At 38.9% G+C, this 220,710-nt stretch overlaps 4 protein-coding genes and 1 long non-coding RNA gene across 10 annotated transcripts; 3 read left to right on the top strand and 2 right to left on the bottom strand.

Annotated features, from left to right (window-relative positions):
* The first annotated feature begins 13,271 nt into the window (after positions 1-13,271).
* Positions 13,272-78,671, top strand: bcl9 (BCL9 transcription coactivator). Of its 3 annotated transcripts, none has more exons than XM_057851813.1 (10): positions 13,272-13,486; positions 26,660-26,838; positions 51,115-51,562; positions 59,207-59,520; positions 64,299-64,406; positions 64,499-64,685; positions 64,928-65,024; positions 66,549-68,727; positions 70,694-70,966; positions 76,382-78,671. In XM_057851813.1, the coding sequence occupies exons 3-10, from the start codon at positions 51,282-51,284 to the stop codon at positions 77,419-77,421; spliced, it is 4,479 nt and encodes a 1,492-aa protein (XP_057707796.1). In that variant the 5' UTR covers positions 13,272-13,486; positions 26,660-26,838; positions 51,115-51,281; the 3' UTR covers positions 77,422-78,671. The 3 variants fall into 3 exon arrangements, with proteins under 3 accessions (XP_057707796.1, XP_057707797.1, XP_057707798.1); XM_057851814.1 differs by lacking the exon at positions 13,272-13,486 and adding an exon at positions 13,501-13,996; XM_057851815.1 differs by lacking the exons at positions 13,272-13,486; positions 26,660-26,838 and adding an exon at positions 56,227-56,309 and having other exon boundaries at positions 51,428-51,562.
* A 7,218-nt stretch (positions 78,672-85,889) lies between these two features.
* Positions 85,890-108,129, bottom strand: acp6 (acid phosphatase 6, lysophosphatidic). Its single transcript, XM_057851816.1, has 11 exons — positions 107,983-108,129; positions 101,403-101,583; positions 101,213-101,341; positions 94,944-95,074; positions 94,788-94,867; positions 91,066-91,153; positions 90,800-90,932; positions 90,595-90,695; positions 90,411-90,503; positions 87,337-87,502; positions 85,890-86,156 (listed from the first exon to the last, which is right to left on the bottom strand). Exons 2-11 carry the CDS (start codon positions 101,571-101,573, stop codon positions 86,022-86,024), a joined length of 1,227 nt encoding a protein of 408 aa, XP_057707799.1. The 5' UTR covers positions 101,574-101,583; positions 107,983-108,129; the 3' UTR covers positions 85,890-86,021.
* Positions 108,130-108,214: 85 nt separating this feature from the next.
* On the top strand, positions 108,215-196,251 carry LOC130927229 (uncharacterized). Its single transcript, XR_009066370.1, has 3 exons — positions 108,215-108,444; positions 173,397-173,484; positions 196,116-196,251. It is a non-coding gene; the product is annotated as an uncharacterized LOC130927229 (long non-coding RNA).
* Positions 112,667-147,888, bottom strand: LOC130927228 (gap junction alpha-5 protein-like). 3 transcript variants are annotated; one of them, XM_057852907.1, is made up of 2 exons: positions 147,799-147,888; positions 112,667-114,830 (listed from the first exon to the last, which is right to left on the bottom strand). In XM_057852907.1, exon 2 carries the CDS (start codon positions 114,801-114,803, stop codon positions 113,844-113,846), a length of 960 nt encoding a protein of 319 aa, XP_057708890.1. In that variant the 5' UTR covers positions 114,804-114,830; positions 147,799-147,888; the 3' UTR covers positions 112,667-113,843. The 3 variants fall into 3 exon arrangements, with proteins under 3 accessions (XP_057708890.1, XP_057708891.1, XP_057708888.1); XM_057852908.1 differs by having other exon boundaries at positions 147,786-147,864; XM_057852905.1 differs by lacking the exon at positions 147,799-147,888 and adding an exon at positions 122,772-122,847.
* Positions 196,252-203,129: 6,878 nt separating the features above from the next.
* LOC130926926 (gap junction alpha-8 protein-like) lies at positions 203,130-204,335 on the top strand. 2 transcript variants are annotated; one of them, XM_057852252.1, is made up of 2 exons: positions 203,136-204,044; positions 204,123-204,335. In XM_057852252.1, the coding sequence occupies exons 1-2, from the start codon at positions 203,136-203,138 to the stop codon at positions 204,333-204,335; spliced, it is 1,122 nt and encodes a 373-aa protein (XP_057708235.1). The 2 variants fall into 2 exon arrangements, with proteins under 2 accessions (XP_057708236.1, XP_057708235.1); XM_057852253.1 differs by having other exon boundaries at positions 203,130-204,335.
* Positions 204,336-220,710: the final 16,375 nt, after the last annotated feature.

Genomic DNA, 220,710 nt, shown 5'->3' with positions numbered 1-220,710 from the left:
TTGACAATTGCTTCATATTGCTGGCATTAAAGGGTTTAAAGAGCAATTGAAACCAATTTTCACCAAACAATTTAAGTCAGGTGTGTGACCAATAACCGATGAGGGGTTCAAAGTTGCCCTGCCCACAATAAAACATACACCTAGTAAGAATTGTCTTGATGAGAAGCATTTTCTGATCTGCATCATGGCTCAGTCAAAAGAGCTGTCTGAAGACCTGCGGTTAAGGATTGTTGATTTGTATAAAGCTGGGAAAATATACAAAACTATCTCTAAAAGTCTGGATGTTCATCAGTCGACGGTCAGAGAAGTTGTCTGCAAATGGAGAGCATTTGGCACTGTTGCTTCTCTCCCAAGGAGTGGCCGTCCACCAAAAATGACGCCAAGAGTTCAGCGCAGAATACTCAGAGAGGTAAAAAAGAACCCTAGAGTATCTGCTAAAGACTTACAGAAATCACTGACACAATCCAATATCTCTGTGCACTCATCACGTATATGTAAAACTATGGCCAAGAATGGTGTTCATGGGAGGACTCCACGGAGGAAGCCACTGCTGTCTAAAAAAACATTGTTGCTCATATAATGTTTGCAAAAAGGCACTTGGCAACTCCACAGAAGTTTTGGCAAAATAGTTTGTGGACTGATGAAAAAAAAGTTGAATTGTTTGGGAGTAACACAGAACGTCATACATGGAGGGAAAATGGAACAGTTCACCACACATCATCCCCACCGTGAAGCATGGCGGAGGGAGCATCATGATTTGGGGCTGTTTTGCTGCCTCAGGGCCTGGACAACTTGCAGTCATTAATGGAATAATGAATTCAAAAGTTTATCAGGATGTTTTGCAGGAAAACCTGAGGCCGTTTGTCAGACAGCTGAAGCTAAAAAGAGGATGGATGCTGCAACAAGACAATGATCCAAAACAAAGAAGTAAATACACTTCAGAATAGTTTCAGAAGAACAAAATACACATTCTGGAGTGGCCAAGTCAAAGTCCAGACTTGAACCCCATTGAGATGCTGTGGCGTGACCTAAAGACAGCGAATTATGCCAGACATCCCATGAATCTGACTGAACTACAACGGTTTTGTAGAGAAGAATGGGCCAAGATTAGTCCTGATCGATGTGCCAGACTGATCTTCAGCTACAGGAAGCGTCTGGTTGAAGTTATTGCAGCCAAAGCGGAGGCCACAAAATACTAAATGTGAGGGTTCACTTACTTATTTTCCCCCTTCTGTCATTGTTTGCATACTATCCTCATTAAAATACGAAAACCAATAAATGTTTGGGTGGTTTTAGTTCAAGCAGACACTGTTTTTTCTTCTGTGTGATTTTGACAAAGATCAGATCACATTTACTGGTGATGTTATGCAGAAATGTGACAAATTCCAGAAGGTTCAGATACTTTTTCATACCACTGTGGTGCGGAAAATTAATTCGAAACTCCAGAAATTAGCATATAAAACCGCTGATTGTGGAGGCAACAGCGCCATATTTTGGACAAAAGACGCGTCTCTTGTGATTGCAATGTAAAGTTGGCTTTCAAACTTGTGTGTGATGTGATTATACATTGTGGCTTTGAGCACTCCACAAGAAGTGACTGGATTTAAAAAATGTACAATTTTTTAGAAATTTACTAAGGGATTCATTTCGGCTGGATAGTCATACTGTAACGACTGCTATTTATTATGTGTTATGCAGCAATGGTTGATGGGTAGTCGTGGCAACCATGACTGAGAGTGGTGGTTGCCGTTGATATGTTCTGGTGTTTTCTGTTTAATAATTAATGAATTTACATTTAACGCATACACAGTAAATAAAGCCTTGGAGGAATACAAATTACATAAAAGTAGTACTAATAAAATCAATACTAAATATGAAAAAACAAATTGAAATATAAAGCTAAAAATTTGAAAATCCTAAAATAAAAAACATAATATATTTAACAAAAAAAGAAATAATGTATGACAATAAAATAAAGAATACTTTTAAAAAATAAAATTGAATGCATCCTTATTTTTATAATCAAAAATATTTTTTCTTGATTTTTTTTCACTTTTCTTTATTTTCTCCTATTTTAATTTTGTTTTCAATATTTGTTTTCAAATGTATTTAATTTTCAGATTTTTAGTTGAATTTGTCAATGTTTGATATATATCAATGTAAATTCAGGCATCAATGAGTTAATTCATTTGAATGTCACTAATTAATTAGATGGGTTTTTTTTTTCCATTAAGTCATACTGCAGTGTGATTCATTCACAATTTTGAGATTGACGGATATAAAGCAGCACGCTTGAAGTGGCATCCTCAGACATGAATGTCTTGCCGCTTGCAAAAACATCTTTACTTTGAAAGCCCTTCGGGACTTAACAGAAGCCACACGCGTTCGCTGGCGTATACAATAAGGCCAGTTTAACAGTGTGTACACTTAAATAGCAATTAATTCAATCCCCAGTCGTCCTGATTATACATTTGGGTTACATTTGAAATGTATCTTGATGAATAATTGAGGAGGACCACTCTCACATTGCATGTCTTTAATGTTTCACTCTTCCTCCGAGGCTTGTGATAGACGCGTGTGCCCACAAGTGAGAGGCTTCGTCAAGTGGCTGCTATTTTGGAAAAAAAAAATTATGTGCCATTGACAGTGATAGCCGTCCAATCATGTGGCTTTTTTCCATCCTGCTGTGAATTCAAATGTGTTTAGTGCTAGTAGACGTCCAATCCATTTGAACTGAGAGGGATGGCAGCGAATTAATGTTTATTCGCTGCCAACCCTCCCACTTGAAATTTGATTGGGCGTCTATTTTATTGGCATCAGTTGTTCCGAATCTACCATAAAACATTTTACAGTAAATGCAAATTCTTTTGTATTATTTTAAAACTTGTTCAAATAAAAAGTTAAAAAAATGGGTTGGGGGTTCAAAACTCAAATAAATGGAAAAAAAAAAACCTCAGTGATTTCTGTATTGATCTGGCCATCTTAACCGTGATTATCATATTTAACTATATTTTATTAGTATAGACCCTACTCACATGACGTCAAAACCACGCCCCCGCGCCATATTGTCCGTCAATTCGTCGTTGTTGAGGCATTACCGCTACGTAAATTCCTCCTATTATGGCGTGTTTTTCGGCTCGTTAACATTAATAATCAAAATGGTGAAGGCGTGTGTGGCAGTTGGTTGCAATAACAGAGAAGATAGACGGAGAGACTTGACGTTCTACCTTATTCCGAGAGACCCGGAGAGGAGAGTGAGATGGACTGCTGCAATTCGACGAGAAAACTGGGCTCCAAACGATTACCACGGATTATGTAGTAGTCATTTTATATCGGGTAAGATGCATTTAATATATATTTAGAGGGTTTTGGGCTGACAACCACAATTAAGATCATTGCTAGGCTAATCGCCGACAACATACCGTTTCAAATTCAAGATGCTTATTTCTTCCACCATTTTTATTTTTTGAATAATATTTAGCTGGTAACAAGTGAAAGAAGCTGGCCGCGTCTACGGATCATCGGTTAAACAGGGGTGTCCAAACTTTTTGCAAAGGGGGCCAGATTGGGTGTGTAAAAATGCGGGGGGCTACCTGGGCTGATTTACGTAGAACAATACATTTAAAGACATTTTAGCAAGCCCTTCTGTGTGTCACATTTGCTTTATTATTATTATTTTTAATTCATAATTTCAACAATCTCGCCTTTGTGGAGTTCTCTTTCGACCCTGGGGCTCTTGCGAAATACTGCTGCTGTGAAATTAAACTAGCTTCAGGTTGCTATAATTTCTCGCTGCGTATCTTACCTGTAATGTTGTCGTACATGTCAGCATGTCTTGTTATCATCGCGTCACATCGAACTCTTTGAAAACAGCGACTGTCTCTTTGCAAATGAGGCAGACACAGTTGTTGCGTGTTTTATTGAAGAAATAGTCCACCTATCCTTAAAGCGTCGGCCATTGCAGTCAACTTTTTTTTTTTTTTTTTGATTGTCGCCAGTTTAGAAATCACACAGGGTAATGTTGCTTAGAGTGCTGCTCTTAATGTTTTTCAAAGTGTTGTGAGAATAGGCCGAGTTTCTGTGGAAAAGATAGTTGTAGATATCAGGGTAGCAGATGTCAGGCAGAGAGGGCGAAGACAGTGGGTCGAAAAATATCGATTTAGGCATCAAATATGGATCTGGCGAATGGATAGGCTGAAGCTTTTCCACATAACGCCTTTTATGCAACGCATCCAATGAGTTTACAGCGTCTGAAAGCACTGGGGCTTCCATGAATTGCTCTATAAACTGAACGACTAATTGAAACCATTGAGAATAGGGCTTAACAGAGACGGACAATATGGCGGCCGGTTACAGCGACACGTCATTCTGTGACGTCGGTGAATAGGGTCTATATGGCGGAAAACTCAGACAAGACTGAAAAAGCAGTTTCTGCTCTTGCACTCCTCTTTAACACTAGAAGTGTTAACACTACTTAGTGCAAAACCCCTGGTACTTCTAGTGTTAAAAGAAACTGCTGTATTTTAAGCCAAAACAATTGTTGTGTTTGATAGAACAATATGTCTATATGCTGCCATAGCAGATTCATGGCGCATTAAGCCCCTGAACTATTTTTAATTTTCCCGTTTTACCCTGGAAACCCCCGTTTACAGACGTCGCGCAACCGTTTTTGTTTCAACCCAGCCATGAAAAAAAGGTAAGTAATTATATTTATTATTCAAAATGTCATTTTTAGCTTAGAATCATTCATTGATGTCTAATATTTTGTTTAAAAAAAATTTTTTAAAAAGACTTTAAAAAATTATTCACTCGCATATTTTAAACTTTTAAACAAATTACGTCACAATGAAAAAAATGGCATCTGTAAAAAAGTCGCGGATATCTACCTCATAACTATCGCTGAATTGTATTTTTGGTCACTGTCGCGTTCCCCCCCCCCCCCCCCCCCCCCGATATGTTAGATGATAAATAATCAATCCAAACAAAGAAAAATGGGAAAAAAAAGTTTAAAAGGGAAAATATATGAAAAAGAAAATCTCGACCACTCCTTGATGTCTGCGATTTCTGCATCATGACCCTTGTTATATGTTATATGACCATGTTTCACCCATAAAATCCCCCAAAAATACAGCTGTGGCCATTCACAGCTGTGTCTTGATACTCATTGATACATGCTACATGCAGTTTTTGGGTCGAAACAAGGTAAGTACGCGATAATACCTCGTTAAAGTCGTGGTGTCTGTAATTCTGCTTTCACCTCCAGAAAGGGTTTTGCTGTTTAAAAAACATTAAAAAAAAAAAAAAATGCCCTCCTGTTCAAAATTTTTCTTCCCCAAGAAAATTGCGATTTTAGGCTTTCCAATGATGTATCACACATGCATACAGTATCAGACGATTTTGAAATTTGGCAAATTGGGGTCTCAGAGCGGAACTTCAAATCACCAGAGTTTTTTCCGCCATATACTAGTCCTTCTCAAAAAATTAGCAGATTGTGATAAAGTTCATTATTTTCTGTAATGTACTGATAAACATTAGACTTTCATATATTTTAGATTCATTACACACAACTGAAGTAGTTCAAGCCTTTTATTGTTTTAATATTGATGATTTTGGCAAAAAAGTCAAGAAAAAACAAAAATCCCTATCTCAAAAAATTTGCATATTTCATCCGACCAATACAAAAAAGTGTTTTTTAATACAAAAAAAGTCAACCTTCAATTAATATATCAGCTATGCACTCAATACTCTGTCGGGAATCCTTTTGCAGAAATGACTGCTTCAATGCGGCACGGCATGGAGGCAATCAGCCTGTGGCACTGCTGAGGGGTTATGGAGGCCCAGGATGCTTCGATAGCGGCCTTAAACTCATCCATAGTGTTGGGTCTGGTGTCTCTCAACTTCCTCTTCACAATATCCCACAGATTCTCGATGGGGTTCAGGTCAGGAGAGTTGGCAGGCCAATTGGTGTAATGCCATGGTCAGTAAACCATTTACCAGTGGTTTTGGCACTCTGAGCAGTAGCCAGGTCGTGTTGAAAAATGAAATCTTCATCTCCATAAAGCTTTTCAGCAGATGGAAGCATGAAGTGCTCCAAAATCTCCTGATAGCTAGCTGCATCGACCACCCCTTGATGTCTGCGATTTCTGCATCGCGACCCTTGTTATATTACCATGTTCCACCTATAAAATCCCTGAAAGATCCAGCTGTGGCCATTCACAGCTGTGTCTTGACACTCAGTGATACATGGGACATTGAGTTTTTGGATCGAAACAAGGGAAGTACGCGATAATATCTCGTTAAAGTCATGGCATCCGTAATTCTGCTCTTGTGTGCTCTCACCTCCAGATAGGGTTTTGCTGTTTAAAAAACATAAAAAAAAAAAAAAAAATGCCCTCCTGTCCAAAATTTTTCTTCTCCTAGAAAATTGAGATTTTAAGCTTTCCAATGATGTATCACACATGCAAATCAGACAATTTTGAAATTTGGTCAAATTGGGGGTCTCAAAGTGTAACTTCAAGTCGCCTGAGTGTTTTCCGCCATATATTTGTACATTTTTAATAAGTACATCGTCCCTTTCAGTTAAATTTAAAATGATTTTAAAAAGGCAAACAGAAATAAAATGGGAGGGGGGGTAAATAAATATTCTGTAGTTCTCACTAGGTGCCTGTTACTGGTTTCAAGGTTTACCGTGGTATGAAAACGTCAAGGTTTTAAAACCACTATAATTTTTCCATCATACCATAGTACGGTATTAGCTATTTTTTATGTCCCAAAAATGCAGCAAGAAATCTGCGGCTTGGAGTGGCAGAGCTCACCCCTCCCGCTCCGGTTGTTGCTCCGTCCTGTGTCTGTCGGTGACACGACACCTTAGCTTTTCCCCCCTCAAAAAAGACAAAGTTGCTAGTTTGGGATTACTTCACCTACCGAAACGCTTGCAGAGGGTGGTTGCCTGGGGAAGCAACACCTCCAACATGATTGCACATTTACGTGACCATCATTCGTCACTTTACAAAAAATTCAAGGTAAGTGGACGCTGTCATGAACGTTTCCCACCAGCTATGAGAGTTCACTCCAGCGTTTTTAGTGTGTCTAGTGATGGTAAAACAAATATTATAATGTAAGCTTGTAAAAGAGACCGATAACGTGGCTAGTTAGCATGCAAAGACGATTAAGTAGTTTCCTCCCATTAGCCTACTTTTGTAAAGTCTTCTGCCATTGTAAACATCTGTTCAAAATAACATTTTCATAATTCAGCCTTTAGTGTTTTTTCTGTCTGGCGACTTTCTGTGTTGAGAGAGGGTTTGTGTAAGATATGCTTGATTGTTTGACCATTATATTCTGCGGGTTATACAAGTTTGCTCTCCCACAGCTATTATACGCGCTCTCCCAAGCTATTATGAAGAATAAAGTTTTAGCCCATAATCATGTGCTTACATTTTTATTACCGGGCAATTGCTCACATTCTGCTGATAAATAGATACACACACATATGTTGATTCATCACACAACGTCTCAGTACTTTTCCACCAAGCTACTTCGAGTGCAAATGTGTGTTCAAAACAAAGTTATCTTGCTCGCTCAAGAGTGTGACTGTTAATTTAATCAATGAGTGTGACTGTTAATTTAATCAATGACTAGAATAAGGAACTTGCCCGATCGAAACTGCCACGTTGGACAACAGTGTTGTAACTATATTCTGCCCAGCAACAAGCCCTCAATAAAAGTCAGCAGCACGGGGAGCTCTGAGAGAGATTTCGATGAGACGCTCTTAGTCACGTTGCCCGATCTCAGACCTCTCCCCAAACTACAGCTTGGTAAAAGTCTACTCTCTGACTCCTGCCTCCTTGTGTCCTGCCTTTGTCACATCGCTCTGGGTCAACAGCTAAATTGAAGAAGGTGTTTTAGACCCAACATTTCGTGAGTGTAATGTGTAAATAATGATTCGAGTCATACACACACGCTGTCTCTCCATAAATAATTAATTAATTAATATTGATAGTCATAGTGGTATGTGTTTAACATAAACAATTTATGATCAAATTGGTTTTAAGTCCAGTTATATATTAGCAAGGGTTCTTGTACTAACTCTGAGCAACTTGAGCTGTGGCTGTGGGTTTAGTTGGTAAGTTCTATTGATTTCAATTTTATTTGAAATAGTTCAGTTATTTATTTTTTGTTATTTTATTAATTTGTTTTAAAATTATATTAATGTTGATGTTCCAATTTGCAAATATGTTGTGAAAAAAAAAATCCTGTTCAATGGAAAAAAGATTTTTTTTAACCCATACATCTCAAAATAATACATTTTTGAGCTATAATTGCAATACAGTGATACCGTGAAACCGCATTATTTTTTCTTATGGCTATCATGCCGTAAGAATCTCATACCAGCACATGCCTAGTCCTCACTGAAAAAGGATATTATAATTTTATTATTTATTCGTGAGCTAGCTAGAGTTACAACAGATGACATCAGCATGGCACAAAACTAAAAACCAGGAGAGGAGGAGTTAGCTGTGAAGTGTTGCGCCACTGTTGCATTGTGGGAAATGGTGGCTTCTTACATTATGCTCATCATGAAGGATGAAGAACATCATCAAATCATTAATTGACATGGCATTGCCAATGTATTACTGTATTTTCATGAAGCGGAAACAAAATATCTTTTCTAAATAAATTATACATTTATGTTTAGATTATTTATAAAGTAACTTTAAATATATATGTAGGGCTGCAGCTATCAATTATTTAAGTAACTGATTAATCTATCAATGAGTTACTTAGAATAATCGAGTGATCGAATTAGAAACATTTAATGCTTTGCAGAATTTTAGAAGATGTAAAACTAAGGCTAGCTAAGATTGCACTTTCATGAAAGCATTAAAAGCGAATACAAAATAAAATTCCCCAGTGTTTTTTCAAACTATGCAGAATTGCACTTTCATTTCACAAGAGCAATAAATGCATTTAAAAATAAATTAAAATACCTGAACTTAGCCTTAAACAGTATTAAAAAAAAGAGGATTAAAGTACAACAAAAGAACAATTGGCTAACTTGCATAGCAAAAGCTCGCTAGCTTAGATGCTATAAAATGCTAACTTTTTTTTTTACAATGCTCTGAACAAATCATTCATATACATATTCCCACAAACTGTTAAATATAAACTAAAATTAAATAAACTAAACTAAACTAAATTACCCATGCATAAACAATCATATTAGCTCACACAAAAACTTATAACTGTTAGGTTTTGTGTTTGGTTTCTCCTTGTGTGACTTGTCCCTGTGATTACCCATTGCTCTCACCTGTGTGTGTTTTCCCAGTGTATCCTGCAATCTGCATCCACCTGTGTTACCCAGCTGTTCCTCGTCTCGTTACCCCCTGTCTGCGTATATAATGACCCAGTTTCTTGTCACTCCTGGTTGCGTCATTGTCTATGTCTATGTCCGTCTCTGCCAAAGTCAAGTCCGTTCCAAGCCCTCGTGTATCCGTCCCTCCGATTTAAGTAAGTTTTGTTTGAATCTTGCCCTTTTGATCCCCAGTGGTTTTGGTTGTACTTTGTGTTTTTGTTAGATATCATTAAAACGTTTTTTGAGTTCATTGCCATCTGCCTCCTGCCTTGCATTTTTGTTTCCTGCGTCTGGGTCCACACACACCTGCCTGCCCAGCACTCCCTGACAATAACCTTCTGTTGGTCTTAACAAGGAGCAGCTGGATCTATCCAAGTATCTACCCAAATCAATAAAACCAAATGCAAACACTTTCAAAACAAACCATCACAATGCTACTCTAATAAAACGAATCTCCGAAGCAGAAAAATTTGATTCGAAGCGTTTTTCCTAATCGAATTGCTCAAGTTAATCGATTAATCATTGCAGAACTAAAGATATGTGCAGTTTTTTAGCCAGTTTTTGTGTGACAAGGTACAATCAAGTCCACGTTGTTATAATATAACATTTGTTTACATCAGTTTTTACCTTGTATTTTTGTTTTTTAACCCTTTTAAGACTCATTGTACCTACTGGTTGCCATTGACGGCGTTAAACGTCCAATCCATTTTGTCTGGGAGGTGCACTTCAAATTGATAACATGTTTATCGTCAATTAATTTATTAAATAAATCACATTTTTAATCGCACCCTCCAAAAGGTATTGCACCCCTAAGGCAGGGGTCGGCAACGCAAAATTTAGAAAGAGCCATATTGAAGCAAAAAAATAATAAAACAAATATGTTTGGAGCCACAAAAAATTGAAAGCCTTATGAAGGCCACAAATGGCTATATCAGCCTACTATAAAAATGACTAAGTTGGCTACAAATAACTAATTAGCCTTCATAATTACTGTATTTTCCGTACTATAAGGCGCACCTGAAAGCCTTCAATTTTCTCAAAAGTTGACAGTGCGCCTTATAATCCTATGTGCCTCATATATGGATCAATATTGGTTTATCATGACATTCCATTTAGCTCAGTGCCATCTTGTGGATGCATAACGCAACGCCAACACGTACTACTACTTCTGCTACTACTACTTCTGCTGCTGCTGCGTGTAATAAAAGTGCGCCCTACACATGAAACGGTTTTAAAAAAGGCCATTCATTGAAGGTGCGCCTTATACTCTGATGCGCCTTATAGTGCGGAAAATAAGTTTTTTTTCCCCTGCAGTGCATCCTAAAGAGAATGACGCACCACATGATTACAATGCTGCCTCAAGTTTAACTTCATGACGATATTAATGCATTAGAAGAATGTTTGTGTCATGCAGTGTTGTTTTCATCAACGATGACTATAACGAAATATTTCGTTGACGAATTTTTTTCATGACAATGACGAGACTATAACGAGCTAAAACGTTTATTGGGAGACTAAAACATAACGACACGAATGACAGTTTTCCTCTGACGAGATGAGAACGAAATAAAAATGCGCCATAGTTTTTGTCACATGTTCACAATGTGTGTCTGGTTGTGTCACTCATGTGACGTGCTGCGCCCTACCAAATCACCCTAGTTCACACTCACTGGTTTCCTCTCCAGTTTTCCCATTGCCTGTTTTGAGATACTCGCGCTAGATTAGTCTTCTTTTCTTGGCAAGAAGAGACAATATGCAATGTTGCTTTAGCCTTTAACCCCTTCTTGCAAGATGTATCACATTTGATACACTTGGAATTTCATGATTTTGAGACGAATTCAGAATTTTGAAATATCTTTCCTGAAAAAAATTAATAATGGATGCAAGTCAACTCATGCATCTTCAGGTTCCATTAGAAAAAAAAAAAAAAAAAAACAGGATTTAGCAAGGGTTAAAACATTAGAGTGCTTATTACACGTATTATTTTTTTCTTTTTTTACAAATTTGAAAAAAAAAGGTTTTAGGTAGACCTTATTTTTCAAATTTTGTGATTTTCTGACAATTGCTTCATATTAAAGGCATTAAAGGGTTTAAAGGTCTATGCTGAGGGATCATCACACACTAAATGTAACTCGTAGCGTTAGCATAGCTTTTACATTCGCGTTAGCATCAGGCTATTGCCAATGGCAAGCGTCCTCTTAAACTCTATGCTGAATGATCATCACACACTAAATGTAACTCGTACCGTTAGCATAGCATTCATGTACCGGTTAGCATCAGGCTATTGCTCACGGAAAGCGTCTTCTTAAACTCTATGCTGAGTGATCATCACACACTAAATGTAACCCGTAGCATTAGCATAGCATTCACGTTAGCTTCAGGCTATTGCTAATGGCGAGTGTCCTCGTAAACTCTCAGACTACTTTTTTTTTTACATACAGTTTGTGGCGTCCTGGTGGGTATAATTATTTTTTTTTTTATTTTACAGACGAAACCATTTTTATTAGGGCTGTCAAACGATTCAAATTTTTAATCAAGTTAATCACAGCTTAAAAATTAATCGTAATAAATCGCAATTCAAACCATCTATAAAATATGCCATATTTTTCTGTAAATTATTGTTGGAATGGAAAGATAAGACACAAGACGGATATATACATTCAACATACTGTACATAAGTACTGTATTTGTTTATTATAACAATAAATCAACAAGATGGCATTAACATTCTGTTAAAGCGATCCATGGATAGAAAGACTTGTAGTTCTTAAAAGATAAATGTTAGTACAAATTATAGAAATTTTATATTAAAACCCCTCTTAATGTTTTCGTTTTAATAAGATTTTCAATCAAAAAATAAACTAGTAGCTCGCCATTGTTGATGTCAATAATTACACCAAGCTCATTGTGCTGAAACCCATAAAATCAGTCGCACCCAAGCACCAGCAGAGGGCGACAAAACACCGAAAAACACAAGTAACAAGTGGACATGACACTGTGCTGTCATTTTAATCTGTTTGAGCGGGGCATGTGCGTTAATTGCGTCAAATATTTTAACGTGATTAATTTAAAAAATGAATTGCCGCCCGTCAACGTGATAATTTTGACAGCCCTAATTTTTATTCAACGTCGATTAAAACTAGACGAAATTAGTCTTGAGTTTTCGTCAACAAAAACTAGACGAAGACGAACACATTTTGAGATGACTAAAGTATGACTAGGACTAATAAGTATTGTCGTCCAAAAGACTAAGAAAAAAATTAAAATGGCTGCCAAAAGAACACTGGTGTCCTGTTTTACCTCCTACAGAAACCAAATTAAAACAAATTATATTTCCCGTCCCCATCTTTTTCCATTTTCAAATGTTTTTTGAAAAAGCTCGAGGGAGCCACTAGGGCAGCGCTAAAAGCCGCATGTGGCTCTAGAGCCATGGGTTGCTGACACCTGCTCTAAGGACATCCTCCTTTTAAGTTTTTGTCACTTGCTGATCCTTTAATGCACTGGCTGCCATTGACGCCGAGAAACGTCCAATCCATTTGTATAGCCCCGTAAATAGCAGTCAAATCTTTATATGGGTTGGCTGACATCATGGCCCTCCGAAGGAAACCCTAAGTACAATATGGCCCGCGACAAAAATGAGTTTGGCATCCCTGATGTCGACTGTGCCATTCTCACGCTTCTCCAGCATGGGACGATGCTCTCCAAACTCCATTAAAGTGGAAAAAAGGGGTCAAACGTGAAAGAGCCGTTTGCCAGATTGTTCGGGTGAATGTTTTGCCGTTTTTTTTCCGGGAAGGCGTTGACTGGTGCGTCTGTGTTCTCCGACGGCAAGCAAGCACTTGAAGCAGTCAGGCAGGCAGCCTCACTGGCACACAGACCTGACCTAGAATTGCTACTTAGAATTCGGAGCAAACCATTCTCCCGCATTGGAGAGGGGTGCCTCTGCTGGCGGTAGTGCTCGTAAGAGCGACGTCAGAAAATCTTGACTGAGATGCAATGGAGTATACCGGACCGCTGGAAAAACTCGAGTGAAAATGGGGGGCGGCGACGGAGGGGGACGTGTTTGCATTTTATGACGGTGCCGTGGAAATGTTGTGATTTTGGCGTGCCGCGATGAGGAATTCAAAGTCCCAGGTGAGTGTCACGTTTGCGGCGGATAGGAAAAAGGAAAAGTGTCGCCTGCGTAAGGCACAGCTCGCCTCCTGGCAACGGGGCACACGCGGGGTCCTCCTCCCGGGGACGTCTCACTCCGGTATCCGTCCGTCCGAGTCCGACCGACACCCCCTCCCCACCTCCCCACCCACCCGAAGGCTCTTCGGCTGCTGGCTAGCAAAGCCCCGCGTCGCGTCCACAGCCGCGGCGGACAACCGAGGCGCTCCTTTTCCACGTTACAGAAGCTCCATTTTTCCCCCCCTTTCCTCCTCTGCTCTCCCCTCCTCCTCCTCCCATTCCCAGCAAGCAACCAGCGCGACAAAAGCGGATTATTCACGATGGTCTCGGCATGGCGCAAAAGCCACGGAGAAATGCTGTTTTTTTAGCCGCCGACACCGGAGGACCGCCCGAGCTTGGTGGGGAAAATGGAAAAAAGGGATACAATGCCCGCCGCGCGTGTTGTGCATTCCACGGGAGCTCAGCGGACGTGGGGTATTGTATTTTTTGGCTTCTCATTCAGAAAAAAACCCCCTCTTCGGTGTGATTTATACACGGCGGCGGTGAGAGATTAGAAAGGCCTTGAGCCTTCTCATTTTAATTGTTACATTGTTAACGGAGCTAGCATAACTTGAACAACGCGGGCCCTCGCGCGGGGGGTCTTTTCCTTTATTGAGCCACGACGAGACCGTGAAGGCAGCCCTCGCGTTGCGTTCGGGGCCCGGCGAGACGTCGTCGTTCTCGCCGTCCGGTGGCCTCCCTCTTCGGGGAAGACTTTGTTTGCGCTGGCCGAGAGGCTCCATGAATGCTCAAGTCCTCCCTGCCCCCCCGACGCTACTTCACCCCCACCGCAGCAGCAGCACAAGATCTGTGGCGAAACAGGAACAACTTCATTTTTTTAGGGGAAAAACGGGGGGAAGAAGTTTTTCAAGCGCCATTGGTTTGACTTTTCTTTTTTTGTATCCGCCAGGAGTTGTCCAAGTGGGGCGCTGAGATTCAATGGGGGGGAGGCGAGACTCTCGACTGATGCGTAGCCGATGTGTGCTTTAAGTTTATTTATAGTTTGGGGTTTGTAGCCGTGTGTGTGTATTTTTGGAGGCCGTTTGTGAAGAACTTTATGCGGCTTACACACACTTGAAACACGCCAAAGTGGGTAGCTTTGTTTCTACAGGACTAGAGCCACAGGTTCTTCTAGTGTTAGCGTACTTTTTTCTTTTTTCCACAGACGAATTCAGTTCCAAATTCATTTGCTGTTCATCTGTGAGCATTGTTTTGAAATCTAATTGTAGTTTGGTGATGTTCTTGGCAAGAATCGTGCCCAAGTGTCACCCACAGCTAGGTTTGCTAAAGCTACTTAGCTTCCAAAGAATACTAGCTACAACATGAAAATTGGCTTCTGCAGCCCTATAAATGTAAACGGGCATTGGAATTCAAATTTAGGTGGTTTTAATACGACATTTTGAATGGCAAATATTCAAAAGCCTTTTAGTTGTTGTTGTTGTTGCTGTCAATGTACTAGGGTTGTGAAAAGTAATGTATCGATACTGAAATTTTGTATCTGGGTAAGATATTTGATTGCAAAGGTATCTGCCACATTTGTTTTTGCACTACCACAAGTCACCAGAGGTTTGTTATGATGGTGCAAAATAAAATTTACCCCACTTTTGACAAAAATGGAGGATATTTTTGGATTTTCCTTGTTAACTCATTGGCTGCGTTTGACGTCATATCCATTTAATGTGGAAGGTCTAGTAGTGAATAACTGGATGTTCATTTGCTTCCAAATTCACAGCAGAAGGATGGTTGGAATCCACGTTGATTGGCATCATTGTCGTTGGTGTCGTCATTTAAATAGTTCATTATTATCATTCAGTGGTGTTACCAGGATGCCAGGTGTGGGTGGGCATTAGTCATACCTAAAAAAAAAAAAAAAAAACTACAATGCTCAATTCGGTCGAAATCCAGCGTAGGGCTACTGCATCTTAAAACATGTTTTGTTTTCTCCTTGAGAACTGCTGTTGTGATTTGGTCTAAACAATTGAAAGTTGATTTGATTTTATTTGACTTAGAACACATCCATAACTGAACAGTATGGATATGCAAGTGACAATGTTTTTTTTTTTTTAGGTAACCTATTCTGGTTCCTCGGTTTTATTATTATTATTATTATTATTATAGTTATTCTTTGTTCCACAGCCCCTTTGAGCTCAATTTGACCCGTTTAGAATGCTTCAAAATGTACCAAAATTGGCAGGCAGGTCAAGACAGGTGCAATCTTTGATACCGTGTAAAGACAAATTCCAAATACACTATGTAGCGCCTCCTAGCAGTCATTCTTTGTCCCGCTGACGCTTTTGAGCCCTACTTTGACCCCCCTCATAATGCTTCAAAACTCACCAAACTCGACAGCCAGGTGAACACTGGTGAAAACTTTGATATAAAATGTAAAAAACAAAAAAATCAAAACATGCGTGAATGTGTGTAGCGCCCCCTAGGAACAAAACCCAACATTTCTTTTAAGTTTATTTATTTATTTATTTAGGGTGAAAGAGGAGATAACAACGCAAAGGTTAAAACTTAGAACACATCAGTACTATATGAATGGGATACCATATGCGGTGCCCAGACTGCCGTTAGTACTACATCCAGTTTTCTTTGGGTGGGCAGAGCGTGTCTGTGGGTGAGCACCGCTCACCCCTGCCCTCCTGGTAACGCCCCTGTAATATCATTATTATTTTTTAAATTTGTGTATTTATTTTTTTTTTTTTTAGTATCGACATTGAAATGTGAGAATTCTAATTATTTACATCAAATAAAGTGATTGGATTGCAAATTAAACATGTATAACATGTTTGTGGTGTTGTCAGAGAGACCAAGTACAGTAAATGCCAAAATTCTCTTTCGAGTATTCTATTTGCCGAAGCCTAAAATAGTAAAACTTAAAATTTGACGTACAACTTTTTTGACATTATTTATTCAACTAGAGCCACTGTGGAACTTTTTCCCAAATGCTCTGATTTTACCCTTTCTCTGATTTCTGTAACCTGCATGAATCAGACCATCTATGTGTTTAACAAAAATAAGAAACAATGTTGAACATGTTCCCCCTTTTGTACAGACCAACGCGGTCACTGAAATATAATAACTGTATAACTATCTTATACATCTTTATTTGCAACTGTACTACGAATAATATGTAATGGAGGTAAACCAAATTTATCCTTCATTCATCTTCTGAACCGCTAATCCTCACGAGGGTCGCAGTAGTGCTGGAGCCTATCGTAGCTTACAACTGGCAGGAGGCAGGGTACATTCTGAATCGGTTCCCAGCCAGTCGCAAGCCCAGTTAATCAATAAATTCAAATTTAAAAATATAACGTGACAGCTATCACCATAAATTCTTGTAGTTCAAGCACACTTTAACCAGGTGCTCAATGCGGAATCTTTTTATTTTATTTTATTTTTTAAAATCACACTGAAACATTGGCTGCAATTGATAGTGATAGACGTACCAGAGCTGTTTTAAAAAAAGAGCAGTTTTCATATTGACCATTCATAACTTTGGCATATTCCTACCTACAACACTGAAACGAAGGAGACTCATCAACAACCTTCCTACACCTAGATTAGCTTTGACGTGTTTATAAAATATCTCATTGACTGCTATTGAAGGCAGTGTTTCTTAACCTTGCTAAAGGTACCGAACCCCACAAATTTCACTTATAGATTCACTGAACCCTTCAGAATTGGATAATAAGGCATTTTTTTCAAATTCATAACTGATAATCTAAGCTAGCTAATAATTCAGCAAATTCCCGTTCAAATTCTTCATTTCTTTTGACAGCATGTTTTACAAGCAGGTCAAAATTTGACACGACACTGCCCGTTGGTCTGTTGTAATCCTTCATACCAAGTGCGTGTCAACCTTCCACTGAGCAAACCAGTTCCTCCGCCTATCAGATCAAGGACTAGCAATTAAAAGGAATGGATTAAGCCTGTAAGTTGGGAGCAAACCAATCCAAAACCTGGTCTAAAAAGCCACTTTGCCTAGATTTAATCAGCGTCCGAAAATAGGGCTCTGCATTTCTTTAACTTCGTCGAACCACTTAGACTTACTCACCGAACACCTGTGGTTCGATTGAACCCAGGTTAAGAACAACTGATTGAAGGTGATAGACGACCAATCCATTTGGACATTGAGGGCTAGCAGGCTAGCAGCAATAGAACAATCGCGTACGCAATTCTATCGGCGCCAATGCCTCTGAAACATGATAATTCAATGTAGGGCTGCAGCTATCGATTATTTTAGTAGTCAATTAATCGATGAACTAGTTAGTTCGAATAATCAAGTAATCGGATAAGGAACATGAAAAATTAAAATACCTGAGCTGGGACTCAAACGGGATAAAAAAAAAAAAAAGAGGATCTATTTATAACAAAAGAACAATTGGCTAGTTTACATAGCAAAAGTCCGCTAACTTAAATGCTATAAAATGCTAACATTTTTTTTCACAATGTTCCTAATTGTTCAGACACGTATTCCCACAAAAATAGGCTGAATATACCAATAAACTAAATTATGAATGCACTAAAAAAAATTAGGGCAAACAAAAACGTCTTAACAGGGAGCAGTTGGATTCAGCCATGTGAAATTAGGCAGACCAGAGGGCAGTGGATCCACCCTAATCAATAAACCTTAATGCAATCACTTTCAAAATAAACCATTACAATGCCACTTTAATTAAACGAATACTCGAACCAATAAAATTTCATTTGAATGTTTTTCCTAATCGGATACTCGAGTTAATCGATTAATTGTTGCAGCACAAAAAACATTAGTTCAACAAAAACTGCTTATGTTGGTCTTAACAGGGAGCAGTTGGATTCTGCCGTGTGAAATGAGGCAGACCAGAGGGCAGTGGATCCACCTAAATCAATAAACCTTAATGCAATCACTTTCAAAAATAAACCATTACAACGCCACTTTACTTAAACGAATACTTGAACCAATAAAATTTCATTTGAATGTTTTTCCTAATCGGATACTCGAGTTAATCGATTAATTGTTGCAGCACAAAAAACATTAGTTCAACAAAATCAGCTTATGTTGGTCTTAACAGGGAGCAGTTGGATTCAGCCATGTGAAATTAGGCAGACCAGAGGGCAGTGGATCCACCCTAATCAATAAACCTTAATGCAATCACTTTCAAAATAAACCATTACAACGCCACTTTAATTAAACGAATACTTGAACCAATAAAATTTCATTTTAATGTTTTTCCTAATCGGATACTCGAGTTAATCGATTAATTGTTGCAGCACAAAAAACATTAGGTCAACAAAATCAGGTTATGTTGGTCTTAACAGGGAGCAGTTGGATTCAGCCATGTGAAATTAGGCAGACCAGAGGGCAGTGGATCCACCCTAATCAATAAACCTTAATGCAATCACTTTCAAAATAAACCATTACAATGCCACTTTAATTAAACGAATACTCGAACCAATAAAATTTCATTTGAATATGTTTTTCCTAATCGAATACTCGAGTTAATCGATTAAGCGTTACAGCACTAATTCAATGCCAATCATCTCATCATAAAATGAAGTTGATTTCTATCGCTGTCACTGGCAGTGAATGACTTAAACATGTTCCACCTGTGATTCCAGCTAAAGCACTGCTAATGAGCATAACTAACAGCTTGATGACATTGTTGTGGACAGTAGCGGTATTTTGAATTGATCTGAAATGTCTCAAGGCCTATTTCGGTGCCCGTTTGCGCCTCTAAAGAAAGCATTTTGATGGAGTTTGCGTATGCACTGTCCAAGCTTGGTTTCCATGCACACAAGGCACACTTTCTTATTTGAAAACTGAGGGCCCCCTCAATTGCTAAGCAACACCGCTGTCTGCTTGCATCATTTATGTGATGCACACAGGTTGTTATTTATCTCGTCTTCCAATTCGTCGTTGTCGTCTTGTCATTATAGCCACCCGTCAAATGCTGTCCCGCGAGGCTGCTCCATCTCCTGTTTGGTTAACTTTCAAAAGGAAAATTCCCACAGAGAGAACTTCCCATGTATCCAGTCTCACTTCTATCACTGCAGATTTGCTGAAAACGATCGGAGTTCAAGCGTGCTCACTAAATGAAGACCGCTTCGAGGTGGTCGAATTTGGACCAGTTTCTTGCAAAGTTTTTGTCCGTCGGCTATTGAAAATGACGACACTATCAGATGTAAAATTTGTACGTCCACTTGCGACAAAATGTCGAATTCTCCACAGAAACGACCAAAACACTCTAAACAGAAACGACTAAATCGCATGTATCCAATAGGAGTTAGTCCCGTACTAGAACATGTGCCGATTACCCGTTTTAAGGTACAGTATACCGCGGTATGAAAATGCCAAGGTTTCAAATCGGCAGAAATTTTCCGTTATACCATCTCTAAGGCATTAGCTATTTTTTTATGTCCGAAAAATGCATGGAGAATTCCCTTGCGTTCAGCTGTAAGGCTCAACCCTCCCCCATTGGTTGTTGCTCAGTGTCAGTGAGTCAGCTGTGTTACACGAAGGCTGGAGGAGGTGAAAATCCTGAACTTTTTCCCCCATCGAAGTAAATGAAATTGCTGGTGAGGGAATACTCAGCTACAGAGAAGTTACAGACGGGCTGCGGCTTAGACCAAACGACATGTAAAACATGTTTACGGAGGGTGGCTGCCGAGGAGGCAATACCTCCAATAGGATTTTGCATTTATACAAAATTAAAGCTTAGTAAACAGTGTCATGAACGTTCCCCACCAGCTACGAGAGTTAACTCCAGCATGTTTAGTGTGTCTAGTGGTGGTTAAACATGTGTTTTTTTCTCTCTGGCAACTGTCTGTGTTGAGAGAGTGAGTGTGTCTGTAATGTAAACATAATACAAGTCATAAACACGTGCTTTATATGGAAAATAATTCTATTATTTTTGTTCTGATGGTAATAATGTTGAGCTGTGGCTGTGGGGTTAGGCTCACCTAAAGGACTGTTTTTATTTTATGTAGAATATAGTTTTAAATTTATTTTAACCTAACGTTATAACTGTGTTCCAACTTACTAATATGTTTTGAAAAATATCCTGTTCAATGGAAAAAAAGTTTTGTTTTGTTTTTTAACCCAGAAATCTCAAAGTAACACATTTTAGAGCTGTAATTACAATACCGTGAAACCGTGACATTTTTGTTTAGGATTTATCATACCGTCAGAATATAATACCGGCACATGCCTACGTACAAGATGGGGGAAAAAAAAAAAAATCTTCCTATCATGTTATGATTTGCCACGATATAAAACATTTTTAACCAACCTGAATCAAAATATTGAATAGCACAACCTTTGGGCTGTCAGATAAGCAGTGTAGCACAAGCATGCCAATTATGTTCATATTCCAAATGTCATTTTACCATACATGAAAAGTTATATTAGAACTAGTGCTGTCACATTTATCACGTTAACGAGCGGTAATTAATTTTTAAAATTAATCACGTTAAAATATTTAATACGCATTTAACGCCTGCGTGGAATGACCCGCTCATGCATTGCCTCAAACAGATTACAATGATGCCGTTTTTTGCACATTGAGAGCTAAGAGGCAGAGAAAGGCAAGTGGACGCAGGCGTTCATTGAACCGCGCCGTGTATTGGTATAAGCTTCGGCAGCTCCTTCACAACAAACATAAGTATAATTTAGTGAAAGCACAACAAAAATAATATTCCTCTCAAAAAAGAAAATGTTCACAAAAAGAAAAGCGGTTCAATCTGTAATAATGAGGCTCTATTCTCACACAGTTAAACAACAATGTAAAGAACTAGCATTCCCAATCAAAATAGCTATGCAAAATACGCATAAAACATAGTCAGACTTTGGTCAAACTCTATTCAAACATTTCGTGTAGCTCAGCAAACACACTGGATGGCAATATTTAGTCACATTATACAAACTATCAGAGGTCTCGTACGTTGTGAAACCAGCACTTAAATGAACGTGAATCACAATAGACCCAGTCTTAAAAAAACAAAAAAAAACGGGGAGCTACGGCGTCAGTCAAGGGACAAAACACACTCACTGGCTAGATTTCTAAGCATTTTAAAACTCGCCATTGACACCTTGTTGTGTATTTCAATCACTAACTTACGAAGTTAAAGACACTGTGGAAGAACAGCAGCGAGCCCATTTGACGTCACTGCTCGGCGACGTCAACAATTGCGAGCTACTAGTTTATTTTTTTGATGGAAAATTTTGCAAATTTTATTAAAACGGAAACATCAACAGGGGTTTTAATATAAAATTACTATAACTTGTACTCAAATTTATCTTTTGAGAACTACAATTCTTTCTATCTGTGGATCCCTTTAACAGGAAAAATGTTAATGTTAATGCCGTCTTGTGGATTAATTGTTATAATAAACAAATACAGTACTTATGTACAGTATGTTGAATGTATATATCCGCCTTGTGTCTTATCTTTCCATTCCAACAATAATTTACAGAAAAATATGGCATATTTTAGAGATGGTTTGAATTGTGGTTAATTACGATTAATTTTTGAGCTGTGATTAGCTCGATTAAAAATTTTAATCGTTTGACCGCCCTAATTAGAACTGAAAAGTTCATCACCTGTCGAGGAGAAGTTGTGCAACTTCGGCATCTGTTGTCAATTTCTCCACTGATCAAAAGCATCTCCAATGCATATATCCTTCTTTCTGATGACTCGTGAGATTCGGAATGAGTTTTTTTCTCTATTAGTCAACGATATTGTTCATTTTGTTTGTGAAAGTTGTCGCAACCTTAGTTTACGTAGCTTATAGAGCTCTGGCAACCATTGGCTGATTGGTGGAGGGCGGGACATCTGTTGTAAACACATAATCAAAACAATAGCTAAAATAGGCTTGGTATCGACTTTAAAATGGGAAAATCTTTAACCATTGAGAACCGTGTTACAAGTATTTCCCAAAAACATGTCTATTGAAATATTAGGGCTATTTAATTATTGTCTGAGATTAATTTGATCATCGATTAGTTGTCAATTGGTCGATTTGTCTGCCAACTCGGGCTGTCAAGATGAAATGGCCTTTCGAAGGAAACCAGAACTATGATGTGGCCCGCAACAAAGATGAGTTTGACACCCTGCCTTAATCCCTTGATGCCTGAATTTGCATTTAACTCTTTCAGTGCCATGTATGGTGCTAGTCATTTGGTGTCCAATCATCCTTCTGCTGTGAATTGAAACGAGTTTCTCTAGAAGACTTTCAATCCCTGTGAGGGTTGCAGAGAGAATGTTCATTTGCTGTCAACCCTCCCACATTATAGGGTTGGATGTCTAGCACTGTCAATGGCAGCTGAAGAGTTAAATGAATTACTGAATGATGCTTTTTATTTTGAGCGCGCACAAAGAAACAGAAATACAAATTACAAATATACATGAAGCATTGGAGGAAAACATAATTATATAGAAATACTATCGTTGCTAAAAATACTATAGACAATTAAATTAAAAAATACAGCTGAAAATGAAAAAAAAAAAATCACAGTGTAAATGACATTTTAAAATGTAAAGAAAATTTTATATATATACATATATATATAAATAAATAATACAAAAAGGTTTAAAAAATAATTTATTTTTATTTATTTATTTATTTTTTTATAATTTCCCCCCAAATACTGAATTTTTAAACATGTTTTATTCTTTATATATCTTTAAAAAAAAAAAAAATTCCGGAAAAATCTTTCTAATTTTCAAATTTCTTAAATATTTCATAAGAAATTGTAAATATATTTTTAAAGTTTTGTAAAACTTAGATTTTTTTAAATTCAGGGTTTTGTCATTTTTTATTTTTGAATTCAGTTTTCTATACTTTTTTAAAAGTTATTATAATTATTTTCACGTACTTATGTATTCCCCCAATTCTTTTTGACGTGTATTTGTTCAAAGTAAATTCAGCCATCAAGGGGTTAACGGTTCTTTAAATTATTATATAAGCATGAATTAAGCAACCTTTCAAAAGCTAAATAGAGAGGAAATAAACATCACATGGCTGATGCACCTCACGCATCTCATTTTTTAACATTGACTCTTACAAAAGTATCAAATCAAATCAGGCACTAATTTAATATAACATGTTAAAACATAACCCGCTATCCAGTTAGTGTCCATCTAGAAGCCATTGCAGCACGCTACATGGTTACTGGGACGGCAACACAATCAGATGGAATCAAAGGTACATGCAATTGTCACGCCAGCTCTAAATTGTGGCCTTTGCCCACTAAAAGCTGACTTTAAGGCTGCCACAAATCGATTGCTAATGGATGATCAAATAAGTGTTTGCGATGCATCGCCTGTTTTGACAGGGGATAAATCGTTTAAAGACATTGTTTACTTTAAAATTGGGCAAATCCTCATGGACATCATCTGTGGACCTTCTTCAAAATAATAGCTTTACCAATTTCTGGACCCTGTCTCGCATGATTTATTGGGATTTTATTTTGAAGCTGACCAGCGTGTTTTGGAGATCCAGTAGTTGCGGCCTAGTGCTTGACTTTCTGCCAAAACTGCCGATAATATTCAGGTGAGGGTTGGGCATCGAGCATCGATAGGATCAGGGACTAACACTGCGGTTCACCCAGAACCGTTCGAATTTTTTATTTTCGATGCCCTGACCGCCGACGGGAAAAAATTGCAGCCGAACACCACGAAGAAGAAGCCACATGAAGACTAGCTCCGTTATGAGCAAATCATATGAAGTGGCTAATTTAGCTTAGCACAAAAACGTGTTCCCTTGCTTCACATAAATAACAACAAAGCAACAGAATAAACACACCGAAATGATATCAGACCCTCTGGTAAAACGTGCAAACTTTGTTTGTTCAAGGGTTCCTAACGGTGTGTAGTGCAGAGGAGGTGTGTAGCGTCTGTACACCTTAAGGATTCTTTTACAACTAAAGTAATAAGTTCTTTTTGCCTGCTGCTTCCAGTAAGTCACTACTAGGGGAAGCCAAGCGCACATGGCAAAACCAAAGAAAAACTGTAGAGTCCGGAGTTACAATAGGGACATCTTGTGGACGGATGAACAGTATATCAGTTTAGAAAGAAATCAGACTTAAAAAGTAGTCAACTTTAACATCAAGGGACAAAACACTCCCCGCCTGACATCTGCATGATTTCAGCCCTTGACTAACTTGTAGAAATACCACCTAAAACAAATGATGCAATACAATAAATGCCTGCAGCATAAGACACTCTAAAACATAGGAAAAAGAATATGTGTAAATGTTTTCTCTGTGAACTTTTGAAAAATAAACATCTTTGTGAAAGTGTACTCCTGTTGAAAGAAACTTCATCATATTCAAATTCAAAGACTGATATTTATATACAAGTTAAAAATAGCTCTGTGAGAAATTCATAGCAAAGTTAATTGAAAGTCCATATAATTTTAATATAAACGATGCAATTTTTTAACCCTGACTATTAAAAGAATCTGAATCCAGAACCGTTTGGAACCGGAATCAAAACCTGGAATCGGAACTGGTCAAATTCAAACAATGCCCAACCCTATTCAAGATATTCCTCGACATCCCATTAATACATCACCAACACGCTAGTACCACACTATATGACAAGATATCGCCAAAACAATATCAAATTTTCTATTGACATTTTACATGTCTATTGTCATTATCACCCTAAATATACCTGTTCTTGCAATGCACGTTTTGGCCAGCAGTTGACGACCAATTTGTGCCGACTTGCTACACTGGTTCTATATGCCATAGTAGTATCCAATTGGCCTCAAGATGTCCTTGTCTCCACTTGATAGTTATCCAATTGGATCCCTTCGTGAGCAATGCATGCAAGTCAATTGAAAAGAAACACATATAATCCACACAGAACAAAGAAAACACAATTTGTTCCAGTACTAATATTGTTTTTATTTAGCAAAAATACCTTAATTTTCGGATTATAATGCGCACCTAACTGTAAGCCGCTACCCACCAAATTTGACATGAAAACGGGCATTTGTTCATAGATAAGCTGCACAGGTCTATAAACTGCAACTGTCCTCACTGTATTAAGGGAATATTTACCCCAAAAGATAACCAGTAACCCTTTATTTGTCAGCAGCGTCATGACACTGTTATAAGACCAATTGAACCATCATGATTCAGTGCTTCAAGAAACTTCATTTGGCCATCCCTGCTCCCTTGTGGGAGACAGTCAACCTCTGCTGCCACCTGCTGTCAACACTGTTGTCATCCAACATGCCTCTTAGCATGCATTGCAGCACTACAGATGTAAATAACAATCGAAATTCATGTTCTGTGCTAATTTTTCTTAAGTTACTGTTCCAGTTGTTTCATTAATTGCCAGTTATGATATTTGGTAAAACTTTATTTGACAATAGCGTCATCGGACTGTTAGAATACTGTCATAATTACGACATGACATGACAGTGCATTGAGCATTAATAAGTGCTTATGACGGATATTATTTAGTGTCATCCGGCAAATTATCTCACTTTTGAATGGATGTAAAAGATCCGAGCCGGACATAAATGGAGTTAGTGACAAAATTTGCCAGATGACACGTAATGACATTCGTCATAAGCATTCATTAACGCCCATGACAGTATCATGTCGTAATTATGACAGTCTTATGACGCAACTGTCAAATAAAGTGATACCCCAAAAACCCAAATAAATCAACAAATAAGCAGCTCTGGACTATAAGTTGCAAGATTCAAAATTAGAGGAAAAAGTAGTGGTTTATAGTCCGAAAATTACGGTATGTATCGTATTGTACTGCGTCTATTAACACTGGATAGTTTTAGGTTGCAGCAGTACCTTTAACATTTGTGGCAGGTCAGTTTAACGTAAATTCACCAATGTTAGTGTAAGCAGTCATAATTGTATAATTTTTCGCCAAATAACTGAAAATGTACCTTATTGTGACATCTCGATATCTTGATATGAAGTGGCCCATATTGTGATTGAAGATTTTTTTTCCCTTCTTGCACAACATTAGCTTGTACTGTATGTATGTTGTCACCTCAACAGCATTGCTTTTCCTCGCCGCTGTGCTTGTTAGTGTCCCGATAAAGCAAAGTTGTCTCTCTCCCTGTGTGTCGCAGGTGTGAATGACTTGTGGCTGTAGGGTGTCGTGAGCGGGCCGGCGTATTGCGAGCGTACACGCAGCCGCACGCGTGCAGCCTCCAAGGGGGGAGGGGGCTGACTGCCATCGCTGCCCAGGGGACACGAGGCCTGGCCCTCCATATGAGGCCCTGCTCAAAGGGCAGGGGGGGCTTCTGAGGTAAGCCACACTCAACTCCGGCATTCACTAATTGCCACCCTGTGACGGTGATAGATGTCCAATCCACTTGAACTGAAGGTGTCGACTTGCATGAATTTGGTAGTGGTCTAGACTGAAAATCAAGAGTTTGGTGAACAAGTTATGTTGTGTTGTTTAGGCTACAGTTATCTGTTGGGGTGTGCTAAAAAATGATGCTGGAATTTATCATTGCGGGCCTGTTTACAAATTTACTTGTACAGTGGTATCACTACTTACAAAATTAATTGGTTCTGGAAGTAGTCTCGTAACCCGGAAATTCCGTAAGTAGAGACGTGTTTTTCCATGTAAATGCCCCAATCCGTTCCAAGCACTACTGAAACGCCACATTAAATTTTAAAATCGGGGTAAAACCGGAATAAAACGACAGCCAAACACTTTTGAATCATCCCGCATACCTAAATTAACCGTTAATATATGGAAAAAAGTATATAATCGAACATAATGCAAAGGAAACAAAGAAAAAAAATCCTACGTTTTGAGTGAGGCAGTGTCCTCTTTCATGAGATTGATGGAGCCTATCGCCGATCTCACTCATCACACAAAACGTGAGGAGATCTGTGCTCTAATGTACTACTAATGTGGGGAACCGTCTGTGGGCTTAAAAAAACTCTTAAAATGAGAAGGGACTTGTGCTCTTTTGGCTCCGATGTCGACCCGCGAAACAACAATAACACTCACGCCTGAACACGCCATCATACTGCGACACGCAAATTGAAACTTCATCAATAATAGGCCTATAGTCGAGAAGAATCCCATTACGGAAGCATGATAGGAAAGATTATGACCAATAGGGCATCAGGATCTTATGGCGTGACATTTAAAAGTAGAAAGCAGGAAGTACAAGCATATCTTTTACAGTATTGTATACAGCGTTGGTTTTGACAGCCTATTTAATTTTCTCTTAGTGTTCGTCTTTTGGACAATAACACTCAATGTTCGTTGTCATATTTGTTTTTCATAAATGTGTATGTCTTTGTGTAGTTTTTGTTGGCGAAAACTCAAGACTGATTTTGTCTAGTTTTAGTCGACATTTGATAAAAATGTTTTCGTCTGTAAAATTAAAACATTTTACACCAAAAATAAATAAATACCGTATTGGCCCGAATATAAGACGGCCCTGATTATAAGATGACCCCATCTTTTTCTGTAACTGTAACTGTAGTCTTGAAACATCTGAATACGGAAAAACATTGCAATAAAATAATGCAAACTGGCTAAACTAAAAAGAGTAGCTGAGATCTCTCATGACAGAACATTGCTTCAATGATATCTGGCGCCATCTAGCGTCGTGAAGGGGTATAATGTCTAGACCGTGAATATAAGACGACCCCCTCTTTTTCCGTGTTATTTCAATGCAAAAAACAGTCTTATGTTCGGGCCAATACGGTAAATAAGGGTCTCCAACTACAGGTAGTCCCTGGGTTACGAACAAATTCCATTCCTACGCTGGCGACGTAACCTGAATTTCCGCGTGTCAGAATGAACCCTTTAAGAACCCCCTAAACCCCCCTAAATCTCAAAATAACTATCCAAAAACATGTATTAGACGTCATTGTACTGTCTTCACTAAGACGTTGGAGCTGAGTCCTCGCTAGACAAGAGCTAAGCTCTGAAATGACGAAGTCAGACATCCGTGTGTTTTGCCGACTTTGTTCAGCTGCTTATGACATCAACACTTGCAGAATGTAACTAAAATAAAAATCAAATTAAATCAGTTTCATCTTCAATAACAGCAATTCAAATATGCATTTATTGATAGCTGCTGATACAGCAATAACAATTCCCACAAACGATTAGCATCTATCAGTTAGCGTCCGAACATCATCAAAACAATCACATAAACTCGCCCCGAGTATTCGACTACAATTGAAAACGCACAATAATCTGTACAAAAGGTGTTATATACAGGTGTTTACGCTGTGGATGCTTCACAAGCAACAAATTTGCGCGCAGGCTTGCAGGCATTCCCCTCTCTCTCTCGCGGCTGCGCAACTTTTTCTTGGGAACGAAACAAATGCGCTCTTGCTCGTGTGTGACCGTGGCTCTTCTTCGTGTGCGCAAAAACGTTCTTCGTATGTACATGCACTTTTACTCGGGTGCCATTAGTACTACCTCCTCTATGCTTCTCGCGGCAAGATAAAAGCATGCATAACAGAACAAAAGTCAGCATTGTTGGGAAAAAGAAAATCGAAATCACGTAAGTCGGGTACGTCATAACCCACGGACTACCTGTATTTCCAATGAACATTGACAGACGAGCACATATTGTAGTGTCTACAAGGACAACACCAACTTGGTGCACAAACTAAATGGGGAAAAAAGTTGCCCTAGAGTTAAGAGGATGCTTGCCTTTAGCATTAGCCTAATGCTGACGCAAACGCGAATGCTCTGCTAACGCTATGAGTAGGGGTGGGAATGTCCTATTACCTCACGATATGATACGATTTGCGATACAAAGCTTACGATAACGATGATCTCCAATATAGCGATACAACAATTATTGAAACACTGGTCAGGAAATCATTCTAGGATATTTTGCAAAAGAACTGATGATCAGAAAAACAAGCTATCTTAATCCTTCTGTTGTAAGTTTATCACTAGTAGACATCCAATCCCTTTGAACTGGGAGGGTGGCAGTGAATATAACCCTTCCCTCTTCAAACGGGCCCCTCCCACTCCTATGGCCGTCGGGGCTAGCCAATGCCAGGCAACGAGGTAATTTTGGGTCATTTCAGGTCAATACCTGTTGATTTCCGTCATTTCCTGTCTATTTTGGGGCATTTCCGGGTCACTTCCTGTTAATTTGGGGGCATTTCATGAGTCATTTCCTGTTCATTTTGGGTTAAAGAACAATAATTGACCTAGAAATTTATAGGCAGAGACTCAAACTCAACAGGAAGTGACCTGTAAATGCCCTAAAATGAACAGACAGTGACCTGTAAATGCCTCAAAAATCGAAAAGAATCACTATGAATGCTCTGGTTTCGAATGAATGAACGTTTGTTCGCTCTTCCCAGTCTTAATGGATTGGGCGTCAAGCGCCGTCAATGGCAGCCATGCAATGAACTGAGACACTATTATGGTGGAAGATTTTGGTAGCAACTTGTTGGTTCCTCAACTTTTTTTTTTAAACATTGACACCTTTTTAAAACGATATCTCATTCATGGCATGAGCGTATCGATAACCTTTAGGGATGCAAAGTATCACAACATATCACCATTTCGATATTTTGTCACACCTCTAACTATGAATTACATTTAGTGTGTGATGATCACTCAGCTCAGACCTTTAAAGGCGAAAGCAACATTGCATATTTTCTCTGGCCATGATAAGAAAACAAATCTTACAGTGTGTGTGCGTGCAAGTGTTCAGAGCGGAGAGGACACTGCACTGGTGAGTAGGGGGGGCGCGCAGCACGTCACATGAGTGACACAACCAGACACTGCTACGATGCAGGCTATCTACACATAAAATGTCACATATTGTGAACATGTGACGGAAACTGTTGCGCATTTTGGTCTCGTTCTTGTGTCGGCAGACGAAAACTGGCAATAGACTCGTTATGTTTAGTCTTCCGAAACACGTTTCTAGCTCGTTAGCATCTCGTCATCGTCATGAAAGAAAGTGTTTGTTGACGAAATATTTTCGTTGTAGTCATCACTGATGAAAACAACACTAAATGTATAGTATTTTTAGCCTCTTGTAACCTGAAATTTCTTTAACAAGAGTCAATATTTCCTCGTTTAGGTGTATTGTAACCTGAAAATTACGTTTGTAGAGACGTTCGTAAATAGAAGTAGGTAGATTCACATTCCTACCACTGCTAAATGCTAAATCAAAGGCACTTATACTGTATTTTCGCTGCAGGCTACTAAAGAAGGAACAGTAAGTTATTTGATTTTTTTAACTGAATGATTACTGCTAAGTTGAGAATCTTTTCATGCTATTGTTACAGTACTGCAGTCTGCCAAAGGACAGCTAATTTTATTTAAATCTAAGTTTTCTTATTTTTTTTATATTGCCAGCTCTTTGGATTTTGTCATATTTACTCATTTTCAGTGGAGCTAAGCCATGACCTGTCGTATGAATTGGGAGGGGCTATTTATTTATTAAAATTAACTCAATCACTGCTGACAACAGTCGTACACACCAAATCCATTTTAACTCTGATGGCTGTCATTAAGTGACAATCAACTGGGATTACTGGGGGCTGGCAGCGATCACATGATCACTCAGAATGGATTGGATCGGACGTCTATCGCCGTTTATGGCAGCAAATGGTTAAAATGGTTTGTTTTTCCCTAAAAAAAATGTAAAATAAAAATATACATTTTTAAAGAAATGTTAAAAAGATACCTTAATTTTTATCCCCCCAAAATAACATTAATAAACATTTCATGAATTAAAAATAGAATGTTTTTTTTGTTTATTTTTTTAATTAAAAAAAAAAAAAGTAATACATTATTTTTTTCAGTTTTTGATTTTTAAAAATGTTAAAAATAAGTTAATTAATGAATAGGTATTTAAAAATAAATAGAAGAATGTTGACTGTTAAGATGCTGTTGTTCGATAGCCCCTCCCAGTCCAAATAGATTGGACGTCTATTGCTGTCAAGGGTAGTTGGAGTTTTACCAAAATATTCCTTCTTGAATTAAAAAATGTCGAACAGCGCAATTTTTTTTATCATCCTCACACTTGTAGACAAAGTGGCACCATTGTTTGGTAGCTTTAAGAGCATGCATATTTTCTCTCTTTTGACATTTATCTACAAAGACATCGATAGCTTTGTCGCGATGAGAGGAAGCCCTTGAGTTGTGGCATAATTATTCCCGAAAAAAAGCCATATCTGAACGATGTTTAGTCGTCTTCTCCCATTTGGATGCAATCGGGGGACAAAAGACGGTCACGCTGCTCTTCCCCAGCAGTTTATTTCCATGTTATCTAATCCCAACGCATGTTAACTTAAAACTGCGGGGAGGTGAAGGACGCTCGGGAAATGGATATTGATGGAAGGCAGCAGAGGATTTATTTTCTCTTGTGTTCATTGGCCTCTCATGTTTCTTTTTGCATTTGTTTGCTCTGTGGGATTTCTAATTAAAACTCCAAAGATTTGTGCTGCGTTCGAGGTGCTTTGCGCACTTCCCTACGGAGTGCTTTGTGGGGGTGGGAGGGCTCCCTTCGCAGTCGTACAGATAAATAATACCACTCCAAGTATCTGCTTGTGCTCAATATTGATTTGCACTCTCTGGACTTGTTTTGTTGTTTCTTTTGATCCTTTTGAAATACATTATTCACGTTGTTATGGTCATACTTTTCAGTTCTTGTTCCGGTATGGTAAAACGAATCCCTGGAAGTAATTTAAAAAGCTTGCATTACTGGGGTTGGGTATTGTTCGGGTTTTATCCGATATCTGTTTGTTATGTAATATAAAATAAATATACTTGGAAAAAGTTTTGGTAAAATTGGATTTGACCCTACATTCGCCATAACTTTCCTGGTCGTGACTAACGATAACTTCTTCGCCTGTTTTGGTTTGTTTTCTTTTTTCCGTAATGTCTGTTGTTGGTTTAGGCCATTACCTCCGCCTCCCCCTGGAGTAAAGGTACGGGATGAATACAAATACAGTTAGACTTTCAATGGCGTACCGCAAGAAACACGTCACTTCCGCTCATTAATATTCATGAGATTAGCTACTGTTGCTAAGTAGGGACAAGCTCCCGTTTGTCCCTAATAAGAAATGAATGGAAATCGTGTACGAAGAAGATATTTACAGAGCTAAACCTACCAATTCTCTCCGAAAATGATGTGCCTGGTGCCAAATTGACTGGCAAAGATGTGGAAGAACATAAACATGTTCTGTTAAAGAGATGGCTTTAGTGTCGAAGGCTGAAAAAGACGAAAAAAACGAGCCGACCTAAGCATAGCTTTAACTTTTTTATCGACGCGACTGGCAATGACATTCTCCTGTTTCAACAAGCTATCCTTTACCATCAGCCCTGTCTTTCTTATATATCCTCTGGTTGTCGTACGTCTCTTACCGTTCTTGGGGGTAATTTAGTTAGCTTTGCGTAGCGATCGCAAATGCTACTCAGTAAAAGCCAACGAACACTTTTAATTTTTTCATTGATAACACATCTTAATCCTATAATTTATTTACACTTCCCCCTTACTAAAGTTGTTTTTTTTATATGTATATATAACAGAAACGGTAACAGTGGCAGTCAGATGCCATTGTAATTCTTTTCAGGTCATTCATTGTCAGACAGAAGCAGTACGGCACATTGTTGCGCTAAAAAAATAAGGTAAAAATATAAAAATGGCTTACCTCTTTGTCCTCTGAAAGAAAAGAAAGACCATCTCAACCCAACATAATGTTTACTGCATATGAAACGTGAATGGATTCGCCAAGCTGGAGTTAAAAGTCCGCGCAAGTTGATTCGGTCTTCACATTTTTTCCTCCCGAGTTTTTGGTTTCCGGAAACCTATGAAGAACACATCTTTAATGTGTCGTAATGTCTAGAGTCGTTTCTACAAGTTCCAAAAAAGCAATGCGTGATCGGCATGTTCGTTTTTGAAAGTGACCGGATCGCGTCATCCAATGAAATACTCTGGAAATAATCTGAAATATTCCCTATATTCTGCGGAAGGCATCGAAATATGAGGTAAATCCAGTAATTCCTGTGGAGTGTTCTTCTTGTTTTGGGGATCAGAGGACCACTGGGGAGTTGTTTTTATACCGCAAAGCGTGCCGCTGCCCACGCTTACATTAATAAGTAAAAGCATATCAAATAGCATTTTGTAGCATTTGGGTGAAAGTCCCATAAGCCTATTTTGTAAGGAAGTACAGTTCAGTGTGCTGTCTTTTCGCAGTTCCGTCATCTATTGGTGAGACCTTAGAAAAAAGGTTTTTCATTGGGATTGGTTGTCTCCAATTCTGGAGGGAAGGAACAAGAAAAGTTGGACCTATTCGTCATTTTGCTTTCATATTTCTCGACTGAGAATGACAGCCATATGACAGGCGCACTTGTCCACCTGCCCCGAACAGGAGTGGTTCGCTCATGCCGAGTTGTTGTCATGTAGAAGGCCTCATTGCAGTTGAAAGAAGAACCAGACTTGCTTTAAAAATGAACTCTTTTTACATTGACCACAAAATAATTTGGGCACATTACTACCGTATTTGTAATACTGATACTAAGAAAAAAGATCTCCAACTTTCCTATTGTGCTAACTGCTTGAATGTTATTTCATACATTAGCATTGACTACCATTACCGGCAATAGATGTTAAATCCATTTGGACTTGGACGGGCTGACAGCGTTCCTTAAATCAGGACAAAACACTAAATACAAAACCATATTTTATATGGAAAATAGTAATTTATAGAGATATACCTATATATCGACCGGCCGACATATTGGTCCGATATTTGGAAATTTGACGTATACCAGAAAATATAAACTAAACTATTGATAGGGACTACGGATCCCGCCATTTTTCAGAGGATCAGAATCGGGTGAAAAGGACCGGGTTTTTAATTTTAAAAAATTGTTTTTCTGCTTCATGCTGGTACAGCCTCACTGTCCCGCTTGCTGCTTTTCTTGGTCAGCTGTGCACTGCGAGTTTTGCTTGTTGAAGTTGACAATGATTGACAGGTGTTGAAGCTTTAATCCTTCAGGAGAAGCTTGGAAGCGCTACCTTCAAAGACATCGAATGTGTCAAACATCGTTTAGCTTAATAAACACTAGTGTGCTGTGGCAACTCATGGTGTCTGTGTGTGCTCGGCTGTTCTCAGCAGTGAGCGGATTTGATTGGACTCGCTCAATGAAAAATTTAATAGAGATGAGCATTTTTCTATGTCATTCTTGTTTAAATATAATTCGCATTAGGAAGGCGGCACGGTGGGACAATAACATGTTTAAAATTGTTATTTAATTTTTTATTTTTTTTTTTTGCCAATTGTTACTTTTTCTGGAAATGAATATCGGCTCCAAAAATCTGTTATCAGCCCCTCTAACTACTAATAATCGGTATCGTATCGGTCCTGAAAAACTGACATCAGTCGATCTCTAGTAAATTAAAAAATTTTGTGAGTTCGTCTTTGTGTGAAATGTAGTAACAATTAAAAAAATATATTTTATTCATGCCTGGGACACACATTTTTTGATAGTCACTCGTATGCCCATCTTAAAAAAAAAGTTTATGCCTTTCTCCCAAATGGTAGTTAGACAGCAAATTAACATCTCTTTTTCCAAAACTTTGTGTACAGACTACAAGTAAATGGCAAACAGGATGAAACATGCTGCTCTCAGACATGAATGATCCAAATTCAAGGCGTGGTGCTCTTTTGAAAATCATCATTCATTGGCAAAAGCCTGAAACAGCAGCCAAAACAATAGAAGCCATTGCTTTCCCAGGCACGTTTTGATTCTCGTCCACTTTTTTGCTGACCGCCTCATCCGCTTGGACGTCGTCCCCGCATTTAAAACACGCAACAAAAGGCATCTCTGTTGACCCCTGTCATCGCATGAAATATGAAAGTGCTACTTAAGGAACACATGTCAAATTGGCACTTAAGGATCAATAGCATTTGATCTGGCGCTATCTTGATTCATTCAGTCAAGTGATGAGTCTTAAAAGCGTAAATTTAATTAAAAGCACTAGCGAGTATCGATTGACGGCTGCTCTGTTTACGTCATTTATGATAATTGTGAGCAACTAATGCTGGGCCCACATCTAAATACTTTTATGAGATTTGGAAAAGAGTTTAAAAGTCAACCAAAGACGAGCAGCTCACATCTAAAGACTCACTATTTGTTCTCAAGTCTGTGTCAAGCATCAGACTGAAATAATATATACAGTGGTACCTCGACATATGATTGCTTCTACACATGATCTATTCGACATCTGACGTAAAATTTGACTCGCCATTTGTTTCTACATCTGACGACATGCTTGAAATACGACTACATGACAGCACCGCAGACGGACGCACGGCTGATTTTCTTGTGAGAGAAATCAACACAGGTTTTAAAAAGGTTGGTACAGGTGGTGAAACAAGGAAAAAGGTGACGCTTACCATTGAAATGAAGATGCAAATTATGTAAAAATATGAGCGTGGAGTACGCATCCGTAAACTGGCTCAACAATACATCTCCACGGTCCTCCGACCACCGTTCGCCAATCTTCATAAGTTAAGTTGACAATTATTATTGTGGTAACATTGGCAGTTTCGTCAGGTTTATTTCATTTATTTCAGAACTTATCCAACAAAAAACGCCTACTGTCCACTGCAGTTGACGCTCTTCTCAAGAAAACATTGAAAGTGAAAGTAAAATCTCATTTAGTGTAGGTTTTTGGGCTGTGGAACGAATTAATGGAATTATAATATAGTCTTATGGGAAAATCCTGCTCGACATACGACCATTTCGACTTACAAACAAGCTCCTGGAACGAATTAACTTCGTATGTAGGGGTACCACTGTATATGTATATATTAGTGCTGCAACGATCAATCGATTAACTTGTGTAATTCGATAAGAAAAATGAGTTGAATTTAATTTTGCTGCTTCGAGTATTCGTTTAATTAAAGTGGCGTTGTAATAGTTTTATTGATTTGGATGGAATCACTGCCCTCTAGTGGCAACGGTGAATATGACACTACTCATTCCACATGGCTGAATCCAGCTGCTCCCAGTTAAGACCAACAGCTAATGGTTTTTTAATGCATTCGTAACTTAGTTTTTAGGTATATTTAGCAGTTTTTTTGAGAATATGTGTTTGAACCATTTGTTAAGAGCATTGTAAAACTAAAAATAAAAAGTTGGCATTTTATAGCATTTAATCTAGCGGACTTTTGCTATGCAAGTTAGCCAATTGTTCATTTGTTGTACTTAAATCCTCATTTATTTATTTTTTTTATACCTTTGAGGTTCCGCTCAGGTATTTTAATTTTTTTTATGTTCCTTATCCAATTACTCGATTATTCAAACTAACTAGTTTATCGATTAATCGACTATTAAAACAATCGAGAGCTGCAGGCCTACTACTGTGTATATTAGGGTTGTTCCGATCATGTTTTTTTGCTCCCGAGCCGATCCCGATTGTTTTAGAGTATCTGCCGATCCCGATATTTCCCGATCCGATTGCTTTTTTCTTGCTCCCGATTCAATTCCAATCATTCCCGATAATTTTTCCCGATCATATACATTTTGGCAATGCATTGAGAAAAAAATGAATAAAATTCGGACGAATATATACATTCAACATACAGTACATAAGTACTGTATTTGTTTATTATGACAATAAATCCTCAAAATGGCATTTACATTATTAACATTCTTTCTGTGAGAGGGATCCACGGATAGAAAGACTTGTGACTTTCTGTATTGTGACTAAATATTGCCATCTAGTGTATTTGTTGAGCTTTCAGTAAATGATACTGCAGCATGCCCCAATGCATGATGGGAAGTGGAACCATGACTGTGCGCCGTGCTACCAATGGCTATATCTTCTCTGCTTTGGGAAATAAGTTAAGGTGTTAAGGCAAAGATCTATTGTCACCTAGCTTCCCCACATTGCTTCCCATGATATTTCTAATCATAGGGAGAGGGATTGCAAGGTTTTAGCTAATTGATAGCTAAATTAATTTTTGATAACCCTACGTTAAGCCTAAACTAAAGACTCTGGATGAGAGTAACATATTATGTCTGTAACGTAAAATACAATTAGAAAACGATTTAATTAAAATATATATATTTTTTTTTGCCGATTCCGATACTTTGAAAATGACGTGATCGGACCCGATCGATCGGGACATCTCTAGTGTATATATACAATTTTATCTATATAAAATTTATCTATTAATATGAGTTTTTAAAAAAAAAAAATCTTCATTTATTTTATGGGTTATCTCGGTTCTTGCAGATTTAGTCTTTTGGTTTTTCACATTTTTGCTGTTCTTTGCAGTTTTTTGATTTTTCGTGGTGCAAGCGTCAATGCCAAATACGGCTATGTCTGTCAATGCTAAAGATGTCTATAACCATCAATGCTAAAGACTATAAACGTAAATGCCATACATTTCCATCAATTCCAGTGGGAATCAGGAAAAATTTACCGACCAAACAGAGCAAAGCATCCCTGTGTAATTTCTCCAGAAATGAACTCCCATGTGATACATTAAAACTGGTCAAACACTCAGGTTGAAATAACAAGGGTTACACACAAGTTTAAAAAAATGCATTTTCCAGTCAAGAAATTTATCAATACATTTTCTTACATGATTATTACACGTGTTTCATGGCAAATTATCAGAAAGTTTAATAAGCGTTTGTGTTGACTGACAGATGCTATATTGATATCAACCCGGCTTTGCTGACATTTCCGCTCTAACATTTAGCGCATGACGAACAGCATAACGGAGAAAAAGAGCACAAGTTGGCCGAGCCTAATCTGCGGTGCGTTTCCCCGACGTTATTAGGACAAATAAGTAGTGACTGGTGGCTGTCGCGGTATGTGTGTAAGCACGCATATATTTATCTGCGCCTGTATATTTAATTGGGCAGGTCTTAGCCAGTGTGTTTAAAATTCCTCCGGAATGACACACTCGTGCAAACTAGGGTAATTCAGGGACACAGTCTAGCTCTTGAGAGTGCTGCCTTTTATGATGGGGGAGGAATAGTTGGGAGGTTGCGCATGGGCTGCTTAAACTACATTAAGTTAGGTTTCTTATTCTCATGACACTTCCTTGATAAATAATGAAAAATATGAATGGATGGAATGGCGAGGGGCAGTAAACAGCACAGTGCTGCTGATTTTTTTCACTAGCAGTGCCAAATTCGATAACGGGGCTAGGTGATCTCATGATCGTAGCTCGAAGAAAATTTAGGTGCATCTCTGTGATCAGAGGTTACTTTTTTAAGCGAACACAACATGGTGCTGATGGAAACGGCCTAGATTTTGAACAGTTCCTCAATAGAGGTGTAACAAAATATCAAAATGGTGACACTTTGGATCCCTAAAGGTTATCGATATGCTCCTGCCAAGAATAGATATGACGTTTTAAAAAGGTGTCACTGTAAGAAAAAGAAAAAAAAAAGATTGCTATCAAAATCTTCCACTTGAATAGTGTCTCTGTTAACTCAATGGCTGCCATTGACGGCGCTAGACATCTATTTCATTTTGACTGGATTGGACCATAGACTCCACCATCAGTTGACAAGACAGCTCCCACAGTCATTGCGCCACGCCTTCTCGTAGGGGGCCGAGGCACGCAGAACGTTGAGTTGGCTTTACCTGTGATAAACTCAAACACGCTGCTTTCTAACGCCGGATTTAGGTGGAAACAGGACAAAGGTTTTACTGCATACAAGCAGGCAGGAGTGTCTCAAGAGTGATTTAGTCGAGGATTGAAGGTATTTATTATATTAAATAGCACCATGCATGCACTTTGAAACGTGAAGAAAAAAAAAAAAATCAATGGCTAAATTTAGTAGTGCTGCAACGATTAATCGATTAACTCAAGTATTCGATTAGGAAAAAAAGATTCGAATTAAATTTTGCTGCTTCGAGTATTCCTTTAATTAAAGAGGCGTTGTAATGGTTTGTTTTGAAAGTGTTTGCATTTAGTTTTATTGATTTGGGTGGATACACTGCCCTCTAGTCCGCCTCATTTCACATGGCTGAATTGAGCTGCTCCCTGTTAAGACCAACATAAGCAACATAAGTTTTTGTTTGAGCTAATGTTTTTTTTTTTTTTTTTTGTATTCAGAATTTAGTTTATAGGTATATTCAGCCATTTTTTGTATGATAATATGTGTCTGAACCATTTAAGAGCATTGTAAAAAAAACAAAAAACAATGTTACCATTTTATAGCATTGAAGCTAGCGAACTTTTGCGATGTGAGATGGCCAATTGTTCTTTTGTTGTACATAGATCCTCAATTATTTATTTTTTATACCGTTTGAGGCTCAGCTCAGGTATTTACATTTCTTGAGTTTTTTATTCAATTACTCGATTATTTAAACTAACTAGTTCATTGATTAATCGACTACTAAAATAATCGATAGCTGCAGCCCTAAAAATTAGTGTAACTTTTGCTTCAAATATTTACATAAAATGAACGATAACTGCCCGCTTTTTGCTTTCAACCAAGAATCTAGTTGGTTTTACGTTCATATCTATTGAAATTCCACAATTTAAGCATTTATTTACAAGAATTCAACTTAAAAGCTCTGTTTCGTGATGGCCACCTCATTGGATACACAATAGCGTAACTTTTGCTTGAAATATTTACGTAAAATGAACGATAACTGCCCGATTTAAGCATTTATTTCCCAGAATTCTCAACTTAAAAAGCTCTTTGTTTTGTGACTGCGCCATGTTGGATTTTGTATCTCTACACATGCCATTTAAGTTGCTATTTCTGGCAAAAACCTACATGATATGTTAAATATGGCTATTGATCCTGCATATATAGGTGATTATCTCTGCATTTGGGGATTTTTGTGCATCTAGCGCAAGATCTGAGAATTTTATAGCCATTTTAAGTTATGTTATATAAAAAATAATTAGGATTTTATTATGGAACGACTTTGAATTTTTTAATGCCGCTGCTCATGGAGACTTATATATGCCTAAAGGAGGTGCCTGTTTTGGTTTTAAATCGCTAGTGGCTTTGGTTTTGAAAATATTTGAATTTTAAGTTTTTTAAAACATGCCCCCTACGGATCAGCCCCGTATCCTGTCAACTGATAGTGAAGTCTATGATTGGACATCTAGCACAGTCAGTGGCACTAAAACCTGAAGCATTCACAGCCTCTTTTGTGGGCATTTACAGATCGATTCCCGTTCATTTTAGGGCTTTTACAGGTTCCTTCCTGTTGTTTTTGAGTTGCTTCTTATTCAATTAGGGTGATTCCCGGGTCACTCTTGTTCTGGAGCCCAAAATAAACAGGAAGTGAAACAGAAATGCCCCCAAATCAACAAAAAAAAAAAAGACTGAAAATCAACAGCAAATGACGTGAAATGCCCCAAAATTAAACTCATTGGTTGCCGTTGACTGACATCGATGTCCAATCCGCTTGAAATCAGAGGGATTAACTAATGTTCATTCGCTGTCAACCTCCTGCTTCAAATGAATTGGACGTCTACTAGTGATGAACTCACAGCAGAAGGATGAACATAAACTTTTCTGTTTATAAGTTGTTCTGAAGAATATCCTAGAATGATTTCCTTACCCATGTATCGATAATTGTTAAACCACCATATCGGGAGATCGTTATCGTGAGCTTTGTATCGCAAATGGTTTGGTTTCCCGCCCCTATTCCTCAAACAGTCCAATGTTGATTGTTTTCAGTTTATTTCACGTCATTTGAGTTACACTATAAAACGAAGCACACATTGCAAAGAAAATTGTACACACTGCGCATTAAAATGTTTCATTTTCTGAGCGTGCACTAGTTTAACACTTATATTCAATGGAAACGTCTAATCTTAGACCAAGGGTTCAATCCAAGGCTCCGGCTTCTGTGGTGGGTTTGCATGTTCTCCCCGTGCCTGCATTTTTTTCCAGGTGCTCGGGTTTCCTCCTACATCCCAAAAACATGCATGGAAAACTGATTGAACTCCCTCATTGTTCGTAGTTATGATTGTGTTCGTGAATGGTTGTTTTTCCTCATTGAGCCCTGCTATTGGCTGGCAACGAATTCAGGCTTTACCCCACCTCCTGTACAGTAGGGATGCAACTAACGATAAAAATTTTTTTTTTTTTTTTTTTATAAATGATTAATCGGATAAAGGTCACTTTTTTCAATTAATTTCACAATTTAACTTGTCGTTTCAGGGATATTGTAAGTAACAACCAAGACAAAATGGATAACTATTTCCTTCAAAAATATTTTATTACAGATTCTTCACTTAACTGTAGTCTACAACTGTACTGCTTTAAGTACATAAAACTTATTAAGCTTTTTTTAAAAAGCTTCTAAGTATAAAACAAAAAAAATAATTTCTCAGAACACAAATCAGACAAAAGTCCTGTTCAGTCAAAAAAAAAAAGGGGGGGGGGGCTGCTGAATGACATTTTTTTTCTCTTGTGGCCAAAGCGCCGATATAAATTGTGTCATTGACTCATTTGTTTTCAAAAATCAAATGTGGAGGCAGACTGTAAAGAATCGGTTTTCTTTATCAAACAGTTGTTCACAAATACAATCCAAATCCAATTTTAAAGCACACTCTCTTGTATGGCAATTTACAGTTTGAATGTGTGGCGTGTTTGTGTCGAAGAGAGACTGATAAAATGGGTTTGCGTGTGTGTGGTTTCTTTATGAAAAGAAATGAGACAACTGTCTAACAATATCTCAAGTGTCAATTTGCTTCTTCAAAACACAATACAAACTGACACTTAAGGCACTGATTAGCATAATCGCAAACTAGCTTAGCGCTACTTGCTAAGTAGTCACGTCTCATCAACAAAGATAACAAACAATACAATTGCCTCCATTTACGCACCTCTGATGGAGGCACACTGGATCTTACAGAACAAAAGACAAACTCTTAACACTTCGTAATACAGTATTATTGATTCAGCAACCCAACATGAGTGTAGCAGTGAACTCTTTCTCTTTTGCTCTAATCACTGGCACATTACACAAACAAGGACCCAAAAGGGACTGTTCATAGCTGCCCGCAAAATTTGATTATTAAATTAGCTGGCAACTAATTTTTAATCAATTTAATCGATTAGTTGTTGCAGCCTTACGTCCCATAGTTCGGCTCCTACATCCCTATGACCCTCCTGTGGATAAACAGTACAAAAATGAATTGATAATTAAAAATGTATGAAAAATTAAGGGAATTCCCAGGCTGTCCTCTACTCATCTCGATTGCCAATGCTCACATTTGAGGAGTTTTATTTTGATCCGCGCCATCAAAATAAATCATGTCAATGATTTAAATAGTAGTGGCTGGAATGTAAACGATTGCCTCATGCTTCCAAGAGGTCTGCAGAGTCCCGAGAGGGATTGGCTGGTGGGATTTCCCACAATGCTTTGAGCCACCGGGAGACATGAGGAGAGGAATTCGGTTCTAGTGTGGGAGCAACCCTGCTCGAGGGGGGTAGGGAGATTGCCCTGAAAAAAAAATCACTTAGGGTTAACTTCTTTGTTTCTGTTGACGGCGATAGACGTCTAATCCATCTGGAATGGGAGGACTAGAAGTGAATGAACCATGTTTCTAGCTGGATTGGACATCTAGTAGTGACAAACTCGTCAAAATTCACATCAGAAGGATGAAAAGATCCACATGAATTTATCATTTCCAATGGCACTGAAAGAGTTAAGGTGTAAGGTCTTATGGCTGGTTGATTGCATGAGAATGTGAGGCAGCTCAGCGCAATGACTTTGTCATCCCCCAAATATTTCAGAGCTCTTCCAAAAGCTTCACATTGTAACTGGCTGCAGGGTTCTCCTGGGGAGAAGGAGGTGGACCCTTTGCGCGTCCGAGACGGGCTTTAGTGGCGGGCGGGTGGGGGTTGTCGCTGGGAATGAGCAGAAAGAAAAACAAGACTCCTGCTACAGCAGCAGCGAACGCTAATCTCTCAACAGTCTACTACAAGCTAAGTGATTTACGTCCACGTCGCACGTATCGCAAAAGCACGTGAGCGTGAGGAGGCCACGCCAGCCCAAGAACAGAGAAGCCTTATGTGCCCAATTTACACTGTTTGGATAAACCGCGCAATATGGAAAAGCACGAAAAAAAAAGAGTGAAAATTCCATTTTGAGCTAAATACAGATCGCACGTGAATCAGATAGGGCTCCCATGATTAATCGATGATCAAACCTTGGTAATTGATTCGTTTCGGTACGTTGTTGACCTCAGAATACATCTCTTTATTAGGCCACTTATTAGATATACTCTAATTTACATTTTGGATTAAAAAAATATATACATTTTTTTACATTTTAATAAAGGCAAAAAATAAAAACAGGAAATATCTTATTTATTCTGTTTATCAAAAATATTTTAAAAACTGAAAGGGGACAAAAAACAGTAGTTTTAAAAAAAAAATCATACATTTTTAAGACAAAATAATTTTTGTTGTTATTTTTAACTTAATTCTATTCATCAAAACATGTTCTGAATAAATAACACTACATAAAAAAACTTTAGATTTTTTTAGATTTTAAGTTTCTTGTACAATTTTTAATTAACAAAAATTAAGAAAAAAAATCTAAATATTCAGTTTTCTGATTCTTTTTATCAAAAAAAAAAAAAAAAAATTCAAAAAAAAAAGGAAAGTAGAAAGTAGAAAGAAAATACTGTAAATTTTCTTTTTTAATGTATTTTTTATTACATTTTTAAGATGAAAAAGGCAATGCCTGTAATGCTCTTTGATATCTTGGTGTTCCTTGCTGTTAGATGCTAAAATGTAAAAACAATAGTTCAAGTTTTAAACCTTTATGGTACATTTTACTTCTGAGATAAACGCTACTTGGCTAATCTTTTTTTCCACTTCAAGCTGTGTCAGTTATCCATCGTACTAAATTTGTGATTTTTACATTAGAGTACAACTGTAAAACACGGGTCATTTAAATGTTGTGTGCAATAAAAATAAATTCGGAACAGAATTTCCATTCACATTTCTCAGCATTTTTATTCTCATCTAGTCATCGCAAATTTTCTTGAAATATATAATGATTTTGAGGCTATATTGCCCACTCCGTACTGGGAACATTCTTGAGATTCTTGGGGGAAACACAATGTACAAAAGTCCGGACAAATCCATAACTCCTTGTAGGTTGCTGACCCATTTTTTAAATAGTGTTATTTAATGAAAGTAAATCTGCTGCCACCGGTGTTTGAAATTGAATTTCTAACAATGATTTTTCCTTCAGAATTTATCTTAAAAGAATTCAGTCACAAAAATTAAGCCGTAAAATAAAGAAACGCATTATTACACACCGATGCTACCTACGAACATAGTGGTGCTATCGTTAGCTAAATATTTTTACCCGTGGAAATCATCTGGGGGAACTGCAAAAACATTCAGTTGCAAAGTTTAGTGGAAAAAATGAAGTAGGGCAGGGATCGATTGCTTCACCCTGGTCAGCTGGATGTAGCAAAGAAATTTTCTGTAACAATTTAGAGTGACTTTACTCTAATGTTTTTTTTTTTTTTTTTTGCGGCTAAATTTTGATGCTGAAAAAAATGTAGTACTAGAATATTGATGCTGAACGAAATTCATTGTTAGACATTCAAATCTGTGTTGTTTTCGTCAACAATGACGATAACAAAAATATTTCGTCAATGAACAATTTTTTCATGACTACGATGACGCGTTAAAAACGTGACTTGGGAAACTAAAACATGATGAGATGGATGCCAGTTGTCGTCTGACGAGATAAAAATTCACCATAGTTACTGTCATAAGTTACAATGTGTGACATTGTCTTATAATATGTGTGGTTAGCAGGCATTTTAGCAGTGTTTGGTCATTTCACTCATGTGACATGCTGCGCCCCTGCCCCACACATCTGTGGGTAAGCGTGTGCCCATTCCAGGCTCCTTTTGTTAAACGTGTCAGGTGGTGCCTGATAAGTTTTGCTTTCTTATCTCGGCTAGATCTGCCATGTTGCTTTTGACTTTAAAGGTCTGTGATAAGTGACCATCACACACGAAAGTAACTTGTAGCATCAGCATAGCGTTCGGATTAGCATAGTGTTTGCGTTAGCACTAGCATTTAGCGCGGCGAGTGTCTTCTTAAACTCCTGGAAAACGTTTTATATACAGTTCATGGCAGTTAATCGCGTCCAGGTGAGTTTAATTAATTGCAAATAATGTGCTGTTTTCCTGCTGTGTATTATCATTATGAAGATGGTAATGTCCTTGTAGACTACAATTATGTGCTCGTCTGTCAATGTCAAACCTTTTCTTTATTTACTTTTTAAGTTTATAGTACGGCTGTCAAACGATTAAAATTTTTAATCAAGTTAATCACAGCTTAAAAATTAATTAATCGTAATTAATCGCAATTCAAACCATCTATAAAATATGCCATATTTTTCTGTAAATTATTGTTGGAATTGAAAGATAAGACACAAAACGGATATATCTTAAACATACTGTACATAAGTACTGTATTTGTTTTTTTATAACAATAAATCATCAAGATGACATTAACATTATTAACATTTTGTTAAAGCGATCCATGGATAGAAAGACTTGTAGTCCTTAAAAGATAAATGTTAGTACAAGTTATAGAAATTTTATATTAAAACCCCTCTTAATGTTTTCATTTTAATAAAATTTGTAAAATTTTCAAACAAAAAAATAAACTATTAGCTCGCCATGGTTGATGTCAATAATTACACAATGTTCATGGTGTTAAAACCCATAAAATGAGTCGCACCCAAGCGCCAGCAGAGGGCGACAAAACACCAAAACACACAACTAGCAAATGGACATGACACTGTGCTGTCATTTTAATCTGTTTGAGCGGGGCATGTGCGTTAAATGCGTCAAATATTTTAACGTGATTAATTTTAAAAATTAATTGCCGCCCGTTAACGCGATAATTTTGACAGCCCTAGTTTATAGACGAAAATATTTTGAGAATTGTGGACTAAAACTAGACGAACACATTTTGAAATGACTAAAATATGACTAAGACTAATAACTGTTTTCGTCCAAAAAACTAAGACGAAAATAAAAAGCGCTGCCAAAAACAACACTGATTCATATTAACGCCACGTATTTGCTCTTATATTGTTTGTTTTCAAAGCAAGCCAATTTCCTCCCAGTCACGTCAAGAGTGCCTGCAAACCCCCGGTTATGTGCGTTGCGTAGTCGGCGTTTATCAGCTGTACTGCCGCTCGGCATTCCTGACATTCTGCGCGTGTCACCTTCAAGTCGGGGTGTGGCGCCATCTTCGCCCGTCGGGTTTTGAAGTGACTTAAAGTGCATTTTGTGGTGTCTGTCATCAATCAGAAATAAAGAATGTGGGGGAAAAAGAACTCCCCCGTTGTTGCTTCTACGGAGATCTAGCGGAAAACAAGAGGCGGCTTGCTGTGCGTCTCTGTTGTGGAGATGTTTGTGTGTGCAAAAAAACGGAAAGATCAGCATTTAGTTGTACATTTGCTGTTTTATATTATCTTGAAACCGTCAATTTAATTCTCAAGTTAGGCTTTTGCACTTTTTGTGACAAAATATTTTTTTTTACTTCTGTAACCAAACATTTTAATATGTTTGACATGAGAAATGCTAAAATAATATGTATTTTAGCATTATCTTCATGATAAAGTGATTCCATTGTTGAACTCGAATTTGAATACCTTGCATTGAATGATCATGTTTAAGTGCCATTAATGGCGTTAGACATCCAATCTATTTGGACTGAGAAGGTTGGCCCCTCCCTGTCCAAATGGATTGGAAGTCTGTTGCTGTCAATTAGCGTTAATGAGTTAAAAAATGAAAACCAGAGAAGAACAAATCATGATTAAAATCATGTAAAAGAATATTTTTTCCTTAAATATATAAAAAGAAAAATATGGGAATTAATTGTTGCCATGTCAGTACCAATTATCAAATGAATATGTTTGTAATTCTAATCAGGCTGCAGCTATCGCTTATTTTAGTAGTCGACTAATCTGTGAACTAGTTTAAATAATCACGTAATCTGATTAGGAACAATTAAAGCGTTGCAGAATAAATTTTAGGAGATGTAAAACAAAGGCTTGCTAAAACGACACATTTAAAAGAGCATTAAATGTGAATACAAAATAAGATTCCTGAATGTTTCTTCAAACAATGCAGAATTGCACCTTGATTTAAAAATACATTAAAATACCCAATCTTAGCCTCAAAGGGTATTAAAAAAAATAAAGAAGGATACAAGTACAAAAGAACAATTGGCTAACTTGGATAGCAAAAATTTGCTAGCTTCAATGCTAATGTTTTTTTCATAATGCTCTTAACAAATAATTCAAACACATATTTCCTCATAAAATGGCTAAATATACCTATAAACTGAATTATGAATGCCCTAAAAAAAAAACTTTTATGTTGGTCTTAACAGGGAGCAGCTGGATTCAGCCATGTTAAATGAGTTATGCCATATTCACTGTTGGCATCAGCGTAGCCACCCAAAACGAAAAACTAAATGCAAACACTTTCAAAACAAACCATTACAATGCCATTTTAATTAAGCGAATACTCGAAGCAGCAAAATTTGATTCAAAGCTTTTTAATCAAATTGCTCGAGTTAATTGATTAATCGTTGCAGCATCAAATTCTAAGCATAAAGAATTCATATTTCTAAAAACTTTGTTTTTCTACAAGATTAATAAACAATAGGGGGAAATCGGTAAACATTATCTTTTTCATTTTTGGGTTTAGTTTTTAAAAGAAAAACTGTAAATATTCTTTTTGCTTATTTTTGTTGAAAAAGAATATTAATATTCGCTGATTGTCTGGACAACGGAAATGTGACCTGAGTTTTATTTTGGTAAAAAACATGAAGTCGACTCACGTGATTAATTTTTGCGAATCACACAAAATCATGCAGCGGGCCGGATCTGGCGCCCAGGCTGCCACTTTGACATCCCTACTCTATATTCTCTGCAAAGGCGACTATGACAGATTTTCCCGAAAGAAATGAAAACACTGAAGACATTGTGGAGATTGCTGCCGAGCTGATTGAGAGAGAGGATAGGAGCAATACTTTGTGACGGAATTGCAAAGCGGGATTTGCATAAATAAGGCAGAAACGGAGCTGCTGAAAAGGAGGCAAGATTGTTTGTTTTTATGTTATGCCTCTGGAAGAAAAGTCAGAAAAATTCCAGGCACTGAGATGACTTCAAATCAATGGAAAGCAGGTTTAATGTCCATGAACTAAATGAGTGCTAAAATCTAATTTTGATACTTTAACACATTTTAATAAAAAATATTTTAAAAACTATATAGTTTAAACATTTTTTAGTTATATTATTCTTTAATATTTTGGATAAAACCAAATATATTTCAAATTAATTTTTTTGTTTACCTTTTTTAAAATTAAAAAATGAACAATTTTTGACCCTCTTAACAGCAAATATTCTCAAATTTTCCTATATTTCTGAATTATAAAAGGAAAAAACTGTTCTTTGTACGTATTTAATATTTTAAATAAAACAAATATTTTTATTTTCAAAAATGTATATTTAAAATAATGTTGATGGAAAACAAACAAAGGAATGCCGGTATGTTTTTGTAATTTGATCCGTTTTCCCCAAATTTTCATTAATGTTTTTTTTTCTTTCTAAAACTCATTGATAGTGTTGGTGTTGGGAGGAGCTGAAACTGGTTCTTAAATTAATGATGAAGAAAAAAATTATTGATCCCCTCTCCCTGAATTTTCATTAATTTTTTTTTTAGGATTTTTTTTTTTTTTAACATATCAACTAAGCCTGTCGCGATATGCAATAAGTCAATTTATCGCACCGTAAAAAAACAAGGACGGCAATTTTCCCGACTGCGATTTATCGGCGTGTGAGTGCGAGTGTGCACTCGGCACAAGTGCGTGTTGATGGCATAGGAGACTCCAGTTACTTTCACAAATGTTTATCGGTCATCAACACGTCGTAGAATTAAAGTTTGGACACACAAAATAAGCAAACACATCTATATTAAACATTGTAAAACGTTAGCATTGCTACATTGAGGCTAATGGAAAAAAGACAATGTACTAAACACTTTGGCCTGCGATAAAACATTGGCAGTCTTCCCTAAATCGCAAAATTACAGTTAAAAGGTGACACTTCCAACATGAAAAATCGCTGGTTAACAGCATTTGTAAAGGAAAACAAGAAAAAAAATCTATTACTGACACCACATGCATGACGAACAGAGAAGTGCACTTTTTTTGTTTTTTTTAAATATTTTTTTAATGAAGTGTAAAGCATACTGTTAGGGGCCTAGCAAACATACTTCCGGTGAACATTTAAAAATAAAAGCACGCCATGTTCAACATGTAAATAAAGATTTTTGGAGTATATCTCACATATTTCAGATTATCCACTAAGGATAGCTTTAAAATGACATTCATTATGAAAATCAATTTGACAATGAATAATTTGTCTTTAAATTTACTAACGTGCACTTTGAAGGACAAAATGACAGTCATTTTGGATCAAATAAACACTTTTGATGGGCTTTAATTGGCAGAGAACGAAAATAGCACTGGGTTTCTCACCATTTTCGTATTCTGTACTTAGCTAGCTTTCAAATGATTCGTTATGCATTGTGTGTGAATTTTAAAAAAAATATATATTAGGGCTGTCAACGTTATCGCGTTAACGGGCGGTAATTAATTTAAAAAAATTAATCACGTTAAAATATTTGACGCAATTAACGCACATGCCCCGCTCAGATTAAAATGACAGCACAGTGCAATGTCCACTTGTTACTTGTGTTTTTTGGAGTTTTGTCGCCCTCTGCTGGCGCTTGGGTGCGACTGATTTTATGGGCTTCATGAGCATTGTGCAATTATTGACATCAACAATGATGGCTACTAGTTTATTTTTTGATTGAAAATTTTACAAATTTTATTAAAACGAAAACATTAAGAGGGGTTTTAATATAACATTTCTATAACTTGTACTAACATTTATCTTTTAAGAACTACACGTCTTTCTATCCATGGATCGCTTTAACAGAATGTTAATAATGTTAATGCCATCTTGTTAATTTATTGTTATAATAAACAAATACAGTACTTATGTACCGTATGTTGAATGTATATATCGATCTTGTGTCTTGTCTTTCCATTCCAACAATAATTTACAGAAAAATATGGCATATTTTATAGATGTTTGAATTGCGATTAGTTACGATTAATTAATTTTTAAGCTGAATTTACTCGATTAAAAAATTTTAATCGTTTGACTGCCCTAATATATATATAAAATTTGTGTTTTATTTAAGAATAACAATTGAATGGGTAATTTATTAAGATGTATTGTCACTACATTAGTGATTGAATCGGTTTAAAAAAAAATTGACAATAATATCGCATATCAGCAATAATTTATGAGAATATTTCGCCTACTTAAGTTTCAACCATTAACTCCATTTTTCCCAATCAAACTCGATGCCGTCAATGAGTTGTGATTCTACTGTATGTATTTAACTCGACTCAGGTCTTGTTCTACTGTTCCATTTTTCTGTTAACAGCTTTCTCTTTCCTTCCTCTCCTTCTCCATAGTGTGCCTGAGGGCCATTGAAAGCCCCCTTGAGGAGTTTCCTAAACACACGACGAAGGAGAAAAGCCTCCCGGACTATTCTTATTGTTTTTCCCCACTTTGGCACAAAGAGCCCCTCATCGGACCGAGGCGGGCGCACACCCTCACACAGACTAGGACGTGAGGGAGAATGTTGGAGGTCCAAGAGGAGAGGCCAGCGGCGGCAGGTACAGCAGCGACCCATTTCGGCAAGAAGGAACGTGGCAAGAAGGAGCGAGAGGACGCCAAGGACGGACGGGGGAACCTCAGCAACCTCGCCAATCCCGGTTCCAGGAACGTTCGCGCCAAGGCGCCACTAGCGCACGCAGGCAGTCCGCACCAGCACCTCACTTCGCCCTGTTCTGTTGTACTGGTAACCCCATCAATGCACTCCAATCGGCTCAAGAACTCCCCATCCACCAACACACAAAGGTGAGCTTGGGAGGACGTTTCATCACCTTCCAAAAGTGGTAGGGCTGCCACAAACATTATTTGATGGGCGATTAATCACAGATTACTTTTGTAATTAATCAGCTCATGCATACATCATGTTTAGGGCCGCAGCTATCAAATATCTGAGTAATAGTGTATTTTACTGAAAATTCCATTTTTTTTTTTTTTTTTTAGGTAAACAGCAATTACGAGTATACATGAGAAAACAAGACATTTCACCTAGTATTGAACCATTTTTAGACAATGTCTTTATTTTAGATGTACATTGTTGAAAACAGCCAACAATTTCATCTCACATGTGATTAAGAAAAAAAAATTCTCTGCTTTCACTCAAAATACTTAAAGTGCATGTGAGACGAAAAAGCATGTTTATTTCATAATACACGCGGTATTTTATGCCCCTGAATGATATGGACCGCTTGGATGTGTGTGGAAGCGATCGCTATATTTATTTAGTTTTTTTAATCCTGCGCCATGAAAATGAGTGACTTCCGGCTTCGGTCTTGCATTGAGGAGGAGGGCGCTGAGACGTGTACGGTAGAAGACGTCCTCTTCACTATACAGTGTACTGTTGTGTATGAGGACGAAGGATTCAGCTGATTTTGCGGATTAATACATTTATTTTTCACATCACACCAGCCAAACGGCTGCAGAAAAATCATTCTGTATGAGGGGGAGGCATATGCGCCTTTTTGGAGTTTCAAAAGGTTCCCATTCACCGTGGATATTTACTTTGGGACCATTGGACTTACGAGGAAGTGAGTAAACATCTTGTTTTGTATTATGTCAAATACGAATACAGCGATTACAAAGTAAACACTACAAACTTCCTTTAAATAAAGGACTGCTTACATTTGATCATTGATAGGCATGTAAAAAGCTCTCCTCATGCTCTTAGCAGCACGTTAGCTGCACAACAACTCCAGCCACCCTCCTCCGGGGAACGAACTGTAAATTTCTGTCTGCCGGGCGGTTTGCCGATCCGCAAAGACAATTGACAACCGGGTCGTCATGTCAAATAATCCAGGCTAGTTATGTGTGATTTTCCGCTTCGAAGACTTTGAAACATCACTCGGTTCAGTTAGCATGTCGGCTAGCTGTCACGCCTTCTGGTTTGTTTACATTCTCCGAAGCCGGGGAAGGGAAATGACATATGTCCGATTTAGGTGTCATAAAATATCGTTCGGGAGGTGCGACAGTAAAGGTGAAGTCGACAGTTTTGACCATTATGAAGTAATTTTGCCATGTCGTCCTTAATAAATGCATTTTTATTATTTCATATTCCATTCAGCACAAGACTGTTATTTGTCATGACCATGCCGCTCTCATCGTCGCGTTTTCCTCGTTGTGAATAGTTCCCCCTCGACAGGCCGACTGGTCCTTCTCAAGCCATTTATATAGCTATTGGGGAAAAATACTTGGATAAAAAGAATACCCTGTAAAAATATTGGAGTAGAGAGACTGAAATAGTGACATTTTGCGGCTCTCTTCGTCGCGTTTTCCTCGTTCTGAATAATTCCCCCTCAATGGGCTGAATAGTAAAACCGATGAGCCTAGTCTACCACTGACGTCATCCACCTGTTGGGGACGCTAAAGCCCTATAATGGTAGGCGTGGCTAACCGGCAGATTAAAAGACTAATTTCTCGTCATCTGCACTTTGCTAAATTGTTGTATATAGTCGAATCGACTCAAAATATTATTCTAATTCACATAATAATGCCATTTAAGACTTTTTTTCTCGTGTCGTATGCTCTTTAAGATCTTATGAGAAAAAAAATCTTATTTCTTACCTAAAAATGTCATTACGCTTGATAACACACATCACTTAAAAGTTAGGTGTTTTTCCCACGTGTTTCAATTGAATTTCCATTTGTGTCAAGCTATTTTTAAGTTCTAGTTAAGTTTTAATTATAAGTCTAAATTGTAAGTCCTGATAGGATCTTGAGTTTTTGCGGTGTTCAAAATAAATACTTGTCCTCCTCAAAAAAATAGCATATTGTGATAAAGTTCATTATTTTCTGTAAAGTACTGATAAACATTAGACTTTCATATATTTTAGATTCATTACACACAACTGAAGTAGTTCATGCTTTTTATTGTTTTAATATTGATGATTTGGGAAAAAAAGTCAATGAAAAACAAAAATCCCCATCTTTCATGAAAAGGATTTTCTTGTTAGAGAAATCAACATGGGTTCCAAGACAGGTAGTGCAGGCGGTGGAAAACGGTGATGCTTACCATTGAAATGAAGATGGAAAATATGAGCATGATGTGCGCGTCTGTGAACTGGCTCGACAATACGGCCGAAGAATGTCTACCATCTTGACGGTCCTCTTCTGACCTCCGTTCGCCAGTTTTTATAAGTTAAGGTGTCAATTATTATTGTGGTAACATAGCCAAAGAAATGGCCAGCTTCGTCAGGTTTTTTCTCATTTATTTCAGAACCAGTGCAACACAACAACATGCCAACAACAACAAAACATTAAAAGAGAAAGTAAAATCTCTACCGCACTCTCTAACTCACTGTCATGTGAGCCACGTGGTGCGTTCAGGCACAGCACGCAAAACGCGTCTGCCTCATTAGAACCCGATTCGTTACATTCTTACAGGAATTATTATGATACTGTATTATTATTCGGATTTTTATTTATAATGTATTTGTTTTGCTATGTGTAATTGCCATTTGTAATAGTACCAGCAGTATTTATTAAAGATTTAGTGTAGGTTTTCAGGCTGTGGAATGAAATAATGAATCATAATGTATTCTTATGGGAAAATCCTGCTCAATATACAACCATTTCGACTTACAAACAAGGTTCTGGAACCAATTAACTTAGTACGTAGGTACCAAGGTATCTCATTTTCTGTTGTCAAAGACTATAAAAACAGAATATTGAGTTTCTTTGTTTTATATATAAAAAAGACAATCAAAAAATATAATAAAGATTGATTGATTGATTGATTACCCCTTTTTTTCTTACCATAGGTCCGCTACATTAAGCAATTGTCAGAAAATCCCCAAATTTGAAAAATAAGGTTTAAAGGAACCTTTTTTTTCAGATTTGCAAAAAAAAAAATATGTGTAATAAACGCTCCAATATCTATAACCCTTGCTAATTTTTCTTCACGGAACCTGCAGATGCATGTGTTCATCAATTTTTTAAAGATATATCAAAATTCTAAAATAGTCTCAAAATCGTGAAATTCTAAGTAACATATGTCATGCTAATTAATATATTAAGTAAAAATTTTAAAAATATTATCCATTTTTATTCAAACATAAATTCGAAAATAACTTATTTTTGCTTTATGTAAAGATGACAATATAAAAAATAGAATAGAAATGATCTGGTTTTTCGATTTTCATTGAAAACAAATGCATAAGAGCAGTTTACAGTTCCTTTTTAATTACAATATATAATATAAAATAAATACAAGAATAGTATATTCCCCCTTTTTCTTCCTATTTAAAATGTTATTTTTTTTCAAAAAACTAAATTGTATTGTTACGGCAGAAGGCCGTAGTTCTTCTCTTTGTTGTCAATCTCCCTCATTTTCTCAACCCAGATCACCCAGCTGAGATTTTCATTTTGATTTTTCTTGGCAATAAATGTCCATTTTACCTTTTTTCTGCTACCCGCTCTCATCGCCCTCATTTTTACCACGCCCGGTCATTTTTTTTCGTGATTGTGCTGCACAGCACGTAACAGGTTTGTTTTGCGTATGATCAGGATAAGACGGCTATTTTTTCTTGATTTATTTACTTAAAATTTGTTCTCATGGTTAACAGTTACAACTAGCTGAACTCTTGGTTATACATTCGCTCGTTCGCCCCGGTCAGGCAACATGGATTGGACACCTGGACTTGTCAATGGCATTGAAAGATGAGCATTCACAGCCTGACATCAGTGGTTGTTAATTAGTTAAGATGTAACAAAATGGACAAACGGACCCAGTAGTGCTCTATGGTGTTTCTATTCTCCAAGTGTGTATGTCACACTGTAGTAAGAGTCAATTAAGGTCCAACCTGTGTGATCCAAAGATGTCCTTGGGTTCAAGGAGTGCATTGTCTTTGGACGTTTGCCGCTTCAGTCTCTGGAAAGAGCTGCGCGAACTGCCAAAACGCTCCCTTGCTTTTCTCTGTCTGTTTGTACATAGAGTGAGCCAGGCAGGCTACTACGCCTGTGCTTTTTGGACTTGTTGGCATTGCTGCTTCTACAAGTGAGTACGAGAACGAGGGGGGGGGGGGGGGTTAGGGTGTGGCAAAAAAGTTCCCTGAAAGTTGGATTTGTCCTGCTCCACGAGACTGAGCTGCTTTCATAGGGAGCGGGTGAGCGAGGAAGTCTATGGCAGTCGTTTCTACTCAGGCCATGCCTGCCATCTTGTATTCTTGCCATGGAGCGTTTCGGATGAGGTAGAACTTAAGGTTTCAAGGTCTGCATTTAAAATCCAATGAAATAGTCATTTGTACCAAATTTGATCATGACAGGGTTCCAGTAGATGCTTGAAAAGAAAAATAACAAAAAAAGTATTGGATTCTTTATTTAAAAAAAAAAAAAACCCTTAATTGGAATTAAATGTTCTGTAAATGCTTTTAGAAATCACACACAGTAATGATCCTTTTTTTTTTTTCTAATCACAGACGCCATCTTACCATATCACATCACAGGTGAAGGGCACGTGCATGGGTGATACTCTTTTGAAGCAAGCCGCAATCATAGACAAGTGAGACTAGACATCGCATGCCACATGCAACTACAATCATAAAAAAATAAAAAACATAAACTGGTTGGTGTAGCCGGAAAGCAGTTATAATTGTTGTATAATTTTTCACTAAATTATGAATATTGATATTATGAGACAAAACGGTCAGTATTGTGATATTTTTTTCTATATTGCAAAGCCCTAGGCTAACTTTTAACTTGGAGGCAACCCAGGCACTAATAAGTCCCTAATTAAGTAATCAGCCCTGATACAAATTTAAAAAAAAAATAATTCAAAAAAATTCGGGCTCCAAGGATTAATCAACACTGGCCCATGCTTGATAGCTACCAAATTTTATGACAGTTGGTTAACAAATAACAGAGAACTAGGACTTAAAAGTTGATGTCCACAAGAACAACAACAAAATGAGTGGTGATTTGACAGTAGGCATGTGCTGGGCTGAGATTTTGAAGGGATGATAACCTTAAGCAAAAATATAACTTTTAAGCAAAAAAAAAAAAAAAATATATATATATATATATATATATATATATATATATACAGTGGTACCTCTACATACGATCACTTCGACACACGATCTTTTCGACATCCGACGTAAAATTTGAGCCGCCATTTGTTTCTACATCCGACGAGTTGCTCGAAATACGACGACATGACAGCACTGCAAACGAACGCACGGTGGATTTTCTTGTGTGAGAAATCAACACAGTTTTCAAAAAAAGTTGATACAGTTGGAGAAACAAGGAAAAAAGTGATGCTTACCTTTGAAATGAAGATGCAAGTTATAGAAAAATGAGCTTGGGGTGCGCGTCCCTGAACTGGCTCAACAATACAGCTCCATGGTCCTCTTCCGACCACCGTTCGCCACTATTTATAAGTTAAGGTGACAATTATTATTGTGGTAACATTGCCAAGGAAATCGCCAGCTTCGTCACCTTTTTATCATTTATTTAAGAACTTATCCAACACAAAACGCCCATTGTCTTAAGCAGTTGACTGCTCTCAAGAAAACGAAAGTATTATCTCTACCGCACCGACCTATCTCACTGAGACGTCAGCTTCGCGGTGCGTTCAGGGACAGTAAAAAGTGTCCGCCATATTAGAATCCGATTCGTTACATTATTTACAGGAATAATTATTAATTATTCTTCTTATTATTATATTATTCTGAATTATTTATTTATAACTTATTTGTTTTTCTATGTTTAATTGCCATTTGTAACAGTGCCAGCAGTATTTATTAAGAATTTAGTGTATGTTTTTAGGCTTTGGAACGAATTAATGGAATTATAATGTATTCCTATGGGAAAATCCTGCTCGACATACGACCATTTCGACTTACAAACAAGGTCCTGGAACGAATTAAATTCGTATGTAGAGGTACCACTGTATATATATATATATATATATATATATATATATATATTTGCTGGCATTTCACTGACTTTAAAGCTCCATCTCAACATTTTTAGAGACTTACTCATTTTCTACACATTTCTATCTCAGCCCAAGTTATGATGCAGGAATGTGCATATATTCACCTTTCCTGGATTAATAAACCACTACTGCTATCAATATTAATTAGTTTTATATTAACGGAGAGCGAGAGTAAGAGACAGAGTGCGTGTGTATGACTCGTATCATTATTTACACATTATACCCCCCTCCCCCCCACACACACACCCACCCTGTCTCAACGCAATAAGTCGTGAAGTCAGTATACATCTCGCCTAATGCAATCTTCTGATATGCTTGCAAGCATGACCAGTTGTTTTTCAATGAAACTGCTGATAGTTAGTTTTGCCTCAGATAATCATGGACTTTAACTGCCAACCAGCAAGGCTCATGACCTATTTTGCATGATCACTTAATCACCAAACAGACACACCTCCTTTTAAGTACAACAGAAAAGTAACGCCGAGCTCTCTGTTCGGTGTGCATTTCTCTACACAGCTTTTGTTCTGTCATTGAATGCACCCAGAAATTTCTGAAATTAAAACTGCGCAGTATTGATCTCTTGTCTCCAGTCTTTTACTTTGCAATCCAGTCTAGCCGTCTCACCTGGATTGAAAACGAACACGCAGAGGACCTGAAAGACTGCCTCCAACAGTCGCCAGAGAAAAAAACACCACAGGCTGTGTTATGAAAATGTTGTTTTGCACAGATGTTTACAACGGTGGAAGACTTTACAAAATCCCGCTAATAGGGAGAAAACTAGTTCGCCGTCTTGGCATGCTAACTAGCCACGTTAACAAGCTTACATTGTACTATTTGTTTTACCATCGCTAGACACACGAAACACGCCGGAGTGAACTCTCTTAGCTGGTGGGAAACGTTCATGACAGCGTTTACTTACCCCAAATTTTGTGTAAAGTGACAGATGATGGTCACGTAAATGTGAAATCATGTTGGAGGTGTTGCCTGCACGTCGGCTGTCCTTCCTCCTGTAAGCCGCGGCCGTCTGTTTCTTTTCGGTAGCCAAAATACACCCATATTAGACGAGACTTTTTGAGGGGTTTTTGAAAAAGCTCAGGTGTAGTTTTGACAGCGACAGCAGTGTCGCCGACACATAGGACAGAGCAACTACCGTAGGGGGATGGGTGAGTGCTGCCACTCCAAGCCAGTCTCGCCTGCTTTTTTGGAACATAAAACATAACTAATGCCGTACTACGGAATAATGGAATATTTTAGTGGTTTTGAAACTGTGAAATTTTCATACCACGGTAAACCTTGAAAACGGTAATTGGCACATGCCTACCAGACAGGCGGATGGCCTGTAAAAATATTGACAAGGATTGTGTTTTGCAATATGCCTTTGCTGTAACAGATCATATTGGACTGCCCTTCAAGCCACAATACCCAGCTCTACTAATTTCCCATCTTTTGTGTCTTGCCAGCCCTAAACCTAAGACGGAGGCAATGGTCCGCTCCCCTCCCGTCATGTCCCCGTCCACTGCCTCCCAAATGGACTCAAAAATGCCCAATCAGGGTAAGCCGGGGAGCGGCGGCAGCCAATCGCAGCCTTCGCCCTGCGATCCCAAAAGCTTGGGCGCCAAAGGAGCACCCAGCGTGGCGGGTGGAATCGGTCTGAAGAACGGCCAGAGTTTGACCTCGGGCCCCGGCTCCAAAGTCAAAGTTAAACGGGAGCGAAGCACGTCGGTGGAGTCCTTCGATCAGCCGGAGAGCGGAACGCCCAGTGCTGAGGAAAAAGGTAGGCTAACAGCTGTTTGATTCATGTAAAGCGATAATATTACTCACAAGCCTTGTAATGATTTGCTGCCAGCGCCTATGATTTTATTAGTAAATTACGCCGCCTTTTTTTGTAATGAAAGCTTTAAATGCTCAGCGTGGAAAGAATGGAGCAAAACCTGCAATGCTTGATTATAACTTCCGATGTCCAAAAAAAGTCACTTTTGACATTAGCTCTTTTTGGGCACTGAAACAATAGTGGTTTCATCGATCTTGCATTGCACAAAATGGAGAGCATTACTTGCGAGCATTAGTACTTTTTCAAAACTGTTTTTCATTGCATAGCTCCAGACATACTTTAGATTATAAATACTTCTCTCCAAACAGGAGAGTTAAAGCAGACTTTAAAAACTGCAGTCATAAAACCCCTTCTAAAAAAAACCTAATCTGGATGCCTCAACCAATAATAATTATAGGCCAATATCAAATCTGACATTCCTGGGGAAAATTATCGAGAGGGTTGTGTTCGAACAGATCCAGGTTTTTATGATGCAAAACAAAATCTTTTTAACTCATTTCAGTCTGCAACACAGTACCGAGACCGTGCTTGTCAAAGTCCTAAATGATATTCGTCGGAATACCGGTGCAGGCAAATAATCTTTTCTGCTACTATTGGATCTCAGCGCCGCATTCGACACGGTTGATCACAACATACTACTCAGCAGATTGGAACAGTGGGTAGGGTTTACTGACACTGTTGTGGTTCACATCTTAGTCACATGATAGGGATTTCTTTGTGTCAATTGGAAAACATCAGTCAGAACGAACCAAATTCACGTGTGGAGTTCCTCAAGGGTCAATTCTTGGACCACTCTTATTTAACATCTCTGTGTTTCCCTTAGCTCAGATTAGGGGTGCACGATATCCATTTTTTGACACCGATACCGATATCGATAACTTCCTGCTCCTCAAGGCCGATAGCGATACGATAACCGATTTTATATATATATATATATATATAATATATGTACAGTGGGGAGAACAAGTATTTGATACACTGCCAAGGGTTTTTCCCATTGTGAGTGTATCAAATACTTGTTCTCCCCACTGTATATATATTATTTTCTAATGTATATTTACATGAGTTTTTGAACACCTGTAGGTCAAAAATAATAGTGGTTAATTCAGCATAGATTTGTTTTTGACCAAACCACAATTTTTATGATGAAATGAACATTATTATAATGAACAAAACAAAGACAAGAACAGTTTTGACTTCAAAAAAGTGCCCATATTATTTTTTTTTCGAATAAATATAATTTGAGTCAATCACAATCAATCAGTCAATATCATTGACGATGTGTTGCCCTGAACAATGAGCACTGATCTAAAACAAACATAGACCCAACATGTATTGTGCTTTGTAAGCAGATAATACATTTGGTGCCACAGGAGAGGAGACTTTTGTCGTCTTGGTCCATGAAACAACTTTCTTAACCTGGCAATTATAGAACAGCAAGCCTATCAATAACCATAAGGCCTCTCAAGAACTTGTAAACATAACACTGTAAAATGCAAACATTTGCTAATTGCCATAGTAAGGTTTATAAGTCATTGAAGGGAAAATACAGCCTCTAGAACACTAACAAAATTTTGCATACTGGCAAAACAGGAGTGGAAACAAACGCTGACATCCCAATCCGATACCGCGCCAAAAATATTATTAATAGGCCCGATAATATATAATCTTATTGGCGTTATTGGGAAGACGTCATAATTCCTATTATCGGACCGATAATTATCGTGCACCTCTAGCTCAGATTATGGAACAGTATGACATCTCCTATCACACCCATGCAGATGACACACAACTCTACATTTCTGTGTCCCCACATGATTCTAGTCCCTTAGTCTCTCTGAGTAAATGCTTTCATCAAATCAACGAATGGATGTTCCAAAATTTTCTCCAATTAAATGTGGAGAAGACAGAAGTGATCATTTTTGGGCCAAAAAAGGAAAGGTCAAAGATAAGCAGGCACCTTAGCACAATGTCACTTACAGCAATAAATCAAGTCAGAAACCTTGGCGTAATTATTGACTCAAATGACTAAAATTTGATAGCCATCTAAAGTCCATCACTAAATCTGCTTATTACCACCTAAAAAATATAGCCAGAATTAAGGGGCTTCTGACTCAACAAGACACGGGAAAAACTTATGCATGCGTTCATTTTCAGCAGAGTGGACTATTACAACGGTATATTTACAGGTCTTGATAAAAAATCAGTCAGGAAGCTGCAGCTAGTACAGAACGCTGCAACCAGAGTCCTCACAAATACGAGGAAACTGGAGCACATTACACCAGTTTTGAAATCGTAACACTGGCTTCCAGTGAGTCAAAGGATAGACTATAAATTACGACTGCTCGTTTACAAAACACTTAATTGCCCTGGACCAAAATACATGGTTTATTTGTTAGATTCCTATGAAACCCCTAAGGTCGTCTGGTCTCCTGTATGTTCTAAGAACAAGAACCAAGCAGGGTGAGGCAGCATAGTTATTATGCTCCTTACCTCTGGAACAAGTTACCTGAAGGTCTGAAATATGCTCAAACTGTTAGCTCCTTTAAATCAGGGCTAAAAACGCTTTAGCACTGCATATCCCTAACTGTCTATATATTTCAATCTATTTGCTTTCTATTGCTCTTGTGCTTTATCTCCATTGCTGATTTCAATTACTATTAGTGGTAGTAGTATTTTTATAATTTAATTTAATTTAATTTTTTTGTTCTATTCGTGATTAAATGTGATTTTTATGTATAGTTTTATTTTCTGTTTTGATTGCCTTTGTTTTTACATTCTATCGATTTAATGGGATTTTTATGATCTTCATGATATGTAAAGCACTTTGAATTGCCTTGTGTTGGACTGTGCTATATAAATCAATTTGCCTTGCCTTACCTTGCCTTGCCTTGGCCTTGGGGATGTTCTAATTTTTTTCACCAAGTCTGATTTCGAAACACCTGATTTTAGGGATCTGGCGATAGAGTCCAGATCCGATACAGCAGGGCTGCTCAAGTCCAGGCCTCGAGAGCCCTAATCCAGGTTGTTTTCCATTTCTCCCTCCTCCAACACACCTGACTCAAATAATCAGGATCATTATCAGGCTCCTGCAGAGCTTGCTGATGAGCTGATCATTTGTTTTAGGTGTGTTCAAGGAGGGAGACATGGAAAAACAGCTGGATAGGGGCTCTCGAGGACCGGACTTGGGCACCCCTGCGATTATCTATGTGCTAAAATGAGAAGAACAAAAATGCGTCCGATCACCCAACGCCAAGTCAAAATGGATTAGACATCAAGCGCCGTCTATGGCAGCCATTGAGTTAAATATTTATTAGGGGTGGGAACCTCTTGATAGCTCACGATAGAATACGATTAGCGATACAAAGCTCACGATAACGATCTCACAATATGGCGATGCAACATTATGGATACATTGGTCAGGAAATTATTCTAGGATATTCTACAAAACAACCTATAAACAGAAAATCAAGCTATCGTCATCCTTCTACTGTATATTTATCACTAGTAGACGTCCAGTCCATTTGAACTGGGAGGGTGACAGCGAATGAACCCCTCCCACTTCAAACGGCCCCCTCCCACTTCTATGGCCATCAATGGCAGCCATTGCCATGCAACAAGGTAATTTTGGGCCATTTCAAGTCGTTACCTGTTGATTTTCAGTCACTTCCTGTTGATTTGGGGGCATTTTATGGGTCCCTTCCTGTTGATTTTGGGTTACAGAGCAGGAAGTGACCTGGGAATCTCCCAAATGAATAGGCAGTGACTCAAACAAAAATGAACAGAAATTGACCTGTAAATGCCCCGAAAATCGGAAAGAGTGACTGTGAATGCTCTGGTTTCGAATGAACGGTCATTCGCCCTGCCCGGTCTTAATGGATTGGGCTTTGAGCGCCGTCAACGGCAGCCATAGAGTTAACTGAGACACTATTATGGTGGAAGATTTTGGTAGCAACTTGTTTTTTCCTTATACATTGACACCTCTTTAAAACGATTAGGACTGCAGCTATCGATTATTTTAGTAGTTGATTAATCTATGAAGTAGTTAGTTCGAATAATCGCTTGATCGGATTAGGAAAAAGAAAATTATAATACCTGATCTCAGCCTCAAATGGTATAAAAAAATAAATTAATGAGGACCTTAGTACAACAAAAGAACAATTGGCTAACTTTTGTCGCAAAAGTCCGCTAGCCTTTAAGAAATGCTCTAATTTTTTCAAACACATTCCCACAAAAAGCGGCTAAATATACTGTACCTATAAATTAAATTACGAATGCAAAAAAAACACATATTAGCTCAAACAAATACTTAATTTATGTTGGTCTTAACAGGAAGCAGCTGGATTCAGCCATGTTAAATGAGTTATGTCATATTCACTGTTGCTACTAGATGGTTGTGTATCCACCCAATCAATAAAAATAAATGCAAACACTTTCAAAACCAACCATTACAAGCCACTTTAATTAAACGAATACTCGAAGCAAATTTAATTCAAAGCGTTTTTCTAATTGAATGACTCGAGTTAATCGATTAATCGCTGCAGCAATAAAAACGATATCTCGATTCTTGGCATGAGCATATCGATAACGTTTTGGGATGCAAAGTGTCAAGATAAATCACCATTTCGATATTTTGTCACACCCCAAATATTTATATCGTTTGGCTGACATAATGGCCCTCCGTGGGAAACTATAATTCTTGGTTTTGTGTGTCTATACAGACAGTAGCCGGGTAAAAAGGATGTGCGTGGCAGAGCGGAGGCAGCCTTACAGTGGAGCCGACTGGTGCTCCGGGGGTGAAAGTGACGAAGATGACAAAGGATTCTTCAGTAAGCGTGCTTCCGAGCGCACAGCTGTTTATCAGATCCACGCTCGATTGCATGGGAACACGTCGTAAACCCTTCCTCTTGTCTTCCCGCAGACTGTAACTCCAGTGACGTGAAGCCGCTGGATTCTGTCACCCATTCTACCTCCAACACCGGACTTAGCCGCTCCTCCACGCCCTCCCACAATTTAATGGGAGGGCAGGGCGCCACGACGGAAGCCGCTAGTGGCCAGAAAGCAGGCTCGAAACTCGTCTATGTCTTCACTACGGAGATGGCTAACAAGTAAGGAAGCTTAGTGACACAAGTGTGTTGTGACATCTGAAACAAACCAAACTGCGGAAAATAAGGAAGTGTCAAACAAGAGTGTTAACAATTATGTCAGTTAAACAGAAGCAAATTGAAATCAAAGCCTGATGCTAATAAAAACTATTTTCCCCACAATGAATGTTTTTTTTTTTTTAAACATGATCTCAGTCATTTCCACTGCCACTTAAATACAAATCTGCTTTCCCTCTGTCCTTCAGGGCAGCTGATGCAGTTCTAACTGGCCATACAGAAAACATCATCACCTTCCACATGAAAAACATCTCCAACAGCAAAGACAAAGCTCACCTCCTTCTGGTAAACAAGCATGTTAATTTTCAACTCCTTGATGCCTGAATTTACATTTAACATTAAGTATATACACCAAAATACGGAGAATATATAAGTACGTAAAAATAATTGGTTCATTCATTTTCCATACTGCTTATCTTCATGATTGCCGCGGGGGTGCTGGAGCGTATCTTTGCTATCTATGGGCTTGAAGCAAGTACACACTGAACTGATATGGATAAGTGAAAAATACAACAACAAAAACATATAAAAATTTAGAAATAGAAATTTTAAAGTTTTTTTTTTTTTTTAAAATATGAACATTAAATGAAAAAGAGGAACGTGTAATTATTAAAATATTTTTTTTTATAATTAAAAAAAAATTGTCTTTTTATGTAATTTTTTTTATTTCATAACTATATTTTTGTTATTTTTTAAAATCTTTTTTTTTTTGTTTTTCTACTATTAGCTGTACTTTTCAATTTAGTTTTCTCTATTTAGTTTTTTATTCATGCTATTTTTTATGTATTCCACCCATCACGTCTAATTCACTTAGCAATATTAACCCGCTAGCATTTGGTCTTTGACTTTATAATATGAGCATATGAATGCAATTTTTTTTTTTTTTTTTCCAAACTTTCCTTTGGCGCTCTTTGCTATGTTGTTTTTTTACTTTTCAATTACTTTTTTAAGCGAACTACTGAATGCAGTTAAAAAACAGTCGCGTTTCACAAGTAATGCTCAATGTTTTACAATGAAACAAGATTGACTGGAATTAGTGCGGCAACGATTAATTGATTAACGTGAGTAATTCGATTAGAAAAAGATTCGAATTAAATTTTGCTGCTTCCAACTATTCGTTTCAATAAAGTGGCGTTGTAACTATTTGTTTTCAAAGTGTTTGCATTTAGTTTTATTGATTTAGGTGGATACACTGCCCTCCTAGTGGCAACAGTGAATATAACAACTCATTTCATATGGCTGAATCCAGCTTCTCCCTGTTAAGACCAACATAAGTTTTTCTTTGAGCTAATGTTTTTTAATGCATTTGTAATTTAGTTTATAGGTATATTAGCCGTTTTTTGTGGGAATATGTGTTTGAAACATTTGTTAAGAGCATTCGAAAAAAAAGTTAGCATTTTGTAGCATTTAAGCTTGCAGAGTTTTGCTATGCAAGTTAGAAAAAGTTATACTTAGATCCTCATTCATTTATTATTTTTTAATACCATTTGAGGCTCAGCTCAGGTATTCTAATTGTTTATGTTCCTTAGCCGATTACTCGATTAATCGATGAACTACTTAGTTCGAATAATGGACTACTAAAATAATTGATAGCTGCAGCCAAAATTGGAATATTATAGGTGCATGCTGTCGTTCATGAAAAAAAATGGGATCGGCAAAAATCAATATCAACAGGTCAGACTTTTCAAAAATTGGTAATCGGGCATAAAGTGGTGATTTGTGCATCCCTAGTTAATATTTGACATTTATCACCCTTAACACATTCATTTCTTTATTCTAACTATATTTAATTCCTTCATTTTGTTAAAGAACAATGCAGCAAATGCCCTCCGAAGTGACTCCAAGCCTTCCCAGCAGACGCCGTCCCATGGTCAAGATCAGACCCACCAACCCGGATCCAAGCCGTCCTTACCGGGCATGGCGGAGCCAGCCCCACCCCAGTCCGCAAACCCGGGAAGCCAGTCCGGCGTTCTTCCACCGGATGGTTCGTCGAGCACAAGTATTGAATCCAAAAATCTTCCTGGCGGTAGCCCCAACAACAATGGCGGCCCAGTTGACCAGACACCTCTGAGCCAACCTGAGGCAGGCCTCAGTGCTCCGACAGCAGGTGAAGTAGGGCCGGGCATAGGCCCCGGGGGGCCCGGTCTGACGCCCCAGCAACAGCAGCAACAGCTGGCTCAAGAGCTTTTAAATATGGAGGCCAACACTGAAGGTCTATCCCAAGAACAGTTGGAGCATCGCCAGCGTTCACTGCAGACATTGCGAGACATTCAGCGCATGCTTTTTCCAGATGACCGTGACGCACCGCCTCCCGGGCCTCCCCAGCCTCACGGCGGCCCCCACGACGGAGGCCCCGATGGCCCTCCTCGGAGGTCTGAGCCGGGCCCTTTGCAGGCTATGATGGCGCAATCTCAAAGCCTTGGACCGCCGGGCGGGCCGGGAGGACCTCGCCCGCAAGGTCCTCCCTTCGGACCTCCCCATGGTCCCAGAGACATGCCCCCTTTTCCGCAGGATGAAATGGGTCCTCACATGGGGGGCCCTGGCGGCTGTGGAGATGGTGATCAAATGACCCCAGAACAGGTGGCGTGGTTGAAGTTACAGCAGGAGTTTTATGAGGAGAAGCGGAAGAAACAAGAGATGCAACACCGGCCTCTTCCTCCGGACATGATGATGCACCCACATGGTCCACGCGGCATGATACGAGGACCTCCGCCACCCTATCAGATGGGTCCAGGAGAGATGTGGGGAGGACCAGGTGGTCCGCAAGACCCTTATCCTGAACGCATGGGTATGGGTCCCGGCCCGGGTCCTGGTCCGAGAGGCATGTCCTCCCACTTGCAAAGGATGCCTGGCTTCACGGGAATGATCAATCCTGAGATGGAAGGACCCCCGCGGCCTGGAATGGGGTGGCCTGATGACATGCCGCCTCGTATGGGAGACCCGCGAGGTTTTCCCGGTGGTCCGGGTACCATGTTTTCTGGCCCCGGCGGTAGAGGTGAGCGCTTCCCAAACCCTCAGTCGGTCCAAGAAGCAATGTTCCACCAAGGTATGGGAGGAGAGAAGGGCCTTCCCCCCGGCATGATGATGGACATGCAAAGGATGATGGGCCATCAAAGAGGTGGATTGGAACCCGGTAACAGCATGGGAATGTTTCCAAGAATGCCCGGCGACGGGCCGATGAGCCCTTCGTCCAGGCTCCAGGGAATGGGGGGTCGAGAAATGGGTCCAGAGTTCGGCATGGGGCCCGGTCCTGGGCCCGGACCTCACATGCACCCTTCCAAGCTACGAGATCCTCCGATGAACATGAGTCCAGATGAGATCATGAGAATGAGGGGAGGCCCTCCAATGGAAAACATGGCTGCGCAAGGCAGGGCAATGCAAGGTCCTCCCTTCACTGAACAGCCGCAACCCGGGGAGTTTCCCATGGGGCCTGGTAGACCTTTTCCAGGTGGTCCTGGTGGAATGAGGGGCCCTCACGGAGAGCAACCATTTGGCCCAGAGCATAGAGCCACTCCGACGGGAGGTAACGGTCGCATGAACCACCTCCCTCCCAATGCCGGCCCTCAGCAGGGCCAAAGAGGGCGCAAGCCAGCAGATTTGAATGTCCAAGCGGGTGGGGGCAACTCTCCCAGCGTCAACCCACTCAAGTCCCCTCCTCTGAGGCAGGTGCAGTCTCCCATGATGGGCTCACCCTCCGGAAACCTCAAATCGCCGCAGACGCCGTCCCAGCTGGCCGGCATGCTCACGGGTCCCGCCGGTCCCCAGGCCCCTCCAGCACCCCCATCATCAGCGCCTATGAAGTCACCGCACTCCATGATGGGATCGGCGGGAGCCTCCCCTGTTCACATGAGGTCTCCTTCTCTTCCCAATCCTTCGCCGGGATGGGCCTCCTCACCAAAGCCGCCCATGCAGAGTCCTGGAGTGCCGCAAGGTGGCAAGCCCCCTCTCAGTCTCACCTCACCAAACATGATGGGGAACATGGAGCAAGGTATAGTACACATTTAACATACAGAGATCTGCAAATTCCACATGAATTGTCCAAATCAATCTAGTTTGTGTAGAATTGTCTTCTTTAGAAATAAGGTGAGCTAGAACCTATTTCCCTATGATTTTTGTTTTGAGACAGGGTACACACTGAACTGCATGCCAACCAACCAACCTTCACTACTCCCGATTACAACTTCAGTAAACATACCTGTCAACTCGAGGCCGCTGGCAATCTTACAAATAGTGACGTATGCCCTTACAAATTGGTGACTAATCTTACAATGTTTTATATAGTGTGCAATATGAAACAAAAATAAAACTCAATTTTTAAAATAAAATGAATTTATTGGTAATCATGTCACATATAACCTGTTGCCATCAAAGAACAATATCTTCAGCTACATCATGATTACTAAAATTTAACAGTGACTTTTGTTATAATTGTGTGTAGCACTTTTGGCAATTTCTATCATTTTTGATCGCTGCACTTCATGGCACTTCAGCTTGCAATTCAGTTTGACTTAAAGGTAGTTAGTTAGTGCGTCCGAGTATAAATTAAAAAGGTCAATTGATAAAATGAACTTAATGATGCAATCTTTGAGTCAGGGAACATTTCTTTTGCGAATTCTGAGAAGTGATCAGCAATAGTTGCAGGCAAATTGTGTTCGGCAACGAATTGGCAGAATAAAATCTCCGCTTTCGTCACTTTTCATTCTGCAGACTTCATCTTTATGACCAGTGTTGTTAATCTTACTTTTAAAAAAGTAATTACTTACAGTTACAAATTACCTCTCCCAAAAAGTAATTGAGTTAGTAACTCAGTTATCTGAATGTATGAGTAATTAGTTACTTGACAAAGTAACTGGTGTTACCTTTCATGTTTTTTTTTTTTTTTTTCCCATTAAAAAACAAAACAAAAACATAGTAACCTTTGCTATGTTTGGAAGTCATTTAATGTTGTGAATCAACTGTTAAAGTTGTTATAATTGTTCCCGTTATTTCAATTTTTCTTCTGTCTACTTTCGACATGTGAAAGTTTTAAAACTGTTTCATCATTTAAAGATAGATTCAAGATTTTGCTGATTTAGGAGTATTTTAGATAAAAAGTTACTTAGGTTCACTAGGAAGGTTCACAGATCCTTTCTGAGAAGTCTACTGCTTTAAAATGGCGGCTGTTTAGTAATGCCACCGAGTCTGTCATTTCGCATGTAGCTCTATATACACGTGAAACTAGTGTAGCATCATGTGGACGTAGTTTTGTAGGCTACCGGCTACAGTCAGGTATTATTAGAGCCGCCTAGCATCGCGTTTGCAACGGCGTCACAACTCCCTCTTTCCCACTCCCACTCTTCTCTCACTGTGTCTCTGACTTTTCTCGCGTCATTCAACCAACGTAGTAATGCATTGAAACGCACATTGTCTTGTTGCCGAAACGGTGATAAAATCTGAACGTATTGCACAAAAAACATACAGATTTTGAACGTAGGGCGTACACATTTAAAACTCAGTGCTCACTTGTACAAATTACGCAGAAACCGTACAACTTGACAGGTATGAGTAAACCAAACGTGTGTTTTTAGAGTCCGAGATGATGCAAAAGTACATGGATCATGCGATCTCCTCTCAGAACAAGATGAGATTTGATCCATAAACTATAGAATCATATGCCAAAGTTTCCAAGCATTAGGAAGATAGTCTCAACTGCTCGACTAATTATGTATGTTATCTAAATTATCCATTTTAGTCTTCAAATTACATAAAAGACTATCTGAATCATCCAGTATCCAGACATATTCATTCCCCAACCAATGACTCACAACATTTTTAGATGTGCAGTTCACTGTCTCCACCTTGTGGTTTTGCAGTGTACCGCACGACACAAGTACCATGTTAAAAAAAAAAAAAAAAATCACCAGGACTTCTAATACAGGACATTTAATTCATGTTTTTGTACTTGCACCCTGCAGGTGGTAACGGCCCCGCCTCTGCCCCGCCTTCGTCTGGCGCACCGTCCGGCCCGATGTCCCTCCCGGGAAACGTGCCGTCGGGCAGCCCTTACACCATCCCACCTGAGCCCACGCTCTCCCAGAACCCTTTGTCCATCATGATGTCACGCATGTCAAAGTTCGCCATGCCCAGCTCCACGCCTCTCTACCACGACGCCATCAAGACCGTTGCCAGCTCCGATGACGACTCGCCGCCGGCGCGTTCTCCAAATCTGCCTTCAGTCAACAATAATGGTAACGTCATAGTAGGACAACAGCATTTCCACACTGTGATTGAGCCCGGGAGCTTATTTCACTGGCCAAAAACTGTACCACCATAATTTTTGGACTATACCGCCACCCACAAAATTTGACACGAAAACAGCATTTGTTCATAGATAATAGAGGTGGGAATCTTTGGGCACCTAATGATTCGATTACAATTACGATTCAGAGGCTCCGATTTGATTATAAATCGATTATTGACACCCCCCCCCCCCCCCCCCTTTTAATTTTTTTGTACACTAGTTCCAAAATTGTTCAAAAATCCTCTCAGGCTAAACAAACTACTATTTCAGTATCAAGTTAACCGTTAAAAACAGTAAATAAAATACTCCAGTCCCCATTCTGTATCGGCAGCTTTAAACTACATTCAATTAATTTAATGTTGTGAATCAACCGTTAAAGTTGTTAAAATTGCTCCCGTTATTCTATAATTTCCCTTCTGTCTACTTTCGACGTGAAAGTTTAAAACTGCTTCATCATTTAAAGATAGATTCAAGTCAAGATGTTACCGATTTTTTTTTTTTTTTTTTTTTTTAGATAAAAAGTAATTATGTTCGCTACAACAGAGCCTTCTAGAGAAGTCTACTGCTTTAATATGACGCCTGTTTACTAGCGTGGGAAAGTGTGTCATTTTGCATCTAGTTCTTGGTATATGATCTAACACGGCTGTCGTCTGTCATTTCACATCTAGTTCTAGATATATGTGATATCTACCATAGCCGTATGTTGCCGTATGTGTACAGCAACTAGCAACTGGGCGCTGTTTGTAGCAACTGATGGCCCCAGTCAGGTATTTTTATGTATTTTTTTTAGGGCTGTCAAACGATTAAAATTTTTAATCGAGTTAATTACAGCTTAAAAATTAATTAATCGTAATTAATCGCAATTAATCGCAATTCAAACCATCTATAAAATATGCCATATTTTTCTGTAAATTATATATATATTCTGTAAAATAAATTGTTGGAATGGAAAGATAAGACACAAGATGGATATATACATTCAACATACGGTACAAAAGGACTGTAGTGGGCATTTCACTCTACTGTCATTTAAATCTGTCTATGCTGTCCTCACGCCGAAGCGTCTACTTTTTCCAAAGCTAGACAGCTAATGAACGACGCCTTAATAATTAGACTTCTTCCTTTTTCATCTGATTTATTAATAAAATGGCCTCAAACCATTGTCCTCTTTAGACCGTTGTAAAACTACAAAAAAAAAAGTACACAAGCATTGCATTAGCAACAACGTTAGCTTAGCACACGATACAGGTTCACTAAACATAAACAAAAAGCGTCTCATACAAAAAATATAACATTTCGCTTACTAACATAATATGTACATTCTTTACAACAACCATACTTACGGACAAATCTTGTCCAATATAAGCACAACATTATCAGCCCGAGACGTCGTGCAGCCATAATGAACTGGAAAGAAAACAATAAACCATGTCGCAAAGCGACCACAAGAGTTCGCTGTTGGACAGCACAAAAAGTCTTGCTGTAAAACTTACCAAAAGGCAGAATACTTTCTGAGCGGGACATGTGCGTTAATTGCGTCAAATATTTTAACGTGATTAATTAAAAAAATGAATTACCGCGCGTTAACGCGCTAATTTTGACAGTCCTAAATTTTTTTTATCTAGCGGCATGAGTTGAACATGATATTTACTCTCATTCCGTTCCTCATTGCGTCCTGAAGACCGCGCTGACTGTGTTTTATTTCCGCTTTACCTGGTATAATTCAATAATCGGAATTTGGATGTTTGTGAATCGTTCTCGAATCTTCCACGGCCGAATCGCGAATAATCTAAGAATCGGAAATTTCGCACACCTCTGATAAGCTGCACCGGACTATAAGCCGCAGCTGTTCTCACTGTATTATGGGATATTTACACCAAAAGATATTAACCGGCAACACTTTGTTTGACAGCAACATCATAAGACTATGATACGACCAAATGAACCACCATGAACCAATTGGCTGCAAAGCTTCATTGCTTCAAGAAGCTGCATTTGGCTTTCACTAAGCCTGTCGCAATATGCAATAATTCCATTTATCGCACGATAAATAAAAATGAAGCCGGTAATTTTTCCGCTGCGATTTATCGCCTCACGTGCACGTGCGTGCGCGCGTGCGGCAGATGTGCTGTTAAAAGTTCGGATTCCTTGTTACCAACTGCGCAAAATGCATCTTCGTTACAGGTCCGGCAAAAATTAGCGCTGGAGCCAATCGTTCCCATTATGTCCTATTGTTCAACGTTTACCGGCCGCGTCAGTGCTCCGGAGTGACTGCGGACCATCTACTGCGCGCCGGTGTTGTTGACGTGTGGGCGCTCCCGTCAGGAGTGATATTTCACGCGGGGCGGCTATTTTTCGGCTAGGGCTGGGCGATATAGCCTTAAGTACGTATCACGATAAATTGAGCAGATTTACCTCGATAACGATAAATGACGATAAATTCGCCCAAGCAAACTGTTATATAATTTGAAAATTTGAATCAATGCATGGAATACAAATTAAGTTTCTCATTAAATTTATTTACCAGCTTTCAATTTAACAATTGCACATGCAGTCTAAACATTAAGTATTAAAAAAAATCTTGTAAACAATAAGAATTCTTGTGTGAACATTTATAACAGCTTGTATGACTTGAAAAATATCATCACTTGAATTTCATTAAATTCATTCCGCATTGTTATACACTAGATAGTGGCATACGTTTAGATATTTAGAATAGATACAAATACGACACATCCACCCGCCCCCCAGAAATTATACTTAATTAAAAAATAAAATGTTTCACAAACCTTTCCTTTCTTTTATTCGGCTCAATTATTTACATCTTATGATTTTGGAAATCCTTACAGTATGCAATAAATAATATTCCTGTTCCCAAGCACTGTGCTTACTGTACTGTAATTTTTACAAAAAATAAACAATACATAGTTACTCCCCGTCATCTAGGACGAGCCACTTACAAGACTAGCACTGTCGTGTATTACAAATACTGCTTTGAACACATCTTCACAGACAAAAGCAATGACACAGGCTTAAAGAGGTCAACTTTAATTGTGTAAATCACACTTAATAATGACACGATCTCCTGGTCGAAATAGACGACATCCACTTAATTTCTATTGAAGATATGTAATGCTGAGGCAATTTGTCAACTTTACTTTTAAAAAGAAACGTGCACTGTTTATCCAGTAGATGGGGCTCTTGCAGTGTGTCAAACAGTGATTCAATTTAGGGGAATTGTCTTAAAAGTGGTTCATTGTTTCAGAAAGCCTCGGTTTTTCCATCCCTATCTGGAACCCGTCAAGAGTTTACTTAATGTCGGGTGAAAGTTTGGCGAAGCTAACTTAAGCCCGACTTCATCCCGTTTACTTGTAGCGTTAGCCGCTAGCGTTAGCTGCTAGCGTTAGCCTACCGGGCTTCTTTTTAATTGGCTTCCTGAAAACCATGTGACTCCAAACGTAAGCACACTGTCTGCTTTCTTAAAGGGGAATGAACATAGCCGAACAACACAGAGTCAAAGCGGGATGAAAAGACTATATTTTCTTCTTTTATTAAATTACCGAATTTACCGACATGGTCAAAATTACGTCGGTCATCGTGAAGAATTTCGGTAACGTTAAATTTTCGGTTTACCGCCCTGCTCTATTTTCGGCACAACGTCGGATATTTACAACGAAGTCCGCCAAAAAATTGTTACCGACTTAGCTGCTACGAACAACCTCGCTTTGACAACGAAAAGCTGCTTCAAACTCGTCCTGTTTATGAAAGTCGATTGTCATATGCTGGTGTTGTGTAGTAATGAGCAGACATGAGTTCAGCGGGGCTTGCTAACTTTTTTTAATGCGCGCACACACTAGATATCATGAAATAGCAAACTAGATTTACGTCCCATGCCATTGGCTACGTGAGCCCAGAGTGATTATGGGACACGTAGTCCATATGCTACAGCGATAAATTCTAAACTGTCATGACTGAATGGAAGAAGGCCAAATCAATCCATACCAGTGACTATAGATAATTTTGCAAATATTGTTAATTCAGTATGTGACACAGATGGATTCGGACCACAAATAGGATTGCTCTTGTAGTAAACCTAGCTGCTAAGAGAGCTGTAGCAATCAACAGTGTGCCCTGCCTCACTTTACAAACAGTAAAGATTGTTCTCAGCACTTTTATACAATTTTTTTTCAGAACAGTAAGAAGTAAATAAATAATATAACATAAATATTATGCACTAAAATGTATGTTTATAGGATGGCAATTTAAATTTTGCGCGTTAGCAAAAAAACAAAAACAATAAAAAACTAAAAAAAACAAAAAACAATGAAACAAAAAATATAATTTTTTTTTTTTTTTTTTTTTTACAGAGCATTAAATGTATTGAATCGGATCGAAAATCGTGTCCCCCGTATCAAAAATCGTACCGAACCGTGACTTAATAACTGTATCGTTGCATCCCTATGGAACACCATTGCAGAAGCTATGACGGGAAAGTTTTCATTTGCCTAAATGCTTAAGTTATTAAGTGCAATTTTTTTTTTTTTTTTTTTTAAACACATTTTATTTATTCTGTGTTTCTGTGCGGTATCAATATTGTTGTCCTTGAATTGTTTTTAGTTGTGATTTCTTAAAAAGTATTTTTGAATTTAAGAGTAAATATCACGTTTAAAAGGGTGTACTTGATCTATTAATATATACTGTACTCTGTGTTATTGTAAATTGGTTTTAAAAAAAATGGGGGGGCGCAATACTATCGCATATTTAATTAATTTAATTTATGAGAATAATTATCGCACACTAAAAAATTTTATTGCGACAGGCCTAGCTATCACTGCTCCCTTGGGGGACATAGTCAAGCTCTGCTGCCAACACTATTGTTGTCCAACATGCCTCCTAGCATGCATTGCAGCGCCACAGATGTCAATAACATTTAAAATTCATGTTCTGTGCTAATTATTTCTTCAGTTACTCTTCCAGTTGTTTCATTAATTGCTAGCTCTGGTATTTGGTAACACTTTATTTGACAGTAGCGCCGTAAAACTGTCATAAGGCCATCATAATTATGACATGACATTGCCTGCGCATTAATGAATGCTTATGACAGATGTCATTTTATGCAAGCCGGCAAATTATCTCACTTTTGAGTAGATGTAAAAAAATCTGAACCTGGACATAAATGGAGTAAGTGACATCATTTGACGGATGATACTTGATGACATCTGTCATAATCATTCATTATGCTCTCTAGTGGAAACAATGCTGACTTTAGTACATGAGCAAGGAGTCTGTTTTCATACATGTTTCTCTCACTGCTGTAGAATAGTTTTGTACTAAGTATCGTTTATTGTGTGTCTGTCCTTAGGTATGCCAATGAACCACCAAGGCAATCCCCGCATGATGGGACCTGGGAACTCTGGACCCATGCCAGCACTAAGCCCCCTGGGTATGAATCCGATGGGATCCCAGCCTCTCTCTCACGGCATGCCCCCACAAATGCCCTCTCCCAATGCCCCCAACATGGGCCCCGGTATGATGCCTCACGGCATGATGATCCCGCCTAATCCGCAAGACCCCGGAATGGCCAACCCTCAAATGATGCCGCAGGGGCGTTTGGGTTACCCCCACCGAAACCAGGGTTACCCGCTCACCCAGTCCCCGTCCCAGCAGGGCCCCTTCTCTCCGCACAACGGGCCCGGGCACCAGGGTTTCCCCGGTCATCCGATGGGCTTCCAGGGAGAAGGAGGGCCCATGGGAGGACGAATGGGTAACATGCCTCACGGCGGAGGGCCGGACGGGGGCATGTGCAAGCCGAATACCCCCGGGGGTCCAGAATTCAACAACATGCAAGGTGGCTTCAGCGAGGCGGATCTTCACGAGGTGATGCGGCCGGGGGCGTCCGGCATTCCCGAGTTTGACCTGTCCAGGATTATCCCGTCAGAAAAACCCAGCCAGACTCTGTCCTACTTCCCCCGCGGTGGGGGCGACAACCCCGGAGGCAAACCGCCGCACCCGTCCGGCTTCCCTATGCAGGCCATGATGGGCGACGGCCCCCCAAGGATGGGAATGCCCATGCAGGGGTTGGGGGGGATGCCGGGGGGGCCTGGCGGGGGCATGGGCCCCCAAGACATGCCCATAGGCAACCCCGGCCACAACTCCATGCGCCCGCCGGGTTTCATGGGCCAAGGCATGATGGGACACCAGCCTCGGATGATGTCTCCTGGCGGTCCTGGGGGGATGATGCAGGGGCGACAGATGGCCCACCCCGGTCCTGGTGGCTCCCCTAACATGATGATGTCACTGCAGGGCATGGGCGGCCCCCCGCAGCAGACGATGATGATGGGGGGGCAGATGAGGCCACGCGACATGGACATGGGCTTCAGTCCGGGCCCTGGAATGTTCTAATCCGGAATTTCTAGAATGTCCTGGAACGTAAGTACTCTTTCTACATGGGAGGCTAATTATGGAAGTATTATCCAAAAACGGTCATGGATGTACCCCGGAATCAACGGAACCTTTTCCCCAATCGACGTCGGAGTACTTTTTGCCACAAGAACAATTTTGACTTACAAACTTCAGAATGTATGGAATTGTTGTGCATCAGTTTCGGGAAAAAAACAAAACTGTTTTTGTGTTTTTGGGGTGGGATTTACGAGGAGATGGACAACAACCTTGGAGATGCTACACTAAATGTCAATCCTTTGTTTTTCCTTCTCCGAATCATGAACAAAAGAAAAGAAAAATCACGCAGTATGGAACAGGATTGAACACACAGGATGGAGAAACATGTGCTTTGTGAGAACTTGGGTGGAACTCCATTTTGTCTCCATTGTTTTTGACTGTTTCTGTACAGTATATACATGTGAGTGTGTGCGCGCGCGTCAGTGTGTGTGTGTGTGTGTGTGTGTATAGGCATTCTATCAGTGACCTCGACTCTTAACTCTTTGGCTACCATTGACGGCCAAAGACGTCTTATCCATTTGGCCTGGATGTCTACTCCCGTCAAAATGGCTGCCAACGACTTCAAAAAAAAATACTGTACTGTTTACCATTGGTGGGCTATTCGGATATTAGTCTATTTTATTTCCTTTGTAACTCCAGTGTATAACAAACCAAACTATGACCTCATTAAGATTATAGTATTATTAAAAAAAAAGACAAAAAAGAAAAAGCACAAACGTGGACCGTCTGCCGAAAGCGTCTTTTTTTTTTTTTTTTTCTTTTTTTGATTTTTAACCACATGAAGCGCGCGAGTTCCAAAACTTCCACGACTTCCTTAGCCAGATCGCTAATACCCAGATGTGCTCTGTGTGTTCTTGTTGTTTTCAAGTTTAGTTGTTTTTCGACTCTCTTGTTGACTCTGGGTAAATCATTCCCACAGCAATAATCCCCCCGCCACATTTCCTCCAATGGTCGGCAAGAGTGGAGTGAGCTCCGAACGGCGGTATGCCAGGTAACATAGAACTAGAGTTAGCTAGATCTGGTGTAACCGTATGAAAAACGATGTGTTACGCGCGCTGCTTTTTACCATCCAGTTGACTTCCTCTCTTTTTCTCTGTTGTATAAGCTTGTCATGTGTTTCTCCGTTGGCTTTGGTGCAAATAGTCTACCAGGGCTGTGGTGATGGACTACAAATAAAAGATATTGTTTTGGTATATTCATGTGTTCAACTGCGTGACTTGTCCAAGGTTCTTTAACCTCATTTTTAGACCCTGAAAGCAACTTTTCTGTTTCTTTTTAAGGTACAAGTGATGGCAAAAAATGACAGGAAACGCTTTGTGATGTGCAAAAGCATCAATTGGTAGGTGCATGTTTTACTGATTTTGGACTCTTGATTTTGTACCGATGCGAGTATTTTTAGGGCTATCCCAAAAATATGGCAGTAAAATCCTTGGATCGGTATTTGCAAGTACCAGAGGTGGGTAGTAATGCGTTATTTACTCTGTTACGGTGTTGTTTTTCGCAGCCCATTTACTAGTCCTCAAAAAATTAGCATATTGTGATAAAGTTCATTATTTTCTGTAATGTACTGATAAACATTTGACTTTCATATATTTTACATTCATTACACACAACTGAAGTAGTTTAAGCCTTTTATTGTTGAAAACCCAAAAATCCCTATCTCAAAAAATTAACATATTTCATCCGACCAATACAAAAAAGTGATTTTAATACAAAAAAAGTCAACCATCAATTAATTACTGTACTTAGTCGGGAATCCTTTTGCAGAAATGACTGCTTCAATGCGGGTGGCATGGATCAACCCGATGCACTGCTGAGGTGTTATGGAGGCCCAGGATGCTTCGATAGCGGCCTTAAGCTCATCCACAGTGTTGGGTCTGGTGTCTCTCAACTTCCTCTTCACAATATCCCACAGATTCTCTATGGAGTTCAGGTCTGGAGAGTTGGCAGGCCAATTGAGCATAGTAATGCCATGGTCAGTAAACCATTTACCAGTGGTTTTGGCACTGTGAGCAGGTGCCAGGTCGTGCTGAAAAATGAAATCTTCATCTCCATAAAGCTTTTCAGCAGATGGAAGCATGAAGTGTTCCAAAATCTCCTGATAGCTAGCTGCGTTGACCCTGCCCTTGATAAAACACAGTAGACCAACACCAGCAGCTGACATGGCACCCCAGACCATCACTGACTGTGGGTACTTGACACTGGACTTCAGGCATTTTGGTATTTCCTTCTCTCCAGTCTTCCTCCAAACTCTGGCACCTTGATGTCCGAATGACATGCAAAATTTACTTTCATATAAAAAAGTACTTTCGACCACTGAGCAACAGTCCAGTACTGCTTCTCTATAGCCCAGGTCAGGCGCTTCAGCCGTTGTTTCAGGTTCCAAAGTGGCTTGACCTGGGAATGCGGCACCTGTAACCCATTTCTAGCACACGCCCGTGCACGTTGGCTCTGAATGTTTCTACTCCAGACGCAGTCCACTGTTTCTGCAGGTCCCCCTAGGTCTGGAATCGGCCCTTCTTCACAATCTTTCTCAGGGTGCGGTCACCTCGTCTGGTTGGTTGGTTCCTTACCACAGACTTCCCACTGAGGTGCCTTGATACAGCACTCAGGGAACAGCACTCTGGGAACATTCTATTCGCTCAGAAATTTTTTTCTGTGTCTTAGCCTCTTGCTTGAGGGTGTCAGTGATGGCCTTCTGGACAGCAGTCAGGTTGGCAGTCTTGCCCATGATTGCTGCTTTGAGTAATGAACCAGGCTGGGAGTTTTTAAAAGCCTCAGGAATGTTTCGCAGGGGTTATGAGTTAATTCGTTGATTCAGATGATTTGGTTAGTAGCTTCTTTAGAGTACCTTTTCATGATATGCTAATTTTTTGAGATAGGGATTTTTGGGTTTTCTTGACTTTTTGCCAAAATCATCAATATTAAAACAATAGAAGGCTTGAACTACTTCAGTTGTGTGTAATGAATGTAAAATATATGAAAGTCAAATGTTTATCAGTACATTACAGAAAATAATGAACTTTATCACAATATGCTAATTTTTTTAGAAGGACCATTTTCGTCGTAGTCCTTTGGGTGAAAATACTTCAGTTATTAGTCTTAGTCATGTTTTAGTGATTTCAAAATGTGTTCGTCATCGTCTAGTTTTAGTCCACAATTCTCAACTCAAACTTCAAAGATTTTAGTCCATGAACAAATAAATAAAAGGTTTCCAACAATTTCGAATGAACATTGACAGACTAGCACATAATTGTAGTCTACAAGGACAGCACATTATTTGCAATCAAATAAACTCACCTGGGTGACGCAAACTGTAAAGTTTTCCAAGAGTTTAAGATGACAGTCAGTCACCGTGCAAAATGCTAACGCGAATGCTATGCTAACACTAATGCTCTATTAATGCTAAAGACTGCTGTTACATTAACTTAAGCAACCTTTTGATAAAAATGTACTTCTAAGACTTGAGTAGAGTTGTGAAGAAGAAATGCAACTCTTACTCCGCTACTTTGGGCTACACTAGTTACATTTTTCTTTTTTATTCTACATATTAGATTTTACTTTTTTTTTTTTTTTTTTTTTTTTTTTTTCCCAGAGCTGCCAACAGTGGGTTTCACCAATGAGGTGGTGTAACAATAATCACATTACTCCATTATACCAGGAGTGCATTATACTAATCAGACATAAGCTTTCCGTTCTATGACCACGCCAGTCTGTTCAAACATGTGGCGTCTTTACAGCACCGTAAAAAATAAAAGTAGTTGTCATAAACCGCTGCTGTGAACGTCAATCAAAGCGCAGATTATAACCTTCCATTTTTTTCGGGAACTGATTGACCACAGAAAACTGGAGATATGATCATTTTAATTTCATAATAGGAAATATGTTTTCTCCACTAGAGGGCGTGCATGCTCTTTGGACATTTCTGTGTTGCTTCATTTCTGTATTTTTTCCACTTGCAGTAATGCAATTTTTTTTTTTTTTGGATTTCTTTGGCTTAATGTGTTTATGTAATGTTATAGTACAGTATTATAATAACAGTTCAAATAGATAACTGTTGAGAAAAAATATAATTGTTTAAAAAAAAAAATCAAACATCGTGAGCAGTTACAATGTTACTCATTACTTGAGTATTTTTTTTCACCATACTTGAGTACATTTTTTGGATGACTACTTTTACTTGTTATATTATTTTGAAGTAACGCTCTTTATAAAATTTTTTAGCTACTCTACCCACCTCTGACAATTATTAACAACACGCCAATGCCATATGTAGTCTTTTGTTTTCAGCCGCCATATAACCACAGAAGACAACCTTTGCTGGCATGAAGAGTTTGGTACCAGTTTAACAGCTACCAGAAAGAATTAAAAAATAAAAAATACGGGTTTATTTCCAACGATGTGGAATCGTTACAGCATGTGGCATCGGCCGGAACCAGTATCTGCTGTGGAGGTGGGGTAAAAAAAAAAAAAGGAATGGGAACAACACTCGTTTGGATCAAGCAAATCAGGCAAGTATTCCACTGAAGTAAAAGACTGATATGAATTTTTTTTTTTTTTCTTGGCTGATTTCCTTACCTAAAACGCAGCTTGCAGGGTATTGGTATTTCCTGTTGATCATTGGTAATTCTTGTGGTGCCAGAAAGAAGTCTTTTAGAAAAAAAAAAAACTTCTGTGTTCCAACATAGTTGATGCCATTGGCAGTGAGATGTCCAATCTATTTACAGTTGAGGGGCTTGCAGCGAGCCCCTCCCAGTATAAATGGATTGAAACATGTTTTTTTTAACCACTAAAAAACGGTATCTTATACAAAAAAATAGAAGCACTTGCCAAAAATTATCTTTCTTTTTGTTTATTAAATACTAAGACACTGCAATGGTTTGGAAGTAAATCTGTGCCATCGGAGTTTGAATTTCTAACACTAATACAGCATCAAAATTCAGTCGCAAAAAATTGCATTTGCAACATTCAGGTAACCAGGGAAAAGCAATCGATCCCCTCAGTTATTGATGGTCATCTCATGGAGAAATACAAGTAGCAGCCTAAGCAGAGCCATCTCTTCAGTTGGTATGATAATTGAAAGTACAGTGGTACTTCTACATATTTATTAAATTCATTCCAGGACTTGGTTTGTAAGTCGAAATGGTCAGATGTTGAGCAGGATTTTCCCATAAGCATACATTATAATTAGATTATTTTGTTCCACAGCCCTAAAATTTACGCTAAATCCTTAATAAATACTGCTGGTACAACTACAAATAGCAACTAGGCTTGCAAGCGGGACCGAACGGGCAGTTTGGCGCAACTTGGACGGCATGTAGGTAAGGGTGGTGACCGATTGTCCTCATCATCTCATGAGAACCTAACTTGCTCGAAACTCGCCTCTTTCTTTGGGATTAGAATTAAATTCACACACCTAGGAGAAAAAAAACTGAAGAGGGTCCTACAAAAAAAGGAGGCGCTACTGAGCTGTGCAGCCACGCCCTTATTCAAAACCAAAATGAATCTTCTAATTGGGCCAATTCGAGCAAGTGTGCCAAATTTTGTGGTTCTATAAGATGCCCAAGTCCCTGAAAAAAAATCTTCCTTTAATGGTGACCAAAGGGTCGTCACGGCAACAGACAGAGACATGTGCCTTAAAATGTAGTATTACAAAAGATCTCATAACTACAATGAACAACCTGAAAAGAACTGGACATGTATAAGTAAATTGACTTTGTTGCCACCAGTTGGCGCTGCAGAGTTTGATGCAAGTGACCCCTATACGACCCTTTCGGATATGACTCTTACCAAGCACGGGAATTTTGGCGGAGATATGTTGTATGTCTGCCAAGTTATGAATGTTCAACATTTGTGACAAGATAAAATGGCGACGGTGATTTTCCTTTTCCTCTTTGGACCCCTCTGCTTCAACAAAATATTTTTCATCAGCCACCTGATCATATGTATTAAGGTTCCCTTGATGCAGGAGTGAGGTCAATAATTTTTTTTTTCCCTTGGAGGAGGAGCCTGTCTAGTAAAAAAGGGTGTTTCCTCTTCCTAGCAGGGGGCGACAGGTCTAATGGGTAATATTTCAATGCAGTCGTGTTCAGGCTGGGATGCCAGATATGAAAGAGACTGAACCATGTATCAGGGAGTTATTAGTCATTTACTTTGCTAATATTACAACAATAATTGTCACCTTGACTTATAAAGGCTGGCGAACGGAGGTCGTTGGAGGACCATCGAGATCGTAGTGATATTCCGGTTGACTGACGCTAGCGGTGCAACGGTTTGCGGTTCAAAGCCGAACCGTTCGGTTTGCCCTGTACGGTTCAATACGCCTTTATGAACCGCGCCTTTTCGGTTTTGCAATTAATGTATTTCGAACGCTTATGGAATGAATTGATCGAGCTGTGTGTGTGATGTGAAGCACTGCTGTGGACAAATTCCTGCCCCGCAAGTAAATGTCGGATCGCTGTCAAGAACCTGGGTAATAGAAGCCGAGTAACGCCCTCTCTCGCTTACGAGCGAAGTGAAAGTGAAACAAGAAAGAAAACAAATAGCTATGGCGAGCGGAGGAGTGGGGAGACCGAATTTTGAGGAAGCACCGGCTTCTTTCAAATCTGCGGTGTGGCAACATTTTGGTTTCCCCGTGGACTACAATGCGGAGAGAGAGAAAATATTGAAAGAAAAAAAAAATTTGCAAGCATTGCTCAGCGCTTGTTCCCAATGCTAATGGCAACACTTTTATGACATGACTCCGGCACATCAGCCAGCATCACCCACATATATCACTTTCTCAGGGTAGGACAACCCCGAAGATGACACCAGTGAAAACACACGGCGGGCTTCGTTAATTTATTTGCAACGCTTACATTGTTCCCTCGCGGACATATTTCTCCAACAACGTAATACCCGACATTTATGAAATGGCACGCAAAGCCATCGAAGATGATTTCGCTAAAGCACATAGTTTCGCCCTGACCACTGATAGTTGGACGTCCCGTGCTACAGAGTGCTACTACCTCACTGTGACGGTCCACTATAATTCATACCTGTCAAATTGTACGGTTTCGTCGTAATTTGTACAAGTGAGCACTCATTTTTAAATGTGTACGCCGTACATTACGTTCAAAATCTGCACGTTTTTCGTGCATTACGTTTTTTTTTTTCCCATCTTTTCGGATTTGGTCACCGTTTCTGCAACGAGACAATGCGTTGGTTGAATGACGCGAGAAAAGTCAGAGACTCAGAGAGGGAAGAGTGTTGAGACACTGTAGCAAACGCGATGCTAGGCTAGGTGGCTCCAATATTACCTGACTTGGCCGACAACATACAATCTATGCCTAGATATATCATGCATATAGAACTACATGCGAGATGACACTCGGTAGCGTTAGTAAACAGCCACCATTTTAGAGCAGTAAACTTCTCAGAAAGGCTCTGTTGTAGTAAACCTTACGAGCGAACCTAAGCAACTTTTTATCAAATACTCCTAAATCGTCAAAATCTTGACTTGAGTCTATCTTTAAAGGATGAAACAGTTTTAAAATGTTCACATTTCGAAAGTAGACAGAAGGGAACTAATGCAAAAACGGGAGCAATTTTATCAACTTTAACGGTTGATTCACAACATTAAATGACCTCCAAACATAGCAAAGGTTACTATGTTTTTGTTTTTTTTTTAAATGGAAAAAAAAAAAAAAAAAAAAAAACATGAATGGTATCACCAGTTACTTTGCCAAGTAACTTTTTTACTACTGTGTGTGTATTTCAGTACTCAGTCACTACACTAGCCAAAGAGCTAAGAGGCATTTTAACAGTCGAAAATGTTTACATTTTAAGTGTTTATTTCATTTTTTTTAAAAAGCAAAATAAAGGCAGTTAAAAAAACCGAACTGAAACCGTGATCCCAAAACCGAGGTTCAAACCGAACCGTGGGCTAACTGAACCGTTGCACCCCTAACTGACGCGCACACCGCGCTCATATTTTTTTATCATCTCCCTCTTAATTTGAATGCTAAGTGTCACCTTTTTCCTTTTTTCACCATCTACATTAACCTTCTTGTAACCCATGTTTATTTCTCTCTCAAGAAAATCCGTCTTGCAGGAAAACAATGAAATTGCGACGCGGTCATAAATCGTGGTATTTTGAGCGTCTCATATGTTGAGACAAACGACAAGTTAAATTTTACGTCTGATGTCGAAAGGATCGTATGTCCAGGTATCCATCTACATTAAGTTTGTTGCAGCATGTTGTGATTGAGTATGGAAATGAGACATGTATCAATTGTTTCTCCCTTATTCCCCCCTGGATGTTGTGACTGAATTTTCGCTACTGATTTGTTTTATTCTGAATTTGGATGCTAAAAATTTAAAACATTCAATGTTAGAAATTGTCAAATTCCAGTGTAACATATGAACTTCCATAAAATGGACTCAGTTTGCTTTATTTGTGCATAAAACAGTAGTCTTTCCCAGAGTAACATTTTTGGTTTGTCAGCAAAACCAAATCATCCCAACAATAATGCTAATATGGACAAAAAGCAATAAGGGTGTGTTTAGCGTTTCGACTTGTCGCCAGTGCTGTTGCAAAGCAACTGGTGGAGGTCATTGTTGAGCGAGTACGCTGAAAGTGCTTCCTGGAACTCCCGCAGGGGGCAGTAGAGTCCACTGCAGCCAGGAATACGCTGATCCTGGAGAAAACAAAAGAACTTAGATGGTCACTAAAACTGCTGAATGGGGGAGCTGGAGTGCCAAAATTCAATCAATGCATCATGGCAAATACATTGAATTAACTGTTATTTCAATATTTAATTCAATATTTTCATTGACATTTTTCATTTTTAAATTATGCCAAAATAAAATCAATAAAAAGGGACATAAAATAAAAATGTAAACTACCGTAATTTTCGGACTATTAACCGCAAATTTTTCCCCTCATTTGAAACTCTACATCTTATAGTCCAGTGCGGCTTATTGGTTGATTTATATGGGTTAGTAAGGAACACTTTATTTGACGGCGGCATCATAAGCCTGCTATAAGACCGTCATTATGACATGACACTATCATGGGCATTAATGAATGCTTATGACAGATGTCATTAAGTATCATCTGGCAAATTATGTTAATAACTCCATGTATATCCAGCTCGGATCTTTTAAATCCATTCAAAAGTGAAATAATTTTCCGGATGACACAAAATGACATCTGTCATAAGCATTCATTAATGCTCATGGCAGTGTCATTTCATGATTATGATGGTCTTATGACAGCCTTATGGCACTACTGTCAAAGTGTTACCAAATATCATAACTAGCGATTAATGAAACAACTGGAAAAGTAACTGAAGAAATACTTAGCACAGAACATGAATTTTGATTGTTATTTACATTTGTAGCGCTGCAATGCATGCTGGGAGGCATGTTGGATGACAACAGTGTTGAAAGCAAGTGGCAGCAGAGATGGACTCTCCCTCTCAGTGGAGCAGTGATGGCCAAATGAAGCTTCTTGGAACCACCATGAAGCTTCTTGGAAGCTTCATGGTGGTTCATTTTTTTCTTATGACAGTCTTATGATGCCGTTGTCAAATAAAGTGCTACCGGTTAATATCTTTTGGTGTAAATGTCCCATAATGCAGTGAGGACAGCTGCGGCTTATAGTCCAGTGCGGCGTATCGATGAACAAATGCCATTTTCGTGTCAAATTTGGTAGGTGGCGGCTTATAGTCTGAAAATTACAGCAAATGGAAATGCATAGATAGAAATTATTTACATTTTAAATAACAAATTTTAAAATAAAATACTGAAATAGTAACCAATTGAATGACAGTTAATTCTTCATTGATTAATGTCAATGTTGTAACTCCTGTCTACCTTTCCCATGTAGGACACTTTGACAAAGGGCTCCTTGGTGCGCCGGTGCTGGTGGAGCTCCAGCGTGATGTCGGCGGCGTACGGCGGCCATTTCATGTCGAAGATGCCCAACGCCATCAGGCACGGGATCAGTGTGGTGTCGTGGGCAGAGTACAGGAACAACTTCCTGATTGACAAAAACCGCACACAAACACCAATTGTAATACCAGTTTAGACAGGAGTACTCATCAAATCTCAACTCTTTTAGTGCCATTGAAAGATGATAGACATCCAATCATCCTTGAATTACAATTAGTTGTCATAGACATCCAATCCATTTGAACTGGGCGGGTGGCAGCGAATGAAGTGGATATCTGTCGCCGTCAATGGAAGCCAAGGAATTAAAAAAAAAAAAAAAAAAGTGTGTATATATATATATATATATATATATATATGTATTAGCGGTGTTAAACGATTAAACTTTTTAATCGAGTTAATTACAGCTTGAAAATTAATTAATCGAAATTCAAACCATCTATCAAATATGCCATATTTTTCTGTAAATTATTGTTGGAATGAAAAAATAAAAGACAAGATGGATATATACATTCAACATACGGTACATAAGGACTGTATTTGTTTATTATAACAATAAATCAACAAGATGGCATTACCATTATTAACATTCTGTTAAAGCGATCCAAGGATAGAAAGACTTGTAGTTCTTAAAAGATAAATGTTAGTACAAGTTATAGAAATTATATATTAAAACCCCTCTTAATGTTTTCGTTTTAATATAATTTGTAAAATTTTCAATCAAAAAATAAACTAGTAGCCCGCCATTGTTGATGTCAATAATTACTTATGCAATGCTCATGGGTGCTGAAGCCTATAAAATCAGTTGCACCCAAGCGCCAGCAGAAGGCGCCAAAACTCCGCAAAACACACCAGGTGCACATTTAACTGTGTAATCTCTTTGAGCGGGGCATTTGTGCGTTAATTGCGTCAAATATTTTAACGTGATTAATTTTTTAAAAAATTACCGCCCGTTAACGCGATAATTTTGACAACCCTAATATATATTTTAAAAAATATATATATATATATAAATATATATATACACACACATATGTACAGTGGGGCAAATAAGTATTTAGTCAACCACTAATTGTGCAAGTTCTCCCACTTGAAAATATTAGAGAGACCTGTAATTGTCAACATGTCAACAAAGACCCAGCCACGTCTCATCTTCAATGCCCTTGCTGATGGAATGAGATTTCCACTCAAAATCTCTCAATATATGGCCCCATTCATTCTTTCCTTTACACAGATTAGTCGTCCTGGTCCCTTTGCAGAAAAACAGCCCCAAAGCATGATGTTTCCACCCCCATGCTTCACAGTGGGTATGGTGTTCTTCGGATGCAATTCAGTATTCTTTCTCCTCCAAACACGAGAACCTGTGTTTCTACCAAAAAGTTCTATTTTGGGTTCATCTGACCATAACACATTCTCCCAGTCCTCTTCTGGATCATCTAAATGCTCTCTAGCGAACCGCCGACGGGCCTGGACGTGTACTGGCTTCAGCAGGGGGACACATCTGGCAGTGCAGGATTTGAGTCCCTGGTGGCGCATTGTGTTACTGATAGTAGCCTTTGTTACTGTGGTCTCAGCTCTCTGTAGGTCATTCACGAGGTCCCCCCGTGTGGTTCTTTTTGACGCCACGGGGTGAGCTCTTGCATGGAGCCCCAGATCGAGGGAGATTATCAGTGGTCTTGTATGTCTTCCATTTTCTAATTATTGCTCCCACAGTTGATTTCTTTACACCAAGCGTTTTACCTATTGCAGATTCAGTCTTCCCAGCCTGGTGCAGGTCTACAATTTTGTCTGTGGTGTCCTTCGACAGGTCTTTGGTCTTGGCCATAGTGGAGTTTGGAGTGTGACTGACTGAGTGAGGTTGTGGACAGGTGTCTTTTATACCGATAGAGTTAAAAAATGGTGCCATTAATAAAGGTAACGAGTGGAGCCTCGTTAGACCTCGTTAGAAGAAGTTAGACCTCTTTGACAGCCACATAGCTTGCTTGTTTGTAGGTGACCAATACTTATTTTCCACTCTAATTTGGAAATAAATTATTTAAAAATCAAACAATGTGATTTTCTGTTTTTTTCCCCACATTCTGTCTCTTATTTCAAGTAGAACTTGCACAATTGGTGGTTGACTAAATACTTATGTGCCCCACTGTACAGATTTGTCAGGTTACGACATGCCTTAACAAAAAAATATTGCCTCTTGTTATGAAATTTCAGGATACAAAAGGCAACAATGACTGGTACTCGAAGCTCTCAGACTTTACTGAAAGTAACATACTTATAGCTGCTCTGCCATTGGCCGTTTCCTGCATCTTCCCGGCATCCAGTTGGCAAAGAAGGATGTATGCGTATGTATGTATCCCAGCGTCCTCTTCATTTGCCCCTCGTCTTCTGACAGCTTTACGTGAGTGTATTAACTTTTATTTGTTATTCTTAGTTTTTCAGGTGATGCACAAATCTAATTGCAACATGTATTTGATACACGTTTCCATGCATTTTCATGCTTTATGAAAGATTTATGTCTGAATTTTGGGGTGTGTGAAACGGATTGGGGCATTTACATGGGAAAACACCTATACTTACAGAATTTTCAGGCTACGAAACTACTTCCAGAAACAATTCCGTAAGTAGAGGTACCACTGTGTTTACTGTTACCCTTTTTAAGTAAAAAATTTAATTTAATAAAAATTTAAACCTTGAAGTACGTATATCACAAAATAAATTGATACGATTAAATGATAAAAAAAAATGCTTATGTATCCACATTGAAATTAAAACTATATACTAGGCAATGATAAAAAAAATGCTGATGTATTCACATTGAAATTAAAAATGTATTCAAGCAAATGTTGAAACAAAATTTGCAATAAAAAAAAGGGATTAAAAATGAAATAAAAATGTGAAAAATCAAAATAATTCAAAAACGTAAGCATCTTGAAATGCATCAAAACTGACTGATTGACATGAGTTTGTCACTAGTAGAAGTCGAGCACTAAGAGTGGCTTAACCTATTGGGCTCTGATGAGCTTCCTTTTAGTTTCTCTTCCATGTTCAGTAACAACATATGCAGCAGAGGTCCCACGCACAACTGCAAGTTCTCCCTGTCAGACACACACAAAGGATTCTTTGTGTCATTCTGTCCTCGAGACCGGTTAAGAATGATATCAGTCATTGACTTTTGCAACGGCCCACCTATTGCTGGGTTGGTAGCAGTGAAACATCACGTCCACGGCTCGCTGCTCCACTCGCTTTCTCCACGTGGAAAGTGCGGGCGGGCAAGGCAGGCCGTGAGCCTGACAAAAAAACACGCTACCGTCAATCCTTTTACTGTTAACGACAGATGAGACGGGGTTCCTTCACGTTAAGTGAAAGACTCTTCAAGACAATGTAGACCGACCTGTCTGGCGACCATGTCGTCCCTGATGAGTATGAAATCGACCTCAGATTTGTCCCGAATTCCCAGGTCGTTTCTGATGCTCTTGAGGTCGGCCGCCAAGTCCGGCAGGAGGCTCACCTCTTTTAGTCGGGGGCTAACACCAAAAACAGTTAAAATTACATTTTTAATTTTGAGTTCTTTGATCTTGAAAACCAGCGCAAAGCACAGACTGACTAACTTGATCTTATAAATGGCCGAAGTCAGACTGCTTTGCCAAACTAACAAACCTGCCGAGCATTCTGAGCAGCCGGCATCCGTGGTAGTTGGGGTAGAGGATTTCCGACTCTGCGTCTGTGGTTATTATGGGAACTGTTTCTGCATCAACAAAAGAAATATAGTTGGGGGGATTAGTGCTGCAACTATTAATCGTTCAACTCTAAAAAAGCTTCGAATCAAATTTTGCTGCTTCGAAGATTCGTTTAGTTAGAGTGGCGTTGTCATGGTTTGTCTTGAAGGAGTTGCATTTAGTTTAATTGATTTGGGTGGATGCACTGCCTTTTAGTAGCAAAAGTGAATATGATATAACTTGTCTAACATGGCTGAATTCAGCTGCTCACTGTTAAGACCAACATAACAACATAAGGTAAGTTTTGGTTTGAGCTAAAATGTTTGTTTATGCATTCGATATCTTATTTAGAAGTATATTTAGCAGTTTTTGTGGGAATATGTGGGAATATGTGTTTGCAGGATTTTTTTAAAAGCTTTGTTAAAAAAAAAAAAAAAAAAAAAAAAAAGCTTTTTATAGGATTTTAACTAGCGGAAGTTTACTATGCATGTTAACCAGTTTTCTTTTGTTGTACAGTGATCCCTTGTTTTTCGCTGTTAATGGGGACCAGAACCCGCCACAATAAGTTAAAATCCACGAAGTAGCGCCCCCCCCCCCCCCAAATTTTTTTTCCCTAACATATAATACATGTTTTTCCACGTTTTTCCCCAAAGTATATATATATTTTTAATTATTAAATTTATTAGGATCATGGAAGCTTCTACTTGGGGAAAATATATACATACAGTATATCCTGTATATACATAATATAATATAAATATACAGTACTGTGCAAAAGTTTTAGGCAGGCATCCTGCCTAAAACTTTTGCACAGTACTGTATATATATATATATAAATATATATATATATATATATATGGCGGAAAACACAGACAAGACTGAAAAAAACAGTTTCTGCTCTTGCACTCCTCTTTAAAAGAAACTGCTGTATTTTAAGCCAAAACAACTGTTGTGTTTGATATAACAATATGTCTATATGCTCCCATAGCAGATTCATGGCGCATTAAGCCACTGAACTATTTTTAATTAGTCCGTTTTACCCTGAAAACCCCCGTTTACAGACATCGCACAACAGCTTTTGTTTCAACCCAGCCATAAAACGAAGGTAATTAATCATATTTATTATGTCTGTCGTTTTTAGCTTAGAATCATTAATTGATGTCTCATATTTCGTTTAAAAAAAAAAAAACGACTAAAAAAATTATTCACTCGCATATTTTTAACTTTTAAACAAATTATGTTACAATGAAAAAAATGGCGTCTGTAAAAAAGTCACAGATATCTACCTTAAAACTATCGCTTAATTGTATTTCTTTTGTTATTGTCGCATTTTCTCTGATATTTTAGATGATAAATAATCGATCTAAAAAAAGAAAAAAGAAAAAAAAAACGTTTATAAGGGCAAATGTATGAAAAAGAAAATCTGTCTGCGATTGGGCGTCTGCGATTTCTAAATCGCGACCCTTGTTATATTACCATGTTTCACCCATAAAATCCCCCAAAAATCTAGCTGTGGCCATTCACAGCTGTGTCTTGACACTGTTATACATGCTACAAGGAGTTTTTGGATCGAAACAAGGTAAGTACGCGATAATATCTCGTTAAAGTCATGGCATCTGTAATTCTGCTCTCGCGTGCTCTCACCTCCAGGTAGGGTTTTGCTGTTTAAAAAAAACATTTTATTTTCAAAATGCCCACCTGTTCAAAATGTTTCTTCCCCCAGAAAATTGAGATTTTAAGCTTTCCAGTGATGCATAACACATTCATATCGGACTATTTTGAAAGTTGGCCAAATTGGGCGTCTCAGAGTGAAACTTCAAGTCACCAGTCTAGTGTTTTCCGCCATATATCGATAAATATATATGTAGTGATCCCTTGCTACTTTGCACCCTCAGTCCATTGCAGATTTTTTTTTTTCAATTTAAAAAAAAATAAAATAAAAAATACAGATGAGCTGTCCGAGCCGATCTTTACACAGGAGTTGCTTATTAAACTTAATGATGATTGATAGATAGACTTCTTCTTTGAAACGTGAAAAAAAAAAAATAAAAATCAGTGGATAAAATTAGTGTAACTTTGGCCTGAAATATTTACGTAAAATGAACGATAACTGCCTGTTTTTTGCTTTTAACCTAGAATCTAGACTGTTTTACGTTCATATCCATAGAAATTCTGCGATTTAAGCAATTATTTACAAGAATTTTCAACTTGAAAATCTCTTTTGTTTCATGACGGTCGTCGTGTTGGATTTTATATCTCTACACATGACATTTAAATTGCTATTTCTTGCAAACACTTGTACGATATGTTAAATATTGCTATTGATCCTGAAAATATAGGTAATTATCTCTGCATTTGGTGATTTCTGTGCATCTAGCGTCAAATCTTGAGAATATTACAGTCATTTTAATTTTTGTTAATAAAAAAATAAATAATCAGGATTTTATTTCGGAATGACTTTGAATTTTTTGATGCCGTTGCTCATGGAGACTCACATAAGGGAGGGGCTTATTTTGGTTTTAGGCTTTGGTTTTGAAAATATTTGAATTTTTATGTTTTTTAAAATAGGCTTCCTATGGATCGGCTCTGAGCCCCGTGTCCCGTCAACTGATAGTGAAGTCCATGATTAAAACCAATTAATTAATTGATTACCTAAATAAATCGATAGCTGCAACTAGGGTTGTTCTGATCATGTTTTTTTTGCTCCCGATCCGATCGTTTTAGTTTGAGTATCTGCCGATCCCGATATTTCCCGATCGGATTGCCTTTTTTTGCTCCCGATTCAATTCCAATCATTCCCGATAATTTTTCCCGATCATAGTCATTTTGGCAATGGATTAAGAAAAAATGAATAAAACTCGGACGAATATATACATTCAACATACAGTACATAAGTACTGTGTTTGTTTTTTATGACAATAAATCCTCAAGATGGCATTACTTGTAATTCTTAAAGGATAAATGTGACTTTGTATATTGTGACTAAATATTGCCATCTAGTGTATTTGTTGAGCTTTCAGTAAATGATACTGTAGCCATGCCCAAATGCATGATGGGAAGTGCAACCATGACTGTGCATAGTGCTACCAATTGATATATCTTCTCTGCGTTGGGAAACAACATAGGGTGTTAATAAAAAGATCAATTACTACCTTGCTTCCCCACATTGCCTCCCACGATATTTCTAATCGTAGGGAAAGGGATTGTAAGGCTTTAGCCAACTTCAAAAAGGCTCCAAAGGCTGCCAAAATTCACTCTACTCATTTTACACTGCCTTTTAGCTCTCTATATAGGTAAAACGGCGCCATTACAGATTGAGCGCGACAATGCGTGAGTGGATCATGCAGCGCATGCATTAATTTCGTAAAATATTTTATCGTGATACATTTTTTTAAAAATTCATTACTGCCATTATCGGGATAAATTTGATAACCCTACCTTAAGCCTAAACTAAAGACTCTGGATGAGTGTAACATATTATGTCTGTAACGTTAAATACAATTAGAAGACGATTTAATTAAAAAATATACTGTATATATATTAAAAAAAGGAATGTCCGATATTTTTTTGCCGATTCCGATACTTTGAAAATGACGATCGGGACATCTCTAGCTGCAACCCTAGAAAAAAATTGCGGGAAGAAGGAACAATTAGCGAGCGTACCTTTTTGTTTTTGCTGGAAAAGACCAGCCAACAAACACCTGGCAGACTCGATGGTTCTTACAATGTTGGTAGAGCGCACACTTCCAAAAAACAATAACAAAAATTAGAATCCACTAGTTTGATTGAAATATTATTGTCATCTTCCAATCCACTTACTAGACCTCGTCAGTGCAGAAAGTATCGGTGAGGAAGGGACATTCCTGGACGTATTTTCTCCTGAAACGTTCGCCAAGCTCGTACAGCTGCTGCATGCCCAAAGTGGTCAGCTGACCCGCAAACACGCCGCCCTGATAACATGGTGGGCAACAAACTCATATGCAAGACCAGGATGGCCAAAATGAAATCAAGAAAAATCAATGAAATAAAAATGGCAATCAAAGTGAAATAAATCATTAAAAATTTAAATAATACAAATCGTAATGAATATTGAAATATATAAATTTTGAAATAACTAAATAAAAGGTGAAATAAATGCGGAAATAGATCTTGGGGAAAAAAATACATATACAGTGAGGAGCAGAAGGATTTCCACTCCTTGTGATTTTGCAAGTTCAACCACTTGAAAAATAGGTAGAGGGCTCAAAATTCACTAATAGATGCATTTCCACTTACAGAGACATGATCTTAAAAAAAATCCGGAGCTCAGATTCTGTGATTTTTCAATAATTTTGAAGCCTTTGTTTGCAATAACAGAGGTCAGATGCTTTCTGTAGTTCTTCACCAGGTTTTCACATATGGAAACAGGGATTTTGGCCAATTTCGCCACACAAATCTTCTCTAGATCTGTCAGGGTTTGGGGCTGTCGTCGAGAAACCCGAAGTTTCAGGTCCATCCAAATATTTTCTATTGGATTGAGGCCTGGAGACAGGCTAGGCCACACCTTGAACTTTGATATGCTTTCTACGCAGCCACTCCTTGGTCAGCTTGGCTGTGTACTTCAGATCATTGTCATGTTGGAAGATCCAGCCGCGACTCATCTTTAGGTCTCTGATTAAGGGAAGGAGGTTTTGGCTCAAAATATGACGATGCATTTCACCATGAATCCTCTGCTTTATACAGTTCAGTCGTCCTGTCCCCTTTGCCGAAAAGCAGCCCCAAAGCATAAGGTTTCAACCCCCATACTTCACAGTGGGGATGGTGTTCTTGGGATTGTACTCATCCTTCAGGGTACCCGCGGGTTATTAAAAGTATTAAAAAAAGCATTGAATTTAGTTTTCCATTATTAAAGGTATTAAAAGTATTAAATTAGCTGTTGTAAGTCTGGATTTTTTTCACCGTGGTCTTAATTTTCAAGAACATCTCAGTGCAACCTAAATTATATCCGTGACAAAGTTTTTTTTTTTTTCTTTAAATCCATAACGAAGATGACGCATAGAATTTTTACGATGCACTGCACTACAAATCGAAATGCAACTCGTGCGTGCCAAACCAGCACAGCCGGCAAAACGGAGAATCCATCCACCTCTGCATCGGGAATGCGTCCGTTTGTCGGTGGAACGAAAACCCTGCAAGCAGAAGTATTGTGGATTATTATTATTTCAACAAGTTAGCGAGAAAGAACCCTGGCCCGGCCCGACGTAATAATTGACATTTTAATTTTGGTCATGTTTTCAGTTTAATTTAGCTGTTTCCAGCTTGCTATGTTTATAATTATGATGTTTGTTTACCGCTTTTCCTCTTACTGTGAAGAGGGAGGAAGGCCGCCGCTATGATATTTAAGTCATTAGCCATCTGCTGTGACCCGGGAATTTAACGCCTGCTTTCATGCCCACTGCTTCCCATGTCAGTTGACACAGGAAATTGTTTTCACACACAACTGCTGCACAGTTAAGTCCCGCGATATTCCCGTTGTTTTGGAGTACGTGATAGGGGCTCAAATTACATCCAGATACTTTAGGTTGCAGTTTATGGGTCATGCGAAGGCAGTGAACCTGCTTAAACATTTCGGTTTGCCTTTCGAATGAATGTGAATTTCGTTTGTTTTAACTCGAGAGTTAGCCATGTTCACTGGGGTCTTGGCAGGTGCACTAGTGGCTAGCCTGTCACAGAAGATGGCTGGTCTGAGTCCTGTCCTCCTCCTCTTTTTGTCCATAATTATTGTGTGCGTGTGTGTGTTTAAAAAAAATTCTTACAGACCTTCAAATGTTACTTTAAATGTGTTTTAATTGTATCTTCAAGAAATGTGCATTCTTTTGTCAAACACACTTAGTAATTGAGGTTAAATTTGATGTTCAGTGCTTTACAGTATTTATTTAAAGTGCCTGTGACACGAAAAAGCATGTTTATTTCATAATACACGCGGTATTTTATGCCCCTGAATGATATGGGCCGCTTGGATGTGTGTGGAAGCGATCGCTATTTTTATTTAGTTTTTTTAATCCCGCGCCATGAAAATGAGTGACTTCCGGCTTCGGTCTTGCATTGAGGAGGAGGGCGCTGTGACGTGTACGGTAGAAGACGTCCTCTTCACGCTACAGTGTACTGTTGTGTATGAGGACGAAGGATTCAGCTGATTTTGCGGATTAATACGTTTATTTTTCGCATCACGCCAGCCAAACGGCTGCAGAAAAATCATTCTGTATGAGGGAGATGCGTATGCTCCTTTTTGGAGTTTCAAAAGGTTCCCATTCACCGTGGATATTTACTGTTGGACCATTGGACTTACGAGGAAGTGAGTAAACATCTTGTTTTGTATTATGTCAAATACGAATACAGCGATTACAAAGTAAACACTACAAACGTCCTTTAAATGAAGGACTACTTACGTTTGATATATTGATAGGCATGTAAAAAGCTCTCCTAATGCTCATTAGCAGCAGCACGTTAGCTGCACAACAACTCCAGCCACCCTCCTCCGGGGAACGAACTGTAAATTGCTCTCCGCCAGGCGGTTTGCCGATCCCCGAGGACAATCGACAACCGGGTCGTCATGTCAAATAATCCAGGATAGTTATGTGTGATTTTCCGCTTCGAAGACTTTGAAACATCACTCGGTTCGGGTTAGCATGTCGGCTAGCTGTCACGCCTTCTGGTTTGTTTACATTCTCCGAAGCCGGGGAAGGGAAATGACATATGTCCGATTTAGGTGTCATAAAATATCGTTCGGGAGGTGCGACAGTAAAGGTGAAGTCGACAGTTTTGACCATTATGGAGTAATTTTGCCATGTCGTCCTGAATAAATGCATTTTTATTATTTCATATTCCATTCAGCACAAGACTGTTATTTGTCATGACCATGCCATTTATTTAGCAATTGGGGAAAATACTTGGATAAAAAGAATATCCTGTAAAAATATTGAAGTAAAGAGACAGAAACAATGACATTTTGCCGCTCTCTTCGTCGCGTTTTCCTCGTTGTGAATAATTCCCCCTCGACGGGCTGACTGGTCCTTCTCAAGCCATTTATATAGCAATTGGGGAAAAATACTTGGATAAAAAGAATATCCTGTAAAAATATTGGAGTAAAGAGACTGAAAAAATGACATTTTGCGGCTCTCTTCGTCGCGTTTTCCTCGTTGTGAATAATTCCCCCTCAATGGGCTGAATAGTAAAACCGATGAGCCCAGTCTACCGCTGACGTCATCCACCTGTTGGGGACGCTAAAGCCCTATAATGGTAGGCGTGGCTAACCGGCAGATTAAAAGACTAATTTCTCGCCATCTGTGCTTTTCTAAATTGTTGTATATAGTCGAATCGTCTCAAAATATGATTCTAATTCACATAATAATGCCATTTAAGACTTTTTTTCTCGTGTCATATGATCTTTAATGATTCAATATGATCTAAATAATGGGTGCGAGAAAAGCATTAATTTCAGTTGAAATGGCATTAAAAAAGGTCTTAAAAGTCTTGAATTTAGATTTATCAATCCTGGGGGGACCCTGTCCTTCTTATTCCGCCACACACGACGAGTAAAGTTTGCAACAAAATGTTCGACTCATATGACCACATGACTTTCTCCCATGACCCCTCTGCATCATTCAGATGATGCCTGGAAAACTTCAGATGGGCCTTCACATGTACTGGCTTCAACAGGTGAACCTTCTGAGCAATGCGTGATTTTAAACCAATGCACAATAGTGTTCTCCTGACAGTAGCCTTTGAAACTGTGCATCAAGCTCTCTTCAGGTCATTGACCAGCTCCTACTGTGTAGTTCTAGGCTGAGCCCTCATTTTTCTCATCATGAGTGATGCCCCACGAGGAGAGATTTTACATGGAGCCCCAGTCCGAGGTAGATTATCAGTCATGTTTAGCCTTTTCCATTTTTTAACAATTGCTGCAACTGTTGATTTATTCTCACCAAGCTGCTTTCCAATTGTCCCATAGCCTTTTCCAGCTTTGTGGAGCTCAACATTTTTTTCTCTGGCGTCTTTCAAAAGCTCTCTGGTCTTGCCCATGGTAACAGTTGGATTGATTGTGGGGTGCACAGGTGACAATGATGAGCTCAAACGGGTGATGGGTGGGTGGTTACTCATGGGGTAAAGGTGGACTTTTGTAAAGGTAGATTGACAACTCTTTGAGTGTCATAATTATTGCTGATTCTCAGGGGTACAAATACTTATGAACCTCAGTAAATTACAATTATTATTATTATTTTTAAATCATACATTGTGATATAAGTGGAAATGCATCTATGATTGAAAATTCAGACCTCTATCTATTTTCTAAGTGGGTGAACTTGCAAAAGCACAAGAGGTGCAAATACTCCTCACTGTATACTATATATATTTGGGGTGGGAACCTCAAGATACGATACGATTTGCGATACAAACCTCACGATATGTTGAGACAACGATTATCGATACATTGGTCAGAAAATCATTCTAGGATACTGAAGGAATCTGACCTTTTAGCCAGATTGGCGGAATTACGCCTGCGCTGGTGCAGATCCAATGACCCAGGCCGGCGAGTTCCCGACAACCCAACCAAAAGGCCAAACTCCGCGCATTCACCTTAGTCTTAACCCCTTGTACTGACTCTATTTTGAAAGCTGGAAAAAGGCTTTGAAAAACAAGTTGACAATTTACTCTGAGTCGACAGCAATCATACAGCACAGAGGGACCCAGGTGAGGATCCAAGGTCGGCATATCACAAGTCAACAAAAGGTTCCCGAGAAAAAATGACAATGTGTGGTTAAACATTCAGTCTTTTGAAGGCTCTCGCGGGGCGGGCCATGGGTAGGAAGAAGGGTGTGTTTAGGATCTTCTATCGCTGTTTGGGCTGTTTAGTTTGTGCCTCACAGTTGCTGAATCACTGTTACTGGGCAACCGCAGTGGGAGATTTTGCCCACCTCAGCGTCAAAGGGGCTCTTGGAGTCTTATCAGTCGTGTTATCAGTTGGATATTGGGCGTTCTCCGGTGCTCCTTGTGTTGGGGCAGGACGTCCCGCTATTTGTTCTGGACTGTCTGGAAGAACGGACATGCAGACGTGGGCTTGTAGATGTCTTGCCTCGTCAGCGTCACTCTTGCTCAATCAGTGGCATGACGCACGTGTTGGGCTTCCTTGATAAGAAGGCGCCATGAATGTCTTTATGCCCTATGTTCTGCTTGTTTTCCTTAAACTATGGTATAAGTGCTATTTATTTTATATTGGGTGTGTTAGAGTAATACAAACAGTCAAACAATAAATACGAGAAACGATACTATTCCCTGATTGATTATATTAAGTGTGTTAGAATAATACAAACAGTCGATCGATAAATACGAGAAAAGATACGATTCCCTTCATTACACTACAAAATGACTAATAAACAGAAAAACAAGCTATCTTCATTCTTTTGCTGTAATTTTATCACTAGTACACGTCCAATCCATTTGAACTGGGAGAGTGGTAGTGAATGAACCCCTCCCACTTCAAATGAACCCCTCCCACTTCTATGGCTGTCAGTGGCAGCCAATGCCAGGTAATTTGGGCCATTTGAGGTCATTACCTGTTGATTTTCAGTCACTTTTTGTTGATTTTGGGTCGTTTTATGGCTCATGTCCTGTTGATATTGGGTTACAGAACAGGCATGTGCTGGTATGAGATTTTGACGGTATAATAACTTTAAGCAAAAATACAGCGGTTTCACGGTATTGCAATTATAGCTCTAAAGTGTGTTATTTTGATATGTATGGGTTCAAAAAAATCCATTGAACAGGATTTGACCTGTTGATTTTTCATTCGCTACAACCATCCCACTTCAAATGGATTGGACGCCTACTAGTGATAACTAATAAACAGAAAAACATGAGTTTTTGTACAATATCCTAGTATCAATAATTGTATCGCCATATCGTTATAGTAAGCCTTGTATCGCAAATCGTTTCGAGAGGTACTCAGAGGGTTCCACCTCTAATTATGACACTCCTCGTGATCTATATGTCTCAAGACAACAACATAAAAACCTCCATATTTCTCGAGCGTGCTCATGAAACCTACTCACACTCAGCTTCTTCTTCCTGTAGCTGTCCTCCAATGGAGATGAAGGTCTTTGCCCCCCATCCAAGTTTGTCACCACATAGTTCATGTGGGTGTGAGCTGGAGGCTCCAAGAGGCTGGGCACCCATTGCGCCTTCCGCAAGAAAAATTGCATTAAAGCAAAAGGTGCAGCCGTGGCGAATGTCTGAATTTACCTCCAACACATCAGGGATGGAGCCCAGCGGCGTCCGAGCGCCGTGTCGAAACAGAACCTGGACCAGTTTGAGGTCGTACTGTGAAGCGTTCTTCTGCCTCCACCACCACACTGAACCCAGAGCGATGGACACGGTGCCAAAGACGCCCACTTTGGTCCAAATTTTCCTCATGGCCGTCCAGCTTAAGACGATAACATCAATTGAGGAGAGGGGAGATAAGGGAATTTATGAAAACGACTTGATGCAATGTGTTTAGTTGGGGTTTTCCTAGTTCTTTAGGAGGGGTTCAGAACAGGACATTCCGTAAGAATACAAAACTGTTTCTCAACTGTGAGCTACATAAATACATGTGACTTGAATAAAATGAGTCATTGTGGCATTTTGTAACAGTTCTGAAGTTTGGTTTGGCCTAAGGTGCCCGAAATGTGTGTCATCAACTCTTTTAGTACCATTGATTAATTATAGAAGTCCAATCATGTGGCTCTTTATTTAAACGTGTTTGCCCCAAGTAAGATGTCCAATCCATTTATGAACAAATGCGAACAAGCATGGGTGTAAACAAATATGACCAACGGCCCCCGGTGTGAACCATTGGTGGAAGATTTGAAGATTTTCCGTATGCCCCCCCGGCCCCCCGGTGGAGAAACATTTGTCTGGCAGAGAAATTAGAACACTTAATTACAGCTTCAATCATCATCATACCCAGAGGTGGTAAGTAACACGTTACATTTACAGTGCCTTGCAAAAGTATTCGGCCCCCTTGAATCTTGCAACCTTTCGCCACATTTCAGGCTTCAAACATAAAGATATGAAATTTAATTTTTTTGTCAAGAATCAACAAGTGGGAAACAATCGTGAAGTGGAAAAACATTTATTGGATAATTTAAACTTTTTTAACAAATAAAAAACTGAAAAGTGGGGCGTGCAATATTATTCGGCCCCTTTACTTTCAGTGCAGCAAACTCACTCCAGAAGTTCAGTGAGGATCTCTGAATGATCCAATGTTGTCCTAAATGACCGATGATGATAAATAGAATCCACCTGTGTGTAATCAAGTCTCTGTATAAATGCACCTGCTCTGTGATAGTCTCAGGGTTCTGTTTAAAGTGCAGAGAGCATTATGAAAACCAAGGAACACACCAGGCAAGTCCGAGATATTGTTGTGGAGAAGTTTAAAGCCGGATTTGGATGCAAAAAGATTTCCCAAGCTTTAAACATCTCAAGGAGCACTGTGCAAGCCATCATATTGAAATGGAAGGAGCATCAGACCACTGCAAATCTACCAAGACCCGGCCGTCCTTCCAAACTTTCTTCTCAAACAAGGAGAAAACTGATCAGAGATGCAGCCAAGAGGCCCATGATCACTCTGGATGAACTGCAGAGATCTACAGCTGAGGTGGGAGAGTCTGTCCATAGGACAACAATCAGTTGTACACTGCACAAATCTGGCCTTTATGGAAGAGTGGCAAGAAGAAAGCCATTTCTCAAAGATATCCATAAAAAGTCTCGTTTAAAGTTTGCCACAAGCCACCTGGGAGACACACCAAACATGTGGAAAAAGGTGCTCTGGTCAGATGAAACCAAAATTGAACTTTTTGGCCACAATGCAAAACGATATGTTTGGCGTAAAAGCAACACAGCTCATCACCCTGAACACACCATCCCCACTGTCAAACATGGTGGTGGCAGCATCATGGTTTGGGCCTCCTTTTCTTCAGCAGGGACAGGGAAGATGGTTAAAATTGACGGGAAGATGGATGCAGCCAAATACAGGAACATTCTGGAAGAAAACCTGTTGGTATCTGCACAAGACCTGAGACTGGGACGGAGATTTATCTTCCAACAGGACAATGATCCAAAACATAAAGCCAAATCTACAATGGAATGGTTCAAAAATAAACATATCCAGGTGTTAGAATGGCCAAGTCAAACTCCAGACCTGAATCCAATCGAGAATCTGTGGAAAGAGCTGAAGACTGCTGTTCACAAACACTCTCCATCCAACCTCACTGAGCTCGAGCTGTTTTGCAAGGAAGAATGGGCAAGAATGTCAGTCTCTCGATGTGCAAAACTGATAGAAACATAATCCAAGCGACTTGCAGCTGTAATTGGAGCAAAAGGTGGCGCTACAAAGTATTAACGCAAGGGGGCCGAATAATATTGCGCGCCCCACTTTTCAGTTTTTTATTTGTTAAAAAAGTTTAAATTGTCCAATAAATTTTGTTCCACTTCACGATTGTGTCCCACTTGTTGTTGATTCTTGACAAAAAAATTAAAATTTTATATCTTTATGATTGAAGCCTGAAATGTGGCGAAAGGTTGCAAGGTTCAAGGGGGCCGAATACTTTTGCAAGGCACTGTACTCAGTAACCTTTACTTGAGTAACTTTTTGAGAAAAATGTCCTACTGAGAGTAGTTTTACAATGCAATACTTTTTACTTGAGTAGATTGTGAAGAAGAAACACTACTCGTTACTCTGCTACTTTGGGCTACACTAGTGGTTATATTTTTCCCCTTTATTGTATATATTGACTTTTTTTTTTTGCTCAGAGATGTCTACAGTGGCTGTCTCACTAATGAGATGTCTCAACAATAACCACAATTATGGCAATCAAAGGTAGCATTGTTTTTCTCCAATAGAGGACGCTCATGCTCTTTGGAGGGTGATGTTTACAGTGATGTTCTCTTCTGAATTCAATTATTTTTGTGTCATCTTTTTGACGTAATATGGTCATGTAATAGGTTATAGTACAACCCCTAGCAAAAAGTATGGAATCGCCAGTCTCGGACGAGCACTCACTCAGACATTTTATCATGTAGAACCAACTTAGATAAAAAGCTTGAAAAAATAATTAGTTCAAAAGTGCAACTCTTTAGTATTCAGAAACACTAAAATAAATGAATAAAAAACATTGTGGTGGTCAGTAAATGTTTTTTTTCTAGATTAAGTGTAGGGAAATATATGGAATCACTCCATTCTGAGGAAAAAAATATGGAATCATGAGAAACAAACACAGAAATAACAATCAAAACACATCTCTAGTATTTAGTAGCACCACCTGTGGCATTAATGACAGCTTGCAGTCTCTGAGGCATGGACTTGATGAGTATTCATCAACAATTTGGTGCCAACTCTCTTTGATTGCAGTTGCCAGATCATCTTTGCAGGTCAGAGCCTTGCTGTGGACCTTTTTTTTTTTTTCAATTTCCACCACAGGTTTTCAATAGGGTTGAGTTCTGGGCTATTTCCAGGCCATGACATTGACTGTATGAGTCTTTCTCCAAGGAATGCTTTGGCAGTTTTAGCTTTGTGGCATGATGCATTGCCATCTTGGAAAACGACAAACATATTTTCTATTAAAGGGATAAGAAAGCTGTCTAAAATTTCAATGTAAACTTGAGCATTTATTTAAGATTTAATCACAGCCATCTCCCCAGTGCCTTTGCCTGACATGCAGCCCCATATCATCAAGGACTGAGGGAATTTTGCTGTCTTTTTCAGGCAGTCATCTTTGTAAATCTCACTGGAACAGCACCAAACAAAAATTCCAGCATCATCACATTGTCAAGAGTCAAAAATCTGCATTGGACAAAATGATGATTGCTGGAACTTTTGTTTGGTGCTGTTCCAGTGAGATTTCACAAAGATGACTTCCTGAAGAAGACATGAAAATTCCCTCAGTCCTTGATGATATGGGGCTGCATGTCAGGCAAAGGCACTGGGAAGATGGCTGTGGTTAAATCTTCAATAAATGCACAAGTTTACATCGAAATTTTAGACAGCTTTCTAATCCCTTCAATTGAAAATTTTCCAAGATGACAATGCCTCATGCCACAGAGTTTGTTCTACATGATAAAATGTCCCAGTGAGTGCTCGTCCGAGACTGGTGATTCCATACTTTTTGCTAGGGGTTGTATAGTATAATAATAAAAGTTCATATAAATGAAGTTGTGCTGAGAAAAAAATATGTACATTTATGACACCTCTACATACAAAGTTAATTTGTTCAAGGACCTTATTTGTAAAGTCGAAATGGTCGTATGTTGAGCAGGATTTCCCCCTAAGAATACATTATAATTCCATTAATTCATTCCACAGCCCAAAAACCTGCCCTAAATCCTTAACGAATACTGCTGCTACTATTGCAAATAGCGATTACACAACGCAAAACACACAAATTACAAATGAAAAATCAGAATAATAATATAATAATAGTAATAATAATATCTGTAATGAATCGGGTGCTAATGTGGTGAATGTGTTTTGCGTGGTGTACCTGAGTGAGAGATTTTACTTTTAATGTTCTGTTGTTACTAGCGTCAACTGCGGCGGACAGTAGGCGTGTTGTGTTGCACAAGTTCTGAAAGAAATTAAAAACCTGACAAAGCTGGCGATTCCTTTGGTGATTTTATTACAATTATATATAATTAATTATAACAATTATATATATATATATATATATATATATATATATATATATATATATATATATATATATATATATATATATATATATATATATATATATATAATATACAATAATAATTGTCACCTTAACTTATAAGGACTGTCAAGATCGTAGACATTCTACGGCCGTATTGTCGAGCCAGTTCAGACCACGCTCATATTTTTCTATCATTTCCCTCTTAATTTCAATGGTAAGCGTCACCTTGTTCCTTTTTTTCACCACCTGCAATAACATTCTTGGAACCCGACTGGTTCCACCATATTGTCCGTCAGCTCGTCGTGTTTACATACTACCGCTGCGTACATTCCTCCTATTACTGCGTGTTTTTCTGCTTGTCTAAGGAATCACCGCCTAGTAAATGAACCCAAAAACCTTCCTGACAATCGTTAACACTGATTAATCAAAATGGTGAAGGCATGTATGGCGGTTGGTTGCAGTAATAGAGAAGATAAACGGTCATTTTAGAAGTTGCTGTGTGCCCATTGTTAAAAGGGCAAATCTCTAAAGCAGCACGGTTTATGTCGGTCCATGATGCGTTTGTGTCGACAGCCGTCAGACAGCGGCGAAAACATCAATATGATGCCAACACGATCGCAGACATCATCAGACAGAGACTACGAAGCTCGTCGCCACGGTCGTGCAGCAAGAAGGTGAGCGCAATAACACGTTTTGTGCTGAAAAATAGCCGCCCTGTGTGAAATGTCCCCCCTGACGGGAGCGCCCACACGAAAACGACTTTCTTGTACTGTGAATATGTATTATTTTACTCTGCTTGAACTAATAAATGTCATACCTGTGTGATTGTCATTGGGATATGGTCGTGAAAACCTGTAGACTAATACATTTCTGTTCAAAGATGGTTATCTGGCCACGATTTGTTACTAAAATACAGTAGTAATATTTTGTGTAATTTAATTATTTAAAACTGATCTTAGTCATAAATCCATTACTGTAACGCGTCCATGAAAACATTTGATGTTTTCACGTCAATAAAGCGTTATAAATAAGCGCTCCCGTCAGGGGGGACATTTTACGCGGGGCAGCTATTTTTCGGCACACACCGGCCCGTTGTCGACCAATTATTATTTTACAATCGTGACAACGGTGACGTTCAGCTGACCAAATGTCGGTGTATATTCGGGCCAGTGCCGATTTTGGGTACCCGACTCCTCATCGTGACATAAACTGGAGTATGATTGGAAATTTTGTGGTCTCGGGATGAGCTCTGACCCACGGGACGGGACCGGACGGGAGGAAACATCGGTTTGGGCATCAAATATGGATCTGGCGACTGGATTGACCGAAGCTTTTCCAAATAACGGCTTTTATGCAACTCATCCAATGAGTTTACAGCGTCTGAAAGCCACCTGTAGAAACTACTACCATTGACAATACGGACACACAATGACGGACAATATGGCGGCACAATACAGCGATCACGTGATTGTGTGACGTTGGTGATTGGGGTCTATAATGGTAGGCGTGGCTAGACTGCGGATTAAAACACTAATTTCTCGTCATCTTCGCTTTGCCAAATTGTTGTATATAGTCGAATCGTCTCAAAATATGATTTCAAGTCACAAAATAATGCTATGTAAGACTTTTTTTTTTATCCTGTCATATGCACTTTAAGATCAGGCAGATCTTTACTTTAACTACTGTCCGCATGAACGTTCCATTTACTTATTTCAAACATCTATAGTTTTCGAGGGTTAAGTTTGTTTCCCCATACAAATACTGACCTTTAAAAAGAAATAAAAATTAACAGCTGTCAGGTACATACGCAGAAATTCGAGTTACGTCAACAGCGTAGTCAACGATATCTGTCGTAAACAGTGGAACCTGTGTAACATCCCCAGTATAAGGTGTTAGCTTTTAGCTCCTGAATGTTGGCCCACCTCTTTTTCACGTTACCGTTAAGTGTTTTTAGAGGAACGGTCGTTTTTTTTTTTTTTTTAATTTACAAAGTGAGTTCTTTGCGAGCGGGCCAACTCACATTAAGACAGATGATGTCAGGTACAACTCTTTGGAGCACAAAGATCACACGACAGCTAGCGAACAATGATAACACCAAACAAACAGACGTTTATATCGTCAAAGCGACAACTTACCTGAGAAATAAAAGGTCAAATGAAGACTCGGTGTCGGTTTTGGTCCAAAAGACACTTGAGCTGCCGGTTGAAGTCCGGACATGCAAGGAAATGGAACGCAGAGCTTATCGATGTGCCGCACTCGAGGGAAGACAACTACATTTCCCATCAGGCATGTGCTGTAGTGACGTTTACGTCTTAACTAATATATCGTTAACTGGAAGTTTTCTCCATGTTCACGCTTCCCATGTGGTTGAACTAATTAGAAATAATTCACAGAGGTTTAACTAAATGTTTCAAATGGAAATTCCAAGGAATTATCAGTTTTACTTCTTTGAAATAATCTTTTTTACTAATTTTACAACTGCTTTGTACTTTTTAAACACCACTTTGTTAGTAAAAGTGAACGTACTAGCATAACATCTTCGTCCAAAGGTTTTTGGCTGGCGGGCGCTCCTTCAAAATATTGTCTGCCCTACACTGGTGAGTGAAAATATTACACAGTTTTAACAGACAAATCATTTATTGGGGGAAAACGTAGCAAATACACAAAAATTAAAACACAAGTGCATATAAATGATAGGGTGAATAGATTGTTGCTTCTGTTACACACACACAAAAAGTTTTATTGAAGTGTTTCTAACTAACGTCCAAGCATACTGCCTGATATTGTTTAAAACAAAAATAGAAAACATAAAAAATCATTTCCACCAAAACGAGGGAGAAAGTAACAAGTGCAACGTTGCCACCTAGTGGCCATATATAAAATACGACAGGCATTCGCATGAGAATTTTCATCATTTTTCTTTTCAGATGTGCTTATCTCATTTTAAGGCAATTCACCTATTTTTTTTGCTAACTTCACAGCTATCGAGAATGCAACCACAATTCCCTGAATAGTCAACTAAATAAGTCTTCTACATTTTGACACAACATGATGTAGAAGTACACTGAAACCACATCTGATTGACTGTCAACGCTTAATGAAATAATTCTATTAAATTTTATTTTATTTTTTTAAATGCACGCTACTTTGTCCAGTATCTATATCCCGCATACACAAATTTTAGCCCCGAAATACAGTACTGTATATGCACTTGATGCCTCCCGCAACAATGAGGCGCTCTAAAGTGACCGCACCCTTTTTCTTCAAGCAAAATTTGAAATACAGGCTTTGCACAACTCATATTCTCTAACATGTAGGATGTATCAGAAAAAAATTCTCTGAGTTCACTGTACAGAGTCTTCAAAGGGACAGACAACAGCTTTCTCATGTGCACCTTAGTGGAAATAATAGTTTTTAATAAATTCAAAAAGAACCATTTTAAAAATCAATTTCGTTTTCTAATGTGTAATAGTGGAGAAAGACATCATTATAAGCCAGAAGTCCCAGGAAGTGGCCACCCATCCTGAGGACAGACGCTTTTATTGTTAAAGTAGTGATGCACGATAATAGTTTTCAACCGATATTGATAACCGATAATTTCCTGCCCCTTCCACCCGATAACCGATAATGTCACGCCGATAATTCTATTCTAATATGTATGTAAAATTTTAAAGTATACAAAGATCAAATGTTACTGTGCAAAAATGTAATTTAGTGCTATTTTTTTTTCCACATCAAATGTGAACTAGTAGTAAATTCCAACATCTAAACAATGGCAATGGCATTGTGTAATGGTAAGCTTTTGGCAACAATTACTTAGAGAGTAAACACCCAAGTTGCACAAAAATGCCTTTAAAAGTAAGCCATTCCTAACATATATCACATTACTACACTGCAAAAACACCTCCTTAAAACTAGCAGAATTGGACAAAACTGTTGATTGCGCACATTTGGAGGCTAAATCAAGTATATAATTATCGGATTGCATTATCGGTTGAATTTCGTTTTATCTGGATTATCTGTGTGACATCATAATTGCCATTATCGGCCGATAATTATCGGTGACCGATATTATCGTGCATCTCTAGTTTAAAGCAACACTTTGTAACTTTTCAGTTTGGTCGATTTTAGCGACGCTGGTGGACAAAAGCGGTAGTGTTTTCCCTCTAGGAAGACAGACTGAGGACCAGTGTTGTGTTGAAAAAAATCTCCCGGTCCCCTGCAGATGCCTCAAACCAGTGTTTTCAACCGGTGTGCCGCGAGAAATTATCCTGTGTCGAATTTTTTTTTATTTTTTATTTTTATTTATGTCGTCGGGCGGAGTTGCAATAGGAAGGAATAAGTAGAAAGTTATCGGTCGTGTGCAGATGGGGGAGGTATTGCAAGTATGTAAGTGTCAATATACACGAAAGTGTCCTTTCCATTATATCTAGAGATGTCTCCGATCACGTCATTTTCAAAGTATCGGAATTGGCAAATAAATATCGACCATGCCTTTTTTTTAATATATATATTTTTTAATTAAATCGTTTTCTAATTGTATTTAACGTTACAGACATAATATGTTACACTCATCCAGAGTCTTTAGTTTAGGCTTAAGGTAGGGTTATCAAATTTATCCCGATAACAGCAGTGATTAAATTTAGTAAAAATGTATCACGATAAAATATTTAATGCAATTAATGCATGCGCTGCACGACCCACTCACGCATTGTTGTGCTCAATCTGTAATGGTGCCGTTTTACCTATATAGAGAGATAAAAGGCAGCGTATAATGAGTAGAGCTAATTTGGGCAGCCTTTGGAGCCTGTTTTTAATTGGCTAAAGCCTTACAATCCCTCTCCCTATGATTAGAAATATCATGGAAAGCAATGTGGGGAAGCAAGGTAGAAATTTATCTTTTTCTTATCATCTTATGATATTTCCCAGTGCACAGAAGATATATCAATTGGTAGCACTACGCACAGTCATGGTTCCACTTCCCATCATGCATTTGGGCATGGCTACAGTATCATTTACTGAAAGCTCAACAAATACACTAGATGGCAATATTTAGTCACAACATACAAAGTCACAAGTCTTTCCATCCGTGGATCCCTCTCACAGAAAGAATGTTAATAATATAAATGCCATCTTGAGGATTTATTGTCATAATAAACAAATACAGTATTTATGTACTGTATGTTGAATGTATGCAGTGGGGAGAACAAGTATTTGATACACTGCCGATTTTGCTGGTTTTCCCACTTGCAAGCCATGTAGAGGTCTGTAATTTGTATCCTAAGTTCTCTTCAACTGTGAGGGACAGAATCTAATACAAAAATCCAGAAAATCACATTGTATAAATTTTAAATAATAAATTTGTATTTAACTGCATGAAATACGTATTTGATACATTACCAACTAGTAAATATTCCGGCTCTTACTTCTTTTTTAAGAACCCCTCCTGTTCTCCACTCATTACCGGAAGTAACTGCACCTGTTTGAACTTGTTACCTGTATAAAAGACACCTGTTCACATGCTCAAACAAACAAACAAACAAACAAACAAACAAACAAACAAACAAACAAACAAACAAACAAACAAACAAACAAACAAACAAACAAACAAACAGACAAACAAACTCTCCACAATGGCCAAGACCAAAGAGCTGTGTAAGGACATCAGGGATAAAATAATTGACCTGCACAAGGCTGGGATGGGCTACAGGAAAATAAGCAGCTTGGTGAGAAGGTAACAACTGTTGGAGTGATTATTACAAAATGGAAGAAGTTCAAGTTGACGGTCAGTCTGCCTCGTTCTGGGGCTCCATGCAAGATCTCACCTCGTGGGGCATCACTGATCATGAGGAAGGTGAGGGATCAGCCCAGAACTACACGGCAGGACTTGGTCAACGACCTGAAGAGAGCTGGAACCACAGTCTTGAAGAAAACCATCGGAAACACATTATGTCGTCATGGATTAAAATCCTACAACGCACGCAAGGTCCTGCTGCTGAAGCCAGTGCATGTCCAGACACGTCTGAAGTTTGCCACTGACCATCTGGATGATCCAGAGAAGCAATGGGAGAAGGTCATGTGGTCAGATGAGACCAAAATGGAACTTTTTGGTCTAAACTCGGCTCGTTGTGTTTGGAGGAAAAAGAAGGATGAGTACTACCCCAAGAACACCATCCCAACCGTGAAACATGGAGGAGGAAACATCATTTTTTGGGGCTGCTTCTCTGCCAAGGGTACAGGACCACTGCACCGTATTGAGGGGAGGATGGATGGGGCTATGTATCCCCAGATCTAGGCTGAAAACCTCCTTCCTTCAGTGAGAGCCCTGAAGATGGGACGTGGCTGGGTCTTCCAGCATGACAACGACCCAAAGCACACAGCCAAGGCAACTAAAGAGTGGCTCCATAAGAAGCATCTTAAGGTCCTGGAGTGGCCTACCCAGTCACCAGATCTGAACCCGATAGAAAATCTATGGAGGGAGCTGAAAGTCCGTGTTGTCCGGCAGCAGCCCCGAAACCTGACGGCTCTGGAGAAGATCTCCATGGAGGAGTGGGCCAAAATCGCTGCTGCAGTGTGTGCAAACCTTATCAAGGACTACAGGAAACGTTTGGTATCTGTAATAGCAAACAAAGGTTTCTGTACCAAATATTAAGTTTGATTTTTGTGATGTATCAAATACTTATTTCATGCAATTAAATGCAAATTTATTATTTAAAAATCATACAACGTGATTTTCTGTTTTTTTTTTTTTTTTTTTTTTTGGTATTAGATTCCGTCCCTCACAGTTGAAGAGAACTTATGATACAAATTACAGACCTCTACATGCTTTGCAAGTGGGAAAACCAGCAAAATCGGCAGTGTATCAAATACTTGTTCTCCCCACTGTATATTCGTCCGAGTTTTATTCATTTTTTTCTTAATGCATTGCCAAAATGTGTATGATCGGGAACATTTTTCGGGAATGACTGGAATTGAATCGGGAGCAAAAAAAAGTGGATCGGGAAATATCGGGATCGGCAGATACTCAAACTAAAACGATCGGGATCGGATCGGAAGCAAAAAAACATGATCGGAACAACCCTAATTATTAACCAGTTAATATTGGTATTGGAACAAATTGTGTTTTTGTGTTGCTAATTTCAATTGTCTTGAATGCATTACTCACTTACGGTTGACACAGTCACTTTCAGTTGATAGGGATTTCTTGAGGCCAATTGGTGGTACTACTATAGCATATGGAATTACTTCAAGATAGCAAGTCACTGCGCAAAAAAAAAAAAAAATGCTGGCCAAAATGTGCGTTTCGGGAACATGGTCTATTAGTGGCGATAATGACAATAGACATGAAAAATGTTGTTGATAGAAAGTGTAGTCCGTCTCTTTAACGGGACATTTTGGAGGACTTTTGAATGTTTTATGTGGTATACAAATACAGCAATTATGTATTTCGTGTGGTGGTCCATCCATTAGTGCAAAATGAAACGACAACAACGCTAATCAGGGTATATAATCCATCAAGGTTTTCCTCAGTGCTTTACAAGCCTGGCGGGCCACCAGACTAAAACTGCAAAGATGCAAAAGAAAATATAAAAAGGCTTTGCAGGTTTTCAGAGGGGAACCCAGACTGATGTTTTTCATAATTCAGACATGTTTTAAGGACATCTGGAAATGTTTAGAATTGTGAAAAGTTTTCAGCCATTTTGATTGTGTTTTCTATAAAAATTCTCTTTACTCACCCATTTAGTGCAATTGATTACGACAGACATCCAACCCATTTGAACAGGGAGAGCTGAATGTGAATTAGTCAGCCTGCTAACCTTTCCCGTTCGGTTTGGACGTCTATCGCCGTCAATGGCCCTGCAGTCCAAATAGATTGGAGGTCTATCACTGTCAATGGATGTCAAAACACATTTAATGAACCAAATGCGTTAAAATTCTGTGAAGTGCAATATTCAGGCGTCTCTATTTGTTCGTGTTGCATTCAAAGGCGGTTCGCTTAAATGGCCAGGTCATTCGGTCGGCCCCGCCCGCTGCTTCCGCTGTACTTGCTCAGCCGTCGGTTGTCCTGGTCGTACCTGCGCAAGAAATCTTCGTCGTCCTCCAGGTCGCTGCGGTGGCGCTCGGCCGCCATATTGGCCGAGTTCTGCTGCAGTGCCACGCGGTCGCTGAAGGGAACGGGGGCCACACAGCGGCTGAAGTCAGGAGGCGGTGCTAGTGGGGGGGGATTTGGGGGCTCGTCCGGGTTTGGCAGTCCTTTAACGGAGGCCCTCTGTCGTACGCACGCCCTTAGGCTCTTCCAACCCAAGTAGTAAAGCTCCAACACAGACAGCACTAGCGATACGGCGGCTACCGCTAGCATAAAAACGATGAAAATATTCTTTTCGGTAGGCCGCGACATGTAGCAGTTGACCGGGTTGGGGCAGGGAGCGGCCGTGCACAGGTAGAGCGCCTTGAGGAAGACTCCATAGATCATGTACTGCACGGCAATGAAGATGACCTCCATGGCGGTGCGGATGAGGATGCTGAGGACGTACGTGTGCAGGAGTGGACCTCGCAGGCGCGGACGGGCCTCACTCTCTCGTAGGCGCTCCTTCTCAACCTCTGATCCATCCTGGTGCTCCTCCTCAAGCCGGCGCCGTCGCTTCTCCTCGCTTCGCACGGTGTGCACGGCGTGACCCATGTAGATAAGGGACGGTGTGGAGACGAAGACGATCTGCAGCACCCAGTAACGAATGTGAGCGATGGGGAAGGCGCGGTCGTAGCAAACGTTGGTACAGCCGGGCTGCTGCGTGTCGCACAGGAAGTCGCTCTGCTCGTCACCCCACGACGACTCGGCCGCCGTGCCCAGGACCAAGATGCGGAAGATGAAGAGAACCGTCAGCCACACCTTGCCTACCGACGTGGAGTGCTCCTGGACTTCCTCCAGGACGTTCCCCAGCAGGCTCCAGTCGCCCATCGCGGCTCAACGACGACCAACCGCCGCCTGATGGGCGAGATGAGAAGCAGGGAAAGTGTTTGAGGAACCACGGGCCTTCAAAATGGCCACCTCAAGATAGGCTTGCCATAAAGCATTATTTTGATAATCGATTATTTTTGTGATATGTATACTAAATCACGGTCATTTTATATTACTCTAGGCTGAACATGTTACTGTAGCTGTAAATGTGTATCGGAACATAAAACTAGGCGCCGAGGGGAAAAAAAAAAGTCGGGCGTACTTGAAATTCCAAGTCAAACACTGGATTTTTCAAATTTTGATAGAAAACTTAACAATAACCTGTTTTTTTTTTTGTAACTCAACATTTTAAATGAACTGGAATGCAATTTAAGTAGTTTGAGCACTACATTTTGAGTATGCTGGACTTCAACTCATCCCACTGGAGCGATAGATGTCCAATCCATTTCAAATTGGTGGGTTAGCAGCGAAACACCGTAAATACAGTGCCTTGCAAAAGTATTCGGCCCCCTTGAACCTTGCAACCTTTCGCCACATTTCAGGCTTCAAACATAAAGATATAAAATTTTAATTTTTTGTCAAGAATCAACAACAAGTCGGACACAATCGTGAAGTGGAACAAAATTTATTGGATAATTTAAACTTTTTTAACAAATAAAAAACTGAAAAGTGGGGCGTGCAATATTATTCGGCCCCCTTGCATTAATACTTTGTAGCGCCACCTTTTGCTCCAATTACAGCTGCAAGTCGCTTGGGGTATGTTTCTATCAGTTTTGCACATCGAGAGACTGACATTCTTGCCCATTCTTCCTTGCAAAACAGCTCGAGCTCAGTGAGGTTGGATGGAGAGTGTTTGTGAACAGCAGTCTTCAGCTCTTTCCACAGATTCTCGATTGGATTCAGGTCTGGAGTTTGACTTGGCCATTCTAACACCTGGATACGTTTATTTTTGAACCATTCCATTGTAGATTTGGCTTTATGTTTTGGATCATTGTCCTGTTGGAAGATAAATCTCCGTCCCAGTCTCAGGTCTTGTGCAGATACCAACAGGTTTTCTTCCAGAATGTTCCTGTATTTGGCTGCATCCATCTTCCCGTCAATTTTAACCATCTTCCCTGTCCCTGCTGAAGAAAAGGAGGCCCAAACCATGATGCTGCCACCACCATGTTTGACAGTGGGGATGGTGTGTTCAGGGTGATGAGCTGTGTTGCTTTTACGCCAAACATATCGTTTTGCATTGTGGCCAAAAAGTTCAATTTTGGTTTCATCTGACCAGAGCACCTTCTTCCACATGTTTGGTGTGTCTCCCAGGTGGCTTGTGGCAAACTTTAAACGAGACTTTTTATGGATATCTTTGAGAAATGGCTTTCTTCTTGCCACTCTTCCATAAAGGCCAGATTTGTGCAGTGTACAACTGATTGTTGTCCTATGGACAGACTCTCCCACCTCAGCTGTAGATCTCTGCAGTTCATCCAGAGTGATCATGGGCCTCTTGGCTGCATCTCTGATCAGTTTTCTCCTTGTTTGAGAAGAAAGTTTGGAAGGACGGCCGGGTCTTGGTAGATTTGCAGTGGTCTGATGCTCCTTCCATTTCAATATGATGGCTTGCACAGTGCTCCTTGAGATGTTTAAAGCTTGGGAAATCTTTTTGTATCCAAATCCGGCTTTAAACTTCTCCACAACAGTATCTCGGACCTGCCTGGTGTGTTCCTTGGTTTTCATAATGCTCTCTGCACTTTAAACAGAACCCTGAGACTATCACAGAGCAGGTGCATTTATACGGAGACTTGATTACACACAGGTGGATTCTATTTATCATCATCGGTCATTTAGGACAACATTGGATCATTCAGAGATCCTCACTGAACTTCTGGAGTGAGTTTGCTGCAATGAAAGTAAAGGGGCCGAATAATATTGCACGCCCCACTTTTCAGTTTTTTATTTGTTCAAAAAGTTTAAATTATCCAATAAATGTTGTTCCACTTCACAATTGTGTCCCACTTGTTGTTGTTTCTTGACAAAAAAATTAAATTTCATATCTTTATGTTTGAAGCCTGAAATGTGGTGAAAGGTTGCAAGATTCAAGGGGGCCGAATACTTTTGCAAGGCACTGTATATCTAAACTAACAAGAAAACATGTAAAATTGATAGAAAATGTAATTTGATAATTAGGTTTGGGCATCGTTTGAATTTGAATGGTTCCGATTCTTATTCCACATTCCGATTCCGGTTCCAAATGATTCTCGATTTTTTTTAATAGGCAGGGTCAAAGAGTTGCATAGTTTATATAAATTTTTTAACTTATCGATTATTTTTTTATTTTTAATTATATGAACTTTCAGTTAACTTTGCTATGGATTTCTCACAGGGCTATTTTTAACTTGTATATAAATATCAGTCTTTGAACTTGAACATAATGACGTTTCTTTCCATAGGAGTCAAGGGTGAAAGTTGGCCAGAACGGTCAGAAACGCAGTTCCGGTATAAGATTCAGGGCCAGAACGGAGTTCCGGTTTAAGATTCAGGGCCGGAATGCTGTTCCGGTATAATATTCAGGGCCGGAATGTGGCTGCTTCTTCATGGTGTTCAGCAGTTATTTTTTTCCGGTCGGCGGTTAAGGCATCGAAACTTGGAATCGAAATAAAAAAATTCGAACGGTTCCAGGAGAACCGGAGTGTTCGTCCCGGATCCAATCAATGCTCGATGCCCAACCCGATTGATAATACTGTTACCGATTTTTTTTTTTTTTTTTAAATCCTTCAATTAAAAACAAGCAAAAGTGTCTCCCCTCATTTTTCATGTTTTCATCCCACTTCATCTTTTAAGTTATTATTTTGCTAGTCACAACTTTACAATTTCGTTCATTCATTGCAGCCTTCCAAGTTCAAATGAATTGAACGTCTCTCTCCCTCAATGGCAGTCAATGAGGATGGCCTGCGGACTTCCCGTCAGCACCCTGAGAGGGAAAGAAACTTCTTGAATGGCTCACAAAGCGCGCAACTATTTGTTCCAACGTATGCCTTCTATCTGTGGCACGTCTGTGCATGAGTGAGCGACACGAGTGGGAAAAAGGCAGCCGGCAGGCAGGTCGAATGAAGAAGACTTTGTCCTTTGGATGGCACGTGGATGCCGATGCGGATGTGGCCCGCAGCAGCAACTGTGCGCTCCAATAACACGGCTTCCTCTCCAAAATCCTCCTACATGGACCTCTCTGTTAGCGCTTTTTCCACTCCAACCTCGGTTAGAGGAAAGTCCGGAGCCAAACATGGCGCCGCTAAGCTCGCAATGACCCTATAAGGCAGCTTTAAGAGTGACCCCATCAACCTCTGACACGCGCCTTCAGATAAGAGACTTTGCCCTACTTGGCAAACTTGAAGAAAACATCAGAATTAGTGCTGTGCGATATTACAATTTATATTTCGCCAAAACGATATGAAACTTTCAATATTTTAGATGTTTATCGTCATCGTCGCCACAAATAGACCTGTTCCTGCAATGCATATTTTGGCCTGCAGATAGCGTCTTAATGCACAAATCAGATTTTTTTTGGTGGTTTTACGACTGGAGTGAGGCATTAACTTGAGGGTGTGAACGGGACAAGTCGCATTGAAGTGGACCATTTCATATCCAATCTAAGTCACTTTCCTATGTGGTTAAAATCTGATCTGGGCCACATTTTTCCTTAATGTGGCTGCGGTCTGAACTCTCAAGTCTCCCAATTCGGAATTCATGCAGCAAAATTACTTCCGCAAAAAGTGAGAGTGGCTGGTAGGACTGCAGCGATGGAGCTGTGCATTAGCGTTAGCCCCTAGCTTGAAGTTGGGATTGACCACAGTCTGAGAATGCTCGGTTTTCTTTCTGTGCGCCAAATTAGTAATATTTCAATATTGCTTATATGGCCGAGTTGGGGCAAAATGGTCGTATGTGTGTGCGTCATGTACGCACAGTGTGTGAATGCGTTCTATCAATCCATATAAACTTTGAATAGATTTGAGACTAAACGATGGTTATTTACATCTGTTGTTTGTGTCCTCTTTTTAGAAATAAAAAAATGTCCACCCGAGAATGACGTACAGCCAGCATGTATAGTCATTTGTTTTGGTGCTTCTGCGCATGCGGGTCAGTTTGCTCAGGGCGTGTCAGACTGCGAATTAGTGCACATGAATAATACTTGAACGGGCTCAATGGACAAAGTCAGTACGAACGGACACGCCAAAAAAGCAGATGCGGTGAAAAATAGGAATCAATAGTTAGCAATAGGGATGACCCGATCGATCGGGAAGCCGATCGATCACGTCATTTTCAAAGTATTGGAATAGGGAAAAAAATATCGGCCATGCCTTTTTTAATATATACAGTATATATTTTTTTTAATTAAATCGTTTTCTAATTGTATTTAACGTTACAGACATAATATGTTACACTCATCCAGAGTCTTTAGTTTAGGCTTAAGGTAGGGTTATCAAATTTATCCCGATAACGGAGGTAATTAATTTTTTAAAAAATGTATCACGTAAAAATATTTAACGCAATTAATGCATGCGCTGCACGACCCACTCACGTATTGTCGCGCTCAATCTGTAATGGCACCGTTTTACCTATATAGAGAGATAAAAGGCAGCGTATAATGAGTAGAATGAATTTTGGCAGCCTTTGGAGCCTTTTTTAAATTGGCTTAAGCCTTACAATCTCTCTCCCTCCGGTTAGAAATATCATGGGAAGCAATGTGGGGAAGCACGGTAGCAATTGATCTTTTTCTTAACACCTTATTTTATTTCCCAACGCAGAGAAGATATATCAATTGGTAGCACTACGCACAATCATGGTTCCACTTCCCATCATGCATTTGGGCATGGCTACAGTATCATTTACTGAAAGCTCAACAAATACACTAGATGGCAATGTTTAGTCACAATATACAAAGTCACAAGTCTTTCTATCCGTGGATCCCTCTCACAGAAAGAATGTTAATAATGTAAATGCCATCTTGAGGATTTATTGTCATAATAAACAAATACAGTACTTATGTACTGTATGTTGAATGAATATATTCGTCCGAGTTTTATTCATTTTTTTCTTAATGCATTGCCAAAATGTATATGATCGGGAAAAAATACCGGGAATGATTGGAATTGAATCGGGAGCAAAAAAAAAAAAAGCAATCGGATTGGGAAATATCGGGATCGGCAGATACTCAAACTAAAACGATCGGGATCGGATCGGGAGCAAAAAAACATGATCGGAACAACCCTAGTTAGCAACAATGTTGTTTTCGTCAACAATGACGAAACTATTTCGTCACGAACAAATTTTTCATGACGATGACATGATGATGATGAGCTAAAAACGTTGCTTGGTAGATTAGAACATAATGAGATGAATACCAGTTTTTGTCTGAGACGAGACAAAAATTCGACGTGCTGAATGATTATCACACACTAAACGTGACTCTTCGTGTTAGCATAGCATTTGTGTTAGCATTAGCATCAACTTAAGCGTAGTGAGCATCCTCTATAACGCTCTGACAACTTTTTTTAGGGCTGTCAAACTATTAACATTTTTAATCGAGTTAATCACAGCTTAAAAATTAATTAATCGTAATTAATCGCAATTCAAACAATCTATATAATATGCCATATTTTTCTGTAAATTATTGTTGGAATGGAAAGCTAAGACACAAGACGGATATAAACATTGAACATACTGTACATAAGTACTGTATTTGTTTATTATAACAATAAATCAACAAGATGGCATTAACATTAACATTCTGTTAAAGCGATCCATGGATAGAAAGACTTGTAGTTCTTAAAAGATAAATGTTAGTACAAGTTCTAGAAATTTTATATTAAAACCTCTCTTAATGTTTTCGTTTTAATAGACTTTGTAAAATTTTCAATCAAAAAATAAACTAGTAGCTCGCCATTGTTGATGTCAATAATAATTATGGTGCTGAAGCCTGAAACCCCTAAAATCAGTCGCACCCAAGCGCCAGCAGAGGGCGGAAAAACACCAAAAAACACAAGTAACAAGTGGAAATGACACTTTGCTGTCATTTTAATCTGTTTGAGCGGGGCATGTGCGTTAAATGCGTCAAATATTTTAACGTGATTAATCAAAAAAATTAGCGCCCGTTAACGCGATAATTTTGACAGCCCTACTTTTTTTACATCCAGTTTGTGGCTTCTAGGTGGATTTAATTGAAACTAATGTACTGCTTTTCCTGTTGAGTGTGTATTATCATCACCAAGTTGGCGTTGTCTCGTCTGTCTATGTTTACTCGAAATCGTTGGAAATCTTGATTTTTGAATTTTACAGGCAAAAACATTTCGGGTAAGTTTCGACTAAAACTAGACGAAATTTGTATGAGATTTTGTCGACAAACTAGACGAAGACAAACACATTTTAAATGACTAAAATATGACTGAGACTAATACGTATTTTCATCCAAAAGACTTAAAAAATTTTTTTAAAAGGCTGCCAAAAACAACAGTTTAGCAAATTGGATATCCCTGCCAATCGTATGTGAGTAATGCATGCAAGACAATTGAAAATAGCAACACATAATTCACACTAGACATGCGCCGATTACTAGATATACCGTGGTATGAAAACGTCAAGGTTTCAAAAGCGCATAAATTTTTCATCATACCGTCCCTAAGGCATTAGCTATATATATATATATATATATATATATATAAATGCATGGAGAAAGCCCTCGCTTGCAGTTGCAAGGCTCAAACCTCCCCCACCGGTTGTTGCTCAGTGTCAGTATGTCAGCTGTGCTACACGATGGCTGGAGGAGGTGAAACTCCTGAAGTTTTGTCCCCATCGAAGAAAACAAAATCAGTGGTATGGGAATACTTCGGCGACAGAAAAGTTAGACGGCCGCGGCATAGAGGAGGAGGGCAAACCGACATGTAAAACATGTTTGCGGAGGGTAGCTGCCGAGGAGGCAATACCTCCAATATGATTTCGCATTCATACAAAATTAAAGGTTAGTAAACACTGTCAAGAACATTTCCCACCAGCTACGAGAGTTAACTCCAGCGTGTTTAGTGTGTCTAGCGGTGGTAAAACGTGGTGTTTTTCTCTCTCTGGCGACTGTCTGTGTATAGAAAGAGCGTGTGTGCATAACGAAAACATGATACGAGCCAAACACCCATGATTCTTATGGAAAATAATTGAATTATTTTTGTTCTGATGGTAATAATGTTGAGCTGCGGCTGAGGGTTTAGGCTCACCGAAAGCACTGCATTTATTTTAATGTTATTTAGAATATTTTGTTTTGTTTTTACCATTTTAACTTAACATTATACTTACGTTGAAATGTGCTAGTATATTTTGAAGAATAAAAATCCTGTTCAATGGAAAATATATATATATATATATATATATATATATATTTTTTTTTTTATTTTAAAAACCCGATATCTCATCATAACACATTATAGAGCTGTAATTGCAATACTGTGAAACTGTGATATTTTGGCTCAAGGTTATCATACCTTCAGAATATCATACCGGCACGTACCTAATTCACACAGCACACAGATAACACAATTCAATCCGTTACCAATACTAATTTCATTTTTTATGCTAGCTTAATACACAGCACTCTTAAAAGTCCAAACCACTATTAACAAGTATTAGTTGATGAGAAGATATCTTTTCATTTGAGCAAAAATATGTATACTTGTGCAACATTTATGTCCACACTGGATAGTTTTAGGTAGCAGCAGTACTTGTTACATTAAACATTTGTGGCTTTTTAATTAAAAATAAAGTGAGTTGGGGTGGGGGTGTCTTAATTGTATCATTTTCACCAAATAATAAAAAATGTTTTATATTGTGGCATGTCGATACCATGATATAGAATGTCTCTATATCGAGATACGAGATTTTTTTTCATATCGCACAGCACTAATCAGAATGGAAGTAACGTTTAGAAGAAACACAGCGGCTTACCGTTCCTCCTCTGGGCGAGCCCCGATTTTCCATTTGTATTCCCATGTTGGGCCCTAGAAGGCTCGGATGGAGGCGGCTGAGCGCGCTGACACTGCTTATGTGAGCAAGAGAGAGAAGGTCTACATGACCGTGACCGTGTGGTCAAGCTCCCTCCCTCACTCCACGCTATCGCCATTAAATATGACAAGAAGTTTCCTGCCTCACATTGTATTGACACACAAAAAGGTTCATTCAGGAAAAAAATGGAGAAGTTGTCATTTTAGGTGGACAAAGTTGTCATGTTGAGTTCATTCTTTTGCCATTAATCATTCAAATGGGTTTAGAAACGCACAATTGACATTTAAATATTAAAAGATATTATCAGCTTGTTAACTACCGTATTGGCCCGAATATAAAACGACCCTGATTATAAGGCGACCCCCTCTTTTTCCAGAGTCAAGTTTGGAAAAAAAAGACTTTTTGAACACAGAATTAATTTTTATACAGAAAATAATTACAGTACATCCGAAACAAATGATTATAACAATATATTTGAGAGAAAAAGCATGTTATTTTGCCTCATTCAAATGTTAATATCTCAACTAGGGTTGTTCCGATCATGTTTTTTTGCTCCCGATCCGATCCCGATCGTTTTAGTTTGAGTATCTGCCGATCCCGATATTTCCCGATCCAATTGCTTTTGTTTTGCTCCCGATTCAATTCCAATCATTCCTGATAATTTTTGCCGATCATATACATTTTGGCAATGCATTAAGAAAAAAATGAATAAAACTCGGACGAAAATATACATTCAACATACAGTGCATAAGTACTGTATTTGTTTATTATGACAATAAATCCTCAAGATGGCATTTACATTATTAACATTCTTTCTGTGAGAGGGATCCACGGATAGAAAGACTTGTGACTTTGTATATTGTGACTAAATATTGCCATCTAGTGTATTTGTTGAGCTTTCAGTAAATGATACTGTAGCCATACCCAAATGCATGATGGGAAGTGGAACCATGACTGTGCGTAGTGCTACCAATTGATATATCTTCTCTGCGTTGGGAAATAAAATAAGGTGTTAAGAAAAAGATCAATTGCTACCGTGCTTCCCCACATTGCTTCCCATGATATTTCTAACCGAAGGGAGAGGGATTGTAAGGCTTTAGCCAATTAAAAAAAGACTCCAAAGGCTGCCAAAATTCATTCTACTCATTATACGTTGCCTTTTATCTCTCTATATAGGTCAAACGGCGCCATGACAGATTGAGCGCGACAATATGTGAGTGGGTCGTGCAGCGCATGCATTAATTGCGTTAAATATTTTTGCGTGATACATTTTTTAAAAAATTAATTACCTCCGTAATTAATTACCTCCGTTATCAGGATAAATTTGATAACCCTACCTTAAGCCTAAACTAAAGACTCTGGATGAGTGTAACATATTATGTAATTCTTAAAGGATAAATGTGACTTTGTATATTGTGACTAAATATTGCCATCTAGTGTATTTGTTGAGCTTTCAGTAAATGATACTGCAGCCATTTAACTTCTGCCCAAATGCATGATGGGAAGTGCAACCATGACTGTGCGTAGGGACACCAAGTGATATATCTTCTCTGCGTTGGGAAAGAACATATGGTGTTGAGAAAATGATCAACTACTACCTTTCTTCCAAACATTGCCTCCCACGTTATTTTTAAATGCTGAGAGAGGTATTGTAAGGCTTTAGCCACATAAAAAAGGCTCCAAAGGCTGTCAAAATTCTCTCTACTCATTATACGCTGCCTTTTAGCGCTATCTATAGGTAAAACGGCGTCTTTATAGATTGAACGCGACAATGCGTGAGTGGGTCGTGCAGCGCATGCGTTAATTACTTAACGTGATGAATTAAAAAAAAAAAAATTACCGCGGTTAACGCAATAAATTTGATAGCCCTACTTCAAGCCAAAACTACTCTGGATGAGTGTAAGACATTTTGTCTGTAATGTTAAATACAATTAGAAAACGATTTAAATAAAAAAAATGTATATATTAAAAAAAGGCATGTCCGATATTTTTTTGCCGATTCCGATACTTTGAAAATGACGTGATCGGACCCGATCGATCGGCATCCCGATCGATCGGGACATCTTTAATCTGAACATTTAAATATGTAAACTAAAGTGCAGTCACATTCGTAAATGAATGGCTTCTGGTTTTTGAAATATAAATAAACCAATCTATTGTGATAAAACAACAAAATTCCAATAACTGCATTAACCATCAAAGTGAAGTCTAACTGTAACTGTAGTCTTGAAACAAATCTGAATAAGGAAAAACATTGCAATAAAATAATGCAAACTGGTTAAACTAAAAAGTGTAGCTGAGATCTGTGATGACAAAACATTGCTTCAATGATATCTGGCGCCATCTAGCGTCGTGAGTGGGGAGAGTAGCTGAGATCTGTCATGACAGAACATCGCTTCAATGATATCTGGCGCCATCTAGCGTCGTGAGTGGGTATAATGTCTAGACTGCGAATATAAGACAACCCACTCTTTTTCAGTGTTATTTCAATGCAAAAAAACACCTTCTTATATTCGGGCCAATACGGTAATTGGCTGCCATTGATATTGAAAGACGTCCAATCTATTCGGCCCCTCCCAGTCAAAATGAATCAGACGCCTGTCCAATCAGATGAGCTTTCACAGACTTTTTCAAGTTTAAATGTCAATTGCAGGCAATGAGTTAATTTGCAGTCACTTCCTTGTTAATTCGATCATTCAGACTCGAAGATAAAGGGGGGTCGCGGGGGAGGATAGCCCTCCATGGTGGCCGAAAATGTCATTGCATGTAATTGACTTTCCAATACAGTGGTACCTCGACATTCGATTGTTTCGTCATCTGACGTAAAATTTGACTCGCCATTTGTCTTTGTTTTCCCGCAAGACTGACGCATGGTGGATTTTCTTCTGAGAGAAATCAACATGGGTTCCAAGAATGTTAGTGCCTGTGGTGAAAAAAATGGAAAATGTGAGGCTCACCAATGAAATGAAGATGGAAATGATAGAAAATTATGAGGGTGGTGTGTGCGACCGTGAACTGGCTGGACATATGGCTGTAGAATGTCTACGTTCTCGACGTTCCTCCTCTGACCTCAGTTTGCCAGTCTCTATAAGTTAAGGTGACTATTATTATTGTTGTAACATTGCCAAAAAATCGCCAGCTTCGTCAGGTTTTTAATCATTTATTTCAGAACTTGTGCAACACAACATGCCAAATGTCCGCCGCAGCTGAACATGAAAAGTGAAAGTAAAAAGTCCTCTCTTACTTTGTCAAGTCAGCCACGCGGTACATTCAGGTACACCACACAAGTCGCATCTGCCAGACTGCCACATTAGAACATGATTCTAACATGGGGATTACATTAATACTGGTATCATTATTACTATAATTATTATATTATTCCAATTTTTATTCATTATTTATTTTGCTCTGTGTAATTGCTATGTGCAATAGTTACAGCATAATTCATTAAGGATTTAGTGTAGCCTTTCAGTTGCTTTAGGTTTTCAGGCTCTGGAATGAATTAATGGAATTATAATGTATTCTTATGGGAAAATCCTGCTCGACATACGACCATTTCGACTTACAAACAAGGTCCTGGAATGAATTAACTTCGTATGTAGGGGTACCACTGTATATGAATTTAAAATTAATACTTTGCCAGTAAAATATTGTCTATAAAAGTTGTAAAGCAATAAAGCAAACAACAAAAATGAATGAATTGAACAAAAAAAAAGTTATTTTTATAATGGGTCGAGATTATTTTTCAAACAGATAATGTGACTAGCACCTTGGAGATGGTTATTTGCTTTGCTCAGGCCCAAAAAATAATTTAAAAAAAACACCTGAGGACAGAAGAGGCTCGATGGATGTACGTAATTTTTTCAAACCTAAGCTTTCAAAAGCGACAACAACTACTGAGCGAGAATCAAAGATTGAAGCTGTGAACCATGAAACACAGCCAAAATGGTGAGCGCCGTTGTCTATTGCCGTCGATGGCAGTGAATGAGTTAACAGGCCTGTTTAAATTAACAAGTTATGATAATGAATTTCAGGTTTGAATTCATTGGAAATTGATCCCATGCCAGCCACACAGTGATAACAAACAGCACAAGGGAAAGTAAACAGTTCTTCACCCATTTCAAACAAGAAAAGACTTGTCTCATTAAGCCTTTTTTTTTTTTTTGCTTCCTTTGTATTCACAAAGCTTGCGTAAAGCTGTGATCCCGACTGGAAGTGAATTACAAAGAAGTCCCCAATCTGAGGAAGGGAGTGAGATCCACGCGGTACAATGGCAGGAGGTCTAAAGTGGTGGAAACGGCCGCCTGCTTATCAAACGACCGCCGGCCTTTCTTCAGCAACTTTCCAACAATACCGGCATTTTGAGATACTTTGTGGGGATGATTATATGTTCCCTACATATTAATTTTTTTCCACAATCCATTTTTTTCTACATGCTACACAATTTCGCCGATTCACACCGTTTTACCTCCCAAATGTTCCAAAAATAAATGCGATGCAAGCTCCCTTTTTATTTTACCCCTAGCATTCATATTCCAAAAACACTTTTTTCTGACAGAAAAACATGTCCATTCATTTCCAATAACCAGAACATTAACCATTACAATTTTCAAAATGCGAACTGTTCCACAGTTTTTGTTCAATTCACAACATTCACGCATCAAAAAATTAACTTTGTTGCACCTTGTTAAGTGATCACCTAGTTTTCGTCAAAATTTGACAAAAACTTCCACATTTTCAATGGTTGCATTCATTTGCAATGGCACATTCGCGCCTATTGATTTTCAGACTCAGACTTGCAAAAAAAATCACAATTGGTAATAATTATTTTTGACCGAAAAATGTCCCCAAATTGCCCCAAAATTAACAGGTAGTCACCCATAATGTACAGGAAGCTATGGAACCCCAAAAGGGTCAAAATTAAATGAATAAAACCATTTTGAAATAAACACTATTTTGATCAATAACAGACAAACTGTGTAATATGACCCTTAAATTGTAAAATAATAATAATAATTGTTATTATTACAAAAAAAGATGATATAAAACGTTTTTATTTCATAATGCCTTTTTCCGCAATGGCCTTTTTATTTCACAATGTCGTTTTTCAGCACAATGAAGCGTGTGCTGTCAATCAAATACGTAAGGTGGAGTCAACTAAGTGGTTGGCTCGATGGTGGAGTCTGGCTAGCTGGGCTAGCATTTGGTAGCGTCGATGAACTGTGAGCAGTGTTAGGAATAACGCCATTATAAATAACGCGGTTACATAACGGCGTTATTTTTTTCAGTAACGGTGTAATCTAACTAATGATTTTTTCTGCCGTTACAACGCCGTTACCGTTACTGACGGTCAAAAGCAGTGCGTTACTTACTTTGAACAAATTGAAGAAACTACCAGCCATAGTGAGTCTACTCTGCTCTGTTTATATGTCATCCAAGACTTTGGGTGCGTTCAGGTTCATGGCAATGAAAATAGTAAACTCACATAGCCTACCTTTGCAAGAACGATGGATTTGCCGTTTAATACGGTCATAATGTGCAGGTCCTGCACCCATCTGCACCAAAACGGTTCGTAGTTTTGTAGCGATTTGTAATTTCGGAATCGCTGATGAGTTTAGTAACATACACCAAACAATAAATACATCAGAATGTCCATTTCGCATAATTGTGGAAGCCCGTCGACATCTTCACTCCGTTTGTCTTCAGCTTGCTCGTAAGGGTCAACATTGTTCACATCCTAAAGTTTGATCACATATCAGTTCTTCGCCTTAGTAACGAGTTTGTCTCTTTATCGAACTGGCAAGTTAAAGTTTAATGTCCCACGAGCCAGACCTGCTTCCAATATGGCTGCGTTGTTGTCAAATCTCACGTGATCCCCCATTCTGTGATGTAAAAGCTCGAGCCTAATAGCGCACGTACTTCAGAGCCGGTGTTTTCACACACAAACCGGAACAGCGCGTGTGGCAAAACAGATGCAGAGGGATATGATGGCAGAGCATTCAGAGGAAAATTGTCCTTTATGAGGTGGAGATATAAACACTATTTCAAGTTGGTCGAAATTAAAGGAAAGAACGTGCATGTAAAGTGTAATTTATGTCCCGGGGCAAAGCTTTTGTCGACATCTGTGGTAAGCAATTCAAATCTGTTTATTTTTGTTGCACTTCAAGTGTAGGATAAATCTGTTGCTGGTGAGGTTCAATAAATATTACAAGGTTCTATAACACAACTACCTGTCTGTTCTTCTCTATTCAACAGACTCGAATACTGCTCAGAAAATTTCAAATTCTTTGACATACAACAACTTCTTTTTAAAGTAACGGAAATAGTTACTTTCCCTGGTAACTAGTTACTTTTACTATAGAGTAATTCAGTTACTAACTCAGTTACTTTTTGGAAGAAGTAGTGAGTAACTATAACTAATTACTTTTTTAAAGTAACGTTCCCAACACTGACTGTGAGATACTGTGAGAACTTTCAAAAAGCATCTAATGAAAAACACACTGCTGCTGAAATCCTTGCTCAGGATGAGGTGAAAGCCGTTCATTACTATCCAACCAGTTTGCAACTTCTGTAAGTAACTCTGAAAATGCGGCAACAAAATGCTAGCACAGCTAGCTAGACTCCACGCCTCAGACAATTCCATAACTGACTCCGCCTTATGCATTTGATTGACAGCACACGCTTGACTTTGCTGAAAAACAAAATTATGAAAAAAAGGTCATTGTGAAAAAACATTATGAAAAAATGTCTTTGTGAAAACTCTTTTTATCTTGTAAAGTCACGTTGTGCTGAAAAACGACATTATGAAATATAAAGGCTACTGTGGAAAAAGGCATTATGCAATAATAAAAAAAAAAACTTCGTGAAAAAACGCTTTTTATCATGTAAAATCTTTCTCATAATAATATTACCCTATTTTACAATTGATGGGCTATATTACACAACTTGTCTGTTTTCTATCAAAGGGTATTTCCTTCAAAATGTTGTTTTATAATTTAATTTTGACCCTTTTGGGGTTCCATAGGAAGTAAATGTAAACAAACCGATTGCAAAGTGCCGGGTGCGACTGTTGTTTCACACTGCTGCGGTCCGTCCACTCTAGTTAGCAGCACGCAGGCTCTCTCAGCCAATCAGCGCAAACATGCAGGCTCTCTCAGCCAATTAGCACATTGTTGTCATAGAGATGACAACAGAAGTGGGAACATGGAAGATATTTGACTAAAGATGAAACAGAATTTAGCGATAGAATAGTAGCGCATAGCTATAGATCAGCTAATCATACGAATAATATACAGTGGGGCAAATACGTATTTAGTCAACCACCAATTGTGCAAGTTCTCCTACTTGCGTTATAATGGTTTATTTTTAAAGTGTTTGCATTTAGTTTTATTGATTAGGGTGGATACACTGCCCTCTGGTCTGCCTCTTTTAACATGGCTGAATCCAACTGCTCCCTGTTCAGACCAACGTAAGCTAAGTTTTGTTTGAGCTAATGTTTTTTTAATGCATTCATTAATTAGTTTATAAGTATATTTAGCCGTTTTTTGTGGGAATATGTGTCTGAACCATTTGTTAAGAACATTGTAAATTTTTTTTTAACATTTTATAGCATTTAAGCTAGCGGACTTTTCTATGTAAGTTTGATTGTTCTTTTGTTGTACATAGATCCTCATTCAAAAAAAAAAAAAATTATACCGTTTGAGGCTCAGCTCAGGTATTCTAATTTTTCATGTTCCTTATCCGATGACTCGATTATTCAAACTAACTAGTCGATCGATTAATCGACTACTAAAATATTCGATAGCTGCAGCCCTACTGAACTGTAAATCACCCCAAAAAAACAAGAGGTGACCCACAATTAAGTAGGTTACTTCCTGGGAGAACTGGCTGTTAATGCTCATCTTTAAGTGCCATTGACGGCGCTAGCTGTCCAGTCCATTTGGACCTAAAGATGCGAATGAACGAATGTTTATTCGCCCCTCCCGGTCCAAATGGATTTGGACGTCTAATCCCGTCACTGGCAGCTAATGAGTAAACAAGAAAGTGACCTGAAAATCCTCCAAAAGTAATATGGAGCGACCCATTGGAGAGCAAAGCATCCCAATGCAATTTTTCCAGAAATGACATTTTTTTAGTTTTTCAAATAAAGTCCTGAAATTTCAAGAAAAACAAAAAACACAAGGTTGAAAATATGCCGCCTGGCTACTCTAATAATAAGCACAGATTCATTGCCCCACCGGGGACGAGCCTGCTCATCGTCAACGCTGTCACGTCTATTTACAAAGTGCCTTGGCAGCCTAATGGAGACCTAATGGACGACTGATACACTCCGGTGGTGCCGCGAATGCCACGTTCAAGTGCCACGAACTAAGTAGGAGACAAGACAACGTGTGATTTTCCACTGGCTCGCGATAGACGTTCAAATCTATCTTGACTAGGATGGGCTGGCAGCAATCATTTGATTGCTGTCAATGGCAACTTAAATGTTGTGTACATTTCCTGGTCCTCTGACGCGACATGTTTAAAGTAACATTACTGAGTATTTAGACTGCTGCACGACAAGTGAGAAAGTCATTTATTTCATCGGTTATTTGACATTTTGTCCAAGTGGATGGTAAAAGCCACCACCTTAGATGGAAATCTGTAGTTAATATTTGACTAAGCCAGGGGCGTCAAATTCCTGTTTGTCGTGGGCTACATAGTAGTTACAGTGCCTTGCAAAAGTATTCGGCCCCCTTGAACCTAGCAACCTTTCACTACATTTCAGGCTTCAAACATAAAGATATAACATTTTAATTTTTTGTCAAGAATCAGCAACAAGTGGGACACAATCGTAAAGTGGAACAAAATTTATTGGATAATTTAAACTTTTTTAACAAATAAAAAACTGAAAAGTGGGGCGTGCAATATTATTCGGCCCCCTTGCATTAATACTTTGTAGCGCCACCTTTTGCTCCAATTACAGCTGCAAGTCGCTTGGGGTATGTTTCTATCAGTTTTGCACATCGAGAGACTGACATTCTTGCCCATTCTTCCTTGCAAAACAGCTCGAGCTCAGTGAGGTTGGATGGAGAGTGTTTGTGAACAGCAGTCTTCAGCTCTTTCCACAGATTCTCGATTGGATTCAGGTCTGGACTTTGACTTGGCCATTCTAACACCTGGATACGTTTATTTTTTAACCATTCCATTGTAGATTTGGCTTTATGTTTTGGATCATTGTCATGTTGGAAGATAAATCTCCGTCCCAGTCTCAGGTCTTGTGCAGATACCAACAGGTTTTCTTCCAGAATGTTCCTGTATTTGGCTGCATCCATCTTCCCATCAATTTTAACCATCTTCCCTGTCCCTGCTGAAGAAAAGCAGGCCCAAACCATGATGCTGCCACCACCATGTTTGACAGTGGGGATGGTGTGTTCAGGGTGATGAGCTGTGTTGCTTTTACGCCAAACATATCGTTTTGCATTGTGGCCAAAAAGTTCAATTTTGGTTTCATCTGACCAGAGCTCCTTCTTCCACATGTTTGGTGTGTCTCCCAGGTGGCTTGTGGCAAACTTTAAACGAGACTTTTTATGGATATCTTTGAGAAATGGCATTCTTCTTGCCACTCTTCCATAAAGGCCAGATTTGTGCAGTGTACGACTGATTGTTGTCCGATGGACAGACTCTCCCACCTCAGCTGTAGATCTCTGCAGTTCATCCAGAGTGATCATGGGCCTCTTGGCTGCATCTCTGATCAGTTTTCTCCTTGTTTGAGAAGAAAGTTTGGAAGGACGGCCGGGTCTTGGTAGATTTGCAGTGGTCTGATGCTCCTTCCATTTCAATATGATGGCTTGCACAGTGCTCCTTGAGATGTTTAAAGCTTGGGAAATCTTTTTGCATCCAAATCCGGCTTTAAACTTCTCCACAACAGTATCTCGGACCTGCCTGGTGTGTTCCTTGGTTTTCATAATGCTCTCTGCACTTTAAACAGAACCCTGAGACTATCACAGAGCAGGTGCATTTATACGGAGACTTGATTACACACAGGTGGATTCTATTTATCATCATCGGTCATTTAGGACAACATTGGATCATTCAGAGATCCTCACTGAACTTCTGGAGTGAGTTTGCTGCACTGAAAGTAAAGGGGCCGAATAATATTGCATGCCCCACTTTTCAGTTTTTTATTTGTTCAAAAAGTTTAAATTATCCAATAAATGTTGTTCCACTTCACGATTGTGTCCCACTTGTTGTTGATTCTTGACAAAAAAAAAAAAAATTCATATCTTTATGTTTGAAGCCTGAAATGTGGCGAAAGGTTGCAAGATTCAAGGGGGCCGAATACTTTTGCAAGGCACTGTATGGTTTCCTTTATGCTGGCTAATATATATACTGTATTGGCTCGAATATAACAGTGTTTTTTGGATTGAAATAAGACTGAAAAAGAGGGAATCGTCTTATATTCGCGGTCTAGACGTTATACCCATTCACGACGCTAGATGGCGCCATATATCATTGAAGCGATGTTCTGTCATGACAGATCTCAGCTACTCTCAAATTTAACCAGTTTGCATTATTTTATTGCAATGTTTTTCCTTATTCAGATTTGTTTCAAGACTAGTTACAGTTAGACTTCACTTAGATGGTTAATGCAGTTATTGCAATTTTGTTGTTTTATCACAATAGATAGGTTTATTTACATTTCAAAAACCAGAAGCCATTCATTTACGAATGTGATTGTACTTTAGTTTACATATTTAAATGTTCAGATATTAAGATTTGTATGAGGCAAAATAACATGCTTTTTCTCTCAAATATATTGTTATAATCATTTGTTTCAGATGTACTGTAATTATTTTCTGTATAAAATTAATTTGGTGTTCAAAAAGTCTTTTTTCAAACTTGAGTCTTGAAAAAGAGGTGGTCGTCTTATAATCAGGGCCGTCTTATATTTGGGCCAATACGGTAAATATTTAACTCCTTTGGCTGCAGGGAAACGAGGGCTGCTTTTTATTAGACGTCATTATGTATTGACGGGTTAGATCGATCATTCATGGCGCCTCGCATTCAAACAGTCTCGATTCTTGGTTAAAGCAAAAAAAACGCCAACATGAAGAGGAGCTATTCACAAAAAAGCACGCAGCGATCTAACGTCGGATTTCTGTTGAAAAAGGTCGAAAGCTGTACCGCATACAAACAGGAAGGACTGTCTCAGGAGTGATTTTTTTCGGGGATTCAAGGTAATATATTTTTCGTATCATGCATGCATTTTGAAACGTCGTGAACACAAATCAATGGGAGAAATTAGTCGCTACTGCATTGGCATCATAGTTCGCAATATTTACGTAAAATAAATGCTAACTGCACTTTTTTTTTTTTTTTTTTTTCTTTTAATCAAGAATCGAGACTGTCGACTTACGTCCATGTCTATAATGAATTCGAGGATTTAAGCATTTATTCACAAGAATTTTCACCGGAAAAGCTCTGTTTACATCAGGCGGCCGCTAGCTACATTCACTAACAGACTAGCTTTGTACTTCGACATATTTATGTTAAATAAAGGCTAACTGCATGTTTTTTTTGTTTTTTTTGCTTTTAACCAAGAATCGAGACGGTTTTATGTCCATATCAAAAAAGAATTCGGAGATTTAAGCTTTTTTTTTTTTTTTTGCTTTTAACCAAGAATCGAGACTGTTTTACGTCAATATCTATAAAGAATTCGGGAATTTAAGTATTTATTCACAAGAATTTTCACCGGAAAAGCTCTGTTCACATCAGGCGGCCGCTAGCTACATTCACTAACAGACTAGCATTGTACTTCGACATATTTACGTAAAATAAAGGCTAACTGCACGTTTTTTTTGCTTTTAACCAAGAATCGAGACTGTTTTACGTCCATATCTATAAAGAATTCGGAGATTTAAGCATTTTTCAATTTTTATTTTTTTGCTTTTAACCAAGAATTGAGACCGTTTTACGTCCATATCTATAAAAGTTCGGGAATTAAAGTATTCATTCACAAGAATTTTCACCAGAAAAGCTCTGTTTACATCAGGCGGCCGTTAGCTACATTCACTAACAGACTAGCATTGTACTTCGACATATTTGCGTAAAATAAAGGCTAACTGCATGTTTTTTTTTTGTTTTTTTTTTGCTTTTAACCGAGAATCGAGACCGTTTTACGCCCCAGCCTGGTACAGGTCTACAATTTTGTCTCTGGTGTCCTTCGACAGCTCTTTGGTCTTGGCCATAGTGTAGTGGAGTTTGGAGTGTGACTGACTGAGTTTGTGGACAGGTGTCTTTTATACCGATAATGAGGAGGGGTATAAGGTACACAAAAATCTCGGTTCGGTACGTACCTCGGTTTTGAGGTCACGGTTCGGTTCCTTTTCGGTCCAGTAATAAATATTTGTTCCTACTTATTTCGTTTTGGTAGGAGCATTTTGTATTGAACACGGGGCCGTGTTGGTTATTATTATTGCAGAAAAGACAGCCGTAAATCAACAAAGACAAGTCAACTGTGCCCGATCTACCACTCAAGAGATCTAATGGACTCAAAAAGTAGGTTACGACTGCATATTAGTTTGAAAATCGACCGGTTCCACCGCGCTTTTACACGAGTGACTTGTGTTGTGAGTGACAGAACACCAATCTGCTAGCTAGTAGTATTGACGCAGGAGGGCCGTGTCATTACTCGTCTCGCGTCAAATAATAAACTCTGCCGTTCTTTTCGCGTGCGTTGCGTTGAGCCGCTTCTGGGACGTATCTAACACGCGACCGCACTGCGACTGGTGTGCATTGGCTGATTGATTCTAACGCCCGCGTTTCACTGCGTTCTTGCGGCAGCCACGTTGTCGCGCCGTTGACGTTTCTGGACTGTCCTACCGTGTTGGTCCTCATTATAGTAGAAAAGACGGAGTAAATATAATCAACACAAAGAAACTCTAAGCCGATCGACTCACAGCTTCGAAAAGTAAGGGTAATATTTAGGGGTGTCAAACGATTAAAATTTTTAATCGAGTTAATTACAGCTTAAAAATTAATTAATCGTAATTAATCGCAATTCAAACCATCTATAAAATATGCCATATTTTTCTGTAAATTATTGTTGGAATGGAAAGATAAGACACAAGATGGATATATACATTCAACATACGGTACATAAGTACTGTATTTGTTTATTATAACAATAAATCAACAAGATGGTATTACCATTATTAACATTCTGTTAAAGCGATCCATGGATAGAAAGACTTGTAGTTCTTAAAAGATAAATGTTAGTACAAGTTAAAGAATTTTTATAGTAAAACCCCTCTTCATGTTTTCGTTTTTAATACAATTTTTAAAATTTTCAATCAAAAAATAAACTAGTAGCCCGCCATTGTTGATGTCAATAATTACTTGCACAATGCTCATGGGTGCTGAAGCCTATAAAATCAGTCGCACCCAAGTGCCAGCAGAGGGCGGCAAAACTCCGAAAAACACAACAAGTACACCTTTCACTGTGCTGTCATTTTAATCTTTTTGAGCGGGGCATTTGTGCGTTAATTGCTTCAAATATTTTAACGGGATTAATTTAAAAAATTAATTAGTGCTCGTTAACGCGCTAATTTTGACAGCCCTAGTTATAATACGTCAGAAACTCGTTCAGTACGCGTCCGTTCCGAACCGACTACCAGGTACCGAAACGGTTCAGTACTATTACATGTACCGTTACACCCTTAATAATGAGTTAAAACAGGTGCCATTAATAAAGGTAACGAGTGGAGCCTCGTTAGACCTCATTAGAAGACGTTAGACCTCTTTGACAGCCAGAAATCTTGCTTGTTTGTAGGTGACCAAATACTTATTTTCTACTCTAATTTGGAAATAAATTCTTTAAAAATCAAACAATGTTATTTTTTGGGTTTTTTTCCCTCACATTCTGTCTCTCATGGTTGAGGTTTACCCATGTTGACAATTACAGGCCTCGCTAATCTTTTCAAGTAGGAGAACTTGCTCAATTGGTGGTTGACTAAATACTTATTTGCCCCACTGTATCAATCTGTTGGTCTTCAACACTCAAAACGGTATGGAGGAAATTATTCAACTAGATTCAAGAAAAATCAGATTAAGACCTTATAAATTTGCAGTGTGAAAGTTAGAAGTCAATACAGATTTATTTTTGCATTGATCATTTAGCCCATCAATTAATTAGGTTCATATTTGTGAGAAATGCAGCCCTGACCCCCATTCACCCCATCTGTTTGGTCTTACCCTGCAAAAAGTGTACATGCAGGCGGAGACGTAGCAAGGGTCTCCGGGGGCCCCAGGCGACAAGCAACATGGGGCCCTTCGAGCGTGTGCAAGTAAGGGGGACAGTTGGACTTGGAGCAATAGCATGTTTAATAAAAGTATAATAACGCCTCGATCTCATAGAGCGCTTTTTAGGACACTCAAAGTGCCCGGCTTCTACTACATTAGGACATAAAACTACAGTAACATCATACACCCACCACTGTTTTGCTTCCTTTTCTCCTCTTCTGCTTTTTTTTTTCTTCTTTTGTCGCTTTCAGAAGAATAACTTCTCTTCAATTTGGATATACGCCAATTGAAAAAAAAGCCAAATTGCCGCTCACTCTCACTCTGAGTCACGTGGGGGGGGGGGGGGGGGGTGTAGAGCGATTGAAGGGGCCCCATCATGGAACTCAGACACAAAGCTTTCACTGGCAGTAAAGCTGCGTGCGCTAAATCTGTTGGCCCTCTGGGGGCCCCTGCTGCCTGGGGGGCCTAGGCAATTGCCTGGTTTGCCTAATGGGACGCGACGCCTCTGCATGCAGGTTATGCTGTTATATAGTCCCATCAAATATTGAGACCAAAACTACGCCCTTACTCATTTGTGAAACTGGGTCATTTGGAACAAAGACCAGAACCCACTGCGACCCCTCGAGGACTGGTTTGCCCACCCGTTTTATACAATGTTGCACTTTTTTTCAACTCTAAATGCGTTTACAGTTCGAACAGCTAATAACTAATAAGCATTTCATTTCATTTTACTGTGGAAAATGGATTTGTTCTATGAGTAAACTTGAGTCCTAACTGCGTTTCCGCCGCCTATTATTCGCCTTTGACGCGTGCCGGGGGTGAATGGCAGCGTGCACTCGCTCCGCAGCTGTTTATCTAGCAGCTCAGCCTCAGGGGTGGTGAACATATTTCAGCCCCCGTTGCCAAAACGCTCGTCCGGGACAAGTGTGTTTAACTTGAGCTGCCGGTGGCGCCGTCCGTCACTTAAAGCAAGTCCAGTGCACTGAATCACCTGTTGGCATTGCGTCCATATATCAGTCGCAGCAGCGCTGGCCCGTTTCCTTAAATGGCCGCCATTACTGTACAGTGCAACAATCTCCTGATGAGATATTGGTTCGCTGCGTACGGCGGATCTGAGGTGCTCGCGTTGGGCCTTATTTGGTGACATGGAGGTATCGGCCAAATGGATCTACGTTAATCAGTGGCTAATATTCAAGTTGAAGTCGTAATATGGTTTGCTTGGAATGAACTGTTTAGATGTGGGACAGAGTTGTAAATAAATCAGAATATTCCTTTAGCGAGGCAACATCATCGTGCATGGAAAATGTGACGCAAATCGTGTCATTTTATTATTTCGACACACCATATGATCTCGTAATTATACACTAAATCTGGCCATCCTTGAACTTTCTAGACCCAATTAAAGACTTAATTCACTGGCTGCCATTGACGGTAACAGAGGAACATGAATTGTTTATAAAAAGATATAAGAATAAAGTCAAATAATAATAAACCTATCCTGTTTCAGGTGAGTCAGGATTACAACAATTATTTAATTTTATTGAACACCAAAATAATGTGAAAGAGAATAACTTAAAGAATTTTATATTACTTTCCTGGGGGTCAATTTTACATTTCCTTAGTATTCAATAGCATTTCCTTCGCCTTCAACCATCTGGAAATTGCAACCAAGGACGAGCCAGACCTCCACAATCCTCTAACTTTCTGGGCGATTTCTTTTGAATTTCCCATGATTTCTAACAAGGAAGCAGAGTATGTTACGCTGCCTTCACATGCTTTGGAAAAGATGATCCTCACCACTTGCTAATTGGTGGTTGTTCATTTGATTTTGTTGTTGTAAGAGTAGTTTTACCAAGCCATACTTTTTATTTGAGTAGATTTGTGAAAAGGAAAACCACTCTTACTCAGATTCTTTGGGCTACAGTAATCAATACATTTTTCCTCTTTATTCTCTACATAAATAGAGATTTTTTTTTTTTTTTACAGCGATGCCAACAGTAGCTCTACCAGTTCCCCCATTAAGATGTCACAACAGTAATCACATGACTAGAGCTGTCCCGACTAGTCGACGTCATCGATGACGTAAATGCGTCGACGGGCAAAACATACCGTCGACGGGTAATGACGCGTAAAAAAAAAAATTACATGCGGATAAAGTTTAGAATGGCGAGCGCTCGCGATACAAGCGGTTGTTACTCGCACCCCCAAGGGGGCCACTGTTATTTCAATGTGACCGGCGTTGTCAGATTGAACAAAGAGGAAGAAAACTGGCAAGAGAGAGAGAGGGAGCGAGATCGGTGAGTTGGAAAAGTGCGCGGGTAGCGCCGAGTTGAGTGGCTGCATCCCCCACGTTTTTGTTTTGGTCAATAAAAGTATCCATAAAGAGCCATCCGACGCCTCTTGGTGTTTTTATGCACGCCGCCGCCTTCCTGAGGAGGAAATCGGACGAACCGACGACAACGAGCCACGTGAATCGCCGGTTCACTCCTCACTATGGCGAGGAGTTGAAAACACCACCAATTACCAAAAAGGGCAGAATTGGTAACACGTGAAAGCGGCATAAAGCCAAAAAAGCGGACCAGAATAGCAAGAGCCTGAAATTATTTCAAGGAAAATATGGAGGGTGCCACTTTGCTGAGCTGAGCTCGCATACCACGGTAGCACGTCGGCTATGAACGAACACTTGAAGCGCCGTCACCCAAGTGTAATTTTCGAAGAAAATAAGAAACAAGCAAGCGGATTGTAAGTCCATACAACTTTCTAACGATTTTTTTTTTAATGGAAGTTGCCTTTATGTGCGTCTTATCAACGTGCAGTTTTAGTTAGTAAAATAATTAATGTATGTATAATATAATTATATATTTTTTAATTATTATTAAATTTATTAGGATCATGGAAGCTCTCACTTGGGGAAAAGATATACATATATCCTGTATATACATAATATAATAAAAATATAAATGGAAACAGCACTGGCCTGCTTACTGTAATCCATGACAGCACTAATGTTAGTTACTTAATATTATAAAGTATTAATGTGTATATACATCTAGTAGTATACTATAAAATTAATACTATATATTTACCGTAATTTTTGTTACTGTTAGTATGTGTGCCTTTCATTCAAAATAATTGTGGTAATATTTCAGTGTGCCCTCTACTTTATCTGTTTTCAGGTTAAAACAAAGTTCAACAGTTTTTCCCATCCCCCAAAAATGCGGACTGCACATCAGAAAAGGCATCTGAACTCACACAAAGTATTCTGAAAATGGTTGTCCGGGACATTGCAATACATTTTAACATTTAGAACAATATAAACAATGACATACCACAAAAAGAGTAAGAATTATTTTGACTCCTGTTAAAGAGGTGAAGTCATACTGTTTCCGTTTACATTTTTTTTGCACTAGTTAATGCCAGCAGCATTTGACCTCATTGTTAGTGATTTATTATTGGTATTTGTTATTTATTTATTTATACGTTAATAAAGAATTTAGGTGTTCCAAAATGTTTTTTGTGAATTAATCAGTTTGAACAAAAATTTCATTATTAAAGTTTTAAAAAAACAAACAAAAAAATTTGATTAGTCGACTAATCGTAAAAATAGTCGGCTGACTAATCGGGAGGAAATTAGTCGTTTGGGACAGCCCTAGACTCCATTATACTATTCAGACTCGAGCTTGCCGTTCTATGATCACGCCAGCCTGTTCAATCATGTGGCGTCTTTAAAAAGTGCGTATGACACCAAATAGCATGTTTATTTCACATTTCACACGGTATTTTATGCTCCTGAATGAAATGGGCCACTTGGACGTGTGATGAAGCGCTCGTTTTATGTATTCAATTTTTGAATCCCGAGACATGAAAATGAGATACTTCCAGCTTCAGTCTCGGGTTTAGAACGAATGCGAATGTAAAGTCACCTGGGTCAGCATCTCACAATACAGCATTGCTTTATAGCATGCAGATGGACTGCGGATTCAGCTGATTTTGCGGATTAATTCGTTTATTTTTCGCATCGCGCCAGCCAAACAGCTTCAGGCTTTTGTAGCTGCACGAGGGAGAAGTGTGTGAACCTTTTTGGTTTTCCAAAGGTTCCCATTCACCGCAGATATTGGGCAAAACAAGCCTGACTACTGTGGGACCATTGGACCTACGAGGAAGTGAGTAAACATTGTATTTTGTATTATGTCAAATACTGGGATCATGGCACACATTTTTATACGGAGGTGGCTTGCATTTTGTGGCTGATTGTCCAACGAGAATGCCACTGGGCCGACGACCGGCAGCATGTTGCACACCCTCCTCTGGGCTTATTGCCCACTTCGTGTGCCCGGTGTTCTGTCAAATTTTGAAACCCATCAGAAATTGCAACTGTGTGTTAAAAATGGCCGCGAATACAGCGATTACAAAGTAAACACTCCAAACTTTCTTTAAATAAAGGACTATTTACTTACGTTTGATCATGGACAGACATGTAGAAAAGTTCTCCTCAGACACATCCTGCCATGTTAGCTGCACAACAACTGCACACCGCTCTCTCACTGTTTATGTCTTCGCCGTGTAGTAAAGCATTATTTTCCGCCATATTGGTATTGACCAAGTTGGAGCTACGCTCTCCTCCGACGTCGGCCGGTTTGTCCGGTGGTACGCTCCAGCTGCTTCCCGGCGAGCTCCCCTGCCCGCAGCAGGGGAACGAAGCCCGACATTTCCCTGCCCGAAGCCGGGGCAGGTAAATGACAAAAGCCGGACTAACTCAGGTGGCATAAAATATAGTTTGGGAGGTGCAAGAAGTGGACAGTTTTGAACATTATAAAGAAATTTTGCCATGTCGTACTTAATGAATGCATTTTTAATATTTCATATTCCATTTAGCACAAGACTGTTATTTGTTATGACCATACCATTTTTTTTAGCAATTGGGGAAAAATACTGAGATATCCTGTAAAAGTATTGGAGTAGAGAGACTGAAACAATGACATTTTGCAGCTCTCTTCGTCGCATTTTCCTCGTTCTGAATAATTCGCCCTCAATGAGTTGAATTCTAAATCAGATGAAACCATCCTCCTGTTGGGGACGCTAGAGCCCTATAATGGTAGGCGTGGCTAAACGGCAGATTAAAAGACTTAATTTCTCGTCATCTGCGCTTTGCCAAATTGTTGTATATAGTCGAATCGTCTCAAAATATGATTCTAATTACATAATAATGCTATTTAAGACTTCTTTTCATCCTGTCATACGCATTTTAAAGCACGGTAAAAAATTAAGTCTTTGACATTGAGCGCTGCCCTCAACATGACTCAAAAGCGCGGATTTTAACTTTTAACCTCTCTCCCAGTTTTTATTTGGCACCAATTGACCACAGAAAACCGGTGATATGATTTTTTAAATTTCATAATAGGAACTATGAAGACACTATTCACTATTCAACTATACAAACTAGGAACTGTTTCCTCCACTAGAGGGCACTCATGCTCTTTTGACGAGTTACGTATTTATTTTTTTGTATTTATTTGGCTTAATGTTGTTATGTAACGAGTGTTTGGACAGTGTAATGGCAACTGTTCATATAGATAATTTTGTGCCGAGAAAAAAAATATCATTGTTTCGAAGAAAAAAATAAATATCGTAAGCAGTTAACTCACAATGTTACTCAATAGTTGAGTACTCCTTTCAACAAATACTTTTTTACTTATACTTGATGACATTTTTTGATGACTACTTTTACTTGAGTCATACTTTTTGAAGTAACACTACTCTTACTTGAGTAAAACTTTTGGCTATCTATCTATCTATGCTTACAATTCACATCTTCTTGTTTGCGCTCTGCCATTTTAGTAAGTAATCGGTCGTCCATCTTGGAAACACGGGCATCATCACCAGTTTTCCAGTAGAAAATATTCCGTTCAGATGCAATTTTCAACTCAACAATTCGTATTTACCGTAATTACGACGTCATATGAAGGCAGCATTAAATACATCTCCAGGTGTGATGTCAATTAACTCCCAGGTCGTCAGTTAACCTATCAGGAGCTTCCAAACCCACCACCTCATTATTTAGAATTCCCCATGTTTTCTACATAGTACTTTTTGTGTATGTATACTTTTGACCTCAAAGAAAAAAATATAAAGTTATCTAAGAAATTCTCTCTCTCATATTGTGGCATTTAACAAAAATAAATAGTTTCTGTAATTCTGACTGACCTGAAACGGGAGCAGTTTAGGCGCCGTTTACATGGTGACTCTCCGATAATACGAAAAATGTCCAATTTGCGTTTGCATTTGCGTCCCCATTTGAACAATGTCGCGATTCCGCAAGAAAACGATGTAGTATTCATGCCAGGCCCTAGGGGGCAGTGCAGATTTACTGGCCGACAGAGAATGATGCACTTTGACCCCACCAAGCTCCCTCAGCCCGGAAAAAAAATATGCCCGCCCACTCGAAGCAATGTCATTTTTCTTTTGTTCAAAAAGGCACAAAAATTGAAACGTTCAACACATTTAATTTAAAAATATTACTAAAACAGTAAATTAAAGCCGACATTCCGCCATATTTGCTGTTTTTAATGTTGATTAGCACCGCTGTGAACGCCCAATGTGACGTGTACTAGTGCTGACGTTAACGACGCGGTCTCGAGCCGCAGGAGCCTTTGATATGCATGCCGAGGAAGCCCCCCTCAACCCCCCGCAATCGGATTCTTCCACTTTGGAGGCAGGATTCAGAATTTTTCGTCTTCGCCGACACCATATGCACGCGAGGCGAGTCCGCAACTCAGTCAGAGTCGCCATGTAAACTGCCCCTTAGTCTCATTTGACGTTAAGACGGTGAGACGAAAAATTGAATGTGTGTTTTTGCACAGGGTATGTACAGTGGGGAGCAGAAGTATTTGCACTCCTTGTGATCTTGCAAGTTCACCCACTTAGAAAATAGGGAGAGGTCTGAAATTTCAATCATAGATGTATTTCCACTCATAGACATAATCTAAAAAAAACATACATGAATCACATTGTATGATTTTTTTTTAATGAAAAATTATTTATTTGTAATTTACTGTGGTTCATAAGTATTTATACCCCTGAGAATCAGCAATAATTATGACGCTCAAAGATTTGTCAGTCTACCTTAAAAAAAAGTCCACCTTTACCCCATGAGTAACCACCCACCGACTAACCGTTTGAGCTCATTATTGTCCCCCGTGCACCCCACAGTCAGTCATAATCCAACTGCTACCTTGGGCAAGATCAGAGTACTTTCGTAAGACACTAAAGAAAAAATGTTGAGCTCCAAAAAGCTGGAAAATGCTATGGGACAATTGGAAAGCAGCTTGTTGAGTATAAATCAACAGTTGCAGCAATTGTTAGAAAATGGAAAAGGCTAAACATGACTGATAATCTACCTCGAACTGGGGCTCCATGTAAAATCTCTCCTCGTGGGGCTTCACTCATGATGAGAAAAGTGAGTGCTCAGCCTAGAACTACACGGCAGGAGCTAGTCAATGACCTGAAGAGAGCTGGATGCACAGTTTCAAAGGCTACTGTCAGTAGAACACTACGATGCAATGGTTTAAAATCAGGCATTGCTCAGAAGGTTCCCCTGTTAAACCCAGTTAAACCCAGTACTTGTGAAGGCCCGTCTGAAGTTATCCAGGGACCATCTGAATGATGCATAGTGGTCATGGGAGAAAGTCTTGAGGTCAGATGAGACCAAAGTAGAACATTTTCTTGCAAACTTTACTTGTCATGTGTGGAGAAAAAAGAAGGATGAGTACAATCCCAAGAACACCATCCCCACTGTGAAGTATGGGGGTGGTAAATGGTGTTATACTTATATAGCGCTTTTCCACCTTTCAAGGCGTTCAAAGCGCTTTACACTATCTCGCCATCCACCTACTGGTGACGCAGCACCAGGAGCAACGTGGGGTTCAGTATCTTGCTCAAGGACACTTAGACAAGTTCATCAGGGCGAAGAATCGAAACCACAACCTCTGGGTTGGGGGGACAACTACTCTACCACTGAGCCACGTCCCCCCCAAACGCTTTGCGGCTGTTTTTTCGGCAAAGGGGACATGACAACTGTGCTTTATAAAGCAGAGGATGAATGGTAAAATGTCATATTTTGAACCACAATCTTCCAACATGACAATGATCCGAAGCACACAGCCAAGCTGACCAAGGGGTGGCTGCGTAAAAAGCATATCAAGGTTCTGGAATGGCCTAGCCCCTCTCCTGATCTCAATCCAATAGAAAATCTTTGGATGGAGCTGAAACTTCGTATTTTTCAACGACAGCCCCAAAATTGGACAAATCTAGAGAAAATTGGTGTGGAGGAATGGGCCAAAATCCCTGTTTCCATATGTTAAAGCCTGGTGAAGAACTACTGAAAGCGTCTGACCACTGTAATTCCAAACAAAGGCTTCTGCGCTAAATATTAGCACAGATTTTCTCAGGGGTACAAATACTTACCCCCAGTAAATTACAAATAAATTATTGAAAAATCATACAATGTGAGTTTTTTTTAAAGATTATGTTTCTATTAGGTGTGTCAAACAATTACAATTTTTAATCGAGTTAATTACAGCTTAAAAATTAATTAATCGCAATTAATCGCAATTCAAACCATCTATAAAATATGCCATATTTTTCTGTAAATTATTGTTGGAATGGAAAGATAAGACACAAGATGGATATATCCATTCAACATACGGGACATAAGTACTGTATTTCTTTATTATAACAATAGATCAACAAGATGGCATTACCATTATGAACATTCCGTTAAAGCGATCCATGGATAGAAAGACTTGTAGTTCTTAAAAGATAAATGTTATAGAAATTTTATATTAAAACTAGGGCTGTCAAACGATTAAAATTTTTAATTGAGTTAATTACAGCTTAAAAATTAATTAATCGTAATTAATCGCAATTAATCGCAATTCAAACCATCTATAAAATATGCCATATTTTTCTGTAAATTATATATATATTCTGTAAAATAAATTGTTGGAATGGAAAGATAAGACACAAGATGGATATATACAGTAGGGAGAACAAGTATTTGATACACTGCCAATGGGAAAACCCATTGGCAGTGTATCAAATACTTGTTCTCCCCACTTTACATTCAACATACGGTACATAAGGACTGTAGTGGGCATTTCACTCTACTGTCATTTAAATCTGTCTATGCTGTCCTCACTCCGAAGCGTCTACTTTTTCCAAAGCTAGGCAGCTAGTGAACGACGCCTTAATAATCAGACTTCTTCCTTTTTCATCTGATTTATTAATAAAATAGCCTCAAACCATTGTCCTCTTTAGACCGTCATAAAACTACAAAAAAAAAAGTACACAAGCATTGCATTAGCAACAACGTTAGCTTAGCACGCTATACAGGTTCACTAAACATAAACAAAGAGTGTCTCATACAAAAAATAGAACATTTCGCTTCCTAACATAATATGTACATTCTTTACAACAACCATACTTATGGACAAATCTTGTCCAAGGATCATATAAGCACAACATTACAACGTGGGCGTCAGCCCGAGACGTCGTGCAGCCATATTGAACTGGAAAGAAAACAATAAACCATGTCGCAAAGCGACCACAAGAGTTCGCTGTTAGACAGCACAATAAGCCTTGCTGTAAAGCTTACCAAAAGGCAGAATACTGTCTGAGCGGGACATGTGCGTTAATTGCGTCAAATATTTTAACGTGATTAATTCAAAAAATTAATTACCGTGCGTTAATGCGATAATTTTGACAGCCCTAATTAAAACCCCTCTTCATGTTTTCGTTTTAATAAAATTTGTAAAATTTTCAATCAAAAAATAAACTAGTAGCCCGCCATTGTTGATGTCAATAATTACTTACACAATGCTCATGGGTGCTGAAGCCTATAAAATCAGTCGCACCCAAGCGCCAGCAGAGGGTGTCAAAACTCTGAAAAACACAAGTACACATTTCATGGTGCTGTCATTTTAATCTGTTTGAGCGGGGCATTTGTGCTTTAATTGCGTCAAATATTTTAACGTGATTAATTTAAAAAATTAATTACCGCCCGTTAACGCAATAATTTTGACAGCCCTAGTTTCTATAAGTGGAAATGCATTTATGAAGGAAATTTCAGATATCTGCCTATTTTCTAAGTTGGTGAACTTGCAAACTCACAAGGGGTGCAAATACTACTGCTCCTCATTGTATGTATTTTCCTCTTTTAATGAAATATTTTGCCAATTAGTTAACATTTTCATTGACACCTCAAATTAATTATATTTGTATATCGAAATAAATAAGTTTGGAGTGGGAGGGAGATTTCATTGCCGTCTTAAAAAAAAAAAAAAAATCTAATTTTCAAAAAAAGGCTGATTCTTTAATTCAAATTTCCCTACAAAAGGCCAATTTAGCCAAATCATTAACCTAAATAAAGTCATCCATTGAAAAAGGCACATTATCTTAACTAAAAAAATTCATTTGCTTTTTAAAGACACAAAAACAGGCTTATTTCAGTGTCTAACAGCACACTTACAAAAGTCCCGAACCTTTCACGGCTGTAATGACATTTTTCTTTCTAACAAGTACTCCATTGTAAAATTGTCCCACAAACATAACTGAGTAGAGTCAACAGTGACTAGCAATATGTAATATTCTCCATTTCAAGTTATGCATCCTTGTTACCTGTTGGTTTTACCTGCTGTGGCCTGGCACGTTTATTCCCGACGAGGCTCGGAGATTATTCCTCTTAAAGCTGTCCACCTTCTTTTGTCGTCCAAACTTTTCCTCCTCACAGGGGTATAAGAAGAAAGGCAGGGAGGGGGCATCACACCCAACAGGCTGCCACCCAAAGCAAGGCCCACCCTCTCTTCTTTGCTTCCTCCCTCCTCTTTTTCCCATCGTTTGACGAGTTCAGTGCGCCTTTCTTTGGACATCTCAACTTTCTTCTGCCATGCATTCTGACGACCACACTGGGGGAAGTGGGATTGTTTTCTGGGATTTCCGGGTGGCTGGCTGGGAATTCCACTTCCGTCGTGGTTTCCCGTAGACTTCCTTACTTTTGTACTTAACTCACTCAGGCATTGAAATGAATTGGACATCTATCGCTGTCATCAGCAGTCAATGTTTCCCGAAAGAAGTTGTGTTTGCACAAGGGCTGCCACGATTAATCGGCAAATGAATCATTATTCGACAACTGTTTTGATAGTCAATTAACCCTTTAACAGTGGATGTGTCGGCGACTATGGGGCGCCGTTTGTAAAGCGGCACATGCTCAAAATTACGACAACATTTTCCCACATTTAGCGCCACACAGTGTTTAAAATGGTGTGAAAATTTTAGAGTCACTCTTTTTTTTTGCACATTTACAACATTATTTAGCAACTTAAATAAGTATTTTTAAATAAGAAGTTTTGGACCTGATTGTTTAAATCCAGAATATATTTAATATATACACTCACTGGCCACTTTATTTGGTACACCTGTCCAACTGCTCGTTAACACTTAATTTCTACTCAGCCAATCACATGGCGGCAACTCAGTGCATTTAGGTATGAAGACATGGTTTAAGACAATCTCCTGCAGTTCAAACCGAGCATCAGTATGGGGAAGAAAGGTGATTTGAGTGACTTTGAACGTGGCATGGTTGTTGGTGCCAGAAGGGCTGGTCTGAGTATTTCAGAAACTGCTGATCTACTGGGATTTTCACGCACAACCATCTCTAGGGTTTACAGAGAATGGTCCGAAAAAGAAAAAATATCCAGTGAGCGGCAGTTCTGTGCGCGGAAATGCCTTGTTGATGCCAGAGGTCAGAGGAGAATGGCCAGACTGGTTCGAGCTGATAGAAAGGCAACAGTGACTCAAATAACCACCCGTTACAACCAAGGTAGGCAGAAGAGCATCTCTTAACGCACAGTACGTCGAACTTTGAGGCAGATGCGCTACAGCAGCAGAAGACCACGCCAGGCGCCACTCCTTTCAGCAAAGAACAGGAAACTGAGGCTACAATTTGCACAATCTCATCGAAATTGGACAATAGAAGATTGGAAAAACGTTGCCTGGTCTGATGAGTCTCGATTTCTGCTTCAACATTCGGATGGTAGGGTCAGAATTTGGTGTCAACAACATGAAAGCATGGATCCATCCTGCCTTGTATCAACGGTTCAGGCCGGTGGTGATGGTGTAATGGTGTGGGAAATATTTTCTTGGCACCCTTTGGGCCCCTTGGTACCAATTGAGCATCGTTGGAACGCCACAGCCTACCTGAGTATTGTTGCTGACCATGTCCATCCCTTTATGACCACAATGTACCCAACTTCTGATGGCTACTTTCAGCAGGATAATGCGCCATGTCATAAAGCTGGAATCATCTCAGACTGGTTTCTTGAACATGACAATGAGTTCACTATACTCAAATGGCCTCCACAGTCACCAGATCTCAATCCAATAGAGCATCGTTGGGATGTGGTGGAACGGGAGATTCGCATCATGGATGTGCAGCCGACAAATCTGCACCAACTGTGTGATGCCATCATGTCAATATGGACCAAACTCTCTGAGGAATGCTTCCAGCACCTTGTTGAATCTATGCCACAATGAATTGAGGCAGTTCTGAAGGCAAAACGGGATCCAACCCGTTACTAGCATGGTGTACCTAATAAAGTGGCCGGTGAGTGTATATATATATATACAGTGGTACCTCTACATACGAATTTAATTCGTTCCAGGACCTTGTTTGTAAGTCGAAATGGTCGTATGTCGAGCAGGATTTTCCCATAGGAATACATTATAATTCCATTAATTCGTTCCAAAGCCTAAAAACATACACTAAATTCTTAATAAATACTGCTGGCACTGTTACAAATGGCAATTAAACATAGAAAAACAAATAAGTTATAAATAAATAAGTCAGAATAATATAATAATAAGAAGAATAATTAATAATTATTCCTGTAAATAATGTAACGAATTGGATTCTAATATGGCGGACACTTTTTACTGTCCCTGAAAGCACCGCGAAGCTGACGTCATAGTGAGATAGGTCGGTGCGGTAGAGATAATACTTTCGTTTTCTTGAGAGCAGTCAACTGCTTAAGACAATGGGCGTTTTGTGTTGGATAAGTTCTTAAATAAATGATAAAAACGTGACGAAGCTGGCGATTTCCTTGGCAATGTTACCACAATAATAATTGTCACCTTAACTTATAAATAGTGGCGAACGGTGGTCGGAAGAGGACCATGGAGCTGTATTGTTGAGCCAGTTCAGGGACGCGCACCCCAAGCTCATATTTTTCTATAACTTGCATCTTCATTTCAAAGGTAAGCATTACTTTTTTCCTTGTTTCTCCAACTGTATCAACTTTTTTTGAAAACTGTGTTGATTTCTCACACAAGAAAATCCACCGTGCGTTCGTTTGCAGTGCTGTCATGTCGTCGTATTTCGAGCAACTCGTCGGATGTAGAAACAAATGGCGGCTCAAATTTTACGTCGGATGTCGAAAAGATCGTGTGTCGAAGTGATCGTATGTAGAGGTACCACTGTATATATATATATATATATATATATATATATATATATATATACATACACAGGTATATTTAATTTAATCATAGTCATCTAGCGTCGTGAATGGGACCGCGAATATAAGACGACCCCCTCTTTTTCTGTCATATTTCAATGCAAAAAACACCGTCTTATATTTGGGCCAATACAGTATTTATTTTATGAATGTATCTATGTACATTTGATTTTGTTATTATTAAATGTTTTCTGGTGAATACAAAAATCTATTCGAAGATGTCATTTTATATCCTTTTAATTTTTTAAAAAAAAAAGTTGGAATTTATACATTCTCTAGTTTCGCTGCCAGCTTTCGCAAAGTTCGACTGGATCGGACACCCACCACCGTCAGTGGCAGCTGATGATTTAAGCGAGCTACTCTGAAGGTGGAATATTTCCCCTGATTATTGTTCACACTCTTCATGATATTCGTTGATTAAATCATTCAGAGCATGTGCCGGGAAAGTACCCTTGATGATTTTGTGTTAATTCGCATAATGATCCCTGAAGAAAAGTCACTTATGCAACTGATTTTGGAGGAGATAACAATGTTTTTTCATGTATTAATAGCAATAGAAAATCAAGAGAAATGAGGTCTTATGATAAGTACTGTGGAGAAACAACTGTGCTTTCATATCTCTTCATTGAAATGTCCCACTTTTGGACAAAGCTATTCGTGTATGACGCTATTGGCGAGGCTTCATTTGGCATTCTTTGATCGAGAGATGGAAAACTTTATCCGTGATGATGTCACGGTTTACTTGCCTAACCTGAACAGATTGAACCCTCATAACCCTGAATACGAAAAATCATTTTCTGGGTTGCAATTAACGCCAAGATGTTCATCAAAACTTTCAAGTTTCCAATTGAGATCAACTACCATAAATAAGGCGCACCTGGCTGTGATTAGCACCAACCAAATTTCTTTAAATTGAAGACAAAGCCAGTGCTAGCATAGCAGCAGTGCCACTAGCTAGTGTTGTCAGTAACGCGTTACTGTAATGTGATTACTTTCTTTCAGTAACGAGCAATCTAACGCGTTCATTTTTCCAAGCCAATAATCTGATTAAAGTTAGTTTCCTCAGTGCCTGTGCGTTGGTATTTTGTTGTTGCCTCATACTGTATGTAGAATGAAGAATAGTGTAGTCGTGTACGAAGAGCATTTGAATCGAAAATACTGCTCTTGAGTTTGGGAGTGACATCACATCTCACGTTTTCTCATCGGAAAAGAAACGGGTCGCGTGTATTACAATATTGTGTGCGTGCCGTCTGCCACGGCGGCAACAACATAGCCTGGCTACCTATCAGGATGCTAACAGTAAAGGAGCCGTAGAGATACAACAAACCTCTGCATTTGCTCACTGGAGATACAGCCATTACTTCGCATATCCGTCCAGTAAAGATAACAAAAATATCTCCGTGCATTGCAAACTCTCTGCTGGCTCAGAAAGACTGTCGACCGCTAAAAACTCGACATCCAATTCAACAAGGAAGCACTTGGAATTACAGCACAACACGAAAAAGCTCGAAACAAAGCTGACAGGTAACTAGACAGCCAGCACTTCTACAGTTTGTAACCAGCCTTTATAATATGTGTAATTATGTACATTTTATAGTTAAGAGTTTGTAATCATAAGCGGAGTTTTACATTTGTGGGACTGGGGGAAAAGCATGTTGAAGACTCTGAAACGAAAGTCAAAAGTTTGGACACCATCATTTTCACTACTATTGTAAATTCTCACTGAAGACATCAAAACTATGAACAAACATGTGGAATGGCAAAAAAAGTGAAATGACTGAAAACAGGTTTTGTATTCTACATTCTTCAAAGTATCCACCTTTGAGGTGTCTCCAACTTTTGGCCAATACCGTGTATACAGTTGTGGTCAAAAGTTTACATACACTTGTGAAGAACATAATGTCATGGCTCTCTTGAGTTTCCAGTTATTTCTACAACTCTGATTTTTCTCCGATAGAGTGATTGGAACAGATACTTCTTTGTCACAAAAAACATTCATGAAGTTTTGTTCTTTTATGACTTTATTATGGGTGAACAGAAAAAAGTGATCAAATCTGCTGGGTCAAAAATATACATACAGCAGTGCTAATATTTGGTAACATGTCCTTTGGCCATTTTCACTTCAGTTAGGTGCTTTTGGTAGCCATCCACAAGCTTCTGGCAAGCTTCTGGTTGAATCTTTGACCACTCCTCTTGACAGAATTGGTGCAGTTCAGTTAAATTTGATGGCTTTCTGACATGGACTTGTTTCTTCAGCATTGTCCACAAGTTCTCAATGGGGTTTTGGGAAGGCCATTCGAAAACCTTAATTCTAGCCTGATTTAGCCATTCCATTACCACTTTTGATGTGTGTTTGGGGTCATTGTCCTGTTGGAACACCCAACTGCGCCCAAGACCCAATCTTCGGGCTGATGACGTTAGGTTATCTTGAAGAATTTGAAGGTAATCCTCCTTCTTCATTATCCCATTTACTCTCTGTAAAGCACCAGTTCCATTGGCAGCAAAACAGCCCCACATAGGTTATCTTGAAGAATTTGAAGGTAATCCTCCTTCTTCATTATCCCATTTACTCTCTGTAAAGCACCAGTTCCATTGGCAGCAAAACAGCCCCACAGCATAATTCTACCACCACCGTGCTTGACGGTAGGCACGGTGTACTTGGGGTTAAAGGCCTCACCTTTTCTCCTCCAAACATATTGCTGGGCATTGTGGCCAAACAGCTTGATTTTTGTTTCGTCTGACCACAGAACTTTCCTCCAGAAGGTCTTATCTTTGTCCATGTGATCAGCAGCAAACTTCAGTCGAGCCTTAAGGTGCCGCTTTTGGAGCAAGGGCTTCCTTCTTTCACGGCAGCCTCTCAGTCCATGGAGATGCAAAACACGCTTGACTGTGGACACTGACACCTGTGTTCCAGCAGCTTCTAATTCTTGGCAGATCTGCTTCTTGGTGATTCTCGGTTGAATCTTCACCCTCCTGACCAATTTTCTCTCAGCAGCAGGTGATAGCTTGCGTTTTCTTCCTGATCGTGGCAGTGACAAAACAGTGCCATGCACTTTATACTTACAAACAATTGTTTGCACTGTTGCTCTTGGGACCTGCAGCTGCTTTGAAATGGCTCCAAGTGACTTTCCTGACTTGTTCAAGTCAATGATTGTTCAAGTCAATAATCACTCACAAGAAATTGCTAATTCGTTTTGCTGTATGTATATTTTTGACCCAGCAGATTTGATCACTTTTTCTGTTAACCCATAATAAAGTCATTAAAAAAAAAAAAAAAAAAAAAAAAACTTCATGAATGTTTTTCGTGACAAAGAAGTATCTGTTCCAATCACTCTATCGGAGAAAAATCAGAGTTGTAGAAATAACTGGAAACTCAAGAGAGCCATGACATTATGTTCTTCACAAGTGTATGTAAACTTTTGACCACAACTGTATATATACACATCTTGACACTGTTCGAGTTCAATCAACTGTTCAAGTTGTTGTTGGTAGCGTTTGAAAGCTTGGGTTTAAAGAAATTCTAAATATCCATCTTGCCTCCTCTGATGTAGTTTTGGCTAAGCAAAGCATAGGATAGTCTCCAAGGTGCTAGTCACATGATCTGTTCGAAAAATTATTTTGACCCATTATGAAAACTGTATGTTGTAGGATTTTTGTTCATTTCATTAATTTTTGTTGTTTGTTTTATTGCTTTACAACTTTTATAGACAGCATTTTAACGGCTAGGTCTTTTTTTCAAAGGGGAAGTTCAGAATTTTTTACATTAGGCTTCATCTTGGAGTAAGCGGGGTTTAATTAGTCGTTGGAGTTGATTTAAACAAATTTCGTGCAGTTTGTCAGTTATTTGTTAGTTTTAGGGCTCCGGAATGGCTAAGCTAGGGCGAGTCAATGGTGGTTGAAATCAACTCCATCGACTAATTAAACCCCCGCTAATTTAAAGATTAAGCCTTATGTGAAAAACTCAATTACACTTATTATTTTTATGTTGAGGCAGCAAAAGGAGAAAAATTGGTAAAAAAAAAAAAAAAAAACCTGACAATTTACTTTTAAAGTAACTTAGGTACTTTGATAATAAAGTAATCAGTAAAGCAACTAGATTACTTTTTTGAGGTGTAATCAGTAATTAAATTACTTTTTTAAGTAATCCGTTACAACACTGGCCACTAGCATAGCAGCTTGATCCAGGCTAACCAACCGGACGTTGTGGTGGTGGACCAAAAGCAGAAGAGAGTGACAGTGATAGATGTGGCAATACCAGCTGATGCCAACATCTGGAAAGGGAACAGGAGAAGGTGGAGAAGTACAAACGGCTGAAAGAGCAGTTGGAGTGGATGTGTAAGCATAGGCGGAGTTTGACTTTTGGGCCAGAAGGGGGCACAACATGTTGATGACCCCAAAATGCAGTGTCAGCAATAAAATTAACTTACAAGAATATGTATAATAATAAGTTGAAAATGAGCGTTTTTTGTTTCTGATCATTCTTGAGGGGAATTCTAAATCAGGCTGCTTAGGACAGCTATACTTTTTGCTAAGATCGTCATCCATTGAAGATGGTACGCCCGCCGGTGTCGTGCCAATGTAGTTACCCCAGTCAAAAATTTTATCTCCTGTGTAGAACCATATGGAGATAGATTTGTGTCTTCATTATTCGACCCCCCCCCCCCCCAAAAAAATAGGGTTTGAATTATCTTAGAATGTTTTTTTTTGATTGAAGCAACTTTTTCAATCAAAAAAGTTGCAAGTAATTTTGTTTTGCGTTTGAGCCACATTTTGGCTAGGACATTTGTGTCTTTATTATTCAATAAAAAAAATAAGTTGCTTCCAAATAGATATATATGTATATAAACGAAAAAATCACTTCAATAAATAAATAAATTTCAATCATAGAAAAAAAGTTTTTGAATGCAAAAAAATATTTGAGACTCAAATATTTGCATTTGAATACTTAATTTTTTAATTTAAAAAGTTTTCTTTGATTTTCCTAATCCTTTTGTTTTTGGGTCATATTATGGGTAGGACATTTGTGTCTAAATCATTCAATACCCAAAAAAATTGCTTCAATTCCCCAAAAATATTTTCAAACAAATTAAAAAATCATTTGAAAAATAAAATTACCCTCCCCTAATTTAAAAAAAATAATAATACGCAAAGCAAATGACCATCTAAGGTGCTAGTCACATGATCTGTTTGAAAAATAATTTTGACCCATTATAAAAATCTTTTTTTTTTTTTTAATGTTCATTTAATTCATTTTTGTTGTTTGCTTTAATGCTTTACAACTTTTATACATTTATAGGAAAGTCAATTACATGCAATGACACTTTTCGGCCACCGGGCCCCCCCTCTTAAACTCCACTTATGTGTGTAAGGTAAAGGTGGGCGTGGTTCCCGCAGTATTGGGAGCAGTTGGGGCAGTTTACCCACAAAATACAGGGTGTTCCAAAATGTTTGATCCCAATTCGTAGGCCAATAATTTTGACAATTTTTGTTGGAATGACCTCAAATTTTCACAGCTTGCGTAGAAACGTTTCAAGTTTTTGTGTGTAATGTTTGTCAGGTCAAGAAATGCCATTCACTTCAAGAGAAAAGTTATAGGCATCGAGGTCCCCAACGACCAGGCCGCGGACCGGTAACGCTCCGTGCCGGATTTGGTACTGGGCTGCGCAGAAATAATAAATAATTTAATAATGACTGCATTGTGGCTGATTGACTTTGGCCTGTGCCGTTTAACACACCAATATCCCTGTCTACTTTAGATATACAACTACAGGATAGAAGGTCGTCATAGAAATGCATTGATTGGACTGTTGGTAGTACATCTTGTTTTGTATATCTGTGTGCGCTTGGCCTCGATAATAACGTATAACGTAGGTCCTCGCCTATAACATTTGTTCCCGGAAATAATTAGCCCCACGCTAGAATGACTGAAAAACGGACGTCTTTGGACAGATTTTTACAGGGAAAAGGGAACCTGACGAGCCTGAAGATGAGCCTCCAACCTCGAAGAAAACAAAACTACTTCGCAATCACTAAACACCCACAAACTGCGAAGGAGTGGATTCGTGACCCGTATGTGACTAAACCGAGTGAATCGAGCATGTCTGTGCAACAGGAATATCAGCTTGTAGAGAATGCAAATCACGGCGACTTTAAACATACATTTGAGACAACAACTCTACCGAGCATAACATGCTTTTGCTCTCTCAAATATATTGTTATACTCATTTGTTTCGGGTGTACTGTAATTATTTTCTGTATCAAAATTACTTTGATGTTCAAAAAGTCTTTTCAAACTTGAGTCTTGAAAAAGAGGGGGTCGTCTTATAATCAGGGCCGTCTTATATTCGGGCCAATACGGTAACTGCCAGTAGGTTACGTAAAAATTAGTGGGTCATCAATATATTGCAAACTTCTTTTTCAACTTTAAAGGAGAATTCATAAGCACAAAAGTAGCCTCGGGAATGCTATCGCTAAAGTTGCATTCAACAATGTAGCCTACTTTGAGCGCGTGCTACTCACTTGTAATTTTTGTAAAATTTTGTCGGATAATGGAACAGTTTTACTGGTAGGCTGACTCGGAACGCCCCCAAATTGGTATCGTATTGGTAATAGTCCTGAGCGATAAAACTTTTGTCAACAGAAATAAATAAAACGTTCGATAAAAGTCAATAGATTTAAACTGTAATTACATCACCCGAACACCGGGGAGAAGGGTGGCGCTGATGCAACGTGAACGCTTTTTATTTTGTTGACATTGTCAGACACTTTTAGACAGGGGTGTCCAAAATCCATAAACAAGCTGCTTTGTTATTTACTCATTGCCTGCCTTCAACAATAATCGATGTCCAATTCGTTGATTTAATCTAGGAGACTGACTGTGAATGCTCGTGTATCAGTGCCATTTTGAACGGATTGAGCTATGGGCCCCTGTTTAGTGGGAAAAAGTCCCAATGCCAGGACACATTAGCGTAAAGTCCCTCACCCCCCAGCCTGTCGTTCTGCCTGACACGCGTCCGAAGCGGACATGTGTTCCTAAACACACCGCCGGAGAGAAACCCGGAGAGAGGTCCGGAGCGGGAACAAAAAAAGGGCTTGCTGAGCTCAAGGCTGTTTCGTGGCTGGAGGACTTGAGCCAACATGTTAAAGAAGAAATCATATTAACTGTCTCATTTTCAGTTGCTTGTTTTAATTTTGCCTTCTTCTCAATCTGGACTCAAAATCCGGTAGACTCTGTCAACCCATTGTGCAGTGTGTGATGGTATTTCCATGAGTTCTAATGGACTGGGACCAGTTTCAGTCATGCATGTGGTGAATACATATTTGCTAGCTTGCGCACGCTGGTAGTTGCCGGTATTGTTCTCATGGACATTAAGGTTATCAACAACGGGGTACTAAATTCATTGTCTCTCAATTAATTTAAAAATATACATTTATGGGAAACTCATTGGCTGCCATTTACAGTAAATAGCTAACGGTCAATGATCGGGAATGTTCTGGTCATTTTGCGTAAATGATCAGTGGAGCTGTGCTGCTCATAATAGCAAGCGTAAGCTTTATGTGAACAGGTGAAGGATTGCGACAGAATGATGTCAACTGCGGTTGTCGGATGGATTTGTATTTTGGACTCCTCGTCCCCACTCAGGAATCTGTATGTTGTATTGTTGTTGATCCGTGCTATTCTTATCGGATGAACTCTGAACCTGTCGGCTGATTGAACTGTCCCACACTGGAGAGGAGCATGAGGTGGTTAAACTAGAGATGAGTCACACATGCGTTGCAATGTGTTCACTCTGCATGAATGTCTGGTTGATTGGCACACAGCTCAGTATGCCATGTTGCTTTTAACAGTGTTCAGTATGGTACTTAACAATAATATTTTGGAGTGGAAAATTGGCCAAAATCAAGTAGATACAAGACAAACTTGTGCTATATCTGAAAATGGGAAATATTGTTATTTGTTGAACAGATGTATAGCCAGAGCTCATTGAATCTCAAGTGCTTACGGTTTAAACAAACTTGTTGTAAACTGTAAAGTTTCCATTTGTTCCACTAATCTCTAATATTAGTAATATAAAATAATTTCCTGTTCTCATTCCGAATTATTGTACTGTCTTTTCTGGTGACTAATGCGTGGTCTGAATGAAAGCGAGCACGAAACTACTGTTATGCTCTAGATCACGAGTTAAATCCAACCAAAACTTGCCCCAAATCAGAGATTGAGTCAAGATAAAGACCTTTGTGCGTCAAGACTTCGTCTTTTGGGAATTGTGTCTGAACTCTCACCAAGATTTGCCCAAAATCAGGAACATGTAAAAATCAAGAATTTTTTATGTAAAGACCAAGATTGAGACCAAAACAAGACAGAGACTGAGTCTAAAACCAAGTTTGAGTCCTTTGGTGTTTGAGTCTGAGGTCTGACCAAGATTTGCCCCAAATCAGCAATCACTAAAATTAAGTTAAGATAAAAGACTTTTGTGAGTCAACATTGAAACCAAAACAAGATCGAGACTGAGACGAAGATTGATTCTTTTAGGAATTGGGTCTGTAGCCCAACCAGGATTTGCCCCAAACCAGGAATCACTGAGATTAAGTCAAGATCGAGACTTTTTGGAGTTAAGACAGAAACTGAGTTTAAAACCAAGATTGAGTCCTTTGGAGTTTGAGTCCAAGCCCTGACCAAGATTTGCCCCAAATCAACAATCACTAAAATTGAGATAAAGACTTATATGAGTCCAGACTGAAACCAAAACAATTACCAAGACTGAGTCTTATGGGATTTGAGTCTGAGACCAAACCAAGACTTGCTCAAAAGCAGGAATCACTGAGATTAAGTCAAGATTGAGACTTTTTGGAGTCAAAACAGAGCCTGAGTCTAAAACCAAGATTGAGTCCTTTTGTGTTCGAGTCTGAGCCCTGACCAAGATTTGCTACAAATCAGCAATCACTAAGATTAAGTCAAGATCAAGATTTTTTTTAGAGTCAAGACAAAGCCCAAAATAAGATTGAGACTGAGACCAAGACTGAATCTTTTAGGATTTGAGTCTGAGCACAACTAAGATTTGCCCAAAACCAGGAATCACTGAGATTAAGTCTAGATCAACACATTTTACAGTCAAGACTTAGATGGAAACGAGACCAAGACTGACCCTTGGTCTTGGACCCTTTTAGGTATTTAATCTGAGACTAATTCAAGAGCAGCCAAAAACCAGGAATCAGTAAGACTAAGTCAAGATCAAGATTTTTTGGAGTCAAGACAGAGCCTGAGTCGAAAAACCAAGATTGAGTCCTTTGGTGTTCGAGTCTGAGCCCTGACCAAGATTTGCTACAAATCAGCCATCACTAAGATTAAGTCAAGATCATTATTTTTTGGGAGTCAAGACAAAGCCCAAAATAAGATTGAGACTGAGAACAAGACTGAATCTTTTAAGATTTGAGTCTGAGCACAACCAAGATTTGCCCTAAACCAGGAATCACTGAGATAAAGTCAAGATCAACACATCTTACAGTCAAGACTTAGACGGAACAAGACCAAGACTGACCCTTGGTCTTGAACCCTTTTAGGTATTTAATCTGAGACTAATTCAAGAGCAGCCAAAAACCAGGAATCAGTAAGACTAAGTCAAGATCAAGACTTTTTGGAGTCAAGACAGAGACCAAACAAGATCAATACTGACACTAAGATTGAAGCTTTTAGGATTTGAGTCTGAGCACAACCAAGATTTGCCTAAAACCAGGAATCACTGACATTAAGTCAAGATCAACACATTTTATAGTCAAGACTGAGACGGAAACAAGACCAAGACTAAACCTTGGTCTTGTACCCTTTTGGGTATTTAATTTAAGACCAAACCAAGAGCAGCCAAAACCCTGAATCACTAAGACTAAGTTAAGATCAAGACTTTTGGGAGTCAAGACCGAGACTGAGACGAAGACTAAGTCTCAACACTCCTTGAGACACAATCGTTCTTGTCCCGGCGAGGTAATCAAGATGTGAATTGAGTCGTGAGGAAATATGTTTTCTAATGCCACTTCCACTACGCCCTTGTTGCCCACCCACTGCCGCCCCAGTCATGTCACCAGCATGTACTTCCAGCATCCTCACGAGCAGCCTTGTAGATGGCCTAACAAACACAGGAAGAAGGATATCTCCAAGATCCCTCACCCAAAACACGTAGCATGTTTGTGTGTGAACTGATTAGCTCTGTCTCTACTTTGTTATGTTTGCGTAGACCTATGTTTCATGTGAATGCATACATCCATTAAAACAAACAACAAATCAAAGGTTTACATTGTTCTCGGTCACAAGCAGAAAAACCACAAGGCTGCACAAACTGGTGTGAACCCTCCAGCCATTTGTAACTTTTTTTTTTCTAGTTTCAAACTCTTCTCACTTTTTTTGATTGTCAAAACAGTAAGGTTACCCATATATTCCAAGACGAATATCTAGTAATGTACACTACAGTCCCCCTAAAAGTAACAAGAATTTCTAGTAATATTTTATTATTATTAAATTTCTTTTTGCAAAGATCTGCTTTCGGTTTGTAAAACAATTGCTGACACTCAGTTTCAATTCACATCGGTTAGACATCTACAGTGGGGCAAATAAGTGTTTAGTCAACCACTAATTGTGCAAGTTCTCCCACTTGAAAATATTAGAGAGGCCTGTAATTGTCAACATGGGTAAACCTCAACCATGAGAGACAGAATGTGGAAAAAAAAACAGAAAATCACATTGTTTGATTTTTAAAGAATTTATTTGTAAATCATGGTGGAAAATAAGTATTTGGTCAATACCAAAAGTTCATCTCAATACTTTGTTATGTACCCTTGTTGGCAATAATGGAGGCCAAACGTTTTCTGTAACTTTTCACAAGCTTTTCACACACTGTTGCTGGTATTATGGGCCATTCCTCCATGCAAATCTCCTCTAGGGCAGTGATGTTTTGGGGCTGTTGTTGGGCAACACGGACTTTTAACTCCCTGCATAGATTTTCTATGGGGTTGAGATCTGGAGACTGGCTAGGCCACTCCAGGACCTTGAAATGCTTCTTACGAAGCCACTCCTTTGTTGCCATGGCTCTGTGTTTGGGATCATTGTCATGCTGAAAGACCCAGCCACGTCTCATCTTCAATGCCCTTGCTGATGGAAGGAGATTTTCACTCAAAATCTCTCCATACATGGCCCCATTCATTCTTTCCTTTACACGGATCAGTCGTCCTGGTCCCTTTGCAGAAAAACAGCCCCAAAGCATGATGTTTCCACCCCCACGCTTCACAGTGGGTATGGTGTTCTTCGCATGCAATTCAGTATTCTTTCTCCCCCAAACACGAGAACCTGTGTTTCTACCAAAAAGTTCTATTTTGGTTTTATCTGACCATAACACATTCTCCCAGTCCGCTTCTGGATCATCCAAATGCTCTCTAGCGAACCGTAGACGGGCCTGGACCTGTACTGGCTTCAGCAGGGGGACACGTCTGGAAGTGCAGGATTTGAGTCCCTGGTGGTGCATTGTGTTACTGATAGTAGCCTTTGTTACTGTGGTCCCAGCTCTCTGTAGGTCATTCACTTGGTCCCCCCGTGTGGTTCTGGGATTTTTGCTCACCGTTCTTGTTATTATTTTGATGCCACGGGGTGAGATCTTGCATGGAGCCCCAGATCGAGGGAGATTATCAGTGGTCTTGTATGTCTTCCATTTTCTAATAATTGCTCCCACAGTTGATTTCTTTCCACCAAGCGTTTTACCTATTGCAGATTCAGTCTTCCCAGCCTGGTGCAGGCCTACAATTTTGTCTATGGTGTCCGTCGACAGCTCTTTGGTCTTGACTAGGGTTGTTCCGATCATGTTTTTTTGCTCCCGACCCGATCGTTTTAGTTTGAGTATCTGCCGATCCCGATATTTCCCGATCCGATTGCTTTTTTTTTGCTCCCAATTCAATTCCAATCATTCCCGATAATTTTTCCCGATCATATACATTTTGGCAATGCATTAAGAAAAAAATGAATAAAACTCGGACGAATATATACATTCAACATACAGTACATAAGTACTGTATTTGTTTATTATGACAATAAATCCTCAAGATGGCATTTACATTATTAACATTCTTTCTGTGAGAGGGATCCACGGATAGAAAGACTTGTGACTTTGGATATTGTGACTAAATATTGCCATCTAGTGTATTTGTTGAGCTTTCAGTAAATGATACTGTAGCCATGCCTAAATGCATGATGGGAAGTGGAACCATGACTGTGCGTAGTGCTACCAATTGATATATCTTCTCTGCGTTGGGAAATAACATAAGCTGTTAAGAAAAAGATCATTTGCTACCTTGCTTCCCCACATTGCTTCCCATGATATTTCTAATCGTAGGGAGAGGGATTGTAAGGCTTTAGCCAATTAAAAAAAGGCTCCAAAGGCTGCCAAAATTCACTCTACTCATTTTACGCTGCCTTTTATCTCTCTTTATGTAAAACGGCGCCATGACAGATTGAGCGCGACAATGTGTGAGTGGGTCGTGCAGCGCATGCATTAATTGCGTTAATTATTTTAACGTGATACATTTTTTTTTTAAATTAATTACCGCCGTTATCAGGATAAATTTGATAACCCTACCTTAAGCCTAAACTAAAGACTTTGGATGAATGTAACATATTATGTCGGTAACGTTAAATACAATTAGAAAACGATTTAATTAAAATATATATATATATATATATATATATATATATATATATATATATATATTTAAAAAAGGCATGGCCGATATTTTTTTGCCAATTCCGATACTTTGAAAATGACGTGATCGTACCTGATCAATCGGCACCTCTAGTCTTGACCACAGTGGAGTTTGGAGTGTGACTGACTGAGATTGTGGACAGGTGTCTTTTATACCGGTAATGAGTTAAAACGGGTGCCATTAATACAGGTAAAGGGTGGAGCCTCATTAGACCTCGTTAGAAGAAGTTAGACCTCTTTGACAGCCAGAAATCTTGCTTGTTTGTAGGCGACCGAATACTTATTTTCCACTCTAATTTGGAAATAAACAATGGGATCGTCTGTTTTTTTTTCCACATTCTGTCTCTCATGGTTGAGGTTTACCCATGATGACAATTACAGGCTTCTCTAATCTTTGAAGTGGGAGAACTTGCACAATTGGTCGTTGACTAAATACTTATCTGCCCCACTGTATCACCATCAATGCCAGCCAATGAGTTAAATTATTATCCACAAAGACATGAATGATCGTTCTTGTTCTTTTGCATATTTCCAGCGTAATAAATTCTCGCTATGTAAATGTTTTATGACTTCCACTCCGTCCGGGCTATTGTTCATTTGAGGAAACGGCATTCATTTGAGCACACTTGCCGCTTCACGTTAGTGCTGCGGTGCTAGCGACGCGGGTCGCTAACGTGTGCGCAGGTTGCTTTAGCATTCGATAACATTGTGTCGGACGGATGGCTGACCGAGGCTACCCAATAGCATGAAATCCTGTGAAAACGGAAAACTTTGCCATTGTGAGCCACTGAAAAAGGAAGTTGTCCTTCCACTTCCTGCAAGCGCCTTCGAGAAGAACAATTCATATTTTCTCTCTTGTGAAAGTGCTTCAACAAGTCATATTTTCTCTTGTGGAAGTGCTTCATGAATGCTTAGAGGCTCATCATTCAATTGGAAAAGTCCCAGATGTATCTCGGAGCCAGGAGATATCATAAAAGTGTTTCTTTGTCGTTTGTTTGCCAACCCTAACGATAATTAGCATCAGTCAGTAAAGCTAGCATCAGTGGCTGATGTATTCAATTGTCGTTTCATGCTTGTTAATATTATTGTGTCACTAGCCCAGAAGCATGTTACGTGAATATGTTTTTTATATTTTTTAGAACAAGAATTAAACTTATTGGGCCTCAAGTGACTCCAAAAACCCCCGGTTGTGTTCCAGATCATTTATACCCTTTGCAGAGCTCATAATAAAACGCTCCGAATTGAAACCATTAGGATTAAAAATGGATGGGAAAATACATCTTCAAAAGGTCCAAGTTTTGTGACACAACTAGAAGTGGGAACCTCTTGGTACCTCACGATACGATACGATTTGCGATACAAAGCTAACGATAACGATGATCTGACGATATGGCGATACAGCGATTATCGATACATTAGTGAGGAAGTCATTCTAGGATATTCTGCAAACAACTAATAAACAGAAAAACAAGCTTCTGCTGTTAATTGGAATGAGTTCATCACTAGTAGACATCTAATCCATTTGAACTTGGAGGGTTTTATTTAGTTTTGATTTTTCGCAGTTTTAAATTTGTTTAGTATTTTTATTTTCATTTATTTATTTTGTGTTGTTGTATTTTGTTGTAGTTTAAAATGTAATTGATCCATATGATTGCTGCAAGCCCTTTTAGTCCAAATGGATTGGATACTAATGCCATCAATGGCAATCAGCAAGTAATAAATAAATGTTCACCACAGAAATATTCACCTCCACTAAAACATAACTTTAAGATTTACCTGAATTTGCAAAATAAACTCTTATGCGCTGATGCCCTCCCCCCTTTTTATTTAAAAAAATTATTTTTATTTTTTTTTTTACCTACAGTGCTGGCCAAACACATGCAACCAGTTAAAATGGATTAAAGTTGCCTCAAACTCTGTCCTGTGTCCTTGTGTGTAACACATTGAGCATGGCGAAAAGAAAGGACCAAAGAACTGTCTGAGGACTTGAGAAGCAAAATTGTGAGGAAGCATGGGCAATCTCAAGGCTACAAGTCCATCTCCAAAGACCTGAATGTTCTTGTGTCTACTAAGGTTGAGAACGATAAACCGATACGACCGGATATCCAGTTTAACAGGTGAGAGAAACAGATGTATCGATAGTAAAGTTACCATTCGACAGTAATTAGCCAATAAATATTCAATGAACCGATAGTCAAGATAGAATTCGGCTATCGCGAGCACAAGAGTCGGCTTCTAATGTCTAGATTAATGCATTGCGTAATATGATAATTTAGCTTTTACTTCACATGCTGCGCTTGTGTCATTCCCCACACAGCGCACTTAGATCGAGACTGCACGCATGATATAATATGGACAAGCACTACTCACAGTCGTGGTTGCCTTAACTTCCAATGCATTTCCGCAGAACAGCTACTAGTCGCCGTCATTGCCCGATCGTCACGGGCGTGTCATAACAACGTGAGAGCTAATGAAACCACTGCAATGCACGCTCCGTAGCATTTTCTTCACAGCCCAAAACGAAACTAATAGTGGCAACGAAGCAACATGCTAAAACAACAGACAGTGTGATCACCGACCTCGGCGACGTGCAGCGATAGATTTTCAACGCACCCAGGAAAATCAAAAGTCGGACTTTGAAGTGACAAAGGCAGCCAGATCTGTTCGCATGGGACAGAGTTACTGTGAAGCGGTACAGAGATCGTGAGTTTTCAACCCTGAAAAATAACCCACTACAATGGTGGAAAGGTTGGCATATTGTTTCCACGAAACGCAGTCTACTTAAACATGAACATGTGGATCAGTTGATCTTCCTCAAGAAAAATCTGCCCTTCAAAAAAGATATAGACAGTGATGAGGAATTTTAAAAAATGTGGAAGCACAGGCATAGGTGAATGACTTTGCTGTGTATAAGGTTAAAATAATGATTATAGACCTGTCTGTCTAAAATGCCAGCCCCCCCCTATACCAGTGGTAAAGCATAATTTATTATTTATTTGTGATAACACTAGCAGGTTTAATTCTCTTTTTTCTAGAGCTGCTGCATATAATTAATATTTTTTGCTTGTAGGATGTTTATGTTGAAAGTTTGCACTTAAATTACTTATTGTGTTCAAAACACCAGGAAATAACGTAATTAAATTACTGCACTTTGTTGTTGTCTGTCACTTGACTTTTATTGTATTATAAATCCCATCCAACAAAATGACGGTCATATAGTAAGCTTTATTATTATTATTATTTTTTTTTCATAAAAAAATAAAACATAACTTCGGTATGAAATTTTGTTGTTTCATTTCATCTTTAATCTTTTTTTATGTTTAAAATACTGTACGAACACACACAACAAATGTTTACTATCGTATCTTTTTTACTCTATCGAACAGTATCATTCTTACACTGTATCGAATCGGTCAGCCTTAAAAATGTATCGTTTTTCAATCGAATCGTACCCTGTGTATCTTGATACATATCGAATCGGCTTCATGCCAGAGATTCCCAACCCTAGTGTCTACCGTGCGCAGTGTCATCAATAAGTGTAAAGCCAATGACACTGTGGCTAACCTCCCTAGATGTGGACGGAAAAGGAAAATTGACGAGAGATTTCAACGAAAGATTGTGCGGTTGGTGGATAAAGAACCTCAACTAACATCCAAACACGTTCAAGCTGTCCTACAGTCCGAGGGTACAACAGTATCAACCCGTACAATCCGTCGGCCTCTGAATAAAAAAAGGAATCTATGTTAGGATACCCAGGAAGACCGCACTTCTGACCCAGAGACATAAAAAAGCCAGGCTGGAGTTTGCCAAAACTTACCTGAGATAGCCAAAAATGTTTTGGAAGAATGTTGTCTAGTTAGATGAGACAAAAGTAGAGCTTTTTGGGAAAAGCCATTAACATAGAGTTTACAGTAAAAAACTAGGCCTTCAAAGAAAAGAACACAGAGTCAAACATGGCTCAGGTTCCCTGATGCTTTGGGGTTGCTTTCCTGCCTCTGGCACTGGACTGATCGAACGTGTGCATGGCATTATGAAGTCTGAAGACTGCCAACAAATTTTGCAGCATAATGTAGGGCTGATTGTGAGAAAGCTGGGTCTCCCTCCGAGGTCATAGGTCTTCCAGCAGGACAATGACCCAAAACACACCTCAAAAAGCACTAGAAAATGGTTTGGGAGAAAGCACTGGAGACTTCTAAAGTTGCCAGCAATGAGTCCAAACCTGAATCCCATAGAACACCTGTGGAGTAGAGATGTCCCGATCGATCGGGTCCGATCTCGTCATTTTCAGAGTATCGGGAAAAAAATATCGGCCATGCCTTTTTTTTAATATATATATATTTTTTAATTAAATCGTTTTCTAACTGTATTTAACGTTACAGACATAATATGTTACACTCCTCCAGAGTCTTTAGTTTAGGCTTAAGGTAGGGTAATCAAAATTATCCCAATAACGGCGGCAATTAATTTATTAAAAAATGTGTCACGTTACAATATTTATTGCTATTAATATATGCACTGCACTACCTTCTCACTCATTGTCGTGCTCAATCTGTAAAGTCGCCGTTTTACCTATATAGAGAGAAAAAAAGCAGCGCAAAATGAGTAGAGTGAATTTTGGCAGCCTTTGGAGCCTTTCTTCAATTGGCTAAAACCTTGCAATCCCTCTCCCTATGATTAGAAATATCATAGGAAGCAATGTGGGGAAACAAGGTGGCAATTGATTTTTGTCTTATCACCATAAGTTATTTCCCAAAGCAGAGAAGTTATATCCATTGGTAGCACGACGCACAGTCATGGTTTTACTTCACATCATGGTTCCACTTCCCATCATGCATTGGGACATGGCTGCAGTATCATTTACTGAAAGCTCAACAAATACACTAGATGGCAATATTTAGTCACAATATACAAAGTCACAAGTCTTTCTATCCGTGGATCCCTCTCACAGAAAGAATGTTAATAATGTAAATGCCATCTTGAGGATGTATCGTCATACTAAACAAATACAGTACTTATGTACTGTATGTTGAATGTATATATTCATCCGAGTTTTATTCATTTTTTTCTCTTAATGCATTGCCAAAATTTATATGATCGGGAAAAATTATCGGGAATGATTGGAATTGAATCGGGAGCAAAAAAAAGCATTCGGATCGGTAAATATCGGGATCGGCAGATACTCAAACTAAAACGATCGGGATCGGATCGGGAGCAAAAAAACATGATCGGAACAACCCTACTGTGGAGTGATCTGAAAATGGCAGTTTTGGGAAGGCACCCTTCAAATCTCAGAGACCTGGAGCAGTTGGCCAAAGAAGAATGGTGTAAAATTCCAGCAGAGCACTGTAGGAAACTCATTGATGGATACGGGAAGTGGTTGTTCGCAGTTATTTTGTCTAAAGGTTGTGCTATCAAGTATTAGGCTGAGGGTGCCAATACTTTTGTCCGGCCCATTTTTGGAGTTTTGTGTAAAATAATAATGATTTTTTTTTTTTCCCATTCCCGTTTTGTGTTCATTGCAAGCAAAATAAATGAAGATATTAGTACCAAAGCATTTGTGATTGCAATCATTTTCTGGGAGAAATTGAGCATTATCTGACAGAATTGCAGGGGTGCCAATACTTTTGGCCAGCACTGCAATACTTTACAAGTAGGATAATAGACGTACAGTTAGACAGTGGCTCAATAAAAGTGTGAAGTCATGTGTGCCCTAAAGCACCATCTTAAGAAATTTGCACGCTCCAGTCATGCTCTCTATGATGTTTCCTAATGTTTGCTAACTGAGTAAATGGTTTGTTGATTTGTTGTCATGTGTACGACTAGGGTAGCACTTGCCAAAGGGCCTAGGAGCTATTTTTATTCTCTTTAAGAGTCACATATTGTGGCAAATGTGCATTTTTTGTGTCAGTGTTACTCATCAGATTTACAGTAGGTGTTGTCGAAACTAGACTATTTATAAAAAGTAATGCTTTTTCACTGTCTGACATGTATTCAGAATAAACATGACGTGTTTTAGGTATTGAAAGTATATAATAAGTAATAATAAAAAAAAGATAAAATGAATATTTAACTCATTTGGCGTATTCATTCGCCAATGGCAGCCAATGAGTTAACAAGTGACCCACGGGAGGGCGAAGCATCTGCATGCAATTTCTCCAGAAATAGCGTTTTCTAGTTGTTGGGATGCTTTGTAATTTTACTTTTTTTCACCTACTTTTTCAGCACGCCACCCAGCCAGCACAGTTTTACCACTTAACCCTGTTTCAACTTTGACATACTCCAAAAATTCACATGAAGCAAACTCCCTTTCAACTTCACCCCTAACGTCAACCGTCATGGCAATACAGTAACGCAGGGGCGTTACCAGGGGGGGCACGAGTGGTCAGTGCCCACCCACGGACACGCTCTGCTCACCCAAAGAAAAACTGGATGTAGTACTAACGGCAGTCTGGGCACCGCGTATAGTATCCCATTCATTTACTGTAGTACTGATGTGTTCTAAGTTTTAACCTTCGCATTGTTAGCTCCTCTGTAAAAAAAATGAAATGAAATGTTGGTTTTGTTCCCAGGGGGCGCTACACACATTTACGCATATTTAGATTTTTCTTTTCTTTTTTTTTTTTTCTTACATTTTATCAAAGTTTTCACCAGTGCTCACCTGGCTGTTGAGTTTGGTGAGTTTTGAAGCATTCTGAGGGGGTCAAAGTAGGGCTCAAAGCATCAGCGGGACAAAGAATGACTGCTAGGGGGCGCTACATAGTGTATATGGAATTTGTCTTGACACGGTATCAAAGATTGCACCTGTCTTGACCTGCCTGCCAATTTGGTGCATTTTTAAGCATTCTAAGGGAGTCAAAGTGAGCTCAAAGGGGCTGCGGAACAAAGAATAACTATAGTCATAATAATAAAACCGAGGAACCACAATAGGTTACATAAAAAAAAAACATTGTCACCTGAATGTCCATACTGTTCAGTTATGGATGTGTTTTAAGTCAAATAAAACCAAATCAACTTTTATCTGTTTAGACCAAATCACAAAAACAGTTATCTCAAGGAGAAAACAAAACATGTTTCAAGGTGTAGTAGCTCTACGCCTAAGACTAATGCCCACCCACACCTGGCATCCTGGTAACACCACTGCAGTAACGTGTTTTTTTGCCCCCCCCCCCCCCCCCCAAAAAAAATAAAGCCCCATTTATTTGCAGCAGTGTTGTTTTCGTCACCGATGACAATACCGAAAATATTTTGTCAGTGAACCATTTTTTTCATGACAATGACGTGCTAAAAATGTGCCTTGGGAGACTAAAACATGACGAGATGGATGTAAGTTTTGTCTGACGAGATGAAAATTCGCCATAGTTTCCGTCATAAGATCACGATGTGTGACATTTTCTTTTGTGTGGTAAGCACGCATTTTAGCAGTTGCTCCACTCATGTGATGTGTCGTGCCCCCCGCCCCACACGCTGGGTGAGTAAGCGTTGTTAAGTCAAGTCGTCAGTTGTTAAGTTTTGCTTTCTTATCTTGGCTAGATCCGGCGTGTTGCTTTAGCCTTTAAAGGTCTGTGATGAGTGATCATCACCAGTGTTGTTAATCTTACTTTAAAAAAGTAATTAATTACAGTTACAAATTACTTCTCCCAAAAAGTAATTGCGTTAGTAACTCACTTACCTGAATGTAAGAGCAATAAGTTACGTGGCAAATTGACTGGCGATAATTTTCATGTCCCCCCCCCCCAAAAAAAAAAAAAACAGGTCACGCAATGTGAAGTTTAAAGGGTTTTTGGGACAATTGGCCCTAGCCCAATTATTTACCCTAAACTTAACTAGACACAGGGGTATTGCGGATATTGCGATAACCAGATAAGTAACCTTTGCTATGTGTGGAAGTCATTTAATGTTGTGAATCAACCGTTAAAGTTGTTAAAAATGCTCCCGTTATTGCATTAGTTCCTTTCTGTCTATTTTCGACATGTGTAAGTTTTAAAACTGTTTCATTATTTAAAGATAGATTTAAGTTAAGTTTTGCCGATTTAGGAGCATTTTAGATAAAAAGTTACTTAAGTTCGCTCTGAAGGTTCTCTACAACAGAGCCTTCCTGAGAAGTCTGCTGCTTTAAGATGGCGTCTGTTTACTAACGCATCGAGTTCTTTATAAATGTTGCTAATGCCGCCGTGTCTGTCATTTGCATCTAGTGCTGTATATATGTGATATCTACCAAAGCATCATGTGGGCGTAGTTTGTAGGCTATCTGCTACAGTCAGGTATTATTGGAGTCACCTTGCATAGTAGCATCGCGTTTCCAATGGCATCACACTCCCTTGCCTCCTCCCCACTCCTGCTTCTCAGAAGAGAAAGGCATCCCCAACCAGCGAAATAATGAAATCCATTTTGTTAAAAATGTCATTACACTCAATTACATGAAAAAAAAGTGCATTTTTGCCAATTTTATAGCATCTCGTAATGTATGCAGACAACTAAAAGTCAGAGCAACACAATAGGTGAAGCTGGTGCTGTGACAGGACATGGAGGGGGAAACCTTAGGCACAAATGTGGGTAGTGAGTCTAAACAGTTGAAACCTTCTCACCATTTAAGCACCCAATCTCCTCTAAAATCAATCTGGACTGAAATCTACCAGCACAATAGCCGGAAAAATGAGTATTTACTGACAAACTAAATGTTTCGTGTTTTTTTTTTTAAAGACTCATACTTGTTATAAGATTTGTCTTCACGTGTATATGTTCAAGTTATTTTTATTAAGAAGAGTTGGAAATGAATGATGATGAATTGTTTTTTCAACAACAACAAAAGTACAAAAGTACATGTTAGCAAATATCCATTTTGACTGATTACAAAGTTAATCATCTGCTTTCATTGAGGACTGCAGGAATAAAAAAATATTTACCGTGTACTTTTTTGTTTTTCTTTATAGAAGAAATAAAAAAAATAAGAGTATATCTATATATATATATATATATATATATATATATATATTTTTTTTTTTTTTTTTCCAAAATAATTTTTAAAAATGAATTTAAAAAAATAATGTAATAATTACTGTTTTTCCCGTTTAAATTTTTTTTCCTTTTCAACATTTTTAAATGAATATGGTAAAAAAAACATGTACTGTTCTTCCCCTTTGCTTGATTTTTTTTTTTTTTTTTTTTTTTTAAATTTTAAAATAAATTAATATGAAAATTTACAGGTTTTGTTTTAATTATTAAATTTGACTAAAAGTAACCCCCCAAAATATTTTTGTTTTAACTTTTTTGTTTATTTCACAAAAATTTGAAACTTTATAATGTTTATTTTTTTCAAATATACAAAATGAAATTAAGGAAATAAACAAATAATACTGTTTTTTTTCTCTTTTTAACTTAAAACATAAAAAGGAATGTCTGTTTGTTAGTTTTTTTCTTTTAAATGTTTTTAAGTGAATGAAAATAAACAAAGAGACCATTTCCTGTTTTTTCCTTTTTTGTTTTGTATTTTTTAAAATCCCAAATAAAAATTAAGAGTACTAACAGTTTTTCTTTTTATATTTTAATTACATTTTAAATGAATAAATGTAAAGGGAAAAGCAGTTCTTTTATATACAGTATATTTATGTTTTTAGGAAAAAAATATGTATATATATATATTTTTTTTTACTGTTTTTTCATCTTTTTTATTTAAAATATTTTTTAAATAAATCATGACTAAATAATATAAATTTACTCTGCTTCCTCCTATTTGTTGTTGTTTTTTTTTAAACGAATATTTATTATGAAGAGGCTGAAAAAAAAGTATTTCGACATTTTGCCTACAAAGAGCTATTGGCTACCAAATTAGTTGTTGTTTAAATTGATCATGGATACGCAGTCAATTAATCGTGGCAGCCCTATTGTTCTCCATCCATTTTTCTCCTCCTCTTAACTCAAGACTCACAAGGGTTTGTTATTATTTACTCAGCAATAATCCAAATTCTCCATTTTTTTCCCAGGGGTGGCACACTATGACAGGAAAGAACAAGTGGCTTTACGCAGGAAGCGATCGGTCAGCACAGAGGAATGTTGCAACAGTCGAGGCAGGTGAGAAAGTCTTTAGCCTGACGGTCACATGGTCGTCTAATAGCGTCACTGCCTGAAAAGGCAAAACAAGTGATGCCAAACAGATGAGTGCTGCAAAAAAAAAAAACGAAATGCCACAAAAAGGGGAGACAGACAGCTTTTGTCTTTGACTAACACAAAAGTCACAATTCAGTTTTGCAGTTAAACAAACAAGCTGATGTTTGTTTGTCTTTCTACTGCAACCTGAGCGCGAGGTCTCAGCACGGCCGGCGCCGTGTCACGGGGGGCTCAACGCTGCCCCCAGGTCACAGCTGATAGCATCTCCTAAATCTCTCTGTGAATGCCTCCTTTCTGATGCCACCATTAAGTTAAATGGACGCCAGAAACGATGATCTGGTAAAACCTTTCTGCTCTTCATTTGCGGCGCAACATTGCTTGAAAGGCCTAAATTGATTTCGCCGGGTGTTTGTTTGTAATAGGATATTGACTCATTGTTTTGCATTGACGTTGACTGACATCATTCCCACTTCAAATGGATTGGACGTCCACAAGTGATGTCAATGTCTTTAGATGCCATTGACTGCGCCGTCCAATCCAGGGGTGGAGCTTGTGGAGGGGCAGCCACACCTGGGCCTAGGCATCTAGTGGGCCTGGTTTGCGGGCGTAAAAGGGGCACGGTTCGGCGAGGGGAGGATCTAAAAACAAACGTAAGATGATGTGCAGAGCTATAATATAGAGTTTGAGTGTTCAAAAATAACCTACCACCCTCCAAAAGTCATGAGCCACTAGTGTCTATTGCAAGGGCGTAGGTTTGATCTCAACATTGATCGGGACGATATAACAGCATGACCTGCATGTACACTTTTTGCTGGGGACGGGACATTAATAAGACCAAACAGATGGGCTGGATGGGGGTCAGGGCTACATTTCTCACGAATATAAACCTAATTACTACATTGCCTAAATAATCTTTGCAAAATACAGGTCCTTCTCAAAAAATTAGCATATTGTGATAAAGTCCCTTTTTTCTGTAATGTACTGATAAACATTAGACTTTCATATATTTTAGATTCATTACACGTAACTGAAGTAGTTCAAGCCTTTTATTGTTTTAATATTGATGAATATGGCAAAAAAGTCAAGAAAAAAAAAATTAGCATATCATGAAAAGGTACTCTAAAGAAGCTACTAACCCAGGGGTGGGCAAACTATTCCACAAAGGGCCGCTGTGGGTGCGGGTTTTTGCTGCAACCCATCAATAGGACACCTTTTCACCAATCTGGTGTGTTATAAGTGCAATCAGTTGATTGCAGTCAGGTGCTTCCATTGTTTCCATTACAACCTCATTGGTTAAAAGCTCTGAGCTGGATCAGTTGGAACAAAGACCAGGACCCACTGTGGTCCTCGAGGACCGGTTTGCCCACCCCTGTACTAACCTAATCATCTGAATCAACGAATTAAATCAAAACACCTACGAAAAATTCCTGAGGCTTTTAAAAATTCCCAGCCTGGTTCATTACTCAAAACCGCAATCATGGGCAAGACTGCCGACCTGACTGATGTCCAGAAAGCCATCATTGACACCCTCAAGCAAGAGGCTCAGACACGGAAAGAAATTTCTGAGCGAATAGGCAGTTCCCAGAGTGCTGTATCAAGGCATCTTAGTGGGCTGTCTGTCGGAAGGAAAAAGTGTGTCAGGAAACGCACAACCAGAAGAGGTGACCGCACCCTGAGAAAGATTGTGGCAAAGGGCTGATTCCAGACCTTGGGGGACCTGCAGAAACAGTGGACTGAGTCTGGAGTAGAGCCGCTGTGCACAGGCGTGTGCTGGAAATGGGCTACAAGTGTCGCATTCCCCAGGTCAAGCCACTTTTGAACCTGAAACAGCGGCAGAAGCGCCTGACCTGGGCTACAGAGAAACAGCACTGGTCTGTTGCTCAGTGGTCCAAAGTACTTTTTTCAAATGAAAGCAAATTTTGCATGTCATTCAGAAATCAAGGTGCCAGAGTTTGGAGGAAGACTGGGAGAAGGAAATGCTAAAATGCCTGAAGTCCAGTGTCAAGCACCCACACTTAGTGATGGTCTGTGATGCCATGTCAGCTGCTGGTATTGGTCTACTGTGTTTTATCAAGGGCAAGGTCAATGCAGCTAGCTATCAGGAGATTTTAGAGCACTTCATGCTTCCATCTGCTGAAAAGCTTTATGGAAATGAAGATTTCATTTTTTAGCACGACCTGGCACCTGCTCACAGTGCCAAAACCACTGGTAAATGGTTTACTAACCATGGCATTCTTGTGCTCAATTGTCCTGCCAACTCTCCTGACCAGAACCCCATAGAGCAGGGGACAGCAACCTTTTTGGTGTGGAGTGCCACTTTCAAATTATCTTGTCAATCAGTGTGCCACACCGAGATTAATGACGCACATCCAATTTTTTATATCCAACAGAGCTGTAATTTTACCCCAAAGAAAACAACATGAACATATATTGAAATCGTATAACTACCATTCTTTTTCAATTAACTAAAAAATAAATACATATTGTAGAAAATGTCAAAACTTGAAAATAAGTGCAACAGTTCACTAGCTAGTTGTTCACTATCAACTTAAACAGTAAATTATATGCAGCATTTTAGATATTCTTTTATATTACAAACATAAAAGATGCCTATTGCCTACCTTAATGTGATCCCTGGCCCTGTTTTCCTTGGCTCAGCTCTGATTTCGGGGTTGTACTTTGTGACTTTTAGCTGCTTATCCTTTTTTTTTGAGTGTCTCTTTGTTAGTTGTTGAGGTAATTATCGAGGTTTGATTGATTAAATATTTGCTTGATTGATTGATTGAATATTTGCTTGTGCTCATATATACCATAAATAATATATATTGCCATATTTTTCTTACTAATATAACCAGTAAATGATTATTGCTTGTGTAGCCCCTATCTATACCCTCCTGTATGTACACCGATAGGAGCTGCAATCTAGGTTCGGTTTATTTGGTTTGGCTACGATAACCACATCTAACATCAGGTTTAGGCAATTGGAATGCTTTTTTGTAGATTTTTAATGAACAACACAATGAACAATTTTAACAAAAACACCCAATGAACTATTATTTAACACACTATAAAATTAACAAGAAAAAACAGTCGTGTTGGGTCTCAGTCAAGTGTTTGTCAAAGTCAAATTCGTCGAATATTAGTTGCAATCGCAACTAATTCAATGTCTCAAGTTTATACTATTGCAGTAGTTTTCAATGTTCGTTGGAGTGCACTCTTTTCGAAGAAAAAAAATGTATGTATCAGTCCGATGACTGATACAATCCTACCACACAGACAGTCCGTCTGTTATTCCAGAATTTTCGATGTTCTTGGTTCTTCAAATCACTCTGGGTTAGCTCGCCATCGTTGAATCCAATCTGATGATCTTTCTTTTTTTTCCAATCAGAAAAAAAACCTGACCTGTATTTAACACAGGTCTTGGGTTACAATCTTTTCAGTTTCAATGTTTCAGTTTCATTTTTGTTGTACAACTTTTTCAAACACTACTGAGTGTAAACACTCAAGAATATACTTCTAGTCATTTACAAAGCATTTTGTACGCAATAAATGACATTTCCATTAAACAACATTAATAATTACATTTCTTTTCCTTTCAAATGGAACTATAGTTTATACCATTTCAAACAGCAGTATATTTTGATAAAATTATCTCACCGAATAGTCTTAACTGACGACGCCTGGTCCTCTTCTTCTCACACAAGGCTTTTGGCCTGCATGAATAAGGCGCTAGCAGTTAGCCATGAATGCAAATTTAGCATTAGCGAATTAGCGAATCGTTTCCACATCTTACCGAGTGGTTTCTGCTCAATATTTTCACCACGTGACCGTCTGAATTCGCTTCACGCAACAGACGCCACACAGCAACAGTTGATGCATTCGTCAATTTGCTTTTTTTTCTCTTTTTCTCATTTCTTTCTGGGCGAACAAAACTTTTCCCCCTTAGTTAGAAAAGCCAACGTTCCAAAAGGAAGTGCGCATGCGCTGACGTCATAGTTGTGAGTCTCTGACTTCATTCAAATGTCGCTCATGCCCTCTATTGTTGTTATTGGGTATAACGCTTTAATATTTTTCTCTGGCCTACATTATTGGGTATAATGCTTCAATATTTTGCTCTGGGCTACATCCTCCCCCCCTTAAATAACATGAGTCCCTTCATGTGCTTCTGTTCTCAATCTCTCTTCAAACATTTCGCCTAATGCTGTATTGAAACCATCGAAAACAGTTTGAATCAAAGAAAGGAATGGTTTTCCTAACTGAGAATAAGTAAGTTTTTCAGGTGGTTTTCGTTGGCGTACAGATCTGCGTAATGATTGTTGGGAATATTGATCACTTTCACCTGTATCTTCTGCAGGTAAAGGGTTACTCTCTTGTGTAACCTCTGCAAATTCAGCTGAACTTTGGAAGGAGTTGTCAACAAGAACTTGATCAGTTTTGCTTCCCATTTCATTTTCTTTTGCATTAGTTAGGTCCTCCGTTTCAATCCTAAACACATTCTCTTCCATTTCGGTTAGTGGATTTTCAGTTTGTATTCCATTTTCTTCATTTGGCTCGGAATCATTAGAATGTGATTGACATTCTCCTGCTAAATCGTGGGATAAGTGTCCATTTTCTTCCACAACCGATTTTTGGAATTGAGTGTTGATCGACTCTGACAGATTGGGTTGCTTCACTGGAATTGATTTTTCCATTTCCACATCGGGTACTTTTTCCAAGTTTGGTACAGGTTTTAATCTATCCTTTGTTGGTATTGTTAGTTTTACCATGGGTTCGACAGGGTGAAACACCGTCTCAATGTCCGGGGAACAGAACTGAATTTCATCTTCATCCTCATCAAGAGAATGAAATTGATGGTCATCATCCATTTGCGTGTCATTTCTTGTTCTACTCTTGGTGGTAGTCTTTGGCTTAGCAAGTGTTTCCTCATTTTCGGGAAGAAATCCACAAGGTAACAATAGATCCCGGTGCAAAGTACGTGTTGGTCCATCTTGACCTTCAGGGCACACAGTATACACTGGCAAATCACTTGCTCTCTTTTGGACAACATAAATGGTTGACTCCCAACGATCAGCAAGTTTATTCTTACCCCTGAGACGGACATTACGCACTAGTACCCTATCGCCTATCTCTAGAGTACTTTCTCTTATTCGCACATCAAAGGTTTTCTTGTTCTTGTCAGCCACTTTATTTGCATTTTCTGTCGCAATCTGGTAGCTTGATTTCAGGTAAGATTTCAAATTTTTCACATATTGAGCGTGTGTTGGAATGGAGCCCTCCTTGACCGGCAACCCAAAAGCTATGTCAATCGGTAACCGTGGTTGCCGGCCAAACATGAGTTCATAGGGTGTGAACCCTGTTACGTCATTTTTCGTGCAGTTGTATGCGTGAGTTAGAGGTTTCACATAATCACGCCACTTCATCTTTTGTTTCTCTTGTAGAGTTCCCAGCATACTGAGAAGCGTACGGTTGTACCGCTCAACTGGGTTTCCTCGTGGATGATATGGACTTGTCCTTATTTTCTTTATACCGAGTAAGGTACAAAGTTCTTTGATGAGCACAGATTCAAAATCACGACCTTGATCACTCAGTAGACGTTCGGGAAATCCGTAGTGGATGAAAAATTGTTCCCATAAGCAACGTGCTACTGTAGATGCTTTCTGGTCTCTCGTTGGGATAGCTACTGCATACTTTGTAAAATGGTCAGTAATAACGAGAACATCTTTTGTGTTGTGACTGTCTGGCTCTAATGACAAAAAGTCCATACAGACTAGCTCCATTGGACGGCTCGTTGTGATGGAGACCAAAGGTGCAGCTTTGTCTGGTTGTTTCTTTCTTTTAACACATTGTGCACAGGTTTTGATTTTGAGCTCAATCTCAGACGCCATTTTTGGCCAGTAAAACCGGGATCTGACCAAATCAAGAGTACGATCTATTCCAAGATGACCCATCTCATCATGCAGGCTAGTGAAAATGGATGATCTCAATGCACGTGGAAGAACAAATTGATACACTATTGTGTTGCCACAATGCCGTTTCTTGAATAAAAGTCCATTTTTCAGCTCTAGACGAGGTAACTCTCTAAGCATCAGACAAAGCTCTGGCAGCTCTAACTTTAAGCTGTCAGGTACGGGATCCCCTGACTCAAGGGACTTAATGACAGTAGAAATCACAGGATCTGCTTGCTGTAGTCTAGCTAATTCAGCATCACTATACTTTGGGAATGTGAAAAGTTCATCAGATATCTCTCCATCTTCTTCAAAGGCGGCTGGAATAGCATTCGGATGGAGTGCTAGTGACTCTATAAAACAAGGAGACTGACCTAGCTCTTCTTCTTGTACCAAAGTATGATGTTGACAGCTTGCCTTGACTACGTCTTCAGAAACTAAATGGTGTGAGGTGAAATCACGAATTCTCATTATTTCGTCTTGAGAGATTTGGTCATTGATCAATTCTCCATGTGGCCTTCTTGATAACCCATCAGCATCCTGGTTTTGTTTTCCCGCCCGGTATTTGATATCAAAGGAGTAAGTAGACAGGTTGGCCAACCAACGGTAACTGGTTGCATCTAGCTTTGCAGTGGTGAGAATGTACCTGAGTGGATTGTTGTCTGTTACAACCGTGAATGTATTTCCATACAGGTAATCGTGAAACTTCTCAGTAACAGCCCATTTTAAAGCTAGAAATTCCAGCTTGTGTGCTGGGTATCGGGCTTCGCTCTTTGAAAGACCCCTACTCGCATAAGCAATAACTCTGTTCTGCCCATCCTGCTCCTGATACAATGCCGCCCCAAGTCCCGTTGTGCTGGCGTCCGTATGAAGGACGTAAGGTTTCTCGGGATTAGCAAAACCGAGAACTGGAGATGACGTTAATTTCTCGATTATGTCTTCAAATGCATTTTGACAATCAGCTGTCCATCTTTCTCCGAATTGGCCTTTTGGGTCGTGGTACTGATCGGCATTTTTATATACTTTGGTCATTTTACGGCTAGGTGGGTAGCCTGTCAAAAGGTTGGTTAAGGGCTTTGTGATTTTTGAATATCCCTCCACATACCGGCGATAGTACCCAGCGAAGCCTAAAAATGATCTCAGTTCCTTAAGTGTCTGAGGTTTCGGCCAGGTTTTTAAAGCTTCGATCTTTGTTGGATCGGTTTCCACTCCATTTCGAGACACAATATGTCCGAGGTATCGAACTGACGTTTGAAAAAAACGGCACTTCTCTGGTGACAATTTCAAACCATTTTCTCGTAACCGTTCAAGAACTTTGGCTAAACGAATCTCATGTTCCTCTAAAGTTTTTGAAAAAACTATTATGTCGTCAAGGAAAACCAAAACTTCGCGCAAGTTGATGTCACCCATGCACTTCTCCATTAAGCGCTGGAAGGTGCTTGGCGCATTAGTTATTCCCTGTGGCATTCTATTCCACTCCCAGAAACCAAGCGGACATACAAATGCTGTTTTCGCCTTGTCGCTCTCCTCCATCTCTATCTGATAGTAGCCCGATTTTAAATCCATAACCGAGAACCATTGAGACCCATTGAGTGCCGAGAATGATTCTTCAAGGTTAGGTAAAGCGTACGCATCTTTGATAGTCTGGCTGTTCAATTTTCGATAATCGACACACAAACGAATATCACCATTCTTCTTTTTTACAACAACAATAGGAGATGAGAATGGTGATTCTGATTCGCGTATAACCCCAGCATCTAGGAGCGTTTGGAGGTGACGTCTTACAGCGTTGTAATCCTGAGGATGTATAGGACGAGGTCTCTGTTTAAAAGGAGTATCCTCTTTTAGCTGTATTCTGTGTTTAACTTTAGTTGCATGACCAAAATCGAGATCATCATGAGAGAAAACATCAGAGTATGTATTCAAGTTTTTAATGATTCTAGCCTTCCACTCTTCTGGAAGTGGGGAATCTCCAAAATCAAATTTTAGACTTCCTGATGTGTCATATGTCTGTTGATTTGTCGGTTTAGCAAACTCTTCAGAACTTCCTTCACATTTCTGACTTAGCGGAACGTTCTGGATGTCAGTAATTTTCTGGGGTACACTAAGTTTGGCAACAACACAATTAATGGGCAAAGAAATATCACGGTTGGTCTCATTATTAAGCACAACTGGAATTTTGTGTGGGAAACAGGCCGGTAGAGTAATGAGACAACTGTCAATAAAGATTCCACCCGGTAATGATGACAGGGTGGGTTGTTCAAGCAATGCCCATTTTTCATTGCTGACACCACTGACATTAACAAACCCGTCTAATACAACTTTTTGACCAGCTGGAATAACATCTGGTTTCCTGCTTCGCAATTTTACAAACCCAAACTGGTCATCTTGTTGATCCTGTCTAAATCGTAAAATCCTCAGTACTTGATGATAACCACAATAAGGGTTAATTGAAGGTATGGAGTCACAGTACTGTTCATAAAGTGGATCTAAAGTGTTAGTTCCAATCAGTATTGGGGTGTCGCTGTTGGAGCGAACATCTGGCACAACTAAGGCTAGAGTTTGAATTTGAGGTTCACAATCAATGAACTCTTTAGGAAATTGTACATTTAACTGTACATACCCAGCATAGGAGACCAAATCACCAGTTGCTCCTTCCACTTCAAGAATATCACTAATTGGGTGCATTATTTGGTCTGACAAGTGCAAATTGTAAAACGATTTTGAAACCGTGGTGACCTGTGAACCGGTATCGAGTAGTGAATTACATTCAATTCCATTGACTTTAATGTTAGCTGCAGTTTTGGTGCCAACAAGCCCTTTTGGAATTGTTCTTGTTTGGACCGTTTGGTGTTGTTTTATTGAAGTTCTGGATTTGTTCACAGTGTTAGTTTTGGGACTTTCTTTCACTTCTGTTCCCATTTGCCCCTCAATGGAAACAGCTACATGTTTAAATTATCTGCTGCGTTGCTCTTCTCCCAAGCTTCTTGTTTGGCTTTCAGCTCTTGTCTCTTGGCATTCACAAGTGCAGGGTCGGGAGGATTGTTGCAAGATGTTTTAATGTGTCCGTCTTCACCACAGTGAAAGCAATACCATGGTCTTGGTCGTTTGGACACAGAGCTAGGTTTGGCTGGAGATTGCTTCACACTAGATGATTCCTTCCTGTCACTAGGCTTTTTGTTTTTGGTTTTCTCTCCTTGGTTCATTGTAGGTTTATTTTCTTTGAGTTGCATTAATGTTGCAATTTGAGACTGAAGACTGACAAGTTGCTTCTGAATTTTCTGTAGTTCTGTAGGTTGTTTGTTCATTTCAGCAGTTGAGATGCTATCAGTCTTGTCACAAAAACTGATATTGTGAGCTTGGGTTTGGGCTTTGGGTTTTGTGAAGCCCAAATGTTGTTTCATTCGTGTGGCTTTTGTAGCTTGCTTATCTTCCTCTGTGCGCAGCAGCCATAAGAGTTCAGAGAAACTGGGTGGGTCTTTAACCTTACTTTCTAGCTGAAGCTGTCTTATAAGGTCATTATCCCAGCATCCCCTACAGAACTGTTTTAAAAGCTGCTTATCTGCATCAATGACTGAAATTGCCTTCATTTGTACAGATTTGTTCAAAACATTCTGAAGTCTTTGAAGATAGTTGGATGCTGCTTCACCAGCATTTTGGTTCAGACTAAGGAATTTGGCGAACAATTCATCGCTATCCTCCACTGTAGCAAATGCAGCATCAAGAAGTTGTAAATATGCTCTGGAACTTGAGTGTGGACCTAACGACTTGACAACACTCGCAGCTGGAGATGATAAACTGTCAACAATTTTCCTTACGATCTGTCTATCTGAAATTGTGGAATCAGCTAAATAAAATTCGACACTATCTCGCCAAGTATCATAGTCTACTTCAAAATTTGGACATGGCATCCTACCTGAAAATGGTCGCAACCTTGCAGTGGAAATACTCTGCGAAGAGGTATCTGGGGTTTTGACAATGTGTTCGACAACTAAACGTTGCACTTCTGGTGGGATAATCTGTTCAGATGGAAGTTTTCTGTTGGATTCTGAAGTTACTGTGGCTGGAGCAATGTTCTCATTTACTTCTGAACTAATAGTTCTGAATGTATCAGGTTCATGTCCTTCAACATCAGCAGGCTCTTCGTTTGACTCTCCAATAACTTCCGTTATTCTAGTTAAGCCCTCTCTCAAAATATTCTCAAATGATTTACCACTTATTTTCGCCATGGTTTTAAGATCAGACAAAAATTTGTCTGCAATGTCATTGCCTTTCTCATTAGAATATGTATTGGCTAATGCATCAACATGGTGAACTACTGTGGTGTTTGCTTCGGCGGTTCTGTCAAATGGCAGCTTTAGAAATTCAACAGCTGCACCAGTTTTGAACTCTACTATTAGATGATCCGGCAACTGCGGAATTACAATATGTCTCTCTATAGCGCCATATTGTTTCAAGTAATCCATTATCTCCTCATCTACCACTGTATTAGACAAACCAGTGATAATCACAGAATTTGGAACCTTTACATTTTCTTTCACAATGATGTCCATTTTTTTTTTTTTTTAGGACACCCCAAAAACTTTTAGTATTCAACTGAGTACAAAAATTACATAAACCTGATGCAGTGCAGTAATCGTATCGAAGTATCTCCTGGCTAGCTCGCCACTTTTTATGTAGCCCCTATCTATACCCTCCTGTATGTACACCGATAGGAGCTGCAATCTAGGTTCGGTTTATTTGGTTTGGCTACGATAACCACATCTAACATCAGGTTTAGGCAATTGGAATGCTTTTTTGTAGATTTTTAATGAACAACACAATGAACAATTTTAACAAAAACACCCAATGAACTATTATTTAACACACTATAAAATTAACAAGAAAAAACAGTCGTGTTGGGTCTCAGTCAAGTGTTTGTCAAAGTCAAATTCGTCGAATATTAGTTGCAATCGCAACTAATTCAATGTCTCAAGTTTATACTATTGCAGTAGTTTTCAATGTTCGTTGGAGTGCACTCTTTTCGAAGAAAAAAAATGTATGTATCAGTCCGATGACTGATACAATCCTACCACACAGACAGTCCGTCTGTTATTCCAGAATTTTCGATGTTCTTGGTTCTTCAAATCACTCTGGGTTAGCTCGCCATCGTTGAATCCAATCTGATGATCTTTCTTTTTTTTCCAATCAGAAAAAAAACCTGACCTGTATTTAACACAGGTCTTGGGTTACAATCTTTTCAGTTTCAATGTTTCAGTTTCATTTTTGTTGTACAACTTTTTCAAACACTACTGAGTGTAAACACTCAAGAATATACTTCTAGTCATTTACAAAGCATTTTGTACGCAATAAATGACATTTCCATTAAACAACATTAATAATTACATTTCTTTTCCTTTCAAATGGAACTATAGTTTATACCATTTCAAACAGCAGTATATTTTGATAAAATTATCTCACCGAATAGTCTTAACTGACGACGCCTGGTCCTCTTCTTCTCACACAAGGCTTTTGGCCTGCATGAATAAGGCGCTAGCAGTTAGCCATGAATGCAAATTTAGCATTAGCGAATTAGCGAATCGTTTCCACATCTTACCGAGTGGTTTCTGCTCAATATTTTCACCACGTGACCGTCTGAATTCGCTTCACGCAACAGACGCCACACAGCAACAGTTGATGCATTCGTCAATTTGCTTTTTTTTCTCTTTTTCTCATTTCTTTCTGGGCGAACAAAACTTTTCCCCCTTAGTTAGAAAAGCCAACGTTCCAAAAGGAAGTGCGCATGCGCTGACGTCATAGTTGTGAGTCTCTGACTTCATTCAAATGTCGCTCATGCCCTCTATTGTTGTTATTGGGTATAACGCTTTAATATTTTTCTCTGGCCTACATTATTGGGTATAATGCTTCAATATTTTGCTCTGGGCTACACTTGCTATACCAGGTTTTAGTATAATGCTTAAGTGTTACAAAGAGTAAAAGAGGGTCGGGATGACAACTGCCTTGCTTCATGGCCACATCATTACATAACTAGACCTTCCGAGGCATCTTCAGCACCTGGCGTCTGGACTTTTGTCTAGACCTTCGAGGACAATTTTCCATCGGAGGACATCTTCCATGGCCGCAGTGTTACATAACTGAAGTGTCTGGGTCATTTTGACTGTTTACATGATTGTTTTGACTGTTTACATGATTGTTTACATGAGCTCTTGCTTACACAAGTGTATTTACTTAGTTCCACCTACATGCACACACATATCCAATCGAAAACCACATGGGTGTCTCCAGCTTGCTCTCCCCCCTCCCCTAGGGCGACATCCATTTTAGGACAAACCCCTAAATAAAATACCAAGGAGGATTTTTTTCTTTAGATCAATTTTGATGACTGTAACTAGTCACTATTTTGCTCTCCTTGGCCAAGAAAACTGAGTGTCTTCTCTCCTTATTTTTGGGTAATTTTAGAATGTCTACCTAAGGATCTATTTTTGAACTTGACATTAGTCAAGCCATCAACCAAAACCTCTGAGCTTGACAAGATCGCCTCTTTGATATATTCGCCATCAGTAAATGGTTTTCCTTGCTTTGCAATGCAGTGAGCAGTGATAGCTTGCTTCGGTGGAGGTGTTTTTAGCAGTGACAAAGGTTTTCAGGGTGTGTTTGTTTACTGTACCTGGACACAGCACGTTTTAATGACTCTGCCTTGTCAGACTCATCCTTGAATGAATTTTCATGTTTTGTCTCGTAATGACGTTTGACACTTGTTGTCCCCGGGGAGAGGCACGGGCCCGGGTGGAGCCGCCGCGGCCCCCGGGAGGCTGGCTCTTGCGGTGCCCACGGAAGGCGCGGGCGTGTGGGGCTAGAAGACTGATCTAGCCCCATACCAGCCCGGGTGGAGCCGCGGGTGCAGATCTTGGTGGGGGAATAACACTCTTAAATACAGTCTTGATGAGATTGAATTGGCTGCAGTTACGACGTTGGGAACGCTGACTCTGGAATAAAAGACGATTTGACCAACATTGTGACAGCCGATGCCTACCAAAAATGACGTAATGTCAGAGGTTATAAAATCGCGCCAGCGGCCCTTCCCGCACAGAGAGCGCCAGTGGGCAATACGGGACAAGTCTGTGAAAGCATCCAACCCGCTCCATTCTCGGAACATCTTTTTATACGTGAAAGCAATGACGTGAGTAAATCCCATGTCTCTTTACACAGGAATTCCCTTGGATGTGTGTGTGGCTTAAATAACAGGGCGCGCAACAGAAAATGTCAGAATTTCAGGTAAAAAGGCGCTTTTTTCTTGTTTTTTTTGCCATGTGCTCGCGTGTCACTGGTTAACCCTTCGCGTGCCAGTGCTGACACGCGTGTCATAGGTTGCCGACCCCTGCCATAGAGAATCTGTGGGATATTGTGAGAAGGAAGTTTTAGAGACACCAGACCCAACACTGTGGATGAGCTTAAGGTCACTATCGAAGCATCCTGGGCCTCCATTACACCTCAGCAGTGCCACAGACTGATTGCTATGGAGTCACAGGAGTGCCAAAACTAAAAATAAATAAATAAATGAATAAATAAATATAAAGGGCAATAAATATATCAATATATAAATAAATAAAGGAATAGGTAAATAAATGAACGAATAAATAAATATAAAGAGAAATAAATAAATAAATAGAAATATAACGGTATACTTTGTCATTGACATTTACTTTTGGTCATTAACAACCACAAACGGAAAAACCAATGACAATATTTTTCATTGACTTTTACTTTTTGTCATTGAACACCACAAACGGAAAAAACAATGACAATTGTATTTTTTGCCTTTTCTGTTTGGCTTTTACATTGTCATTTGTCAATCGCCTTTCCTCTTCGGGAATGTAAATGGCAAATGCGCAGAGAAACGGTCTGTCAATCAAATGACGTTGGGCGGGGCTGTCCAACCAGAAATAGTAGTCGATAACTGATTATTCCTAATTTACCTGAAGGAAAGTGACGTCGGTTATCGAGTTGCACGTGCGGTTTTTATGGATAGACTTTTTACGTGATAGATTCAACGATAGAAATACATTTTTCTAGACCGGTAAAAAAATATATTATAGAATATATTATTCGACACACATGCCAGACCATTCAAAGAATAATTATTTTCTATGTCCGAATCTTCGCTTTTATAATCATGACGACATTGGAAGAAGTGGCGTAGTGCAGTCACACAAAACAGCCGCGGTGGCGCTTGGGTAGCCGTATGGCGCATGTGCGGAAAGTTAAACCAGGAATAATCAGTTATCGACTACTATTCCTGGTTGGAAAGCCCCTCCCAACGTCATTTGATTGACAGACCGTTTCTCTGCGCATTTTCCATTTACATTCCCCAAAGAGGAAAGGCGATCGACAAATGACAATGACAATGTAAAAGCCAAACAGAAAAGGCAAAGGCAAAAAATACAAATGTCATTGTTTTTTCCGTTTGTGGTGTTCAATGACAGAAAGTAAAAGTCAATAGCCACGTTTACATGCCGACTTTTATTCATACCGATTCAAATAATTCCGAATGGAAATTTCAGATCAGCTGTTTACATGTCACTTCATCTATTCCGATTCAGCGTTTACATGTGACTGCCTTTATTCCGAAAGGACGTTTGACAACTGCCGTCTGACATGCGCAGATTAATCAAAACAAAGCGTCACGTTGCAAAACATGGAGATCGATCGTCGGAGTGCTGCTGTTTTAACTTTAACCCACTTGTTGTGTTTGTGGGGTCGTATCCGCTTCTGCTGTTTTGCTCTTTTGCCTTGTAGTAGCCGGTTTTCCACCGGTTTCTAATCTGGTCAACGCTCCGGTCTATTCCGGCTTCTTGTAACCTCTCGTGAACTTTCTGGTCATTTTTTGTTGATTTGGGGGAGAAAAAAAAAAAAAATCCCATTGAAAATGAATGGGAAAAATTTTGGACGTCCATGGACGTCAATGGTATCAACTTACATAGGCGTCAATGGAATCCAAGTACACTGGCATCAATAGAATGAAAAAACAATTAAATGTTCACTGTTCCTCGTTTTACGCCCGTCTAAGCGAGCAATTATATTCAATTCTTTTAAATTTTGAATTAAATACAACCTTTCCGCCGGACTCCAATTAGGTGCGCTGTGCTTGGAAGCCATGTTGCAAGTGACGTTACTTACGTCACAAAGTGACGTCACCACGTCAGTACGGAGCATGTGCAGAAAGAACGCAACCAGACACCATTCCACTTCCCTGTTTACATGATATAATTTTACTTCTAATCGGTTTGGGAAAAGGAATATTCCACCCCTGTGAATCGGAATGAAATTCCATTCAGTTTGGGCCTGTTCATTCCGAATGAGGTGTTTATATGGAACACATTTATTCGGTTTGAACAAATATTCCGATTGTAATTGGAATATTTGGCTCCATGTAAACGTGGCAAATGAAAAATATTGTCATTGTTTTTTCCGTTTGTGGTTGTTAATGACCAAAAGTAAATGTCAATGACAAAGTATACCGTTATATTTCTATTTATTTATATATTCTCTTTATATTTATTTATTCGTTCATTTATTTACCTATTCCTTTATTTATTTATATATTTATATATTTATTGCTCTTTATATTTATTTATTCATTTATCTATTTATTCATTTATTTATTTTTAATTTTGGCACTCCTGTGACTCCATAGATTGCCTCCATGCCACGCCGCATTGAAGGTATCATTTCTGCAAAAGGATTCCCAACCAAGTATTGCGCATAGCTGATATAATTAATTGAAGGTTGACTTTTTTTGTATTAAAAAAAACTTTTTTTGTATTGGTCGGATGAAATATGCAAATTTTTTGAGATAGGGATTTTTGTTTTTTCTTGACTTTTTTTGCCAAGATCATCAATATTAAAACAATAAAAGGCTTGAACTACTTCAGTTGTGTGTAATGAATCTAAAATATATGAAAGTCTAATGTTTATCAGTACATTACAGAAAATAATGAACTTTACCACAATATGCTAATTTTTTGAGAAGGACCTGTACATCTGTATTATACTAACTTTCACATGTATTGGTTCAGGTGTTACACTGTTCCATTTAAACCTTTGTTTTCAAAAACTACTAAAGAAACAGTTTGAAAACTTCCAGAATAAATGTCTGGATTTAATGAGCAAATTTATATTTCAATATTTTAACATAACTCAAATTATATTAAAATACACAATAAATACAAATTTCTTAATAATCTGCTAACTATCCAGGAATGCAAAAAAATGAATATTTGTCTTAAGACCACTCAACATTGTTGAGAAATTAATATAACATATAAATATAAATTAAATAGAACTGAAAAAACCTCTTAGTCTGGGAATACCAAAAAGAAATAAAAATCCAGCCTTCCTTCAGGTAAGACACTACTGCTTTTGTCCACAAACACAGCCAAAATCAACAAAAAAATGAAAGCTGCTTCGGGCTGCTTTAAAACCACATGAATAGAACAAAACTGAAAATTGAGGAGAAAGGGATAAACCTCAGTTCACTACATTTCTCACAGTTTAATTAATGTTAACGGAAGAAAATACATACAGGAGGACACCTCTCTAAGCAGCTCCGTATTCAAGTTTTGCAGGTTAGCAAATTCACACAGTTTAATGTTATGCTAACGCTCATACAGGTCGGACTTTCAATAGGAAAATTAGTGGTGTGTTCCCCACCTCCGCAACATTAACATCTTTTTACTTGGGCTGTCAAACGATTAAAAATTTTAATCGAGTTAATCACAGCTTAAAAATTAATTAATCGTAATTAATCGGAATTCAAACCATCTATAAAATATGCCATATTTTTCTGTAAATTTTTTTTGGAATGGAAAGATAAGACGGATATATACATTCAACATACTGTACATAAGAACTCTATTTGTTTATGAGAACTATAAATCAGCAAGATGGCATTAACATTAACATTCTGTTAAAGCGATCCATGGATAGAAAGACTTGTAGTTCTTAAAAGATAAATGTTAGTACAAGTTATTGAAATTTTATATTAAAACCTCTCTTAATGTTTTCGTTTTAATAAAATTTGTAAAATTTTCAATCAAAAAAGAAACTATTAGCTCGCCATTGTTGATGTCAATAATTACACAATGCTCGCTCCCCAAACCCATAAAATCATTTGGACCTAAGCGCCAGCAGAGGGCGCCAAACAACAAAAAATAAGTAATAAGCAGACATGACACTGCTGTCATTTTAATCTGTCTGAATGATGCAGAGTGGTCATGGGAGAAAGTGATGTGGTCAGATGAGATCAAAGTGGAACTTTTTGTTTCAAACTTTACTCGTCGTGGGTGGAGAAAAAAGAAGGATAAGTACAATCCCAAGAACACAATCCCCTCTGTAAAGTATGGGGGTGGAAACCTCATGCTTTTGGGCAAAGGGGACAGGACGACTGTACTGTATAAAGCAGAGGATGAATGGTGAAATGTATCGTCGGATTTTGAGCCATAACTTCCTTCTCTCAGTCAGGGACTTGAACATGAGTCGTTGCTGGATCTTCCAACATGACAATGATCCATCCGAAGCACACAGCCAAGCTGACCAAGAGCATATCAAGGTTCTGGAGTGGCATAGCCAGTCTCCAGACCGATGAACCCCAGTAAATTACAAATAAATTATTGAAAAATCATGCAACGTAAATTCCTGATTAAATTTTTTTTTTTTTTTTTTTTTTTTTAGATTTTGTCTCTGTGAGTGGAAATGCATTTTTGATTCAAATTTCAGACCTCTACCTGTTTTCTAAGTGGGTGAAATTGCAAAATCACAAAGAGTGCAAATTAGGACTGTTAAAATTACCGCGTTAACGGCGGTAATTAATTTTTTGAATTAATCACGTCAAAATAATTGACGCAATTAACGCACATGCCCTGCTCAAACAGCAATGGCGGGCTACTAGTTTATTTTTTGATTGAAAATTTTACAAACTTTATTAAAACGAAAACATTAAGAGGGGTTTTAATATAAAATTTCTATAACTTGTACTAACATTTATCTTTTAAGAACTACAAGTCTTTCTATCCATGGATCGCTTTAACAGAATGTTAATAATGTTAATGCCATCTTGTTGATTTATTGTTATAATAAACAAATACAGTACTTATGTACCGTATGTTGAATGTAAATCCATCTTGTGTCTTATCTTTCCATTCCAACAATAATTTACAGAAAAATGTCATATTATATAGATGGTTTGAATTGCGATTAAATATGATTAATTAATTTTTAAGCTGTAATTAACTTGATTAAAAATTTTAATCGTTTGACAGCCCTTGTGCAAATACTTCTGCTCCTCACTGTATACATACTGTATGTATTATTCCAGTTTTATTTCTGACTGTCCAAAGTGTACATATACTGTATCTGTATTCTACTGCCCCCAGGTGGCCAAGGTGCAAACATGAATTCCATGTGCATTGAATTGAAGTAAATGTAGCAAAAAACGTGTTTCAACTTTCTATATCCATGTTTCCTCAGCTAGTTTTACGGCATTTCCATTCATTTAAATTGTGAACGAGGACTTATGGAATAGAATAGAAGGCTTTTATTGTCATTGTACAGAGTACAACAAGATTTAAAGCTTCGCCATAACGTACACCACATAAAACAAAGCAAAAGTACAATAAGCCTAACATAAAAACACAGGTTAAAGTGTGCACAGATTGGGAATAAAGTGAATAAGTGACTAGCAGCAAGTAGTGGTGTAGTGGTAATACAACAGAGCGCAACAATGTGTAGCCTATATGATAATTTACAGTTGGCTATAATTTACAGGCAGATGACAGTTTTTGCATGGATATATTGTCCATGTAACAGTGCAAATAGTGCATATGCAGTTCCCAGATCGGGACAGATGTCTGAGAACATATTATTAAGTAAGATGCATGTGACAATGTTGTGGCATTAGCAGTGCAGTCACAATGACATTTCAGTGCAAACCTGAGTTGAAAAGGGTGACACTTCTTGAAAAGAAACTATCTTTTAAAAACCCCAGTCAAAGCTACAAGATACCTTATTGCATAACGAAGGCCACCGCCCGAGTTAAGATGGCTGTCACTTCCTGTCTTCCAAAGTCCAGCGTGAGCAGGAAGTGGGCGGCGGCGCGGATGCACGGGCAGATCGCCCCACGATATGTTTGTTAGCGTGTTAGCATTCTGGTCAGCGGCCAGTAAGTGCCCTGCCTCGGAGGTCTAATCTTGCCTCGCGCCTCACTGCACGCGCTCAATAGCGTCCCCACCCTGCATCATGACATCATGTCTTTGTGTGAAATCCTGCTTCCATTCACGCTTCCACTGTAGGGCTTAGCATCCAAACGTCCTCTATATCAACACGCAGCTCTTTAAAGGGAGAACCGGCGGATACGACACAGCTCTGAACATGGCCGCCACCGTTCTCCAACACCGCACAGGCCTGCTCGTGGGTTGGAACACGTGGGCTATTTGTTAAGGGCTGTTGGAGTCAAATTTCAAAATGTCCAATGCAGGGAAATTTCTTGACACGATGTTTCGGAAGAGTAACTATTTGTCATGATGTACAAGGTGTTTAAAAAAGAATCAGCTGATTTACAGTTGTGGTCAAAAGTTTACATACACTTGTGAAGAACATAATGTCATGGCTCTTTTGAGTTTCCAGTTATTTCTACAACTCTGATTTTTCTCTGATAGAGTGATTGGAACAGATACTTCTTTGTCACAAAAAACATTCATGAAGTTTGGTTCTTTTATATACTTACAAACAATTGTTTGCACTGTTGCTCTTGGGACCTGCAGCTGCTTTGAAATGGCTCCAAGTGACTTTCCTGACTTGTTCAAGTCAATGATTCGCTTTTTCAGATCCATGTATGTATATTCTTGACCCAGCAGATTTGATCACTTTTTCTGTTAATCCATAATAAAGTCATAAAAGAACCAAACTTCATGAATGTTTTTTGTGACAAAGAAGTATCTGTTCCAATCACTCTATCGGAGAAAAATCAGAGTTGTAGAAATAACTGGAAACTCATGAGAGCCATGACATTATGTTCTTCACAAGTGTATGTAAACTTTTGACCACAACTGTATTTCAATTCTTATCTCTACCAGCTAAATGGTTGTGAATATCTTACCCAGTGTTGTTAATCTTACTTTAAAAAAGTAATTAATTACAGTTACAAATTACTTCTCCCAAAAAGTAATTGCGTTAGTAACTCAGTTACCTGAATGTAAGAGTAATTAGTTACTTGGCAAAGTAACTGGTGATAATTTTCAGGTTTTTTTTTTCTCCCAAAATTAAAAAAAAAAAAAATAGGTCACACAATTTGAAGTTTAAAGGGTTTTTTTTTTTTTTTGGACAATTGGCCCTAGCCCAGTTCTTTACCCTAAACTTAACTAGACACAGGGGTATTACGGATATTGCAATAACCAGATAACCTTTGCTGTGTGTGGAAGTCATTTAATGTTGTGAATCAACCATTAAAGTTGTTAAAATTGCTCCCGTTATTGCATTAGTTCTCTTCTGTCTACTTTTGACATGTGTAAGTTTTAAAACTATTTTATCGTTTAAAGATAGATTTAAGTCAAGATTTTGCCGATTTAGGAGCATTTTGGATCAAATGTTACTTAGGTTCGCTAGGAAGGTTCTCTACATGAGAAGTCTTCTGCTTTAAAATGGCGGCTGTCTACTAACGCATCTAGTTCTTTATTATACATGTTGCTAATGCAGCCATGTCTGTCATTTGCATCTAGTTCTGTATATATGTGATATCTACCGAAGCATCATGTGGGCATAATTTGTAGGCTATCGGCTACAGTCAGGTATTATTGGGTGCACCTAGCATAATAGCATCGCGTTTGCAACGGCGTCACCCTCCCTTGCCTCCTCCCCACTCCTGCTCTGCTCTCTCGTCTCCGTGAGTCTGTCTTTCTTAGACTTTTCTTGCTTCAGTCAACCAACATAGTAACGCACGCCTTTCCCGCCTGAGTAACGGTAACACCTAATGGCCTTGGACCAAAATACATGCTTGACTTGTTAGATTCCTATGAGACATCTAGACCCCTAAGGTCGTCTGGAACGGGTCTTCTGCATATTCTAAGAACAAGAATCAAGCAGGGTGAGGCACCATTTAGTTATTATGCTCCTCACCTCTGGAACAAGTTACCTGAACGTCTGAAGTATCCTCAAACTGTTAGCTCTTTTAAATCAGGGCTAAAAACGCTTTTGTTTAGCACTGCATATCCATAACTGGCTATATATTTCAATCTACCTGCTTTCTATTCCTCTTGTGCTTATCTCCATTGCTGATTTCAATTATTATTAGTAGTAGTAGTTTTTGTTATATTTTTGTTTTATTTTTATTTATTTATTTTATTTTATTCTATTTGTGATTAAATGCAATCTTTTGTCTTGGTTTTTACGTTGTATTGATTTAAATGTGATTTTTAATGATCTTCATGTGATGTAAAGCACTTTGAATTGCCTTGTGTTGGATTGTGCTATATAAATAAATTTGCCTTGCCTAACGGCGTTCCCAAGATGAGAAAAGTAATTATTTAGGTTACTCACTACTGAAGAAAATAATGCCATTAGTAACGCCGTTATTAACAACAATGATCTTACCATGGTAGACAAATATTAGACCACATGGTCTAAACATGGTAGACCATATTTTAACTTCCAAAAGAGAGGACACACACCCTCACCTTAGGTTTTAGTTGTTTTTTTTTGTTTGTTTTAGCACTTTGGGGGACTATGGAACATTGCTCCGACGTCTGTTTTCTCGATAACTGAGCACAGCAGATCCAAACACTGGGCATGCTCTTTCTAAACACGTCACAGGCAGCACAGTACCGCAGTATTCTGTGCAAAGCGTCAGTCAATTTCAAAACATGCTAATTGGTTCCGTGAAAATAATGAAAACTGGACATTTTGACGAATTTATGAAACCCGGCCGGACGCCCCGGACAGGATGTAAAAAGTTGACATGTCTGGGCTAAAGAGGACGTTTGGTCATCCTAGACCAGGGGTGGGCAAACTATTCCACAAAGGGCCGCAGTGGGTGCGGGTTTTTGTTGCAACCCAGTAAGAGGACACCTTTTCACCAATCTGCTGTTTTACAAGTGCAATCAGTCGATTGCAGTCAGGTGCTTCTCATTTCTGCTGAAACCTCATTGGTTGAACTCTCTGTGCTGGGTCAGTTGGAACAAAGACCAGGACCCACTGCGGCCCTCGAGGACCGGTTTGCCCATCCTTGTCCTAGACAAACCAAACCTTTCATTGTAGAGGTAGAACCCTTAATTTACGGAACAATAATTTAAAGCTCAAATACTGTTTTGCGATAGATACAACACAACATGGACAGGAACGTGAGCTATTTGAACAAGGCACGAGAATTCAACTCAAATTTCAAAAGGTCCGCTTGGAGTAAATATCTTCAAGCAAAGTTCGAAAGCTCGTAATGTCGAACTGTTTATCCTGATTAGTGCTGCAACGATTAATCAAGTATCTCGAGTAATTTGATTAGAAAAAGCTTCAAATCAAATTTTGCTTCTTTGAGCATTCGTTTAATTAGAGTGGGGATGTAATGGTTTGTTTTGAAAGTGTTTACATTTTTTTTTTTAAATTTAGGTGGATACACTGCCCTCTAGGGGAAACAGTGAACATGACACAACTCATTTGATATGGCTGAATCCTGCTGCTCCCTGTTAAGACCAACATAAGGTAAGTTTTTGTTTGAGCTAATGTTTTTTTTATGCATTCGTAATTTAGTTTATTGGTATATTTAGCATTTTTTGGTGGGAATATGTGTTTGAACCATTGGTTAAGAGCATTGTGAAAAATTTTAGCATTTTATATCATTTAAGATAGCAGACTTTTGCTATGCAAGTTAGCCAATTCTTTTGTTTTACTTAGATCCTCATTTATTTATTTAAAGCTTAGGGAATTTTAATTCATTTTTAAATGAAAGTACAATCCTACATGGTTTGAAGAAACACTTGGGTATTTTTTACTCAATTATTCGAACTAACTAGTTGATAGATTAATCGACTACTAAAATTATCGTTAGCTGCAGCCCTAATCGTGATATACGGTGTGTTTGAAAGAGAATGAATAATGAAGTAATGAATAATAATAATAATAAAATCTATCAAGAATAATATAATCAGTAATAATAATCATTAGTGACCCAAAATAGATAAATAAATATAATTTATTTCTGTAGTCTCTGATGAAAGATTGAGCACTACAGGAATCAAAGATTTTACCTTTTTTTTTTTTTTTTTTTTTTTTTAAACATAAAAAAATATATATATATATATATATATACTCTGTTTCTTGTTGCTTTGTATTATAAAAAACAATAAAACAATAAAAGAAAAAGTAGTTTTTCACTAATTTGCTTTTCTTAAAATTGAACTTGACTTTCTCACAAAAAAAAATAACTTAAATAAAATTTCTCTCATTCTTGACTAAATACTGAGCACAATAGAAATCAGAGAATAATTAAAAAAACCGAGGCACTCAAGGAGTACAAAATAAAAACCCTTTATTCAGTCATGGCTTTGTAGAACTTAAAAAAATGCCGACATGTTTCGGCCGTGTAGGCTTTCATCAAGACGAAGACGAAGACGGCCGAAACATGTCGGCATTTTTTTAATTTGTTCAAATCCATGACTGAATAAAGGCTTTTTATTTTTGTACTTTTTGAGTGCCTCGGTTTTTTTAATTATTAGCTTTTTTTTATCTGCACACCGAAGAGCACCAGAAGTGTACTTTGTACACCCAGCAGCAGCACTCCATGCACTTCTTGTCATACTGTAGAAATCTGAGAATATTTAGTTTTAAAAAAAAAATAAATAAATAAAATTACCTTTAATCCTTTTTTAATTAAAAACACAAAACATAAACAAGGTGTATTTTTGTTTCCCTTTTTTAAAAATCTTATAAGTAAAAAAAATGAATAAATAAAAAAAAAAATATATATATATATATATATATAATTTTAAAAACAAATACATTAAAAAACTGAAAATTCAAAAATAAGTTATGAAGTCAACCCTTTAATGCTTGCAATATGAAGCAATTGTCAGAGAATCAAAAAATTTAAAAAATAAGGTCTTGATGAAACCTTTTTTTCAAATTTGTAAAAAAAGAAAAAAAATATGTGTAATAAGCGCTGTAATATTTATAACCCTTGCCAAATCCTGTTTTTTTTTTTCTCATGGAACCTGCATATGCATGAGTTGACTTGCATCCATTATTTTTTTTTTTTTTTTTTTTTTTTTTTTTTTTTTTTGAGGAAAGATATTTCAAAGTTCTGAATTAGTCTCAAAATCATGAAATTCTAAGTATCAAATGTGATACATTTGGCAAGATGGGTTTAAGAAAATATGTAATTATTTAATTTTAAAAAAGTATCCCCACCCCAAAAAAAAAAGTCGTAGAGAAAACTCAAAAATAAGTTCAGAAAAGATGAATATTTCAGTTTTCTAAATCTAATTCCAAAAAAAAAAAAAAAAGTAGATTCACAGTTGTATATTCATCAACCCTTTGACATCATCAAATAAAACAGAACTGAACACACACAGATAACTTGTCAGGTAATCACTTCAACAAATTGGCTCCCATTGGTAGACATCCAAACCATTTGGGGCGCTGCCAACCCCTCCCAGTCCAAATGGTTTGGACGTGTATCACTGTCAATGGCGAAAGTAGTTACCCAACTTTAAGCAGAGACAACAAGTAACGTGCACGTGCATTCATGCAACATAAACAAACTGTAATCATCCAACCAAGCGACCAAACGGAATGTTTGAGCAATGGTGGACATTCTTAACATTCCAGCTAATATGATGAAACACAGTCACACACAAGAGGGCATGCAGTCCCCACGCTGTGAAAACTCACACGTTGTTTCAATATAAATATCTCAATGCGCCTCTAGTGAGGCTCTACCGGTTGCTGTTGTTTTGATGAAGACTGGATAGTCCAATTTATCTTTTTTTATTGGGTCGGAGCGACCTTCCAACATGGCTACCATTCAAATTGCCTCAATGGGCGTCATAAAAACTGAAATGGAGAGAACGTTTGTGCTTGTCCTGATCTTGACAGTATGGGCTACAGTTCTTGAAGTTTTGGTCTTGATTCAGTCTTGTTGAGGTTTTGGTCTTATGTGGTTTCATCTTTTCAGAGGCTTGTATTGCCTTGGTCTTGGTCGTGACATCGTTCATCTTCTCAGAGTCTTGCTCTTGTCCTGATGTTTAGCTGGTCTCCTTAGAGTTTTGGTCTTTTTTAAATCTCTTAGAAAAGACAAAAGTTTTGGTCTTCATCAAATCTCTTAGAAGAGACAAGATTGGAAGTGGACTCCTTCCCCGGAGGCATGTCTGTGCAGAGTCCTGTGTCTGGTCCTTAGGAGTGTTTAGCTACCGTACCAAGAATCTACCGTTGTTCGATGGATTCATACTTTTTTAGGTAACGTTGATCTTTGTGAAAAATGTTGCCGCTCTAGATGCATTGCAACCTGGTCATCCTGGAAGGGGGAACCCTCCCCAATCTTGGTCTCTTCTCAAGGTTTCTTCTTGAGAATCTGGGCTCTGACTTTTTTAATGGTTCTTTGAGGGGTTTACTGTATATCAGGGGATGTTATTGCCTTCCTGCATACAGTGGGGCAAATAAGTATTTAGTCAACCACCAATTGTGCAAGTGCTCCTACTTGAAAAGATTAGAGAGGCCTGTAATTGTCAACATGGGTAAACCTCAACCATGAGAGACAGAATGTGGAAAAAAACAGAAAATAACATTGTTTGATTTTTAAAGAACTTATTTCCAAATTACAGTGGAAACGAAGTATTTGGTCACCTACAAACAAGCAAGATTTCTGGCTGTCAAAGAGGTCTAACTTCTTCTAACGAGGTCTAACGAGGCTCCACTCGTTACCTGTATTAATAGCACCTGCTTTAACTCATTATCGGTATAAAAGACACCTGTCCACAACCTCAGTCAGTCACACTCCAAACTCCACTATGGCCAAGACCAAAGAGCTGTCGAAGGACACCAGAGACAAAATTGTAGACCTGCACCAGGCAGGGAAGACTGAATCTGCAATAGGTAAAACGCTTGGTGTAAAGAAATCAACCGCCCGAGCAATTATTAGAAAATGGAAGACATACAAGACCACTGATAATCTCCCTCGATCTGGGGCTCCATGCAAGATCTCACCCCGTGGCGTCAAAATGATAACAAGAACGGTGAGTAAAAATCCCAGAACTACACGGGGGGACCTAGTGAATGACCTACAGAGAGCTGGGACCACACTAACAAAGGCTACTATCAGTAACACAATGCGCCGCCAGGGACTCATATCCTGCACTGCCAGACGTGTCCCCCTGCTGAAGCCAGTACACGTCCAGGCCCGTCTGCGGTTCGCTAGAGAGCATTTGGATGATCCAGAAGAGGACTGGGAGAATGTGTTATAGTCAGATGAAACCAAAATAGAACGTTTTGGTCGAAACACAGGTTCTCGTGTTTGGAGGAGAAAGAATACTCAATTGCACCATACCCACTGTGAAGCATAAGGGTGGAAACGTGCTTTGGGGCTGTTTTTCTGCAAAGGGACCAGGACGACTGATCTGTGTCAAGGAAAGAATGAATGGGGCTATGTATCGAGAGATTTTGAGTGAAAATCTCCTTTCATCAGCAAGGGTATTGAAGATGAGATGTGTGGCAGGGTCTTTCAGCATTACAATGATCCCAAACACACAGCCAGGGCAACAAAGGAGTGGCTTCGTAAGAAGCATTTCAAGGTCCTGAAGTGGCCTAGCCAGTCTCCAGATCTCAACCCCATAGAAAATCTGTAGAGGGAGTTGAAAGTCAGTTTTGCCCAATGACTGCCCCAAAACATCACTGCTCTAGAGGAGATCTGCATGGAGGAATGGGCCAAAATACCAGCAACAGTGTGTGAAAAGTTTGTGAAGAGTTACAGAAAACTTTTGTCAACGTATTGCCAACAAAGGGTACATAACAAAGTATTGAGAACTTTTGGTATTGAGCAAATACTTATTTTCCACCATGATATGCAAATAAATTCTTTAAAAATCAAACAATGTGATTTTCAGTTTTTCTTTTTCCACATTCTGTCTCTCATGGTTGAGGTCTATCAATGTTGACAATGACAGGCCTCTCTAATATTTTCAAGTGGGAGAACTTGCACAATTAGTGGTTGACTAAATACTTATTTGCCCCACTGTATATCAGGGGATGTTATTGTCTTCCTACATCTGTGGGCCTTTGAAGCCCTTGGAGACTCTTTTCACTTGAGGAGCTATGTTAATAAAACAGGATTTGACTTGTCATGACTTTGGTCTTGGATTAGCAACTGTTTCAATATTGGTGTTACCATGTTCTAATCTAAGAATTTTGCACTCAATTTGGTCGTGGTTTGATTTGGTGCTGGTCATGTTTTTTAAGCTAATGCTGTACACTTAGCACAGGTCTTGGTTCTTGGACTCAATTCCTAAAAGACCAAGTATTGGTCTTGATCTTCTTTCGGTCTTGGTTTTTGTCTTAGTCTTGCCCTTCAAAAGTTTTGATCTTGATTTAATCTCAGTGGTCCCTGATTTCAGGCAAATTTTTGTTTTCTTGGCCATGGCCTTGAGCGCAACTTTTTTTGACTATATACAGTGCCCTCCATAATTATTGGCACCCCTGGTTAAGATGTGTTTTTTAGCTTCTAATATTTTTTTTTTATTCAAATAATATGGGACCTTAATGGAAAAAAGAGAAAAATTCAACCTTCAATACAAGTGCATCTATTCAGTGGGGGGAAAATCCCACATAAAGAAATAATTATTTGACATCAAATAATGTGTGTCAAAATTATTAGCACCCATTGTGTTAATACTTTGTACAATCCCCTTTTGCCAACAAAACAAGGTCTGGGGACTAAGATGGCCATGGGAGGAGCTTGATTTTGTGTCTGGTGAACCATTTCTGTGTAGATTTGGCCATATGTTTAGGGTCATTGTCTTGCTGAAAGACCCAGTGACGACCCATCTTCAGCTTTCGGGCAGAGGGCAACAGATTTTGATTTAAAATGTCCTGGGATTTCAAAGCATTCATGATGCCATGCACCCTAACAAGGTTCCCAGGGCCTTTGGAAGCAAAACAACCCCACAGCATCACTGACCCACCCCCATACTTCACGGTGGGTATGAGGTGCTTTTCAGCATGCTCATCTTTCGTGGCACGCCAGACCCACTTAGAGTGTTTGGTTCCAAAAAGCTTAATCTTGGTCTCATCTGACCAAAGCACACGGTCCCAGGCCTGGGTCCGTGTGCTTTGGTTGTATTGAAGGTTGGATTTTTGTCTTTTTTCCATTGAGGTCCCATATTATTTGAATTAAAAAAGAAAATTATTAGAAGCTAAAAAACACATCTTAAGCAGGGGTGCCAATAATTATGGAGGGCACTGTAGCTACACTCCTTCCGGAAAAATAGTGCAAATTTAGCGTTTTTGATTGGTTGAATTGAAATAATCCAACTTGAGGCATTTGTCTTTAAAATCTCCAGATAAAGACTGAGAAAGGCTCGATTTTTCGCCAATCATCTCAGATTATTTGTGTGGACAAATTTAGAAATTTTAACGGACTACTTTCCATGATAGAAATCACAGGGTTCCCTGCTGATAGTTTTTGTGGACATTCACTCTCCTTCATCCCAAAAGGATTTCCCTGGCATGGGGCACAGCCAACAGCCGCAGGTTCAGCGTCGGTATTCGGCACGTTTTGGGAAGCGGCGGCACGGTGGACTCGGTGGCCCGGCGGTCCGGCGTCCACGCTGCCATGGCAGCCTGAGGCCTGCTCCCCATACATCCCCGCTCGGGCCGCGTTGATCCTATTGTCTCTCTGCGTCACCACACGTCGCCCCGGCAAATAAAGGCCGTCTGGCTCCAAGCTTAAACATCGCAGCAAACTCAAAACCAACCATCAGAGCCGATTCATTCACATCTGCTCAGTGGGGCGACAAGGACAGGGCTTTAGGTGGGAAAGAGGGCAGAAAAAAGTTCACTTTTCCCCACCGGGTGCCAAGAGAACGGGACAGGACTCAACTTCCAGGGAGCCGCAGCTGTGGCAAGTTGCCCATTTCTTTTCATTTCACATTTATCCGAGAATATGAAAGCGTTTTATCTTAAGTTCGCTTACACACTTCAGACTTTTTGTCTCGCTGTTACGGTTAAAGTTAGTTTGACCGCCGAGGTAATAGACATGGGATCTTTGCATAGCGCGGTCGTAGTTTGTACTGCGAACAGTTTCACGATGACTTTGCCGGTCATTGTACATTTAAATGACTTGCTTATTTTCCTTTTTTGAGAACCACGCTAGTGTAAGACTGAACCTTACAATGAAGTCTCGAATAAAAGTTGACTAAAGTAGGACTCGAAGTCGTCAGCGGTATCATCGGATAGCACAATTTTTGGAATTTCCGTAATTTTTGACAGTGGAATTTTCCACATTTTCTTACGTTTGACACTCCTCGTGTGCCCCCTCCTCACCCCACTTGTCGGGCCTGCCTACCCCACCCTCCCCGCTGGTCTGCGCCCTCCGTGTCCCTCCCTACCCCACCCTTCATTCCGCAGCGCTACGGACCGATCATGGGCGACTGGAGTTTTCTGGGAAATATTTTAGAGGAAGTCAACGAGCACTCCACGGTGATCGGGCGGGTGTGGCTCACGGTTCTCTTCATCTTCCGCATCCTCATCCTGGGCACGGCGGCCGAGTTCGTGTGGGGTGACGAGCAGTCCGACTACGTGTGCAACACGCAGCAGCCCGGCTGCGAGAACGTGTGTTACGACGAGGCCTTCCCCATCTCCCACATCCGCCTGTGGGTCCTGCAGATCATATTCGTGTCCACGCCGTCTCTGGTCTACGTGGGCCACGCAGTGCACCACGTGCACATGGAGGAGAAGCGCAAGGAGCGCGAGGAGGCGGAACTTAGCCGGCAACAGGAGCTGAGCGAGGAGCGACTCCCGCTGGCGCCCGACCAAGGGAGCGTCCGCACCACTAAGGAGACCAGCACCAAAGGGAGCAAGAAGTTCCGACTGGAGGGCACCTTGCTAAGGACTTATATCTGTCATATCATTTTCAAGACACTCTTTGAGGTGGGCTTCGTGGTGGGCCAGTACTTCCTTTACGGCTTCCGCATCCTGCCGCTGTACAAATGCAGTCGCTGGCCCTGCCCCAACACCGTGGACTGCTTCGTGTCCCGCCCCACGGAGAAGACTGTCTTCATCATCTTCATGCTGGCCGTGGCTTGCGTCTCGCTCTTCCTCAACTTTGTGGAGATCAGCCACCTGGGCCTGAAGAAAATCCGTTTTGTTTTCCGCAAGCCGGCCCCTGCTCCGGCGCAGGGTGAAGGCTCGAGCACTGGGAAAAGTCTGCCCCCTTTGCCCGTGTCCTCCCTGCAGAGGGCCAAAGGTTACCGGCGGCTGGACGAGGAGAAAGCGCCCCCTATAACGCACCTCTACCCACTGTCAGAAGTGGGCATGGAGGCCGGCAGGGGGGCCCCACCCTTCCACGGCCTGGAGGAGAAGGCCGAGGAGGAACCGCCTTTGGGGGACGTCCCCAAAGCGTACGACGAGACTCTGCCCTCCTACGACCAGACCGCCGAGACCGGAGAGGCCACACTGCAGCGGGAGGACGCGGCGCCGCCGGCGGGGGCGGAGGCAGCAGAGGGAGGGAGCGTGGCGGCCCGGGCGGGGAGCAAGGCGTCGGATACGATAGAGGACAGCAGACCTCTGAGCCGACTGAGCCAAGCTAGCAGTAAGGCCAGGTCGGATGACCTCACCGTATGAACATGCACGGAACAGCGCACACATACACGCACTCCTGAATGGGCCAGGCAGAGAATTGTTAACGTTGCCTTTTAAGTTTGCCGTAAAGATTTTCCCTGCCAAATGATAGAAAATGTCGCGGAATAACGGCCGAAAATTTCTGCTTAACTCATTCACTGCCAGCCCAGCTATATGTATAGGATTCACAGAGTATGTGTTGTGGGAGTTGGTATTACTGTTGTCACGATACCAAAATTTTCAACTTGATTTAAATCCTACAAAAAAAAAAACACTCAATACCATTTTCCATACTACCTAAATATAAAACCCAAAATAAAATGTTATTCTTTCAATAAACACTTTCAGTGCCATTGACGATGTTAGACGTCCTATCGTTTAGCTCTTAAAAACTAAATTAAAACTCTTTAAATGAGTTTATCATAAGTACATGTCGAATCCATTTGAACTGGTGGCAGCGAATCAACTTCTGCAAAACCTCCCACTTCAAATGGATTGGACGTCCATCGCAGTCAATGGCAACCAATGAGTTAACAGGGAAAATGCAAAACTATCCTTCATTACGTTCAAGTGTTGTGCAAAATCAAATTAAATGCATGACAACATATTTCTGGCTGCCACTCAACCAGTGGTCTCAAACCTGCGGCCCGGGGGCCAATTGGGGGCCACGGGACAATATTTTGTGGCCCCTTTTATATTTGTATGTATTTTACCATGGGTAATTAATTGTAATAATAATGCTTGATTTAAAAATAATCATAAAAACTACAGCTCGCACAAGTGGTGAATTTATTTATTTTGTTTAAATCTTTTCTTCGCCAACCACTGATCTAGCTCATGATAACATTTGGTGGTGTTTGTCTGCATGTTGACTCACCCAGGTTCTATTTCCATTGGCGCCCCAGATAAATCAAGTTTGAGACCCCTGTGCTAGACGAACCAGAGTTGCTTTAGAAATTAACTGTTTTTACATTAGACACACAGTAACTTTGGTATATTACCGTTTACAACACTCAAACTAAGGAAACGTGTCAACAACCTTCCTAGTGCTCTAACACCGTTAATGTTATTTCACAACTTAACGTTGCCTGCCATTGACAGCGATCGATGAACCAGTGTTGCTTTAAAAATGAAATGTTTTTACATTGACCACACATTAACTTTGGCATGTTACCACTTATAATGCTGACTTGATCAAAACAGATCAGCAGCCTTTAAACTGTTGTAACAGCCAATGTTATTACCTTATTGCCTGCCATTGACGGTGATAGACGTCAAATCTATTTTGAATGCAAGGGGCGAATCAATTTAGATTTGATGTTTATCACCGTCAAAGGCAGCTAAGATAAAAAGAATAGGCTACTTAAGACATGAAAAAAAAAATCTTTTAGGACTGCAGCTATCGATTATTTTAGTAATCGATTAATCTATGAACTAAGTAGTTCAAATAATCGAGTAATCAGATTGGGAATTTAAAAATTAAAATACCTGAGCTTTGCCTCAAATGGTATGAAACATAATGATGATCTAAGTACAACAAAAGAACAATTGGCTAATTTGCTTAGCTAAAGTCCGCTAGCTTAAGTGCTATAAAATGCTAATTTTTTTTTTTTTTTTTTTTTTTTTAACAATCCTTTTAACAAACAGTTCAAACACATATACCCACAAAAATGGGCTAAATGTACCTATAAATTAAATTAAGATGTTTTTTAAATGCATTTGTATCTCAAGCAAAACCTTATGTTGGTCTTAACAGTGAGCAGCTGGATTCAGCCATTTTTAATGAGTTTTGTCATGTTCACTGTTGCCACTAGAGGGTAGTGTATTCACTCAATAAGAATAAATGCAAACATTTTCAAAACAAACGATTACAATGCCACGTTGATTAAACGAATACTCGAAGCAGCAAGATTTAATTTGAATCTTTTTTCTAATTGAATTACTCGAGTTAATCGTTGCAGCACCAATTTCTTGGCATAATGACACAGTCAAAATTGTCCATCTATTGCCGTCAATGGCAGCAAATGATTAACAAAATTTTCCGACTGAGTTGGCAAAATAATGGCAAGCGTTTGTGTCAAATATTAAAGAAAAAGTATGTCCAGGGCAGAAATGTTTTAATCTTATTTTCTATGATTGTCATCACATTTTTACAACCTGGAGAGAGTTTTAGTATACTTGTGTGTCTGCCAATCAGTTGATTTCCCATTCCATAACGCAACAAGTGCCTACTTTTACACTTTTTATACAACATACGCAGCTCTTTGTCATCGGCAAAAGTGACATTTTCGGGGTCGAGAGGAGAGCACCTTTTTGCACACGCGGAGGTTCACATACTGTGCGAAACTTTTTTTTACACTTCAACGCTGCATCACTTTGACACAGTAAGTTTTTCAAGTTTATCTCCTGTTTACCGTATTTTTGGGAATATAAGTCGCACCTGAGTAGAAGTCGCATAAGATTATTTGTAACGTGAAATGGCAAAATGACAAAAATTATTCGCTACAAAAAAATATATACATTTAAGGAAACACATTGAAATTGAAAGCACTCATGCCTTCGTTTTTTTTTGTATATTAATCCCAAAATGAGCTTCTTAATAATACCGTATTGGCCCGAATATAAGACGGCCCTGATTATAAGACGACCCCTCCTTTTCAAGACTCAAGTTTGAAAAAAGACTTTTTGAACACCAAATTACTTTTTATACAGAAAATAATTACAGTACATCCGAAAGAAATGATTATGACAATATATTTGAGAGAAAAAGCATGTTATTTTGCCTCATTCGAATCTTAATATCTGAACATTTAAATATGTAAACTAAAGTGCAATCACATTCGTAAATAAATAGCTTCTGGTTTTTGAAATGTAAATAAACCAATCTATTGTGATAAAACAACAAAATTGCAATAACTGCATTAACAATCAAAGTGAAGTCTAATTGTAGTCTTGAAACAAATCTAAATAGGGAAAAACATTGCAATAAAATAATGCAAACTGGTTAAACTTGAGAGTAGCTGAGATCTGTCATGACAGAACATCGCTTCAATGGTATCTGGCGCCATCTAGTGTCGTGAATTGGTATAACGTCTAGACCGCGAATATAAGACGACCCCCTCTTTTTCATTCTAATTTCATGTAAAAAACACCGTCTTATATTCGGGCCAATACGGTAATTCAAAAGGAATAAAAAACACTTTTTTAGATCATTAAAATTATATATATGCATAAACCCTAAAACTAATCATTTCAAGAAGAATAAAAATGAAAAGTAGCATATCCACTCTGAAAGCTACTGTAATTTTTGGACTCTAAGGCGCACCTGACTATAAGCCGCCACCCATCAAATTTGACTTGAAAACGGAACATGTTCATAGATAAGCTGCACTGTACTATGAGCCACAGCATTCATCACTGTATTATGGGATATTTACACCAAAAGATATTAACCGGTAGCCCTTTATTTGACAGCAGCGCCATAAGACTGTCATAAAACCAAATGAACCATCATTATTCAATGCTTCAAGAAGCTTGATTTGGCCATCACTGCTCCCTTGGGGGAGACAGTCAACCTCTGCTGCCCCCTGCTGTCAACACTGTTCTTGTCCAACATGCCTCTTAGCATGCATTGCAGCAGTACAGAGGTAAATAGCAATCAAAATTCATGATCAACACTAGAAAACCCAGCAAAGGCCGAATCGCCTTTTCCCAAGACAAATACTCCTAATATTCCCATATATGAATGGCTCTTGTCTGTCGGACAATGACTTGCCAATTCAAAAGCACTTGGGTCATTTTGGCCACCTCTGGGTTTTTCCGGGTTAGAGGCCAAATCGGCCATTGCTTGGGACTATTCGGAGTACAAGATTTTTCTGGGTCTTCTAGTGTTAATAACTGCTTATGACAGATGTCATTTAGTGTCATTTGGCAAATAATCTCACTTTTGAATGGCTTTAAAAGATCCATGCTGGGCATCAATGGAGTTAGCGACAAAATTTGCCGGATGACACTTAATGACATCTGTCATAAGCATTCATTAATTCCCATGACAGTGTCATGTCATAATTATGACAGTCTAATTACAATTTTATGACACCTCTGTCAAATAAAGTGTTACCTATAATCCAAATAGATGAACAAATAGCCCGCACTGGACTATAAACTGCAGGATTTGAAATGAGAGAAAAAAGTAGCGGTTTATAGTCCAAAAATTACGGTAAATATAACTGACTTCTACGAATGAATAAAAAAAGATCAAAATCCAAAACTACTGTAACTTTATATTGCACCACCCAAAAACACACAACAACAACAACAAAAACTACGGGAGCAATCTGAGACAGCAGACTCCTGCCTAAGCAGCCAAATTCAACGCATTGCCATGTTCGGCAGAGTGGGCCCTCTCTTCCCTTGTGCCCCACAATGTCATCACTCTGTCTTTTCTCATTATGTCACCTACCCTGCAAATTTGAATTAAATTGATAACGGATTAGCCAATTTAGCACACACACAAAAAAATTGACCTCTGTGACATTTGACTTAATTACCCCCAAATATGTATAAACTAGGGTTGTCAAAATTATCGCGTTAACGGGCGGTAATTATTTTTATAAATCAACCAAGTTAAAATATTTGACAAATTGAACGCACATGCCCCGCTCAAACAGATTAAAATGACATCACAGTGTCATGTCCACTTGTTACTTGTGTTTTTTGGTGTTTTGTCACCTTCTGCTGGCGCTTGGGTGCGACTGATTTTATGGGTTTCAGCACCATGTGCATTGTGTAATTATTGACATCAACAATGGCGAGCTACCAGTTAATTTTTGATTGAAAATTTTACAAATTTTATTAAAACGAAAACATTCAAAGGGGTTGTAATACAAAATTTCTATAACTTGTACTAACATTTATCTTTTAAGAACAACAAGTCTTTCTATCCATGGATCGCGTTAACAGAATGTTAATAATGTTAATGCCATCTCGTTGATTTATTGTTATAATAAACAAATACAGTACTTATGTACAGTATGTTGAATGTATATATCTGTCTTGTGTCTTATCTTTCCATTCCAACAATAATTTACAGAAAAATATGTCATTTTATTGATAGCTTGAATTGCGATTAATTACGATTAATTAATTTTTAAGCTGTGATTAACTCGATTAAAAATTTTAATCGTTTGACGGCCCTAGTATAAACATAAACGAGTTGCATTTTTAGGGATATTATTATTTGATCAGAGATCCTGACCAGAAATTCTACGTTATAGTAATACTGTAACAATAAAACAGAGGAAAAACAGGTTAATGCAACATTAATAGTTATTCCACTCCAGCCTAAGGAAAACAACATAACTTGCGTACCAAACTCTGCATCTCACTCCGAATAACTCCCAAACTTTAAAAAAAAAGAAAAGTGTGACTTATAGCCCGAAAAATACAGTGTATAAGCGAGTAAACTTTTGAAAGACCACACGCCTGAATGTCTTTTTCAATGTGATCCTGTTGATAGCTTGTCTAGATCGGTGTGAGCGTATTACAGCTTAGACTTTGATACGAATTTTGGACGAGAGCGCTGCTCATTTTGCCCCATTAGAGACTGAACTATAGAGCCACCTCAGGCCAAATCCTCTCTCTTTTTGCGCAGTACAAACAGGCGTACGGGTGATAAAGATCTTGCCCCATCAGCACAAAGTATTGTTGGGAGGCGGGAGAATAAAAGAAACGAGTGTTTGTCAATGAAAACAAGCATCCTTAACCTGGTTTGGGAGGGCAAGACTAATACTTGATCGAGTTTGAGCAGAGGAGAAAACAACTTTGAGAGAAACTGTACAGAGCGCCCAAATTGTGTCTCATATGTATATATTGTGCTGTTTTAGGTACTGGACTGTTTAGAATGCGTACACATTTGATGTAACAATGTCAGAAAATAGCAAGGAGAAGTTTAAATGATGACAAGCCTTAATGTTTTACTTGTTTCAACCATTTTTCTTGTGCCTTTTCTGGAAATATGTCAACTTTATTTCATTATTTTGTTACAGTGGACCCTTGAGAATCTTGGAATTTTCAATATTGCATGCAAAATCTGAATTGATGCTCATTAAAATCAATTAAACTAATTCACGCCCATTGATAGCGGAAGGCGTTCAGTCAAAATGGATTGGACGTCTCGCGCCGTCAATGGCAGCCAATGAGTTAAAGTGGTTTTAAATGCGCGGATACACGGCTTTTCGGCAGCTTTGACCATTTTGTGAGCTGTCATAAAACAAAACATTAATTTGAAAGGAATTGTCACATAGTCCTTGTTTACATCGATAAAGTGCTATGACTGCTATTGTACAACGACTGTGTATTTTTATCTAGACCGCTTGTGATGTTTGTAAGAAGATATGATTAATATATATTCAAAGAAAAAAAAAACATTTATACTAACTTGTAGTCTTCACTGATGATAGTTGTGTAGTGGAAGTATCTTTTTAATCGCATTAAAAAAATAATTCACACGTCAAGATGCGTTGCCTTTCTGTACAACTTTTCACACACGTACACACTGTTATGACTCACGTCATTTTATTTTGATATAGGATTGATTTTTCCCTCAGATGAGTGTTTTCTGTGTAAAGTGATGCAAAAACCAGCAGAGGTCCCTGTGGTCACATTTTCTAAAGTATGACACTCAACACACTAAAACACAACAAAGTCGACAATTTTTTAAATGGTATTATTACCAGGGGTGAAAGTTGCTATAATTTCCCCGAACTCCCTGACGTGAAGGTCGCCACGGAGCCAGAAATTATGTTTATTTATTTATTATTCATTCTTTTTTTTTTTTTTTTTTTTTTTTTTTTTTTTGGTCAAACCTCTTAAAGTAATGAAATGCAAAGAAAACTGTTTTAGCACAGTTATTTCTATATTACATACAAAAAACGGATTTTCATTCAAAATTGTATTTTTTTCAATGATTTGCAAAATAAAAATGAACAAAAACAACAATAACGCCAACCTCCATCTCCCAGTTTTTATTTTCCCTCATTTCCTCACATACTAAATGCCAAATCTCAATTTTAACTACTTAAGAACATAGAATGTATATTAAAATTGAAGTTAATGTAAACATTTCCTTTTTTTTTAATGACAAAGATACTGTATAAGTAACATACAGTCAGAAAAATAAGTACAAATAACTTATATTATGCAGAGTGAAATGGTATTTTAAAGATCGCACAAACATTGACTTTTTATTCATAAGGAAATTAATAAGGAGCCTAACATAAATGAACAAATATAAGTCCAAAGTGCACATTGACAGCTAAGATGTTCTGAACCTCCCCATCAGAGACAATAAAACTAAATATGACAAATAAGCCTCCTCAACCTTTTCTTTGCTCTTAAAGATTTGATCCATTTTATGTTGCATTGCCCTTTTTTGTCACATCAATTCAGCAACCTTTAAATTTTTTATTTTTTATTTTTATTTTTATTTTTTTTGCTTTTCCAGAAAACATGCACATTTGAACCAATCATAGTTAACTATCTCTGCTGATCACATGTCAGCAGGGCCGGCCCAGGCCATTTGGGGGCCCTAAGCAAAATAATGCCAAGGGGCCCATATTTTTGGCCCACCGTTTCATCTCAGTGTACTGTGAAACCCATACATGCAATCCAACCTATATGTCCATATTTTGTATATTAATCAGATTTTGTTGCGCTGCATTCTTCAAACTTCTCACCCCAAATGATTGTCAGTACTTACAGTGGATAACACCAAACCTTTTTCTAAAAGAGGAAAGAAAGAAATTAAGGAAGAACTTTTATTTTTTAAGCTTGTAATCAAGTATCAAAACTCACAAAATTCAAATAAGGCAAACTGTAGTAAACAAAAAACAATATAAATTAAACAATTGCCAGATTGCCCCCTATCTGGGCCCCCTAGTGGTCAGGGGCCCTGAGCAGCTGCATAGTCTGCGTATAGGCTGGGCCGGCCCTGCATGTCAGTATGTCAGCCAATGGCGTACTGCAAGCAACACGTCACTTCCGCTCATTAGTATTCATGACATTAGCTACTGTTGCTAAGTAAGGACAAGCCACCGTTTGTCGCTAATAGGAAATGAATGGATATCGTGTACGAAGGAGATGTTTACAGAGCTAAACCTAACAATTCTCTCCAAAAATGATGTGTCTGGTGCCAAATTCACTGGCAAAGATGTGGAAGAACATAAAAATGTTCAGTTAAAGAAATGGCTTGAGTGTCGAAGGCTGAAAAAGACAAAAAAAAACGAGCCGACCTAAGCATAGCTTTAGCTTTTATATCGACGCGACTGACAATGACATTCTCCTGTTTCAACAAGCTATCCTTTACCATCAGCCTTGTCTTTCTTATATATCCTCTGGTTGTCCTACCTCTCTTACTGTTCTTGGGGGTAATTTAGTTAGCTTTGTGTAGCGATCACAAATGCTACTCAGTGACAGCCAACGAACACTTTTAATTTTTTCATTGATAACACATCTTAATCCGATAATTTATTTACACTTCCCCCTTACTGAAGTTGTTTTTTATATATAACAAAAACGGTAACAGTGGCAGTCAGATACCATTGTAATTCTTTTCAGGTCATTCATTGTCAGACAGAAGCAGTACAGCACAACGTTACGCTAAAAGAATAAGTTAAAAATATAAAGATGGCTTACCTCTTTGTCCTCTGAAAGACCATGCCAACCCAACATAATGTTTACTGCATATGAAATGTGAATGGATTCACCGAGCTGGTGTTAAAGTCCGCGCAAGTTGATTCGGTCTTCACATTTTTTCCTCCCGAGTTTTTGGTTTCCGGAAACGTAAGAAGAAACATCCTTCATGTGTCGTAATGTCTAGAGTCGTTTCTACAAGTTCCAAAAAAGCAATGCGTGATCGGCAGTTTTTGAAAGATTACCGGAGAAAAGTAGCACTTTTTACGTTGGGTCTATGCGAGGGTGGGTCTATAATGTCCCACTTCGGCTTTACTTCCGCTTTACGATGCAACGTCACGGTCTAAAAATAGCCTGCGTGCGGTACGTCATTAAACTGATAAATGAGTCCAGGCGTTTTGCTTTGCTGCGTGAATCCGCACATTGACGTGACACATCATCGTCAGACTCAGATAACTGCAGCAGCTGGGGAAACTTCCATGCCGTCCGTGGAATAAAATAGATAATAAATATCGGTGGAAACGAATTATGCTACACAAGCACTTTATTATGTTTGTTGTTAACACTTGTGTATACAAATCTGATGTTGTCAGATTGTTTTCTTCTTGGAGATGAAATGCATGTGTGGCAGCTTAGCATTTTTTTTTTTTTTTAATAACGTTTTGACAGTTGCCATCATATTTTCAGAATCATAGCACCATGCTCCGGCTCTGAATCTTATACCGGAACAGCATTCCGGCCCTGAATCTTATACCGGAACTGCGTTCCTGACCGTTGTGGCCCACTTTCACCCCTGATTATTACGGATATTTTATGTATATGGCGGAAAACACTCAGGTGACTTGAAGTTCCGCTTTGAGACCCCTAATTTAGCCATCTTTCATAATTGTCCGATATGCATGTGTGATACATCATTGGAAAGCTTGAAATCTCAATTTTCTGGGGGAAGAAAAATTTTGAGCAGGGCATTTTTTTTTTTTTTTTTAAATATTTTTTTAAACAGTAAAACCCTATCTGGAGGCGAGAGCACGCGAGAACAGAATTACAGACGACATGACTTTGACGAGATATTATCGTGTACTTACTTTGTTTCAATCCATAAACTCCATTTAGCATGTATCACTGAGTGTCAAGACAAGGCTGTGAATGGCCACAGCTGGATTTTTTGGGGGATTTTATGGGTGAAACATGGTAATATAACAAGGGTCGCGATGCAGAAATCGCAGACATCAAGGAGTGGTCGAGATTTTCTTTTTCATATATTTACCCTTTTAAACGTTTTTTAAAAACGATTTTATTTTTATTTAAAAAATACAATTACGCAATAGTTGTGAGGTAGATATCCGTGACTTTTTTACAGACGCAATTTTTTTCATTGTGACATAATTTGTTTAAAAGTTTAAAATATGTGAGTGAATAATTTTTTAAAATATATTTTTTTTCTAACCAAAATATGAGACATCAATGAATGATTCAAAGCTAAAAACGACAGACATTTTGAATAATAAGTACGATTACTTACCTTCGTTTTATGGCTGGGTTGAAACAAAAGCGGTTGCGCGACGTCTGTAAACGGGGATTTTCAGGGTAAAACGGACAAATTAAAAATAGTTCGGGGGCTTCATGTGCCATGAATCTGCTATGGCAACATATTGACATATTGTTCTATCAAACACAACAGTTGTTTTGGCTTAAAATACAACAGTTTCTTTAAAAGAGGGGTGCAAGAACAGAAACTGCTTTTTCAGTCTTGTCTGTTTCTGCCATATATCAGTAACATACTGAATAAAATATCATAACACATTTGCAGACCACTGGTTGCTAGGCAAAATTCTGGACCATTGGAACAAACAGCAGAGAAAACGAAAAGGAGCGACAGTGAATATAAAAGGTCATTTTAAGTTATTTAATTTATTCATTTTTTTAGAAAACCAAGAATATTTAAATGTTCTATTTATTTGTTTTCAATTGTATTATTTTTAATTATATATGGCGGAAAACACTCAGGTGACCCCAATTTGACCAAATTTCAGAATTGTCCTATATGCATGTGTGATACATCATTGGAAAAATTAAAATCTCTATTTACTGGGGGAAGAAAAAAATTGAACAGGAGGGCATTTAAAAAAAAACTTTTTTTTTCTTTTTTTCAAAAACATCAAAACCCTAACTCAGCGGTCTCAAACCGACTCCACAAAGGGCCGCAGTGGGTCCTGGTTTTTGTTCCAACAGATCCAGCACAAACAGTTCAACCAATGAGGTTTCTACTAACATAAGCAGCACCTGATTGCAATCAACTGATTACACTTGTAAGAAACCAGATTGGTGAAAAGGTATTTGTCTCGTTTGGTTGGAATAAAATCCAGTACCCCCTGCGGCCCTTTGAGGACCGGTTTGAGACCACTGCCCTAACTGGAGGTGAGAGCACGCAAGAGCAGAATTAAAGACGCCATGATTTTAACGAGATGTTATCGTGTACTTACCTCGTTTCGATCCAAAAACTCCATGTAGCATGTATAAACGAGTGTCAAGACACAGATGTGAATGGCCACAGCCGGATTTTGGGTGGATTTTATGGGTGAAACATGGTCATATAACAAGGGTCGTGATGCAGAAATCGCAGACATCAAGGAGTGGTCAAGATGTTCTTTTTCATATATTTACCCTTTGAAATGTTTTTTTTTCTTTTCTTTGTTTGGATCGATTATTTATCATCTAACATATCGAAGAAAATGCAACAGTAACAAAAAAATTAGGGCTGTCAAACGATTAAAATTTTTAATCGAGTTAATTACAGCTTAAAAATTAATTAATCGTAATTAATCGCAGTTAATCGCAATTCAAACCATCTATAAAATATGCCATATTTTTCTGTAAATTATATATATATTCTGTAAAATAATTTGTTGGAATGGAAAGATAAGACACAAGATGGATATATACATTTAACATACGGTACATAAGGACTGTAGTGGGCATTTCACTCTACTGTCATTTAAATCTGTCTATGCTGTCCTCACTCCAAAGCCTTTACTTTTTCCAAAGCTAGACAGCTAGTGAACGATGCCTTAATAATTAGACTTCTTCCTTTTTCATCTGATTTATTAATAAAATGGCCTCAAACCACTGTCCTCTTTAGACCGTAGTGAAACTACAAAAAAAAAAGTACACAAGCATTGCATTAGCAACAACGTTAGCTTAGCACGCTATACAGGTTCACTACACATAAACAAAAAGCGTCTCATACAAAAAATATAACATTTCGCTTACTTACATAATATGTACATTCTTTACAACAACCATACTTACGGACAAATCTTGTCCAAGGATCATATAAGCACAACATTACAATGTAGGCGTTAGCAGCCGTCGTGCAGCCATATTGAACTGGCAAGAAAGCAATAAACCATGTCGCAAAGCGACCACAAGAGTTCGCTGTTAGACAGCACAAAAAACCTTGCTGTAAAACTTACCAAAAGGCAGAATACTGTCTCAGCGGGACATGTGCGTTAATTGCGTCAAATATTTTATCGTGATTAATTTAAAAAATTAATTACCGCGCGTTAACGCGATAATTTTGACAGCCCTAAAAAAAAATACAGTTAATCGATAGTTATAAGGTTGATATCCGTGACTTTTTTACAGACACTATTTTTTTCATTGTGACGTAAATTGTTTAAAAGTTAAAAATACGCGAGTGAATAATTTTTTTAAAGTTTTTTTTTCTTTTTTTTTAAACGAAATATTAGACATCAATCAATGATTCTAAGCTAAAAATGACAGACATTTTGATAAATAAATATAATTACTTAGCTTCTTTTTATGGCTGGTTTGAAACAAAAGCGGTTACGCGACGTCTGTAAATGGGAGTTTCCAGGGTAAAAGGGACAAATTAAAAATAGTTTGGGGGCTTAAAGTGCCTGTGACATGAAAAAGCATGTTTATTTCATAATATACGCGGTATTTTATGCCCCTGAATGATATGGGCCGCTTGGATGTGTGTGGAAGCGATCGCTATTTTTATTTAGTTTTTTGAATTCCGCGCCATGAAAATTAGTGACTTCCGGCTTCGGTCTTGCATTGAGGAGGAGGGCGCTGTGACGTGTACGGTAGAAGACGTCCTCTTCACGTTACAGTGTACTGTTGTGTATGAGGACGAAGGATTCAGCTGATTTTGCGGATTAATACGTTTATTTTTCGCATCACGCCAGCCAAACGGCTGCAGAAAAATCATTCTGTATGAGGGAGAGGCGTATGCGCCTTTTTGGAGTTTCAAAAGGTTCCCATTCACCGTGGATATTTACTGTGGGACCATTGGACTGACGAGGAAGTGAGTAAACATCTTGTTTTGTATTATGTCAAATACGAATACAGCGATTACAAAGTAAACACTACAAACTTCCTTTAAATGAAGGACTACTTATGTTTGATCATTGATAGGCATGTAAAAAGCTCTCCTAATGGTCATTAGCAGCAGCACGTTAGCTGCACAACAAATCCAGCCACCCTCCTCCGGGGAACGAACTGTAAATTGCTCTCCGCCGGGCGGTTTGCCGATCCACTAATACAATCGACAACCGGGTCGTCATGTCAAATAATCCAGGATAGTTATGTGTGATTTTCCACTTCGAAGACTTTGAAACATCACTCGGTTCGGGTTAGCATGTCGGCTAGCTGTCACGGCTCCTGGTTTGTTTACATTCTCCGAAGCCGGGGAAGGGAAATGACACATGTCCGATTTAGGTGTCATAAAATATCGTTCGGGAGGTGCGACAGTAAAGGTGAAGTCGACATTTTTGACCATTATGGAGTGATTTTGCCATGTCGTCCTGAATAAATGCATTTTTATTATTTCATATTCCATTCAGCACAAGACTGTTATTTGTCATGAACATGCCATTTATTTAGCAATTGGGGAAAATACTTGGATAAAAAGAATATCCTGTAAAAATATTGAAGAGACAGAAACAATGACATTTTGCGGCTCTCTTCGTCGCATTTTCCTCGTTGTGAATAGTTCCCCCTCGACGGGCTGACTGGTCCTTCTCAAGCCATTGATATAGCTATTGGGGAAAATACTTGGATAAAAAGAATATCCTGTAAAAATATTGAAGTAAAGAGACAGAAACAATGACATTTTGCGGCTCTCTTCGTCGCATTTTCCTCGTTGTGAATAGTTCCCCCTCGACGGGCTGACTGGTCCTTCTCAAGCCATTTATATAGCTATTGGGGAAAAATACTTGGATAAAAAGAATATCCTGTAAAAATATTGGAGTAGAGAGACTGAAACAATGACATTTTGCGGCTCTCTTCGTCGCATTTTCCTCGTTCTGAATAACTCCCCCTCAATGGGCTGAATAGTAAAACCGATGAGCCCAGTCTACCGCTGACGTCATCCACCTGTTGAGGACGCTAAAGCCCTATAATGGTAGGCGTGGCTAACCGGCAGATTAAAAGACTAATTTCTCGTCATCTGTGCTTTTCTAAATTGTTGTATATAGTCGAATCGTCTCAAAATATGATTCTAATTCACATAATAATGCCATTTAAGACTTTTTTTCTCGTGTCATATGCTCTTTAATGCGCCATGAATCTGCTATGGCAGCATATAGACATATTGTTCTATCAAACACAACAGTTCTTTTGGCATAAAATACAGCAGTTTATTTTAAAGAGGAGTGCAAGAGCAGAAACTGCTTTTTCACTCTTGTCTGTGGTTTCCGCTATAAATATTATATATTATTATTTTAATAATAGAAACAAAAAGGAGGGAAAAAACAGTCTTCTTTTTTAAATTTTTCACTCATTGATATCGGAATTTCCACTTAACATATACAAGGGCGTAGGTTTGCATCGGGACGGTAGGGACATAACACTACTAACTTTTCAGGATGCTCAAATTGTCCCCATCAACTTTTAAGCAACTTATTTGCATTAAATAATGAATTCAATTATATAGGTAATTTAGATTGTCTTCCCATATGTTGTAAGGATAGAAATTACCCTACTATTATGAAGTGATTTATTTTATTTTCATTATGATCAGACTTTTCACTTGCTGAATGTGCCTGTCCATTTTTTCCCCCTTAAACGCATGTTTGATTGGCTGATGACTTGCCCCCCCCCCGCACACACACACACGCACACACACACACACACACACACACACAAACACATCACCACCACACGCACACTCACACAGCCCCGACATAACTACATGTCGACGACATGCCACCTCCGCCGCAGAGGAGGGATGTTAGAAGTTTTTTTTTCGGCCAGCAGCAGCAGCAGCCACTGTAAGTAATGTAAAAAAAAAACGTCAATGTTGGGGAGGTAGGCAACACGCCACTAATTTTGCTTCTGAAAGTCGGACCTGCATCAGAGTTAGCATAACATTAGACTGTGTGAACTTGCTAATCTGCAAACCTTGAGTAAGGAGCAGCTATCTGAGGGAGAAGTGTCCTCCAGTATGTGTTTTATACTGTTAATATTAATTAAACTGTGAGAAATATAGTGAACTCCACTGGAAACTATAGAACCAGAAAAAATATAAGTTAAGTTATGGTCAAATATTTCAATTTAAATTTGCTCATAAAATCCAGACATATATTCTGGAAGTCTTCAAAATGTTTCTTTAGTAGTTGAAAACAAAGGTTTGAATTGAACGGTGTATTACCTGAACCAATACACATGAAGGTTGGTGTAAATTAATACAGATTTAGTTTGCATTGATCATTTAGCCCAGGGGTCTCCAAACTATTCCACATAGGGCCGCAGTGGGTGCAGGATTTCACTCCAACAAAACAAGACCACACCTTTTCACCAATCTGGTGTTTTATAAGTGTAATCATTTGATTGCAGTCAGGTGCTGCCTGTTTCAGTACAAACCACATTAAAAGCACATTACCACATTTACCATTAGTTAAAAGGTCTGTGCTTGAACGGTATGAACAAAAACCAGGACCCGCAGCGGCCCTCCAGGACCGGTTTGGAGACCCCTGATTTAGCCTATCAATTAATTAGGTTCATATTTGTGGGAAATGTAGCACTGACCCTCATTCACTCAATGTGTTTGGTCTCATTAATGTCCCGTCCCCAGCAAAAAGTGTACATGCAGGTGATCCTGTTATATCGTCCCTACCATTGTTGAGACCAAACCTACGCCCTTGAACATATACAGGGTGACCCAAAAGAAGGGGAGTTTTTGAAGTGCATATTGGCAGATATGAACAAGTGGCAGCAATGCAAGACAGTGACCTTGCGCAAGTAATCACTCTGCCATTTTAGTAACCATGGTGAATTCAGGAGGAACTTCACAGTATCCCAGCTGAGATTTCGCAGCGGTCATTGAGGAATCTCAACAGTACATTTCAAGAATGCATTTGCACAAGAGGACGCAATCTAAAGCAGTGTTCCCCAACATTTTTTGCACTACGGACCGTTTAGATGTGGGCCTTTTTTTCACGGACCGGCAATGAGTGGCAGAAAAATACAGTAAATGTAAAATAGCACAACGGAGATAATAATTAACATAAAGTGCAAGGAAATATAACTCACCGTACACTAAATCAACCTTTTTTAAAGCGGCCTCTCCCAAAACTTGACGACAAATATCCTTGGTCGCAGGCGTAATGAGTTCTTTTCCAACTGTGAAAGGTTTCTTGGCTTTAGCAATACAGTTCGCCAC

Source organism: Corythoichthys intestinalis, chromosome 12, assembly GCF_030265065.1.
Source record: "Corythoichthys intestinalis isolate RoL2023-P3 chromosome 12, ASM3026506v1, whole genome shotgun sequence".
Classification (NCBI taxonomy): domain Eukaryota; kingdom Metazoa; phylum Chordata; class Actinopteri; order Syngnathiformes; family Syngnathidae; genus Corythoichthys; species Corythoichthys intestinalis.
The sequence above is the reverse complement of the archived record's forward strand: the minus strand, read 5'-3'. Positions and strand labels throughout refer to the sequence as shown.

Coding starts and splice junctions, on each gene's coding strand:
- bcl9 (XM_057851813.1), top strand. CDS start 51,282: ATGTTGGAGGTCCAAGAGGAGAGGCCAGCGGCGGCAGGTACAGCAGCG. Junction 51,563..59,206: donor CCATCCACCAACACACAAAG/GTGAGCTTGGGA, acceptor GTGTCTTGCCAG/CCCTAAACCTAAGACGGAGG. Junction 65,025..66,548: donor ACAAAGCTCACCTCCTTCTG/GTAAACAAGCAT, acceptor ATTTTGTTAAAG/AACAATGCAGCAAATGCCCT.
- LOC130927228 (XM_057852907.1), bottom strand. CDS start 114,803: ATGGGCGACTGGAGCCTGCTGGGGAACGTCCTGGAGGAAGTCCAGGAG.
- acp6 (XM_057851816.1), bottom strand. CDS start 101,573: ATGAGGAAAATTTGGACCAAAGTGGGCGTCTTTGGCACCGTGTCCATC. Junction 101,342..101,402: donor CCATCCCTGATGTGTTGGAG/GTAAATTCAGAC, acceptor TTCTTGCGGAAG/GCGCAATGGGTGCCCAGCCT. Junction 90,933..91,065: donor CTGCTCAGAATGCTCGGCAG/GTTTGTTAGTTT, acceptor TTTTGGTGTTAG/CCCCCGACTAAAAGAGGTGA.
- LOC130926926 (XM_057852253.1), top strand. CDS start 203,136: ATGGGCGACTGGAGTTTTCTGGGAAATATTTTAGAGGAAGTCAACGAG.